General features: G+C 45.7%; 3 protein-coding genes across 5 annotated transcripts; 2 read left to right on the top strand and 1 right to left on the bottom strand.

The window, feature by feature from the left end:
* Nucleotides 1-9,719: 9,719 nt before the first annotated feature.
* gpr137c (G protein-coupled receptor 137c) lies at nt 9,720-57,993 on the bottom strand. Of its 3 annotated transcripts, none has more exons than XM_038778848.1 (7): nt 57,506-57,993; nt 31,153-31,202; nt 30,523-30,751; nt 29,756-29,911; nt 29,061-29,186; nt 25,424-25,548; nt 9,720-13,794 (listed from the first exon to the last, which is right to left on the bottom strand). In XM_038778848.1, the coding sequence occupies exons 1-7, from the start codon at nt 57,845-57,847 to the stop codon at nt 13,614-13,616; spliced, it is 1,209 nt and encodes a 402-aa protein (XP_038634776.1). In that variant the 5' UTR covers nt 57,848-57,993; the 3' UTR covers nt 9,720-13,613. The 3 variants fall into 3 exon arrangements, with proteins under 3 accessions (XP_038634776.1, XP_038634798.1, XP_038634787.1); XM_038778870.1 differs by having other exon boundaries at nt 9,720-10,369; nt 57,506-57,992; XM_038778859.1 differs by having other exon boundaries at nt 29,762-29,911; nt 57,506-57,992.
* Nucleotides 20,364-20,597, top strand: LOC119954066 (cytochrome b-c1 complex subunit 6, mitochondrial-like). Its single transcript, XM_038778885.1, has one exon. The coding sequence runs from the start codon at nt 20,364-20,366 to the stop codon at nt 20,595-20,597; it is 234 nt and encodes a 77-aa protein (XP_038634813.1).
* Nucleotides 57,994-58,253: 260 nt separating the features above from the next.
* On the top strand, nt 58,254-241,436 carry txndc16 (thioredoxin domain containing 16). The gene is made up of 20 exons (XM_038778837.1): nt 58,254-58,319; nt 61,123-61,368; nt 64,282-64,364; nt 65,150-65,223; nt 81,568-81,642; nt 93,697-93,818; nt 96,624-96,714; nt 100,225-100,381; nt 107,910-108,076; nt 108,639-108,699; nt 120,945-121,074; nt 128,428-128,574; nt 144,610-144,669; nt 166,194-166,362; nt 179,342-179,478; nt 181,095-181,179; nt 206,471-206,609; nt 215,318-215,481; nt 224,480-224,670; nt 240,789-241,436. Exons 2-20 carry the CDS (start codon nt 61,212-61,214, stop codon nt 241,046-241,048), a joined length of 2,469 nt encoding a protein of 822 aa, XP_038634765.1. The 5' UTR covers nt 58,254-58,319; nt 61,123-61,211; the 3' UTR covers nt 241,049-241,436.
* The last annotated feature ends 2,949 nt before the right edge of the window (nt 241,437-244,385 follow it).

The raw sequence follows: 244,385 nt of genomic DNA, 5'->3' as shown, positions 1-244,385 counted from the left end.
ATCTGAACACATAGCTTCAACTAGTGACAGGGAATCAGATATTCCTTCAAGCATAAATGACTTGGTTTCTGAAGCACATCCTGTAAATGAACCTACGCAAGAAAATGAAAGATCAATTACTGGAATCTTCCAATATCCATCACGAGCAAAGCTAAAACAGTTTTTTGCTGAACATCCACTTCAGCCACTTGATGATCTGCCATTTGATGCTCGTTTGTATGAATGGAAAATTATGAATGACTCAGTCCCAAGAAAATGGCTAACATATAACAAAGAAAATAAATGCTTATATTGTTCATACTGCTTAGCCTTTGAGTTTCCCAACACTTGTAATCCATCACCCTTTGTACGTGGCTTTAGTGACTACAGACGTGTTAGCCAGAGCTTGACTTTACATGAATCGACAACAACACATGTCAGAAATGCTCAGCAATATATCAGTGTGGTTAATGATGGCACCTTAGATAGATTTTTTGCAGCATCACTAATTAAAAGGAAAGAAGTATTGAAGCAGAGAAGTATTGTCATGAGGATTATAGACATCATAAAGATGTTAGGCAAGCATGCACTTCCTTTTTGAGGTCACAGAAATGAATCGGACTACACTCTAGATAATGAGGTTCTGAATCATGGCAATTTTTTAGCTACAGTGCAGTTGATGGCAAAATATGACCCCATTATGGCAGCTCACGTTTCTGCAGTGCAAAACAAGTCTAAACAAAGAATCAAACGATTAGAGCAACAAGGAAAGGCTCAAAGTAAAGGCCGTGGTGGACTTGTTACATACCTGAGTAAAACAACTATAAACATGTTAATCAGAATTATGAAGAATATGATACAAGAAAGAATTAGTCATGAAGTTTCTCAAGCAAAATATTATTCTATTCAGGTTGATTCAACACAAGATAATTCATCCATCGATCAGTTTAGCATTATTATTCGGTATGTGCTTAAAGGTATTATCTGTGAGCGACTACTTTCAGTTGTGCCAAGTAATGATGGTACAGGACAGGGACTTTTTGATCTATTGATTGAAACATTACAGCATCTTAAAATTGACCCCCAAAAATGTTTATCTGATAGCACAGATGACGCTGCAAGCTACCATGGCCAGTATAATGGTTTACAAAGTAAAATTGCTGATGTGGCTGATCAACATGTTCATATATGGTGCTATGCCCATGTCTTAAATTTGGTGATAACTGAAACAACAAAATGTTGTGCGCCTGCAGTTTCTTTTTTCAATTGGCTCCAGAATATAGCAACTTTTGTGAAAGCATCATACAAGAGAATGGCTGTATGGATAGAAGTTGTTGGACATCTTCTAGGACAAGAAAAAATGAAACAATTAAAGCTAATTGGTGAGACCAGATGGTCAGAAAATCCAATGCAGCAACAACTATATTTGGACGTTTGGATGATGCCGCTGCCAGTACTTTCGTAAATCTACTGACATGCTTATCAATGATACAAGATTCAGAAAAGTTTGATGCAAAAACAAAACATGAAGCAAATGTTTTACTTCAAAGTCTTCTAAAGTTTGAAACCATTTTGACAGCATTTACTTACTTGTATATATTTGAAACTACAACCCCGTTATCAAGTTATCTACAGACAAGTGGTTTAGATATGTTTACTGCATGGAGTTTGGTAGATTCAGCTACAACAAAGTTGAAGGAACAGACAAGAACATTTGATAACTTTCACAGCAAGGCTTTGGAATTTGTAAATAAATGTAATGACAGGATTTCACAGATGAATATGGATGAAAATCAAACATTGGAAATTGATGCGTTGGAAACAGCATTGCCTGTTAAGAGGCAGAGGAAGAAGAAAAGAATGGCAGATGAGCTTATTGATGATGAAAGAAATTCCTCAGATTCTCTAGCTGATTTTCGAGTAAATGTGTTTAACCTAATAATGGATCGCATTGTCCAGTCACTAGAATCATGCTTTGTACAACACAAACAGTTGTATTTGTCCTGCTTGGACCCAGCAAAGTTTAAAACTATTGCAGAGAAGGGCCTTGAAGATGAAGCATTGGAAGGTATTATTAAGCTGTTTCCACAAATCAGCAAAGATCAAGTAATATTGGAATTGTTTTCTTTTGCTTCAAACTTTGATGTATTAAAGCTATTGCTTAATGATGGTGAGAATATGGATTCCAGTTGCAACAATTATAAAATTTGCAGCACTTGCCCATCGTGTGTACTCAAAATTCTGGCATCCAACAGACTTCATGACAAGGCATATGATAACCTCTTATGAACTTTATAAAGTCATCTGCACACTTTCAGTTACTCAAGTCCAATGTGAGAGGACATTTTCAAAGCTAAAGATCATAAAGACAAGGTTAAGAAATTCGCTGTCTGAGGAGAATTTGGAATCATACATGTTGCTATCCATTGAAAAGGAATTGTTAGATGAATTGGATGCAGAAGCAATTATTGGCAGATTCGCACAATCATCTAGCGAACACAAACGATTGCTCTTAATATAGTGGACTGCATGCGATGCTCTATTGTGCTTTTGAACTATCTGTTAATGTGTAAATTGTGCAGTAAACTATTTAAAAATAGCAACCAATTACTTAAAATTAAAAAAAAAAAAAAATTCAATTATAACATTCTGTATTTACATTTGGTATCTACTGCCAGTAATATGTACAGTACATGTACACTGTAATTACTAAGAAATACACATTTTATCCACAAAAATTTTAATTGTACCCTTTTTTCCATATGTATTTTTTGAAAATTTTATTTATTCGTTATGAAAATTAAATGATAGCATTGTAGTTGTGGGTGGGCCCCCTTTGTCTCCTGGCAACCAATATTTTTAGACCCAGCCCGCCACTGATTGACGGCATCATAATCAATGGCACCTTGCAATTGACATACCGCCGGTATTTTCACAGCTCCCATTCCAGTCTTTGGAAGGCCCTGAAAATTTAGGTCCGTGCACCTAACATATTCTCTGTTTTATGGCAGATTAGCAGATTTCTAGATATTGCTCATGGTGCGCAAAAACCTTTTAAACCGGAGGCATATTAGGTTAATAAATTTGCTGTGACTGAATCTTTCTTTCGTGGATTTCCATTTTATAATTCAGTATAAAACTGGCTTTTACGCAACGTATTCCTTAATCTCATTAATGTATCTAATGCCAATTACTTAACTGTTTTCAAGTTGAGAACATATACAAAGGTGTACAAGTTTGTGATAAACAAATGGTATTCAGCAATCGGAGGGGGTAGGGTAAATAGCTGCATTGGTGATGGCTCTAATCTTTGGCAGTAGTTCTGAGGTTTGGCAACTGAAGACAATATTTTTCTGGCATCCCTGGCGAGTAGGGTTGGCAACCCAGGCTGGAAATATTCCGGGAGGGTTGGTCATGGGACATCTCTAAATGTTACATCAATTTTACAACAGTTAGGTTCTTTGTAATTCGGTATCTTTCCTCATGTTTTTTGAGCCAGTAGCTGTTGCGCAAGAAATTAAGAACCACCGAGAGAGCCAAGGAGGAAACACCTGTCACCATTCCCTCCAGGAAAGGGATCTGGGGAAACTATAGATGGATGTGGGAAATCAGAGGTGTGAGGAACTTTGATTCCTTTAATTACTAATAGTAACAAACTGAAATGGCACCAATAGTGATATTGGTGTCAACATTCCTGAGCCACCAGCAATGCTAATATAAGACTAAATTATTCTGAGCACAATACCCTGATATCCTACCCATAGTAATTCTATGGGTGTGTGGTGAATGTAACTTAGCAATTCACACTGTATTTATCAATACCATTGTAAGCGCAGTAGCGTTATCCGACCACTAGGGAGAGTAGCTCTGGGAATGCTCAGGAGTTTGTACAGGGCTCCACCCGTGGCTCCGCCCATGACTCCTCCCCCTAGACTGCTGTATAAATAACCGTGTCCAGAGCCAGCCTGCAGTTCATCGAGAGTTCAACGGGTAACAGGCTGGCTCTGTAGTAAGTAGATTAAAACCACTGTTCATATCTAAAAGCAGGTGTCTGGTGAATTGATGGTTCCATCAGGGTGTTCATCCAATAACCACAGCCAGAATTCCCTTGCATTGCACATAATTGTCAATCAGATTCCCAACTCAGTACCACTTTCAACAGCCTCGTTTCCTCATCTCAGAATTTGCTTTCGACTCGAGCTGTAATGTGTGGAGTGTCACAGGAATCATAGAAACGTAGAATATCGGAGCAGGAGGAGGCCATTCAACCCTTTTCTGCCATTCATTATGATCAGGGCAGATGAGTCGGGGTCGTGTAAGGAGTCAGGGTTAAAGGCGTTAGTGACGGCCTTGCTGCTATTTTCCCTGGGGAAGTATTTGGCGAACCTGGTGGTGGTCTCCACATTGAAGATATGGAGAATTTCGCCAACACTGGAGGCCGTTTCAAAGTTCCGTGCAAACCATTTGTTTGAGCTGGCGATGCTAGGTTTAGGGGGTGGGAGGAGAAGGGTGGAAGGGATGAGGGACTTGTTTTTAGAGGGCCAGGATGAAGAGGTTGTCGAAGAAGTATGGGCTTTTGCAGGTGGATGATTTTAGGTACTTACAGGTTTGCAATTTTGCAAAAAAGGTCTTCCCGACATTCCATTTGGTGCTTCCATCCTCGTTGTCGCTAGCAGGGATGGAGGAAGGGAGCGCATCGGGAATCAATGGCAGGATTATGGGAGAAGAGGCAATGTCTGTGGAGAGGGTGAGGACTAAGTGGGAGGAGGAGTTGGGGTTAGAGATGGGGTGGTACGAGGCTCTGCGTAGTGTGAATACAACATCGTCATGTGCAAGGTTAGGGTCGATGCAGGTGAAGGTAGTGCATTTGATCAAATCCAGGGTGAGCAGGTTATTTGCGGGTGTGGAAGATGAGTGTGAGTGGGGTGGGAGGAGCCTGGCTAATCATGTACGCATATCCTGGTCGTGTCCTAAGCTCGTGGGGTTCTGGATCTCCATCTTCCTCACCATGCCGGCGATTCTACAAATTGAACTAAAGCCCTGTCCCTTAGGGGCCATATTTAGGGTGTTGGACCTGCCGGAGCTGCAGACTATGGTAGGGGCCTCGAAGGCAGGTGCTGCTGGGGTGGAGGTCAGCTTCTCCATCCAGTGACTCAGTATGGCTGGGGGGGGGGGGGGGTTCTTATGGAATGTTTGAGAAACTTAAATACACCGTGAGGAGCACAATTGAGGGGTTCTACTGGAGATGGCAACATTTCTTCTGTACTTTAAAGAGCTGGCCACTGCTAGTTGTTGGAGCAGAACTAGGGTCTTTCTGCTGGATGTTGTTCCACACCTGGGGTGGGGGGCGTGGGGAGGGGGAAGGTTCGGGGCGTGGGGAGGGGTTTGTTTATTGTTTTACTGTGTTCCTGTTTATATATAAAATTGGAAAAATGAGTAAATGTGTTTTTAAAAAATTATCATGGCAGATCATCCAACTCAATAGGGTAATCCCATATCCTTGATCCCCTTAAAATGCAGAATAAACAAACCCCATCCCTTGTGGAACTCCTCATTCGTCACTCTCTAAATGCAAGAGCTCCATTAGATCCCCAGCCACACCGAGGCACAGGGTGGAGAAGCTGACCTCCACCCCAACAAAACCCATCTGCGAGCGATTATTCTCTATCCCCTCAAACAGTTGGTTGGGTTATGGGGGGGGGGGGGGGGGGGGGGTTGTTGGGTTACGGGTATAGGGTGGATACGTGGGTTTGAGTAGGGTGATCATTGCTCGGCACAACATTGAGGGCCGAAGGGCCTGTTCTGTTCTATGTTCTAAAACAGAGTGGCTGCTGATAGGCGGTTTCTCCTTGTGGGAGAGAACCAGGTCTCTGGAACTCTGTTCCCCAGAGCACAGTGGAGGCAGGGTCATTGAATATTTTTCAGGCAGTGTTAGGTTTTTGATTGATGAAGGAGCCAATCTAAGGGTATAGTGAGGAGACAGGATTTAAACTAGTTCAGCAGGGGATTGGGAACCTGAATTGTAGCTCCAGTATACAGGAGGTTGAGAGTAGTGAGGTAATGAGTAAGGTTTCAAAGTTGCAGGAGTGTACCGACAGGAAGGAAGGTGGTTTAAAGTGCGTCTACTTCAATGCCAGGAGCATCCGGAATAAGGTGGTTGAACTCGCGGCATGGGTTGGTACCTGGGACTTCGATGTTGTGGCCATTTCAGAGACATGGATAGAGCAGGGCGAGGAATGGTTGTTGCAGGTGCCAGGGTTTAGACATTTCAGTAAGCTCAGGGAAGATAGTAAGAGAGGAGGAGGGGTGGCATTGTTAATCAAGGACAGTATTACAGTGGCAGAAAGGACGTTTGATGAGGACTCGTCTACTGAGGTAGTATAGGCTGAGGTTAGAAACAGGAAAGGAGAGGTCACCCTGTTAGGGGTTTTCTATAGGCCTCCGAAAAGTTCCAGAGATGTAGGGGAAAGGATTGCAAAGATGATTCTGGATAGGAGCGAAAATAACAGGGTAGTTGTTATGGGGGACTTTTAACTTTCCAAATAGTGACTGGAAACACTATAGTTAGAGTACTTTAGATGGGTCCGTTTTTGTCCAATGTGTGCAGGAGGATTTCCTGACAGTATATAGATAGGCCAACGAGAGGCGAGGCCGTATTGGATTTGGTACTGGGTAACGAACCAGGACAGGTGCTAGATTTGGAGGTAGGTGAGCACTTTGGTGATAGTGACCACAATTCGATTACGTTTACTTTAGCGATGGAAAGGGATAGGTATATACTGCATGGCAAGAGTTATAGCTGGGGCAAAGGCAATTATGATGCGATGAGGGAAGACTTAGGATGCATCGGATGGAGAGGAAAACTGCAGGGGATGGGCACAATGGAAATGTGGAGCATGTTCAAGGAACAGCTACTGCGTGTCCTTGATAAGTATGTACCTGTCAGGCAGGGAATAGTGGTCGAGCGAGGGAACCGTGGTTTACTAAAGCAGTTGAAACACTTGTCAAGAGGAAGAAGGAGGCTTATGTAAAGATGAGACGTGAAGGTTCGCTCGAGAGTTACAAGTTAGCTAGGAAGGATCTAAAGAGAGAGCTAAGAAGAGCCAGGAGGGGACATGAGAAGTCTTTGGCAGGTAGGATCAAGGATAACCTTAAAGCTTTCTATAGATATGTCAGGAATAAAAGAATGACTAGGATAAGAGTAGGGCCAGTCAAGGACAGTAGTGGGAAGTTGTGCATGGAGTCCGAGGAGATAGGAGAGGTGCTAAATGAATATTTTTTGTCAGTATTCACACAGGAAAAAGACAATGTTGTCGAGGAGAATACTGAGATACAGAATACTAGACTAGAAGGGCTTGAGGTTCATAAGGAGGAGGTGTTAGCAATTCTGGAAAGTGTTAAAATAGACAAGTCCCCTGGGCCGGATGGGATTTATCCTAGGATTCTCTGGGAAGCTAGGGAGAATATTGCTGAGCCTTTGGCTTTGATCTTTAAGTCATCTTTGTCTACAGGAATAGTGCCAGAAGACTGGAGGAGAGAAAATGTTGTCCCCTTGTTCAAGAAGGGGAGTAGAGACAACCCTAGTAACTATAGACCAGTGAGCCTTACTTCTGTTGTGGGCAAAGTATTGGAAAGGTTTATAAGAGATAGGATGTATAATCATATAGGAAAGGAATAATTTGATTAGAGATAGTCAACATGGTTTTGTGAAGGTAGGCCATGCCTCACAAACCTTATTGAGTTCTTTGAGAAGGGGACTAAACAGGTGGATGAGGGTAAAGCAGTTGATGTGGTGTATATGGATTTCAGTAAAGCTTTTGAGAAGGTTCCCCACGGTAGGCTATTGCAGAAAATACAGAGGCATGGGATTCAGGGTGATTTAGCAGTTTGGATCAGAAATTGGCTAGCTGGAAGAAGACAAAGGGTGGTGGTTGATGGGAAATGTTCAGACTGGAGTCCAGTTACTAGTGGTGTACCACAAGGATCTGTTTTGGGGCCACTGCTGTTTGTCATTTTTATAAATGACCTGGAGGAGGGCGTAGAAGGATGGGTGAGTAAATTTGCAGATGACACCAAAGTCGGTGGAGTTGTGGACAGTGCGGAAGGATGTTACAAGTTAGAGGGACATAGATAAGCTGCAGAGCTGGGCTGACAGGTGGCAAATGGAGATTAATGTAGAAAAGTGTGAGGTGATTCATTTTGGAAGGAATAACAGGAAGACAGAGCACTGGGCTAATGGTAAGATTCTTGGTAGTGTGGATGAGCAGGGAGATCTCGGTGTCCATGTACATAGATCCCTGAAAGTTGCCACCCAGGTTGAGAGGGTTGTTAAGAAGGCGTACGGTGTGTTAGCTTTTATTGGCAGAGGGATTGAGTTTCGGAGCCATGAGGTCATGTTGCAGTTGTACAAAACTCTGGTGTGGCCGCATTTGGAGTATTGCGTGCAGTTCTGGTCGCCGCATTATAGGAAGGACGTGGAAGCATTGGAAAGGGTGCAGAGGAGATTTACCAGGATGCTGCCTGGTATGGAGGGAAGATCTTATGAGGAAAGGCTGAGGGACTTGAGGCTATTTTCATTAGAGAGAAGAAGGTTAAGAGGTGACTTAATGTAGGCATACAAGATGATCAGAGGATTAGATAGGGTGGACAGTGAGAGCCTTTTTCCTCAGATGGTGATGTCTAGCACGAGGGGACATAGCTTTAAATTGAGGGGAGATAGATATAGGACAGATGTCAGAGGTAGGTTCTTTACTCAGAGAGTAGTAAGGGCGTGGAATGCCCTGCCTGCAACAGTAGTGGACTCGCCAACACCAATGGCATTCAAATGGTCATTGGATAGGCATATGGACGATAAGGGAATAGTGTAGATGGGCTTTTGAGTGGTTTCACAGGTCGGCGCAACATCGAGGGCCGAAGGGCCTGGGGTACTGCACTGTAATGTTCTATGAAAGCAGAGTTAAGGCCATCAGATCAGATATGATCATATCAAATGGCAGAGCAGGTTGGAAGGACCAAGCAGCCACACCTACTCCTATTTCTATGACTCCGTTATGTGGGAAAGTAACAACATGTAATTGGGGGTCTCAGTCAGTGATCTGTACTTAATTCCTTACTTCAAAGCTAGCTGGCACCTCAACCATACCCCACAGAGGACGGCAGACTCAGTGTTTGGACACTTTTCCCGGAACGCCTGCATTTTATAATAAATAATAAATTATCTTTATTGGTGTCACAAGTAGGCTTACAGTAAAACTGCAATGAAGTTACTGTGAAAATCCCCTAGTCGCCACACTCCGGCGCCTGTTCAGGTACACAGAGAGAGAATTCAGAATGTCCAATTCACCTAACAAGCACGTCTTTCGGGACTTGCGGGAGGAAACCAGAGCACTTAAGGAAACCCACGCAGACATGGGAAGAACATGCAGACTCCGCACAGTGACCAAACCGGGAATCGAACCTGGGTCCCTGGCACTGAGGCAACAGTGCTAACCACTGTGATACCATGCCGCCCACTAAACTTAGCCCCAATGAAAGAGTTTTGATAGAATGATGGAAATTATGTGCAGAAGGTCAATGGCATTGCAGTCTCCCCAGCCTCTTTCCCCACCCAAATAATTTATCCCAATGGTAGTATAAATGTCATTGAGATGATTACTCAGTCATTTATTTTGCTAACAACTTCAGTTTTGTGACTTGCATCATGCATCTCATTACACAAAACCAAGACAGATTTTCCAATCAACTTTACGAATGCAATAAAATGTTTATTTAAATATGGTAGTGCTTGTTACAACTTATTACATGGTAAATCCATTTACATTCATTGGCCACAATAAAATAAAGCCTTTAGAGCAGCTTTACAGTTAACAGTACAAATGTAGAGGTTAACCTTACAGATAAACAAACCGTATTAACAGTACAGGTACACTTATATACTCCCACGAGAGACAGACTTTTAGGTTTAAAGGTTACAAGTTTTACAAATATTCAGTATTGAAAAGTGACAAATTGAAAAGTTACTGAAAACATTAAAGAAAAATAATTTATAAATACTTTCAAACAATGAAGGGAATAAATGAATCAAATGTTGAAATGTTCATTAATATTTCTGTCCTGCCAACAGTAAGAGACAAAATTAATCAGGTTAAAGTTGGAGTTTTACTTTGCTACAAGGACAGAAACAAATTATACCCTTCAAAACAGAGGCTCGGATCATATGGAAATCAAAACTTCACAGAACTAAGCCGGCCACTTACAATCTCACATCAAGCCAAAGTAGGGGTAACATTGGTTTGCTTGTTCAGATCCAGATCCACAGAAGACTTCAAACAGCAATGTGATAAGCATTTGATCCTCAGACTGATTGCCAGCTAGACAATTCACTCATGGACTGGATGGAAAATACAATTAGAATGAGCTTGATTCATTAAACAAGCCAAGTTTGCTATTGTGAAAAATACAAAAGTCACTATATGAATTAATTCAAAGGGTTGCAGAACTTACAATTGGGGGGGGGGGGAGAAAGAGATGGTTGCACGGTGGTTACATTATTGGACTGTCAGAGGCCCAGGCTAATGCCCGAAGGATACAAGTTCAAATCCCACCATGGAAACTGGTGGACTTTAAATTCAATTAACAAAAATCTGGACTTGAAAGCTAGTCTCTGGTGACAATGAAATCGCTGGTTGTAAAAACCCATCCGCTTCACTAATGGCCTTTGAGGAAATAAATCTACCATCCTACCTGGTCTGGCCTACATGCGACTCCAGATCCACAACAATGTGGTGGATTCTTGTTCTGAAATGGCCTAGCAAGCCACTCAGTTGAAGTGTAAATAGGGATGGACAACAAACACTAGCCTGGCCAGTGGTGCCCATATCCCATGAAAGAAAACAAATATATATATTAGCAAATGGCGGCACAGACATATTTGAAATGATTTGTGAAATAAACACATTCATAACTAGTGGCCCATCTCAACATGAACATGTGAGATCAAGATTTGAAAGATACTGTACTTAGGGGAAAAAAATGATGATGAGACTTGACTTTTCATCCAGTTGGATTAGATTCTACGCAATTTAGAAGTACAGATGCATTGCCTGAACATTATTAAGTCTGCCAAGATACATATCTTACTGCAGATATAAATAATCGCTGGTCATCAGCAATCGCATGCATTAAAAATGAAATCAAGAGCATGATTAATGATTCCAGACAGGCACATTTAACATTTTTAAAGTAGTCCCTGCATGGCCAATTCTGCTATTTTATTTCCATAAGGATGTTTATGGACCAGAAAGTCCAATGTTAGCCTGAGACAGAACCAATCCACATTTAATTGCCTGTAATCTTGAACTACAGTTCTCTGCCCTCCCTTTCCTTTTTCTGTAATACCACTATCCCTCCCCCCCCCCCCAAACAATATTTTTTGGCCACAGCTGCTCTTGGAGGACCTGAATAAACCGAGCATCGCCAATGAAGACTAGATATAGTTTTTAATCATAAGAACATCCCAATTTAAGTAAGGATGTTTTCAGGTGGTTTATGTTATAATGAGGGAAACAGTTTTAAAATTTGTATTTCTTTTTACTTCAGAAATAAGCGATTTTCAGCAGCAAATACTTTTTCAAGAGATCTGTTGTTACTACACATTCAAATTATGTAAGCAACTAATTCGTACACATCCTCCAAAAAAAAAGCACAGATTTAAAGAGTTATAAACACACAATACTGCAGAGCACAAATTTTAAAAGATGAACATTTTCCATATTAAACAAAAAGTTGAGGCTGGATGTGCGATTTGAACAAGGTTATCAGCAACACATGTAGAAAGACAATTTTATAGATTATACAGCATACTGAAGATTTAGTTCCCTCAGTGTCTCTCCCCCACCTTCCAAATAAGAAAAAAACCTAGGTCCCAATCTTTCTACGGAGACGTCGGAGCTTCAGATGACAGCCGTAAGTATTATTGGTAATTACATAGAAGTTATCTAGAAAAAGCTGCACTTCTGCATCGGTGCAATCCCGAACTCCTAGGTTCATTCTTAATGTACCAAATATATAAAAGGTGACTTTTTTTTTGGCCAATTGGTGATTTTAGCCTACTATTAAAGCTGGGCAGCCAAATTCTAACAAAACTTATCCAATGCTACAGATATCAACTTTGAAGCAAAATTAATTTGCTTACATTGGAAATCATTTAATCTCATTAATTTGTACCACTTTAAAAGTTGAAAAGTGGTATGCAAAACCTCTACCAATGTCAGAAATACTATTTTTTGCAGCGAGTGTTGAAACTAAACACACCTCAGTCCAGATTTAAAGACATTTAGTAGAGACTTAATGCAATACTGCAGTAAAAATAAGACTTGAGGTCCTGAGTCATACATACAATATTGTGCAGCTTCCATCTCAATAATTCGATATGAAAATACAGCACATTCAAACAATTTAATAGGTAATAATTCACATTCATCTGCTGGAACCAAGAGCTGTACTGCCTTCATGAACACAAGAGCAAAGAAAACGTGCAAAGATGTTTAGTGTTGTACCATATGTTTAATGTGCCCTACAATTGTTGTGTAGTGTACTTAAATATCCAGCTGTTTCATGGAATGTTCAAGTGTGTACAAAAAGAACATGCTGGTGTACACATTGTTTCGATTGCATTACAGACAATGAAACCCAATAAACATTTCAACCACGTTTGAAGAAACCAGCCCTCAAGAACTCAAAGCCCAGATAACCAAAATATCACGTGGGTAATGAGATTTTTCTTCACGAAATTAAACATGCAACTCTACTATAGCAAAATAGGTTAAGATAATGCCATCAGATTTAGGCTATAGTAGTATTGGCAATATTAATACATGTACAGATCTTCAGCTCTGTTAAACAGAACTTTAACTTTAGCCCATATAAGGTTTCAAATGGCAAATAGTAAAACATTGCACTATACATTACATTCAGATGCTTTGTTGATCACTTAACAGATTTCCAAGTTAGGCCTTAAATCTAGTAGTTTAAGAGTTTTGGAAACACCATATTTCAGGAAACTTGCCAAGATTGTATTCTCATGACCAAAAAAGGTACAAGACCATGTGCGGATGTCTATAAGAATATCTGAAATTCATGCGTCACAGCATTAATGTATTTAAAACAGCCATTCTAATTTTCAGCTAGCTTAAAAGGGGCAGATTTGGCTATTAGCTCTGCCTTCCATAAACCTATCTCACATTAAAACAGGCTTTAGAATGATTAAGTCATGAAGAAAATATAGTTCCTTCTGCTCGGCCCAGATTAATTCTAAAAACCCAGCAAAGACTTGGAATATTGATTATAAAAATCAAGATTCATTCTGGAATTCTGTTCCGATTGCAAGTGCAGGTAAAAGTGCAATATGCAGTCTCACTTACTACAGATCAAAACAAGCTGCAATGCTGCAGGATGTCTCCATCCTTCTTTTATAGTCATTGATGCAGTTCTGAAGATTACGTCATTGATACCTTTTTTCTTTCACTATGCCACGAATGAAATTCTTTCAATCATACTTTCATAGCGAGCCAAGCAGTCTGCCCATTAAAATTGTCATGTAAACATTTCCACAGAACTGAAACTGTAGATTCCCATCAGTTTTGGGGTGTTGAATAATAGTTGTGATGGTGGTTGTTTTGAATGTTACCGTAAGCGAAGAGAAGTGGTGCTGTAGCTGTTGGAGGTCCATTCAGCAAATGAGACACTACATTGTAATTGCTATTCCTATGGATAGCTCCATACCAACCAGTGCCTTGTGGTGTTGTGGACAGGATGCTTTAAAAACAGTAGGGGGGGGTGGGAAAAAGCAAAAGGGATTTTAAATTTAATTAAAACGAAAACTTAATTTTAGCAGCTAACATTTTTATCTCTAGCATCAGTCCTTCCCCAAATTAGTTTGACAAGTAGACAGTTGACTTGTTCCAAGGCATCGACCTGTTCCCAGGCATCTACCAGTGCTTTTGCAACATAAATTACTCATTTTCCTTTGGGCTCTGCAAGGGGAATCGGAATCAACTTTGAGCGTGACTAAGGTCAATGGCAGGGAACCTCCAAGGCAAAAACACACATCCCTGCTTTCTCAGGTCTTCTGGCTCAAGAGGTGGTGGAGGACAATTGATGAGGCAACAGAATGTTAGGTCCTCATGCAGTATGACTCGAGAGCTCTTACACACAGTGTGAGAGCATTTCTGCTGGGTAAAATTACGGATCCGTAGCTGTCATAACCAGATGGGATACAGATACAATGTGAATACATTTAGGACAAGAACAAGGGAGTAACCTTTCTGGGGTTCATGGCCCAGTTGAAACAAAGGCAGTAATATGCCTCTAAAAATTCATAGAGAGGAGGTTTTGAACCTCACGTTTACATATATACAGTCTCTGACCATTTCTTTCCTCCCCCTTCCCCCACCTTGCTTAAAAACTGTTACACCTCTAAAAACTCCCAGTTCTGGCAAAGGGTCACCAAACCCAAAAAGCTAGGGCTGTAATTTCCGTGGTCTGGCAATCACAGTTGAATTACCACTCCTTTCCCATTCTTTTTTAAAAAAATGCATTTTATTACAAACAGTGACATATACAACCGTCCACAGTTTGTATAATTTTTCACAGCTATTTCTCCCCCCCACCTCCCCATCTCCCACGAGTTCCTCAAACATGGTCATGAACAACCCCCACAGTGTCTCGAAACCCTCCTGCCAAGGCCTCAACTCAAATGTGATCTCTTCCAACTGAAGGAGGTCATACAGGTCACCCAGCCAGGACGCCACCCCCAGCAGCATATCCAACCTCTGATTCAGCAAGATCCTGGTCAATTCGAGGTGAAGGCCATGACATCCCCGTCCCCACCGACGCCCCCCCCCCCCCCCCCCCCCCCCCCCCCAGTTACTGTGTTACAGGGATAGTGTGGAGGCGTGGGCTTAAGTAGGGTGCTCTTTTCAAGGGCCGGTGCAGACTTGATAGGCCTATTGGCCTCCTTCTGCACTATAAATTCTATGATAACATGTACGCACGATTCATTCACCAGCCCTCGCCCACACCTCTCACTCATTGGCCATACCTCGAAAGAACCCACTCACCTCGCCCGGGTCATATGCACCACCTTGAACTGAAATCAAACTCTTCCTCGCACAGGAGGAGGTTGAATTCACCCTACGCATCACCTCGCACAGTCCCCAGCCTATGTACCCCCCTAACTCCTCCCCCCATTTGCTCTTGATCCTCACCACCTGCACTTCTCCACCCTCTCCCCCCACCGCCCGTACACGTCCCCAATCCTATTGCCACTCCAGTCTTAGTTACTCACCCTAAAATGCAGGCACATTTTTCTCACCTGACCTTCTGATCAGGCATATGAGAACGTGGATTCTCAAAGCCTTTGGTCCAGGCCAACTGAATAAGGAAGATACGCTTTTTAAACAAAAAAAAAGATGACCCAGCTGCCATAGAGCAGGGAGGTTTAAGAGGCCCAATCACTTCGAGAAGCCATGGCGATGTGTTAACGGCAAGTAGGGATAGGGGGTGGGATGCGTTGGTACTATGTTTACCCAAAAAGTCAGAAGTGGTTTTAATTCCAACTGTTGCTGTAAGGCAGTTGGAAAGCGTGATAGATTTAAATTGGACGTCTGGATCACTCCCATTGTAGGGCAATTGCCCAATGGAATTTGGTGGGCGGGCAGGGGTGGGAAAGAGAGAATGTCCTGGAGCTCAGAAGGTACGGCCGCACTAAATCGGTAATAAAAGCAGAGAAAAAGCAGAGGGTTGTGGAGGGAAAAAACAGAATTAATGTTTCAGGTTAATGACCTTTCATTGGGACTACTAAATATTCTTCTCTCTCCGCAGATACCCATATCTGCCGAGTACTTTGAGCACTTGCAGTTTTTATTTTGGATTTCCTGCATCCATGGTATTTTGCTCTTGTATTGAATAATAATAACATCCAAAGATGATATTATGATATGCGCCGCATTGGGTGGGATGTGGTTCTGAAGAAGGGTGTGGCCCAGAGGCCAGGGTGGAGATTGGATGTGAGGGGTTCTTAGGGGACCGGAGGTTTTGCAATAAGATGGGAAGGTGATCGAGGAATATGTGGGGTTTAATAGCACGGGGAGGTTCCGCGGTTGGTGGCTTGGGAGGCTCTGAAGACAGTAGTAACATAGAACATGGAACAGCACAGCACAGAACAGGCCCTTCAGCCCTCAATGTTGTGCCGAGCATTGTCCGAAACCAAGATCAAGCTATCCCACTCCCCGTCATTCTGGTGTGCTCCATGTGCCTACCCAATAATCATCATGAGGGAGATGATCTCATTTAAGGCTAAAGGTGCCAAGGAAGGGAGGGAGGAGTGCCAAAAATTGATCGAGGAGATGCTGGAGGTGGACAGGAGGTACGCTGTTTTCGAATGTGAGAAGGTTGCTAAATGTGATCATGCCGCCGGCAGAGGGAAAAGAGACGGAGGTGGTGGTGGCACTGGATGCAGCAAAGACATTTGATCGGGTAGAGTGGGGCTATTTGGTGGCAGTCTTGAAAAGATTTGGGATCAGGCAGAGGTTCGCGACATGGGTAAGGCTGCTGTTTGGGAGCCGATGGCGAGCATTCGCACTAATAATATCAATCTGGGGTACTTTGCTCTGCATCGGGGCAATAGACAGGGGTATCCTATCTTCAAGGAGGTAGACAAATTGGTCCACGTTAATTTGGGGGGTGGGGAGGGGGGGGGGGAAAGAGAGAAAAGAATCCCGATGGTTTAAGATGGATGGTGTAGGGGGTCAGGGATGAGGGTGCTGACAACGGTGCTGCTCCCGATGACACCGGGTAAGTATTCGGGAGTCCGGTGGTGGGGGCCACTTTGCAGATCTGGAGGCAGTTTCGACAGCACTTTAAGCTGGAGGGGGGGGTCAGAGGGGATACCAATTAGGGGGAAATCATGGATTCAAGCCAGGAGGATGGAGAGAGGTTTTGGAGATGGAAGGAGGGGGGGGATAAAGGAAATGAAGGATGTGTTTCTTGGGGAGCTTGGAGAGAAGTACGGGTTGGTGCAGGGGAAGGTTTAGGTACCTGCAGGTTCGAGATTTTGCAAGAAAGGTTCCCCCCCCCCCCCCGAGCTTCCCAAAAATTTCAGCCGGGGGGGGGGGGGGGGGGGGGGTTTGGAGATGGGGGTGGTATCGGCAATTTCTGGGAGGTTTCTGGAGGAGGATAGGGTGTCCACGGAGCAGATTAAGGTGAAATGAGAGGAAGAGCTGGGGGGAGGGGGGTGCCATGAAAGAGGTACTGTGGTGTGAGGTGCTGCGAAGGGTGAATGCCTTAACCTCACGTGTGAGGTTGGGCTATACAACTGAAGGTCCTGTATAGGGCGCACCTCACAAAACCAAGGATGAGCCTGCTGTTTGAGAAGGTAGAGGATGTTGGAGTGCTGTGGGAGGGTCCCTGCAAGCCATGTTCATATGTTTTGTTCCTGCCTGAAGCTAGGAAGGTATTGGCGGGAGGTGTTTAACACCATCTTGATGGTGTGTATGGATGTGGAGCCGGTCCCCTAGAGGCCATTTTCAGGTTGCCGGACCAGCCAGAGTCACAGGCGGGGGCAGATGTTTTGGACTTCACCTCGCTGATTGCTTGTAGGCGGGTCCTGTTGGGGATTGTTTATCATGCACTTTGGGAGTTGGTTGCCGCTGAATGCTGGGGAGGGGGGCTTATTTGCATCCTGTTTTTTGTTTATGAGTCGATGTTTTAGGTTTTACAATGTTGGGGTTTTTTGCTTTCTTTAGTATTTTTAATGGTGAAAATGATTCTAAAATATTTTTAAAAAAAGATTATATTAAATAAATAAATTAGAAGTGTCAAAAAGCTATGAAGAAAAAGAGTGAAGGACAGGAAGAATAGAATTGGATAAGTTAGCACTGGTACAGACACAATGGCTTGCCTCTGTGCTGCATTATGGCTCTGGTATGCAAATAGGGTATTGGGAGGAAAAAAAGAGAAAGTAAACACCTGTGATATTTAGCTTCCGGTCCCTTGGATGGGGAGCAGCAAAAAAAAAAGGAGGAAACAGGGTGGCATGGTAGCACAATGGTTAGCACTGTCGCTTCACAGCTCAAGGGTCCCAGGTTTGATTCCCGGCTTGGGTCACTGCCTGGGCGGAATCTGCACGTTCTCCCAGTGTCTGAGTGGGTTTCCTCCGGGTGCTCCGGTTTCCTCCCACAGTCCAAAGATGTGCAGGTTAGGTGGATTGGCCACGTTAAGTTGCTCTTAGTATCCAAAGGGGTTGGGTGGGGTTGCTGGGTTGCGGGTATGCGGCGGAGGTGTGTGCTTAATTGGGTGCTCTTTACCAAGGGCCGGTGCAGACTCGATGGACAGAATGGCCTCCTTCTGACCTGTAAATTCTATGTCTATGTCTAAACAGGCAAGGACCCTGCCCTGGTTTGCTGTCCAGTAAGACATGAGGGAAATGGGAAAACACTAAAACAAAACACGGTTTAGTTTTGTCCAGCAACACATTGCTGTGGTTTACAGATGATCAACAGTCATTTAGTCAAGGTTTCAGAGACCCACCAGCTGTGGGAATAGTATCCAAATACTAGTTATTATCATTTGAAGAAATTGGAGAGGAAAGCAGGAAAAAATAAGCATAGTGAACGAACATCCAAACGGCTCACAAACCTCCAAACTGTACAGTATTCAGGAATGGAAACAATGTAAATTCCTGAACTTTATACAGAAGATGTGAAATAATTTGATTCATCAACTGTTCTAATGAAGTCTTATGGGTATGGAATATTAGTTAATATTTTTACTTCCTAGAATTTTCTCCATCAAGGATTGTTCTCCTTAATAATAGAGCACATTAACAGAAGTTTTAATAGAAATGTTCAGAATCGGGGCAGTACGGTGGCATAGTGGTTAACTTTGCTGCCTCACGGCACCCGAGGTCCCAGGTTCGATCCCGGCTCTGAGTCACTGTCCGTGTGCAGTTTGCACATTCTCCCAGTGTTTGCGTGGGTTTCACCCTCACAACCCAAAGATGCCCAGGGTAGGTGCATTGGCCACGCTAAATGACCCCTTCATTGGAAAAAATGAATTGGGCACTCTAAATTTATTTTAAAACAAAACAAATATTCAGAATCGTGAGGGGTTATGATCGATCAAACAAGGAGAAACTGTTTCCAGTGGCAGAAGGGTCAACGGGTCCTTCTGTGAGGCCACACATTTAAAGGCGACTGGCAAAAACATCAGGGTGAGAGACAGAGAATTGAATTTAATACAGGAGTGTTCTGATGGTTTGGAATGCACTCTCCAACAGAGTGGCAGAAAATAAAATTTTCAAAAGAGAACTGGATTAATAACTTGGGGGCTGTGGGGATAGGGCAGAGAAATTGATCTAATTAAATATGGAACACAGCAGGAGAGAATTCAGCCTATGCCAAGTGACAGAAAAGGTGAAATGTTTATTTTCTTTGGACTAGAGGAAGGGATAAGGGATAGAGCGAGTTTCCATTGCTTCCCTGGATCAATATTAATGATCCAGACTTGTTTACAGGGCACAATTCAAAATTGGCAGGATACAAAACTTGGGAGTATTGGTGAATTGCGAGGAAAATAGGGATGAGCTTCAAGAAACAAAGACATGATGGTGGAATCGGTAAGATAAAAAAATAAGGTAAATAACCCTTATTGTCGCAAGTAAGCTTACATTAACACTGCAATGAAGTTACTGTGAAAAGCCCCTAGTCGCCATATTCCGGCGCCTGTTCCGGTACACAGAGGGAGAATTCAGAATTCTCAGCTGGTACGGGAATTGAACCCGCGCTGCTGGCCTTGTTCTGCATCACAAACCAGTTGTCTAGCCCACTGAGCTAAACCAAATGACGGATTAAATTTAATTAATTCAGAGTAGCGCGAGATGGCGCACTTTGGTAGGTAGAAAGGAGAGGCAATATAAAATAATGGGTACAATTTAATTTTAATCTTTATTAGTGTCACAAGTAGGCTTTTATGAACACTGCAATGAAATTACTGTGAAAATCCTGATCTCACTATGGAACCTGTACAGGTACACTGAGGGAGAATTCAGAATGCCCAATTCACTTAATAAGCACGTCTCGGGACTTGTGGGAGGAAACCAGAGCACCCCGAGGAAGCCCACGCAGACATGGGGAGAACGCGCAGGCTCCGCACAGACAGTGACCCAAGCTGGGAATTAAACCTTGGTCCCTGGCGCTGTGAAGCAACAGTGCTAACCCGTGCTACCGTTCCACCTCCAAGAAGATGCAAGACCTGGGTGCGGCAGTGATCGGGTATACATGCACAAATCATTGAAGGTGGCAAGGCGGTTCGCAAGGGTCAGCACTATGGGGATAGAGGATGAGCTGATGTTGACCGGAGGACCTGGGGAGGGTGAAGAGGAGGAAGAAGAAGCGGTGAATCCTCTAACAAACATCAGGGAGCAATGCGAGCAGATTGAAACTTGTGTGAAACTGCGAGAAATACTGGACACCTGTACAGAGCGAGTGAGTTCTCAATCACAAACCAAAGAAACCTGTACTGAGGAGCTGTTTGACTTTTTGCATGCCCTGTGTGGCTGAAAAAATCTTCAATAAGTTAAAGTGAAGTCCAGTACGCGAGGAACTCGACTGTATCCAAATTCATAACAGTTGTGGGGAACCCAACTATTCACTGATTTCGAACTGTGAGAAATGAATCTTTGTGTACGATGGTTCAGGCATTGCCTTTGTCAAAGGTTTAATAGGTTTGTGATTGGTGCCAGAAATTGTTTATTTTACTTGCTGTTATAAGGAAATTTATTGAACTCCAAAAAAAAGGTGGCAAGGTTAAGAATGTGGTTAATAAAGCATATGGGATCTGGGGCCTAATAATTAGGGATATAGTGTTCAAAGGTCGTGATGAACCTGTGTAAATCCCTGGTTTGACCTTGACCATAGTATTGTAGTCAATTCTGGACATGAGTGCCAAAAAGATTTACAAGGATAGTTTCAAGGAAGCGAACTGTATAGATTAGAGAAAAGGTGACGACCATAAGAGGAAATTTGCTAGAGGTGTTCAAATTAATGAGAGGCTTGGACAGAGTAGATGAAGAGAAATAACTTCCACTAGCAGAAGGGTTGAGAACCATCGGGACTGGCAAAGGTAGCAGTTATATATTTAAAAAATGCAGCATTGGGTTAGAATGTGGAATACCTGTGAGTGTGGTGGAGGCAGATTCAATAGAGGTCTTCAATTAAGAAGAATTAGATCATTCTTCAAAGCAAAAATGTCTAGAAAGCTATTAAGGTTAGCGAGGTGTGTGTGTGTGTTGGGGGGGGGGGGGGGGGGGGGGGGGGGGGGGGGGTCCAGGAGAGTTGCTCTTGCAGACAGACAGCATGGACAAGACTGGCTGAATGGCCACCTCCTGTGCTGTAACCATTCTGCGACTTTGCCTTCATTTTCCAGCCTCTCTTATACAGCTGGGTATCATGACTAATTCCACTGCAAGTGGCTGCTATTTGCGTCTTATTGCAGTTTATTTTCCGTTCGCATCAGAGCACCGGCAACATCAATTCCAAAGATAGCCATTAGCTTGGTGCACACATCATAACCCATGCAAACCAGTGATGGGATGAAACCAAATGGTGACGCAAGGCGGTGGTCCAGATGCAATTCTCTGGTTCTCGCGAGGGTTTGCTAGATCACGCTCCATCCTAATTTCGGTCAATACCATAGGCGCCAAAACTGAACAGAATATTATTCTTCAGGCCAAGCATAATAATAAAATAAAAAAATATCTCTCTTTAATTCTCCCAAGTAATGTGACACGAATATTATTTGTTAATTTCTTGTGGCTCGAAGAACTGAAATGCAATGGCGCATGGAGAACGAGTCCAAATTGCAATGAGATCACCGAGGTCTCAACCTTGTCCCCATTTCAGCTCAACATACTTACCTTCTCAATGTGCAATTTGAGCAAGGACAAGGACCAGTTTCTTCTTTATATCAATTGTTAATATAGCTCAGATAGAATCTAAATCGCTCATCAGGAAAGACCCATTTGCTGAACACCTGTTCTCTTTTTAAACTACTGCAGGTGTTAGGGAATACAGATAGTCTTATGAGGTTTTAGGAGTCTTGAAGGGAAGCTAAAACAAACACAAAATGATAGAGCAAAAAAAAACTGTGCTGAGCCTAGCAACAGGAGTCCAGAGAGAGAGGGGAAAAAAAAGTAGTTTCAGTTCAGTTTGGAAGGGGATGCCAGAACATTAAAAGGGGCAAAGAACAAGTCCCAAACTAAGGAAGAAGCCCATAAAAACCAGGGAGTGGGGACAATAAATGTCCTAAGACAATAGCTAAGTCAAAGAACAAGAACAGGTATTGAAAATCGGTCCTGTTCAGTGAAGTTAAAAGTAAGAAGCATAGGAGAAGACTCCAAATTAAAGAGAAAGCTGCAGGAAACAAACTTAAGCAAAATAGGATTGCTAGAAGGCAGGGGACCCGGGGAGACAGCCAAAGGTTGGTGACTCGATGGACATGAGGCATTTGCGTTCTGTTGGCCAGGCTTAGTGTCAGACAGGGGGGCATGAAAGGTGAAGCTTGAAGGCATGTAGAGATCTAAGAAAAAGGAACATCAGGAGGAGCAGTTGAAACCCTGAAGGTGAATCACTGTTGAAGATGTCAAAGTGAAAGCATTGTTTGGGAGAAAACTCCATGGTGAGTCCGTCGAGAGTGAGATTGGGAACCCTCGCATCTAAGATGCAGTTCAGGTGAGACCTAGTGGCTTACTCATCCAGCCTCCACCATACTCTCAGGCAGTGCATTCCAGATCAAACCACTTTGCTGTGCCTGGGAAAAAAGAACAAAGTTTTTCTTCACGTTGCCACTGCTTCTCTTAAATCTGTGTCATCGTGATCTCAATCCTTCCACCAATGGAAGAAAATCTACTCTGCCCAGACCCTTCAGGATTTTGAATACCCCTACCAAATCTCCTCCCAACCTTTTTATTCGCCAAGACAAACAGTACCAACTCCAATCTATCCATGCAACTGGAGTGTGACAAGTATCTGGGGGAGCTGGAGATCCATAGCATGTTTGGTGTGACATGTCATTTGATTTCAGAGTGTAATGCATTTGACCACAGGTCCCCTATTTTGTTACATGGACTATGTATCATAGATTTTGTAACGTGCGTCGCCTTACAAGTCTGCATATATCTGTAAAGGTATAGATGCAGGAGAATGAGAATTGTAATGTGGTTCATAATTTCTTGTTTGCCAAGTGTTTTTTTCTTTTGTTAATGGTTAGCAGCTGACACTCATAACCGTTCAGTATCCACTCTTGGGTTTCTAAACAAAAAATAAAAGTTAGGATCTATCAAGTCGGGGTCCATCCCGGAATCTGACTTGTCCAGTAGCATCAGCTGGGATCATCTTTTTTGTTGCAACTGGATTTGGTGCGAATGCCAATAGTCTGTTAGTTAGAAGATTTCTCAAGTAGAGTTACAACACTAAATTATGGGACAAAGGCCGAAATGGATTGCGTTTACAGTGAGTCCCCATTTTAAGCTCATTTTAGGAAGGATGTGAAAGCATTAGAGAGGGTGCAGAAAAGATTCACAAGAATGAGTCCAAGGATGAGGAACTTCAAATCCATGGATAGAATGGAGTTGGCACTGTTCCCCTTGGAGAAGAAAAAGGAGGACACATGATTAAAATCATCAAGGGTCTGGACAAAGTAGAACAAGGCGGCCCAGATTTAAGATAATTGGCAAGCGAAGCAGTGGCGACGGGAAGAAAAATGCATTTTGTTTTAAACGCAGCAAGTGTTTAGAATCTGGAATGCACTGCTCTAGTGTGGTGGAGATTGGATCAATTGAGGCTTGATCAACATTGAATTGGATCATCATCTGAAAAAGGAAAACATTGAGAGGGGAAGGGGGAAAAAGGCACACAAATTGCATTAAGTGAATTTCTCCTTTGGAGGACCAGCACAGACACGATGGGCCAAATGGCCTCTTTCTGTGCTATAACCATTCTGTCACAAGTCATATCATTCTATGAGGTCTCACTTTAGTGCCGTGGATATAACCAGGCTGGCATAGTGCCAGGACTTTTGTTTTAGTGTTGTTTCGTGCTAGGGCAGATGTAGTGTGAACGATCTGATTTGGAGAGGTCTTTGCCACTTACCAAGACACTCCTCCCACTCACTATTTTCCTTCCTGACCCTTTCACCTGCAGCTACCCCCTGCTCACTCTCTCCACACCTCTCCGAGCCTGTGCTCACAGTGGGGATTTGGGATCCGAAGCAGCGAGTGGGAGGGAAGTAGAAAAAGTTTATATTTTAAAAGTTATTTCATTTACGAATATAGGAATGTACAGTATTTCAACTGATGGAAAAGGCCCTACAGAATTATATTAGCTGTAATGGGAAAATCATATTTGCTTAACTGTTATTTAAAGTTTCACTTTTCAGGAATAAATCTATAAGCTTTAAGCAAGGGGCTTCCCTCCTACATGTCAAAACTCCACCATCAGTGGCCTTTTTTGTAGTTTATTTTTATGGAATTTTATTGAAGATTGATCATCACACCTCATCATGTGATCAACTTGGTTATAACCGACAGAGGCCCTTAGTTACATCATCACAGAGCTCCTGAAGCCACGTCACTGTAGACTGGCTGGGAAAATAGATTACTTTCAGCTTTTACTTTACATTTAACTTTGTGGATCGAAATAGGTTTGTTAATATTAGACTTCTGTTTATTTTTATTCTGACCAAGAAGTTTAAAATTTGAAGTACTGTGTCCAGCCAAGTTGTTGCTGTAAAGAGAGAGTGTCAACTCAATACAATAGATAGTCCAGGAAAGTTCAGGAATTGTCTTTGAAGTTCAGAGCAGAGATCTATTTAGGTTCATTGTGATTGGAGTCACTTTGCCAAGTGATACATGGAGAAAGCATCCCTATACTGCCCCAAAACTGTAATTTTGGAATGATCAAGGCAATAATATATCCTAATGTTTAAAAAAAAGCATCAATTCCTCAAGCAAGTGTACTATTTGAAATGAAAAATGAAAATCACTTGTCACGCGTAGGCTTCAATGAAGTTACTGTAAAAGCCCCTAGTCGCCACATTCCGGCGCCTGTCCGGGGAGGCTGGTACGGGAATCGAACCATGCTGCTGGCCTGCTTTAAAAGCCAGCGATTTAGCCCGGTGAGCTAAACCAGCCCCTTATTTCCTTATTTACTTTCTTCTCCCGCAAGAAAATATTTGGAAGAAGAAGTTGTTAGCTATAAAATACTTTGCCAACGTTCATAATTGTCAAAACCTCATCAAGAATGCTCCTTTAAAAAGGCTACTATCTTCAATCAGTGTCAAATGGTTAAGAGTGTGGAGATCTCAATCTCCAGAAAGCAATTACACCCACCTTCCTCTCTCTCCTCTGGAGCCACTGCTTCTACTTAAATCATCATCACTATCATACCGTCGTGGATTATCAAAAAAGTATGCTCGGGAACTGAAACTGTGACTGTTGATCATTCCACCCGATCCCTGTAAAAGATTGACATGCAAAGTTACAACAGGATTAATTGTATTCGAGTCAATTACATTTGAAAAGGACTGAACAGCCAGAACAAAAGCAATACTGACAAAGAACACACAAGTCTCATGTCACCTTTTGCAGTTAGTATCAACTGAAAAATACTCATAAAACCATATTGCGAGCAGTTAAAAAGTATTGCTTCATGTTGTACACGAGTCATTAGGGTTCACAAAAGTCAACTTTAATAGCATGCTACTCTAATTGCAGTGAAAGTCTTATTTACTTTTTAAGCTCTAATATCACTGCAAATGCTGAACTGCTAAAATGCATTTCAGCAATAAAGGCTCTGAAATTAACGTAACTTAAGTTGAATATTACCAAGGAAGGATGATTAACGAAGTTGGCCACCAGACTGATTTTTGTTTACAAATTGTATTAACTCACAATGGCCATATTTTAGGGTACACAGTCGGTTTTAAAAATCTTGTACATTGATACTTACTGAGATGCTTTTCCCCGCATCCCCCCCATTGATCGTTATCTTATGAATGTAATATAGCACGACAAAGCAAGTGAACAACCATGTTGGCTTGGTCTCCGATCACCAAACAAGGGAGATTACTGGTCGGATTTACAAGTGACTTGTCCAAAGTGCTCTTAAATGGTTCCAAAAGTAGCACTGGGGTCTTCAGAGGCAAAACTGCGGTTGTATTTGCAATTAGCACAAGGCAATGAATTTAACTAACTCTTAAAAATAATCCAGGTATACAAAACTTTTTTTTTTGCCAAGAGTACCCATTGGATGGTCACAAAAGTTAGAGGTTTCCAAATTTGCTCCACAAGAAATATTCATCAGATTCCTTAATGCCAGGATCAGTTTCAGAGTTTAAAAAATGGTTGTTGTCTAAACCCAAGAGATACACATGGCCCCGTGAAACGAGAAAAAGTAGGAACAGTTTTAAACTAGTTAGAGTCTGGAGAAAATCACACCAAGTAGGGACCATTATACAATTGATAATAATAATCATCTGAAAGTCACAAGTTGGCTTACATTAACATTGCAAAAAAGTTACCTTAGTGAAAAGCCCCTAGTTGCCACATTCCAGCACCTGTTTGGGTACACGAAGGGAGAATTTGAATCTCCAAATTACCTAACAGCACGTCTTTTGGGAGGAAACCGGAGGACCCAAAGGAAATCCATGCAGACACAGGGAGAAGGTGCAGAATCCATACAGACAGTGACCCGAGCCGGGAATCGAACCTGTGACCCTGTCGCTGTGAGCAACAGTGCTAACTACTGTGCTACCGCAAACTGAACTAAATTTGAGGTGAAGAGTCTTCGAGGTCTCCTGCACAGAAAAGGCCCTACGCCCATCGAGTCTGCGCAGGCCAAAAACAACCCAAGTATTATAATCCCATTTTCCAGCACCTGGCCCATAGCCTTGTATGCCTTGGCATCGCAAGTGCACATGGGCGGCATGGTAGCACAGTGGTTAGCATGGTTATTTCACAGCGCCAGGGACCCGGGTTAGTTTCCTGGCTTGGTCACTGTCAATGCGGAGTCTGCATGTTCTCCCCGTGACTGCGTGGGTTTCCTCTGGGTGCTCCGGTTTTGCCCCAGCGACAGTGAAGGAACAGCGATATATTTCCAAGGCAGGGTGTTGGGCGACTTGGAGGGGAACATCCAGGTGGTGGGGTTCCCAGGTACCTGCTGCTCTTGTCCTTCTAGACGGTAGTGGTCATGGGTTTGGAAGGTGCTGTCTAAGGAAAATTGTGTGTTAGGTAAATTGGACATAGAATTCTCTCTCAGGTTACCCAAATAGGTGCCAAAATGTGGCGACTAGGGGATTTTTACAGTAACTTCACTGCAGTATTAATGTAAGTCTACTTGTGACATTGGTAAAGATTATTATCCAAATACTCTTAAAACGAGGGTGTCTGCATCCACCACCCTTTCAGCCAGTGAGTTTCAGACTTCCACCATCCTCTGGATAAAGAAATGTCACAAAATATTTTAAAATTAAGTAAACTTCAAATCGACCACAATTGTACTGACTGGATTAAACTCAGCAATGGGTAAATCTACAAACAGTAGAAAATATTCAAAGTAATTTGAAACAAAATACAAAATGAATACAAGCCCCTAAAAGGCACTTATATTTTTAGAATCATGAGTTAGATGCATCAAACTAAAAACAAAAAACTTACAAAAATGCAAAGAATGGAAATCCAGCAGACTGAACAAGCAAAAAAAAGATATAAAGAAAGTAGACGTAAAAAGAGTACAGCATTAATAGAAAGAATATCAAAACTCAAAGCAAAAGTACACAGATGTAAAGGAGAACACGGGAAAATTGAAGATATGTAAACAAGGCTATCATGGATAATAAGAAAATAGCAAATTGTTAAATTAATACTTTGCATCTGCGAAATTTGGAAGAGGACAAAATATCCACAGTATAAGGAAAGCGGATTCAAAAGGTGAAAAAAAATTGTAATAGCAAAAATAATTGGACCCAAGTACTAGAGACTTGTTAACTTAATGGCTTCCCATCCAGGATATGAAAATAAACAGGTTAGGGTACTAAAAGTCCTCGAATAACAATTTTACAAAACTATTATTTGGGAATTGTGCCTTTGGATTGGGAAAATTCAAAAAGCCACATCATTATTTTAGGAATAGGGGAAACCCGCATTCACGCACCCGTCAGTTTACCAAGGAAATTTACTTGAATCGATTGCTAAAGGAAACGTAACAGAGCAGTTAGACAAGTATCAGGTGATCAAAAAGAAATCAGCATGGATTATGAAGGGATTAGTAAATACTGGGTCAATTGGAGCTTTCTAAATGCAGGTCAATATATTCCTGGTGGGGAGGGGCACCAAAGAATACAGAACCACGGTGTTTAAATGGTGTTGAGACACAAAAAGAGCTACAATCCATGAATGGCAGAACAGCTTGAGGCACTAAAAGCAGAGTTTTGCTTCTATGCTCCTATTCCTAATACATCCTTCCTTCAGTAGAACAGAGGAACATATTAAATATTTTTGGTATTAGATACGAAGCACTTAAAAAAACAAAACATTTGTGGCAAAGGAGTAGATACAGTAGAGGTCCATGCCTCAGCCAGAAGCTATGGGTTCAAGTCCCACCCCAGGACTTAATGGCCAGGAAGATGCATTCATAACATGGACAAACAGGTCGAATGTCAAATTGTAAATCCTTCCAACAGGCTGCAAGAGTGAGAAATATTCCTGCTCAACCAGGTGATGGAAAGAAATTGGAGCCTCTACCATCATGATCCACAGCTCCAGGTTACAACACAAGTGTTTGGAGTGCAGCAGATTGGTGCCAACAGCACAGGATTTCATCCCCGTTCTGGTTGGAGAGGACTCAGGACCTGCTGTTTACCCCTCCATGGCAGAGGTCATGATGATGTGGGTGGGACCAGTCAGTAGATGGAGGAGGAGGAGGAGGATCGATGAGAAAATTCTGATGGAATATAAAACAATTTCTTACCAGATTTTGATTTGGTCTCTGCACCCTGAAAAAAAATACCACCAAACTTGTAGGCAATAGTTCCCAAAGGAAAAGAATTATTCCAAAAGCCACATAAGCTTGGTCACTGACTTTTTCAACGTCTGCCTGGAAAGCAAGCATTAATGCAGCTTAGTACAATTATAAACCAACTAAATTGGAACATAAGAGAAAGATGACTAGAAAAGACTGATTAAAAATATTAACTGACATTAGAATAGGACAAGCAAGACTGACGATTACAGTAAGTAGCATAATCCAGAAGGATTAACTAAAAAGAACTGTACATATTATTTGAATCTGAAATTTGACCACATGCAATAAATAGGCTTTGACATAGCCTGTACTGCGTACTACAATGTTGAATCCACTGCTCGGTTTAGAATTATTTAATCTAATTCAGAAAATCTTGCATTGTAACTCCAGTTTACATATGCACCAAATGGTACATTAGCGGTTACTGATACTAATGGTTTGAACTGAATATTAAATGGTTGATAAGTGTGTAGATACAGCATATTTCTAATGAACTCTTAAAATCTTAAATTTCAGTTATTCATTGCTGAAAATCCAAAATATATTAAGTGATGTCATTGCTTACACACAATGTGCCACAAAAAGATTGTACAGCTGTGTCTCTTGTCAAATTAAAGTTAAAAAAACCTTCTTATACATACAGCTACCTGATCAGACACATTGTACCAGCCATAGTTGAATGAACTGGGCCTATCTTCCGGAGCCATGAAGACCACCACCAGGTTATAGGAAGCCCTTGATATATAAAGCAGGATCACTGCAGCACCCACAAGAGTGGCCTGACAAACAGAAGTCCCCTGAAAAAAAAAGGCTGTCTGAATGGATTGAAATAAAGTTGAACCACAACAGCTTTCAGGTAACCAGAGTAATAAACAAGTGCTTTAGCCACAATATGATTTCTGTTGAGATAAACAATACTGGTACTTGAACATTGGTGCAATTAATACCCTGGTTATTGCAATAGTTTTACTTGTGATCTGGAGCCATGCCTACCTTTTTGACTCGGGGGATAGTAGTACCATCTGTTCATTTTATGGGTTCAATAACAAAGGACTTGGGAATTGTTTGCCCCACAGTCAGGCTTTAAAGCCTTAGCTTGAAATATACAGCGGGAATAATTGCAAACTGGATTCAATGTTTCTGCTGCTTTATTGATCCCGAGAGCGTGAGTGTATGAGAGTCACTAAAACAGCAAACTGCAAATCAAAGCTTTCGGCACTTTCATAATCCTAATTTTTAAATTAAAATCTTTTATTCTTCTTTTAAAAATGGCTCACTTTAAGGCAGATCAACAATGGTAGATCCCAGTAAGGAATAATTTAAGTCAAAAATAAATCCAGATTATTTGTTTACATTGTGCAAATTTAGGTTTAAAAAAAAAGTCAAGGAAAGCAATCTGACTTTTTACCTTTGACTCAAGGTATACATTCGCAGATGACATTTTTGCTATTTTGAAGATGCATACTGCCAATGAAATGGCACAAAGCACAAAGAGGCTGTCATTGATGAGTACGCGAACAAACACAGTCCATTTCAACTGGTTTTCTGGCACATTTCCCTGGACAAGCACGGCACACGTGAAGTTCACCACCAGGAACAGAATGCTAGCAAATAAGAATGCTAGCCGCAATGGAATCCTGAAAACATCAAGGAAAAGTAGTTAGAGGATGCTGATTGTATTTCTATCTGGAGTTTGAGCGATCTCCAAGAGATTGTGTGTTAGTTACACGTTGCTTCATGCAGATTCTATTTCAGAAACTTGATTCAGTACACACCCTTGTGACCTTGTTTAATGGATAAAGTATTTTTTGTTCGTTACTACCCACTTGTAAATCATCATTGGAAATACAAGGGCATATTGCTTTGATATGTGGCCAAAAAACCCAGCAAAAATTCTACTTAGCGTTTATTCACCTACAGTTGCAACTAAATTAAGTAATTAAGCTTTTCCCAAAGTGTGACAAAAAGCTCTTTAAATATGTGCTTGCTTTTTTTTGCTGGAATTAGCTAAAACAAAGATTGTGTGCATTGTACTCACTTGTATTTGTTAAGTTCTGGAGAATATTTAGCTTTGGCCTTAAAAATAACCTGCAAAGACATACATTATTATGTTGAAAGAAGCAAAGCATCAAACACATCAAATAGTTAGGAATACATAAATAAATGCATCACAAAAAAAATCCAATGATGCACTAGTTAACACCCTTGACACCTTGCTCTAAGCATTTAAATTCTTCAATATAGCAAAGATGTGAGATGTGAAGCAGAGTCAAACAAGATGTGGGGCCTGTTTAGGAAGGTGTTTAGGAGAGGGAAAGCATTAACAATGTCAGCTATGCATGGGGGTGAGGTGGAGCAGAAGAGGTGAAAAGTCATGAAGTGAGTCACTGATGAGATGAGCTTGGATAGGACAGGGAAAAATGGGGATTCAGGGCTAGTGTGTGGGGAATTGGGGTCTGGGAAGGGAAGGGCCAGAACTTGCTGACAAATTGGGGTCTGGGAAGGGAAGGCCAGAACTTGCTGACAAATTCCATTCTTGGATGATGCGAGGACACTTGCTCACCATGTTTTTTTACACCTACTCTCCAGATAATTCTGGAATTGTGAAGGCATTCAGATGGAGACTGCAATGTACGCTCTAACATCAGGGACATGGGTTATAGCAAATAATGGAACTGAAATAGGTCAGGCATTGCTCAGTAGGTAGCTCTCTCACGAAGTCCCACTCCAGAGATTTCAGAACAAAAACCATAACTGACCAAGGGAGTGTTGGAAGTGCCATCATTCAGGCAAGACATCAAACAAACAGAGGCCCTGTCAGCCCTCTCCAAGTGGTTGCAAAGATCCCATGGCACTATTTCAGTAGAGAGCAGGGGAATTGTCCTTCGTGTCCTGCCAAATATATCCCTCAAATCAACCATTAAAAAAAAAAAATCACCTGGTCACTATTACACTGCTGTCATTCAGAATTTGACATCTGCAAATCGGTCCCCATACTTCCTACATTTCACAAGTATTTCATTGGCTGCGAGGATCTTGCTTCAATGGAAGGATGCGAGGCCCCCAAGCGTGGAGGCCTGGATCAATGATATGGCGGGGTTCATCAAATTCGAGAAGGTGAAATTTGCCCTGAGGGGATCAGTACAGGGGGTTTTTAGGTGGTGGCAGCCTTTCCTGAACTTCCTGGCAGAACGGTAGGGAAATAGGCTGGCAGCAGCAGCAACCCGGGCCGGGGGGTGGGGAGCTCATTTCGGGGGAAGGGAGAAATGTGTATATATGTGTTTATTGAATATGCCGGGTGTTTATCAACTTCTTTTTGTAGTTACGGGGGGGGGAGGGGGTGGTTTGTTTTGGGGGTTAGTGTGTTTTTCTTTTTGTTGTTGTTAATATTGTTTTCTTGTTGTTATTTTCTGTTTTTGATATGTTTTTTGAAAATCTCAATAAAAATTATTTAAAAAAAAAGTCTTTCATTGGCTGCAAGGTGATTTGAGACATCTGATGGTGTTGAAACACGGGCTCATTTTCCAGTCCCGTCCGCTGCAGGAATTGTCACAGGCGGGATGGAAATTTGATGGACCCATTTAAAGGTCTGTTGACCTCAGGCAGGAATTTTCAATCATGGGGCAGGCCTGACCAGAAAATCCTGCCCAGGTTATAAACAAGTATTTTTTTTTCTAAATGAGAAAAGACATCGATTTCTTCATAGTATTAAGTGTTAGTGCGATTTTCAGGTTCAAATTACATGATCTGGAAACTGCACATCAGCAGCTTCTATTTTTTATTTTAAATCATACTGTTACTGATATCAACAATAGGAATTAGAAATAAGATAGCAAAACTAGAATCTTTGGCAGCGGTGGGATGGTGCGGTTATAGCAGAAACGTGGCAAAATCCAGAGGTTGAAAACAATTCAAAAAGGGACAGCTTTCAGGAATAACAGAATGGACATCAAAGACCGTTCAATGAAACAGATTCCATGGTGGAGCACAAGCAATAAAATAAACCACCCTGTTTAGTCAGCATCAAGTTTGATCACAGACGTGCTGTAGATCATGGGTTTACTCTCCAAAGAGAAATGGGAGAGGAGAACAGGGAAGTTATTATAATGAAAGACTTCAATAAACCTAATATGAACTGAGAAAACCCAAGTGGTTTAGAGTCAGAGTTAGTGAACGTTTTGCACAACTGCTTCATGAACCAAAGCAACAAGGAAGCTCATCTTTACCTTGTATTATTAAACAAGACAGGATACAGGAAATGGAAGTCCTCTGGGTACGGTATTGAGAGAAATGATCAAATTACATACGATATGGGATTCAGATATATGCCAATACCAGAAGTCAAATATATAACTGAAATATATATGGGGTGGTGGCGGGGGGTTGGCTGCAGGTTGATTGCAAAGTCCAATGGAACAATATTGAATTTGCAGGGTAAATGCCAAAAATAAAAGTTATCCTATTTAGATTAATAATTTAAACGTGAAGTGCAAAGGGAAAAACAACCTCTCCAAATGCTTTGGGGAGAAGCAGGAAAATTGCAGAAACATGCTTAAAAAAGAAAAATCAAGGTTTCAAAGTGATTGAGATAAAGAGGCAGAAGCACAACATTTACTTAACTTAGTTTTTAAACTCAGTACTGTCACAGTTGGAAGGCAGCCAGTGAAAAGTTTAAAAAATATATCTTTTTATTGGCGTTTTCAAAATTATATACATTGCCGTTCATTTTCATTTATTGTACACCAGTCACCAAGATTCCTTCGTGGGTTTCTCTATCTACAGTCTGTCACCGTCTGGCTCAGCATACAATTCTCCCCTTCACCCCCCCCCCCCCCCCCCCCCCCACCAGCTCCTCTCGCCTTGACCCTCTCCCTCCCTTTCTCCCCCCCCCCCCCGCCTTTTTCACTGCTGCTTTCCATTTTTTCCACTGGGTTTTGCTACCTCATATTGTCTCCACCCCCCCTCCTCCAACACGCCCCCCTACAACTACTCTCCAGTCCTCCCTCGCTTTTCTTTTTCTATCTTGTCATGGCTATTTCCCCCTGGCTACTTATTTATGGGTTGGCCACAAACAAGTCTCGGAACAGTCAGGTGAATGGCTCCCATCTTTTGTGGAAGCCCTCTTCTGACCCACGGATGGTGAATTTGATTTTCTCCATTTGGAGAAATTCTGATAGGTCGGACTGTCAGTCTGCAACTTTAGGTGGTGCTGATCACCAACTGAGCAGGATTCTGCAGCGGACGATCAGGGAGGCAAAGGCACGTGCTCTGGCCCTCCTCCCCATGAAGAGATCTGGCTGGTCTGATACCCCGAAGACCGCCACTTTCGGACATGGCTCCACCCGCATCCCCACCACTTTGGACATTGCCTCGAAGGCGGCTGTCCAGTAGCCAGCTAGTCTGGGGCAAGACCAGCACATGTGGTTGGTCAGGCTTCCTTGGCACCGTTCACATCTATCCTCCACCTCTGGGAAGAACCCGCTCATTTGGGTTGTGGTCAAGTGGGCTCTATGTACCACTTTTAGCTGCGTTAGGTTGACCCTGTGCAGTGCTTCGCTCCAGAATCCCCACGCCTTCCTCCCATTTCCTCCTTGTCATGTCCAGTTCGGTGTAGGCCCTCTCTAGCAGTCGTTTGTACATGTCATTACAGTTCCCTCTGCCTCAGATGTCTGTGTCCAGCAGCTCTTCTAATAACGTCCGTCATGGTGGTTGCGGGTATGTCCTTGTCTCCTTCCATAGGAAGTTTTTAAGCTGCAGGTATCCAGGTTTGTTACCTTTAGCTAGTTGGAATCTCTGCGTCAGTTCTTCCAGTGTTGTGACCCTACCGTCGGTGTATAGGTCCCTGATTGTCAATGCGCCCCCCGGTCCTGTCTCCACCTTTTGAAGGTGGCGCGGTGAGTGCTGGTGTGAATCTGTGGTTATTGCAGATGGGGACTTGTTGGACTTTTCAGTCTGTCCGAATTGCTGCCGTAGTTGGTTCCACATCTGGAAGGTGGCTATCACCACTGGGCTGCTGGAGTGTTTTTTGGGTGGGGATGGGAGGGCCGTCGTGGCGAGGGCCCGGAGAGAGGTCCCTTGCAGGAGGCCTCCTCCACATGCACCCATTCGGCCTCTGGCTCCTTTATCCATCCCATCACTCTTTCTGCTGTCACTGCCCAGTAGTAGAATTGTAGGTTTGGGAGGGCTAGCCCTCCCCTGGATTTTGTTTTCTGTAGGACCTGCTTTGTGATCCTAGCATTCTTCCCCCCCTATACAAACGCCATGATTAATTTGTTCAGTGCATTGAAAAAGGCCTTGGGGATATAGAGGGGATGGATCTTAGTAGGAAGAGGTATCTGGGCAGTATGTTCATTTTGATCATCTGTACTCTCCCTGCCAGGGAGAGCAGGAGTGTGTCCCACCTCTGCAGGTCCTTTTTGACTTCCTCTGTCAGACTGGTCAGGTTCCATTTTTGGATCCCTGTCCAGTCATGAGCGATTTGGTTCCCCAGGTAGCGGAATTTGCGTTGGGCTTGTTTGAACGGCAGTCCCACCAGTGCCGTCGCCCCCCCCCTTGCGAGTCCACCGGGAAAATCTCACTTTTGCTCATGTTGAGTTTGTAACCCGAGAAGGCACCAAACTCTTTCAGGAGCGTGATGATTCCTTCCACGCTGCTTTGTGGGTATGAGATATAGAGGAGCAGGTCATCCGCAAAGAGTGAGATGCTATGCTCTCTGCCTCCTCTTTGGAGCCCCCCTCCAGTTCTTTGCTGTTCTGAGAGCGATCGCTAATGGCTCGATTGCTAGAGCAAACAGCAGCGGCAGCAACGGGCATCCCTGCCTGGTTCCCCTGTGCAGCTGGAAGTACTGGGAGCTGGTGTTGTTTGTCCGTATGCTTGCCATGGGAGCGTTGTACAGGAGTTTCACCCATGAGGTGAATCCTTTTTCGAGCCCGAACCACTCTAGCACCTCTATAAAGGTACTTCCACTCGACTCTGTCGAAGGCCTTTTCTGCGTCTAGGGAGACAATCACCTCAGGTACTCTGTCCCCGGGTGGAGACATGATCGCATTCAGCAAATGCCTGTAGTTCGATGTCAGCTGTCTACCTTTGACAAAGCCTGTTTGATCCTCTGCGACCACCTCGTGTCCTCCAGCCTTTTGGCTAGGATAGCCAGTGAAAAGTTAAACACCATCAAGAAAAGGCATGAAATGGAGGGATTGTAAACACTTTCATTAAAACAATTCACAAGGGAAGAAAAAAGTGTGCCTTCCCCAAAACCAATTAATTTGATATGAAGAGTCCTGGAAAAGCTGAAAAGGCATCATGCAAATTAATCTTCAGGAACAGACAATATTTGCACTGCTCGTCCACAACTATTTGCATTTACATAGTGCCTTTACTGCAGAAACACAATCCAGAGGTCGTCACAAAAAGTGAAATCACACAAAAATCGATGATAAGCCAAAGGAATAGATACAAGGAGAACTCAAAGTTCAGTCGAAGGAAATGGAGAAGCTGAAGGGATTAGGGAGGTATTTCTTACTATAGGCCTAGGCAGCTGGGATAGCATATCAATGGTCAGGTGAAGGAGAGGGAGAAAATACGAGTTGGGAGGAAGAGAGTTTTGGTGTGGATTGGCGGAGACTCGACCTCGGGAATTATAGAGCTGGAAGAGGCTACAGAGATAAGGAGAGCAAGGCCATGGAGGGACTTAACAAAGGATGAATATGTTAAAAAAATGAATGTTAAGGTACAACAAGGAGTGCTTAATGCTCAAGACTTGGGATGGTATAGGATACATGGAGCAGTGTTTAGAATGAGAGATTGGTCAGGAGGATACTGCCAGAGTCGATTGAGGGTAACAAAGCCATAGATGACAGCTGCAGAAGCTGATGGACTGAAACAGATGAAGTAACATTTGTGATGCAAGATATAGGATTAGAAGGTTAGCTCAGGGCCGGCTGGGATGCAGAGGTATCAAAGACAGGTGCAGTCAGAGATGATGGCTCGGGAAAGGGATGGAATTAATAGAAAGAGCACAGAGTTTAAGATTGGGAGTAGAAGGCAAGGCAGTGGTCTTCCCAATATTTAATTTGGGGAAATAGGTTTTTAAATGTGGGGGGGGAGGGGTGTAATTTGACAAGGCAGAGACAATTAAAGGTGGAGACAAAAAGAGAGTTTGTTTAGCATACATATGAAAGTTGCTTCCATGTTTGTGGGTGACGTTGCCAAGAGGCAGCATGTTAGATGAGGAAGGGGAGATGGCCAGGGTTTGCTTGTTGAGGCATTCGCTTCAAATATAAACTAAGCAGATGTAACAGAACCCACCGCTTGAGATTACCTGGCTACCATTTCACAGCTCAGTGTGGATGGAGCTAAAAGTTCAGTCCCACTGAGCAGGACAAGGAAGAGGAAAGGCACTGAAGAAGGATATTGTGGTCAACTGAATGAAAAGGTTTCAGATTTGGAAGAGAAATAACCATGACCATAATCATCAACAGTGCCATTTATGACTGATTAGAGTAATTTCAACACTGTAAGGATAAGAAATTGGATGGGAGCGATTCAAAGGAAATTGTGGGAATTTCCTTTCAGAACACTGGTTGAAGATGACATAGCAAGGGCAGAAGGATTTGAAGGTGACCTCTTTTGAGAAGGGGTGGTGAAAGCTGTATTGAAAGGAATGGGGTATTGTGCCACAGTAGAGGGAACTATTTACAGTGTCCATTATATAAAGCCAAGGAAGGAGGTTGGGTGGTCAACAGTGTGGAGGTCAAAGGAGCAAAAGGCGATTTCCATGGGGAAATGAGAGATCATCCACTTTGATCTGAGGAAGATGAATTGGAATTTTTTTCTTCTAGGTGAGACACAAGGAGCTGTGGAGAACCAAAAAGGATTTTCGATGTTCATCTATACTGAAGGTGTGTGACAGTTACAAAAAGTAATTAAGAGCATGTGGCAATGTTGATTCTCTCTCACGCAAAGGGATTGGAATTCAAAGGAAGTGCATAGCTGCAGAGCAATGACCAGGCTCCATTTGACAGTGCCTCATTCAGTTTTGGGCAACGAACCAAGGAAGATATAAATTGGCTTTCAAAGGCAGAATGATGGTATTGTGAATCCTCAAGATTAAACTTTTGAGAACAGCTTGCAAAAACCTGGTTCATACTCCCTTGAATTTAGAATATTTATGGGCTGATCTAATGGAGGTATTTCAAATGATAAAGAGATTCAATAGGGTGGATAAAAGGCGGCACGGTAGCACAGTGGGTAGCACTGTTGCTTCATAGCTCCAGGATCCCAGGTTTGATTCCCGGCTTGGGTCGCTGCCTGTGCGGAAACTGCAGGTTCTCCCTGACTGCGTGGGTTTCCTCGGGGTGCTCCGGTTTCCTCCCACAAGTCCAGAAAGACGTGTTGTTAGGTGAATTGGATATCCTGAAGTCTCCCTCCAGGTGCCGGAATGTGGCGACTAGGGGCTTTTCACAGTAACTTCATTGCAGTCTTAGCGTAAGCCTACTTGTGACAATAATGATTATTTATATAGAAATTCCTTCCACATTCTCCCCCATAACCCAAAGGAGTGCAGAGTTATGGTGGAATGGCCACACTAAATTGCCCCTTAATTGGGAAAAGAATTGGGTGCTTTAAATTTAAAAAAAAAAATTATTTCCTCTGGCAGAGGATTTTGGACAAGAGTCTCCAAAATGTGAAGGGAGTGAACCCGAGGGATGGGTCCAGCTCAGTCCCACAGAAGACTCTTGATAGTCGAGTTTCAGCATACAGAGTAGCTTAGACAGATCTGGTGATGATCGAATAGGAGGTAATTTGGCCCATTACATCCATGCCAGATTTTGTAAGAATCAACAAATTGTGTTCCCCTGCCCTCTCCCATAGCCCTACAAATATTTTTCCCTTTAAATTAGGGCAGCATAGTGGTTAGCACAATTGCTTCACAGCTCCAGGGTCCCAGGTTCGATGCCCAGCTTGGGTCACTGTCTGTGCGGAGTCTGCACGTTCTCCCTGTGTGTGTGGGGGTTTCCTCCGGGTGCTCCGGTTTCCTCCCACAGTCCAAAGATGTGCAGGTTAGGTGGATTGGCCATGCTAAATTGCCCTTAGCGTTGGGTGGGGTTACTGGGTTATGGGGATAGGGTGGAGGTGTGGGCTTGGTTAAGGTGCTCTTTCCAAGAGCCGGCGCAGACTCGATGGGCCTGTGCTTGGCTATATTAGGGGTATCGCGGTACCTAGTTGGGATGTACCTTATACTGTAGTACGAGTGGTAGAACCTGCCTGCTGGTTCCGCCCAGCAGGCAGAGCATAAGAGTCTGTGTTTCACCCACAGCAGTCATTCTGTACCGGAGCTGCTGGGGTAACTACTCGTTCATTAAAGCCTTCAATTGGACTACAATCTCGCTTCAGTAGTGATTGATCGTGCATCAATTTAATGAACAAAATTGAAGAATGGCTGCTCTCCGCATCAAGCCAGAGTGTCTACAAATTAACCCCCACGCGGCAAATGCAGCAGCAACTTTTAAACATTGGCTGGCATGTTTCAACGGGTACATCAGAACAGCCCCGACTACCCCCACGGAGGAACAGAAAATGCAAGTCCTCCACTCTAGGGTGAGCCCAGAAATCTACACGCTTATCGAAGACGCGGATGGTTTCGAGGACGCAAAGACTTTGTTAAAAGAGCACTACGTCCGCACTGTGAATCAGGTATACGCTCGGCATCTTTTAGCTACCAGACGGCAGATCCCAGGGGAAATCACTGGACAATTTTTACCGTGCATTGTTAGTGTTCGGTAGAAACTGTAACTGTCCACAAGTCTCAGCCAATGACCACACCGAACTCTTAATACGGGGTGCTTTTGTTGCGGGCATGCTGTCCTCTAAAATCCGCCAGCGACTGCTGGAAAATGACACGCTAGGACTTAAAGAGGCACGGAAACTTGCGCACTCGCTAGACGTAGCCTCCCGCAACACCCAGGCCTATGTTCCCGACCGCGCAGTACCCGCATGGACAGGGTGGACCCCACGTGTGGCCGCGATTCCAAAGCAACCCTAAATTCCCCACAAGCTTGTGCAGTGCGGCAGCCAGGAAACCCCGGGGGGGGGGGGCGCAATGCCATTTTTGCAGGCAAAACAAACACCCCCGGCAATGCTGCCCGGCCCATTCCGCAATCTGCAAGGGCTGTGGGAAGAAGGGGCACTTCGTGGCAGAATGCCAGGCCCGGTCGGCTGCCGCTGTCTCCGCAGGCGAACTGGGCCCGCTGCCCGTCCTCTCCTCACAGGCCATGTGCAATTCATGGGGGCAGCCATCTTGGATGAAGTCTCAGGACCCCGACTCGGGTGGCCGTGTATCGCCCGAAGAGATCGCTCAGCTTCTGCCACAACTTGCCTCAGTAACACTGGACCAGTCTCAGCCCTGAACACTTTCAACCGCTGCGACATCGGTACTCATCAACGGGCACAAGACATCCTGCTTGATCGACTCTGGGAGCATGGAGAGCTTCATACATCCCAATACAGTAAGACACTGCTCCCTCGCTGTTCACCAAATTAAAGAAAGGTCTCGCTGGCCTCTGGGTCCCACTCTGTGGAGATCCAGGGGTACTGCATAGCCAACCTCACGGTCCAGGGCGTGGAGTTCAATAACTTCCGACTCTACGTCCTCCCCCATCTCTGTGCTGCCACATTCCTGGGACTGGACTTCCAGTGTAACCCGCAAAGTTTAATGTTCAAATTCGGCGGCCCCATACCCTCCCCCTCACTGTGTGCGGCCTCACGACCCTCAAGGTCGACCCGCCTACTCTGTTTGCAAACCTTACCCCCGATTGCAAACCAGTCACCACCAGGAGCAGACGGTACAGTGCCCAGGACCGGACCTTCATTAGGTCGGAAGTCCAACGGTCACTAAAGGAAGGTATTATCGAGGCCAGCAACAGCCCCTGGAGAGCTCAAGTGATGGTTGTAAAGACCGGAGAGAAACATAGGATGGTCATAGACTACAGTCAGACCATCAACAAGTATACGCAGCTTGACGCGTACCCTCTCCCCCGCATATCTGAAATAGTCAACCAGATAGCGCAATACAAGGTTTTCTCCACATAGAACAGTACAGCACAGAACAGGCCCTTCGGCCCTCGATGTTGTGCCGAGCAATGATCACCCTACTCAAACCCACGTATCCACCCTATACCCGTAACCCAACAACCCCCCCCTTAACCTTACTTTTTTTTTTTTTAAGGACACTACGGGCAATTTAGCATGGCCAATCCACCTAACCCGCACACCTTTGGACTGTGGGAGGAAACCGGAGCACCCGGAGGAAACCCACGCACACACGGGGAGGACGTGCAGACTCCGCACAGACAGTGACCCAGCCGGGAACCGAACCTGGGACCCTGGAGCTGTGAAGCATTTATGCTAACCACCATGCTACCGTGCTGTCCGCAGTAGACCTTGAATCAGCCTACCACCAGCTCCCCATTCGCCCGGACGACCGCAAGTACACTGCATTCGAAGCAGATGGGCGGCTCTACCACTTTCTAAGGGTTCCCATTGGTGTCACAAATGGGGTCTCGGTCTTCCAACAGGAGATGGACCGAATGGTTGACCGTTTGACCGTGTTTAGCACCGATTGCCTAGCCATCCTCGGCTACATAGTGCATGATGGAGCCATAGGCCCAGATCCCGAACACATGCGCCCCTTCATGGAGATTTCCCTCCTCCACTGCCCCATGCCCTGAAAAATTGCCTGGGCTTCTTTTCTTATTACGCCCAGTGGGTCCCCAATTATGCGGACAAGGCCCGTCCACTAATCCAATCCACAGTTTTCCCCCTGTCGGCAGAGGCCCACCAGGCCTTCAGTCGCATCAAAGAAGACATTGCCAGGGCGACGATACACGCAATCGATGAGTCCCTCCCCTTCCAGGTTGTGAGCGACGCATCAGACGTAGCTCTGGCTGCCACCCTCAATCAGGCGGGCAGACCCGTGGCCTTCTTTTCACGCACCCTCCATGTCTCAGAAATCCGCCATTCCTCTTTCGAGAAGGAGGACCAAGCCATCGTCGAAGCTATGTGGCATTGGGGGCATTACCTGGCTGGCAGGAGATTCACTCTCCTCACTGACCAACGGTCAGTAGCCTTCATGTTTGACAATGCAAAACGGGGCAAAATTAAGAATAATAAGATCTTACAGTGGAGGATCGAGCTCTCCATCTATAATTACGAGATCTTGTATCGTCCTGGGAAGCTCAATGAGCCTCCTGATGCACTGCCCCGCGGCACTTGTGCCAGTATATAAGTAGACCGACTCTGGACCCTCCACGATGACCTCTGCCACTCGGGGGTCACACGGTTCTTCCACTTTGTTAAAACCCGCAATCTACCCTACTGCATCGAGGAGGTCAGGGCCAGAAACTGCCAAATCTGCGTGGAGTGCAAGCAGCACTTCTACCGGCCAGCGAAAGCGCAGCTGGTGATGGCTTCCCGCCCCTTTGAACGGCTCAGCATGGATTTCAAAGGGCCCCTTCCCTCCACCGACTGCAACACGCATTTCTTAAATGTGATGGATGAGTACTCCCGGTTCCCTTTCGCCATCCCCTGTCCCGACATGACGGCTGCCACCGTCATTAAATCCCTCCACAGCATCTTTACCCTGTTCGGTTTCCCCGCCTACACCCATAGCGATAGGGGGTCCTCCTTCGTGAGTGACGAACTGTGTCAGTTCCTGCTCAGCAAGGGCATCGCCTGCAGCAGGACGACCAGTTACAACCCCCGGGGAAATGGGCAGGTAGAGAGGGAGAACGGGACGGTCTGGAAGGCCGTTCTACTGGTCAGTAGGTCCAAGAATCTCCCAGTGTCCCGATGGCAGGAGGTCCTCCCCGATGCACTTCACGCCATCCGATCACTACTGTACACTACTACCAACGAAACACCTCATGAACGTCTCCTTACCTTCCCTCGGAAGTCCTCCTCGGGGTCTTCGCTCCCAACATGGCTGGCAGCCCCCGTACCTGTCCTACTCCGCAAACACGTACGGGCCCACAAGTCGGACCCACTGGTCGAGAGGGTACATCTCCTCCATGCTAACCCCGAGTACGCCTATGTGGCGCACCCCGACAGCCGACAAGACACGGTCTCTCTCCGGGATCTGGCCCCCGCTGGATCCCCACCCCCACCTACCAACCTCAACCATTCTTTCACCGGCGCACACCACCGCAGCCCCATTTCCAGGAGGATCCGTCCTCCCACTGGCCCCATCCGGATGTGATGAAGCTGAAGACATGCTACGCTCCCAGAGCCATGGATGCCCGAGCTGACGCCAGCATCACCGCCAGGACTGCGACGATTGCAGAGGACGACCACGGCCCCCGTACCAGCTGATAGTCTCATTGTGAAATGAACTTGTAAATAATTGTTTGTAAATATGTGTATTGCATCTAAAGGCATTGAAGGATACCGCTATAACCTCTACCACTGTAAAAGCAAGGCCACCAGCCCCGCCGGACTCTTTTTTAAACAGGGGGTGAATGTGGTAGGCTATATTAGGGGTATTGCGGTACCTAGGTGGGGTGTACCTTATACTGTAGTATGAGTGGTAGAACCTGCCTGCTGGTTCCGCCCAGCAGGTGGAGCATAAGAGCCTGTGTTTCACCCACAGCAGTCATTCTGTACCGGAGCTGCTGGGGTAACTACTTGTTCATTAAAGCCTTCAATTGGACTACAATCTCGCTTCAGTAGTGATTGATCGTGCATCAAGGCCAAATGGCCTCCTTCTGTACTGTAAATTCTACGATTCTATGAAATATTTATCCAATATTCCCTTTTGAAAGGGATTGAATCAGCTTCCATGCCATGTGTGGGATAATAAATAACTTTTCTTTTCAAATGCACAAAAAAGTTTGCTGCTGGAATTTTAATTGGGACAGCCACTCAGAGGATGAGAAACATACACACTTGCGTCAAACACATTGATCAAGGGCAGTAAGAAATCACAAATTCTGACTTAATAAAAATGATCACCAATTCGGCAAATTATTCCAAGAATCCAAATGTTCTTTGGTTAAGGACTGACCTATGTGACACCTAGACCCACACCGACATGGTTGGCTATTAATTGTCCTCTGAAGTGACTAGAAAACCATTCAGTTGTATTAAATTTGTACCAGTGTTTCAAGGAGACTGTCGACTGCCAATTCTCAGTAACTAGGGAAACACAATAAAAAGGTGTCGGCAACACACACATTGAGAGAATGGGGAAAAATAAATCAGCACGAAGACTCATTAGTGCAGAAGCTGAGGAACGAAACAAATGACATGGTAAAGAAATTTAAAGGAGCAGATCAAAGGGAAGTAGAATACGGTACAAGAGAAGTAAAGGGAATAGGTTAATGCATGATTTGGCAATATAGAGCCTTATTTCCAATAGTTACGCTTTTGTGTTAACATTTTCCATTATAAATTCCCAAGACACAATGCATAATGGAACTGGCTCATCACATTGTAATTGTACCATCATGCCTGCGGTAGTGTTGTAATGCATTACATAGCATCGGCTAAAGAGCTGAGAAACAAAGATGTTTCTGTGCTCGGACTGAATCCATTCTGCTTTTCAAGTCATAGTATGCTTTGTGATTTAACTATAAACACCAAGTATTAAAGGAAAATAGGTTAAAAAATGACAGTGAGGATTGAATTGTGCCTGTGCTTGGAGATGGTTAGGTTAACAATTTATAAATAGAAGCCAATCCACTGAAATGACCTTCAATTAGTCTCAAGTTGATTCCAGAAGATTTGTTCGAAGATTTTACAGCTCCTGTCACCATAGGAAGTAGCTGAAGAGTGGCCAAAAGGAGGCCAGTCAAACTGCTTCACCTTCGCAACCATGAAAATCAAAACCAGGCCTCAGACTCCAATGGCGCAGATCAACTAATACATTGAATATATTTGGTTCACAGAAATTGTAAAAATACTGAAACAATCCTACGTCTGGATCTTTTCAGTGGCTATTGATCTCTATCTTAGCTAGAGGGGTAAACATAACAAAAGCTCACTAGAGCTCCTGATTCACACTTTGTGAGCCTTGATTAAACTTTAAACATATCTGGCGAGGGCAACACCAGGTTCAATTGTGTTACCTCCACAGATGAATAGCTTGTCAACACATATCATTTAGCTAACATATAAAGATCAGTCATTGGGTAGGAGGCAGGCTACAGACACGAATGGAACAGTATTTCACTACCTTGAGGAGAATGTTGAAGAGAGAGGACCTACTACAGTTTGTCTCCATCTTTATGATGGGCACAAATTGGATACCCTGGCTAATTCAAAAGGGAGTGAAAAATTCATGTGAACCTCAATTCCATCACTCACAGACAATTCACAGATATCGCAAATAAAAAGGTTATAAAACCTTATTTGCAATTTGGTCATTAAGTTAGTCACCTCAAGTGCACATGGGTTTATGATAGTGTTTTAAAAAAACACTCCATTGAATGGCACTATGAATATTTCAGTAAATTAAGGAACAACATCTGAACAACACCAGAACTTGAATGAGATTCTAAATGATCACACTGTCAACTGAAGAAATACAGAAGGCCTGCAACCCCTTCAAGTCAAAACTGATAGAACTCTGAGAAGAATTAATTACTCAGGTATCAGACAGAAAGACAAACATAGTGAGGAACAGACTACCAGACATTTCCTCTGCTTACTCAGAATAAAAAAGGGCCTCTGATATTAGTTTATGCCAGCAGTGTTGTAAACATTACAGCTCCAAATCACCCATTTGTTCTCACCACAGATTTTGTAGCGCTCCCAAAGGCAGTACTGAAAGTAAGAGTGGTCTCATAGGATTAAAGCTGGAGGCGTGGTTCATCACATGAAAACCATCAACTTGCAATAAACCATCTCAATGGCATGGCTATGGCATGAAACTGTTGCTTTAACAATCACCTCATCTATAAATGTGACTGTGACCACAGATGAGACGTTCTTTAAACTGAAAGTACAAAAAACATTTTGAATGGCCATTCATTTCACTTCAATTTGTGGCATTGGAGGAGCATAAATGTGTTATACCCGTCATTGCATTCCAAAAAAATTGAATGCGAGATTTTGTTATGAATGTTGTGAAAAAAGTACCATGCAATACACAAATACAAAATTTCCCTCATCCTCAATATACCCTTTTTCATGCTTTTTCTGAGAAAAGACGTGAAAAAAACGCAATTGTGGTTCATTAATAAAATGCTGATAAAGTTCATTGTTGACCAGAACAGCAACAAAGTATGTCTTTTAAAAAATTTAATTTAGAGTACCCAATTCATTTTTTCCAATTAAGGGGCAATTTAGCCTGGCCACTCTACCTACTCTGCACATCTTTGGGTTGTGGGGCGAAACCCACGCAAACACTGGGAGAATGTGCAAACTCCGCACAGACAGTGACCCAGAGCTGGGATCGAACCTGGGACCTCAGCGCCGTGAGGCTGCAGGGCTAACCCACTGTGCCACTGTGCTGCCCCGCAACAAAGTATGTATGCAACATTCACCTGCCAAATCGAGAATTTGTTTTAACACTTAAATTAGCCAATGACAGAAATACACATTGGGAGGGGACGACGACCAGCTCAGAAAATGCATCAACTTAAGTCCGTCTATTGCTGCTCGAGCGGCAGTTTGATTACAGTGGAGGCGGGACAGAAAATGGATTTAACTTCCATTGGAAAAGTATAACGACAAACACCTAATTTTGCAAGCCACACTTGGCAAGAAGTAGCAACCATCTCAGTCTGTAGCCTGTTGTTTATTTCTAATAGTTATCCTCGCCTTAATTATTCTCAAGTAATTATCCTAGTGCTTAATTACACACTGTTTTGCATTATAGACTAATTCCCCAATGAAATTAGACTCATCTTATGCAGCTGGCTAGAATAAACAATGTATATTCTGAACCCATGTAATTTCTGAAGATCAAGAACCTGTGGTACTTCAATTTCAACTGCTTACAACACTTGGTTATTAGGCACCTTTTAAAATTGAAATTTAAATTTGCCTATCCGTGCGTTACATTTACAGTATTGCACATTAGATCACAATAGCTATTAGGGGATAGAGTATGCTGTATGCTGATGACATTTTACTTTACATGACTGACCCACTCACCACTATGGGTGATGTAATGGAACTACAGAGGTGCTTTGGCTACTTTTCCGGATTAAATTAAATCTGGAAAAGGAGTAGCGTTTTCCAGTGAACCCCTCGGGGAGGGGAACCAACCTGGGGGTGCTTCCACTTCGCTTGACCTGATCCAGTTTTAGGCATCTGGGGGTTCAAGTGGCTCGGGATTGGGTCTGACATCATAAATTGAATTATACTGGCCTGGTAGGTAGAGTCAACACTGACCTGCAAAGGTTTTTAAAAAAATAAATTTGGAGTACCCAATTCATTTTTTTCAATTAAGGGGCAATTTAACGTTGCCAATCCACCTAGCTTGCACATCTTTGGGTTGTGGGGCGAAACCCACGCAAACACGGGGAGAATGTGCAAACTCCACACAGACAGTGACCCAGAGCTGGGATCGAACCTGGGACCTTGGTGTCGTGAGACAGCAGTGCTATCCACTGTGCCAACGTGCTGCCCCTTGACCTGCAAAGGTGAGATAACCTTCCTCTGTCCTGGCGGGCAGGACAAATCAATCAAGATGAACATTCTGACATGATTTGGGGCCCTACATGGCTAGAGATCGAAGGGAGGTGATGTAGGGGGTCTGGTCTGGGGGCATTAGTGACTGCCTAGCCTAGCTCCACTTCTTGCCGAAAAGTATTTGTCAAATCCAGTGGTTATTTCCACTTTGAAGATATGGAGACAATTTCAACAACATTTTAAGCTGGGATCAATGTTGAAGCTGGCTCTCATTTGTGCTAATCGTCTGTTCGAGCCAGAGAAATGAGATGCCACGTTTTTTGGGGGGGGGGGGGGGGCAGAGTTGGGGGTCCATATTGGATGAGGTATGGAGTGAGGCCCTTCACAGGGTGAACTACACGTTCTGGTGTTCAAGGCTTGGTTTGATTCAACTCAAGATCGTTTTTAGGACACACCTGAGCAGGTCCAAAATGAGTTGCCTCTTTTCATGAGTGGAGGAGAGGTGCGTGCGCTGTTCAGGAGGTCTGGCTACCTACGCACACATGTTCTGGTCGTGTCCCAAGCTCGTTGGGTTTATAGTCTCGTTCTTTAGCACCCTATTGATGATTCTGAAGATTGAGCTGGATGATGGGTACCATCATAAACACAGGTATTGGGAGGAAGAACGATGTCAAAACTAGATAAGGAGCTTGATAGAAATACTAAATCCTGTCCTTCAGTGGTCATATTTGGCGTGTGAGGCTTGCCGGAGCTGTAGACGGCTGCGGAGGCCTTTACCTTGCTGATTGCCCCGAGTTGAATACTGCTGGGGTAGAGGTCTCCATCCCAAATGTGTCTCAATGTCACTGTGGGATCTGACGGAGTTCTTATTTCTCGACAAAGTTAAGTACAATGAGGGGAGCAATCAAGGGGTTTTATCAGAGATGGCAGCCGTTATAGTGTTTATTTCAAAGAAATGGTCACCGTTAGTCGTAAAGGAGGAGATTCAGGTTTTGTGAGGGGTTGATGTAAATTTTAAAACATTGAAAATGTTAATAAAATAAAATATTTTAAAAACGATTTCAATAGCACAGTGGTTAATTACCGAATGAAGAATCCAGAGATCTAATTCCACCAGTGTCTTGCAAATTTATATTCAATTAATTAAATGAATCATGAATTAATAAGCACCCTCTCCCCATCCCAAAGTGACCAGGGGGGGGGGGGGGGGGGGGGGAAAGAGAGAGAGAGAGAGAGAGAGAGAGAGAGAGAGAGAGAGAGAGAGAGAGAGAGAGAGAGAGAGAGGGGGGGGGGGGGGGGGGGGGGATGTGGGTGGTGGGCGAGAAAAGGTGCGAGCAATGCTTTGGACCATGGAGACGATTCCCAACCTGTACTGAATTTAAACTGGGGCGCGGGAAATTGCTGGTTATGGAAGTGGGGGATGAGTGTTCAGATGAATAAAAGATGGAATAGAAGCCACTAGGCTAATCAGGGATGATGGGTACCATCATAAACACAGGTTTTGGGAAGAAGAAAGATGTCATAACTAGATAAGGAGCTTGATAGAAATACTATATCCTGTCAGCTTTAACAGATTCACCTGAGGAAGGAGCAGGGCTCTGAAAACTAGTGTTTGAAACAAACATGTTGGACTTTAACCTGGTGTTGTAAGACTTCTTACTGAGCTTTAACAGAGTCATCCAGACTCAAAATGTTTGCTTTGTTCTCTCTCCACAGATGCTGTCAAACCTGCTGAGATTGTCCAGCATTTTCTGCTTTTGTTGCGTATAGAGTTTCTATCACATGGGTCTGGAGGAGATACTTACTCTGAACTGTAGATGGAAAAAGTGACTGGTCAAGTGACTTTTTGAAGTGATTGACTGCTGAAAATGTCAACTTTATTTTTAATCTTTTATGTTTATTAAAAAAAAATTATATTCAGGGTCCTGACCAAATTGAACCAAACAATTTCAAGTTTTTTCAGGGATTCAAGTCCTGGCCTTCATTCAACGCCTATCCAATAACCTTCAGCAATGTACCACAGGCAAGGTTGAGAGACAGCATTTGAAAGTGTGCGCATTGCATTGTTTTGGATTGGATTGGATTTGTTTATTGTCACGTGTACCGAGGTACAGTGAAAAGTATTTTTCTGCAAGCAGCTCAACAGATCATTCAGTACATGGAAGTGTGTACAGGGAGTACAGGGAATTAAACAAAATTCAAGAAAATACATGAGAATACATAATAGGGCAACACAAGGCATCGGATGAAGCATACAGGGTGTAGTGTTAATGAGGTCAGTCAATAAGAGGGTCATTTAGGAGTCTGGTGACAGTAGGGAAGAAGCTGTTTTTGAGTCTGTTCGTGCGTGTTCTCAGACTTCTGAATCTCCTGCCCGATGGAAGAAATTGGAAAAGTGAGTAAGCCGGGTGGGAGGGATCCTTGATTATGCTGCCTGCTTTCCCCCGGCAGCGGGAGGTGTAGATGGAATCAATGGATGGGAGGCAGGTTTGTGTGATGGACTAGGCGGTATTCACGACTCTCTGAAGTTCCTTGCGGTCCTGTGCTGAGCAGTTGCCATACCAGGCTGTGATGCAGCCCGATAGGATGCTTTCTATAGTGCATCTGTAAAAGTTGGTAAGGGTTAATGTGGACATGCCGAATTTCCTTAGTTTCCTGAGGAAGCATAGGCGCTGTTGTGCTTTCTTGGTGATAGCGTCGACGTGAGTGGACCAGGATAGATTTTTGGTGAGGTGCACCCCATGGAATTTGAAACTGCTAACCATCTCCACCTCGGCTCCGTTGATGCTGACAGGGGTGTGTACAGTACTTTGCTTCCTGAAGTCGATGACCAGCTCTTTAGTTTTGCTGGCATTGAGGGAGAGATTGTTGTCATTACACCACTCCACTAGGTTCTCTATCTCCCTCCTGTATTCGGACTCGTCGTTATTCGAGATCCGGCCCACTATGGTCGTATCGTCAGCAAACTTGTAGATGGAGTTGGAACCAAGTTTTGCCATGCAGTCGTGTGTGTACAGGGAGTAGAGTAGGGGGCTAAGTACGCAGCCTTGCGGGGCACCGATATTGAGGACTATTGTGGAGGAGGTGTTGGTGTTCATTCTTACTGACTGTGGTCTGTTGGTCAGAAAGTCAAGGATCCAGTTGCAGAGTGGAGAGCCATGTCCTAGGTTTTGGAGCTTTGATATGAGCTTGGCTGGGATTATGGTGTTGAAGGCGGAGCTGTAGTCAATAAATAGGAGTCTGATGTAGGAGTTCTTGTTTTTGAGATGCTCTAGGGATGAGTGTAGGGCCAGGGAAATGGCGTTGGATGTGGACCGGTTGCAACGGTATGTGAATTGAAGTGGGTCAAGGCGTTCCGGGAGTATGGAGGTGATGCGCTTCATGATCAGCCTCTCGAAGCACTTCATTACAACTGACGTCAGGGCCACCGGGCGGTAGTCATTGAGGCATGTTGCCTGGTTCTTCTTTGGTACCGGTATGATGGTGGTCTTCTTGAAGCAGGTGGGGACCTCGGAGTGGAGTAGGATAGGTTAAAGATGTCTGTGAATACCTCTGCCACCTGGTATGCGCAGGCTCTGAGTGCACGACCAGGGATCCCGTCCGGGCCCATCGCCTTCCGTGGGTTCACTTTCAGGAAGGCCGATCTGACTTCGGAAATTGTGATGGTGGGTATGGATGAATTATGGGCTGCTGGGGCACTCGACAGCGGATAGTTGGTTACCTGTTCAAACCGAGCATAGAATGCATTAAGTTCATCGGGGAGGGGTGTGCTGCTGCCAGAGATACTGCTCGGCTTCGCTTTGTAGTCCGTTATGTTGTTTAGTCCTTGCCACAACCGCCGAGAGTCTGTCTGTGACTCTAGCTTAGTTTGATATTCTCTCTTGGCATCTCGAATGGCTTTGCGGAGGTCGTACCTGGATTTCTTGTACAGGACAGGGTCGTCTGCCTTGAACGCCTCAGATCTGTCCTAATTCAGTGGTTCTCAAACAATTGCTTGCCTCCACAGATCATCCAGGGCAACACACCCTGTGGACTATCTACCGGTCTTACCCAACCCACTTCTGTTTGCCACTGCAACATACTCAGAATAAATGGGAACTTAAGCAAATATCAAACTGCTTTTGCTACAAAGTGTAACATCTTTGTGCATTAATTAAAAAAAAATTAAATATCACAAATTATCAATTTGTACAAGAGCATAGACATTTACATATTATAGACATTATGAAACATTCTAATAATATGTGCTATAAAATCACAATCTAAGAAACTAATACCTACGTTCCATCTATATTAATCCAACAAAAACAATAATAAAAGCAAATTATGGCACATGTTGGAATCTGAAACAAAGTTTGACAGTCATCCAGAGTCGAACCGTTAGCTCCCTTCTCTTTCTCCACAGATGCTGTCAGACCTGCTGAGATTGTCCAGTTATTTCTGGTTTTGTTTCAACAGTAATAAATCTTGCTTACAAAGCGACAATGCTGATGGCAACCTATGCCACACACCTGGGAGCCGGTATAGTTATGAACACATGATCAAGAGTAGGTGTAGGTCATTTCGCCCCTCGAGCCTGCTCCCCATTTAACAAGATCATGGTTTATTCGATAGCAAACTCAAATATACACTCTGGTTACTCTCAATAACCTATCCCTTGCTTATCAAGAATCTATCCACCTCTGCCTTTTCTCGGTTCAAAAACCTCTATTTCCTTCCTATTCATGTATCCATCTAAATGCCCCTTAAATGTTTCTAACGTGCCTGCTCCCACCACATCCTCCAGCAGCATGTTCCAGGCACCCACCACGCCGAGAAAAAAAAAAACTTTCCCCCCCCTCACCTTGAACCTGTGCCCCCTTGTAATTGACACCCACCCTTGGAAAAAGCCTCTGACTATCCACCCTGTCTATGCCTCTCAATTTTGTAGACCTCTATCAGGTCTCCTCCCAGCCTCCGTCTGTCCAGTGAAGAGTTGTGAAACGTCATGCAAGGGATGTAGAGGAGAGTTCTGGCCTGTTCTCTGAAATGGCCTCAGCATGTCAGCACCTTGCATTTTGCACCAGTGCACAGATAAAAACACTTGGGAATCATTGCCCAAACTGGGAATAATCCCATAATTAGCAAGACAGGTGTAAACAGCCTATTCCATTAAAATTTTCTTCGCGAAGAAAATGCCCCTGCTCTTATTCCTCTTCATGGTACTAGATAATGTACTGCCGCGATAAACAATGAATTCCCAATAAAGGAATAGGACTCGACCATTCAGCCCCTCATTCCTATTTAATTATGCCATTTGATTATAGCTGATACCTGTTATGACACCCTAGGCCAGAGTGCAGTCAATTCCAACCCCACTTCATCTGGAGTTGCAGTGTCTAAAGTAAGGGTACGATCCAAAGGTCACGCTGTGCCCGAAAAGCAGCTCACCGCGGCGCAGTGTGGCAATTAAAAGCCACGAGACCTTGTGATGCAAGGTGGGATTGTAGGCGGGATCACATTTTGGCAAATCTGCATATTAAAGTAAGACAGCTAGTCTTCCTTTAATGTGCAGATTCCCAATGTGCAGATTCCCAAAGTACCTGAGGCTTTGAGGCTCATCCCCTTTACCTCGGAGACCTCAGGTGAGTGCCGTTTGTACTGGTTGCCACAAACAGAGACCAGGCGGTATGGTACTGGTCGGGGTCACTTAGGGGATCAGAGGCCCCAAGCTGCATGCCGTTTGGGCAGGGAAGTGCCCTGGCACTGCTAGTGCTACCTGGATACCCTAGCATTGCCACCCGAGTTCAGCTTTTGTGCATGTGATTTGGCCAGGGTGCCCTGCGTGGGGGAGCATTGATAGTGCATTCAGGCTGGGTCGCTTTGGGGGCCTTTGAGATCAGGATATCGTTTAAAAATGTCATCCCGCTATCTCGCTACACTGGAAAGTTATGGCAAGTGAAGCTCCTCAGTGTGCAAAACGGGGCTGTGTGCAGCGTTGGCTGCACCTTTCCGACTGAGGCCCTTAATACAATCCGACAGCCATGTGTTTCTTGGCTCTCTATGGGACGTTACTCCCAATTGGTATATGCACATGTGCACACAATTTATCACTGTAATTGAACTGAAGTCAAAGCAAGAGTGCCCTGGGCTTCTGTAGAAGGCATCAAGCCTACTTTATTTATACTCGATGCATTTTATCTGTTATTTCCCTTAAGCCACACAATAACTGGGACAATACAATTCAAAACTCCAAAATATTAAAAACCTGAATTTGTGATCTTGCAAATTTAGTATTACAAAAAACAAAGAAAATTACAGCACAGGAACAGGCCCTTCGGCCCTCCCAGCCTGCGCCGATCCAGATCCTTTATCTAAACCGGTCTCCTATTTTCCAAGGTCTACTTCCCTCTGTTCCCGCCCATTCATATACCTGTCTAGATGCTTCTTAAATGATGCTATCGTGCCCGCCTCTACCACCTCCATTTACCATTAAGCAGAGATCACAGAATTTTCACTGGAAAGACCACGAGCTAGACATGCAAGAGCCCCATTCATCTTGAAGACTGCTTCAGTCACTTTGCCCTGCAGAGCAAATACTGCAATCTAATATAAACAGGCTGCTTATGGATCTAACGGTTGCAGTCATTGTTTTCTTTTGGTTGAATTCACAGAATTCTATGTCAATATTATGTCAATACATGGAAGATCAGGTCCCTAATAAGTAAATACTGCAATCTAATATAAATAGGCTACTTATAGGTCTAATGGTTACTCTTGTTGTTTTCCTTTAGTTGAATTCACAGAATTCTATGTCAATACTAGGAAGATCAAGTCCCCAATAAGAGGCAACAGTTGCAAGGCTAGGAATCTAGTATGCTGTAATTTCTAATTTGTTGCAAATTGAAGGAGTCACTATTCTTTACACAAGTTGCATTTGGTGTTAAAAAGGCCCAAGGTACCTAAAGTACAAGAGAGACCGGACATGCTACGGGGGAAGCAAATATATTGGTGATTAAAAGCTTGAGAAAGGAATGGAGTGCTAAGGCCTAGGGAGGAAGCTTCAGAGAGCTAGCTGGCCACCACGCATTAAATTAATAATTCAGAAACTAGATTTGATTAACTGGACAACATGAATAGCAATAGAGTTTGATCTTGGTTCTTGAAGGCAGTTCACCCAATTACAATGGTAACAATTAAGGTACATCAGATTATTGACAGACTAGCTTAAAAATGAGGGTAAATGAATGGGTCATGTGACTTGTTCTGATGTAAGGCTGACAGTATACCTGGGTGGTTTAATTGTTCAAGGTCAAAGTAAGGCTCAAGTTGTTTTGCTGTGAGCAGAAGATGCAAAGTATTTGTGCTTGGACACAACAAACTCATACGTTTAGCCTGTGTTGACCCCAAGTTTTCCAAAGTCCCAGAAAGGTGCTGCAGGTATTGGGTTTGTAAATTGTTCTGCTGCGAATTATCTATTTACTTCCAAGGTGAAAGGCAGTTGAGGTCAAGGATGGTTAATTAACTTTGTATCTAGGTAGAATAGCTATGTGTTGCCACTGCCATGGGAAAGGCAGAGGAAGCCATTTTGAGATCAGGTTACAGGCTTCCATACAAATTAAAGAATATCAGAGACAGCAGGAGTGAAGCATGATCAGCAGAAAGAAAAAGCTCCTTGATTTTGCCAGTTGCCACAGTTGAATGCAAGAGGGAGACAGTCCCCAATCAAAGAAGTCTTGCAGCCTTCAATGGATTCTGGGTGATTTGTTTTGGCACAGCTAAGGAGGAGAAGAAGAATCATTGGAAGTAACTTTACTACTGGTGCTGGATTTAAGAAACTCTCCAAAAACTCCTGGTGATGGTCAGAGTTGCTAGCTGCTTAAGCACGAATTTGGGAACCCATAGGAAGCTGGAAGTAACGGAGGACTATAATTCTGGGGCGAGTGAGGCAGCTGATAGATACGTATACAGGGAATATCACTTTCTGTGAAGTACAGTTGCCTACAAAAAGTGTTTTGTCAACAGTGTGTTTTAGTCATTTGTTACACTAAAAAATGTTTAAATGTGAAATCTTGCTCTGTAATTCTTTCAGCTATTAAACAAGTTTCAATCCTTTTAGGTGAATTGTACATTCCGAATTCTCCCTATGCACCCGAACAGGTGTCGTAGTGTGGCGACGAGGGGATTTTCATAGTAACTTCATGTAAGCCTACTTGTGAAAAAGATGAAATTAAAAAAAAATGATTGATCTCCATAGCAGTTTGCTTAGGTAGTCACCGAGTACTGGTCTTCATAAATTATATGGAATACTTCTAATTTGCATAGGACAACTTACTTTTGTAATTCTAGATAATCATATAATTTACAGTGCGGAAGGAGGCCATTCAGCCCATCGGATCTGCCCAGCTCTTGGAAAGAGAACCCTACTCCAGCCCACACCTTCAACCTATCCCCATAACCCCACCTAACCTTTTTTTTGGACACCAAGGGAAATTTTTCATGGCCAATCCACCTAACCTGCACATCTTTGGACTGTGGGAGGAAACAGGAGGTAACGCACCCACACATGGGGAGAACGTGCAGACTCCACACAGACAGTGACCCAAGCCGGGAATCGAACCTGGGACCCTGGAGCCGTGAAGCAACTGTGCTAACCACTGTGCTACCATGCTGCCCCATAATGCAGAAGACATTTACAATGAATAATTAACATTGTGTGCAGTTACTTGTGGAAACAGTAGAATTCCCACAACTGGCGAGAGGGGAAGTTTGAAGTTCGAACCGGGATCAATAAGAGGCAGTGACCTGGTGAGAATATCCGAGCCCCGAGGTGGATCACCTCGCTAAATCAATAAACAAAAAAGATTTCCAGTGTCCAACTGTTTACTGATTCTGTACGGTAAAGAATCCCGAACAAGCTTCAAATTAATCAAAATAAAATGCAACCATCGCCATAACCTCGACACAAACATTGCAATTTAGGAGTGAAGCATTAAAATGCGAGTTTTAAAATATGCCCATCTTTGCAAAACTACTCAGCAAATAGATCTAACCGCAGAAAGACTGGCTCAGACGTGACATCTCTGTCGAATACGAATTGCTTCACCAAATCAGAAAAACAAAGTTGTAACAAATGGAAATCGCAATCGTTTTAGTCCCTCGAAATTTATTTATCGAGTACCTGCATCAAGCAAGGGCAGAACAAAAAAATATTCCCCTGAACTGGATGAAATCGTCAGGAAATCTCCAGCAACTATTGCAACGGAAGAAAATCTGCTGTAACCAAGATTTCAGAATAAAGGATACTTAAAAAAAAATGTCATCTCCAAGCGCAGTTCAGAGAGGCAGTGAGTGGGCCGTCAAACCAGTTAATGTCATAATTGGTGATTACCCCAAAGCGGAATAACAGTTTCCCCATTTTACTCGTTGCTGTCAATACAACGGTTCACATTTAGCAGATTTACCCGGACAAGGTACTCTTTCAAAAGTATATCACCAACCCACCTCTCTCAGATCTAAGGTACTCACTTTTAGTGGTAAATCACATCAATCTGGGGGAATGGATACAGTAGGAGAAACGTTACCGGCGCCTCGCATCTCAGAATGAGACAGGCTGTAATTTGGATACACACAAAAAAAAGGACAAAAACAGTTTCGTACATAGGAGCACTTTGCCTGGTGTTTCTGCGGTTTCTTGCAAACCTATTGCCCGTTCCATTACACATTAAATACAAAGCAAAATCATGAATTTATTCTTGTTTTGACCCCCTCATACATACCTGTGCAAAATAAAGGTTTAGTAGACACAGCGTGAAGAACTGCAAGCACACAGGGAAACAATACAACAGCCAGTAAGGGAAAGGCTCCAGCCGATTAGCCTGGACACAATTTTTAAAGTAAAAAGAAAAGAGCGTAGTCCTCAGGCCTGCCCAGAACAGACAGAGAAACAAAAACACCGTTTGGTAGCTGAAGCGCTTGTGCTTATAGTGCAAGACCAGCCAGAGCTGCAGGTAAACGAAGAGGAAGAGCAGGGAGTACAGAGCGGTGTAAACCACAGTCAAGCCCAGCTCCACTGAGGGAGGCACTGCAGCCTGGATCGGCTTGTCCGGAGCCGCCGTCATTGCTGCCGGGCTCACGTTTTGTTATGTTGTCCTCCTCGCAACTGGTCTTGAGCCCGAGCTGTGTGCAGGTTACTGCAGCCGCTTGCTCAGCTCCTCCAGCAGCAGCAACAACAAACACCCTCCCCCCACCTACCTCCAGGAAAAAAAAACAATCAGCAGCTTGTCCCGCCCCCTACCCGGCCGCTCATTGGCGGAGCTCCGTCAGCCTTCCCCCGTGTCAATCATTGGGACGGCAGACGGGGATTGGTCAGAGGGGGAGAGGCCTGGGAGGGGCGCTTGCGCGGTCCGAGAACACCACGTCCCCCGAAGGGAGCGTCGCTGCGATTGGATTGACATCCCGATTAGCCAATGGACGGAAGGCGTTGCACTCGACGGCCATGAACGTACCAGTCAGCGGAAGGCCCGGGGGCGGGGATGCAACTAGCCCAAGGTAGTGAGCAACGCAGTCGGATTTAGAGCTGCGACGGGAAGGGTGAGTGTGACTTGTGTAGAGTACTCCTGCAATCTATCGAAGACTCCCCCTTCATGAAGTGGTTAGCGCTGCTGCTACACGCCGACAGCCCGGGTTCGATTCCGGTCTTGGGTGAAGTTTGCACATATTCCCGGTGTCTGTGTGGGCTTTCTCCCACAGTCTAAAATTATGCAGTTGTGGATTGGCTATGCTAACATTGCCACTTAGTGTCCAAAGATGTGCAGGTTAGATGGTTTGGCCATGTTAACATTGCACCTTAGTGTCCAAAGATGTGCAGGTTAGGTGGATTGGCCATGTTAACATTGCACCTTAGCGTCCAAAGATGTGCAGGTTAGGTGGATTGGCCATGTTAACATTGCTACTTAGTGTCCAAAGATGTGCAGGTTAGATGGATTGGCCATGTTAACATTGCACCTTAGTGTCCAAAGATGTGCAGGTTATGTTGCAGGGGAGGGGTTTGTAGACCTAAGTAGGGTGCTCTTTTGGAGATAAAGCAAATTACTGCAAATGCTGGAATCTGAAACAGAAACTGCTGGACAATCTTAGCAGGTCTACCAGCATCTGTGATGAGAGAGGGAGCTTTGAGTTTTGAGTCTGGATGCCTCTTTGTCAAAGCTCTTTTGGATGGTCGGTGCAGAGTCGATGGGCTAACTGGTCTCCTGCAGTCTTGGGTTTAATGAATTGATCATATTTTGCATGGTGTTGTACAGTAAATGGAATGTGTTGAAATTTAAATGAATATTTCTTTCCCCATAACTCTTACACAAAGCCCAGGCTGCCTTTATTCCTGCAGCAAATTGATTAATCTCTATTATTTACAGGAAAGACAAACCACTAAACCACCTTGGAACATGTTTATTTATACTTCCAAATATATGCTGATAGAACATAGAACAGTACAGCACAGAACAGGCCCTTCGGCCCTCGATGTTGTGCCGAGCAATGATCACCCTACTCAAACCCACGTATCCACCCTATACCCGTAACCCAACAACCCCCCACCCCCCCCCCCCCCACCTTACTTTTTAGGACACTATGGGCAATTTAGCATGGCCAATCCACCTAACCCGCACATCTTTGGACTGTGGGAGGAAACCGGAGCACCCGGAGGAAACCCACGCACATACGGGGAGGGCGTGCAGACTCCACACAGACAGTGACCCAGCCGGTAATCGAACCTGGGACCCTGGAGCTGTGAAGCATTTATGCTAACCACCATGCTACTGTGCTGCCCCCCAAATCTTGCAGCTTCTGTTAGAATCTGTCTAAGCAGACTTTTTCTATTCATGCCACCTCATCAAAATGGCTTAATCAAAGTCACAACAGATGTCCTCTGATTATGACTGGTTTATTATACGATCTCACTTCAACATTTGTTGTTCAGCTGTGGAACAGCCTTCACATGGTTTTTATTCTTAGCATCTGTATGCCTGAGCCATTAACTCAGGAGTTGCCCAAGACTATGTTGCTTCATGCCAATAGGATTTTCAGAGGTGGGATCAGTTTCAAAATGTATGTGCATGACATCCAGGTCTGCCACACCACCAACTGCCCAGACCCTTCCCTTTAGGGAGTTGACCCTTGATGTTCTATTGTTAACAATAGTTTTCCTTGTAAATTATGCGCTCCTGATGCATTAATGCTATATATTTTTTGACAAGCAATTTTAATGAGGTATTTTTGGCATAACAAACAACCACAGTACAAAAACAATAGGGTACAAAGAACAGTAGTAAAAAAGCAACCGCCGACCTCTGTCCTTCCAAGGCCTGCCTATTTAACCCCCTACTCTATACTCCCCCCCCCCCCCCCCCTCCCCCAATGAATGGTTGCCACCCCCGGGTGAACCCTGACACTGACCCTCTCAAGGCGAACTTCATCTTTTCCAGGCCGAGAAAGCTCACCATATTGGTTAACCAGGCCTCTGACTTCGGAGGCCTAGACTCCTTCCAAGCTAGTAATATCCGTCGCCGGGCTACCAGGGAGGAAAAGGCCAGAACATCTGCCTCTCCCTCCTCCTGAACACCCAACACCCCAAAGATTGCTACCCCTGGACTCATTTCCACTCTTGTCTTTAATACCCTGGACATGACATCCGCGAACCCCTGCCAATATCACCTAAGTTTTGGGCATGCCCAGAACATGTGGACATGGTTCGCTGGTCCACCCGCACACCTGACACACTTGCTTTCCACCCCAAAGAATCTACTCATCCAGGCCACTATCATGTGCACCATCTTAAATTGGATCAAGCTGAGCTTTGCGCATGTAGCGGTCGCGTTGACCCTGCTCAGCGCCTCCGCTCATAGGCCGTCTTCCATCTCACCCCCCAGTTCCTCCTCCCACTTACACTTCAGCTCTTCTATACGCGTCTCCTCTGCCCCCATTAATTCCTTGTAGATGTCCGAGACGCTCCCCTCTCCCACCCGTCCCCTAGACACTACCCTATCTTGAATCCCTCTTAGTGGCAGGAGTGGGAAGGATGATACCTGCCTGCGCAGAAAGTCCCGCACCTGTAGATATCTGAAATAATTCCTTGCTGCCAGCCTGAACTTCTCCTCCAGCGCCCTTAAGCTAGGGAAGCTCCCTTCCAGAAACAGGTCCCCCATCTTCTCAATTCCTGCCCTTTGCCATACCCAAAATCCCCCATCTAAGCTCCCCGGACATTAATGCTATTTTAACATGTAATGGGTTCTGTTAGACTTGTATATATGGGACTGTCAACATCATGATGGGTTATGGGGAATTGAATATGATTTGTGGAATATGTCTTGCTTATTACTGCAAATCTTTCTTTTTCCAGATTTAAATAAATAACAGTACTGTTGAAGAATTCATTCAAAGTATTTGAGCAATTTTTGGGATCAGAACTGCCTTTATTCATTTGCTAAAATGAGCCATTGGCATTTCTGCCTTTGCTTAATTTTATTATATGCTGGTTATTTTAATGCCGTTGGTGGGATGAAGACATTACGCACCTTAAATCAGCAACATTTTATCAATATTCTACAGTCAGGAAAAGCTTCTCTAATATACTTCAAAAGAACAAGTAAGTATTCACAATCTTGGGAAATATTTGAAACAGAATACTGGATTAAAAAGTAAAACTTTGCACATTTTATATTCATCCAATAAATACAATATAAGGCGGCATGTGGCGCAGTGGATAACACTGGGACTGCGACGCTGAGGACCCGGGTTCGAATCCCGGCCCTGGGTCACTGTCCTTGTGGAGTTTGCACATTCTCCCCATGTCTGCGTGAGTTTCACCCCCACAACCCAAAGATGTGCAGGTTAGGTGGATTGGCCACACTAAATTGCCCCTTATTGGAAAAAATATATAATTGGGCACGTTAAATTTATTTAAAAAAAATACAATATACTTAGAAATTCATTTTGCTTGTTTTGGGCATACTGGTTAACACTGTTCATCTTGGTTTGATCCAAGTTAGATCTTTGCTGATTGTCACTGAGATTGTATAGTATCTTACTGCTCATGAATCTGAACTACTTGCTACTAAATTAATAGTTTCATGCAGAGGCCAGTGTGCCATTTCATAGTGTAGGAATAAGAAATGGCACAGTGTCACTGGTACAGTATGGGTACTTTTCCAAGAATGGATTTAAAGATCATTGTTGAGATCATGTATTGGGAGGTTTGCTCTGCATCTTAATTGCATTGCACCTGATTTGTGATGTTTGTTTCTGAAACATAAAAAGAATAAGTCGAAAAATGCACTGAAGCCGAACCTTAGAGAGCATGAATCAAATTCAGCTTTGCAAAAATAACTTCATCGATCTTACTTATTTTTATCTTTAAATTCAACTTTGAGACCCAGAAAAATGTGCAAACTTTGTTTTGCCCCTTGACTTGATAGTAATGACCACTTGAAAAGAATCGATGTAGATTCTAATTTGAGTTTTCCTTTAGAATTATCCAGCCTAATTTTAATGTTCATTTCAGTTTTATTTCAACAATTATTCAACACTGAAATAATCTGATAATTATATATGTTGTTGTGATAAACATCATTCAGTTATCTAACACATGTAGACGATAATTTTAAAAAATTTCCTTTTCCTGTGCCTACTTTGTTTTAGCTCAATTGTTGCACTTTTACCTCTGAGTCAGAAGACTGTTTGATCACGTACATAATTTGGGCTAATATTTCAATATAGGACTGAGGGGATGCTGCATTGTCAAAGATACTACCTTTTGAATGAGACATTAAACTGAGGTCCTGTGTACCCATTTAAGCAACATGTAAGAGCCCCTGTCACTATTTGAACATAAGAACATAAGAGCTAGGGGCAGGAGTAGGCCACCTGGCCCCTCGAGCCTGCTCTGCCATTCAACAAGATCATAGCTGATATTTATGTGGACTCAGCTCCACTTACCCACCCGCTCACCATAACCCTTAATTCCTTTACTGTTCAAAAATCTATCTTTGCAATAAAAACATAAACGAGGTAGCATCAACTGCTTCACTCGGCAGGGAATTCCACAGATTCATGACCCTTTGGGTGAAGAAGTTCCCACTCAATTCTTTCCAAAATCTGCTCCCCTTATTTTTAGGCGATGCCCCCTACTTCTATTTTCACCCCCCCCCCCCCCCCCCAGTGGAAACAATTTCCCTGCTTCTATCTTATTTATTCCCTTCATTTTATATGTTTCCATAAGATCCCCACGCTCATTCTTCTAAATTCCAAACATAGTCAATTTTAAAATTCTCATCCTGTGTTCAAATCCATCCCTGTGGCTATGTCCCTCCCTATCTCTGTAACCTTTCAGCCTTACACCCTCCAAAGTACTTTTGCTCCTTCAACTCTGGGCATTGTTGCATCAATGGTGGTCATGCTTTCGGCTGCCGAGGCGCATATCTCCGGAATTCTTTCCCTGAATATCTTCACGCTTTACTTCACTTTCCTCCTTCAAAGCATCCCTTAAAGCCTACCATTTTGATAAAGTTTTTGGTAATTTAACCTAAAATTTCCTTATGTGGCTCAGTGTCAGACTTTGTTTTATAATGTCTCTGTGAAGCACATTGGGATTGTTAACTATTTTAGGGGTGCTATATTGTTACCTTGGCGAATAATTGTCCAGCATTCAGCACCAGTGAAAGAGATTATTTGGTCATTCATCTCATTGCAGTTGTGTGGCTTTTCATACATATTAGTTGTTAATGATTATTATTATATTACTAAAAGTACTTTTTTGTGGGATATTCTGAGAACATGAAAGGCTCCAAATGAATGCGAGCTTATTTGTTTCTTCATTCCCTTTTTCACTTATTAAAAGCAGTAACAATATCAGCAAAATTGAAATTATGTAAGGACAAGTAAGGCTAATTTAAGAACAAGGCAGAATGTTAGTCTTTGTTTATCTTTGGTCTACCAAATGCTTTAGAGCAGTGATGCGCAACTTATGCTGGTGAGTAGGCCGCATGAGTGACCCTCCCTTCATCTCAGTGGGTCACAAGGTTAAAATCAGGCTTGTTCACTAACCATGACTTTATTAATAAATGTAAATACATTAACACACGCTAAATATTTAATTTTGATTTGCAGACAATGCTTAATCATTTATATATTAATAGAACTATCTAGTTCAAATGGTTCAAAACAAAATAAATATTTACACTTTGGATGCAGAGGGAGTGCATGGCTCTCACAGTCAATGATGTGTGCAATCAGCATGAACCTTGCCTCACTTACCCTTTCTTTACGTGTGTGTCACTTCAGTCTTACCAGTCGGGAAAAAACTGCATGGAAGGCAATCAGCGGAATGTGGCAACCCTGCACGCGGGCAACAGTCAACAAAATGTCTCACGGATCGCACTCAGAACCAGATAGGTCGCATGTGGGCCCCGATCTGCAAGTTACGCACCACTGCTCCAGAAGAATTACAAAAATAAACATTTAGTTCAAAACGCTAACAGTATTGTTTGTTTCTATGTTTCAGCCAACCCGCCAATTAGACTTTTCCTTCAACAACTAGAAAAATCTTCAGAGCCGCTCGAAGAGTATGGCATCACAGTGGCTCAGGTGAATTAAAATTCCTTCTCTGGCACATCTTTTAATTTTAAACCGTGATCTGCCATTGAGAGCCGCCTTGGACTGCTTGCATCGTAATTTGAGATGCTACAAATGCAAGAATGAGGGCGATGGGGAGAAAAACTCTTTATCTTCTCAATTTTTCAGGAAAATCTAGCTAAGTATTAATGAAAATAATAATATAAAACAATGCAAGTTGAAAAACTATCTGGTTATTACATTGCAACCCTAATGGCTGTTCTGCATGGTTGTAGGATACTGATTCATTCATCCCATGTTGTATACCCTCATGTTTTAAAACTCAAGCATCTTGACCTATGGAGCCACTGATTAGAGGATGCTTCAAAAATAATGGAAATGCTGGCCGAGTTGCTTTTACGCTGATCATATGGTGCTATTGCTGGGGTTTAGGATCAGCTCCCTCTAATAATAAGCAAAAGCTTAGAAGGTGCAAAAAAAATTTAAAGAAGGCTTCAGGAAAACAACTTTTCTTATGAAGATTTACGACATGGACTGCAGCGGTTCAAGAAGAACGCTCTCTACCCCCTTAAGCACAGCCAGGGTTGAGCACTAAATGCTAATGTTGTCAGGGATGTCAACATCCTGAAGGATTGTACAAAAAAAAAAGCATCTGTGTGATCTTGCTCCACAGAGGAGAGAGGAGAAAATTGGCAGAACAATTTTTGTTGAGAAAACAGTGTTGAAAGGAAGGCAGGATTTGTAACCATTTTCTGTGTTACATTATCCCATTTAAAATGCTGTGTCCCTTTTTGTAGGTTAACTGTGCCACAGAAAAAGTACCAAAATATTGTGAAAATGAAGATGTCTTGAAGAAAGCATATCTTTTCCGGTAAATTCACATATACTTATAATTATTTTCTACATAAACTACCAGAAAGTTTTTATCATGAGTATTTGCTTTGATTCCAACTTAATTTTTTGTTTTCTTGGTAGTTGATAATGATAAATATGTTGAGAATATGTTTGCTCCATACAAACAACAAGGAGGATGCTACCTGAGAAACATTGCTGATATCTGTTCTCCTTAAGGTGTAACAGAACAATGAGTGATCTTTAAGGAAGAGATGTTCAAGCACAGGCTTGGTACATTTCAACACTAGGAAGAAAGGGAACCAAAACCAAGCCTCCCTTCATGATAAAAGGATAAATGGTGCATGTCAGGTGAATTATTCAAATGAGATCCAAGCCAAATGCAGTAAATCGAGAGGGGAAGTAATGAGGAAAATAAGATTGGCAATGAGAAAGTATGAGAATAGAAAGGCAGTTAACATAAAAGGGAACATGAAAATCTTCTACTGGTGTGCAGTTCATAAGCGAGAGGCAAGTGAAGTCTATTACAGGAATAATGATAGACGCTTAGCACACAGGACAAGGCTAGAATACTTAGTAAGTACTTCATAAGGAGGAGGGTGCTGACAAAGTGTCAGTAGTAGCTGAGATGGTAGAGGTAAAAATTGAGTGGCAGGATTTACTGGATAAGCTGGCAATACTTAGAGTGGATAAGTTGCCGGGTTCAGATGGCTTGCGTCTCAGCTTGCTAAAGGAAGTGCGAGTGCAGATGACAGAAAGGTCTGTCATAATCGTCTAATAATAATAAATAAAATATTTATTAGTGTCACAAGTAGGCTTACATTAACACTACAATTAAGTTACTGTGAACATCCCCGAGTCACCATACTCCGACATCTGATCGGGTACACTGAGGGAGAATTCAGGATTTTTTTTTTAATAAACAATTTTATTGAGGTATTTTTGGCATATAAAACAATGACATTGTATAGTACTGTACAGAAGGAAAAGCAAATAACACATAGTGCAAACCACGACTCCATTCTAAGAATTCAGGATGTTGAAATCATCTAACAGGACGACTTTCAGGACTTGTGAGAGGAAACCGGAGACCCGGAGGAAATCCACGCAGACATGGGGAGAACGTGCAGACTCTGCACAGACAGTGCCCCAAGCCACTAAGCCAAAATCGAGCCCAGGTCCCTGGCACTGTGAAGCAACAGTGCCGCCCTAACCTACCCTAGTGATGGGGAGCTGGCAAAGGATTGGAGAATGACAAATGAGACACTTGTTCAAGAAAGGATGTAAGGACGTTCCTAATAACTATAGGCTGGTCAGTTTAATAGCAGTGGTGGGTAAAGTTTTAGAAACAATAATCCAGTGAAAAAATTAACATGAACTTTTGAAGTTTGAATTAATAAAGGAGAGTCAGCAAGGATTTTTTAAAGGCAGACAATACTTGACTAATTTAATTGAATTTTTTGATGAAATAACAGAAAAGATTCTTGAAGGGAATGCAATGGATGTTGTCTCTGGATTTTAGGGAGCCCTTTGGCAAATTGCCATATAAAAGGTTGGTTAACAAAACAGGCTTATGGAATAGGAGGGTCAGTGTCAGCTTGGACAAAGTATTTGGTTAGGGAAGGGAAGACTTCTGATAGACTCCCTACAATTCCGAAAAAGGCCATTACGCCCATCAGGTCTGCCTTGACCATTTGAAAGACCACCTTACACGGACCTAATCTTCACCCTATCTCTGTAACCCCACCTAACGTTAGGACACTTAGGGGCAACTTAGCATGGCCAATCCACCTAACCTGCGCATCTTTGGATTGTGGGAAGAAACGGTTAATTTGGATCACAAAATTGTTGCCATATGATTTTTGCTGCCTACACATAATTTCTAATGTGATTCATGTAAAATCTTGGGTTATTTTGACTTCTATATGGAGCAATTTTGAATTCGGTGTATATTTTTTCTATAATTTAAAGATCCATGGTGGGACTGTTATAAAGCAGTGAGATGCCAAATAACTGGCTGAGTACACTGTGGCAACTTTGCGGGGCAGAAGATGTTGTTGCCACCATACAAGGCCCAAAGTGTTGTGCAATTAATTCTCAACACAACTCAAACACATTCCAATTGATGATGCATGCAAGACTAACACATTAAGTAGAGCTCTGTCCAGTCTTAGCTGCAGCATTAGGCTACAGCTTTTGATAGCTTGGCCATGATGTCTTCACATTACTAGTTGAAGGATAGAAAACAGCGAGTTGTGTACTTGATTATTTTTCAGCCTGGAGATTGATAGACAGTGGTGTTCCCCGAGGATCATTGTCTTTTTGATATAGTTAAACGATTTGTATATTGAAATACCGAGTATTATTTCAAAATTTGTCAATGATACCAAACTTGGAGGTGTGGCAAACAGTGAGGATGATACTAATCAACTACAACAAGACATAGACAAGACATCATAGCAGAACGGGCAAACAGTGCCTGATGGAATTTAATGCCGATAAGTGTGAGGTGATCCATTTGGAGAGGGAACAGGGAGGGTTTTTATAAACTTAATGGCATAGTTCTAAACAATGTGCAGAGTCAGAAGAATCTGAAAGTTCATGTGCATAGTGGTGATATGCATCACTGTAAATGCACAAGGGGTTAATGTAAATAAACGTAGATTAGATAGACACTAGAGGGAGCACCAGAAACACCATGACACATAGACAGTCAACCAATAGGTCAGTAAGATAGGACACGACCAATGGGCATTCACGATGCACACAGAGGTGACACTACCACAGGGGGACATTACACCAACCCATATATAAGGACACAGCACACATGATCTTTCGCTTTCCAGTGGAGACACTCAATGAGTACACAGGGTTGATTTGGAACACATCGCACCCACCACGTGGATTGTAGCAGACTGGTTCGTCAGTCTGAGTAGCTATAGCAGGACTAACAGGAGAGTCGAATCCAAGTAGGAGAATTGTTAACAGTTTAATATATGTGTTAAAGCTATCTCCATGTCTGAACCTTCCTTTGTCAGAGTGCACATCAAGGAAGCAGCTTATGGTACGTCAAGATCATAACAAAACATGGTACCAAGGAGTGAACTGTTTAAATTCATATAGTTACAACTCAGCAAACAGTGACAACCAGCAACGGCATCCAGGCAAGATGATGTTCGACATTCCGTTTCCACAGCAGCTCAGGTACCAAGGCAATCTCAGTGAAAACTGGCGTGCGTTCAGGCAGAGATTTGAGATCTACCTGGTAGCGTCCGACCTAGATGGTGTGGCGGATGCAGAGAAAATAAAGCTTCTATTTACAATCACGGGTCCAAGAGCAGCTGAAATCTTCCAGACCTTCAAATACTCATAGGGGCAAAACAAGAGCAACTCCCAGGCAGTCCTGGACAAATTCCAAGAATTCTGCGAGGAACATACAAGAAGAAAAGGTAAAAGAGGTGTCAAAACTAACCACGAGGCGAAGGTAGGCTTTCCATTGAAGAAATCTGCAGTTTTGATTGGTGGCCATCTTGGAAAAGAAGCCGCACATGCGCAATTGCGAGAAAGGCCCTAAGTAAAGGAACAGAGATATGCGCAATTGCGAGAAAGGCCCTAAGTAAAGGAACAGAGATATGCGCAATCGCTTCCTGTGCTCTATGTCACACGCTTTGTGACATCAGAGGCCCCGCACCACGCCCACTTAAAGGGGAAATGTCCCAAAACACGAAAAAGGTTTTAAAGCCGTAAAACCCGATTCTTTCACCTGGAATGACAGCACAATGCCTGAAATTCAACCAGTGCTGAAAGTAACCAGATGAAGATTTCACCTTGGGAGGTGGCTACCCCAGTACCAAATCCGAACCGCAACTAGAGGTGTTGTACATTGAAGACCCCGACGACGAGTTCTTCGGATTGGCGAATCCTCAGCCCAGCATATATGACATCCCGACTCGTGAGTGCAGGATTATGCTGCGGCCTGACGTCAAGTGACAGAGAGCAGTACAAGCCCACAGAGAGCGGCCTGCTGCCACACAGAGAGTGGGCCACGCACCACGAAGGGTCCCCGACTCCACACACAAAGCGATGAAAGTCTCCACAGCGAGACCAATGCACAATTCCACACCGGGAACGCTGCAAGACTGCACAGAGGGAGTGACACAAGCCTCCACAGCGAGCTCGTGGACAGACTCCACGATGGAAGGAATGCAAGACTCCAGAGCCCAGTCCTTGCATGAACAAGACCATGCAGGGGCTGTTTAGCACCGGGCTAAATCGCTGGCTTTGAAAGCAGACCAAGGCAGGCCAGCAGCACGGTTCGATTCTCTTATCGCCTCCCCGAACAGGCGCTGGAATGTGGCGACTAGGGGCTTTTCACAGTAACTTCATTTGAAGCCTTGTGACAATAAGCAATTTTCATTTTTCATTTTCATGAGAGTCTAGCAACCTCCTCTGAGCAACCAGCAGCAGACGATGCACGTCTGCCACGCTCAAGTGTACAGCAAACAGACTATGACAGTCTACCACGCTCCAGTGAACAGCAAAAAGACTATGACAGTCCACCCAGATTATTTGAGCCACCAGAAGAAGACTCTGATAGTCTACCCAGCTCAAGTGAACGACAAGAAGATACTGAGGCTCTACCCACTGTATGTGAGACAAGTGACGATGGCATCCCACTTCCCATACAAGACGTGCAACGTGACAGACCTCAGCTAGAATGTACAGAGGCACTCGACAATCACAGTGAGACGACTGGTGACTCCGGTGACACCAGGTTACTTCAAACCTCATTCGCTTGAGCCTCTCAACAAGAAAATGCATTCCTGAACGATTTGACTCCGGACGTGGAGCATCGAGAAACCTCAGAAGATGCAACTAAACCTGAAATGACTCCAGACGGGGAGCATCGACAAGCCAAAACTGACTCGGGTGAAACAGACCAGACTCTAGACGGGGAGCATCGACAAGTCAAAGCTGATTCCAGTAAGCCGGACATGATTCCAGATGGGGAGCGCCGCGAACTCAGTGACGGCACGCTCAAGGAAACAGCAGATGCCACAAAGGACGCTGACTCGAGTAACTGTGTGAAGGACTTGTATTATCCACAGAGTGTGGCCCTTGAGCGCAGCAAACATGACAACAAAACCAACCAACACAACATCAACATCACAGACAATAACAAGAAGCGTACCAAAGGCAACAACATCAACAACAAGCGCGACAACAACATCAACAATGGAACAACGACTGGTACGACATGGTACAACTCTGCCTATAAGGGACACTGTTACTGCTCAGCTCAGTACAGTGACATACCATGGCAGGACGATGCATCTTACCAATTCACGTTTGCTACACTACCAACAGGCAACCCAGCTTTCAGGACAGATGCCATCAAGAATTGCTACCATAAGCATAAAAAAAAGGAACAGACTCCAAATCAGCCAATGAAATGATTTGAACACTTGAACACCTCCTGATGACCAAACACCAGGACACTGATGGCATTCACAGTGGAATGATAACGTCACCATTGATACTTCCATACCAGACCATATAAATTCATGAATTATTGGACTCATAATTTTATTTTGTATTGTCTTGTCCTCAAAGTCATTGCAACTATTATTTGGTCTTGTATACTATTGTATAGTCATCACAGTCATCATAACTTGTACATAGCATCACTTATCTATCTGTTTTTGTTCAATTTCCTTTCACACTATACAGAAAATATGTAACACAAAAAAAAGGGGGATGTGGTGATATGCATCACTGTAAATACACAAGTGGTTAATGTAAATACACACAGACTAGTTAGAAACTAGAGGGAGCAGTAGAAACATCATGACACATAGACAGTCAACCAATAGGACAGTAAGATAGGACACAACCAATGGGCATTCACGATACACACAGAGGTGACACTACCACAGGGGGGCATTATACCAACCCATATATAAGGAAACAGCACACATGATCTTTCTCTTTCTAGTGGAGACACTCAGTGAGTACACAGGGTTGATTTGGAACACATTGCACCCACCACGTGGATTGTAGCAGACTGGTTCGTCAGTTTGATTAGCTACAGCAGGATTAACAGGAGAGTCGAATCCAAGTAGGAGAATTGTTAACAGTTTAATAAATGTGTTAAAGCTATCTCCAAGTCTGAATCTTCCTTTGTTAGAGTGCACGTCAAGGAAGCAGCTTGTGCTACGTCAAGAGCATAACAAAACACATAGATCCTTGGAAGTGTTGGGACAAATGGAGAGAGTTGTTGTGAAACATGTGACATCTTGGGTTGCATAAATAAAGTTATTAAGTGTAAAAGAGGGAAGTTCATCTGAACCTCTGCACATCTCCGGTTAGGCCACAGCTAGAATATTGTATCCAGTTCTGGTGACTGCAATTTAGAAAGGATGTGAGGCTGCTCGAGAGGGCGCAGAGGAGATTTTCCAGAATTGTTGCAAGGAGACCGATTTTAACCACGGGGTTAGGTCAGAGAAGCTTGATGCAAAGGAGATGGAGGGAAATTTGGTGGAGGTTTAGATAAATTGCCCCTTAGTGTCCAAAAGGTTAGTTCGGGTTACAGGGATGGGGTGGAGTTGTGTGCTTAAGTAGGGTGCTCTTTCCAAGCGCTGGTACAGACTTGATGGGCCGAATGGCCTCTTGCACTGTAAGTTCTATGGTTCTATAAGGTAGACATTGAAAAGCTGTTCCCATTCGCTGATGGTACAAGGACTGGGGCTGACAAATTGAAAGGTTAGGCCAGAGATACAGGAGGGATGTGAAGAAGAACCTTTTTTCATAGACTGGCATTGTCTTAGCCAAAACTATCACAATTCAAAAAGAGGTTGGATGGCCACTTGAGGGGAATAAACCTCCAGGGCTAGGGGGATAGAATGGGCGAAAGGGACTGACTATTATAAAAACAGAGAATGTTGGAAATACTCAGCAGCATCTGTGAAGAAAAAAAAATAACGTCAACGTTTCAGGTCTGTGACCTTGCATCGGAATCCGGGACCAGAATCAAGGACTGACTGGATTGCTCCAAAGAGAACTGGCGTTTGCATTAAAGGTAAAAGGATAACTAGGGAAAGAGTAGGGCCCATTAAGGACCACAGTGGCAATTTGTGTGTGGAGCCGGCAAAGGTACGTAGAATTCTAAATTAATACTTTGTGTTGGTGTCCACTAAATTAATACTTTGTGTCAGAAGGATATGTTACCACTGGAAAGGCTCTATCTATAATTCCTGCTGCCTCAGAAAGGCAGCCAGCATAATTAAGGACCCCACGCACCTCGGACATACTCTCTTCCACCTCCTTCCGTCAGGAAAAAGATACCAAAGTTTGAGGTCAAGCACCAACCGACTCAAGAACAGCTTCTTCCCTACTGCGATCAGACTTTTGAATGGATCTTTTGAATGGACGTATTAAGTTGATCTTTTCTCTACACCTTGCTATAACTGTAACATTGACCATTAAACAATAAGTCCAAATCATATGCATGAGTCCAAAATTCATCAATTATTATGGTCGAGTGTCTTTCTTGTTTGGTTGGTGAGGTAGTGATGTTGATGGTGGCATTGCTTTGCAAACGCCGTCAGTGTCCCTGTGCGTAAGGAACCAAGAAGTGGTCACATCACTTAGTTGTCTGATTTGGAGTCTTTTTTTCCGATGCTTGTGGTAGCGATGTATGCAATCTGTCCTGAAAGCCATGTTGCCTGTTGGTAGTGCAGCAAACGTGAAATGGTAAGATGCACCGTCATGCCATGGTATGTCAGTGTATGGTATGCATTGTTTGTACAGCTTGCAAGAAACAATACTTTTCACTGTATACTAATACACGTGACAATAATAAATCAAATCAAATCAAAATCAAAGAGGATATTTACCAGGATCTTGTCTGGGCTGGAAAGTTTTAGTTCTGAAGAGAGGTGTTCACTGGCGATGGGAATGAAGTGGGTATAGAACTCTGAGAAGGACTGGGATCAAATTAAAATTAACATAGACAGAGTGGAGATTGTGAGTGGTCTGACAGGCTTAAAAGTAGATAAATCTCCAGGGCTGGATGAAATGTATCCCAGGCTGTTGAGTGAGGCAAGGGAAGAAATAGCAGGGGTGGTGGCAATAATTTTTGGCCACAGGAGAGGTGCCGGAGGACTGAAGGATAGCCAATGCGGTACCATTATTCAAAAAGGGAGGAAGGGATAAACCAGGAAACTACAGGCCAGTCAGTCTAACCTCAGTGGTGGGGAAACGATTGAAAGAAATTCTGAGACACAATGAATCTGCATTTGAAGAGCTACGGATTCATCAAAAATAGTCAGCATGGTTTTGTTAAGCGGAGGGAATGTTTGACGGGTGTGTAGATGAGGGCAATGCATTTGACAAGGTCTACTTGGATTCAGCAAGGCTTTTAATAAGGTCTCACATGGGAGACTAATAGTGAAGGTAAGAGCCCATGGGAACCATAGAAATTTGGCAAACTGGATCCAAAATTGGCTGAGTGGCAGGAAGCAGAGGGTGACTACTATACTCCCTATACAAGCATGACTGCGTGGCAAAATTTGGCTCCAGCTCCATCTACAAGTTTGCTGACGACATGACCATAGTGGGTCAGATCTCGAACAACGATGAGTCAGAATACAGGGGGGAGATAGAGAACCTAGTGGAGTGGTGTAATGCAACGATCCCTCCCTCAATGCCAGCAAAACTAAAGAGCTGGTCATTGACTTCAGGAAGCAAAGTGTGCACATCGCTAAAAATCTGTCCTGGTCCACCCGCGTCAACGCCATGACCAAGAAAGCACAGCAGCGCCTATACTTCCTCAAGAAACTAAGGGAATTTGGCATGTCCACATAGACTCTTACCAAACTTTTACAGGTGCACCATAGAAAGTATGCTATCTAGCTGCATCACAGCCGAGTATGGCAACTGCTCGGCCCAAGACCGCAAGAAACGTCAGAGAGTCATGAACACCGCCTAGTCCATCACACAAACCCGCCTCCCATCCACTGTCTACACCTCCTGCTGACTTGGGAAAGTGGGCAGCATTATCCAAGACCCCTCCCACCCAGCTTACTCACTCTTCCAACTTCTTCCATCGGGCAGGAGATACAAAAGTTTACCGTGCTCCTGTATGTTTCACCCAATGCCAGTGTCTTTAACATTGTGTACCTTGTGTTGCCGTTACGTATTTTCTTTTCATGTACTAAATGATCTGTTTGAGCTGCACGCAGAAAAATACTTTTCACTGTACCGCAGTACACCTGACAATAAACAAATCCAATCCAATAGTTCAGGGGTCTTTTTTTGACTGGAAGTCTGTGTCCAGTGGGATGGGATCCCACAGTGTTGGGACCTTAGCTGTTTGTGGCTTATATGAATCAATTAAACTTTAGACTTGAATGAAGGAGGGTTGATCAGTAAGTTCACGGATCATATGAAAATTGGTGGGGTGGTAAATGGTGAGGATGATAGCCTTAGATTACAGGAGGATGTAAATAGGCTGGTCAGATGGGCTGATCGGTGGCAAATGAATTCAGTTCAGATAGGTGTGAGGTGATGCACTTGTGCAGGACAAACAAGGTAAGGGAATACATGATGAATGGCAGAAGGCAGGACCCTTGCAAGCACTTAGAATCAGAGAGAACTTGGTGTGTATGTACACTGGGGTAGCACGGCAGGTGGATACAGAGGTTAAGAAGTCATATGGTATACTTGCCTTTATGAGCCGAGGCATAGAGTTTAAGAGCCGAGAGCTTATGCTGGAACTGTATTAAAAAGTTGATTAGGCCACAGCTTGAGTATTGTGTGCATTTCTGGATCTAATCGTACAGGAGGGATGTGTTACCACTGGAAAGGTGCAGAGGATATTTACCAGGATCTTGTCTGGTCTGGAGAGTTTTAGTTCTGAAGAGAGATTGGATAGACTGGAGTTGTTTTCCTTGGAGCAGAAGAGACTGAGGAGGACACACGATTGAGATGTGTAAACTAGAGGGGCATAGTAGAGTAGATAGGAAGACAGTTTTCACCTTAGTGAAGAGATCAATGACTGGGGGGCATTGATTTTGAGGTGACTGGTGTGAGGAAATGCTTTCTCATCCAGAGGGTTGAGAGAGTCTGAAACTCGCTGCCTGAAAGCAAGGTGGAGGAAAAGACCTCAGAACATTTAAGAAGTAATGAGATGTGCAGTTGTGATGCCAAGATATACAAGGCTACGGGGTAGGTGCTGGAAAATGGGATTAGAATAGTTAGCTGATTGGTTTTGACTTGTGCAGACATAAAAAGGTTCAAACGGCCTTTTGTGTGCTGTAGACCTCTATGAGTCTATGAACTTGACAGGCCAAATGGCCTCCATCGGCCTCTTAATGACTCAATGACTAATGATTATCTAACTCTGGGATGTAGTTCCATGGGCACTAGCCACCGACTAGAACTTTCTCCATGTTGGCTTCCTTGATATGTGAGCCTAACGAATGGCAGCAGATTGTTTGAGCTTGATTCCATACTCCTAAAATGTGCAAACAAGCTTGCTTTCCAGCAGGTACCTCAATATAATGACTCAGACTATAAACCTTTACCAAATAGAACAAAGAACAAAGAAAAGTAAAGTACAGGAACAGGCTCTTCGTCCCTCCAAGCCCGTGCTGACCATGCTGCCTGACTAAACTACAATCTTCTACACTTCCTGGGACCGTATCCCTCTATTCCCACCCTATTCATGTATTTGTCAAGATGCCCCTTAAATGTCACCATCGTCCCTGCTTCCACCACCTCCTCCAGCAGCGAGTTTCAGGCACCCACTACCCTCTGTATAAAAAAAAACTTGCCTCATACATCTACTCTATACCTTGCCCCTCGCACCTTAAACCTATGCCCCCTAGTAATTGACCCCTCTACCCTTGGAAAAATATATTATTTTCTTTAGATCAAGGATGCGGAGGCCAAGTTTGGCCTCCTTATTGCTATCTTTTTTTGTTCTTTTTTTAAAAAATAAATTTAGATTACCCAATTATTTTTTTCCAATTAAGGGGCAATTTAGCGTGGCCAATCCACCTAGTCTGCACATTTTTGGGTTGTGGGGGCGAAACCCCTTATTGCCATCTTAATTATGGAAATTAGGGAGCATGGTGGCACAGTGGTTAGCATTGCTACCTCATGGCACCACGGTCCCAGTTTGGTCCCGGCTCTGGGTCACTGTCCGTTTGGAGTTTGCACATTCTCCCCGTGTTTGCGTGTGTTTTGTCCCCACTACCCAAAGATGTGCAGGCTAGGTGGATTGGCCACGCTAAATTGTCCCTTAATTGGAAAAAAATGAATTGGGTACGCTACATTTATATTAAAAAAAAATAATTGGGGTAATTGCCATAATCTGGCCTTTAAATTTAGTTTTGAGAGTGGCTAGCTAGTGCTGTTGATTGTCACTGCTGGCAAGTTAATTTCAGTCATGTTTTTGAGCTGATGGTATACACGTTTTTGCAGTTTTGTGGCAGTGCTGAGTTATTTATTTGAGAATCACAAGTATATTTGACATATATCAGGGGCTGGATTCTCTGGTTTCCCAGCCGTGTGTACCATTCGCTGGCTGCAGGATTCTCTACTCCCGCAGCTTGTCAATAGGATTTCCCATTGAAGCCAGCCCACGCTGCTGGAAAACACGTAGGCGGGGATGTGCTGCCCGTGGGAACAGAAAATCCCAACAGCAGAAGAATTCCAGCCCAGATGTCAAAAGGATTTGAATGTGAAAAATGTGAATTACAGTCTATCTGAAAGGTAAAATTGAATAAGATGTTTAAATGTCTAGTATGGAGAGATTGTTACGACAGTGTGGTGAATTGATGCTTGAAGTAGTGTAAATTTAGCTGGATCTCCCAATTCTGGAATGTCTCTGCCTCATTATGATACTTTAGTGAATAAAGAATGTGCCCAGGTTACACTTGTCAAAGTTAAGATTCTGAAATACAAGATTTCATATGCATGATTATTTTTGAGACAGTTTCAGGTATAATGTAAATTCAGCATTTTGAATTTGGACATTAATTTTATCCTGAATTATATAAACTCATAGCTTTGTGTCTTCCATTTTGTCAGGTGCGCAGTAGTGTATGATGGACAGTTCCCGCAACCTCCAGCATAAAAGGGTAATTGATTACCTGTTGTAGACTGCAAGGCATAATTTGGAGATCATGACACTTGCTGGGAGAGTTGGGATTAGGCTCAAACTGTTATTCTTAATTCACCAACCTGAACAGGTTAATGGGTGAGGTCAGCTGTCACATCCCCAGTGCCATGATTAAAGAGGGATGTCAAAGATGTTGATTTGAAAGTGGAAAAGTCATTGGTCTCAAATCAGGTTCTGGTTGATGAATATAGTTCAGGATCAGGATCCCATTGAGAACTGGTCGTTTTCATCTTTCTTCTGTCACTGCAAAGGCCTGATGCAGGTTAAATATGAGTTGGTTAAGAGACAGTAAAAATAGTTTAATTCATAACCCTTAAGTTCATGTGCAAGACCATTGATGATCGTGAAGTGCATTTGTGAAAACAAGTGAAAAGGAAAGCCCTTACCTAATAGTCACTCAGCACCCTCAAGGGAGAGTTAATCTTACAACAGCACATCTTTTTCAAGACAGCTCGCATGAGAACATGGATTAAGCAGTTGATAATGGGAAGGGGTGCTCAATTTAGATACATAAGACATCAAAGTGACATGCATGATGAAGATGATCCACGTGTTTTTCTGAGCTTTGAAGATGGATGCACCTTATAGTTCTGTAAACAGAGGCATGAGAAAACATCAGCTTGGTGGTGGGGGAGGGGGGCTTAGAAACAAAATGGTGATTTTCCATGGTTCATTGTTTACCACAATGGGTTGCAGAGAGATTGTGACCGCGATTTACTAGCCTCGCACACCCGACTTGGTGATGCAACGGAGCTGTTGACTCTCGTAAAATGTCTCTCGAGAGATTCGCAATGCTGAAAACGTCTCACAAGATCCAATGGGATCTCATGAGACGCACGGTCTGGATCTCACCCTCGCTAGGCAAAATCCAGATTAGCATATTTAAGTGAGCCATTAGGCTCATTTAAATATATCTGTGCTGTATTCTCTCGACGCCCGGGACCAAACTGCCACGCCTGGGAAACCTTGCCAGGATGCCATTCAGCACTGGTTCACACAAACATGGACCAGGCGTAATGGTAGCTGGGTGGGGCCCCCTGGCAATTAGAGACTCCCGGATGGTCGGGCACTGGGCAGGGTGGAACCCTAGAACTTCCAGATTGGCAGAGGCACTGCCAGTGCGCCATGCTGGCGGTGCCTGGGTGCCCGGTTCCCATGCCAGGTGTTGGGACCAGGGTTGTTTGCACCTCGGAGGTGGGGTGAGGGGGGGCTTGAGGACCCCGTAAGAGGTACGTTGGGTGCAGTGGGGGGAGGAGACACCCAGAGGCCGCGGTGGAGATGCTGAGGGGGTGTCGAAAATCGGGGCGATCTTTCACAGTGGCATCCCGATCTGCGCGAGTCCTGTTCCTACACTGGCGAACTGAGCTTGTTAGTGCAGGAAATTATGTAAGAACCTCCTTAATGGGGCATTTCCCACCGAGGGCAAAAATACCCAATAAAGTCTTGCGGTGCCAAGAACCACCCCGCTCAACGTGCCGGACATGGGACTCTGATTTCGTCCCATTGAATTGTGCTTTATATGTTGTACCACAGCATCAGTTTTATTGGATATATGTCTATGCTGTAATCAGGAAGTTGGTGACAACGTAGCCATTTCATAGTAGTGATTGTGTGCGCAATAAACTGTTTACGAAGATTGCTGAAAACAGAGACTGGGGGCAATTTTTAGCTCGAGTCAGCTAGAACGGCGACGTGGGCTATATCCCACCAGAATTGGCAAACGGGATTCTTGTCGGCGGAATTGCATTTTCCGGTTTTTCCATATCCATCGCCAGTGACGTAATCAGCTTGACGCCAGAAGGGGTGGGAACGTCATTTAATTACATAATACATTTTAATACACTTACCAAACTCTCCCACCACATGATTTCCCCCTTCATTGAATATTCATACCTTGCTGACATGATGTCACGTTGGTGAGGTTAACAACAGGTTTTCAAAAACGTGAATCCGTCGAGGGATTGTCCCTGGGGACGCAAAGGAAAGTATAGCCCCTGGGGGAGATAGGCCTGTCCGGGCAGCGCCCCCTGGCACAGGTTGGCACTGTTAGATTGGATCTGGCAGTGCTAACCTGTGCTGGGATAGTGCCAAACAGGCCCCCCGGGAAGCTCCTTTTGGTGGATGGAGGGGGTTTGCGTTATGTTTGGTGGGTGGCGAGCTCCAGATGCTTGGGGGGGGGGGGGGGGGCAGGGGTGAGAGCCCTCATGCTGATGTTTTTGGTGGGTGGGTGAGAGCCCAATGCTTTTTTTTTAAAAGGATACTTTATTTCAAACACGTTTAACAAAATAACTCCAGCTTAATATCCAATCAGCATATATAGTTTATACATTTTTTCCCTTTTAATCCCACCATGACAAACAGCTCCTCAAATATAGCCATGAACATCCTCCACCGTACCTCAAAGCCTTCTTTCTCACCCCCTTAAGGCAAATTTGATTTATGACACCCCAAAGATCACCACCACAGGGTCCAGCTTCATCTTAACCCCTACAATCATCGATAGGGACTCGAACACCGCCTCTCAAATTCACAGAACATATGAACGTGATTAGCCACCCCCTCCCATAGTTCTCAAACCAGTCTGCTACCCCCGGAAAAAAACCCAGTCGTCCAAGCCCAAGTCATATGGGCCCTGTGCCCACCTTAAAATGTATCAAACTCATTCTCGTGCAGGAGGAGGTTGAGTTCACTCGCCATATTTCCTCACACCACAAGACCCCATCATATCTCTGTCCCCAGTTCCTCCTCCTACTTCCGCTTGATCCTGTTCACGAATGCCTTACTGAGAGCCCCATCGCTGATGGTGAGGGGTTTATTTTCTGTGCTGATTGGGGTGCTGTTTTTAAAGGGCACCCAGATCTCTTTGCAGCCGGTCTTGCTGGCTCTATCAGGCCCCTGCCCCACCGCAGTGAATGTGTAAACCATGCCCCTGAATTCATTTCAGAGAGTCTCAAAATCTGGACTAAACACTCGGCTGCGCAGCTGGAGAACTACGTGCCGGGTTTCAGTCAGAGCCTGACACTGGACAAGATATGGGAAAATTCCACCAATGTTGTCGAAGCTTTCGTCATGCACCCATCTGGTTAGCTCACAAGAAATGACCGAACTATAACAGAAGAACAACAATTTATCCTGTGTGAGAAGAGAGTAACGATTGATTGGCAAGTGGATGCTGATTGGTGGAGGCATTGCCTTGGAGAATTTAGTATGGAATAGTTAACTACCCAGCTTTGTTCAAAGTCAAAGAAAGTCGTCTCTGATTGGTTAAGGCATTGCCCTGGGGAGCCCAACTGATCGTCTCAAATTGGTTTTCGGTGTAATTCTTCGCACAATATGTGGTTAGGTGTTACTCAGCAATTGGACAACACCTCATTGTGCTAAGAATTGCACTCAAAGCCAATTTAAGATCGTCAGATTCAACTAAACAAAAGCTTAGGGAACATTCATTGGAATGTCCTGTGATGATTGTATAGGTGGCCCTGGCTCATTGATGAGATTCATAGGGTTAGATCTGACACTGGTTGCTGGTATTCATCCCACTATCCTCAGATAATTAAAAGTTGTGTAGTCTTAGGAGATAAATGATTTCCAGTGCTCTCAAACTGTAGTTTTAACTGGTTAAGTACCAGCAGTACCCTTACACAAACACACAAAAATCCCTAAACCTTGACTTTTGTGCAAGTTCTACAGCATTTAATACAAGGGGTTGTGTGGTCTTCCAAGAGTATGCACCCCATGTTGGGTAAATGGGGCCTCTACTCTTGTGTACTTCTCAGTATCGTGGTTTAGAGACTCTGAATTGTAGTGGTGAGTTTTCACGCATGTCAAACATCCAGCAGACCCAAAAGAAACCTATTTTTCCCAAAATTGCTTGCCCACATTTCTGCATACACTTCACATTTTCTCTTTGTTCCTTATTATGCATAATAACCAATAATGGAAACAAACCTAACTGTGACTGTGGAAAAATATGCAGCAACAGTTAACAAGACCTAAGGTTGAATGTGGCTCCATTTGCTAAAATGGCCGACTTGTAGTTGTTCTGTTCTCTGTCACAATTAACTCTGACGTTTCATGTAGTGCCAAATATAAAAACTGTGAAATATGTAACTTATCATGTGTAATGAAAATTGCTAACTAAAACTTAATCATGTTTGTTTCTTTTCTCTTTAATAGGGGTAATATGATGCTTCGGAGTTTTGCAATTGATACATTATTTGATGTGGATGCAATTGTATCAAATGTATTATTGTAAGTATCTTATTGTTGCGTTATAAACTCAGTTAATGCAATAAAAGTGAAATTGACAGGAGCAAATAGCCACATAAATGTAAATAAGGTTCCTAACTTTCAGTCGAAGTTGGTGCAATAAGTTGTGTGCTCTGAAAGTTTAAGACTCCTCAGATGTCAACATGCAAGGCTACTTTTGTTTATTAATTTGGAAATATAAAAACTTAATCGAAGTGAGCTGCCATTGATTGCTGTGAGTCAGGGAATTGGATTCACTGTCTTGTATTGAATCATGGTATTTCATGTTTCCTTTTGGTACTTTTCGTATAGCTGCTGTATATCAAATGAAAGGTCAGAATCTAGACTTGCATATTGTTATTGTTTTAGCACACTGGGCTAAATCGCTGGCTTTGAAAGCAGACCAAGGAAAGCCAGCAGCATGGTTAGATTCCCATAACAGCCTCCTCGGACAGGCGCCGGAATGTGGCAACTAGGGGCTTTTCACAGTAACTTCATTGAAGCCTACTCGTGACAATAAGCAATTTTTATTTCATTTTCATTTTTCATTTTATTGAGGCATTTATAATTTTAACATTTAACATATTAACATTCTAAATAACCGAACTGTCCAACACATGCAAAGACTCCACAGTAACATGCCCAACTTCCCCGCCCTAACTCCTAACTACCCATATTAGATTCCCTGCCCTTATTCTCCACTTTCATGCCTCCCTATTCACCCCCTGCACTTCTGCTGACGGTCAGTTTTCCTCAAAGAAGTCGATGAACGGCTGCCACCTCCGAGTGAACCTCTGTATTGAGCCCCTTAAGGCGAACTTAATCTTCTCTAGCCTGAGAATATCTGCCATGTCACTGACCCACACCCCCGACTTTGGAGGCTCTGAGTCCCTCCATCCCAGCAATATCTGTTTCCGGGCCACCAGGGAGGCGAAGGCCAAGACATCAGCCTTTTCCCCCCCTGGGCTCCCGGATCTTCCTACACTCTAAATATTGGCCCCTGTGGACTCGGAGTCACCCTCCCTTCCAGGACCTCTGACATGACAGCTGCGAATCCCTGCCAAAATCCCCTTAGCTTCGGACACGCCCAAAACATATGTACATGATTCGCTAGTCTTCCCCTGCACCTCCTGCAGCTCCTCAAAAAAACGTGTTCATCCGGGCCACAGTCATATGAGTCATGTGGGCCACTTTGAACTGGATCAGGCTAAGCCTTGCACCCAACGAGGATGCATTGACTCTCCTCAGGGCCTTCTCCCATAGCCTGACTTCCAACTTCCCTCCCAACTCTTCCTCCCACTTCTTGCAGGGGCTGGTTACACAGGGTTAAAGAGTTGGCTTTGAAAGCAGACCAAGGCAGGCCAGCAGCGTGGGTTCAATTCCTGTACCAGCCTCCCCGAACAGGCGCCGGAATGTGGCGACTAGGGGCTTGTCACAGTAACTTCATTTGAAGCCTATTTGTGACAATAAGCAATTTTCATTTCATTTCTTCACCTCCCCGATTGGGACCCCTACCCACTCCATCAGTTCCTTATATATTTCCGAGATCCTCCCCTCCCCAACCCTTGTTTTTGACATCACCTTATCCTGTAGTCCCCTTGGAGGCGAGGGAAGCTTGGAACTTGCCTCCGGCCAAAATCCCGTACCTGCAGGTACCGAAACCGTTCTCACCCGGTAACTCAATCACCTCCTCTAGCTCGTCCAGGCTCGGAAAACTCTCCTCAATGAAGAGAACCCCAAATCTCTCAATCCCTGCCCGCTTCCACCTCCTAAAGCCCCAGTCCAGTCCCCCGGAGCAAACGTGTGATTATCACAGATCGGTGACCATACCGACGCACCCTCCAGTCTCTGTTGCTCCATTGCCCCCACACTCTCAGGGCTGCCACCACCACTGGACATGTGGAGTAACGAGCTGGCAAGAACAGCTCAAGAAGGACCTCCTTTACCCTCTGGGCTTTGCCGGCCCATATAGCACCTGAGATCCCCGCATTCATCTTCCTTGGGGATGAAGATTGGGAGACACTGAAACACAAACAGCAATCTCGGGAGGACTGTCATCTTCACAGTCTGTACCCTCCCCGCCAATGTCAGTGGGAGTACGTCCCACCTACCGAAGTCCCCTTTCTGCTCAATCACCCTGCCCAAATTTAGTTTATGAAGCTGACCCCAGCCCCTTGCCACCTGAATCTCCAGGCACCTAAAACTCCTTCTCACCACTTTGAATGGCATCTCCCTCAGTCTCCTCTCCTGCCCCCTTGCCTGGATCGCAAATCCCCACTCTTGCCCATATTCAGTTTGTAACCTGAGAACTGGCCAAATTCCTCCAGTATTCCCATAATTCCAGTGATTCCCCCCCCCCCCAAATGGGTCTGTTATATAAAGGAGTGAATCATCCACGTAGAGTGAGACCCTATGTTCCACCCCCTCCTAACCAAATGTTTGATGCCCTCAGCGCCATTGCCAAAGGCTCTATGGCCAGGGCAAACAGTAGTGGGGAGAGTGGACACCCCTGCCTTGTCTGTCTGCGCAGACTAAAATACTCTGATCGAACCCGGTTGGTCCTTACATTCACCACCGGTGCCTGCTGTAGGCCATTCGGAGATATATAAAGAACAATGTCACAGGTGAGGTTTCGGCTGAGGTGGTGTGGGAGGCACTGAAGGCGGTTATTGGGGGGAACTCATCTCAATTCAGGCCCATAAGAAGAAGGTTAAGTGAGTGGAGTTAGACAGGCCGGTAGGCAAAATTTTACAGATGGATAGGAGGTATGCGGAGTCCCCGGATGATGGACTCCTCTCCCCTCATGCGCTCCATAAACCCTCCACAAATCCTGGCCCGAACCCAAACCTCCTCAAGACATCTCACAGGTACTTCCACTCCACCCGATCAAAGGCCTTTTCTGCATCCATGGCCACCACCACCTTAACATCGGCCCCTCCGCAGGCATCATTATTATATTTAGGAGCTGCCTAATGTTGGACGTCAGGTGTCGTCCCTTCTGATCCTCTGATTCTCCCCTATAACCCCCGGAACACATGCACATGGTCAAGATCTTTGCCAGCAATTTCGCATCCACATTCAACAGAGACATTGGCCTATACGACCCACAACTCTCCGGATCCTTATCCCGCTTCAAAATAAGGGAAATTGATCCTGCGATGACGTTGGGGGGAGCACTCCCAGCTCCTTGGACTCATTAAAAGCCTTTATCAGGAGCGGCCCCAATAGCCCGTAATTTTTTAAATAAAACTCAACCGGGCCTTACCCGATTGCATTGCCCCCCCCCCCCCCCCCCCCGGAATTGCCTTATACACTCCTCCAAACACCACGCCACCCCCCCCCCCCCCCCCCCCCCCCCCCCGTATCTCTTACTTTTCCAATCTCTCTCGGCGCCTCCTGTTTCCTCAGCTAATGCGTCAGCATCCTGCTGGCTTTTTCCCCATATTCATAGACCGCCCCTTTACCCTCCTCAGCTGTCCTTGCATATGGACAGGAGCCCAAATTCCAGCTGCAGTCTCTGACGCTCCTTCAGAAGCCTGTCATCCGGGGACTCCGCATATCTCCTGTCCATCTGTAAAATTTTGCCTACCAGCCTGTCTAACTCCACTCGCTCAGCCTTCTTATTATGGGCCTGAATTGAGATGAGTTCCCTCCCAATAACCGCCTTTGGTGCCTCCCACCCCACCCCACCCGAAACCTCACCTGTGTCATTGATCTTTATATATCCCCGAATGGCCTTCCTCGTCCGCTCGCACACATTCTCCTCCATTCACGGCCCCACATCTAACCTCCACTGTGAGCCCTGGGCCTTTCCTTTTTTGACTTGCAGGTCTACCCAGTGTGGGGCGTGGTCTGACACCACAATTGCTGAATATTCAACATCTACCACCTCAGCCAGCAGCGTTTTGTTTAACACAAAGAAGTCTATCTGGGAAGACACCTTGTGCACGTGGGAATAGAATGAAAACTCCTTAGCCTCCCAAAACCCCCCCCCCCCCCCATGCGCTCCACAAACCCTCACAGCTCCTTTGCCATAGCTGATACCTTCCCAAACCTGGCACTCGAACGATCCAGCCTGGGATCCAGGACTATGTTGAAATCTCCCCAATCAATCGATCCGAGTCCAGGTCCAGGATCTTCCCCAGCACCTGTCCAACAAACTCAACGTCATCCCAGTTTGGGGCATATGTATTTACCAATACCACTGCCATTCCCTCCAATTACCCACTAACCATAATATATCTACTCTCCGGGTCCGCCTCAATATTCGCCACCTCGAATGCCACCCGCCTATTGACCAGGATTGCCACTCCCCTCGTTTTAAAGTCAAATCCGAATGGAACACCTGCCCAACCCATCCGTTCCTTAACCTAACCTGGTCCCCCACCTTCAGATGTGTGTCCTGTAACATAGCCATGTCCGCCTTCAGCTGCCTCAAGTGCGTGAACACACGGGCCCTTTTGACTGGCCCATTCAGTCCCCAAATGTTTCACATAACCAGCCTGGTTGGGGGCAACCCCCCCGCTGATCAACCATAACCTCTGCAGGCCAGTCTTCGGCCTATGTCCCGCACCTCCCCATCATCAATCCTCCTCCTCCTCCACCTTGAAAGTCCCCTGCCCGTCAGCAGTGTACTCGCGCCCCCCCCCCCACCCCCCCAGCTAGCCTGGCAGTCCCCGCCCATGGCGCCTCGCATATTCTCTTCCCCCCCCCCCCCCCCCCCCCCCCAAACTGGTTCCCCTCCACCCCGCTCTTAGTGCAAATATTGAAACAATTAAAACAAAGGCAAGAAGTAAAAACAAAAAAACCATCACTCCCAAGGTCCGAACCCAAAGACCGACCCCTTCCTCCCTTAACAAACAACTATATATCAGCCTAACCCCAAACAGGACCGAAAAAATATAAAGAAACAAGTAAATCCGAACAACGCAAACCCAAAGTATTTACGGAACATAGTTCAGAACTCCTCCTCCTTCTCCTGCCAGTCTATTCTCTTTCATAAAGTCCGCTGCTTCCTCCGTCGAGCGAAAGTGCAACTCCCAGGCCCCCATAGGTCACACATAGGTGAGCCGGGTACAGTAGACCAAACTTTATGCCCTTCTTGTACAGGGCTGACTTGACCTTATTAACGCTCGCCCTCCTCTTTGCAAGCTCTGCCTCAAGGCCCCGATACACCCGGATCTCGACATCTTTCCAAGTTCCTTGCCTCGTCTGCCTGGCCCACCTCATAATACGTTCCTTGTCCAGGAACTGATGTAATCGTACCACCATCGCCCTCGATGGCTCACCCACCTGAGGCTTGAGCATCAGTGCCCTGTGGCCCAATCCAACTCCAACGGCCGATCAAATGCACCTTCTCCAAGCAGCTTTTCCAACATCTTCCCCACATAGGCACCAGCATCCGATCCTTCGATTCCCTCCGGCAGACCCACGATCCAAATGTTCTACCTCCGAGAACGATTTTCCAGGTCCTCCACTTTCTCCAGCAGTCTCTTCTGCAGGTCAAGCAGCATCCCAATCTCTGCTGCCATCGAGGTGGACTGTTCCGCCTGCTCCTCCAACTTCTGGATCACCTGTCCCTGGGCTGCCAGTCTCGTCTCCACGTGGTCAACCACTGCCTTGATCGAGTCTACCACCCGGGCTCACCAACTGGTCCATCGACCACTGAACTGACGGGGTCCGACCCTGTTCGTCCGCCATTTCCACACGTGTTGTCCGCTCCTCACTCAACACCAGCAGCTGGTTTGTTCTTTTCTGATTACTTCTGGACTGCAGTTCCATAAACTAGGGGTCAATTTCTTCTGTTCTTCTGCACCTTTCCTCTATACAATTCCTGCAACAAACCGATGTAAAGGCCACAAAAAAAGCACCATGAGCGGGAGCTGCCAAATGTGCGACCACTCGCTCCATGAAGTCCTCCTCATGGCAAGCAATCCTGGAAGTCCTCCTCATGGCAAGTAATCGACGCACAAGAGGAAGTTAGACAATCAGGATGTTGAAAAGCTGAACTATTCCATTAAATCGCAGTAAGCAGTGGAAGCAATTTTTTTCCCTTGTGCTTGGTTCTAACACTCATAATTTGCTGAAAACGATAAAGTTTAAAGGTTACTTAGATGAGCAAGCCAAATCCTCCCAACCTTTTTTTAATTTTAAATTTAAGAGTACCCAGTTAATATTTTTCCAATTAAGGGGGAATTTAGTGTGGCCAGTCCACCTAAGCTGCACATCTTTGTGGTGTGGGGGTGAGATCCACGCAGACACGGGGGAGAATGTGCAAACTCCACACAGACAGTGACCCGGGGACGGAATCGAACCTGGATCCTCAGTGGCGCCAGCAGCAGTGCGAACCACTGCGCCACCGTACCGCCATAAATCCTTCCAACCGTAAATGCTTTTGATGATCCTTTTTCACAACTGGTCACCATTGAATAGGTCTTGCACCCACTGTCAAACATTTTCTTTTTTCTTTTAAGGTTTTGTCCTCTGATGCTTTCCTCCCCCCATTATTTGACCGTATACATTTTATACATATTTATTCAGCATTTGACTCCCGATATATAGTATGTGTAAAAGTTGGTCAAAAGCATTTTTACTTGCACTGAACACACGAGCGATTGAATTCTCTATTTAAGAAAGTTGTGATGAGACTGGGAATATTGATTTAAAAGACTTTACTGTAAGATGCAGATCTTAATAGAAAATATAAGATGATTCCTCACAACTAGAATTACTCATCTCTCCTATATGTAGGCCTTTTCTGGATTGTAAATCTGTGGGGAACAATGACTCCTGGCAGCATGCCGTTTGGAGCATTCTTTAAGTATGACTGTTGTAAGAGTCCTTCCTGTTTATTCCCTTATTTCCATTTATTTTGCCATTATTATTGTTTTTGATCCATGGACATGTATCTTAAAGTCAAGCAGCAGAATTCAGGAGTTACAGGAGAGAACACGTGGCTAGACCCTACTGGTTTATGTCGTGTTAAGTACACTGAGATAACACAAGCTGCAACTGGATGCAGCTTTAACTGGAAGATACTCAGACCTTGAAGTTAGTTCAATCTGATTTATTGAACAGTTAGCTCAGTTCTCTGTGAGTTCGGCTCTCTGCTAACCTAAGTGTGATTACTCTGTCTGACTGAACCAGACTAGCTCTTAACCTCGTGCTGGAGGTGTCATGTGATGTATAACACCCTGACTCACTCTATAGATGCCCCCAGCGAAGTGTGAGTGCCTCGTGCCTTTTATAGTGGGAAACCGCCCCTAAGTGTTCTGCCTGCTGATTGGTTATGTCCTGTTCTCTGTGTTCATTAGCTGCCTGTCTGTATCTCATTATGCACATGTCTGCATATCATGACAGTTTGAACAGGAATGGCAGACTTGTCGGCACCAGAGAAAGAGATGGGTGGGACTTGGTTTGATTGACTGGCTGGTGGCCAATGAATGGCCCACAAATCTGTTCTCTGTCCAGTAACAAGGTGGTGATTGGATCCTATCCCAGTGGAATGATTTTCAGAGTCCCAAGGAGTTTCAGTTTGACTCCCTGCGGCACAGGAACAAGGCCCGACTCTATCTCATAGATCTCACAGTGCAGAAGGAGGCCATTCAGCCCATCGAGTCTGCATGGCCGTTGGAAAGAGCACCCTACCCAAGACACACCTCTAGTCCCGATTCAGTTTGGCCCATTGTAGAATCTGCTCCTCCTGGAAGCTGTGGAATTCAATAATCACCTCTTGCGGCAACTCATTTGCCCATGGCTTCCGCCGGAGTATTCGGTGAGCCTGATCCAACTCTGGAGGGAGCAGTTGCCCCCCCCCTCCCCCTGCTTGACCAATATCTGAGAAAAGTATTCAGTTGACTTCGGGCCCTCCACCCCTTCCGGTAACCCATGATTCTGAGGTTCTGTCTCCTCGACCTGTTCTCCAAGTCATCCACCTTTGCCCGCATTGTCTTTTTTCAAAAACTTTTTTTATTCAAGGTTTTGACATTTTAACATTTTAAACACGCAGCATAGCAAAGAAAATCCAACACAGACCCCCACCCCTTCCCCTCCAGCAACCTCAATCAAACACCGCACTTTGCCATCCCCTTCCCCCTTAACAGCTGACGGTAACCAGCTCCTTGAAATGTAGGACAAATAAACCCCATCTGTTGTGGAACGCCTCATTGCCACCCCCTCCCTCAATGCAAATTTCATCTATTCCAGATACAAAAACTCCTCCTCCAGCCACATGGAGGCACATGATGGAGAACTGCCCTCCATCCCAATAGGACTCGCTTGCGAGCGATCAGCGAGGTGAAGGCTAAAATATCTGCCCTTGCTCCGGCAAGTCCAGCACCCCCAAATATGGTCCCTAACGGACTGGGCTCCAAATCCACATGCAAGACCGCCAACGTGATGCTGAAGAATGAGCTCCAAAATTTCTCCAACATAGGGCATGACTAGAACATATGCGCGTGATTGGTCAGGCCCCTCCCACAATCCCACACAAGTATCCTCCATGCCTTCAAACAACCGGCTCATCCTCGACTTCATCAGGTACGCCCCGACCCCTTACAAAAGCCTGCCTCCATCCTCCCCCACAAAGCTTCTGGCTCCCTGCTCCAGCTCCGCACCTATTCCACATTCGATGCCCAATAATAATACATCAGGTTTCGAAGGGCCAGGTCCCCTGACTGTCGCCCTCTCTGAAGCACTGTCCTCGTGATCTTTGCCAACTTACCTGTCCACACAAACAATGAAATCAACCGTTCCACCTCCATAAAAGCGTTTTCGGCAAAAAGACCGGTAGACACTGAAACAAAAATAAAAACTGTGGCAAAATATTCATCTTAACCGCCTGCACCCGGCTTGCCAACGACAGTGGAAGGCTGTCCCATCTCAATAAATCCGCCTTGACCCTGCCCACCAGGTTCGTAAAATTCAACTTAAGGAGCTGGGTCCAATCCTGAGCCACCTGCACTCCCAAGCACCTAAAATAGGTCGTCGCCATCCGAAATTGCAACCCCCCAAACCTGCACCCACCCCTGGAGAAGACACCACAAAACACTTTTTTCCAATTTTAACTTGTAGTTTGAAAAAGCCCCAAATCTCCTAAGCAGTGCCATTATATCTTCCACGGAAGATCCCGGATTGAAGATATACAACGATCATCGGGCAGAGAATTCTGGGCGCGATTCTCCGCTCTCGCGCGGCATCTGGAAGGCCGTCGTGAACTCGGCCAAGTTTCACAAAGGCGTTGGAGGCCGCTCCTCCCGCCCCCCCCCCCCCCCCAAAGGGGGCTAGGAGCGGCGTGCCGTAAATCTCCTGCCGGGAAGCCTATCCGTCAGCCACCTACCCCTCTCGCCCCCATGTCTTTCCAGAAGCCCCCCAGCCACTTCCTCTCAAAATCATTTCTTCCAGTATCGTCCCCATTCCCCCCCCACCATTCACACCTCCCAGGTCCATCGAAACCTGTCCACAAAGGCTCCCAATGATTTCGCCCTCTCCCTACACCCCGCTCCTATTCACCAGCCAACTTGCGTTTGTTAACGAGGTGGCCCCTGTCAGAACCCCCACCCAATATCAAAAAGAAAACCAACCACACACAGGCCACCTAAACCCCTCACACAATAATCCCTTAAACTAAAAAGGAATAAATCTTAACAAATTACCCTGAAGTTCCCAAAACTATCCCCTCCCAAACACAACCTGGAAGAAGGAAAAAAGACAAAACCAAACAAAGTCCAATCTCAATTCTGTCCCTGTCCTTCAGCCTTCATGAACACCTCCACTTCCTCCAAGGTAGTAGTCCTGGAGCTGTATGGGACCCTCAGCTTTACTGTGTAGTTCACCCCAAATCTCATGTTGCTTTTATACAACCTGACAAAAGGCTGCCCGATTTCTTGCCAACTCTGCCATGAGATCCTGTTATATACAAATACCACCACCTTCCCATCTCGCCTCTCAATTCAACTTCACCCACGGCCGGATCGAGTGGTGAGCCCTGTCGAGCTCTTGAAGGGAGTGGTCCTTCTCCTCTGCCAACAACTTGGTGAATATCTCTGCAAAGTAGTCCGTCGGCGTCCGGCCCTCCAGCACCTCAGCCAGCCCCACAATCCTCAGATTCTGCTTTCGACACCTTTTCTCCAGGTCTTCCACTTTGGCTCTCAGCCCTTTGTTACTCTGCACCACCCTCCGCAGCCCTTCACCCACCGAGGTGAGCTGATTGCCATGCTGTGACAATGCCTCCTCCATCCCCTTCAGCACCTCTCCTTGCACCTGCACCTCTGGTGATGTCTTTTCCAAAGCCTCCTTTACCGGGGCACGGGTCTCATCCACCCATTCCTTGAGCGAGGCCATCATCTCTTTTCGATGCTTGTCTAAGTGCTTGGAAGACAATTGCTCAAACTGCCCCACCATCGCTTCGGCCAGCTTATCCACTGTTATGGGTTCCGCCCCAGCGAGCTGGCTCCCGCCATCTTTCCTCTCTCTGCCATCCCCACCAAGCTCGCTGACAAACAATCGCTCGCACCCTTTCTTCCTGGATTCTTTTTCTGGGATTTTGGAATCCTTTGGTTGCCGCAATTTTTCAAAAAAATCACTCATATAGGATTATCCACAAAATCTGGGCGAAAAGGACCAAAAAAGCAAAAGCTCTTGCAGGAGCCGTCCAACGTGCGGCCTCCACCTACTTGTCTTGTTCCCCTCCTCCACCAGCAGCAACTCTGCTTCCAACGAGGTGATTCGATCACTATGCTGCGACAAGGCCGCCTGCACACCCTTCAGCACCTCTCCACATTCCTTCGCCGTCCCAAAGTGTTTTCAATCTTCTCCCGAATTGGGCCAAGTGCCTCCTTCATTGGCCACTTAAGGGTTTCCATCATCACCCTGCCCTGCTGCTCAATATGCTTCGCAAACTGTTTTTCAACTCCTGTGCCATCGCCTCAGTCAACGTTTCCATTGCAATATGGGTGGCCACACCCAAGGTCGGGTCCACATCCTTCCCTCCTGCTGAGCTTTGAGGGCTTTCTGGCTTCGTCGAAGGATTACCCCCTGTAATCTTCTTACCACCAACCTTCTTCATAGATTTCAACATATTTTCACTGACAAATTCCTTATCCCAAACGGTGGGCCGGTTTTGATGACCAAAATTGCCGGGAACCAGGTTTAAAAAGTCCAAAAAAAGAAGACTATGGCGGGAGCCACCTTATGTGCGACCTTCTCTTACCTGTCACCACTGGAAGTCTATGTGGGAATATTGTAGTTGAACTTATTGCTCTGAAGCATGCAATCAAGATTTCTAGTCGGAATGCTGTGTAGTAATCAAGACTACACATACTCTTGCTATGTTTCCCTTTTTTTGATTTCTGTGTGCTGAGAACAATTATAATATCCGTGGTACCACCTGAGGTGAGATATTTCAGCAAAGTCATGACGTTGAACCAGGGGCTTTTTATTTTTTAAAAGTAATAATTTCGAGTCCCCACCTACCTTGCACATCTTTTTGGGTTGTGGGGGTGAGACCCGCGCATAACACGGAGAGAATCTGCAAACTCTACACAGACAATGGGTCGGGATCGAATCCAGGTCCTCGGCGCTGTGAGGTAGCAGTGCTAATCACTGCTCCACCATGCTGCTACCGAACCAGGTGCTTTATAAACTGTTATTTTCACCAAATATACTAATAGACTGTTTTATTTGAAAACAGTCTGTTTGTATTCCACATTTCTGAATTGCCCAAAACAGTTTGTGTGTCAGAAACCATGCAGAGTATGGAAGCAGCTTGAAATCAGCGTGAATGTTGCTTTTAAAAGAAAAAGCATCATCTTGTTGCAAAGTAACACTGCAGTTACTTTCTGTACAGCTCACAGTAGATAAATCCCAGAGGTTTTTCAGTAATTTTCCAGGTTTTGTGTTTTTCAATTGCCTTCATCCAGGCTGAATTCTGCAATATTATTTGCCATTAAGTTTATAATCAAATGGTAAAGAATCTAAATTATTTCCTTGAATGAGTTAAAGCTCTTTATTTTTATTGTGAACTATTCAAATGACTGAATATATATTGCTCTGTTATAGTATCTTGCTGTTCAACGAGATAAAATACGTGTCCTCATTAGCGGATCTTCATGACATTGAAAATGATATGAAAGGACGAGGTGATGTCATCTTTACATTTGTACGAGCCGTAGGAGTGCCAGGTATTGTTGAAACAAGATAACTTGAAGCTTAGTGTTCTTGAACTGCCTTATGAGTACTCTGACACAAAACACACAAATCCTGGTAGCTATGATTCATTCCGAGCAAGACCTAATCATTTTAGTGTCTTTTTTCATAATATTATTCCGCACAAAATCCAATTTCAGCCAGTGCTTGTAAAATTGTCTGATATCACTTCTCGTTGCTTGCTTTCCATTCTGTCCCAGGACAGAGATTACCGTAGGCAGAATCATTAGTGACATCATTCATGACTGTGACCTTCTTGTCGTTGAATTCTCTATGAGATTCAGTGTGCTCAATCACCCTGTACAGTCAATCTTCTGTGGTCAAATACTTTGGGAAGCTCATCTCAATGAAGCCAGAATAAGGCTAGCAATGGGTTCTTTCTCTATCCACCTGCCACCTCTGGAGTACTTTAAGATTCCATCCTTGACTACTTTCCCCCCTTTGTTTGCATTCTGTGCCTTGTATATATTCTCTGTAGATACTTGATAGTTTCCAGTGTACCATGATGATATTCAGCTTACTTTTCCATCACCTGAATTGAAAGTGGGGCTGAGCTGTGCGGTCTGATTTTCTTGTCCCATTCTGATGACATTGATGATATAAATCACCAGGTCCAGATCAAAGGTTACCCTCTGTATTCCGAAAGTACACATTTGGTGTAATTTTAAGATTCCTGTTTCCTGTTACTGATTAATTTGTTTCAATCAACAACCAATGATTCTAATGTTTATTTATTCCCCTGTCACATTATCCCAGAAGCCTCAAAATTCATGTAACCTGGGTGATGTGGTTGAAGTTTGAAGATTGTGTCCCCTCCTTGTTATCAACCTTTTGTGTCTGAGATACTGACAGTAGGAGAGGGGATACCAATAATGAAATGAGCTTACCAGCGAAGCATTCCTAGCCGTTTCCCTGTATTGTCGCTCCTTAATTTATTTTGCACCTTTTCTTCCCACAGCCCCAATGATAGTCTGCAGTTATATGTTCCACTGAATTTCTAATGTACGAAGTTAACATCAAATCTCCCAAGAAAATTGCAGTTGCTATGTTGTTGAGTTGCATGAAAACATATTTTCAAATTTAAATTATGTGGTCCCAATATTTGTGGGCAGGTATGTTAGCAACGGCAAAACCCAGATTTGCCAGAAAGGCAAAGGTCCGAACAAATTTAATTGTAGGACCTCATTAGCATATTTTTACTCCGTTCCCCACCGAGAAGTCAGCCGGATTGAGAGGCTGGCTGATTGCTTGACAAGAAAGTCAGCAGTAGAAGGCAGCAGTTGTGAACAGCTGAGAATAGTCCAAAGCTGGTGGGAATGTGGAATTGAAGCCTCCGATCAGTCATGATCGTATTGAAATGCAGAGCAATCTTGACAGACGATGTAGTCTACACTTATTTTAAGATGCTGCATAGTGGGGTGCTTGGAGCGTGGCATCGAGGAGAGACACAAAAGGATGGAGTGAAAGGCTGAAGCATTGTGAGGATGGTTGGCCAATTGCAGTGAGGGGGGGGGGGGGCAAACGATTGTGGAGCATTGAACTGAAGAGGTCACAAGATCATGGAGGAGACAGGATTTGAAGATCATGGAGAAGAATTTCTTGACCCACCAATAGTGACCTATCATAGCACTTGTGTGAAGGATCGGGCAGCACCAGGCTCCCTTTAACTGCTGAATTTTCCAAGCATTGGAAAATATGGCTGCCAGTGTTAAATTTAAATCATTTCCAAAATCTGAGCGAGGGAGTTTATTTAAATATTTATAATCACAAACCCACCTCACTAAAGTGGACTAATTAGAAGCTCTGTATCTATCACGGTTAAACTGGAAGTAGATGCTGGATTGGGATCAGGTTTTCCAAATTAACACTCGATTTTTTTTCTGTTATTTTCTGATTTCCATTGAGGAGGAATTTACGAATAAAATCTGAACCTGTTTAATGCATCTCTTGAGTGAGAACCATCACATTACAATTAAAAGGCATGTTTGAGGATTGGAGAACTGGACAGCACCAGAATAAATTGTGAAAAAGAGAGAATTCCTGACTTGAAAGATGATGCAGCACTTAAACATCAACAGTAAAAAATTATATGTATGCTCCAGCTACCCATCTTCCATCTCTATTTATCTAGTCGTCCATCCTCTGTCTTTCTCTCTCTCTCTCTCTCCCTCTCATCATCAAAAACTCATTAAGATCCATATGCAATCATTTCCTATGACAATTCTGATATGAACATTGCCATATCTGCCTGTAATGGTCGCCTATCATGTCACCTGATGTGCTAATGGAATGAGTGTACTGACCCGTAACCATTACCAGTCAAGCTGCTAACTGGGTGCGGTTTTATTTCCTTTTCCACACACAATGTTTTTGAAAGAACAAACCACTTCTGTCTTTTTTTAAATTAGTAACTGAAATTTTATGAGCCAATAAGGTTTTTAAGAAGATTTTAAAAAGTAGACATTTTGCAATAACCTTAATTATTTTTTGAATTCTGTTTTTGTGTCTTAATGCATCCCTTAAAGATTCTACTTGATTATTTCCAAAAGCCTGGCCTCAGAATTGATACTTTTACTCAAGCAGCAAGCCTATTAGTTGAAGACAGATTCTGCACAAGTGCCATGCACACTTTGCCAAAATGTATCAGTAGCATTTAGCAGCCATATAATGGAACACTTCTTAGCATCTAAAAATTTGTTTGGTTGTTTCTTTTTAGAATTATCATTGTTCTGTGCATATGCATGCTTCAATTGTAATGTATTATTTATGATTTGTCTTAGAACATCGAGCCATTATGGAAACTGCCTTTGTTTATGGTGCCAAGTATCAGTTTGTATTGACCACAGAACAAAGTGTTTTGGAAGGCATGAAGTAAGTATGACCCTAATTGAAAAAGCAATGATAATAAACTTAGAGTTTCAAATTACATTGACCCCAGATTTTACAGCCGATGGCAAGCGAACAGGACCGTTCATTACTCTTACACTTTCTGCATACTTTCTATAGGCTTGCAGTGATTAGAATTGCATTTCAATCCGGCACCTTCTGCAAGCCATTTGCGATCTGTGTGAACCAAGCAAGCAATTAAGCAATCAGATAAGGGTCTGGATTCTTTGCCCCGCCGCGCCACATTTCTGTCTCACCCCGCCGGCGGAATGCTCCGTCATGCTGGCTGGCCAATGGGGTTTCCCATTGTGGGGCAGCCCCATGCCGTCAGGAAACTCCCGGGCTGCCGGCAAAATGGAGCGTCCCGCCCGCGGACAATCCAGCCCAAGGTCTGCAGAGTAGGAGGTATCAGTCAGAATCTTTAATTCAAGACTGTGTCAGGGAGCAAAATAGAGAGGGAGAGAAAGATGGGGATAAAGAAAACGTTTGTATTTTTGAACAAACCTTGGGACCTACAAAATAATTAAAATCTAAAAGAGAGTTGATCCACACTTGTAAATTTGGGTCCCAGAGAGTAAATAAGACGTATTGCCCCATTAAAAGGTTACTTAGAATGGCATGGATAAGCCCTAACTTTTTCTGGCAAGTTTGGTGGGTAACTTGTGTAAGTACAGCAAATTCATGCCATCCTGTGTATTTGAGATACTGATACTTGGGGAGCAGGGCAATTTGGACTGAAACATCGTGATTTCCACACTTAACAGAGGCAGAGTAATTGTCAGAAGTTGTTGTTTAATTTACATTTTTATAATGGTGAGTGCCAACAAGCCCACTGATATTTTTGCTGCAAAATCAGATGAATGTGGAATTAATGAGCATAAAAATAGTATATAGCATATTATTTTACTTCAGGTGAAATCGGAAAGCCCAACTGGTGTTAAGTAAATATTTAACGGGTTCATAAGAATCACAAATCTAGTGTTGCCAGTAAAGGGAAGAAAAAATCTTTATGGTTATGTAAATAACTGAGGAATAAAATGGAAAGATTTGGGGGAGGCAGCTGAGAAGGACAAGAGTTGCAATAGCATGAGAATGCTATTGCTTCTGTGTTCCTCTCCAAATCACCATGATTCTGAATTGGACATAGTGTTCCTTCATTGTTGTTTGGTCAATAGTCTGGGATTTCTTATTTGACACCACTGCAGGAGTGCCATCACTTCAAGAGCTGCAGTGGCTCAAGGAGAAGGTCAATCACCATCTCGTTGGGCCTACTGGGGAATGGACAGCAAATACACCTTTGCAAGCCTTGTCCTTAATCCCAAGAATAATTATGCCAAAAAGAAACTCACAAGTAAATAAACTATTTGCATCTAAAGCACATACTGCAAATTCATGCAAGGTAGAGCCGATAATAAATGATATTGAGCCCATCACATTTTTGTCAAAAGGGAGAAAGAAAGCTTTATATTCTGATCCTGGCGACTCTGTTGGCCTTAAATTGTAAATTCTTGCATGTGATGTGGGTATCACTGGTTAGGGCAGCATTTGTTGCCCACCTCTAATTGCCCTTGCACAGAGTGCTTGCTAGGCTATTTCAGAGGGACGTTGAGAGCGAACCACATCGCTGTGGGTCTGGAGTCACCTTTATGAAAATCGCTTATTGTCACAAGTAGGCTTCAAATGAAGTTACTGTGAAAAGCCCCTAGTCACCACATTCCGACGCCTGTTCGGGGAGGCTGATACGAATCCAGACCAGGTAAGGATGGCAGGTTTATTTCCTGAAGGGCATTAGTGAACCAGATTTTTTTTTTTTTACAACAATCAGTGATAGTTTCATTTTTTAAAATAAATTTAGAGCACTCAATTCATTTTTTCCAATTAAGGGGCAATTTAGCGTGGCCAATCCCCCTACCCTGTGCATCTTTGGGTTGTGGGGGTGAAAGCCACGCAAATATGTGGAGAATGTGCAAACTCCACACGGACAGTGACCCAGAGCCTGGATCGAACCTGGGATTCGGCGCCGTGAGGAAGCAATGCTAACCACTGAGCCACCGTGCTTCCCTTCAGTGATAGTTCCATGGTCATCATTACCAAGACTAGCTTTAAATTTCAGATTTATTAAGTTTAAGTTTCAATTTTTGAACCCATGTCCCCAGGGCATTAGCCTGGACCCCTGGATTATCAGTTCAGTTATATTACCACTACTCCACTGTCTCTTTTTGTTTGCAGCATTGAGATATTGTGCTTCAAAGAGTCAAAAATTCATCCTAGCGGAATGATTTTTTTATACTTTACCAGCTCCAGTTTTCGTAAGGCCCTCGAGCTCCAACTTAGTTTGCATAAAGCCGCTAGTGGTCAAATGGAAGAAGGGCTTTGAGAGCGAAGAATGAATTAACTTGTTTACATGTTAGAAGCATTTTGTAAAGAGTCAGTTAGATATTATTATAAATATATCTGAAACCTATAATATTCAGTATCTGTTTTTTTGTTGGCCTTGCGATACATAATTTTTCAGTAAATTTTGCTGCATTACATCAAATGTCCAAATAATTGTTATTTATTTTATTTTATTTTTCAAAATAAATTTAGAGTATCCAATTCATTTTTTCCAATTAAGGGGCAATTTAGTGTGGCCAATTCACCTACCCTGCACATCTTTGGGTTGTGGGGGCGGAACCCACGCTAACACTGGAAGAATGTGCAAACTCCACATGGACAGTGACCCAGAGCCGGGATCGAACCTGGGACCTCGGTGCCGTGAGGCAGCAGGGCTAACCCACTGCGCCACCGTGCTGCCCTATAATTATCCAATTTAGACAGAAACACCATAAGTTGCTTCAGGCCCCAAACTACCCATGAGCAATAATCTAGCATTAATAAAGTAGGACTGCAAAATATTTGGCTGTGGATCTGAACACAAGTGCTTTATCAAACGTGCTAGGATTTGCATACTAGGAAATCTCTAACCTTACCTGAATGAATGGGGACTGAGGGAGGTTATGTATTTTAAATATTCTACCTAAGTCCCCACAGAACAGTGGGCAGGTCAGAGATGTTAGTGCAAATTCTGTAGCATAGCTCTGCCGCACAAATGTCCTGGCATTCCTCGGCCCAGCAGTCCTTTGCTTGGGCTTATTAGTCGCCTCTGGGATCCCAGCCTCTGGGACTTCGGTTATGATAGAATCCAGGCAATACATGGGCGTGGACTCTGGGTGGTCCCTATTTGGAGGCTAGTAGGTATGCCCGTTGGTCTGAACAGGCCCTCTTAGATATTAGAAATGGAAATTGTTACTTTACATATCTGGTTATTGCCCTATTCGCAGGCCAGTTGATGACCTCTATGAAGTGCTTCGGAAGGCCCATTATTTATTTTTAGGTTGTTGTTGGCAGTTAGATGGAAATTTGCAATGTAAGAGGATTTCTGTTCCTGCTAAAATATTCTTATGCTTCATTGGTTACAGTGTTTTGATTTTTTTTTCTCATCTTAATATGCAGCCTGGAAGATCCAGATAGACATTCCGCAAGACTTTGGTTCTGTCATTGCAAGATGGCCACAGATGGGAATCAGCCATGCAAGAGGTCCTATTTAAGACACCCACTAACTACTATGAATATACATTCCTACCTTAAAGTGTTGGAGGCCCCACTAGTGGTGAGCTACATCTTTATTGAATTGGATTCACTGAAATAATTTTGATGCTTTTTAAACTAATATCTATAGCGTTTCTGTTTAATTAATTTTACTAAGGTTGGTTGTCCCAATGGAAAATAATGATGAGTAGGATCTTGTCAAATGTCGCACAGATTCTATCAAAATCTGTAACAGACTTGATAAGGAAATAAAGTGGCCTGGATTCCCCCACTTCCGTTAGCATGGGGCAGGCTTAGAGTGGAAAATATTGCAAGAAGGCCAAAGTTGCGTTTTAAGTCAGCATGAAAGCTTGCTACGATCCTCTCTCTCTCCTCCGCCTCCCCCCATTAGGGAGGGCCATGCGTCAGGAACCTTATTTGAATACATTTGCATCTCATTATCGGGCCCATATGCCGGAATCCTAACCCCCGTTCCGATCACAAAATCCACCCATGGTGGCATGCTGTCAGAATGGTGCGAGTGATGGCCCCTCCAAGGGGAGTTTGAAGCTGAGCGCAGCGCTCGTGGAGTGGCTCGGCATATTCAGATGGGACAGAGACTACCAGGGTTTGACACTGGGGTCACCAGGCTTGACTTGGGGGACGATGTTTGACTAGCGGTGAACAACATTTGATTTGAGGGAGACTGGGGTAACACTAGAAGGATACCGGGGGGGCCTTGTTGAGGGACACGAGGGGACAGACTCCACGGTACCGGGGGCCGTCTCGGGAGATCAGGGTAACACTGGAAGGGCACTATGGGTTGACTCCAGGGTAGCGGGGGGGGGGGGGGGGGGGGGGGGGGGGGCTCGAGATCCATTGTGCGGGGTGGGGGGAACTATCAAGTGTGAAGAGCACTGTCCCTGAAATTGTCTTCCACTGCTGTGCTGTGGGCGTCTTGGATGGGCCTCACAGAGGGATGGGAAACCAGGGGCAGTGCCAGAGGGATGGGAAACCTCGGGCAGTGCCAGAGGTAGCTGAGCAGACGACATGGACTGACTGATCCACACAAATCTGTGGGTGGCGGAAGGGGGGTGCTCAGGAGGCGGATTATTAACAAGGGTAAGGCTAATGGAAAGACATGTCAGTAATCACCATCCCTTGCAGCTGGGATTGTTTAATCTTTTTCCCAAGACCCATTTTTACCAACTGGCTGGCAGTCGCGATCTACGCCGGCCGACCTTCGCGACACACCATTTTCACTTATCTTTTATGCTACGGTTCTCGCTGCATCCGTTGAAAAAAATCAAGAGGCTTGTCTTCGAACTTGCCATGCTTAGTCTTCAAATGCCGTTGATGTTTTGAGGGTTTTAAACTCTCCTTTACCAGTATTTCCCTGCATATAGCACACATCTTTGCATCCTGATTTGCACTGGCACAATTAACAAAGCCATACCTCAAGAAATCACCTTTACGCTGCTTTGATCCCGATTTCCGTTTTTTCTGTTTTAAATGATCCATCCTCAGTTCTTCACAGTCCTGTTGATTTTAGAAAATGGAGGAATCTCTCCTCCGTGAGTTTGAGCCCAAAACATGGACATACAGGGCATGTGACGTCAGTGTTTGTGCCAGATGCGTGACCTGCTCTCTGCCACTGCTTCTGGTCGGAAGACTGCATCGTTGCATTTAAAAGTCGGTCGCGGTTGGCATCTCAATTTAAATGCCGGTTGCAGCCGTTGGGCTCTTCTGCTATTGAGAACGCCGCAAACAATCGCTTCGTGATCCTCCCGGTACGCGCCCACAACCCACCCACGGGTCACGACCTGCAGTTTGAAACACCCTGCCTTAGACAGATGGCATTGGCATACTGCTCGGCTTGAGTGCTCCTAATCCTTGGCTGTGTGCTGAGGTATGTTTTGACAACTGCATTTCATAAACAAAGTTAAGCACAAGGACTCTTGAGTGAAGCTTGGGACAAGGCATGCACTTTGATGCGAGCTCAGGTTGCAGTAGAGTAGCCAAAGCTGTGACCACTCAGTTACATGGTGTGGGGCAAGGGTGATGTGAGGTCTTGACCATTCAGCATACAAATGAAGGACTGGGCATCAATGTCATGGTCAGGACATGAGTCAGTGGTCTATGAGAGTCAGCTCCACACGATGAATGGGCAAGGAGCAGTGGTTAGGAGAGAGTAGCTAATCGTCAAGTCACTTTCTTTGATACTGCAGTGGGGAGAATGTATAAAATATGGACTCTGTTAAACCCGCTGTCATTCTTCCCATCATGTGGAGATGCCGGTGTTGGACTGGGGTGAGCACGGTAAGAAGTCTTACAACACCAGGTTAAAGTCCAACAGGTTTGTTTCAAACACAAGCTTTCGGAGCACTGCTCCTTCCTCAGGTGAATGAAGAGATATGTTCCAGAAACATATATGTAGACAAAGTCAAAGATGCCAGACAATGCTTGGAATGTGAGCATTTGCGGGTAATCAAATCTTTACAGATCCAGAGATAGGGGTAATCCCAGATTAAAGAGGTGTGAATTGTCTCAAGCCAGGACAGTTGGTAGGATTTCACAAGTCCAGGCCAGATGGTGGGGGATGAATGTAATGCCACATGAATCCAAGATCCCGGTTGAGGCCGCACTCATGCGTGCGGAACTTGGCTATAAGTTTCTGCTCGGCAATTCTGCCTTGTTGTGTGTCCTGAAGGCCGCCTTGGTGAACGCTCAGAGGCTGAATGCCCTTGACTGCTGAAGTGTTCTCCGATGGGAAGGGAACATTCCTGCCTGGTGATTGTCGCGTGATGCTCGTTCATTCGTTGTCACAGCGTCTGCATGGTCTCGCCAATGTACCACGCTTCGGGACATCCTTTCCTCCAGCGTATGAGGTAGACAACATTGGCCGAGTCGCACGAGTATGTATCGCGTACCTGGTGGGTGGTGTTCTCACGTGTAATGGTGGTATCCATGTCAATGATCTGGCATGTCTTGCAGAGATTGCCCTGGCAGGATTGTGTGGTGTTGTGGTTGCTGTTCTGAAGGCTGGGTAGTTTGCTGCAAACAATGGTTTGTTTGAGGTTGCGCGGTTGTTTGAAGGCAAGTAGTGGGGGTGTGGGGATGACCGTTGCAAGATGTTCATCTTCATCGATGATGTGTTGAAGGCTGCGAAGAAGATGTCGTAGTTTCTCCGCTCCAGGAAAGTACTGGACGATGAAGAGTACTCTGTCAGTTGTGTCCCATGTTTGTCTTCTGAGGAGGTCGGTGCGGTTTTTTGCTGTGGTGCGTTGGAACTGTCGATCGATGAGTCGAGCGCCTTATCCCGTTCGTACAATGGCATCTTTCAGCATCTGTAGATGTCTGTTACGCTGCTCCTCGTCTGAGCAGATCCTGTGTATACGGAGGGCTTGTCCATAGGGGATGGCTTCTTTAATGTGTTTAGGGTGAAAGCTGGAGAAGTGGAGCATTGTGAGGTTATCTGTGGGCTTGCGGTAAAGTGAAGTGCTGAGGTGACCATCCTTGATGGAGATGAGTGTGTCCAAGAATGCAACTGATTTTGGAGAGTAGTCCATGGTGAGTCTGATGGTGGGATGGAACTTATTGATGTCATTGTGTAGTCGTTTCAGTGATTCTTCGCCGTGGGTCCAAAGGAAAAAAATGTAATCGATGTGAAATGCGACAAAAAATGTCACGCATGCGTGCGGCCTCAACCGGGATCTTGGATTCATGTCGCATTACATTCACCCCCCACCATCTCGCCTGGACAAAATCCTACCAACTGTCCTTGCTTGAGACAATTCACACCTCTTTAACCTGGGATTACCCCTATCTCTGGATCTGTAAAGATTTGATTACCCGCAAATGCTCACATTCCAAGAATTGTCTGGCATCTTTGACTTTGTCTATATATATGTTTCTGGAACATATCTCTTTATTCACCTGAGGAAGGAGCAGTGCTCTGAAAGCTCGTGTTTGAAACAAACCTGTTGGACTTTAACCTGGTGCTGTAAGACTTCTTACTATTCTTCCCATCAATAGGCAGGAGAGAAGAGCAGAACCATGAAGAAGAAGGGGTGGCAGGGCCTGCTCCATACGCAGAGGATGAACCCCAGAGAGCCATCGCTTGGAGCCATCTTGCTAGATCCAGAGTCTACAGATGGCGCATTATGTGCCTGCAGATGTCAGAGGATCAGTGACGCCGAAGACTATGTCCAGGGAACTAGTTGGCTACATCTGCCACCTTCTGTAGGATTTGTCACCACAGGGAGATGGAGGGCATCCACTGCCAATGTTGCTGAAAGGTACTGTGGCCCTCAAACTTTACGCCAGTGGCTCCTTTCAGGGTTCCATAGGTGATCATTGAGGCATCTCAAAGTCTCAGCTCCTGTGCATCCAGAAGGTGATCGATGCAATCTTCATGATGGCACACATCTTTGTATACTTGTATCGGGATCAGGCAAGCTAGGATGCAAGAGTGATGGGCTTTATCCAGATCGCTGGCTTTTCACAAGTGCAGGGTGCCATCGACTGCATTCACGTGGTACTCAGATCTCCGGGGCCTCAAGCTCGGAAACATGTGAACCACAACAGCGTCCGCTCGCCCTATGTTCAGCTGGTCTGCGACCATACCAAATGCATCCTGCAGATGTGTGCTTGCGTCACAGGGAGTGTCCATGACTCCTACATTTAGAGCTGCTCCCAGATCCCTGACATGTTTCAGAGTCCGCAGAGGCTGCAGGATTGGCTCCTCGGGGACAAGGGCTACCTACTGAGGAGGTGGCTGATGATGCTTTTGCAGGGGCCACAGAGTGCAGCTGAGACACAGTGGAATGAGGCTCATGCTGCCACCTGCACTTTGTTTGAACGTACCATATGGGTGCTGAAGATGAGGTCCCGGTACCTGGACCAGTCTGGTGGAGCCCTGCAATACAAGCCACAGATTGTGTCATGCATGATGGTCTCTTGCTGCGCCTTGCACAACCTGATGCTGCAATGGGCAGAGAAACTGCCTGAGGAAATGATGGAGGAATGTTTACTTCTATCAAGATCAAGCAAGCTAGGATACAAGAGTGATGATCTTTGTGGAGGAATCGAAGAAGATGAGGCCGAAGAGTCCATGAGGGAATGGATGTCGGCCATGAGGGAGTTGGTCAGATGAGCTCGGGATGCACCCATTGGTGCGGACTCATGGGGGTGATAACATCCAGAAAGGAAATCCCATTATCTTCACATGCCTTTCTGTGAGTACTGCTCTCCTGATGGCAGCACACACTCTTCATCATAAAGCTCATCTCGAGGAGCGGAAGCAGTTATCCAGGCGGATACTGATGACTCGCAGTGGGAATAGTGCATAGATCTCACAGAGCTTCTGTGAATGTTTGACTCCTGTCTGGCTGATGGCATCTTGCTTGCTCTCAATGACTCCGATCATATCATGGCGAAGCAGCAGAGAAAATCTCACCTCTCCTATTCTAACATCACCCTTCATGAGCTACAACCTTCAAGTTCATTGTCACCAGAGATTGAGGTAAATGGTATTGGGGGTACGCTGTAATGCTCGCCGTCTACATTGTGGGAGACATCTTCATTCCCTACGAGAAAGAGGCATGACGGATGTGTTCAGTCACTGTGAAGGCACCAATGCATTGCCAACTTTGCACATAACACATGGAGGAAACCCTGGACTCAGCACCCTCATCCCCACCAGTTTTAAGATAGGGACTACAGGAACACAGCTCATCAGAAAATGGGCCATTGAAAGGGTGTTACAGTATTAGTGAGTGGTTATTCACAGGGGTGAATGTTATTTACAAATGCTTGACACCCTTGCCCACTATTGCTTCTTAACCTTTCTAACCCTGCTGCTACATCTTTGTGCATCCCCAATATCCACAATGGAGATTGAGGCAGCCTGCTAGCTGCCATTCTCTGTGATCACCTGGGTGGATGTCCTCTGTAGGGTTGAGATCTGGACGGTCCTGGCCTGCTTTTGGGATCCTTGGTTTATGGCATTGCCACCGTCCTTGGCCTTTGGTACTGGAGCTGAAGCGGTCATAGGAAGAGGGGATTCGGATGTGTGGGGACAATCGTGGAGTGACCTGGGTGGTTGGCCCTGGGGTGTGCACCAGTTGCTGCTCCCTATGGGTTCTGGAGGGCCCCTGGCTTCTTCTTTGGGATAGAGGGGTAGCTGGAATGAACTTGAGAAACCTGCTGTTTCTGGTGTCGACATGTGGATCCCAACAAGTGCCTGCACAATGGAGTGCATGCCCTGCAGCTATGCAGAACAAACGTCTTGTACCAAGGTCTCCACGGTGGACAACACTCGAGCTGTATTGACCTTGTTGAGTTGCGTGCATGCACAATTACCTCAGACACGAGCAGAAGAATTCCTCCTTGCAACCTTTCAATCTGAGGAGTGTAGCCGAATCCCTTCCTGACGTTCCAGAGTTTGTCTTTGGAGCTCCAGCAACTGAGGCATGACGGAGTCCTGAGGCTGACCATCTGACTGGGACTCCGCAATCCTCCTGGCCTCCAGCAATGCTCCACGTGTCAACACCCTGCCATGTCCCTGCCTCTGCCTGCTGTGGATTAGGCAGTATGATGTGCTCACCAGATTGTGACTCCGAGGCTGCCCTGAAACTAGGTTCCACCGAGGAGTGTGTCTCTGCGCTGGTGGAGGGTGTGGGTTAGCACTGTGATGGTTCTTCAATCCCTGTGTCTGAGAAACCATGATCAGTGCTGCCACCAGAGTTGGTGTTGAGGAACTGGCTGGTGGACACCCTAGGCTGCTTCCCAAACGTGATTGCAAAAGAAAGGCGAATTTGTTAATGCATGGCAGGTACTGTTAGAAACAGGAGACATGACTGACAGCATGGTTGTCTGATGAATGATGCAGTGTTGGATCCTCACTTGCTTTATCACCACCGACCTCACCATCAACATGGGAACGGTTATTGCCTTCCCCGGTCAGCTGCCAGGCTCCTCTAAGTCGATGAGGAATTTCGGCTAGGGCATCCTGCCGCCCATCTGGGATCTCTTACTCTTATTGTGAGCCAACCGGCCCTGCATAAAAACACAGGGAGGACGTCTGCCAGGGCAGATGATAAGAATGCCTGGCATGTGTGGATGGTGATTGGGAGCAGTAAAGTAATGAGGACACGACCCGTAGGGAAGATGACCTTTATGGTAGACCGAGTGGTGGTGTCCTTTGAGCTGGCAGTGAGTGAGCTCCCTGTGGATGCATCAAGGGTGTGTGTGTGATTGAGAGTGATGGGAAGAGTGACTTATCCTGGCAGAATGGAAGAAAGCATTCATCCCTTTGCAACACTGGATGCCTGTCCTCCCCTGCATGGAGTTGGTACTGACCAGGGCTGCCACCGCCTCCCATGCTGGGTCGGTGTCCTTGCTGGCTGGTTTCCTTCATGCCGAGGCTCCACTGCATAAAAGCCACCATTGCCATTGGCGGGCTAAACGTTATATTTCCCATTGGCCTTTGCCGATTCTGGGGAAATCTCGCCTAGTGTTTAAAGATATTATTTATGAGCAATAGGCATGTCCCAAGTTTATGAGAGTAGTATTGTGTTAACATTCTCATTTTTTCCTAAATCCTTTAGACGGAGGTGACCGTTCCACCAGAAAGAGTCTCTACGGTACATGTACAGTTAAAAATGCCTGTTGTATTCCTTTTTACACAAAGCGAGACATATGAGCATGACCGGTCAACTGCTGAATCTGTGGCCTGGGAGCTACTGGGAAGAGCAGGAGTTGTATTAGTATCAAGGTAACAATATTCAGAATACCTTTTAATTTTAGATGAAAAAAATAATTTGACAAAAGACTGACGATTTTTTTTCAAACATTGAGGTTCTTTATCTGCTGCATATTTTAAAGCTTAAATTAAGGTGGATTTAGCTGTGTCTATCCTCGCTTTTGTTGGCTAGTTTGATGTTTGTTGCATAGTCACGCTTATTCTTCTCTTCAGACAATTCCATCCTTCTTAGTCATGAGGTTGGTCTGCTCCAGAAATGGACATTCCAACATCATTTTGAGGTGCCATTGAACAACTGCAGCATTGCCCTTTCTATTGTATCTGTTCTGCTGGAGAATTGAGAAACTTTTAAAATTTACCCAAGTATTTAACATTACAATTGAAGGCACAACACTTTAAATTTGCAACTAAATCAGTAGAGTGAAGATTATTTTAAATTAGTGTTTGATCAGCCAATTATTCATTATCTAGCCATATGAATTTGGTTTATAGCGTTCATATTAAAATCTTCTTACTGTGTTCTTATTACAATTGTTTTTTAATAAGTGATACTATTTACATTCAACTTCAACAGGACCCAGCTACAGCCTAATGTGCCAGCAGATGTCACTGTAGGCTACAGACCTGCTGGAGGGGTATGATGTTTATTTTGATGACTTGAAACTTAGTTGTCTGCATCCCGTGCTGCACAGAATCCTGCTCATCCACCCTCACCCCCTCTTCCTTGCTGATTGGCAAACTTTATCCACTTGCCCTGCACCCCTCTGGTGTTACCACATCCAACCTTCGCAACCTCACCCTGCCTCTGAGTTTGAACTCTTGCATATTCTGCCCCTCCATGAAAAATCAATCGGTGATCCAGCTTCCAACCAACTCGATCTTAATCTTTGGAACTTGTTCTTTGAAATATTCAGCTTGTTTCTTTGCCTTTAAAAGCCTTCTTTCAGTTGTGCATTTGTTCATATTTTGCTCATGCATTATGACTTAATTTGCACTATCTTATTTGAAGTGTCTTTGGCAGTTTAGCTATGTCAAACTTATTATGGAAATAGAGTTATTATTGATTTTATTTTGCGTGCTTGTACACATTCTATCTGCATCTTTATATGGATTTCCAGAAGGCATTTGCTGCAGTTCTTTATAAGATGCTGTTAACTAAATTTGAAACTCATAAAATTGAAGGCAAACTATTGACCTGATTAGAAAATTGGCTGAATGAAAGGAGAACGAGTGAGTGTAAGACTAATGGACAGATATTCTAATTGGCAGGATATATGTCCCACATGGATGAGATAATTCACCATATTTATTACTGACTTAGATGATGGGATAGAAAGCCACATCTCTAAATTTGCTGATGACACAAAAGATAGAAGTCATTGTAATGCAATCTAGATGGAAACATAGCATTACAAGGAGAAGTTAATTGATTAAGTGAATGGACAAATCTGTGGTAAATGGATTTCTTACATTTGAAGTTCATCCATTTTGGATCTCCAAACAATAAGGCAAAGTACTTTCTAAATGGTGAAGACTTAGGTGCAGCGGAAGTCCAAAGAGGCTTAGGCCAATTTACAAAAATCATTAAAAGAACAGGTGAAAAAAAACAAAAATACTAATAGAATGCTGGTATTTACATCCAGGGACCAGAAGACAAAGAAAGAAAAGTTATGTTCCAAAATCCTAGTTGGCCTGCACCTGGGATAGTGTTCAGTTCTGGGCGCCATACCCAAGGAAAGCTATATTGAAGAAATGAAGCATAGATTTGTCAGAATGACATCTGGAATCTGAGAGTTAAATTACGAGGAGAGAATACACAAATTATGATTTTATTCTCTGGAATTTAGAAGGTCAGAGGGTTGATTTGAATGATGTTTTTAAGATATGAAGGGGAACTGATCGGGTAGATAGTGAGAAACTGTTTCTGCTGGTTGATGAGTCTAGGACTTGAGCTAGACTTTTCAGGATTGAAGTTGGGTAACACGTTTATACCCAAAGAGTGATAAAAGTTTAGAATACTCTTCGGCAAATGGCAATTGGTGCTACATTAATTGTTAATTTTAGTAAATAGATAGCTTTTTGGTCGCCAAAGATATTGAGTAATATATGGTAAAGTATGCAGTTAGGTCCCAAAACTGCCATGATCTCATTGCATGACAAAACAAACTTGGGCATCTACCTGGCTGGCCGCCTCCTGTCCCTAAATGAAGTATTTAATTTTTCTGTTTAGGCTTGTTCTTCTGAATGGGTTGGGCAGCCTGCTTGGAGTGTGTGCTCTTCACTTGGGCTTAAGGAAAGCAATGAGTTGATCCCCTGCCACGTTCACTTTAGCTCAGCCCCCTGCCATCTTTTCTTAGAATAGGCAGACTTCCAGCTCCACTTGTGCTGTTCGTAGAGATGGGAAGATCGGGTGTCCCTGTCTCTGTTTACATGTAGCTTGCACCTCTTAAAAGAGGAGGTGCACCTTTAACTGCAATCAGCTACAATCACAGAAGTCTAAAATGACAGGCCGAGTGAAAGTTGCAAGCCCTCCTCTCCCCACCACTTCCACCCCGGCCCAGTTTCAGGATGTTGCTTTGGGGGTGCTGGAGGAAGAGGTTGGCAGGAGGAGAGATATTCTCTTCCTGACTAGGGAAAGGATGATGTCCAGGTCATCATCTTGGCACTAGTGGTGGGAGATGACAGGGTGGGTCAACATTTAAAAATTTTTTTTAGAGTGCCCAATTCATTTTTTCCAGTTAAGGGGCAATTTAGCGTGGCCAATCCACCTACCCTGCACATCTTTGGGTTGTGGGGGCGAAACTCACACAAACACTCGGAGAATGTGCAAACTCCACACGGACAGTGACCTAGAGCCAGGATCGAACCTGGAACCTCGGCGCCGTGATGCAGCAGTGCTAACCATTGCGCCACCGTGCTGCCCCTCAGGGTGGTAAACATAAGGCGAAATGCAACTGTGACCTGACTGTATTGCAGAAACGAGATTAGTAAACTGATGTCAACTGCTCAGGTAAGACTCCCGACTCATATATCTTTCCCTGCTCAATCTTGTACCACCTATGCCCCATCACTTTCAAACCATACCTTTCCTTCACTCTTCTCCAATCACTGCAACACATTTCACTCCACCTCCTTCTGCTACTGCAACAGCCTGGAGCTTCTGCTCTTCTCACAGCTCCTCAAATTTGTGCCATCGTTCACACATCTCTCACTATTGATTCTCATGTGCACATCCTCCAAACATCTGATTAGACAGACAAAGTCACATTTCATTCTTTCTACTGCTACAAGGCAGTACAAGGATGCAGGCAAAGACAGGGGATGGAGGATGAGCGTCCACCTGTGCACTGTCACCATTGAAAGACCAAGCCTTTGACACCATGGGTGGGGTGCATGCACATTAGGAGCATGATGACTGCTGAGCCTGGAGAACACATCCCAAAAGATTTTTAAGCAAACCACCTTTTGTTTCTCAATTAAATTGCATCTCCCCAATTGAATGACAAAGTGATGCTGCTTTAAGTAGCCAATTATCATTATGCTTTAAGTAGCCTACCATTGCCACCAAATGCTAGCTCTTGCCTCTCTGTTCAGTTTCATGCCCAGAAGCTCAACAGGTCCCTGGGGATAACAGAGGAATAAGAGGTCAGTACAGTTGAAGAAGAATCATAACATTGCTTTACCCTTGCCAGAACAAGTTTAAGCTTTGACTTCCTGCATAATTCAGAGGGTAGACTAAAAGGGGGCTAAATGAGGTGATGTAGCCAGTGTTAGTGCAGAGAGCAGAAATAGGATGGTCCAGAAAATAGCTTGCTCGATGGAGAAATCCTGCTTAGTCTGCTGCACCTAATACGTCGAGGACCCAGCCTACAGAAGACTGAAGGATATATACCCTTCTAACGTGCACTTGGCTACCTGCTAGAGAATTTGTGCACAGCATTAGGATGTGGAGGGTTCCAGCTTTAACTTGTTTGGGATCTTGGTACATGTCATCAAGACTATGCAGTCAACCGTTGAGCAATAGCCAATAGTAGTAAATACATAGGGGAATGAAGGTGTGTCTATGACTAGCATGTGTGGAAATCCAGCAATTCTGATAAACCCCACAGTTCTTTTCTCTTGTTTGGAAACTTCCAATTTGGCGAATTCTTGTTGCTTTGTAAAGAATGCAGCTTTGACTTTTCCAGAGGTACGAGTAGAAAACGAGCATATTTCTATATACCTCTGGGATGTGGACTAACCCAAGGACACAAGTTGTGAGAAACATTGCCCTTAACTATGAAAGTGGTTCTGTGCGCACACTGATGCAGTGCATCAATCATTGGGGGTAGTGGGTGGTTACTTCAGCTGCTGAGCAGGTGGGGGTGGGGAGGGGGTGTTGACTAGCTTAATCTCTTGGGGTGGTGGCGTGTTTAACTCGGGGGAGGAAATTTCAGCGTGTTGGGAATTGTTTAAACTTTGTTTTTACAAAAAGCGAAGCATCTTTCCCCAGCTTTCTTTTTGCAGCAATCATGTCCCAAAGATCTATTGTTAGGCCACATCCTCCAAAGGCACATCACAGCTGTTGCCGCTTAATCCGAGCTCCATGGCAGCCAGTTTGGGAAGCCTTGAACTAATGAAATAGGTCTTCCAAGAGTCTTAATTTCACAAAACGTCTCTGATTTAGGTGTGGGACCCTTATTTCCATATGCTTATTCAGTTAATATTTGATTCAGACAGCTGTAACTGCGCACCAAAATTCCCTCTTGTTTTTATTTTTGTGTGAACCTATTTTTTTTAAGTGTGCAAGCCTTTAAAAATTTTTGTGCAGCATGTGGGGTAAATTAAAGGGGCCAATTTACGTTCAATCTGTGCGGGACCTTTTGGGTTGCCGCTCACCTTATTAGAAACATTGTTGAGCACCCATCCATTGTGGTGAAGTGTTTAAAATGATAAAGGCAATCGATTGACTAGACATAGAGAAACTGTCTCTTCTGGTTGGAAACTCTTAAATAAGGGGGTTCAATTTAAAAATTAAAGCTAGGCCATTGGGAAGTGAAATCAAGAGACAGGTTTACACACAAAAGGTTAGTGGAAAGCTAAAGCTCTCTTCCTCTATGCTTCTGGATACTGTGTCAATTGAAATGCTCAAGAATAAAATTGATGTATTTTTGTTGGAAAAGTGCATCCAGAGATATAAATCAAAGGTGAGAAAATGGAGTTGAGGTACAGAACAGCCTGATTTGAATGAAACATCATTGCTGAGCTATACCTTAACAAGACCAGTGCCTGCCTGTAGCAGCTGTCTCAGCATTTCAATTCCCTCAGAATTACGATGCAATCACACTCTGTTATTGAAGCCTCAAATGTCCTGGATGCTCCAGGGATGGTTCATGAAATTCTACCCATTTCTGGTCGCTGTCAAAGGTCCCTACTCCAGAAATTGCAGCTTGTGGATGTCATGGGAGGACGAGACCAAAGTTGGCTGTTCTCGAGAGCCAAATGGCTTGCCAACATTTATTTTCTTGGCTCACATGAGGTACTCTGAGGTTTTTTTTTCCCACCCAACCCTTGGCGTTCGCTCTCATGAAGATCTGGCACTCAGTTTTTTTTGGCACTTGGTTACAGTGATTGGCAGAGTCAAAATCCTTCAAATGCTGCAAAGTGTGAATTGGCGAGTTGCTCAATACTAGATGAAGATTTGCACAATTCTAAGTGCCTGGGAATGGTATATTGGGAAATGGTTGGCTGGGAGCTTTTCAGTGATCCAGCATGTTTTGACCACAGAGTGGGTTTGTGTGTTAATGTTGTGAGTATGTACAATTAAAGGAATATTTATGATGTTACAATCTCGCAATGTTAAATAAACAAATTAATTCATTGGATATGAGTGTCACTGACAAGGCCACTATTTATTGTTATGACCAAATTAGGAGGGTTAACTGATACTTTTATTTTTCCCACTCTTGAGTTGATTATGCCGGAGTTTGAATGTAAAAGGGAGGTGATATTGGCAATTCAATATATACTTAACTGTATATCGCTCGTTGCATAAGCTAGATTCCTTAAGTTAACAAGTAAAGAATTAGTTTCATTGCCAATACTCACTCAGGTAAAGATACAATTTAAAAAAAAAAAAGGTTTAAAATGTGCAAATATATCTGACTTCCATTTAAGTAAAAGAACTTGCACAAACAATCCCTCCTCCCCAGGCATGCAGAATAAGACATAAAACTTTGGAATGTAAGAGCTTAAAACTGGCCCAGTAAAAATTAAAGACAGAAAGAAAATCTGTTGTCCGAATGATTGTTTACAACTGAACGGTCACTTTCCACAGGAGATGCTGGTACTTGGGTTCTCACTAGAACAACTGGCTTTTCTTTTCTCTTGGAGACAGTGGTGTTGATTTTGAATCCTCCTTTTGCAGCAGTGAGATCTTCTGGTGGGTTTTCAAATTGCAAACAGCTCAGCTTTGATAATTGAAGTTTCAGAGAACGAGAGAGGGAGTTGAGCTGTTGCTCCTCTGACAGACTCTCTATTAATACATAGGAGTCATAGAGTTTTATAACATGGAATGAGGCTCTCTGGTCCATCGCGTCCTCGCCGACCATCAAGCACCAAACTATTCGAATCCCATTTTGTATCATTTGGTCCATAACCTTGTATACAACGGCATTTCAAGTGCTGATCTAAATACTTCTTAAATGTTGTGAGGGTTCCTGCCTCTACCAGCCTTTTAGGCAGTGAGTTCCAGATTCCAATCACCCTATGGGTGAAAATGTTTTTCCTCGTATCTCCTCTAAACCTCCTGGCCATTACGTTAAATCCTCTGGTTATTGACCCCTCCACTGAGGGGAAAATTACCTTCATGTCCCTCAAAGTTTTATACATCTCAATCAGATCCCCCCTCGGACTTCTCTGCTCCAAGGAAAACAACCCCAGCCTATCCAGTCTCTCTCGGTAGCTGAAACCATCCAGCCCAGGCAACATCCTGGTGAATCTCTTCTGCACCTTCTCTAGTGCAATATAGTGTGGTGACCAGAACTGCACACAGTACTCCAGCTGGGGCCTGACCAGCATTTTATGCAGCCCTAGCATAACCTGCTCTTATATTCAATTCCTCTATTCAAATGCAAAATATTTTATATCCAAGAACTGCATCTCATGATCTCTTCCTGGTTTCAATCTGTGCACATTTTAGCTATGTTCTGTGAGAGCCCAATAGGCTAGGTGCCTCCATAAAGCAGCTTGTGTCCTTCGCAAATGAAACATATTAGCAGCTACTGGCCAATGTCCTTTGCTTAGCAAAAGTGTTATTTTCAAAAAGCTTAATTTATACATCCGATAATATTATAAATTAATTTTCTATATAACACATCTTCATAACATTACTGTCCATTCCAAGTTGCCCTTGAGAAGATGGTGGTGAAATGCCTTCAAAAACTGTTGAAGTCTATGCTGTGTAGGTACACCCACAGTGATATAAGGAGGGAGTTCCATAATATTGACCCAGCGATAGTGAAAGAATAGTGATAAATTTCCAAGTCTGGAATGTGTTACTTTCCAAGTCTGGAATGTGTTACTTTCCAAGTCTGGAATGTGTGACTGGGAGGAGAACTTGCAAGTCATGGTGTTCCTGGGTGCCTGCTCCCCTTATTGTTCTAAGTGGTAGAGACCACAGGTTTGGAAGGTGCTGCTGAAGGAGCCTTGATAAGGTACTGCTGTGCATTTTATAGATGGTACATACTTTGATGGTATCAAGCTTCTTGATTATTGGTGCTGCACCAATCCAGGCAAATGGAAAGCATTCCCTAACACTTTTGCTTTGTAGATGGTGGAGAGGGTTTGGGGAGTCAGGAGGTGAGTTACTAGCACAGGGCTAAATAGCTGGATTTTAAAGCAGACCAAGGCAGGCCAGCAGCATGGGTTCAATTCCCGTACCAGCCTCCCCGAACAGGTGCCGGAATGTGGCGACTAGGGGCTTTTCACAGTAACTTCATTTGAAGCCTACTTGTGACAATAAGTGATTTTCATTTTTTTTTCATCACAGATTTTCCAGCCTCTGACTGACTCTTATAGCCACAGTGTTTATATGGCAGGTCCAATTAAGTTTCTGGTCAATAATAACTTGTAGGATGTTGATCGTAGTAGTCTCCGTGATTAATGCATAGAACATAGAACGATACAGCGCAGTACAGGCCCTTCGGCGCACGATGTTGCACTGACATGGGAAGTCAAAAACTAAAGGCCATCTGACCTACACTATGCCATTATCATCCATATGCTTATCCAATAAACTTTTAAATGCCCTCAATGTTGGCGAGTTCACTACTGTTGCAGGTAGGGCATTCCACGGCCTCACCACTCTTTGCGTAAAAAACCTACCTCTGACGTCTGTCCTATATCTATTACCCCTCAATTTAAGGCGATGTCCCCTCGTGCTAGCCACCTCCATCCGCGGGAGAAGGCTCTCACTGTCCACCCTATCTAACCCTCTGATCATTTTGTATGCCTCTATTAAGTCACCTCTTAACCTTCTCTCTAACGAAAACAACCTCAAGTCCATCAGCCTTTACTCATAAGATTTTCATCCATACCAGGCAACATCCTGGTAAATCTCCTCTGCACCCGTTCCAAAGCTTCCACGTCCTTCCTATAATGAGGCGACCAGAACTGTACGCAATACTCCAAATGCGGCCGTACCAGAGTTTTGTACAGCTGCAACATGACCTTATGGCTCCGGAACTCAATCCCTCTACCAATAAAGGCCAACACACCATAGGCCTTCTTCACAACCCTATCAACCTGGGTGGCAACTTTCAGGGATCTATGTACATGGACACCGAGATCCCTCTGCTCATCCACACTACCAAGAATTTTACCTTTAGCCAAATATTCCGCATTCCTGTTATTCTTTCCAAAGTGAATCACCTCACACTTCTCTACATTAAACTCCATTTGCCACCTCTCAGCCCAGCTCTGCAGCTTATCTATGTCCCTCTGTAACCTGCAACATCCTTCCACACTGTCTACAACTCCACCGACTTTAGTGTCGTCTGCAAATTTACTCACCCAACCTTCTGTGCCCTCCTCTAGGTCATTTATAAAAATGACAAACAGCAACGGCCCCAGAACAGATCCTTGTGGTACGCCACTCGTAACTGAACTCCATTCTGAACATTTGCCATCAACCACCACCCTCTGTCTTCTTTCAACTAGCCAATTTCTGATCCACATCTCTAAATCACCCTCAATCCCCAGCCTCCGTATTTTCTGCAATAGCCGACCGTGGGGAACCTTATCAAACGCTTTACTGAAATCCATATACACCACATCAACTGCTCTACCCTCGTCTACCTATTCAGTCACCTTCTCAAAGAACTCGATAAGGTTTGTGAGGCATGACCTACCCTTCACAAAACCATGCTGACTATCCCTAATCATATTATTCCTATCTAGATGATTATAAATCGTATCTCTTATAATCCTCTCCAAGACTTTACCCACAACAGACGTGAGGCTCACTGGCCTATAGTTACCGGGGTTATCTCTACTCCCCTTCTTGAACAAAGGGACCACATTTGCTATCCTCCAGTCCTCTGGCACTATTCCTGTAGCCAATGATGACCTAAAAATCAAAGCCAAAGGCTCAGCAATCTCTTCCCTGACTTCCCAGAGAATCCTAGGATAAATCCCATCAGGCCCCGGGGACTTATCTATTTTCACCTTGTCCAGAATTGCCAACACTTCTTCCCTACGCACCTCAATGCCATCTATTCTAATAGCCTGGGTCTCAGCATTCTCCTCCACAACATTATCTTTTTCCTGAGTGAATACTGACGAAAAGTATTCATTTAGTATCTCGCTTATCTCCTCAGCCTGCAGTTGAATGGCAAGGGGAGAAAGCAATTTTCTGGTTGGAGAAGGTCATTGCCTGGCACTAGTGTAGCATAAATGTTACTTGCCCCTTATTAGCCCAAGAATGATATCCAGCCTTGCTGCATACATGCAGGAACGGCTTCATTATCTGAGGAGTTGCTAATGGAATGCAGTGCAATTGATAATGAACCCCCCAGGTCTGATCTTATGATGGAAAGAAGGTCAATAATTAAGCTGCTGACCATAGTTGGCCAGGACACTGACCAGAGGAAATCCTGAGGCAATGTCCTAGGCCCATTCGTCTTCAGCTGCTTCATCAAGGACGTTCCTTACATCATAAGATCAGAAGTGAGGATGCTCCCTGATGATTGCACAAGGTTCAGTATCATTTGTGACTCCTCCTCAGACACTCAAGCAGTGCATGTCCAAATACAGGAAGACCTGGACAATATCCAGGTCTAGCTAGGAATCTTGCAGTGAGGAACTCGCCTCCTGACTCCCCAAAGACCATTCACCATCTACAAAGCACAAGACAGGAATATGATGCATACTCTCTACTTGCCTGGATGAGTGCAGCTCTAAGAAAACTCAAGAAGCTTGACGCCATCCAGGAAAAAGCAACACGGTTGATTGTCACCCCTTCCACATGCATTGGGGGTGATTCTCCTGCCCTGGTAGCCCCAGGCGCAAATCCCACTGGGCGGGTGAATTTGGTGAGAGGCCAGAGGCAGGATTTGGGTTGAGCATTAACATTTTAGATGTTCCTTGCCCACTTCAGCTGGCGTGATTAGGAGAGAACCTGATCAGGGATCATTTGCATTCATTTTAATCTCATTAGTGAAATTGAAGACAAATGCAGCCAGCCCGCAGTTTGCTCCTGCTCTACCCCAGTGGGAAACCCCAGCGGGAAGTCACCTGGGCGCAAATCACAACTGGTCCTTAAAATTAGGGACCAGGAGCCAGGGACTCCGAGAGGGGGCAAAGAGGTGAGTACCATCTGCAGATTTGCCTCCAGAGTACCCATGGGCAAATTGACCGCTGCCAGGATGTAGAGGGGTTTCCTTCAAGGGAGATGGGGTTTTGGGAGCTTGGGCTGGGCTGGAGGGGTTCAGGTTGGGGGTCGCCCACGGGCTGGGAGCCATGTGGCTAGTCTTCTCTCTGCTGTTTTGAAAAGCTTTGAACTCTCCCAGCATGCCTATTTCAAAGAGCTGCCATGTTGAATTGAAAGTCTTCTCTCCGTTGCCTTGAAAAGTATTGAAGTGATTTATCACACCCCATTTCATGCCCCATAGAATCCCTGCAGTGCAGGAGGACGCCCTTCAGCCCACCTGGTCTTCACCAAACCGCCAAAAGAGCACTCTGCCTAGGCCCACTCCCCTGCCCGAGAAGGAAACCGGAGCACCCAGAGGAAACCCATGCAGTCACGCAGAGAACATGTAAACTCTACACAGCTAGTCACCCAAGGCCAGAATCTAACCCAGACTCCTGATGCAGTAAGGCAACGGTGCTAACCACTGTGCCGCCGTACCGTCCCATTAACATTTTGCTGAGATGCCGTAAAGCTTTGTGCTGCATTGTTTACATTCCATTTCATGGCCCATTAGCTTTTATAAGCCTTGATTGACAGTTTCAAGCTATTTCAAAGGAGGGTTTAGCGTTAATTGTTTTTCTCTCACTTCACGGTCCGTTAACCCTTAACTGCTTCCTTTTTTGAGCTGGTGTTCTTTCTAACTCCATTTTCTTTGTAGCGTGTTATCTTCTACTCTGAAGTGCTCCCCAGAAAGAGCAAGTACTCTGTCTGACCTTATTCTTTTCATCGTGGTTTTTTCTCAGCATCTTGTGTCTGAACAGCATACCTATACTGGAGATTGTTTCTGCCATAGAAACAGCTGACACAACTCAGACATTAAAGTCCAAACATTCCTCAATAAAGACCTTCTCACAGCCACTGTTGAATTCTCTGGGTAGACGGAGAGGGCTTTGGAGCACATGGGTGGCCAGGGATATAGCTGGACCGTGCTCAAACACTGCCCACTAGCAGTGTCATCCCTACAGTGCCAGGTTGGCACTGCCAAGTTGGGACTGTCAGGTTGTCAGGGGGCAGTTCCTAGTTGACACTGCCAAGGGGTGGGGCTTGAAGGGGCGGGGCCATTGGAGACTTCATAGCAAAGTATCGCTCACTTGTGGGGCGAGGGGGTGTGGTCCTATGCCGGTGACTGGGGGGGGATTGATGCCAATGATGGTGGGGGGGGGTCAGGCCCCACTCCTCTCAGTGTCGATGCAAAATATGCATCCTCAAAAAAATTTACAGTAGGTGTGGATTGTGATTGAGATCGCACCAACCCACCTGGCTGGAATCTCACCACGTTTCCTGCAGGAAATGACACTTGATCATTTTTTGGCAGAATTGCACCCATTCACTCACAGTGGCAGCAGTGTGTACCATTCATACAATGCACTGCAGGAATTCACCAAGGCTCCTTAAACAGCACCTTCCAAACCCATGACCGCTAACATCTAGAAGGTCAAGGGCAACAGACACATTGAAACACTACCAGCTTGAAGTTCCCCTCCAAGTCACTCGTCATCTTGACTTTGAAATAAATATATTGCTGTTCCTTAACTGTCATTGGGTCAAAATCCTGAAATTCTGTCCCTAACAGCATTGTGTTCATACCTACACCACAGGGACTGTAGCGGTTGAAGAAGGCAGCACACCACCACCTATTCAAGGACAATTGGAGGGGCAACAAATGCTGGCTGAGCCAGTGAAGCCCACATCCCATAAATTAATTTAAAAAAAAAAAATCACAAAACCAAAATGTGCACAAATGTACATTTTAATCTGGCTCACGAATAGTTAATGTATAGTTTTTATTTTCCTGAATGAATTAAACTGAATGCTTTTCCAAAAAGTCAATTTTAGAAAGTTAATAAGTAGACCTTTTTCTGTGCTCAACGTATTATAATACATCTAACACATTTTTGTTCTGAGTGTTAATTCGCTGTTATGTTTCTTTAGGATTTTTCCATCAACTATTTGGTTTTAAAATCTATTGAAGAAATTGTCGATCTTATCGAAGGCAAAGTGCAAAATGTATCAACTATGGAAAACGATGATGAAGAGGAAAATGAAGATATGGATTACATAGGTATGATGAGGTACAGTTAATTCACAAAGGAGCAAAATCTAATCGCAACTACATACGGAGGGAGTTGACTAAATTATCAAGACATTTCTTCCAATTTTAAAATGTTTTTAAATATACATGCTGTTGATGAGCAGATTTATACAGTGGACTCATTGCATAACTTAATGAAATCAAAAGATGTGGAACATCCATTAACTAGATAAAAGAAAATTACTGCGGATGCTGGAATCTGAAACCAAAGAGAAAATGCTGGAAAATCTCAGCAGGTCTGGCAGCATCTGTAGGGAGAGAAAGAGCTAACGCCCATTAACTATTGTCTTCTGGTTTAATTGCGTTAACTGAAAACTGATGTCTTGGTGACCTTGCTGTATAATAGAAAATTTTACAATATTGTTGTTTGTTCATGCCCACATGGGGGAAATATCAAACTAGGAATAGGGTGTAATTTTGTAAAGGTAAATATAGTTAGATATGATCAAATACCTTGTAAAATATGATGGTTCCTAATTATAGGACCATGGATATACTATGTCACAGAACGCTGTAGGTGAAAGTTGTATAATTTAGATTTCAATGTTAGATAAGTACTTTAAGATTTTACTTCATAAGTTTTAGCAAAGAAAAAGCTCTGCAGAATCTTTCTTTGGAATTTATTAGGTAGAAATGTTGACTTCTACATGTTCCTGTGGAAAGAACAACCTTTTATTTTTCCATCTTTTCTAATGTTTTATGTAGTACCACAGGAGTGAAATTGTGAATTATTCATAACATGGATCAGATTTAAGCTCTGCAGTCCTGCCACATTGAGCCGTGAATGTTGGTAGGTGGTTGAACATCTTCAGTCAATTTAATTCACTCCATGTAAGAGCAAGTAATGGCTAAAGGCATTGGATGCTGCAAGGGATATGGCCACTGACAATATTCTGGCAATAGCACTGAAGACGTGTTCCAGAACTAGCTGTGCCCCTAACCACGTTGTCCCACTATATAACACTGGCATCCACTCAGCAATGTTGAAAATTGCCCAGGTACGTTCTGTACATGAAAAGCGCACAAAATCCAACCCCACCAATTACTGCCCCATCGGTCTACTCTTAATCATCAGTAAAGTGATGGAAAGAGTCATCAACAGTACCATCAAGTTGAACTTGCTTATCAATAATCTACTCACTAACGCTAGTTTGGGTTCCACCAGAGCCTCTCGGCTCCTAATTGTAGGTTTGGTTGAAACAAGGACAAAGAGCTGAACTCCAGCGATGAGGTGGGAGTGGGTGTCCTTGACATCAAGGAAGCATTTGACCAAGTGCGGCATCAAAGAGCCCCAGCACAATTGGAGTCAATGGGAATCGGGGGGGAAACTCTCTGCTGATTGGAGTCCATAACTAACACAAAAGAAGGTGATTCCTGCAGGAATTTCTCAGGATATGTCCTAGGCCCGACCTTCTTTAGCTGCTTCATTTAATGATCTTCCTTTCATCATAAGGTCAGAAGTGGGGATGTTCGCACAATATTTAGCACCATTTATGACTCCTCAGATCTATGTCCAAAAGCAACAAGATCTGGACAATATCCAGTCTTGGGCTGACAAGTGGCAAGTAACATTCATGCCACACAAGAGCCAGGAATGACCATCTCCAAGAAGAGAGGATCTAACCATTGTCCCTTGACTTTCAATGGAATTACCATCGCTGAATGCTCCACAATCAACATCCTGAGGGTTACCATTGATCAGAAACTGAGCTGCGCTAGCCATATTAATACTGTACTACAAGAGAGACCAGGGAGTAGGAATCCTGCAGCGAGTAACTCCCCTTCTGACTCCCCAAAACCTCTCCTTCATCTCCAAGGCACAAGTCAGGAATGTGATGCAGTACTCTCCAATTGCCTTGGAAAAGCGCAGCTCCAACAACACTCAAGCTCAACACCATCCAGGACAAAGCAACCCGATTGATTGGCACCCTATCCAGAAACATTCATTATCTCCATTGCCGACACAGAGTGGCAACCGTGTGTGCCATCTACAACAAAAACAGAAAATGTTGGACAATCGCCGCAGGTCCGACAGCATCTGTGGCGAGAGAAGGGAGCTAACATTTCGAGTCTAGATGACTCTGTCAAAGCCGTCAAATCCCTCTCCCGCCACAGATGCTGTCAGACCTGCGATTGTCCAGTATTTTCTGTTTTCGTTTCAGACCTCGGCATCTGCAGTAACTTGCTTTTATGTACCATCCACAGGATGGGCGGCAACAACTCAACAAAAGTTCCTTTAACAGCAGCTTCCAAACCCACGACCGCTACCATCTGGAGGGCAAGGGCAGCAGACACGTGGGGACACCACCATCTGAAGGTTCGCTTCCATACCACTCGCCACCCTGACTTGGAAATATATCGCCGTCCCTTCACTGGATCAAAGACCTGGACCTCTTTCCCTAACTGTGAGGACTGCAATGGTTCAAGAAGGCAGCTCACCACCACATTCTCGAGGGCAATTAGGAATAGGCAATAACGATGCCCTAGCGATGCCCTCATCGGATGAATTAAAAAAAATATATTTTCATTACTGGGCAACGAATACGTAATGCCACTTGGTTTGAATCTCCAAAACTTCCTGTTGGTTAAATAAATGACCATGGGTGGTTTTAAAATTCCTCTTAATGAAATAGCACATTACGACTGCACAATAATTGCATTATTACATTTTGTAATATTTTCTTGATTCAGAAAGGTAATGCTAGTTGATATATTGTAAGTACACGTCACATCAAAATAGATCCGAATATTTTTTCTTTACAGCAGGGACACGTCAGCAATGCTGGTAAATAGGCTGATATGTATCCATGAGCCAGGACGAAGTACAAATTGAAAATGCTGTGCAAAATCTGCAAGTCAGCCAGGACAATGTCATTATTTTAAAAAGTGGACTGTTTCTTCATAATAGTTATTTCAGTAGGTAAATTAAAATTCTTAGTTACTGAAAGTTAAATTCCAAGTATGATTTTTTGATTAGATATTTTTATATTTGACTGTATTTTGTAAAGGTTGTGAGCAGGAGGTCCAGTGGCGGCCATGGTGTGAGTGGTCGCATATTTGGTGGTTCCCAATCGTGGCGGTTTTATAAGACCTTTTCCCCGCTTAATGGGCGGATGTGAGGAAGCAAAAAGGTGCAGGAGAGTTGGCAGAAGAGATTGACACACTGAGGGCCGTGAGGTCGCAAAAGAGGGAACAGACTGCAAAAGTTTGGGCGGTGCCTGCAACGCACGTGGAGATGGCGGAGGGTCAGGGAGCGGCCCTGCCGGCTCAGTGGTCAACAGAGCAGCTGCTGGGCTTCCTGAACGAGATGTTCAGCCAGCACCGAAGGCCGGGAGCTGTTCTTTTCGACATGGAGGAGGCGATACAATTTATCAGAGACAGTGGACTGGCAGGAGAAGGTGGACTTTGAACTTTGGTGGAGATGCTTTGGCACTGCGTTTAGTTTGTGTTTGGGGCCATTGTTTGGCTTCAGGTTCGTTTTTGTTCTTTGTTGGAGGATGGGGTTGTTGATCTCTTCGATTGGGCTTGGGGAGGGGTTGTGTTTGTTTGTTTGCAGTAGCAGGATGACTGAGCGGGTGGCAGGGGCTATCTGGGGGGTAGGATGCTAGGTGCCATGGGCGGGGGCTGCCAGGCAACCTGGGCGGGCTAGTTCACGGAAGCGCGATGGGGGGTAGGAGAAGTGTTTTTTTAGGGGGACTGGGTGGGGGGCGGGGGGGGGGGGGGGTGTACTGCTGATATGGGAAGAGCTTTTAAAATGTCATGGGAGGAGGATCGATGACGGTGGGCGCCCAATGGCGGGCCTGAGGAGGTGCGGGACGCGGGCTGGAGGCGGGCCCAAGAGGGACTATGGTTGATCGGTGGGGGGTGGGGTTCGCACATTTAAAAAGATTAAAGGCGGATGTGGCCATGCTACAGGAGACTCCCCTGAAGGTGGGGGACCAGACTAGATTGAGGGAGGGATGGGTTGGGCAAGTATTTCATTCGGGATTAAACTCTAAAAAAACAAAGTGGGTGGGAGTCGGTGGAGGGCCTGGGGCCCCAATTGGGCTGGTGGTAGTAGTGGAGGGGCTATAGGATGCAATCGAGTAAGGCCCCGGGTCTGGACGGGTACCCGGTGGAATTCTACAAGAAGTTCTTGGGAGTATTGGGACCGCTGTCGGCAAGAGCTTTCAATGAGGCAAAGGAGCTGGGAGCACTCCCCCTGACGTTGTCGCAAGCGTCGATCTCCCTCATTCTAAAGCAAGATAAAGATCCAGAGCAATGTGGGTCATCTAGACTTATTTTCCTGTTTGATGTAGATGCCAAACTATTGGCGAAGATCTTGGCCTCAAGGATCGAGGACTGTGTGCCAGGGGTAATAGAGGAGGACCAGACAAGGTTCGTGAAGGGAAGGCATCTGGCAGCCAACATCAGGAGTTTAATTAATGTGATCAGGATGCCTCCAGAAGGACGCAAGGTAGAGGTGGTGGTGGCCATGGACGCAGAGAAGGCCTTTGATCGAGTGGAGTGAGAATATCTATGGGAGGTCTTGGGGCGGTTTTGGTTTGGGCAGGGATTTGTAGGCTGGGTCCGGTTGTTATATCAGGCACCGGCGGCGAGTGTACAGATGAACTGGACGAGATCAGATTATTTCGGGTTACACTAGGGGATAAGGCAGAGGTGCTCACTTTTCCCACTGTTGTTTGCCCTGGCGATAGAGCTGTTGGCAATGGCACTGAGAACGTCGAGGGTATGGCAGGGGATAGTACGGGGGGGGGGGGGGGGGGGGGAGGGAGGTGTGTGGAACAGAGGGTCTCGCATTACGCAGATGACTTACTTCTATACATTTCAGATCTGCCAGGGGGGGGGTTGGAGGGATTATGGGAATATTAGAGGAATTTGGTCGGTTTTCGGGGTATAAATTGAATACGGTTAAGAGAGTGAGGTCTTTGTGATTCAGGCGAGGGAGGGGACAGGAGAAGAGATGCCGTTCAAGGTGGGGATGGGAGCTTTCTGTATCTGGGTATCCAGGTGGTGCGGGAGTCGAAGCAGCTGCATAAACGGAATCTGAGTCGGTTGGTAGAACCGATGAGGCGATACTTTTGGAGGTGGGATGCGCTCCCGTTGTCATTGGCGGGGCGGGTTCAGACAATAAAAATGACAGTCCTTACAAGGTTTTTGTTCGTCTTCCAGTGCCTTCCACTTTTTATCCCCAAGTCATTCTTTCAGAAAGTAAATGCAGTGATCTTGGGATTTGTTTGGGCGGGTAAAACCCCGCGGGTGAAGAAGGTGTTGCTGGAGCGGGGGCGGGTGTGGTGCTGGCCTTTCTGAATGTTATAAATTATTTTTAGGCGGCGAATATTGCAGTGGTCAGGTAGTGGGGGAGGGTGTGGTGTGGGAGCAGGTGGAGGCCGCCTCGTGTAAAGACACAGGTTGGGGGCACTGTTAACGGCACCTTTGCCAATCTCACCAGCCAGGTACTCCACAAGCCCAGTAGTAGTGGCAGCCCCGAGGGTGTGGGGACAGTGGAGGCAGCATATGGGGTTGGAGGGGCTGGATGGGGGGTTCCAGAGGTGGCAGCGGGCAGGGATTGAGAGATTTGGAGACCCTTCTATTGATGAGGGCTTCCCGAGCTTAAAGCAGCTGGAGGAGGAGTTTGGGTGGGAGGTGGGAATGAATTCTGGTATCTGCAAGTGAGGGATTTTGTGGTTTCGACCTTCCAGCACCTGGCGCACCAGGGAAACAGGAGTAGGGGAGGGAAAGGTTTCAGTGATCTACAAGGAACTGATGGAGTGGGAGGGAGCCCTGAAGAGAAAGTGGGAAGAGGAGCTGAGGGGGTGGGGTGGGGGGGGGGTGGGGGGGGGGGGGGGGGGGGGGGGGGGGGGTGGGGGGGGAGGTGGGGAGGCGGTGGGGAGTTGGAGGCCGGATTATGGGAGGAGGCCCTGAGAAGAGTTAATGCATCCTCGTCATGTGCCAGGCTCAGCCTGATACAGTTTAAGGTGGTCCACAGGGCAGACATGACTGTGGCCCAGATGAGCAGGTTCTTTGAGGGAGTGGAGGATAGGTGTGAGTGCTGTGCTGGGGGAGGGGGCGGGGGGGGGCGGGGGGGGGGGGGGGGGGGGGTGTTCCTGTGAACCATGTCCATATGTTTTGGCTGAGGGGTTTCTGGCAGGGGTTTGCCGACGTCCTGTGAGAAGTATTAAAGCTGAGGGTGGTGCCGAGTCCAGAGGTGGCGATATTTGGGGTGTCGGAAGACCCGGGAGCCCAGGGGGTGAGAGAGGCCGATGTCCTGGCTTTTGCCTCCCTGGTGGCCCGGAGACGGATCTTACTAGGCTGGAGGGAGTGGGAACCCCCGAAGTCAAGGGTATGGGTTCGTAACATTGCGTGGTTTCTTAGACTCGAGAAAATTAAATTCGCCTTGCGGGGATCACTGCAGGGGTTTGCCCACTCTGCCCACTTCAAATCAGCGTCACCGAGACGCACGGCGTGTGCAGCCATCAGTATCTAGACGGCGCGGGCCACGTGTGGTCTCAGCGGTCGTGAGCCTGGCATGGCGGCTGTGGAGAGAGAGGCCGTGCGGACAGTGTCCAGCACCGCCATACCCCTCCGAGACCTGTGCCGCTGGCCGGGGGGCTTTTACCAGGGCTGGGGAGAGTAGAGGGAGTGGGGGGTGGCTGGGAGGTGGGCTGTAGTGTCGGGGTGGGCAGGTATGCGGTCCTGTGCAATTGGTCTGCGAGTGGGGGGGTGTAAGTGTACGCGCGGAATAGGTCCGCGTGCGGCGCCGATTTTCCCATCGTGAAACGTCGCGGATACTCTGTTGGTGTCAGCACTTAGACGTAGGAATAGAGAATCCAGCCCTGTATCTTTTGCATTTTTAGGTTGGAGTTTGCTGATTAATTGAGTACCTCTGTGATCAATAGCCAAGATACCTCCATATCTGCCTTCTCCTCCTCCCCACTGTGCTATCATATTTCGTGAGATGAGAATCATTTTTTTTCCTGAAAAAGCTAAAGAAAGTAACTCCTGTATCAATTTTTGCATCCATAATAATTTTGCAAAAAGGCCAGCATTCGCTGATGTACCTGTAAATTCAGCATCGAGGAAAAATGGCAGTGGTTGTTGTTCCAGTGCTGCTACCTGTAGAAGCACCCTCTCCAGATGAGAGAACCTCACCTCTGCAGATGATTTGTGATGCCTTGGAAAGCAGAAACAGAACCTCATTTAACATATAGTACAGGAATTTACGGCAGTAATATGCTTTATGTACTTTATGGAATGAACGCATGATTAGGAGAATTGATGATCTCAAGTTAGATCTGAAAATTATTTTTTTCCATACTTCAGGTATTCAAGATGATGAAGTGGCAGAAACTATCTCTAGAGACAGATGGAGGGAGCTCAATTTGGAATTTGTTCAGGCACTAACAGACAGCAGCTTTCCTACGAGTTTAGCAACAATTCCCCACATGGTGGTGCTATTCTACGCTGATTGTAAGTATTGGGACGGTTATAACTTCTAGTTCATGAACAGAATTGCATTGGGCCAAATCTTCCAGTCTCTGGATTGTCGGAGGTTGGTCGTGCGACTGAAGATGTGAATCGGGACCCTATCGGGAAGTCCTGATGCATGGATTTCTTTGGGAATTGCCCAAGTGGTTTCAACTCTCAAAATTATCCTGCTCCCAGAGCCCTACGAGAATGTCTTTGACTCTGGAAATGTTAAGACAGGATAAAAACGAGTGTTTCACCTGGTCCCTACATAATTGACTCCTGACTTATTGACTACCTTCCTGATTACCTCCAGAACCAAACCTACACCTACCCAACTCGTCTAACCCTGATCTGCCTACCATCCCGAACATCCGACTAATCCACCCCTCAATGCAACTCAATGCAACCCCAATCTGACCTGCCAAATATGATAACCTCTGACCCATCAACCAGCTCACCCAAACTGTCCACCTGTCCTCTCCTTCCTCCACCATACCCACCTAACAATTGTATTCACCTAACCTCTGAACTTACTCACTGACCTACCCACCCACTCGCACCTACCCACTCGCTCATCTTGACCACTCGTCCATGCCCCCTCATCCATCCATTCACAGGCAGTCACTTGAGGTCGGAATCAAACCCAGGTCATTGGCGCTGTGAGGCAGAAGTGCTAGCCACTGTGCCGTCACCATGCTGCACTGATAATGATGGATATGTTATAACAGATAATATACTTGGCTAATTTAAGCAGATGAAGCAAATAAATAATGGAAATTTATGCTTTTAAAGTTTCTGGATATTCATTTCTTTAAATATGAATTTAAGAGTGTCCAATTTATTTTTTCCAATTAAAGGGCAATTTAGCGCGGCCAATCCACCTACCTCGCACATCTTTGGGTTGTGGGAGCGAAACCCACGCAAACACGGGGCGAATGTGCAAACTCCACACGGACAGTGACCCGGGGCCGGGGATCGAACCCGGGTCCTTGGCGCTATCCACTGCGCCACCGTGCTGCCCTCCTGGATATTCCTTTATATAGTACCTATTCCCGATTTCTTTTAAGCAAGTTGATTGTTTTTTTTCTAGGTTTGAAGGGCATATCCACAGGCAACTCTTGTTTTGTCAATTTCTAATTTTCTCCCTTCTCTTGAAGTTGGTGACGTGCTGAGATACAGTTCCCCGGGTTGTTGGAAGCCTTCCATTATAATAATAATCTTTATGGTGTCACAAGTAGGCTTACATTAACACCGCAATGAAGTTACTGTGAAAAGCCCCTAGTCGCCACACACCGGTGCCCGTTCGGGTACACAGAGGGCGAATTCAGAATGTCCAATTCACCTAACAAGCATGTCTTTTGGGACTCGTGCGAGGAAACCGGAGCACCCGGCGGAAACCCACGGCGACACAGGGAGAACGTGCAGACTCCGCACAGACAGTGACCCAAGCCGGGAATCGAACCCGGGACCCTGCTGCTGTGAAGCATCAGTGCTAACCACTGTGCTACCATGCGACCCGGAATTACATCTAGCCATTGTTTTTATTTTGTGCGGCTAGATAATGCGTATTGACAGGCTGTTCAATCGTAAAACGTCACAGATTAACCTGATCCTGTCCTTCCTCATGCCCACACATTTCTGTGTTTCGGCAGGAGTATTGGGTATCAATCAGTCGTGTAAAACTTAATTGACATTTCTCCAACCTAATTCCGAGACATTAAAGCCAATTGTAATGTCTCATTACTGTCCTTACTGAGCTAACCCAGACCTGGGACTTCACTGAGTTTTATGGTCCACTATCACTTCAGTTGCTATTTTTGTCCATGGAACCACCGGGGAGTAACCAATGGATGGACTTTGCTGGAGGCTGCCTGGTTAGGTAATTTTATGCCCTGCATCCTTCAGCTCAAATATATTTGCCCTGCAAGATGCTGTAATTGTGAAATTAGACAAGGATATTTTACCAATGGTGATGCGGGATGAAACTAATTCATCAAACTTCAGATCCAATAACATCATTTGTAAATTAGGAATAATGATCATTTTACCAAATAAAAATACATATTTATGGAACATTTACTCTAGTTATGATCAACTAAGTTGAGATGAAACCGTAAGCAGGCTATTTTTGTTGGATAAGTTAACGCCTGTGTGTGCAAATACTATCCGGTGAGACAATAGCCCAGACCTTCTGTTCCCCAGGAGGTACTCCGGAAGATATGTCGAGGGACCTCTCAGAAGTCCCCACAGAAGGACTGCGTCAGAATCTCCTGGGAAGTTTCGACTTCCGATCCACCTATCTTTGGAAACACTGGAACTTAAGATTCACATGCCCGCGAGATTTGTTATTGTGTTTAAATAGAGCTAATATAACCTGTAAATGTAAACAGCATGTGACCTAACCCAGTAGCAGGCCTATTCTGACAGATATGTAAACACTTAACAATTTATGTTAAATGTGCATTCATCAGTTTTAGAACTTTAATTACAGTACTTACTGTATATAGAACTTAATGTGAATGAATTATTTTGTACAAGATTAATTCCTTTTCGAACACCTAATTTTCCATTCCTGGCATTAGCCCTCCACTACCCCGGCCAAATGGTCAGGCTAGACTTTCCACATCAGAAAGTTACTTGATGACAGAGGACATAATAACTGAGCCTGATCCTGACAAAACTCCATGATCACACGTGCATTTTCCAACATTCCAACTATTGAACAGTAATTAAGACTGGGCTATCCTGTATGATTTCTTCCAAACCTCTGATCCAAGAGCATTGTAACTAATTCTAGCATCCTAGTTAACCACTAGCTGAGATCAGCTGATGTGGTTAGTACAGCCCAGGAATTGAGCACGCGATTTTTTTTGTTGTTTGATTTAATTAAGGTGTGACTTTAATTCTCAAGCCACGGGGGAGCCAACTACAATTTTTTTTTTTTTACATTACACAACAGGACAGACTTTCCTCTTTAGGCAGCCAGTGGTGCATAGCAGTGAATCGCTGAAGAAAGAGTATCTCTGATTCTTGTGTCTGGGGTCAGTTGCATGATGCCAATGCCCTCCTGATGCAAACATGCTCCCAGCAGAGCTTTTGCAGCGTGTCCCAAAAGCGGAAAAGGGAGCACATTTAAAGAGCAACAAGTGAGCAGTATCCTGAAGATGGTAGGTGGGGTATAGGAAGAATTTTAACCAGCTTACAAAAACTTGCAATGATGTTTCAGAACACTTTGCAGCTGGGACTTCCAGTGGCGACATGTAGAAGAGCAGTCGCACGCCAGGTGGCTCCCACCAGAAAACTTTGATTTAAGCACCTTTCGCCCGATATTTGGAGGCGGTTTGAGCTGGAGCTTGGTTAGATCAATGGGTTCAGAATCCCATGTCAAAGAGTTGCCCATAATAAATACAAGACTAGGCAGCAGGAAAATAAGGAATTGTGGTCCCACGCTGAGGCTTTGGGAGCTCTGTCTGAAGAAAGTGGTAGCCATGACTGGGAAGGGCACTGTAAGAAATCTTACAATATCAGGTTAAAGTCCAACAGATTTGTTTTGAATCACTAGCTTTCAGAACGCAGCTCCTTCATCAGGTGAGTGACGCTGGCACTCTCTGACACTGGCAGGTAGTGATTCATAAGTCACTGGTAGGCCGCAGGATAAACCACGCTGAATTGAGTATTGTTCTGACACAACGCAGCCTTGGCCTTGTTAAATGCTGCATGCCTCTTGGCCAACTCCACTCCAACATCTTGATTCTCTCAATGTGGACTTCCCATCTTGAGTCTCGATGATCTTTTGCCCATCACAGAACTCTTTCTTTGTCTTGAAAACTGTGAAAGCGCACGATGATCACCCACGGTGGCTCACCAGTACAGGATACTGATACTCAACGAACTGTAGGCCCAATCCAATACGGGGAGGGGGCGCCATTTCCCCCTCCCCCACCACTTTCCAAAACAACTGCGACATTAACTTTGTCGGACTCGGACCCTCCAAGTCCTCCAGCAGCCCAACTACCCTCAAGTTCTGTCTTCTGGAGCAATTTTCCAAATCATCCATCTTGGCCCTTAATGCCTTGTTGTCACGGCCACCTGTGCCACCTCCAGTTCCAGAGAGGTTATCTGGTCACTTTGCCTTGAAAGAGCCACCTGCACCTCTTTTAGCTCCGCGCCCTGCGCCTTTACCACTTCATCCATTCTTGCCAAGGCCGCTTGAGCAGAGGACATAACCCCCTCGATCGCTCTCTCATAGTCCTCGGAGACCTCCCACTATAGTTTCTGAAGTTCCCCCGCTAGGGTGCCTATAAGCATCTATGCTTAGTGGAGTGGTCACCGATGCTGCAGAAGCCTCTGCCGTTTTCTTCGCAGTAAGAAGTCTTACAACAACAGGTTAAAGTCCAACAGGTTTGTTTCGAATCACTAGCTATCGGAGTGCAGCTCCTTCATCAGGTACAGGATTTCCCAGATTTGCAGCAGGCTGACAAGCTGCAGCCGCATATATACACTCCCCACACACGCCATCCCAGCCAGGGGATGGGACAATTGGGCACGGCCGTTTGGACGCAGCCGTTTGGGCGCCATGGGACAATTGGGCGCAGCCAATTTGGCGCGGCCGTTTGGGCGCAGCCGTTTGGGCGCCATGGGACAATTGGGCGCAGCCAATTTGGCGCGGCCGTTTGGGCGCAGACGACAGAAATTCTTTTAGTTTTTGTGGCTAGTAACTTGTTGCAAATTGTTGCAAGTAAATTTAAAAACCTTAAATTAGTTCATTTAGTTTAGTTCATTTGGTGATTATGAGCAAGGCTCCTCAAGTACTCAAATTTTCAAATTTAAGAACACTTTCATGTATTCTTTTATCTTTATTGTAAATTAAAAACCTTAAGTTAGTTCATTTAGTTAAAAACCTTAAATTAGTTCATTTAGTTAAAAACTAAAGTTAAAAAACCTTTAGTTTAGTTCATTTGGTAATTATGAGCAAGGCTCCTCAAGTATTCGATAGCATCCATGTTTTCAAATTTAAGAACAGTTTCATGTATTCTTTTATCTGCATCTCTATACTTTTTTAGTTTTTGTGGCAGTTCATGGCTGGCTAGTAACCTTTCATAATATGCATCTCTACCTTTCTGTACTTTACGCAGGCCATCAATTAGTTTCCATATGGTGGGATGATGCATGCCAAGTTCATATTTCAATCGACGGTGGGCTGCCTCCGCATTATTGTTTGTGCGGTCTTCCCCGTTTAATGTTCTCTGATAAAGGTTCCAAATCTCAGGGCGAAATAAAGGTGTTCGTCTACCATTTCCTCGTCTGTTCAGACGACCAACATATGTATCTTCAAACCAGTTGAGTAAATCTTGAAGTTCTTGCGGCAGTTGGGTCGCTAAAGCATCCAGATATTCATCGATTTTGTTCAAAGGTACAAAGGCAATGGCAATAATCATTTTAGCTTTTAACGCGAAATCTGGATCAGTGTTATACAAACTACGGAACCCCATACTAGCTAGATGTTTTTGCATATTTTGAGCTAAATGAAAAAAACATCCTTTTATTTGAACATCAGGGAATATGTCTTTCATAGCACTGTGCGCAGCTTGTTCATAATCACAGACGATTGAACTGGGTTTCAAGTTGGGTTCGATTTCTTTCAATAATGCGAACATTCTCGCATATGTGGTGCGTTGCTTGTTGGGCAAAAGGGCATAAACCGTAGGAGTAACTCCTCCGTGCTTTTTTACCATAATTACATATATCTGAGAAAAGAGGCTGGGAGTAATACTGAATGTGCCATCTGCAAACCACATATCAGATGTCAATAAGTGCTGTAGCCAGCTCTGTCTTCCGAAAATTAATATCCGGTCGTGACCTGGTCCGCTATCACAAAGTAAAAAAATTTCTTCCACTCCTGGTTGAGGGACATATATCCTGTAGCATTCTGGCACAATCAATTGTTGTAAATCACTTGGATTGGTGGGGGCGTTCAATACATAATTACGCTTTCTGCTTATCATTCTCCTCAAAGCAGATATATTAGGTATGGCTGGTAGACTAGCTTGGGATATGTCTGTCAAACATTCATTAACAACTCCAGTCGGTGCCTCAAGGGTTTCCTGTGCTCTCTTTTTTATTTTAGTTTTCACGATTGCAACCTCTACTTGTGCAGCAGAAGCATCATGCGAATGGCTGTTCAGCTGCCTCACCACGTTTGCAGCTTTAGTATGGAGCCGTGCTTTGCACTGGTTTTTTTTGCTCACAACGCCAAAATTTCACTTCGCTGTCACCTTTGCTTGTTTTGTCAAAGACGTAAAGGAATCCGTTATGAACAAATTTTTCTTTACCACGTTTCGTTGATACTGCCTCAGCCATCATATGGGTATGCGAATTGGTTTAGTTAAAAAATATATAAAAAGATGGTGATAGAACGCACCAGCACCCAACTCAACGCACCCGCACCAGCAGCCAACTCACCTGAGGCTAATTCACAAATAAAGAAATGTGATTTTGGCGCCAAAACGTCCGGCGCCAAAACAGCCGGCGCCAAAACGGCCGCGCCCAAATGGCTGCGCCAAAACGTACCTAACCCTCCCAGCCAACAAGGTGGCAGCAAGGAGAGCGGTCCTGAGATTCATGGATGCCGAGCTCCTGGAAGCCATGGAGAAAATGTGTGACACCCTGTTCCCCGGCCTGGGAAGGAGGCCGCCAGCCGCCGCCATTCACTGTGCCTGGGCATGGATGGCAGAAGCAGTAAGCGCCACGAGTAACACCATCCGGCCTGGGCTGCAGTGCTGTAAACAAACTGCACACCTCGGGTCGGCCAGGGTGAGTAGGCAGCACTGTGCCCCTAGCACCAATCCCTGTACCACATACCGTTACCCCAACCTGGAGAGTGGCTGAACCCCCAACCTGCCCCACATGCTGGCACCCATACCGTCTGCCAAGCCGGGTGCCCTGTCATCTCCCCCCCCCCCCCCCCCCTCCCCACCATACGAGGAGAAGGCCACGTGTAACCGGGGGCGGGAGAAGACTGGAGGGGGACCGCCAGACCTGCGGCCCCTCATTGTGGCGTGGTCAGCGGGCCTGGGGTAAGGGAAGTTGCCGGGGTGGAGATCGGCATGGAGGGGACCCTCCAGCTGTCTCCAACATCCTCCAGAGACACACTCCTCAGTTGGGCACTGTAGTGAAGAGGCTCCTGGGACACCATCTTGTGCGCACCACACAAATGCTCCGGTACATCAGGTGAAGGTAGGAACTGCCGAGGGAGCGGACGGTCTGAGGATGGGCGGACGGTTGGAGGATGGGCCCACCCCAGGGACTAGCTGCCGTGCAGGTGGGTTTCGGGCTTCTGGAACAGTCATTGTGGAGATGGAGTCGCAGAGCCAGGGACTACACGAAGGGTTGTCGGCGAGCAGCCAGCACCTGCAGGTGCAGTTGGAGGAGTCCAACGCGTGCAGGAGCAGGATGTGGTACTGACCATATGTACCACCCAGTCCAGCACCGGATGGGTGGCGTCCGCGGTGGAGACATTGAGGGCGAGTGTTTTGGCCTGGGGCATTCTGTGCTGGTAGTGGCCGAGGCAGAGGACAGGAGCCACCTGGACATTGCGGCGGCTCGCCCAATCACAGCATGCCATGGCTCAGAGTGTCGGCGGCACTGCACAGGCGCAGAGAGAGTGGCCCAGCCCCAGAGGAAGATGGCACAGTCACTGGCTGATGTGGCACAGGCCCAGAAGGTGGTGGCACAGTCAATGGGTGATGTGGCACAGGCCCAGAAGGTGGTGGCACAGTCAATGGGTGATGTGCCACAATCCCAGACGGAGGTGTTTCCCCCCCTGGTCTCTGGCGCATCTGGTGGGCAATGGGCAGAGACCAGTGGCACCATGCCATCTGGGATACCGGGGCAGCAGCCGGGTCCATCCAGGCCTCGTCGCCCCAGAAGACGGCCCCCAATGGGGACCCGGGTCGCAAGGCGGGAATCACAGCAGGCCAGCTCCACTCCTGATGTACTACCTGGGCATCCTTCTAGACATAGCGTTGGGGCCCCTGAGGCCAGAAAGTTAGAGACCATTTAAGTTGACATGGATGCAGGGCACAGTTTATTTAGTGATGGGGCTCGGGCATGACTCGGGTGTTGGTTGTGGAGTTGGGATGTGGTGTCTGTACCCCTGGCCAGTCCCTCCCCCATAGCCTGTGAACCTGAAGGCGATCAGAGTCCCATGCGCGTTGGCCCCGGCCCATGTTGTGCAGCCTCCCATGCCTACCTGGGCCCCATGTCCTGCCCACCCTCCTCTCCCCTGCATCCTCCTCGTCAGATGAGGCCCGCCGTTCATTCACGTCAAACCTTTGTTGCGTGATGTTGTGGAGGACGCAGCAGGCCACCACGATGCAGGCGAACCTCCCAGCGCCATACTGGAGGGCCCCTCCTGTACGGTCAAGGCACCTGAACTGCACCCAGGATGCTGAAGCATCGTTGAATCATGCCTCAATCAGCTACAACCGCAGTGTATAGAATCATAGAATTTACAGAGCAGAAGGAGGCCATTTGGTATATCGAGTCTGCACCGGTCCTTGGAAAGAGCACCCCACCCCGCCTCCACCCTATACCCGTAACCTGCTAACCCCACCCGAAAAATTTTTCATGGCCAATCCACCTAACATACACATCTTTGGACTGTGGGAGGAAACCGGAGCACCCGGAGGAAATCCACGCAGACACGGGGAGAACATGCAGACTCCGCACAGGCAGTGACCCAAACCGGAACCGAACCTGGGACCCTGGAGCTGTGAAACAACTGTGCTAACCACTGTGCAACCTGTCGCCCAGGAGCCAATCCCCCAGCCTGGGGTGTGCTCGAAAAGGCCAGCAATCATCGGGTTTGCCAGGATGAAGGCATTGTGTGCACTGCCCGGGTATCGGGGGCCGACGTATACGATGCGCTTCTGATGGTCACATTTCAGCTGCACGTTCATGGAGTGGAATCCCTTTCAGTTTGTGTAACGCGGCCCGTCATCTGCAGGTGCTCATAGGGGGTCATGTATCTCGTCCAATCGCCCCCTGGACCCGGAGCATCCTGTCTGTGGCGGCGATCCCTGCTGCCTGGGCATCCTGGTGCACCGGACCACATTGAAATGGAAGTACTATGCTGACTGGGCATATAGGGCCTCTGTTACGATGCTGATGCATCTGTGCAACGAGCTCTGAGGTCCCGGACAGGCCCCACTCAGCGCCTGGAAGAACCCCAAGGCATGGAAGTTCAGGGCGACCGTCACCTTGACGGCCACCGGGAGTGGGTGTCCTCACCCATACTCCTGAGGTGCCATGTGTGCCATGATCTAGCAGATTTGTCGCACTGTCCCTCTCCTCAGCCGGGGTCTTCCACGGCATACCCGGTCCTCGAATGACAGGCGCTGCTGGTACACATGAGGCCTCATGCGGCGTGTCCTTTGCACCTCCTCCTAGGCCTGGTGGGAGGCCTGCTCTCCATCCTCAGCAGCTGCTGTTGTTCCGCTGCTGCAGCTTCCTTCCCAAGCAACTCCAGCTCGAACAGCCACAGAACACCTCCCAGAGCTACGGCGACGAGGAGGAAGGCCACTATTGCTGGTTGAATTTCAATATCCATTGTCTGCATTGGATGCAAGGCAGATGTGTTAGCATGGTGCATACCCCCATGCCCAACCAGGTCCAACGGACTACACAATGGCCATGATTGGCACTGCAGACCATGCCCTCAGCACCCTGGGCCCCGTTGGTGGCCTTAACCGAGGGGGCCTCGGGCCCTGGCGCCTGTCCCTGCTGCCAAGGACACCACTGGCTGGCACTGCCCCTGCCAGTGGCATGATCTGCAGCCCCTGCCTGCCACCCCTTTATGGGTTACTGGGGGCTTTACCATGGGTGGGCCACATGATGCTCCGCTGGCTGGTGGCGGCTGGATGGGGTGTGGGAGGGAGTGGTGTGGTTTGGGGGGAGGGGATCCGGTGGGGGGGAGGGGGGATCACTCGTATATGGCCAGTGCCCCTCTGCAAAATCAGGGGTCAAGGTGGGTGGTCAGTGGGATGTGCAGCAAGATGGCTGCCTTGCAGGCCATGGCATAGACGGTCCGTGCCTGGCCAGCACCTCCGGCCTCGCGCCCGTTCCCGTCACACCGCGGTCCCACGAACCCTCCGGCCCTGGCAGGGCCCCTCCCCCCACCCAGCCCAGTCAGTGTCAGGACCGGCAGCCCACAGTCGATCCTCTCTCTGTGCCCTACCTCCTCTCTCTCCCTCATGAGCCACATATCCACTTTCACGATTTTTAAAAGCACAAGTGAACCTCCCCATCGGAAATTTGGTCCATTGGAGGCTGAGAATCGTGGAGGCCCCGGAGAATACCACGTCAGGCCCGCTAATGACATGCCAACGGTGTTTACTGTAGGTGTGTTCTGGAATGCGTTGCCGCAGCTGTCGATGTGACAGAGAATTTGGTGTGAAACGGGCGCCCACCAAGATTTCGGCGTTTGAACCGATTCTCCGCCCAATCGAGTTTCCCGATCCCGGCGTCGGCCGACGGAGAATCCTGCCGTATTACTTCGAGACTCCCGCGGAGACTGAGGTGTTTGTGCAGAAACATGGACTGGGATCGAGATAATTGTGAATTGTATTGGTTGGGAGATGTCAGTCTGGGGTGGGAGTGTGATTTTATCAGATTTGGTGGGGTGTTTATTGAGCGGTTTGGAACTTTGTACTTGAATGTTTGTGGGTTTTGTGGGATGGGTGTTGTTGTTTGTGCTATTTCCTTTTTTCCTGGAACGATTAAAGTTGGATCTGGGCGGGGGTGCTGGTTGGCGTTATGGTTTTTTGTTGTTATGTTTAGTACTCTGTGTGAAGCCCATCTTCCGAGGTAAATAGTTAACGAGAGCAGCGGGATGGGAGTATCTGTAACCTCATACTTTGGGGGAGATCTTTAGCATGAATTCAGGAGTTTTGTTTTTGTTTTGGTTGGGATTTGGCAGGGGAAGGGTGGGAATCTTTGCCTTGTTGTTTGCTGGGCTGTTTGGGTGTGGTATTGATGGTGGTGCGGGGGTGGGTGGTTGGGAACAGGGTTAGTTTTCTGAAGGTGGCTGTAAACCTTCCTTTCTTCTGGTATGGTGGGGGATTTAGTAGCCATCTTGGGTGGGCCTGTTGTGAGCTGTCTTTGAGTAGTTACTGGACTGTCCCGCAGGTGGGAATGGCTGACTCTGGGTTGGAGGGTGGGGACGGGGTTGGATGGCTCCCTATTCGGCTGGTCACTTGGAATGTGAAGGGGTTGAACGGCCCGGTAAAAAGATCCAGGGTGCTTGCGCACCTTGAGTTTGTGAAGGCTGATGTGGTGCAGGAGGCTCATTTGAGGATTGAAGATCAGGCAAGGTTATGGAAGAGCTGGGTGGGGCAAGTATTGCATTCAGAATTTGACAGTCGGGTTCGGGGGGGGGGGGGGGGGGGGGCTGCAATTTTGATTAATAAGAAAATATCTTTTTTTAGCGGCTAAGGTTCTGATAGATCCAATTGGTAGGTATGTCATGGTCAGTCAGGTGTTAGTGGGTATCCCGTGATTTAAGTCAATGTTTATTCACCAAACTGGGATGATACAGCTTTTATCAACAAGTTTCTGGCTTCTATTCAAGATCTGGACTCACACCAGCTAATCCTGTTAGGGGACCTAAATTGTAGTGGACCTTTGGCTGAATAGATCGAGGGCTAAGTCCTTGAACCCTTCAGGGGTGGCAAAGGCACTTTTGGTCTTTCTGGAGCAGATGGGGGGAGCAGACCCGTGGAGAGTTTTACATGCAAATAAAAAGGATTTTTCTTTTTCCCTCCAGTACATCGCGTCAACTTTCGGATCGATTTCTTTAGACATAGACATAGACATAGAACAGTACAGCACAGAACAGGCCCTTCGGCCCTCAATGTTGTGCCGAGCCATGATCGCCCTACTCAAACCCACGTATCCACCCTATACCCGTAACCCAACAATCCCCCCCCTTAACCTTACTTTTATTAGGACACTACGGGCAATTTAGCATGGCCAATCCGCTGAAGGCGGACACTCTTGCCTTTGCCTCTCTAATAACACGAAGGTGAATTCTGTTTGGGTGGAAGATTGCGGTCCCGCCCAGTGCTTCATCGTGTTCAAGCGACCTTATGGAGATTTTGTATCAGAAAAGGTCAAGTATATTGTAAGGGATTCGGCAGAAGAGTTCTACTCTAGATGGCGGACTTTCCTTATTTCACGGAGCTGGTCACCGCCAGATATTAGCAGGGGAGGGTCTGGGGTCTGGAATCGTTAAAAACATACTTTATTGAGACATTTATATTATAAATTTTAACAGAATAAGCAACCACACACCAAACAAACAACAAACCCCACCAACATGGCTTACATAAACAACTCCCCAACCCCAATTCCACACCAACCTACCCCCACCGTACCTAACTCCCCATGCCTCCGCTTTTTAACCCCCCACCCCACCCTCCCACTGCTGATAGCTTAATTTTAGCTTAATTTTCCCCAAAGAAGTCGATAGACGGCGGCCACCTCCGGGCAAACCCGAGCATCGATCGTCTCAAGGCAAACTTGAGAAAGTTTCAAGGCTGAGAAACCCAGGCATGTCACTAACCCACACCCCCGACTTCGGGAGTTCCGGGTCACTCTATGCTAACAAGATCCGTCTCCAGGCCACCAGGGAGGCAAAGGCCAGGACATCGGCCTCTCTCACCCCCTGGGCTCCCGGATCTTCCGACCCACCAGGACCTCTGGACTTGGAACTGCCCTTACCTTCAGTATCTCCGACATGACTTCGGCAAACCCTTGCCAGAAACCCCTCCGTCTCGGAACATATGGTGCCCAAAACATATGGACATGGTTCGCAGGACCCCCCGCACAACACCCACACCTATCTTCCACCTCCTCAAAGAACCTGCTCATCTGGGCCACAGTCATGTCCGCCCTGTGGACCACCTAAAACTGTATCAGGCTGAGCCTGGCGCACGACGAGGATGCATTAACTCTCCTCAGGGCCTCCTCCCATAATCCAGCCTCCAACTCCCCAATCAAAATTTGGAGTTCAATTGGCTGGAGTCAGCTTTAACCTTCTGAATCTGAGTCTAGAGTGCTAGGACTGAACCAACACTCATGAGGAAATGAAAATTGGGCTATCACGTATGGGCCAGACTAAGGATACCAAAATTCTTGCCCGAAAATATATTAATGAATCAAGTGGCCTTTTATAACAATCTAATAGTTTCATAGTCACCATTACTTAGGCTAGTCTTTAATCCCAGATTTATTAATTAAAAAATATTCAATTCCACCAGCTACCATGGTTGAACTTGACCCCATCAGTTTTAGTCAATTGGATTTCCCATTGAACCCCTCCCACGTCACCAGGAAACCTGTGGCAGAAGTGCTCCGTCGGCATGAAAAGCCAGGTTATACCAGGCTTCCAAGATGCAGACCTTTCTGCGCACAATTTAAACATTTTTTAGCCTTGATTTAAACATTAAAAGGCAGGATTCTTCTCGGCCTTGTATCTAAATGTTTACATTTCTATTTCTTGAGAGAATTCTCTGTAATTATTTAACCAAGCTTGTGCAAATGTCCCCTGGCAGATGCTTAGATTGCAGTTAGGCAGAACTCATGTAATATATACAAGGTTTTGCTTCGTTGGGATCTGAGTAGCTACAGTGTAATCATACTTCAGACATAAGGAAAAAACAAAAGAAATGATAAATAATGCGATTTAACAAACCACGTTGAGGCCAAAAATGTCAACCAGCCGTTATTATACTATTCATTGGCTTGTTTTTAAATAAATGTATGTATTGTAGCCGAAACCACACACCCATATAGGATTGCAAAGTTACCAATCTGTTTTTTGTGCACGTGCAGATTATGAGGTGGATTCTCCACTGGCAGCGGAATTCCTGATGCAGTGGAGAATTGTTACGATCTACGGCGAGCTGCGGCAGCGAGCTACATGCCTCGTGCTTGCAGGAGGATGCACATGTGCCATTTTAAATCATTTGCACCGATTAACGGGTTGGGCACCCGATTCTCCACACCCTGGTGATGCTCCAGTCCTCTTGACTGGGATTCAAGCTGGCGTGGATTGGTGCAAGTATTTATCGGCGTTGCCCGAATGCGCTGGATCTATGTAACGTAGGTGCTCACAAAGACCATCAGAAGGCTCCCCCATAATGCAAATCCTGCCCAGTTTACCCCCCCCCCCCAATATATCAGAGCCCCTTTGCATATATCAAGAGATCCCCTCTATCTACCCGTGCCTGGAAGCTGAAGAGCAGTTCAGGTGAAATGTCACTGCTATTTCACTCACCTGTCCCTTACACCTGCTGCCTCAGACAGAAGGGCAGAAAGCAGCAGCTGTAACTTCATAGAAAGCCAAAACCCATCACAAGGCTTTAAACCCTCTCAGGCCCTTTGATCTGTGATACTTTGTTTTATTTTCAACTGTTAGTAGGCTGTAATTGACAGGGTAATTGACAGGCAGGTGTCTGGATTGTTTTAGGGGCAGCACGGTAGCACAGTGGTTAGCACTGATGCTTATCAGCGCCAGGGACCCAGGTTCGATTCGCGGCTTGGGTCACTGTCTGTGTGGAGTCTGCACATTCTCCCCGTGTCTGCATGGGTTTCCTCCAGGTGCCCCGGTTTCCTCCCACAAACCCCGAATGACGTGCTTGTTGGGTGAATTGGAATTCTGAATTCTCCCTCAGTGCACCCGAACAGGCCCGTAGTTTGGCGACCAGAAGATTTTCACAGTAACTTCATTGCAGTGTTAATGTAAGCCTACTTGTGACACTACTAGAAATTATTATTATTTTCACAATGTTTTGAAACATCAAGGAGAATGATGTTTTCACTCCTCTTTTTCTAAGCAGTTAGCACTTAACTGCTTTTGCTTTGGTAACAATATAAATTTTTGAGGGTTTTTAAGAATGGTTTCACGGTGGTTATCAACAGACTGCAAGATTACTAGTTGCAGGTACACTATCTGGGTGTTACACGCATAGTTACACGTGTTACTGCAAGTTACATATTGACCGTCAATTATCTCACTGTTGGTTATATGAAGAATATGTGTCATCAGTAATACCAGTTAATGGTCCGTTTCAATGAGTGACTGTTAGTATATGGTGGAATCCTATTTTTCTTTGATTTTTCCTGCCTTGTGCCCTCTGCTTCCCTTCCTTTCTTTGGCTGTCGTGGATGGCATCCTGGTTCTCAAAGCATCTTGCACAATAGCTGCTGCCACAAAACCACAGGAGCAAAGATCGTAAATCACGCGATCATACCAGAGTTTGCATTCCTACCCATAACAAGTCATATACTTACCCTACTTTCCATATGTCTTGAGTCAATATTGCATACATTAGTAAAGCATGCAATGTTATTACTAAATCTTTTGTATCTATCAATAAGTTGGGAGCAAAAGCTTACTGGTATTCTGGAAATCAGCTTTCCGACCAGCTTAATAGAGCTTACTTGCTGAATGCAGATGACTCCATCATTTGTGGACAAGGCATTGGAATTTAGTTTGTATCAACTTTTATTAGCATAAAATAAACTTCAGATGATTGATTGTTTCTCCAAGATTAAACACACATAGTGAGGATTTAGAGAACCCAAATACTGCATAGCACTAGTCTAAAAATAGTTGAACTGTTTGTCCTAACTTATTAAACTTGAATGCATGAAATTCTGAATTTAAGAACCCATCTCAAACTAAGAACTAAATGTCATGTTTTATCACAAAATTAAAGCTGCTTGTGACGATTGTATCATAGGAGCCGTGGGTATCTCAAGCAGCACACTCGGTTAATACCACATAAGATAGTTTGATGGAAAAGGTTACTAAAAGAATATGGGCAGGATTTATTTTATATGATAGACAGGCAATGCCTACTCCTAAACATTTGTATTAAAACCCAGGTACCTAGAGCAACACTGGGATGAACCTCCAATCTAATGTACAGAACTTTTGCAGTGTTAATATTTATTTTGTTAATATTGTAGGGGATGCTGTGTCCATGACATTTTTGCGGTCGTACGTGGAAGTATCGCACAGCGTTGCAGGTAATGGACTATGATTCATTTTATTCCACGTTATTTGTTTCGAGTAGGCTGGCTGTTGTGAATATCTTGTGCGGAATTTTACACAGTTCGATTTTTTACACTGGTGCTAATTTTCAAAATAACACTATTAATAATAATGATAATCGCTTATTGTCATAAGTAGGCTTCAATGAAGTTACTGTGAAAAGCCCCTAGTCGCCACATTCCGGCGCCTGTTCATGGAGGCTGGTATGGGAATTGAACCCGCGGTGCTGGTCTTGTTCTGCATTTCAAGCCAGCTGTCTTCGCTCACTGTTTGAGAAGATACAAGGGGAGTTTGCTCACTGTACATAATTCTTCGTAGTGACCTCAAATGCAGACTTGTAGCAGCAGCCATAATATAAACATCAGCTTGATTAGCCAAATGTTGAAAATGCAATGCTAGTACCTGATTATAAGGGTGCTTAATTTACAGAGGATAGATGAGCTAAGTAAGGTTAACTGGGAAGGTTTGAGAGGCTATTTTGGTGAGTATCAGGTGAGGATTGTTGATCTACTGATGGAAAACTTAACAATTTTATAACCATTCTTATACAGAAATAAAGATGTGTATGCCCCTCAGATTAAAAGAAAAGGCATGTGCTAGAATAAAGCAAAGAAATGGTAAACTTCATGTCCAAATCGAAATTAAACTAAAGAGTAGGACAGAGTAAAAGTTCACAAGAGAATAGGTTCGGTTCCCGACTGGGTCACAGTCTGTGCGGAGTCTGCACGTCCTCCCCATGTGTGCGTGGGTTTCCTCCGGGTGCTCCGGTTTCCTCCCACAGTCCAAAGATGTGCGGGTTAGGTGGATGGGCCATGCTAAATTGGGCGGGGGGTTGTTGGGTTACGAGTATAGGGTATATACGTGGTTTTGAGTAGGGTGATCATTGCTCGGCACAACATCAAGGGCTGAAGGGCCTGTTCGGTGCTGTACTGTTCTATAATAGAAATAGCTATCAAAAGCAGTTGTGGACAGGAAAATCTTCAGTCATGATAGACTGGATTTTGCAGTTGGCACTAAAGCAATAATGCTTGCCACTAACCGTGAGGAAAGCAGCTCACAAGATCCAGCAATCTCTGTGATGTGGTTTCCCACTTTCTTCGTTTGACCTTGGTGTCAAATCGTGGGGATCTCTTGACACAAGCAGCTTTGATATTCGTAAGCAAGATTCAGGCTGATGTATTCATACACAGCAAATCAGGAAGTTAAAAGCACTTCACACCCTTTACTTTTCATTAAAATGTCCAGATTGTGAAATAAATTATTCTGATTAAAGATAAACTGTTAAAAATATTAAGTTTGAAAGTGGCACGTGGCATAATGGCACTAAGGACCCAGGTTCAAATCCTGGCTCTGGGTCACTGTCCGTGTGGAGTTTGCACATTCTCCCCGTGTCTGCATGGGTTTCACCCTCACATCCCAAAGATGTGCAGGTTAGGTGGATTGGCCACGCTAAATTGCCCCTTAATTGAAAAAGAAAATTGGGTACATTCTAAATTTAAAAAAAAAAAAATATTCAGTTTTTTAAAAATGTATAAAATTAGCTTTTCCAGGTCACTAAGTGTGTTTAACGGTAAAAATGAAGTTAGTATGCCATTCAAAGCCCATTATACATCAACAAGGTGTAACTGTTTTGAGGATTTTTACAGCGAGACAAACTGGATAGTAGTGGAAACTCTCATCCATTCATACATTTCTCATTGATTACAGTGGGGTGCTTAAACAGTGTACTGCCTGAAGAAGTATAGAATCACTGACAGCAACTTATGGATTTCCACAATATTCTGTCCATCTGCAGACTCCAGAAGTTGCTGTCAATTTCAGTGGAGCAATGGCAGCGAACGTTAGTGGTTTTACCACTATTGCAAAATCTGGGCAAGATGGCAGATGGAGTACAACATAGGGATGTGTGATGTTATTCACTTTGGTCGTAAGAATAGAAAGCAGAATTTTTTTTTCATAAGGTGTGGGATGTAAGTGTTGACATTCAAAGAGACTTGGGTTTGCTCGTACAGGGAATGTAGAAAGTTAGAATGCAGGCGCAGCAAGCAATTAGAAGGCAAATTGTATTTTGGCTTTTATTGGAATAGGATTGGAGTAAGAGAATAAAGAAGTCTTGCTACTGTTGGACTTCCGGTGGCGACCATGTGTGAGTGGTTGCACATTTGATGGCTCCCGCTCGTGGTGGAATTTGCGGACTTTTACCCCGGCTAATTGGTGGATTTTTTGATTTAAAAAGGTGCAGCATGGGTGGTAGGAGAGAACGTCCCACTGGTGGATGGATTCGTGGACCAGAAGTGGCCAAAAGAGAAGGGAACAGTTGGTGATAGCTGGAGGGGTACCTGTGACACATGAGAAGATGGTGGAGGTTAGGGATCGGCTCTAACCTCGCAGTGGTTGACAGAGCAGCTGGTGGGCTTTCTTAACGAGAAGTTCATCCAGCAGAGGAAGAAGAATTTCGAGGGCCTGGCTAGGGTGGTGGACCGATGGAGACGAGGCTGGAGGTCCAGGACCAGGTGATCCAGAAGGTGGAGGAGACAATGGAGGAGCAAGAGGTTTAGCTTGCCTCAATGGCAGTGGAGATGGTGAGCAACAGAGGTGGCTGCAGGAGAAAGTGGAGGACCTGGAGAATCGGTCTCGCAGACAAAATCTGAGTTTGGTGGGACTCCCAGAGGGCAGCGGGGGAACAGTCGCTGGCGTGTATGTTGCTCGAAAGTTCAAGAAGCAGCTGGGAGAGGGTGCATTTGTTCGACCCTTGGAAGTGGACCGGGCGCACAGGGAACTGATGATGATGCCGGAGGGGAACGAGCCGCCGAGGGCCATGGTGGTGCCCCTGCACCAGTTCTTGGACAAGGAACGGATCCTGAGGTGGACCAGGCAGATGAGGTGCTGTACCTTGCAGGGTAATGAGCAGCGGGTATACCAGGACCTGGGTGCGGAGTTGGCTAAGAGGAGAGCGAGCTTCAACAAAGTGAAGGCGGCCCTCTTTAAGAAGGGTGAAGTTTGACATATTGCACCCGGCGCGCCTGTGGGCGACTTAGAAGGGTCGGGAGCTGTACTTCGGGATGCCTGAGATGGATTTTGTCCGAGACAATGAACTGGGGGGGGGGGGGGGTGCTTCCAGCGATAAATGTTGGTTTGGGTGGGGGGGAAGGGGGGGGGGGAGGAAAGAAGGGGTGTGCCAGCAATGAATATCAGAGAGGGGGTGAGAGGAGTGGAGAGAGAGCCCCCGAGACCTCGGTGATGTGTGGTGAGGACCATTCAGCTACAGCGCTTGTTGGGACACCTCTTAATGATGGCACTCCAATCTGTTTGGAGCGGCTCCCAGCTCTGAGGCCCCCCTGAGTGACGGCGTAAATCAGGCCCACTCAGTTTTCTTTTTGGCAAAGAGACTTACGGTTCCGTGAGAAAACTGGTCTGTAGAACTGGAGAGTTCCAAGACAGTTTTCTGTGTGAGTCTGGCATTTTGCCAAATTTTGGTATGGTTCCGTCCACAATTACTCGGAAAGGGTCAGAGAAAATAAAGGAAATTAAAGTACTTCTAACTTCAGTGTAACTATTTTAAAGATCGAGACCCGTCCGGGAACCGGACCGCCCCGTGACCTGACCCCCATGACCTACACCCCTGCAAAGTCCCCATATTGTATTTAAAAACTAATTTATGCCTCAAAAGAAGAAAAGTACCTTTCATTCCAGACTCTCTCTCACATTTGCAGCAAGTATTTTTATTCCTAAATGTATCTATCTGCTGCATCTTGCTCATCAACTACAGTCAGAAAATTCAAAAACCAATGAAATGGAAGTCCTGTTAACATGCTACTTGAACATTACCTTTCCACCTAATAATCCATGTTTCAGCGGTTCAGACCTTGACTAATATAGTGAAGGAATCTGTAAGACTAGAAATGTATAATACTGCATTCTCCAAATCTTGCAACTTTTAGATTTATTTTGATGAAGGAGATCATTTGTCTGCAGTCCACTGATTAATGAAGTTGCAGCCATGCCAAGTGACACACTAAAGTAATTAATTGCTCACAGGAATGCCAAGTCAGGGACTGGTGGGTGGAAATCAGAATTTGATTTGCTCTCTGGACTCCGGAGACTCTCCTGGTAGGAACCTAATGATTACGCCTTCGTTGTTATTTTCACCACATTTTCAATTACTGTTACAAGCAAATGTGTGTCAGAATATCTCTGTGAGGGCTGAATTAATGGGTGCGATCCTCTGGCCTCGTTATGCCTTTGCTCAAGCGAAACGAGGCTAGTGAATTGTGGGAGAGGCCAAAAACGAGAACAGCACCAGGCGCCAAACAGTTTGGGATGCAACTGGCCTGCTCCTGTAGGCGAAATCGGGATCACGCCGTAGTGTGGCGAGATACCAATTATCACCACTTAAGCCATATTGGGATTCCCAGGTTAAAATATTTAATTCAATGTAAAATAATGTGCAGAAAGTGAAATAAAGGGAGTGAAACAAATCTGAGCTTAAGAGGCAGAGATAAAGAAAGAAGAATTAGGGCAGCACGGTGGCGCAGTGGGTTAGCCCTGCAGCCTCACGGCGCCGAGGTCCCAGGTTCGATCCCGGCTCTGGGTCACTGTCCGTGTGGAGTTTGCACATTCTCCCCGTGTTTGCGTGGGTTTCACCCCCACAACCCAAAGATGTGCAGGGTAGGTGGATTGGCCACGCTAAATTGCCCCTTAATTGGAAAAAATGAATTGGATACTCTAAATTTATATAAAAAAAAAGAAAGAATTAAAAAAAAAAAATTTGCAGCATTAAAAAACCCAATTTAAAAGCTGACTGCTTCGCGACCCTCCCGGCACCCACCTGTGAGTCAACCATAAGTCACGACCTTGAGTTTGAAACCTGCCATACCGGTGTCACCCTGCTACCGCCCGCCACAAATACACACCCGGCATCCACACTAGCATCGCTCTTCTTTTCCCACTCCTCTTTCTCTACAATCCTTCCTCCTCCTTGCCCCTCCCTCCACCTTCTATTGCCTCTCGCTTCCCTACTTTCATCTTGATGAGACCATCAATTCACGCGACACGTGGTTAGAAGTGAACAGTGGTTTTAATCGTCTTACAACGGAGCCTGCCTGTGACAAGATGAACTCCAGATGAACTGGCAGGCAGGCTCTCAGCATCAACCTTTATACTTCTGGTTAAGGGGAGGAGCCACAGGTGGAGCCATGGGCAGAGCCAAGGGTGGAGCCCAGTACAAGCTCCTCATCTCCCCTATGGGTAGAGCCGCGCAACTACACGTGATCCAATACAATATACAGGCTCAACACATGTTGTACAATACAGTGTGGATTATTAGTATTTATAATTCACCGCCTGTAAAAAAAATCAAGTCCGGCTGGGGTGATGGCTTACAGATTGAGTCTGTCCGTTGTGATCGGCGGAGCACCAGGGTTGCAGCCCCTTCTGGTGGCTGGATGATCGCGGTCGGTTGAGGTACGATGGCGGACTCCGGGGGTGATTCTGTCCGAGCTTCATACCCGTCTGGTTCTACTGGGGAGTGGGGGCGCTGGAAGCTTGCGGGCGCGCGGAACATGTGTAGCGAACTGGTAGGTGTGGCACGGCGAGTTGGGTGGGATGTAGTGTGAGGGGTACCTCGGCGGTGGTAGTGGTGGGATTAGATCCTGCTGGCGTTAGGTCCCGGAGGGATACGGTGTCCTGACGGCCATCAGGGCCGTATTGAAGGCGTATTGGGGTTCGAGTGTAGTAGAAGCACTTTTTCTACGAGTGGGTCAGTTTTGTGTGCCCTGACGTGCTTCCGGAGGAGTACTGGGCCCGGTGTCTTCAATCATGCCGGGAGCGAAGCCCCAGTGGTAGTGCCCCTGGAAAAAATAAAGAGCCGCTCGTGAGGGGTCTGGTTGGTGGCGGTACATAAGAGGGATCTAATAGCGTGGAGCGCGTCAGGGAGGACTTCCTGCCAATGGGAGATCGGGAGAATCCTGGACTGGATGGTCTTCCAGACCGTCGCATTCTCCCTCTCCACCTGCCTGTTCCCCCTGGGGTTATAGCTGGTAGTCCTGCTCGAGGCGATGCCCTTGTCGGGCAGGTACTGACGCAGCTCGTCGCTCATAAAGGACGAACCCCGATCGCTGTGTACATAGCTGGGGAAACCAAACAGGGTGAAGATACTATGCAGGGCCCTAATGACTGTGTGGGAGGTCATATCGGGGCACAGGATAGCAAAAGGGAATCGGGAGAACTCGTCGATGACATTCAGGAAGTACACATTCCGGTTAGTCGAGGGGAGTGGCCCTTTGAAATCGATAGCGAGGCGTTCAAAGGGCCTAGAAGCCTTGACCAGGTGGGCCCTGTCTGGTCTGTAGAAGTGCGGTTTGCACTCCGCGCAGATCGGGCAATCCCTGGTGACGGCTTTTACCTCCTCGGTGGAGAAAGGCAGATTTCGGGCTTTAATGTAGTGGGCGAGCCGGGTGACCCCCGGGTGGCAGAGGCCATTGTGGATGGCTTTTAAGCGGTCGCTCTGCGTGCTGGCGCACGTGCCGCAGGACAGGGCATCTGGGGGCTCGTTGAGTTTCCCCGGTCGATACATAATATCCTATTTGTAGGTGGAGAGCTCGATCCTCCACCTCAGAATTTTATTATTTTTGATTTTGCCCCTTTGCGAATTGTCAAACATGAAGGCAACCGATCTTTGGTCGGTGATGAGGGTGAACCTCCTACCTGCGAGGTAGTGCCTCCAGTGACGTATAGCCTCCACAATGGCTTGTGCTTCTTTTTCGACCGAGGAGTGTTGAAGTTCTGAAGCGGAGAGTGTTCGGGGAGAAAAATGCGACTGGTCTCCCTGCCTGATTTAATGTGGCTGCAAGAGCTACCTCTGAGGCATCGCTCTCAACCTGAAAGGGGACGGATTCATCCACCGCCCGCATGGCCACCTTGGCGATGTCCTCCTTGATGCAGTTGAAGGCCTGGCGAGCCTCAGCTGACAGGGGAAAAAGTGTGGCCTTAAATAGTGGGCGGGCTTTGTCCGCATATTGAGGGTCTCACTGGGCATAGCATGAGGGCCCTGGGACAATGAGGGAGAGGGAGTTCTAAGTGGGGGCGCATACGGTCAGGGTTGGGGCCCAGGACTCCGTTTTCCATGACATAGCCGAGGATGGCTAGTCTGGTCGTGCGGAAAACGCATTTCTCCATGTTGTAAGTGAGGTTGAGTTTCTGGGCCGTCTGGAGAAATCGATGGAGGTTGGCATCGTGGTCCTGCTGGTCATAGCCGCAGATGGTGACATTATCCAAGTACAGAAACGTGGCCCGCAGCCCGTACTGGTCCACCATTCGGTCCATTGCTCGTTGGAACACCGAGACCCCGTTCGTGACGCCAAAGGGAACCCGGAGGAAATGGAAGAGGCGGCCATCGGCTTCGAACGCCGTGTAGTGGCGGTCCTCTGGGCGGATTGGGAGCTGGTGGTATGCAGACTTTAGATCCACCATGGAGAAAATACGATACTGGGCGATCTGATTCACCATGTCTGCAATCCTGGGGAGGGGGTACGCATTGAGGAGCGTAAACCGATTAATGGTCTGACTATAGTCCACGACCATGCGGAATTTTCCCCCGGTCTTGACGACCACCACCTGAGCTCTCCAGGGGCTGTTACTGGCCTCTATGATCCCCTCACGTAGGAGCCTCCGGACCTCGGTTCTGATAAACACCCTGTCCTGCAGGCTGTACCGCCTGCTGCGACTGGCCACGGGTTTGCAGTCCGGAGTGAGATTGGCAAAGAGTGGAGGGGGGGGAGATTCGCAGCGTGGCTAGGCTGCAGATGGTGAGTGGGGGTAGGGGTCTGCCGAAGCTGAGGGTGAGACTTTTGAAGTTACACTGGAAGTCGAGTCCCAGTAAGAGTGGGGCGCAGAGTTCGGGCAGGACGTATAGTTGAAAGTTAGAGTAACTAGCGCCTTGGATCGTTAGGGTCGCGACAGTGCGCCCTTGGATGTAAACAGAGTAGGAGCCCGAAGCGAGGGAGATATTTGCCGTGCAGGAAAAACAGGGAGCGAACAGCGTCTTAACAGATCTGGGTGTACAAAGCTCTCGGTGCTCCCGGAGTCGAAGAGGCACGGTGTACTGTACCCGTTGACTTGAACGGTCGTCATTGAGTTGCGGAGGTGTTTTGGACGCGACTGGTCCAACTTGACTGCACTGAGTTGCGGGTAGTCGGCGGCTCGGTCCGCTGTGTTGGGGTGGCCCCGTGGTGAATGCCCGCTGAGGTCGCAGTCTTCGATCAGATTTTCTGAATTTGGAGAGGATGGAGCCCAAGATGGCCACCCCTGTGGATCGCACGTGGCGGGCGGCGAGGAAGATGGTGTCCAAGATGGCGGCCCCCATGAGTCACACGTGGTCGGCCGCGTGGTGGGGGCCCGCCAAGATGGCATCCCCCATGGGTCGCACGTGGTGGGTGGGGGCGGAGTCGAGGTATAGGCCGCAGCGTTACGGGGCCTGCGGGCCTGCGAATTCAGAGAACGAGTCCTTTGAGCCGCGGGAGGGTTAGAGGTTTTCTTCGCCAGACACACACTGGCGTAGTGTCCTTTGCGACCGCACCTGCTGCAGGCCGCGTTGCGGGCCGGGCAGTGCTGTCGCGGGTGCTGGGACTGGCCACAAAAATGGCAGCATAGTGGCTGGGTGGCCGCGCGGTGCAGGCCTGGGGCAGTCGCTGGTCGGGGGCCCATGACGGGGTCGCGGAGTCCGCAGGGAACGAGGTGAGGATGCGAAACGCGACCTCCATAGTGGTAGCGAGTTCAACAGTGTCTTCTAAATTTTGGGCCCCCTTCTCAAGCAGTCGCTGGCGCACGTAATTGGATCTGAGGCCTGCAACAAAGACATCGCGGACAGCAAGTTCTCTATGTTCAGCAGCATTTACAGCCTGGTAATTACAGTCCCGGGATAAGGCTTTTAAGTCTCTTAGAAATTCTTCTAGCGATTTTGTGGGGCGCTGGCGACGTGTAGTAAAAACGTGGCGCGCGTAGACCTCATTGACGGGCCTCACGTACATTCTGTCGAGTAGGGCCAGGGCCTCTGTATATGAGCCGGTACAATTTAACTGAGTAGATATATGATGGCTCACCCTTGCGTGCAGTAGGCTGAGTTTCTGCTCCTCCGTCGTTTCTGTGGTGCTTGCTTCAGCCAGGTAGGCCTTAAAACATCGGAGCCAGTGTGAAAAGATTTCTTTCACCTCTGCATCCTGTGGGTCGAGTTCCAGTCGATCAGGTTTGAGGGCTGATTCCATAGTCGTTCCTTACTGTTTCTTAAGACGATTAAATTGATGAGACCATCAATTCACGTGACGCGTGGTTAGAAGTGAACAGTGGTTTTAATCGTCTTACAACAGAGCCTGCCTGTGACGAGATGAACTCCAGATGAACTGGCAGGCAGGCTCTCAGCATCAACCTTTATACTTCTGGTTAAGGGGAGGAGCCACAGGTGGAGCCAAGGGTGGAGCCCAGTACAAGCTCCTCATCTCCCCCTATGGGTAGAGCCACGCAACTACACGTGATCCAATATAATATACAAGCTCAACACATGTTGTACAACACAGTGTGGATTATTAGTATTTATAATTCGCCACACACCTAAAACTCCCCTCTTGACCCACTCCCTGCAAGTCATAAATCCCAGCCAGCAAACATGTCCACAAAGGAGCAATTAAGGCCACTTCCTCTTTTCCCACTGGGATACAACTGTGACCAGAACTTTCCCTCCTGCTCCTTCCCTGCCCCTCCCACCCCTTGATCTCACTGCAATTTTATTCCCCACCACTACTTTCCACTCTGATCCTCTTCCCTACCTCTTCTCTGCTCCACTCATTCTCTATTCCTGCATCTCCATCTCTTTCTCTCCATTCTTTGCTCCTGTCCCCCCACCCTTTAACCTCAAAATGAATTCCACTCTCCCGCATCTCCCATTTTCTCCCTCCTGTGATCCTGACTGCCTCTTCAGCTGGATGTAATAAATCCTACAGTACTATTTAACAAAGTGCAAAGTACTTCCAATGTTTTGAGCAACATTCCTATGCCAAACAACGCCCCAAAAACAGATTAATAGTCATGCTTGCTGTTTGTTGGACTTGGTAGCATGCCAATTACTGCCACAGGGTCTCCATGTGTGATTTCTCCAATCTCTGACAATTTGGAAACTGGAAGATTTGACCCCTAAATTTGTCAATTTGAGTAATTTGGCAATTAATTATTCAACTGCTGTAATATCTCAGAGTGCTGAGAATACAAAAGGGAGGAAGTTGTGTTAACCTTGCACAGAACTTTGGTCAGAGTCCAGTTAGAATAATGTATCTCAGGAAAGAGATATTGGTCTTGGAAGGGTGCAGCACAATTCAAAATGATACCAGAGCTAAAAGGGTTAGATTATGTGAGGACAGGTTGCATAATCTCAGTTTATATTCCCTTAAATATAGAAGATTAAGGGGCAATCTGATTTCGAGTTAATGTTGTATATAATATTGCAATTTAATCAAGGAGTTAATCTGGTAGATAGAAACCATTTCCTTTGGTGATGAAATCGAGAATGACGGGGCATAAATTTAGCACTTAAAATTAGCTAGGTCATTCAGGAGTAATAGCACAAAGCATTATTCACACAGAGAATTATGGAAAGTTGGAACTGTTGTCGCAAACAACTGTTGACACCAGATCAGTATCAAATGTCAAAGCTGTGATTGATAGATATTCAAGCTTACGGAATCAAGGTGGGAGGTGTAATCAACATACAGATCAACCTTCATCTAATTCAGGGGTTTTCGAAGTCAGGGTCGTCACCCGCGAGTGGGTCGGGGGCAGATGTCGGGAGGGTGGTGGAACGATCTGCTTTTAAGTTGAGAATGCTGGCCGTGACCAAACTTGAAATGCAAATGATAGTGTTCCCACCGTGCGCAGCAGCAGAGAGCGTGTCGTGTGCCTTGGGCGCAAAATCACAGAGCAGTATTGCTTCCATTTTCCAGCTGCTGGCAAGCAAGGCAAGCGAACTGTGTGAAGAACTGAAGATGAATGGTTTTCTTAAAAGTAAGAGATGGCCAGAGACTCAAATAGGCAGTGTACCTATTGGATAGGATCTCACAACAGAATCTGCTCGATAGAGCTGCTAAAGAGAGTCCAGGGCCCGACCAGGGCTCTGCATACTGCTCCAGGACCTCTGGTTAACAACCTACAAAGAAGAAACTTAACTCGATAATAAAGCAGTATAAAAGATGATTTCTTGACGTATGGTTTTGTCTTTCATGAGGAACTACCTACGCAAGGTTGGATTTTTCATTTTCATAAAGATGAAGACGGCACAAAGGAACTGGCTGAAGTTTGCACCAGAAACGGGACCTACCCTCTCCTCCTTCCGACCTGATTCAAGTGAGATCCTGAGGAACAGGCTCCCCTTTCGCATTTAAGATAAGCAAATGTGCTGTTTGTTGCAAAGGTTGGCGGGTGTGGGTAATAGGGGGTCCCGGGGAAAAAAATTGGCAACACACTGATCTAATAGAGTGAATCCTGAACAAATGTCAGATTGAGAACAAAATCCAGTATAGCAATCAAATAACTCAGCAAGTTAACGCATGTTCTGGATTTACTTTGCAATTTATCTGTTTCTCCTGATTCACTCTTTGCCAATAGCAGAAATAGATAATTGTTTTGCAAATAGAGGAATTATGCCGTTGACATGTTTACACCTGTCCTGATTAATTTTCCTGAATAAGCAATAACTTTTTTCATGTGTCTGTAAGTAGATACTAATTACTTTTCTGTTAGCCTGAAAGTGCTGACTCTTCTTAAAATATCTTTGTTCCCACAGTGTATTTCAAGATATGGTAAAACTTGCTGACACTTGGCAAAAACAATTGGAACCACAGTAGTCATTTTGTGCTTATCCCAAAAATCTTTGTAATGGAAAATGTTTAGAGTCATAAAGTTTGCCAGCACAGAAAGAGGCCTGCCCTTTGGCCCATTGTGTCTGAGCTAGCCATCAAGCACGTAACTATTCTAAACCCATTTTCCAGCACTTGGTCCATAACCTTGTATGCTATGTTACAAGTGCTCGTCAAAATGCTTCTCATATCTCAATCACCCTTTCAGGCTATGAGTCCCAGATTCCCACCACCCTCTGGGTGAAAATGTTTTTTCTCAAATCCCCTCTAAATATCCTGGGCGGAATTCTCCGACCCCCCCGCAGGGTCGGGGAATCGCCCGGGGCCTTCATAAATCCCACCCCCGCCGTGACCGGAATTCTCCGCCACCCGGGAATCGGCGGGGGCAGGAATCGCGCCTCGCCGGTTGGCAACCCCCCCGCGGCGATTCTCCGACCCGCGATGGACCGAAGTCCTGCTGCTGCCAGGCCTCTCCAGCCGATGTGGTTTAAACCACCTCTGTGCCGGCGGGAGCAGGCGGCACGAGCGGGCCCCGGGGCCCGGGGGGGGGCGGGGCGATCAGACCCCGGGGGGTGCCCCCACGGTGGCCTAGCCCGCGATCGGGGCCCACCGATCGGCGGGGGGGCCTGTGCCGTGGGGGCACTCTTTTTCTTCCGCCGCCGCCACAGCCTCCACCATGGCGGAGGCAGAAGAGACCCCCTCCACCGTGCATGCGCCGGTGGTGATGTCAACGGCTGCTGACGCTCCGCCGCATGCGTGGACTCACGCCGACCGGCGAAGGCCTTTCGGCCAGCCCCGACGCCGGCCGGCATGGAGCCACTCCGGCGAGGGCCTAGCCCCTAAAGGTGCGGAGAATTCCGCACCTTTGGGGAGGCCCGACGCCGGAGTGGTTGGCGCCATTCCGCCCCACCGGGACCCCCTGCCCCGCCGGGTAGGGGAGAATACCACCCCCTGCCCCTTAACTTAAATCTATGCCTCCTGGTTGCTTATTGGTCTTCATTTCAATTTCGGAGCTCTTTAAATTTTTTTTCTTGCTTGGCCAGGAGTTGGGGGGGCCTTGCATAAACTTAATCTCACGAGGTTGGTGGAGCAAATGGAGGAGGAGTTTAAGAGGTGGGATATGTTGCCGCTGTCTCTGGCGGGTAGGGTACAGTCAGTCAAAATGACGGTGCTCCCGAGGTTTCTGTTCCTGTTCCAGTGCCTCCCCAACCTCATCCTGAAGGCCGTTTTCAGGCGGGTTAATAAGAGCATTACGGGGTTTGTGTGGGCACACGGGACCCCGAGGGTGAGAAGGGTGTTCTTGGAGCGGGGCAGGGATAGGGGGGGCTGGCGCTGCCTAACCTCTGTGGGTGCTACTGGGCTGCCAATGCAGCGGTGGTGCGTAAATGGGTGATGGAGGGGGAGGGGGCAGCATGGAAGAGAATGGAGATGACGTCCTGTATGGGCACGAGCCTAGAGGTGCTGGTAACGGCGCCGCTGCCGCTCCCTCCAATGAGGTATAACACGAGCCCGGTGGTGGCGGCTACCCTCAAAATTTGGGTGCAATGGAGACGGCACAGGGGGGAGGTGGGGGCCTCGATGGGGACCCCGATACGGGGCAACCACCGGTTTGGCCCAGGGAGAATTGATGGCGGGTTCCTGAGTTGGCACAGGGCAGGTATCAGGAGGTTGAGGGACCTGTTTGTAGACGGGAAGTTTGAGAGCCTGGGTGCGCTGGAAGGGAAGTTCGGGCTCCCCCCGGGGAGCGCTTTCAGGTACATGCAGGTAAGGGCATTTGTCAGGCGGCAGGTGGCGGCGTTTTCTCTGCTGCCGCCGCGTGGGATCCAGGACAGGGTGCTCTCGGGGGTGTGGGTTGGTGAGGGGAGGATCTCGGCAGCATACCAGGTGATGCAGGAGATGGAGGAGGCCTCGGTCGAGGAGCTGAAGGGTAAATGGGAGGAGGAGCTGGGTGAGGAGATAGAGGAGGGGACGTGGGCGGACGCCCTGGGGAGTGTGAACTCCTTCTTGTGCGAGGCTTGGCCTCATACAGTTTAAGGTGCTGCACAGGGCTCACATGATGGGGCAAGGATGAGTCTGTTCTTCGGGAGTGAGGACAGGTGTATCAGGTGCTCAGGGAGCCCAGCAAATCATGCCCATATGTTCTGGGCATGCCCAGCACTGGGGGAATTTTGGAAGGACGCAGCGAGGACGGTGTTGAGGGTGGTAGGATCCAGGGTCAATCCGGGCTGGGAGCTCGCAATTTTTGGGGTTGCGGAGGAGCCGGGAGTGCAGGAGGCGAAAGAGGCCGGCATTCTGGCCTTTGCGTCCCTAGTAGCCCGGCAGAGGATTCTTCTTCAGTGGAAGGATGCGAGGCCCCCAAGCGTGGAGGCCTGGGTCAACGATATGGCAGGGTTTCTTAAACTAGAGAAGGTGAAATTTGCCCTAAGGGGATCAGTGTAGGGGTTTTTCAGGAGATGGCAGCCACTTCTGGATTTCCTGGCAGAACGATAGGAAAAGGCCAGTAGCAGCAGCAGCCCGGGAGGGGGGGAGGGGGAGGGGGGAAGGGGAGAGGGGGGGGGGGAGAGAGAGAGAGAGGGGGGGGAGAGAGAGAGAGAGGGGGGGGGAGAGAGAGAGAGGGGGGGGAGAGAGAGAGAGGGGGGAGAGAGAGAGAGGGGGGGGAGAGGAGAGAGGGGGGAGGAGAGAGAGAGGGGGGGGGAGAGAGAGAGAGGGGGGGGAGAGAGAGAGGGGGGGGGAGAGAGAGAGAGGGGGGGAGAGAGAGAGGGGGAGAGAGGAGAGAGAGAGGGGGGAGAGAGAGAGAGGGGGGAGAGAGAGAGGGGGGAGAGAGAGAGAGGGGGGAGAGAGAGAGAGGGGGGGAGAGAGAGAGGGGGGAGAGAGAGAGAGGGGGGGAGAGAGAGAGAGGGGGGAGAGAGAGAGAGAGGGGGGGAGAGAGAGAGAGGGGGGAGAGAGAGAGAGGGGGGAGAGAGAGAGAGGGGGGAGAGAGAGAGAGGGGGGGGAGAGAGAGAGAGGGGGAGAGAGAGAGGGGGGGGAGAGAGAGAGGGGGGGGAGAGAGAGAAGGGGGGAGGGGGGGGGGGAGGGGGGAAGGGAGGGAGGGGGGAGGGGGGGAAGGGGTGGGGGGGAAGGGGAGGGGGAAGGGGTGGTGGGGGGGAGGGGGTGGTGGGGGAGAGGGGGAAGGGGTGGTGGGGGAAGGGGGAGGGGGAAGGGGTGGGGGGGAGGGGGAAGGGGTGGGGGGTAAGGGGTGGGGGGGAGAGGGGGGGGTTGTTTTGGACCGGAGCGATGGGCATAGTTGCTCTATGCTAATAGCGGGCGTTGATTTATTTATTTCTCTACGTATACACGGGGGGGGGGGGGGGGGGGGGGCTGTTTGTTGAAGGGGCGGGCGTGTGTTTTGTGCGAATGGCGGGTGTTAATTTACCTCTTCCTTTGTGTATGCGCGGGGGGGGGGGTACTGTTTTTTCTTTTTTCTGTTCTTTGTAAAACAAATTACTTTTTGTTATTTTATGAAAATTTTGAATAAAAATTATTTAATAACAAATAAAATAAAAATGTTCTTGCTGTCTTAAGTCACTGTTCTTTGGGAAGGTGTTTTTGGGATGAGTCACTCAGAATGTAGCTAAGATCAGCATTTTTGCATGTATGTTTCTGGTAAATTTGCTGTTAAGTGTTAGTAGGATGGAGGAAATTGTTTTGTTTGGTTTTTGTCCCAGAATTGATTCTTTGTTGCTGCTTGACGTAATTTGATGGAATTTCCTGGTAATTTGGCCAGTAGTAGCGCAGAAATTTGTATCAATCTTCACAGATGTGATTGCTGAAATTCCCCGAGAACCACCTTCGTGAGAGCTAGAAGATAAAGCAAGTGAAAAATCAACGCAAGCAGTTAGGGCACGGGTGGGCAAACTTTTCCGTGCAAGGGCCACATTCAGAAATTCACAATTTTAAAGGGCCGCATAGTATATTAAGTAAAATAATTAATATTTAAAATAGCCAAAATAAAAGGTTTTTAAAGAAAAAAAAAGCAATAAATTTTTATTAATTAATATTTTAAAGTAGAAACTTCACATGAAACACATGTTGTGCCGAGCAATGATCACCCTACTCAAGTCAACTTATCCAACAACAATTAAAAAAAAAAAATTTTTTTTTTTTAATGACTTGATCTTGGTGGGCCGCATAAAGACGCGGGCCGTAGTTTGCCCACCCCTGAGTTAGGGCCTAAGGAAAACGTAATCCTTTTCCTTCTTCAAATAGATTCTTTCATTGCATTAAAATTAAAGTTTAAACCCATCATTTATGCAGTTGAGGCAATTAATCTTCAGTAAATTTAGATTCTAGAAGTTTTTCAACTTGTAAAGCAAACCATTCTGCTGCCATTAAGGTGCAACCAAGGATACGGAAAGTGCCTTTCAGGTCTCGGGAAGCGTGTGGTGCGAATGCCAACATGAAGGAAAAACCTACTTGACCTCATTTTCACCACTCACTTTCCTGGATGCATTTGCACAGTCCATACAAAGACCAAACCCATCATCATGCTGAGGACACCCTTTTACGTATTATGTGGCACTGCCACTGTGCTAAATAAGGTATATTCAGAACAGCTCTCGCATCAGAAAACTGCATCCATGAGGCGCTGCGGGGTATCAGTAGCAGCCGAATTGTATACCACCACCGTATATAAGCTCATGGCTGCCATATCCCTTACAATTCGAATAATACCAAGCCAGGAGACCAACCCTGGTTTAATGGGCTGTAAATGAACATCTGAGGAGTAGCTAAATAGGCATATCTAAACATGAAGTTATCCTTGTGGAAACTACAATGCAGGACCATATGCATGCTAAAGAATGGCATCACTTTTTATAGGTAAGAGTTAAGCATCACACAACCAATGGGTCAGATCGAAGCACCTCGGTCTTCTGACACCCAGTCATGAATGGTACTAGGCAATTAAAAAGCAAATAGGAGCAGGCTCCATGAATATCCCTATTCTCAATGTTGAGCAGCCCAATACCCATGTGTAAAAGAAGAGTTGAATTGTTTGCAGCCATCTTTAGCCAGAGGTGCTGAGTGGAAGATCCAACTTGCCCCCCCTGTTGAGGCCCCCCACATTCACAGAATTCAGTTATCAGACAATTTGATTGACTCCATGTGACATAAAGAATGGCTTAGCGCAGTGTTTTTCAAACTTTTTTTCCTGGGACCCGCTTTTGTCAAATGGCCGAACTTTGGGACCCACGCCTGCTCACTTACCATTAATGTGACAGAGAAGCCTTTTTAAAATAAATTTAGAAAACACGGATGTGACAAGTAAGCCTGCTTGGTCCTCACGATCTCGCTCCAATCAGGCTTCATGCTCTTCCAGGGTCCCTACGCATACGGGCCACGACTGAGTGGACGACAAGGCCGAAGACCCTGATGCGCATTTGCGAATGTCGGCCAACCGCACTGCCCATGCGCGATGGCGCACAGAATGCGCTGACGTCAGCGTCATGATGTGTCCAAATTGTGGCTCCGCCCATTTAAAGCAGCAATGTCCAGCCAAAGGAAGGCAATGCCTACAGTGTGGAAAGCCTGGGCATTACGCGGCCTTATGCAGGTCCGATCCACCGAGCAACAGTCAGCGATCCCAGCTGCAGCGTAGACGTGTCAGCTGCGTACAACAAGACATGCAGGATTCGGATCCCAACAGCCCAACGGACCCCGATGCTGACTGCCTCGAGTCTCCATACCGGGTGGGCATAATCACCACATGCGAGCTGGCCTCCACCGTGCCTGCAAACAATCTTTACTGTGGATCCTGCTGACGTAGGTGTGCTGTCGTCACGGTTAACCAGTCTCGCATCCGATTTAAATTGGACACTGATGCATCTGCAAACCTTGTATCACAGTCGGACCTCGACAGCATCCGAGACCAACCTAGCATTCTTTTACCAGCCTGCCAGCTCCTTGACTACAATGGCAATGCCATAGCTGCCAGTGAATCGTGTCAATGAGGTGTATCTCACAAGGCAATCAAAGCGACGTTACGATCCGAGATTGTCCGGCCTTACAAGGCATCCCTGCTCGGTGCTCGCGTATGCAAACTCCTAAACCTGGTCCAGCGCGTCCATGCCATGTCCTCGACACTGGCGACTGCCTCGCCCAATGTAAATCTCCAGGCTGAGATAGACGACATTCTCATGCAATACCACAACATGCACTTGCCGCACCAGGGTCTACAGGATAAGGTAGTGTGGAGAAAGGAGTAGGAGAGGGGAAGGTTTCAGTAATCTACCTGGTGAGACCACATTTGGAGTATTGTGTGCAGTTCTGGTCACCTCACTATAGGAAGTATGTGGAAGCATTGGAAAGGGTGCAAAGGAGATTTACCAGGATGCTGCCTGGTTTGCAGGATAGGTCTTATGAGGAAAGGTTGAGGGAGCTAGGGCTTTTCTCTTTGGAACGGAGGAGGATGAGAGGCGACTTAATAGAGGTTTATAAGATGATGAGGGGGATAGATAGAGTGGACTTTCAGAGACTATTTCCTCGGGTGGATGTAGCTGTTCTAAGGGGGTATAACTATATACCCCCTTGGGGATTCCCGGATCATGGAATCAGCCGTCGAGTCATAATTACATGACTGCGTTAGGATGCGGAGATGGGTCAAGAAGGACTGAAAAGGTTCATCCTTATGTGGGAGATATAGGAGGGATATCCGAGGTAGGTTCTTTACTCAGAGTGGTTAGGGTGTGGCATGGACTGCCTGCTGTGATAGTGGAGTCGGACAATTTAGTAAATTTCAAGCGGTTATTGGATAGGCACATGGAGCACACCAGAATGACAGGGAATGGGATAGCTTGATCTTGGTTTCGGACAATGCTCGGCATAACATCGAGGGCCGAAGGGCCTGTTCTGTGCTGCACTGTTCTATGTTATATGTTCTATGTTTGATGGAATGGGCACGCTCCCATATCGTCACAAGATATTGCTCAAACCGAATGCCATCCCAGTCATCCATGCACCACGCCGGGTGCCGGCTCCTCTCAAGGATCATCTGAAAACGCAGCTGTCTTGTTATGCTCTTGACGTAGCATAAGCTGCTTCCTTGATGTTCACTCTGACAAAGGAAGGTTCAGACGTGGAGATAACTTCAACACGTTTATTAAACTATTTACAATTCTCCTACTCTGATTCGCCTCTACTGTTAATCCTTCTATAACTACTCAGACTGCCGAACTAGTCTGCTACAATCCACGTGGTGGATGTGATGTTCAATCAACCCTGTGTCTGTACTCACTGAGTGTCTCCACTGAAAAGAGGAAGATCATGTGTGCTGTGTCCTTTATATATGGGTTGGTGTAATGCCATCCTGTGGTAGTGTCACCTTTGTGTGTATCGTGAATGCCCATTGGTCGTGTCCTATCTTACTGACCTATTGGTTGAGTGTCTGTGTGTCATGTCTCTGGTGCTCCCTCTAGTGTCTAGCTAGTATACGTGTACTTAGATTAACCCCTTGTGTATCTACAGTGATGCATATCACCACATCCCCCCTTTTTTCATGTTACATTTTTTCTGTAGTGTTAAAGAAAATTGAACAAAAAACAGGTAGATAAGCGGTGCTCTGTACAAGTTATGATAACAGTGATCATTAAACAATCAGTCCAACTCATATGTACGAGTCCAAAACCCATCAATTATCATGATCAAATGTCTTTCTTGTTGGGTTGGTGAGTTGGTGATTTTGATGGTGACATGTCCTTGTGAACGCCATCAGTGTCCCTGTGCATAAGGAACCAAGAAGTGATCAAATCACTTTATTGTCTGATTTGGAGCCTTTTTTTCTTCCGATGCTTGTAATAGCGATGTTGGATGGCATCTGTCCTGAAAGCCAGGTTGCCTGTTGGTGGTGCAGCACACGCGAATTGGGAAGATGCATCGTCCTGCCATGGCATGTCATTGTACTGAGCTGAGCAGTAACAGTGTCCCTCATGGGCAGAGTTGTACCATGTCGTACAAGTCGTAGTTCCATTGGTGTAATCTTTGTCGTGCTTGCTGTCGACGATGTTGCCTTTGGTACGCATCGTGTCGTTGTCTTTGGTATGGTTTTCATGGTTGTGATGTTGTGTTGGATGGTTCTGTTGTTGTGTTCGCTGTGCTCAAAGACCACACTCTGTGGATAATACGAGTCCTTCACACAGTTACTCGTGTCAGCGTGCTTTGTGGCATCGTCTGTCTCCTTGAGCGTGCCGTCACTGAGTTTGCGGCGCTCCCCGTCTGGAGTCATGTCTGGCTTACTTGAATCAGCTGTGGCTTGTGGTTGCTCCCCATTTGGAGTCTAGTCTGTTTCACCTGAGGGAGTGTTGGTTTGCCGATGCTCCCCGTCTGGAGTCTGGTCTGTGTCACCTGAGTCAGTTTTGGCTTGTCGATGCTCCCCGTCTGGAGTCTGGTCTGTTTCAACTGAGTCAGTTTTGGTTTGTCGATGCTCCCCGTCTGGAGTCATTGCAGGTTCACTGGAGTCAGCTAAGATATCTTGACGCTCCCCGTCCGGAGCCATTTCAGGTTCACTTGAGTCAGTTGAGGTTTCTTGATGCTCCACGTCAGGAGTCAAAAGTGGAGAGACTCGAGCGAATGAGGTTTGAAGTAACGTGCTGGCACCACCCGCTTCTGCTTTGCCCAGCACAGGACTTTCTCCTTCACACTGTACCCACGAAAACACACAGTTATTACTCTTGGCGGCTCACTCACCTTTGGTATAGGCCTCCACGACCGATGAGGCCGATCCAGTTCATATCGGGAGGGATCATCCCCCTCCCCCAACAGCTTCGTGGCAAAATACACAGACCGTGGGCTGGATTCTCTGATCTTGAGGCTAAATGTTGACGCAGTCGTATACGCCAGATCGTTTTACGACGGCGTCAACAGGCCCCTAGGGGCAGCAATCCTGCGTCTCATTGGGCCAGCACGGCACTGGAGTGACTCACGCAGCTCCAGCTGCCGATACCGGCGCCTCGGGTCTGCGCAATCGCGTCACGACTGGCACGAATTCCCGCATGCGCGCTATGACCAGAATAAACTCGCACATGAGTGCTAGCTGTCTTCTCCGCCTCGGCCCCGATGCAACATGGAGGAGAGCTACAGGGCCTGGCACGGAGGAACATAGGCCCCCACCAGGAGAAGCCGGCCTGCCGATCGGTAGGCTCCGATCGCGGGTCAGGCCACGGTGCCATAATTCAAAATGGTAGTCATGGTCATCTCTATATTTTTGGAAATGTTTACTACAATATGGTTTAGCTCAGTGGGCTACACAGCTGGCTTGTAATGCAGAACAATGCCAGCAACGCATGTTCAATTCCCGTACTGGCCTCCCCGAACAGGCACCAGAATGTGGCGACTAGTGACTTTTCACAGTAACTTCATTGAAGCCTACTTGTGACAATAAGCGATTATTATTTATTATTATTATTATTATCATTATTCAATGCTGCTGAGTTCCTAACCTATATTTGCTTCCAGAGCAGAAACTTTGGAGTCTAGATGTGCATTTATGTTGGGATATCCTTTTAAATACTGTCACTGAAATTCATTATTTTAAATTGAATGCAATAAAATGCTTCTAATTTTCTCCACAGATATGAAGGACCTTGCACTGACTCGGGTTAACTGTGGAGACTGGCCAGATGTTTGCGCGAAAGAAAATGCTACACATTATCCTGCTGTGAAGATTTATATTCAAGGCGAGAATCCTATACTCTATTCTGGGATGCTTGGAACACAAAGTCTATTGAAGTTCATTATGCTGTGAGTAAATTATACAAGGCTTCTCATTGTCATACTGTCTTTTACGTTCTCTTCTGGTTGGTGGGTGACTCTAAGAAGGCAGGATTCATTGTCCTCGTGTTACTAAAAGACACAAGTCTGAAAATTATCCGAATTTTAAATTCATTATTCAATTTGTCATGATCTGATTTGTACCTTCAAACTCTGGTTTGCTAGTCCAACACCGTGATCACGAGGCCACTTGCACTAAAATACTTATACAGTGGCAAAGAACTAACACTTTGTTGATTTTGATTTGATTTATTATGTTCTTCACATCCTATCCTTTGTATTCTGAGTTTAAACAAGGTTGTCATGGAGGCAAAGCTAACAGGTAAGTGAACTACATGGTATTCTTATCCTTGCTTATTGGGTGTACTGCTACGATCTGTTTCGGGACCGTTGAGAAATCCGAAGACCTCATTTTTGCCCAATAAAACTATGTCACAAGATTTCAGTTTCTTTTAAACAAAACACAAAATTTATTGTAAATAGAACAAATAAAATAAAGCAAGAATGACTAAGTTAACGCAATACCCTCTAACTACAAATGGTATGCACTTGGGTTTATTTCTTTCTTATTTTAATTATTTTAAATTTAATTCTTTTGAATTTCCTTCAAACATTTCAGTAGAAACCATCTATATATGTGCCACGGTCCTCTGGAGAATGCTGGTCAGCTCCAGCTATTCTGTGAGGTAAAGCTTGCAATTACTACCTCTTGACTGTGGATCCCTCAGTCCTTTGTTCCTTACATTAGAGGCCGAGAGAGGGAATAATTGAGCCTGTGGAGTCTTAGTCCAGCAGATAATGAATTGTAGCCAGAGGTTTTTTTTGAAATGTCTTTATTTTGTTTTGTCTGCGTTTTTGCAATCCTGCAAGGATTAGAAGGCAATAACTTTCATGGTGCAAATCAGTTTTAAAGCTCGATTTATTTCTAAAATTAATTTTGGGGTACTGTGCATCAGAATGCTTGTACATTTCATATGACTGCCCCATTTTCACTCACAAATAGAATAATTCCCATACACACTTGGATTCGAATGCCCTCTTCTACTGCTTGTTCTTTTTAATCTATTTCTTACTTTTTCTTTCAGTCTTTTTTCCCTTTCATTCTTAATCCAGTCTCTTTCTCTCCACTCTTTATCTTTCTTTCTGGATTTAATTTGACTCTAATTCACCATATTTAATTTTTCATCACTCACTCTGATTCTTTCGCTATCCTTTTTGTTTATTGGATGAGGGGTCGGACAATTAGGCATAGCATTCATGAGGTCCCAGGGGCAACGTTGATATTTATGCACCATTATCAATGAACAGCTCCGGCTGCAATCTGGTGCTGTTGTTACCCCACTGCTGCTCTGCTCCCACCGTTGTGGGATCTTCCTTATCTGAATGGCAAGTATGTTTGCTGTGCAAGCACTTGTGCTTCTTCCCGTGACCCGAAGCATCAAAACATAGAATGCAGCCAACAACCACAATTCAGGAGACTGGCTGTGGGCTTTACGGCAAAACAAAAACCCACAGACCTCCCCAGGCAACAAACATTATTCTTAATTGGAACAATGGCATGTGTACAATGGCTCTTGTATTCCCATTGCTCTTGTTATATTTTCACAGAATCCCCACAGGGCAGAAAGGAGGTCATTCAGCCCATCAAATCTGCACCAATCCTGGGAAAGAGCACCCTACCTAGGGACCCCCCCACCACCACCCTCCCCCCACCACCACCACCACCCACAGTAACCCCAATTTTGGGGCAATTTAATATGCCAAATTAAAATTAAAATCAGTGCTATCAAACTCACTCAAGTTACACTGACTTGAATTTGTTTTGTTTATTTTACTGTGGCTACTTTGTGCTGCTTTGCTGGTACATCTTTGGTCTGTGGGAGGAAACCGGAGCACCCGGAGGAAACCTACACAGACACTGGGCGAAAGCGCAAACCCGAAGCTGGAATTGAACCCGGCTCCCTGGCGCTGTGAGGCAACAGTGCTAACCGCTGTGCCGCCCAGATATCCCTATTTAGTGGGTGATAAAATATGAACCAAAGGTATCATAGGCTGAAGAGGTATCTTGTAAAGGTAAAGGGTAACAAGGATGACTCTTGCCCCCGAGTAGCTAGCCTTTAATTTCCTGGGCTGGGTCAAAAAATGAGAGGATGGTGGATTGGCCGAGTGCATGGGTGGATGACAGCTTTTAGCAAATTGGCATAGACCTGCCTGATTCACTTGCAGTGCTAACAACCCAAACCTGAAGGAATTATGTTCTTGCTGAATGTTAGATAACAGAGAGATAAGCTTGAAATTGTTGTCTCTGTGCCACAAATGAGAGATCCAAGTATTTTGCGTACAGATTTATTTGAGCAAATAATACTCTCTATTCAACACACACAGTCATGCCTTGGAATTCTTGAACTTTTAAAAGGAAAAGGAAACTATGAATACCAGAATTATAATTTAATTAAATAGGTAATATTACACCCTGAAGATCTATTTAACTGTTTAGGCAATGCCTAGTGGAAGATAAACATCTCCAAAGTATTTGCGTTTTTCTTACCAAGGCAAGCAAAGCAGCACAAAGTAACCGCAGTTAAATAAACAACAGAAATTCAAGTCAGTATAACTTGAGTGAGTTTGATAGCACTGATTTTAATTTTAACTTTACTTGCTTTAGATCTTAAAATAGGATCTTAAAATAAAGGAAGTTACACTGTTTTGGAACTCCTTGGTTTGCGCATGTCAGGTTTGGACTAAATTACTCAAAGTATCTTGAGTCTGACTTCTCTAAAACTAGGTCATATATTTTATTGTGTGTGCTTTTTGATCTGGAAATGTGTTTTTGATCTAAGTTTTGTTGGAGAGAATTTCCCATTAGCATCTGTTTGTAAAGTTAATCATTTCCAATCAGTTTACCCACAAGCATTTGGAGAAGAAATGTGCGTGGGCGTGCAAAGCTGAAATTGGAGAATGTTCAAATAGCGATGCAAATCAAATGAGCAAAAAGTGGTAACCAAATGCTAGAATAGGCTCCAATCATGACGGGCAAGATTTAACAACCAGATGGTGTCCGGCGTGGATCTGGGCGCGCTAGCTAAATAATGAGAAAGGCCAACATTGAGATTTGCGCTGGGCGTGAATCAGTTTGCTATCGAACCAGCCCACCCACTATGGGGAGTTCCAGATCATGCTCAGATATGTCGAGAATGTCATTGACCCCAATTTGCATCAATTTCCATCTCGATGGTAAGATTGAAGTCGAATGTAACGGCAACCCTGGAATTAACCAGCTCCCCAGCGAGAAATGACGTGGGTGTCATTTGGTACTCCTTTTTTAAAAAGGGAAGCTGGCTCAGTGGCTGCTGTGGGTAACTGGGGAGGTGAGTAGCCATTTCCACCTTCAGGCATGCAGCTCAAGGGTACTGGATCTGCTGCTTCAGTGCTCGGCATGGTGGGGTTGAGGGTTGGTTGGGGGGGGGGGGGGGTGTGTGTGCGGGCTGCGTTGAAGGGTATTTAGTCTGTGAGGCCTTCAAGTCATTTTAAAATATTGTGCATACCCATAACAGGGGCAACTAAGCTGCTGCCCGTCAGTCCTCCCAGACACTTCCATGACAGAGTTCTTGGTTCTGTGTTGAAGGTCACTTTAACTCCCCTTGACTGTGAGCAGCCTCTAGCTTCACAGCTGAATGTTAATGGTATTAGTTGAGGGCACGTCACAGCTCTTAAGTGGCTTCTCATGGGTGGATGTGCCATGTCTCAGACGATGAGTATTGCAACTCATTTCAATCAAACTTTGAAGTCTGAGCAGTTTGCCTGACCTCTATAATAATGATCTAATAATAATCTTTATTTTTGTCACAAGTAGGCTTACAATAACACTGCAATGAAGTTATTATGAAAATCCTCCAGTCGCCACATAACGGCACCTGTTCGGGTACACTGAGGGAGAATTCAGAATGTTCAATTCGTCTAAGTACATCAAGTGGGAGAAAACCGGCGCATTGGAGGAAACCCACGCAGACACTGGGAAAAGTGCAGACTCTGCACAGACAGTGACCCAAGCTGGGAATCAGACCCATGGCCCTGGCGTTGTGAAGCAACAGTGCTAACCACTGTGCTACCGTGCCGCTCTAGAAGAGTCAGCACCAAAGAGGCAGCAACCAACCATCAAACACTCAAGAACTGGGCTTCAGCACTGGCGATATCCTTGCGACTGAAGGATGAGTGTGTGGAGCACCTGAGCATGGTCTGCGTAATGTTCCCGGCAGGGGTCTGGGGTCTAAGGGCTCCTACTGTGGCCAGGGTTGAATGTGTAGAGTAAGGTTTTCCAGCACAACTGGTTTGCTGGATGGAACTTTGAGAGAAGGCGGGACACGTAAGGGTGGGGGAGGCTTGGGGGCTTTGAGGGTCTCCGGGTGGAAGCCCTAACTCATCGTTGGTTAGTTCTCTTCTCCAATTCCTTACAGATACCAAGTATTTGCCAGTGTGGTCCTGACGTGGTGGGCATCACAGTGGGCCTAGGGGGTAAGTATTTAAGGTAGGTGCCCCCAAAGTCCAACGGAGGGGCCCTCACCCTACAATGCAAATCCTGCCCCCAGAGATGCCACTGCCACACCGGAGACCCAGCCCACCGGAGACCCCCCACCTGTGCCTGGAAGCTGAAGAGCATTCCAGTCAGAAACGGTGAAAAAGCAATGCTCACCTGTGCCTGCCTTCCATCTGCCTCAGACAGATGTATAAAAAGCAGCAGCTGTAACTTAATAGAAAGCCTAAACCACATTGCAAGGCTTTAACCCCCCTCAGTTCCTTTGATCTGCAAGGCTTCTATTCACTTCAAAGAGAAATGGCCTATAACTGACGGCTTTCAAACAGACAGATGTCAGGATTGCTTATTTTCATCTCCCTTCATGCTTGAATGCATCTTAAGTAGCGTGCTTTGAACCGAATTGCAAAGTTTATAAATATCTAGGAGTTAATTGCTTTCACCTCCTTTTTTTTCTCAGCAAAAAAGACATCAAAAGAGTTGTGAGACCTGACAATCATAGCTAGATATTTATAAACATTGCTACTGGGGAGTTCCCTGCTCTGGGCATTTCTCGGCACTGGGATGTTCTCTGTTATGGAGGGGTTCTCTGTTTATGTGGAAGAAGGGGGAGTGCTCCCTGATGTAAGGGGTTTCTTTTTATGAGGGTGTTCTCAGTTATTGGGGTGGGGGAGGGAGTTCTCTGCTATGGGAGTTCCCTGTTATGGAGTGGGGATTCATGTTATAGGGGTGTTTCCTGCTATGGGGGTGTTCTGATTGGGGGGGGGGTCTTTGATATGGGGGTCAGTGGGGGAGGTTCAGGTCACCCTTGTGCATGCATTCTGTGGTGGTGGGTGGGAGGCTGACCCAGCAGTTCCTGTGGTGGGAAGGATGCCCCTACTTGTTAGCGGTGAGGGCATGGCAGGATTTGCATTGCAAGGGGGAGGGTGTCCGGCCACCAAACCTTGCTATCGGGTTGCCTGCTCAAAATGGCGGCGCGATAGCATGATTCATGATGAAATCCCTTACGATCCCTGCCATGCATGGGTTTGCATGGCTGGGGAGTGTCAATAGCTTTTGGGCGCCGCTCCCAGCGAACCAGAAGTGATTCAGTTGCGGCTGGAAAACAGTCTCCTGAATGGAGAATCCAGCCCAATATTTCAAGCAAACACCCTTTCATCAGAACTGAGAACTCTGATGAAAGGTCAATGACGGGAAACATGAACCCTGTTTATCTTTGCACAGGTGAGGTAATTTGAGCTGCTGATGTATTTCCAGTATTTTCTGCTTTTGTTTAATTTTCATAGCCACCAATTTAAGGTGACTAAATAAATATGCAATTTTATTATGTTATTCTGAGATTTTTTACTCAGAAACTAGGAGCAGGATGAGGCCATTCAGCCCTTGGAGTCTGCTCTGCCATTCAACACTATAATGGCTGATCCTCTATCTCAATACCATATTCCCACTTTCTCCCCACACCTCTTGATGCCATTAAAATCCCAAAATATATATATATATTTCTTGAATACATTCAGTGACTTGGCCTCTGCAGCCTTCTGTGGTAGAGAGTTCCACAGGTTCACTACCCTTTGAGTGAAGAAATCTTTCCTCTTCTCAGTCCTAAATGGTCTACGCCGTATCCTGAGACGGTGTACCCTGGTTCTAGATTCCCCAACCAGGGAAAACATCCTGCCTGCATCTAGTCTCTCCAGTCTTTTTAGAATTTCAGACATTTCAATCACATCGCCTCTCACCTGTCTAAACTGTAGTGAAAACAGGCCCACTCAAACCAATATTTTCTCATAGGGCAGTCCTGCCAACCCCGGTATCAGCCTAGTGAACCTCCACTGCACTCCCTCTATATTAAGTATACCCTTTCTTAGGTAGGGAGACCAAAACTGCACACAATGCACCAGGTGGAGCCTCATCAAGGCCCCGTATAACTGCAGTAAGACATCCCAACTTCTGAACTCAAATCCTCTTGCAATGAAGCCCATGTGGATTTGGAGCCCAGTCTCCTGGGGATAAATTAGTTAAACATGACCTGCCTTTCATGAACCCATGCTACGTCTGCCCAATGGGACAATTTCTATCCAGATGTCTCGCTATTTCTTCCTTGGTGATAGATTCAAGTATTTTCCCCACTACAGAAGTTAAGCTAACCGGCCTATAGTTACTCGCCTTTTGTCTACATCCTTTTTTAAATAGTGGCGTCATATTTACTGTTTTTCAATTTTCCGGAACCGCCTCGGAGTCCAGCGAATTTTGGGAAATTACCACAAATGTTATTTCCCCACAATCACCTTTCATACCCTGGGATGCATTCCATCAGGGCCAGGAGACTTATCTACCTTTAGCCCTATTAGCTTGCCCAACACCACCTCCTTAGTGATAATGATCGTTTCTAGGTTCTCACCTGCCTAGCCTCCTTGCCATCAATTGTTGGTATGATATTTGGGTCTTCCACTGTAAAGACTGACACAAAATGCCTGTTCAGTGCCTCGTCCATTTCCTTATTTCCCATTATTAAATCCCCCTTCTCATCCTCTTAGGACCAACGTTTACCTTGGCCATTCTTTTTCATTTTATATATTTGTAGAAATGTTTGCTATCTGTTTTTATATTCAGAGCTAATTTACTCTCATAATCTAGCTTACTTTTCTTTACAGCTTGTTTTAGTGGCTTTCTATTGACCTTTGAAGATTTCCCAATCCTTTAGTTTCCACTCATCTTTGCCACTTTGTATGCATTTTCTTTTAATTTGATATCCTCCTTCAGATCCTCAGATATCCATGGCTGATTATCTCTTTTCCTACAGTCCTTCCTTTTCACCGGTATATACTTTTGCTGAGCACTATGAAAAATCAAAGTCCTCCACTGTTCCTCAATTGCCCCACTATAAAGTCTTTGCTCCAGTCTACCTTAGCAAAATCCTCCCTTATCCCATTATAGTCTCCTTTGTTTAAACACAGAACACTGGTATTGGATTTTACCTTCTCGCCCTCCATCTGAATTTTAAATTCAACCATACTGTGATCGCTCCTTCTGCGAGGATCCCTAACTATGAGATCATTAATTATTGCTGTCTCATTACAATCTTTTTCTCCATAGAACCTACATCATCTCTCGCTCTGCCCTAATGTCAACCTTAAATATTAGAGCTACACCATCTCCCTTACCTTCCTGTCTGTCCTTTCGTATGCTCTATTACCCCTGGATATTTAACTTCCAGTCATGAACACCCTGCAACAGGAAAAGAAAATTAAATAAAAAGAAAATGCATAATAGGGCAACAAAAGGTAGACAATGTAAATGCATAGACAACGGCATCGGGTGAAGCATACAGGAGTGTAGTATTAACTAGATCAGTCCATAAGAGGGTTGTTTAGAAGTCTGATAACAGCGGGGAAGACAATGTTTTTGAATCTGTTCTTAGGCTTTTGTATCTCCTGCCAGATGGAAGATGTTGTAACAGTGAGTAAGCCAGGTGGGAGGGGTCTTTGATTATGCTGCCCGCTTTGCCCAGGCAGCGGGAGGTGTAGATAGTCAATGAATGGGAGGCAGGTTCGTGTGATGGACTGGGCTGTGTTCACAACTCTCTGAAGTTTGTTGCGGCCTTGGGCTGAGCAGTTACCACACCAGGCTGTGATACGTCCAGATAGGATGCTTTCTATGGTACATCTTTAAAAGTTGGTAAGAGTCAGTGTGGACATGCCGAATTTCCTTAGTTTCGCTGTTGTGCTTTCTTGGTGGTAGCATCAATGTGGGTGGACCAGGATCCATTTTTGGTGATGTGCACCCCTAGGAATTTCAAGCTTTCAACCATCTCCACCTCAGCCCCGTTGACGCAGACAGGAGTGTGTACAGTATCTTGCTACCTGAAGTCAATGTTGTTTCGAAGGCTACGAGCATTCAAGTAAAGTACCCTTATTCTAATTTTTTTAACCTTTTTGAATCTGAACATCTCCATTAAAAACATCTCCTGAGTTCATCTTCCCTTTAACTTTTTTCATAATTTTCCCTGTGGTTAAACCCTCCTCTCCACATGCTAACCTGCTGCTTTGACTGGATTAGGAAGGGAAGAGTCAGAGATGGACAAAAGTGAGGATAAGAGAAGGGTGGAAATTGGAAACAAAGTCAATAAAATTTTAGTCATTAGTGCACTGGGAAAAGAGATGAACGGGGTTGGCCTGAGTAGGACTGGAATAATTTAAATTACACCAATCTCAGATGCGATCAGTTGATCAAAGTTTAAAGATGGGTTCTGCGATGTTACGGTTGAGAGTCTGCCTAAAATGAGAAAAACAAACTGAGAAGATGATGACTGAACGTGAAATATCATTAACTGATGGATGTATTATAATAATGTCATGACAATGTATTGAGGCAATAATCTGGAATCACCTTTTGAAATAATGGCCTGGCTTTTCATTGATTTGGGATGACACAGAGCCCTTTAAAAAGGGCAGCCAAGACTCATTTCCGAGATTCCAGTACCCATTCCCTGTGCTTCCGATTTTTGGAGTGACTTTTAAGGGTGCAGGCTGATTTAGATCAAAACTACTACTCTGTATCCCAGACCCTCTGGCTGCCTCCATTACGACAATAGACAATAATAATAATCGCTTATTGTCACAAGTAGGCTTCAATGAAGTTACTGTGAAAAGCCCCTAGTCGCCGCATTCCGGTGCCTGTTCGGGGAGGCTGGTACGGGAATTGAACCCGTGCTGCTGGCATTGTTCTGCAATACAAGCCAGCTGTTCAGCCCACTGTGCTAAACCAGCCCCTAGACCTAGACCTAGACCTGTCCTAGACCTTTACAATTTTGATAAATTGGGTCAGGTTTTCAATGAGATGTGATTCACACTACTTCAGATGTGTTATGAACAGTAGTCTGCATGAGGTAACCTTTTAATAGGTGATTTTAAAAAGCCCTCCTCATGACCCCTGTACCAATATTTGACCTCCAAACAACCTGAAGGTGCCTCATGCCCCCTATGCCAAGGAATGCCCCTCCACCCACATCCCCCCATGGAATGTATAATGAGCCTTAGTTGATAGGCCAGAAATCCAGTAATCTGTTAAAATTCCTGAGCTGCAGAGAAAAAATTGTTTGAATGACAATACAGCTCTCTGATTTCTCCTGCCAATTGCACTAAGTTTATTTATACAAGGTTGAGTTTTCAGCTACTTGCAGTTTCAGCTATTGAAATTTAAAGGGCCTGGATGATCGATGCTTATATTGTCCAGTGGAAAAATATATTTTCTAATATGGTGAATTACTTTTTTAAAGCTTATTTTACACACCCTATTCTCACTGTGTGGTTCATGAGAACATAAGAACTAGGAGCAGGAGTAGGCCATCTGGCCCCTCGTTCCTGCTCCGCCATTCAATGAGATCATGGCTGATCTTTTGTGGACTCAGCTCCACTTTCCGGCCCGAACACCATAACCCTTAATCCCTTTATTCTTCAAAAAACTATCTATCTTTACCTTAAAAACATGTAATGAAGGAGCCTCAACTGCTTCACTGGGCAAGGAATTCCATAGATTCACAACCCTTTGGGTGAAGAAGTTCCTCCTAAACTCAGTCCTAAATCTACTTCCCCTTATTTTGAGGCTATGTCCCCTAGTTCTGCTTTCACCCGCCAGTGGAAACAACCTGCCCGCATCTATCCTATCTATTCCCTTCATAATTTTAAATGTTTCTATAAGATCCCTCCTCATCCTGCTAAATTCCAATGAGTACAGTCCCAGTCTACTCAACCTCTCCTCATAATCCAACCCCTTCAGCTCTGGGATTAACCTAGTGAATCTCCTCTGCACACCCTCCAGTGCCAGTACGTCCTTTCTCAAGTAAGGAGACCAAAACTGAACACAATACTCCAGGTGTGGCCTCACTAACACCTTATACAATTGCAACATAACCTCCCTAGTCTTAAACTCCATCCCTCTAGCAATGAAGGACAAAATTACATTTGCCGCCTTAATCACCTGTTGCACCTGTAAACCAACCTTCTGCGACTCATGCACTAGCACACCCAAGTCTCTCTGCACAGCGGCATGCTTTAATATTTTATCGTTTAAATAATAATCCCGTTTGCTGTTATTCCTACCAAAATGGATAACCTCACATTTGTCAACATTGTATTCCATCTGCCAGACCCTAGCCCATTCACTTAACCTATCCAAATCCCTCTGCAGACTTCCAGTATCCTCTGCACTTTTCGCTTTACCACTCATCTTAGTGTCATCTGCAAACTTGGACACATTACCCTTGGTCCCCAACTCCAAATCATCTATGTAAATTGTGAACAATTGTGGGCCCAACACGGATCCCTGAGGGACACCACTAGCTACTGATTGCCTACCAGAGAAACACCCATTAATCCCCACTCTTTGCTTTCTATTAATTAACCAATCCTCTATCCATGCTACTACTTTACCCTTAATGCCATGCATCTTTATCTTATGCAGCAACCTTTTGTGTGGCACCTTGTCAAAGGCTTTCTGGAAATCCAGATATACCACATCCATCGGCTCCCCATTAACTACTGCACTGGTAATGTCCTCAAAAAATTCCACTAAATTAGTTAGGCATGACCTGCCCTTTATGAACCCATGCTGCGTCTGCCCAATGGGACAATTTCTATCCAGATGCCTCGCTATTTCTTCCTTGATGATAGATTCCAGCATCTTCCCTACTACCGAAGTTAAGCTCACTGGCCTATAATTTCCTGCTTTCTGCCTACCTCCTTTTTAAACAGTGGTGTCACGTTTGCTAATTTCCAATCCACCGGGACCACCCCAGAGTTCTATTGGTTCTATATAGGATACAGCAGGTCAGTGGGCATGGAAGTACCACAGATTTGCAAACAAGGAGCCATGAGAATGGGTGGAGGGACATGGCTTGGCATAGAGGACATGAGGTATCATGAGGGACATGTCTTGGCATTGGAGACAAGAGGGGGCATAGAGCTGGCTGGGGGTGTGAGGTGACATGGATGGGGTATAGTGAGTGTGAGGGCTGGAGGACCTTACCTTTTTTATTTTAACAAGGGCAGAGTCCACAGCATCAAAGTGCACCTTTAAACAAGCCGGCTTGGCACCTGGCATCCCCTGTGGCTGCCTCCGACCTTTATCCAGAGTCAGCTGGCCCGACTCCAGTCCACACCCACTGGCCCACAATGAAAATTCTCCCTTGCAAGCGTTTTCTCCAAAGGCAGGCAGGCCAAGCTGGGAATTTTCCCAACACCTTTTGTACCAGCCTCCCCGAACAGGCGCCGGAATGAAGCGACTAACGGCTTTTCACAGTAACTTAATTGAAGCCTATTTGTGACAATAAGAAATTATTATTACTATTATCTCAACGGTGAAAATGTTACTGAGTCAAACTCCTTTAATGATATTGTACAATTGCTTGATTTGCTGTGAATTGTAACTACCGCTCCAATTTTTCAAGGGAGAAATTTGGTGCTTGAACTATGACATTAATGGAATTAAAAATGTAAATTGTTTCACTGGCACAGTCTACATTCTGCTGGTACGTTATCTAACTGCATCTGGAAGTTACATTCTTCAGTTGATGGGGCGCGGTAGTAGTTCAGATTCTTCAAGCCCTCTATGTTCTAAAGTCTCACGTATGGTTAACTTCAGCCTATCCTGGGAAGAGCAGAGGTATATGTTTGTAATTCTTATTCTGTCAACAAAGCTGTATGCTAAATACCTGAATTAATATCAAATATGGGGATTCATTTAATGAGGCTCTCATTCATGCATCTCTTAGCACTGAACTTGACTATTTCAATGAACGTCTAACCAGCCTCCCGTTTTGTATCCTCAGTAAACGTGAGATCATCAAAAATGTTGCTGTGTGTGTCCTAACTTGGACCATGAGTGGGATTTTCCAGTCCTCCCACAACCTGTCCCTAACTTGGACGATGAGTGAGATTCTCTGAGCCTCCCTACGGCATGTTTTCCGGTGGTGAATCACCATTTTCCGCCAGCGGGATCTTCTGGTCCCAACAATGTCCCTGCCGTCTGCCCGAACTGCTGCTGGGAGGGGGGAGACAACCGCAAGATCCTGCAGATGATGTTTTGAGCAATTTTAAATTTAATTGCTCCACCTTTGACAGCAAAGGTTTCAGCTGTCAAGATATTTCCTTATGTAACTCGATGTTAGTATTGCTCTAATGACGCTCCCATGAAGCGCCATGTATTAAACACCGTATATAAGTATTAGTTGGTGTTGCTGTTAAATAAATGCTGCAAATCTGCATTCTGGTGAATGTTTGACGCTGGCACCCATTACATCCACTAGAGGATGTCTGTGCGCTACATGCTTAGACAGGGACTTCCAAGTGTTTTGTTCTTGGTAATTTGTAACCGTTTTTCCTGCTCTGGGAGTTGTTCATTTTCATTTGTTCTTTATTTTAGGAGCAGAGTGCCAAATCCTGTCCTGTTAACATCAACAGAAGATGTTGAAGCCTATCTAAAAGGAGAGTTACATAGTGATCAAAAACAACAACGGGACATTTCTCTTGTAGGATTATTCAGCCCAGAAATGAAAAAAGGTACAATAAGAACCCCAAACTTAGTCCTGGTTTGTTATCACCATCAGATCGCTCTTTCTGCATGGTTTCAATCGCTATATTAATGGATATTACATTTGAAGCACAGAATGTGTTGTAAGACACGAGTACTGAATCCGGTTCGATATGTCTCAATCACACCAACATTACTTCTCACTAATCTCTTCAACTATTCAACTGCCATTGGTTTGTCAACTAACCAGCTATTTAGTATTGACTGGAAATCCTGTGTTGCAATCACTAATCCAAAACAGAATATTTCTCACGGTTGAGGGGTACAGAATGAGGGAACATAACCCGAAGTGTAAATGGGAGAGATTTAGGGTGGATTGGCAAAGCTGATATCCTACATAACCCCTGCCAGATGTTCATTTTTAAAAAAATATTCCACATTGGCTTCATCGTAATTCCATTCTCCTCGCTGAATACAACAATGCGGAACTTTTGTGTCCTGCTTGAGGCTGAACTTTGAACCTCATATTCTATCCATCACCTGATTTTACTATTTTGATCACTGCTTTGTGTGCGTCTCGCTCCACTATTGCGAAAACACTCGGTGACACCCTCATGATCTCCATCTTCAACTTCTCCAATGTTGTGCTTGCCCCAACCTCTACCCTACGTATATATATTTCAACTTGTCCGAAACTCTGCTGGCAGTTTCTTCTCCCACAGTGAGTCTCACTGTCATTTTCAAGCACCCTTCTTGCCAGCCTCTAAGCTCTGGACCAGAGAAAAGGGCTGGGGTTAGATCGGAGGCGGGAGGGGGGTGGGATTGGCTCGGAGCAGAGTGGGGGGAGCAATTGTGCCAGACCGAGCCGGGGGGGGGGGGGGGGGGGGGGGGGGGGGGGGGGGCTCGCACTTGGAAGAGGGGGACGGGTTGGCCTGATTTCATGGGGGCGGGAGGGGAGAGGAGTTGGGTCGGGGTGGCGCGGGGTAAATGTGATGGGCCTTCTGGAGGGTCTTGTTTGTGGGGGTGCACTGTGCAAGGCTGGGTATGAGTTTTGTGAATAGTACTCTGGTGCTGGAAGTGATTTTTTTTCCTCCTCTAACTGTTAGAGTAACTATCAGGATAAAGCTGGCAGAACCATCCAGATGGTTCCCAGCCCAATGCAATTGTCCAGAGGAAGTTAACACTTCTGGACAATTGCTGGGTAAACCCTTAGGTGGGAACTTCCTGGAGGGATTCCCCAGTGCATCATTGGGGTACCCCCTAATAGCGAAGCTGGGGCACAGGAAGTTATGGGCCGACAGGCAGGCATTTCACATGGACCTGATCAGGATGTGATGGTAAATTTTCTTCACTTGACTGATTTGAGAGTGGGTGAAGTGCCACATTTATTGAACCCCTACACCACCATATTTGCAAATAGGGAATCTGGGACTTATGCCTGTACGTTAGAATCCTTTTATTTCCATTCTTACATTTTCAGTGAAAGAAGTAAACATTCACACCTAAATTCCAAGTAGTCTTTTAATTGTTACCAAAATTATTTTTAGTGAACTTTTCACCTTTTATGGCCTCAATTTTAAACTCCGATTTTTGCATATATTTAATTGAAGCGATCCAGTGCTATAAATCCTGTCTTTTGTTTCAGAGAATGATGCTTTTATTGAAGCTGCCCATTCCCTGAAGGGCACAGTGGCTTTGGGACTGTGTACTCACAAAGATGCAATCTATCTGTAAGTTCTCGTATTTCCCTTTTCCTGTGCTTAGTGTGGTTACATTGAAAATATATTTCTCAGGAACAGGAATTTTCAGCCACATGTAACATCAGAATATAGTTTTGTATATTCAACTTTTGTCATCATATGTTGTCTCGAAAGTGGTCACAACCCATTAAGATTGATGTACCCCATTTTATTTGCCATTTTTTTGTGCTGGTGCAAAGCATTGTCTGCTTTGCGTTATTGTGCAAAATTATTATTTTGTGTGACAGTAGCTTGCTTTACGATAACACCTTATTGCAAAAATGTCTCAGAGGAAATTGATTACTTTAGTTATTAGTGCAGAGCAGTCTATCCAGCTGTGCAAGTTGAATACTGAAGTGCTGTGTTCAGACTCCAGAACTACCAATTAGAGAGCAGAGCAACATCTGAGAAGCAAGGCTACATGCCTTCAAAATTTGTACTGCTAGTTTGTTAATGCCAATTTCAGGTCGCTGCTCCATCTACTCAGCTCTTTTCACAGCTTGGCATAGATCAGGATTTGTCATGAAACTGACTTGGCATACTCTGAAATTAATAGACTAATAAAAAACCCATGACTAACCAACTGGCCACTGATTAAATTTAGATTAAATTGGGAAAGAGACAGCGATATTATGGACATGGACTTGAGCCTTGTTTACCTTTTTTGAGCATGCTACATGGACTGCCCTTTTCAATCGTATTTTCTCAAGTACTATCCTAATTTCTTACAAACACCTGGGCGGCACAGTGGTTAGCACTGCTGCCTCACAGCGCCAGTGACCCAGGTTCAATTCCGGATTTGACTCTGTGCGGAGCTTGCACAGTCTCATGCCTGTATGGTTTTCCTCCAGGTGCTCTGGTTTCATCCCATGGGCCAAAGCTGTGGACGTTAGGTGGATTGGCCATGCTAAATTGTGCCAAAGGTGGGATTACTGAGTTCTGGAAATAGGGTGGGGGCGTGTGCCTAGGTAGTGTCTGGGTGGATTGGTCATGCTAATTTACCCCTTTGTTTTCAGAGATGTACAGGTTAGGTTATGGGGGAGTGGAGCCTTGGAAGGGTGCTCTTTCAGAGAGTTGGTGCAGAACTGATGAGTGGAATGGCCGCCTTCTGCCCTGTAAGAATTCTATGATAATTTTTAAAATTGTTCTGCCCTTCAATCCTCCTTTAGTGAAGGTTTTGACACCTTGGGGAAACTCAACAGGTAGGCCAGCAGCTGTAGAGAGAGAAACAGGTTGGGCGAATGGGCAAACCAATGGCAGATGCAGTATAATTTGGATAAGTGTGAGGTTATTCATTTTGGAAGCAAAAACTGGAAGGCAGATTACTACCTGAATGGTTGTAAATTGGGAGAGGGAAGTGTGCAGCGGGACCTGGGTGTCCTTGTGCACCATTCGCTGAAGATAAATATGCAGATACAGCAGGCGATAAAGAAGGCTAATGGTATGTTGGCCTTCATTGCAAGAGATTTCGAGTATAGAAGCAGGGATGTGTTGCTGCAATTGTACAGTACCTTGGTGAGGCCACACTTGGAGTATTGTGTGCAGTTTTGGTCTCCTTCTCTGAGGAAGGATGTTCTTGCTCTCGAGGGAGTGCAGTGATGGTTTATCAGACTGATTCCAGGGATGGCGGAACTGTCATATGAGGAGAGATTGACTAGGTTGGGATTGTTCTCGCTGGAGCTCAGAAGAATGAGGGGGGATCGCCTAGAGACTTATAAAATTCTAACAGGACTAGACAGGGTAGATGCAGGGAAGATGTTACCAATGATAGGTGTGTCCAGAACCAGGGGTCACAGCCTGAGGATTCAGGATAAACCATTTCGGACGGAGATGAGGAGACACTTTTTCACACAAAGAGTGGTGAGCCTGTGGAATTCATTAGCACAGGAATAAGTTGATGCTAAACCATTGAATATATTCAAGAGCCGGCTGGATATAGCACTTGGGGAGAATGGGATCAAAGGCTATGGGGAGAAAGCAGGTTTAGGCTATTGAGTTGGATGGTCAGCCATGATGGTGATGAATGGCGGAGCAGGCTGGAAGGGCCAAAAGCTGCTCCTATCTTCTATGTATCTAAATAGAGTTAACCTCTCGAGATGCTGCTAGATATGCTGAGCTTTTCTTGCATTTTCTATTTTTATTTCAGAGAATATTAGGTCAGGTGATGAAAAACTTGGTTAAAGAGATAGATTTGGAAGCAGTGCCTTAAAGGAGAAAAGTGAAAAAAATTACATATTCCTCAAAACCGTTGGTTTATAAAAATGTATTAATCTCAGATTTATAGTTAAGAATTGATCCAGCACCTACCACCATTTGTGGAAGAGAATCCTGAATTTCTGCCACTTATTGTGTGTACAGGCTTCCCTAGTTTTACTCCTAAAGGTCAGGCTCCAGCTTTTAGCTACGTTCCCCAGTCTTAAACTCACCAGCCAGTCAAAATAGTTATTGTCTATCTACCTTATCGATTTCCTTTAATGTCCAGAAAACACAGGTCAAATCACCCCTGAATCTTCTAAATTCCACAGAATGCTACACATAATCTCTCCTTGTATTTTAACCCGTGGAGTCCAGGTATTATTCCAGTGAATCTACACCGTGCTCCCACCAAGGCCAATATATCTCCTCTGAAGCATAGCACCCAGAACTGCTCCTCCAGGTGTGGTCTACCAAGGGTTTTGCACGACGTCTACCCTCTTGCATTCTACCCCTCCAGCTATAAAGGCCAATATTCCATTCTCTTTGGACCTCCACTGTTTCTACCGTTCTAACATTTAGAAACCACTATGATCTCACAGTTTATGTCAAAAGTTGCAGATCTAACATTTACCAAAATTTTGCACATTAATTTCAGCTGTTAACATCTCTTTGTAATTGTATGCTTTCATCTACAATATCTTTGTATCATTAACAAACTTAGTTATGCAGCTCTCTATCCCATTATTTAAGTTGTTCATAGGTGTGTTGGATAGTTGACACCCAACAACGATCACATGGTACTACTAGTCACAGCCTACTAATTAGAATAACTGTCCAATATTCCTACTCTGTTTTTTGTTGCTCAACTAACTTCATAACAAGGCCAATATTAATCTTTCATTTCCATGTGGTTCACCTTTAGCTAACTATCTATTCTGAATTACTTCATCAATGCCTTCTGGAAGTCCAAATAAATAACATCGATAGGCATCCCCCTGTCCACTACTTCAGTCACCTCTTCCCAAAAAATTCAATAATTTAGTCAGACAAGACTTGTCCTTGACAAACCTATCTAGGCTTTCTCCGCAGAATAAATCCCCAAGTTATTTAAATAATAATCAGAAGGATCGCCGCATTTGAAGATGTTTTGAGAACGATCAGTCAAACCAATATAATCATGAGTTTGAGGACTGTGATTCAGAGATGTTTTCAAGCAGTACATTATGAGAATGACTTGAATGATTTGGGGGTACACTGTACTGGGAGTAATTTGCTTTTATCCTGTATTGGGCTTTCCTCATTGTGTTCCGTCATTTCCATATGGATAAAGAAGCTATAATTGAGATAAATTTGCTGCAATATTACAATGAATGCAAGTATAAACTAATATTCTAGATGATAACAACAACAGTCCTCTAACTGGGAGTTGTACATCAACTTGGTTTATTATTGCTTTGTTGTCATTCTTCATAAACATTCTGTTTCTTTGACCAACCGATAAATGCTCTCCAAAAACAATTCACCGTGAAATGTGAAACAAACACATGGGGTTGAAATTCTATAGAGATCCTTTCACTTATGACGTGGAATCCCCCAAAAATGGCATAAATACTATTTGCGCCATATTTCAGGATTATAAAGCTTCTTCCACTGCAGGTGGGATAGAGAAGTGGGAGGACCCCTACTGAAAATGTCCCCCATAAAGTATTGTTCCCCATAACAGGGTAACATTATTGTTACCCTGTTAGTACAAACATCCCTGTTGGTTGATTGCATTCCAATGATTGGCAAAAGAAAGTTTTGTCAGAACATACACCCAGGTCTGAATTTTCGTGCAGATAGGTTCAAATCCAGAATTTCCATCTCTAGGGGTGTGTTCTAAATTGCACATTAGTGGTTCATGGCTCCCATATAAATCAGGATCTACCTCAGTCAGTGTCTGAAACTGGAAGCGTGAAATTTAGACCTGTTAGAAGAATGTCTAAACCTTGTGGATTTCTTTGGCTAGCTAGGGTATCATTTTGGAAATGATATCATCCTGGGATACCTTTGGGAAAGGGAAACAGCCATTTGGAACAGGTCAGGTGTCCTTAGGAGTGGTAAAAGTAAACATTGTGCATAAAAAAGTGCATAAATTCATTGGAACTATCAAACTGTCAAATAACTATCTAGCTGTCAAAGAACTGTCTAGCTGTCAAATAATTGTCCAGCTGTCAAAGAATTGTCCAGCTGTCAAAGAATTGTCCAGCTGTCAAAGAATTGTCCAGCTGTCAAAGGATTGTCCAGCTGTCAAAGAATTGTCCAGCTGTCAAAGAATTGTCCAGCTGTCAAAGAATTGTCCAGCTGTCAAAGGACTGCCACAGCACTATTAAAGTTCGTCAGAAAATGTGCGGAGTTTAAAACAAAATCAGTACCTGCTATTTCAGGGCATAATTCTCCATTTGTGAGTTCCTGCTAGAACTGAATTCCTAGGGCAGCACGGTGGCATAGTGGTTAGCATTGTTGCTTCATGGCGCTGAGGTCCCAGGTTCGATCCCGGCTCTGGGTCACTGTTCGTGTGGAGTTTGCACATTCTCCCCGTGTTTGCGTGGGTTTCGCCCCCACAACCCAAAAATGTGCAGCGTAGGTGGATTGGCCATGCTAAATTGCCTCTTAATTGCAAAAAATGAATTGGGTACTCGAAATTTATTTTTAAAAAGAATTGAATTCTTGCTGGGAGCTGCACCTTGAAACATTTCACTGTCCCATGTCATGCAAATTTGTGCATGGCAGGATCTCGAGGGATTCCAAGCACGGTATTTGAGAGCCACTCAAGCGTGAAGGGATGTTAAATTGAACAATTCAGATATCTGGAAGCTGTCAATTACAGCCGAGTAAAAGCGTTTTCTCTTTGAAGTGCATAGCAGCCTTGCAAATCAAAGGAACTGAGGTGATATGGATTTTGCTTTCTATGAAGTTACAGATGCTGCTTTTTCTGCCTGAGGCAGCAGCTGTCGGGGACATGTGAGTTTTAACGGCATGATTATTTTCACTGTTTCTGTCTGGACTGCTCTTTAGCTTCCAGGCAGGGGTGACTGATGGGGTGGGGGTGGTTGTTGTTGTTCTGGGGGGTTGCTGGTGGGGGTATCTGTGGGAGGGGGTTTATGGTGGGGGCATCTGGGGTGGGGGGGGCAGCATTCACATTATGGGAGGTATCTACCTTAAATGCTCCCCCGCATGTCCCAATGTGAGGACCATGCTGGGAAATGCTTGCACCGATCCACGCCTGAGTAAAGCCCTGCCCAGAGGCTGCAGAATCACAGAGGCATGCATAATGCAGTGCCCAACCTGTTAATAGGATGCAAATGGGTCAATTTGACCTACTTGCATCATCCTGCTCACATCGGGTGTGACCCTCGATGCCTCCGCCAGCGACGGCCTGGATCATTGAAAACCTGCCAATCCCATTTTTCCCCCGATGTTGGATTCTCTGCTGCATCGGGAACTCCGCTCTGGGTGATGGAGAAAACAGCCCTGACTCTACCTATTGGCATGAGCCTGAGGGTTATCATTTCAGACTTGTGCTATTTTGCAACCTAACATTATCACAGCGGGATGCCTGTTAAGTGAGCAGTTTAATTGATAGCTCCAAGTGGTTATCGAATAGAAATGTTAGTTTTCATAAGAGATTAGGTGAAGGAATTTCAATGTACTGATGTTTTAAATATAAAGCCATCAATTGTTACACAACTGTATTTTATGCCAGCGTGGCTCCTGTGCTTTGCTCATGGGAAACATTAGGTGAGTTGGTATGGCGATGCTTAGGACAAAGAATGGTGAGTGGGGGGTGTCATAATATACACTCATGTATATCATGAGATGCAGACAGGCAATGATTGACACACAGGCTAACCAATGAACACACATGACACAGAACAGAACAGACAGGTCACTGTCTGTGCGGAGTCTGCACATCCTCCCCGTGTGTGCGTGGGTTTCCTCCGGGTGCTCCGGTTTCCTCCCACAGTCCAAAGATGTGCGTGTTAGGTGGATTGGCCAGGCTAAATTGCCCTCAGTGTCCTAAAAAATAAGGTTAATGGGGGTTGTTGGGTTACTGGTATAGGTATACGTGGGCTTGAGTAGGGTGATCATTGCTCGGCACAACATCGAGGGCCAAAGGGCCTGTTCTGTGCTGTACTATTCTAAAAAACAAACAAGACAGGACACTGCCACTATGAAGCCCACAGGGCATTAAGCTCTCTCTCTCTTACAGGAGATGGCTAGGGAGATAATCGCACTGCACAGGCCAATGAACATCATCACCATGTGGCAGTGAGCTAGTTTGGTTAAGCCAGTGGGAGGTTATCAGTTAGGTTAATAGAGTGTCAACCAACAGAAGATTATGTACAGCAATCAACAGGTTCAATAAAACAGTGTTGGACCATCTCCTGTGTCGGAAGCCTGTTTCACGTTTTACTGCATCCAGTTGCAGTCGATATTAGACCAGCACAGATAACACATCATGGTACCAGAGAGCTATTTACTCTAACAAACCTACCTCGAGTGAATCTGCAACGACCAGCACGCAGCCATCTAGCAGCATGGAAAGATCCAACTTCCTCCGCAACTCAATCTCTGAGAGATTCAACTGGTTCGGACAGGTACAGGTCTCTAGTTAAACTAGCATCATTTAAACCCACAGTTCTTGTATGCCTATTATTTTATAAGTAGTTAATAAAATAGAGTTGAATCTTCTTCAGTGTTGGTGGCATATGTTAGCTTCACAAGTCTACACTGCCCAACACTTCATGGTACCAGTAGTTGAGGGATGTTAGTACTTCTGAGACCTACCTATCTGTGATCAGCCTTCCACCAGTCCTCAGCCATCCTGCAGTATGGACAGCGTTCGCCTGCCGCCGCCCCTCCGCATTACCGGGAACCTGGGTTCCAATTGGAAGATTTTTAAACAGCACTTCCAGCTGTACCTCGAGGCCATGGACCTGGAAGCTGCCTCGGACGCACGGAAGATTGCTCTCTTCTTCTCCACAGCCGGGGACCATGCCCTCCACATCTTTAACTCGCTCACCTTCGCTGATGGGGAGGATAAATCAAAGTTCAAGACGGTCCTCTTAAAGTTCAACAGCCACTGCGAGGTGGAGGTAAACGAGAGCTTCGAGCGACATGTATTTCAGCAGCGCCCACAGGGTAAGGACGAACCTTTCCAGTCCTTTATCACCCACCTCCGTGTCCTTGCACAGTCCTGCAACTACGGGTCCACCTCTGACTCCATGATCCGTGGCCAGATAGTTTTTGGTGTGCAGTCGGAGCCCCTTCGCCAGCAGCTACTTAAAGTAAAACAGCTCACCCTGTCCACTGCCATAGAGACCTGCGTGTTCCATGAACACGCCTCCACGCGATATTCCCGCACCCAGGCCGGTAAAACGGCGCGGCAAGCTCCCCACGAGGCAGAACGGGTCCAAATTATAAAGTCTCTCCAGGGCCTAGTCTGGACGATGGCCGCCATTTTGCATGCTTTTCGCGGGCTCTCGCGCTGGCACGCAATGAATGTGGTGACGTCGAGGACCATTCTGCGCAGGCGCACACCTCGCTGGATCATCCCGTGCATGCGCAGTGGCGCAATGAACGTGCCGATGCAACGGCATGCGGCAACTGTGGCTCCGCCCACTTAAAGCGGCAATGTCCCACGAAGACCCGACGCTGTCTGCAGTGTGGCAAACTTGGCCACTATGCTGCTTTATGCAGGTCCACCCAGCCTGCTACTTTCAGGAGATCCAGCCAGCCCAGCAGGGATGTTTGGGTCATTCAGCCTACAATCAACGAACCTGTCCCAGACCTGTCCTCCAACTTTGACAGCGATGACCTGCAAGCCCCCTTCCAAGATGGCATAATAACCAAGCACAGGATGTCTCCTAAGCGCAGCACTGAACCCATTCCCATACACATCGATCTGGATGATGAGTGGTGTGCCACCCTTACGGTCAACCGGTCCCCTGTGAGGTTCCGCCTGGACACTGGAGCCTCCGCCAATCTCATTGTGTCGTCTGACCTTCGCAACCTCTGTGTCCAGCCTGCCATCCTGCCATCTGCATGCCACCTGCTTGACTACAACGGGAATGCCATCGCTGCCAGTGGATCCTGCCAACTCGAGGTGACACACCGTGCTCGCACAGCTGACCTATCTTTTGAGATCGTTGCCGCCTCGAAAGCCTCCTTCCTTGGTACGCAGGCATGTAAGCTGCTCAACTTAGTGCAGAGGGTGCAGTCTCTCTCTCTCTCTCCCAGCGACGTGTCTGCCTCTCCTGACACCGACCTCAGGGCGCAACTCGACTCCATCACCCAGCGCGACCACGGCATTTTCGAGGGCATGGGCACGCTCCCGTATACCTACAAGATTCTACTTGAGCCCAACGCCATGCCTGTGGTACACGGACCTCGCAGAGTCCCAGCACCCCTTAAGGACCGCCTCAAGCAACAGCTCCAGGACCAAGAGGTCATTTTCAGAGTCATGGAACCGACCGACTGGGTGAGGTCAGCAAGCAGATTTTCTTATCTTCTTGGGCCCCCTCAACAGCCATGGCACCCCGGGCTCTGCTTGTAATTACTTGCACCAATTCACGCCCGCTTGATTCCTGCCTGAGAGGGGTGGAGCATTGCGGAGAGGTGGTGCATCCGGTGTATAGCCTGTTAACCGTAGTCAGATGGATGCAAATCACGGATTTACAAGGAGCTGTCGGCACAGGGCGCAAAGCTCAATGCCGCCAGAGCAATGCAACATTCGCTGGCCAATTGCAATTCTCGCTGCCAACGTTGTGCAGTGGAGGACCCACCCCATGATCTTATGGGTGGGATACTCTGGCTACCCAGCTGTGTTTTTCCCGGTGACGGGAGGCAGAGTGCCATTTGCTGGTGGAGGGATTCTCTGCTCCCTCCGTTGTCAATGGAATTCCCATTGATGCCACCCCATGCGGCCGGGAAACCTGTGGGCAGGGGGGCACTGCCGGCGGGCCCAGTAAAAATCTCACCGCCAGCAAATGGCCTGAAATTTCTGGCCAAAAGTTTAAGTCAATCTTTCAGCCACACTTCTTGCCTGTCATGGCTCAGGTCTTGCACCATCTGCGGTTAGATTTATATCGACAATATGTACTATTAAAAGATCTCTTGCATTTCCTGTTGAACCTCCCGTTACCATGATTTTTGATGAAACTATTATCAGTTTTACACACTGAACTAGCAGCATTTCTAATCTCAATATATACATTTGTAGACAGTGGTTCCAAGTAACAACGCTTTTATAGACTTTGTTTATGCTTTGGATTGAATTCCTCAAATCTGTCCCCCTGGAAGACTTTTCCATCTTTCATACGAAAGTAATTTTTTCAATGCTTGCTGGCGAATGAAGAGAGATTTTCAGTGAAGTGTTTTGTATCGATAATTTTCAACGAGGTGATGGAATTCACATCTTTCAGCTTGTCTTTTTAGTTCGAGAGAATAGCCTGGCTGGGAGGGTCTTTGATTATGCTGCCCGTTTTCCCCAGGTAGCGGGAGGTGTAGTGTTGCTCCTTTTCGAGTATCGCCAATACTGCTGCTAATATTAATGATGTTATTGGTGAACCACAAGCCTTCCCTCATATTGATCAAATGACCACACAACCAGTTAGTTAGTTCAAAAGATGGTTTATTTACATACACAAGAGTTACCTCGACATGCAAACACAATATCTACTACGAGTTAAACTACACCTATCACCTACAACAACCTATACTTAACCTCAAGGCGACCGGCACTGTGCAAATGGATAAGGTCTTTATCTTGATTTCACGTGGCTGGTTTGAAGAAAGTGGCTCTGTCCCTGCTGGGCTCTTCCGTCAGGTAGCGATCGTTGAACTTGAACTTGGCTGGCTGTTCCTGCTACATTTGGCTGGCACGGGCCGGATTCAAAGGAGGCCAGCACAGGCCGGAACCAAAAGAGGCAGAACACACGGTTGTGTCCCCTTTTATCCCTCTGGGATTTCGCGCTCTTTAGGGCGGTCCTTGATTTTGGACCCAATAGTTCGACAGGGCTCTGATTTCGATTTCGGCCAATAAAGGGGTGGGTGCCTTGGTAGTTGGGCGGGTCCTTAGCGGTCATTGACCTTGGCAATTGGGCTCTCTGAGTAAAGGGCGTGGCGTCGACCAGTCTGTGACTGTACCGGTTGCTTGATTGGAGTCCTATTGTTCTGGGGAACAGGCCATTAAAATGCAAATGAGCGGGGCTTTCGATCAGGTCTTGCTACCTGCGTTTCAAATACACAGAAGCTCTGTATCTGTCTGAGTCCTGGGTTGGCCATAATTCCCATGGACCTTTGCAGGTGGCCATCTGAGATGGCTACAGTAGACAGAGTCAATGAATGGGAGGTAGGTTTGAGTGATGGACTGGGCTGTGTGTGTTCACGGCTCTCTGTAATTTCTTACTGTCTTGGGCCAAGCAGTTGCCATACCAGGCTGTGATGCAGCCATTTAGGACGCTTTCTATGGTGCATCAGTAAAAATTGGTAAGAGTCAATGTGGACGTGGACTTCTGGTGACGGCAGGCGGGAGGCAGCCGCACACTGGAGGGCTCCTGCTCGGGAATAGAAATTTTGGAGTTTTAACACCCGGTCCCAGGGGCAATGGAGGCTGAGAAGGCACATGGAGGGAAAATGTCCAAGTTTGGGAGAAAAACGGCCGTGAAAACGGGGGTTAACGAAGGTCTGCCGGTGAGTGGAAAAGTCAGTGCAGGAACTGTATGGAAATCAGAGGCTGGAGCACCAGGGGAGGCCGCATCGCTCACAGCAGAAGAAATGACCAAGGTGATGGCTGTGGAGCTTGAAAAACAGTTCACGAAGCACATGGAAGCGATGAAGAAGGAGATGAGGACGGTATTGAAAGTGATGGTGGGGAGGCGATTGCCCCGGTGAGGGCAGCGGTATCAAGCTCAGCGGTGGAGATGCGGGAGCAAGGTGACACTGAAGGAAGTGGAAGAGGTATTATCGCAGCACAGTGATCAACTCACCTCGATGGGGAAGGAGTTGCAGAAGGTGACCGAGACCAACAAGGGTCTGTGAGCCAAAATGGAAGACCTGGAAAATAGATCCAGGCGACAGAACCTGAGGATTATGGGTCTTCCCGAAGGAGTGGAAGGCCCGAGGCCGATGGAGTATTTTGCCATGATGTTGGCGAAGCTATTGGGGGAGGGGCACGATCCCTCCCCGTATGAACTTAATCGGGCTCATCGCTCGTGGAGGCCGATACAAAAGGCGAGTGAGCCGCCAAGAGTAGTAACTGTGTGTTTCTGTAGGTATAGCGTGAAGGAGAAAGTCCTGTGCTGGGCAAAGCAGAGCAGCTGGTGCAATGAGCTGGAGCTGGTACACTTGTATACCAGGACTTTACGGTGGAGCTGGCGAGGAGGCGGGCTGCCTTCAGCTGGGTGAAGGAGGCACTGTACATCAGCAAGGTGCAGTGCGGCATAGTATATCCAGCTAAGCTGAGGGTGACCTACAAATCCAAGGACTTTTATTTTGGGACGGCGGAAGCAGCGGAGGAGTTTGCGAAGGCAGAAGGACTGTGGCAGAATTGAGAAATGGTTGTGTACCGATGTAGCCTCATGTAACTTTATTTTTTTACTGCGTGTTGGTGTATGTACTAAATGAGTTGTCGCTGTATACATTTGGACAAGGGAAGAGATGGGACTTTCATTTGCAGTGATGGTTCTTTGGGGCTTGGGTGTGTATGCGGGGGTTGTGTGCTAAAGGGGATTTCTTGGTTTCCCTGGGTCTGGACAAGGGGGAAGGAGACCCGGGCGGGGGCATCCACGCTGGCCAGTTCAAGCCGGCCATTGAACGGGGGGGGGGAGGGGCTGCGGCCATCGGAGCCTGGTAGAACAGGTTTTGGTGAGTCTAGCCGGGGTGAAAAGTTGGGGGAAGGAACAGGGGTTGGGGGGAAGAGTTTTTTTTTATAAATTTAGATTACCCAATTATTTTTTCCAATTAAGGGGCAATTTAGCGTGGCCAATCCACCTACTCTGCACATTTTTGGGTTGTGGGGGCAAAACCCACGCAGACACGGGGAGAATGTACAAACTCCACACAGACAGTGACCCAGAGCCAGGATCGAACCTGGGACCTCAGCGCCGTGGGGCGGTTGTGCTAACCACTAGGCCACCGTGCTGCCCTCTGGGGGGAAGAGTTTACCAGAGGAAGTGGAGGGGAGGAGTCTGGGGGGGGGGGGGGGGGATGTCTACAATTCATGGGTGTCATTCACGGTACTCTTTCGGGGATTGGGTGACGTTGAATATTAGGGGGGGTTGCGGGGTGGACTATATATGTCAATGGTGACCATAGGCGATTCCTGATTCCTTTTTCTTTTTTCCTTTTTTTTCCACCTTGGTAGGGTTTGTTTTATTTGATGCTTATATTGTCATGCAGGCCGTTGTTTGGGGGGTGGTGGGAGGGTGGGATCATTGTTGTTGGTAAGGGGATTGACATTGCATTTGTTACCGTTTGTTTGTTTGTGGGGTGTAAATTCTGAAGAAAATGTGAAAATGGAGAATAAAAATATTTAAAAAAACAAAAATAAAAAGAGTCAATGTGGACATGCCAAATTTCCTTAGTTTCACGAGAAAGTACAGGCGCTGTTGTATTTTCTTGGTTCACATTGGGAGGCCAGGACAGATTGTTGATGGTGTATGCACCGAGGAATTCACACCGAGGAGTATAGTGGGGAGCTAAGTACACAGCCTTGGTCCCCGGTATTGAGGACTATCATGGAGGAGGTGTTGTTGTTTATTCTTACTGATTGTGGTCTAATAGTCGTGAAGTCGAGGATCCAGTTGCAGAGGGGGGAGCCAAGTCCTCGGTTTTGGAGTTTTGATATGAGCTTGACTAGGATTATGGTGTTGAAGGCAGAGCTGCAGTCAATATGAGTGTGACGTAGGAGTCTTTGTTGTTGAGGGATGAGTGTAGGCCAGGGATATGGTGCACGCTGTGGACCGGTTGCGACAGTATGCAAATTGCAGTGGATCAAGACATTCTGGGAGTATGGAGTTGATGTGCCTCATGACCAACTTATTGAAGCTCGTCATAATGATCAATGTCAAGGCCACCGGATGGTAGTTGTTGAGGCATGTTGCCTGTTTTTTCTTTGCAACCGGTATGATGATGGTATTGAGGCATGTGGTAGAGATTTAAGATGTCCGCGAACACACCCACCAGTTGGTCCCTGCAGGATCTGAGTGCACGACCAGCGACTCCATCAGGACCCGTTGCTTTCCGAGGGCTCACTTTCAAGAAGGCCAATCTGACTTCGGAGGCTGTGACGTTAGGTATGGGTATGTCCGAGGTCGTTGGGGCAGTTGACAATGGTTTGATGGCTTCCTTCTCAAAATTAGCATAAAATGCATTGAGTTCATCGGGGAGGGGTGCTCTGTTGGCAGTTATTCTACTCAGAATTGCTTTGTAGCTTGTTATATTGTTTAAGCCTTGCCACAACTGACGAGATTCCGTGTTGTCTGTGACTCTAACTAGCCTGTTATTGTCTCTTGCCATACATGGTGGTTTTGCGGAGGCTGTACCTCGATTTCCTGTATAGGTCAGGGCCGTCTGTCTTGAACATCTCAGACCTGGCCTTCAGTAGGGAACGAATCTCCCGGTTAAACCATGGTTTCCGGTTGGTGACACACGTACGACCTTCTTTGGAACGCAACCTTCTACACACTTACTGATGAAGTCTATGTGGTGGGGGCACACTCGTTTAGGTAGGCCGCTGAGTTCTTGAATATGGACCACTCCACTGACTTCCAAGTAGTCACATAGGAGCTCTTCTGTTGCCTCGAACCAGCATTCCATGACCGTCTTCATCGGATTCTTCCGCTTCTGTTTCTGCCGGGATAAGGAGCACTGCTTTGTGGTCTGATTTTCTGAAGTGCGGTTGGGGATGGATCGGTAAGCACCCTTGATGTTTGTGTAGCAGTGGTCAAGGATGTTGGGGCCCTTGGTGGGACAGATGTGTGGGTGGAATTTTGGCAGTATACTTTTGAGGGTGGCCTGGTTGAAGTCCCCAGCGTAGTGAACGAGGCCTCCGGGTATTCTGTTTCACTGTTATTTATAGCGGTGTAGCACCTACTTCACTTCCGCCTGGTGTGGGATGTAGACCACCATGGTGATGGCAGAAGTGAACTCCAGTGGAAGGTAATATGGTGGCACTTCACACTCGGGTATTCCAGGTCCGAGGAGCAGTAGTTTATCAAGGTTGCAACGTCCGTGCACCAGGGAGAGTAGTTGAGGAGGGAAATCTTTTGCTTTGCCTGATGAAGCCATGCGGTCCACCCGGTGTATTACAAAGCCAGAAGGTAATCTACCTTTCTAACCTGTCATACTATACCGTTCCTTCTAGGTGTTTCCCCAGACAGAACATCAGAAGTGGAGTCGGCTTGCTGCTTGTCCCGCCCTCTGCCTTGTGATGCCCTTTCCAGACGTCTCTCTAGGGTCTGGGCCTGGAAGGGACCAGACGATGTTCGGGTATCAGAGATGACGACATGTCAGGCTGTTCTGCCCGCTGTCCAGCAGATGAGTCAGTGTAAGGTGGGAGGGATTCGGAAGCGCTGAGGTGTTCTAGCATCTACCCTGCGGGAGGCGCCAGGATGGGCTGCATCACGTCCTCCTCCCTCGGGTAGCTCGCGTTACTCCATGGGATGCCGGGAAGGGTGTGGAGACCTCCGGATGTGCCACAGTCACCTTGTGCTTCCCCCTGGAGGCCTACTCTCGTCTTCGCCGTGGTCTCGACTAGGTCATGTCTCTATTTCTCGGACAGTTCACTCTTGGGTGTGTGTCATGCCCCTCAGGGTCATGGCCATGTCCCTCTGTGTCCAGTCATGGTTCAACAGCGTCTGGATAATGCCCTCAATGCCCTCACACGTGACCCTTTGTGACTGGGCCAAACTCTGGAGTACCACAACTAAGTCCATCCATGCCCGGGACATGTCAGCCTGTGACTCGACCATCCTGTCCTGCACCTCATCAGCACAGTGTGCCCAAGCTTTGGATGTCCTGACACATGGCTCTGATGTCTTGCCCCAGGCCTTCTGTTGTTGCTGTCTCTCTTTCAGTGTTGACCTAGGTGCCACGCATTGTGCCTGAAGGTGAGTGGACTCCTCCAGCTGACCTTGCAGGCACTGGAATGTCGCTGGCACCCGCTTCTTGTAGATTCTGGTTCTGAGTCTAAATCTGCACGGGTGCTGGGGTCACCTTTTCCAGAATCCAAACACTTCTCTGGGCAACAATTGTTCCCTGGGCTCAACCTGCCCATCGACCGTCTGCTCCCTCTGGAGTCTCTGCCTCCACCTGAGGTGCGGTGCTCACTAAAGGTAACCCAGGAGCTTGATCACTAACATTACCCACCAAGGTGACGGGCTCTGTGATGGTGAATGATGCAGCTGACAGCAGGGCCAAGATGTCAGTGTCTTCTCCGGAGTCGTGCCCCGGGATGTCCTGAGGGTCTCGGTGGGGGGGGGGGGGGGGCAGCAGAAACCCTGACTGCCCGGCCTCATCTGATGTTGATCCTGCAAGACAAAAGACAAGGGTTGAGATCTTGGAAAGGACAGGTCTATGGGAGATGATAGACTCACTTGCTCCAGAGACACCTGCATTGCATTGGCCTCTAATTTGTTTACCTCGTGCCAAACTCGATTCCAGACTCTGCTCTCTCCTCTACCTCCCTGTCGATTTAGAGTGCCCTTTCTTCAAACGGGTTGTGGACCCATAGGCCCAGGATGCCCTTTCTAGTCTTCTCCTGCTCCCGGCCGTTATGGACCATTTTATCCTTGGGACACAGAAAGGACATGTTGAAACGGTGGGATGTGCGTTTGATTGGAGGTTTATAGCTGTTGGCATGTTTACTCAAGGCTCCTAGCCAAGGAGCACAATACATGTGGTGGGGGTTCGTTGATGGTGGGCTATATGGGAAATGCAGGCAAGTGGGGTGTTCTTGGCCTCTATGGAATTGGGGGCAGGTGTGAGGGACGAGTGATGCCAGGGGCACAGAGTTGGTCACGCACCCAAGCTGCTCAAAGGAGGTTGTTCACCTTTTTACCGGATTGAATGCCGGTCCTCTTAGCCACATTGGCAGCATTGATGGCCTCTGCCACCTCATCCCAGGCTTGATTGAGAAGGGAAGACTTGGATCTTCGCCCACGCTGAGGAAGAGGGTGGCCCTTCTCTCCTCGACGTCGTCCAGCAGTCTTTCTATTTCGGCATCCAGAAAGCGAGGTGCAGCACTTCTCGTCTCCATCTTCTTGCTGGAATGAAAGTGGTGTGAGTGGAGCAATTACAAGCTGCTCCACCTTGCCAGGCTCTAGGGGTTAATCCCGACCCTGGTGAATCAGACACCGGCGGTGCTGGGAAGCACACGCACTGCACTCTACCTGCGTGCTGGCCCATTTGTATTTCCTGATTTGCTCGGCATCGGTGCTCTCAGGACAGTGCACGTTTGGATCCTCCACCAGCATGAGAACTTTGTCTCCCAAACGGAGAATCATGCCCTGGTTCTTCAGGCTTCTTTAAGGTTAAGTATGGAAATTTGTTGATGGTTCCAAATGATATGGCACGATTTCTATACATGGACAATGCATATTCGTACATAAAATTTGGCATGTAATGGATGGGCATCAACCAGCAATCAATGAAAAGGGAAAAACATGGAATGTGATTGATGGATTAAACATCCAGCCAATGTGCATCTGCTTATGAACGAGGTTGAACATGCCTGCAGTGTATCTGATGAATGATAAACAATTTGAACCAAGTATCTGTTGTTGATAGGGTCCCATGTGAAGTTTGGGCACCCTGTCTTCAACTCATTTCAAAGATACAAGACAGTTACGTTCCCGCGATTGAGTGTGTAGCGTTTTCACTGGGTCGTACTAATATTTCCAAAGCAATTCATCCAAAACAATACAAACCATTGCAGAAGGTAAAGTGAAAATCAAACTCCTGCAATTTTTGACATTGATTCACAATCATTGCCCTGGTGCCTGGTCTCACCCTGAAAACTCGCCACACTACAATCAAATGAATCTCTGTGGCTAGTTTCTGCTAACTTTGTGGAAGCTCTAAAAATTCAGTTTTCTTTTAGGTGGAAGGTACCGTTTAAAAATGTTTAAAAGCAGGATATAATTTATTGGAAATCACCGATGAAACTTGTAACAGATTCTTTATAATTTTTAAAGCTCCTTTTAGTTGTTTAAAATCAGGCTACTGACAGATGCTGAACTGGACACTCATTGAAACTCCTTATTTTTTGTGATAAACTCATTTTCTGCTGTCTTAGTAAAACTGCACCACGTTACCGCTCTTAAATAGAGCAAGGATGTTCTTAAGCCAAAGAAAGAAAAAAAATACTGTTCCGTTCTGTAGCAGGTGTGATGTTGTGTAAATGAGCTGGAACAGAAACTTTGGAAAACTTCTGCAATTTTGAGTACAATTTGCACTACTGATTGCACCCAAAGCGAAACTGTTTACAACGTGGAACAAAATTTGTAGAACTGCCCTTGTTTTTGTAGGAGAAAATAAAGTTGAAGAGCGCCCTAATCCAAATATTTAAAATTATGAAATGCATGGTTAAATGTACGTGCAAGTCAGTTTCTACAAACTTGAGCTATGATTGCATAACTAGACAAAATGATTGTAAGATTAATTTGTTTCAAGAAATATGTTTTCCCCAAAAATTAGTTGATCTGTGGCTTCAGCAAAAGCGGTTAGCCCTGTGTGAATTAAAAAAGCACTGGATAAATAACTGTCCAAGGATAATATAGATGTTAAAAGGATAAGGATAAAGATAGGTTATTACATTCTCTATGGAACACATTGGTCTATGCACTGACCAGTAGGAATGCTCATGTTTTGATGATTAGTTTTGAGTGGGCCATGGATAAATTCCACTGAGTTTACCTTATTGGGTCTTGTTTTATTGGTCAATTATCTTTTTCAGCAGATTGAGGAAGTTAGATAGAGCTAATTTGTGTTTCATGGAGGTGCCAGGATTCAGGGGCTGCATTTTCTCTTTCTATCTTGCTTCCTTTTGATTGATTGCTTAGGAATAAGATTGCATAAGAGGCGTTGGAACAGATTATTACAGTCCATCTGTCTGTCTTAAAATTTAGACAAACCTGGCATTGAAAAAGAATGTTACAGGAAGTGTGTTGTATGCAAAACCTTTAACAATACTAATAGATCGAGGCACCACAGTGGCGCAGTGGTTAACACTGCTGCCTCATGGCGCCGAGTTCCCAGGTTCGATCCCGGCTCTGGGTCGTTGTCCGTGTGGAGTTTGCACATTATCCCCGTGTTCGCTTGGGTTTCGACCCCACCACCCAAAGATGTGCAGGGTAGGTGGATTGGCCGTGCTAAATTGCCCCTTAATTGGAAAACATTAATTGGGTATTCTAAATTTATTTTAAAAAACAATACTAATAGATCTTTTGGTATTAATAATGGTCAAAGCCATTGGGCTAGATTCTCTGTCACGGGATGCCTGGAATGCAGTTTCCAATAGGACACAGAATCGGGCATGGGGCAAAATCAGAGTTGGCACCCAATGGGATGCTCCAATTTGCCTGTTGCTTTGTAAACATTGACCGCATCCCTGTGGGTGATCCCCATATTACAGGGATCCCCCTATTCCAGGGGTCCCTGTGAGGGATCTTCCCATTACAGTGTACCATTGACATTGAAGACAGAAAAATTAATACGATGTTCCTCATCTTTTTTGAAGAAGAAAAATCAGGAGTAATAAAACCTATTTGAAACTCATCACATCTCCCTAACATCCTCGACTTAGTTTTGACCTATATTTTGATGATTCATAAAGTTTTAGTCCATACCAAGGCGGGCCATGTAGCACAGTTGCTTCACAGCTCCAGGGTCCCAGGTTCGAGTCCCGGCTTGGGTCACTGTCTGTGCGGAGTCTGCACGTTCTCCTCGTGTCTGTGTGGGTTTCCTCCGGGTGCTCTGGTTTCCTCACACAGTCCATTGGTATGCAGGTTAGGTGGATTGGCCAAGATAAATTTCCCCTTGGTGCCCAAAACGTTTGGGTGTGGTTACTGGTTATGGGGATGGGGTGAAAATGTGGGCTTAGGTAGGTTGCTCTTTCCAAGGGCCGATGCAGACTCGATGGGCCAAATGGCCTCCTTCTGCACTGTAAATTCTATGATTGTACTACTCAACCTGAAAAATTATTCCACTTATTATTCTTTGAGAATATACGTTTTCATGATATTTGCTTTAAATAATTTAAATTTATGGGCAATAAATTTATCGGCGCCAACGGAGAATCTGCAGGTGGACCACGACTGGAAAATCATCGCGAACCCCTCACCGTTTCTGGCACCGGTGAGGGGCTAGCACCGGCGCCACATTAACCACCCATGGATTGCGCAGCAAACGGCCAGAGCATCACCGGGTCTGGGCCCGCTCTGACCCCACAGCCCACTCCTTGTCCACCCTCTACTACTCTCCCCAGCCTAGCTGAAGCCCCCACCCGGCCAGCAGCAACGATCCCGGATGAGTGTGACGCTGCTGGACACTGTCCGCAACCGGCATAGCGGGTTCCCGACCGCTGGTACCACACATGGCCCATGCCATCGGGAACTCCGCCCATCAGGGATGGAACATCGCGGGTAGGCCAGCTGAAGACTTACCAACGGCCTTGCGAATGCGCGCAGTCCGATGACGCCAATTCGGAGGGGCCGGAGCATCGTGAACAGGCACCAAACGCCGCCTGCCCAGGATCCGGTGCCAGAAGCCATTCTCCGCCCGATCGCCGAACCCGATTTTGGCATCAGGCTATGGAGAATCCCGCCCATGGTCTCTGATCTAGCTAAATAGTGCTGTGAAGTAGTGCTATTCCAGTTCATCATTTTAACTACTTTTATTTGTCTCTCCGATGCTTCCTATCCACTGAGCTTATTATCACCTTTTATTCGTCGGTCCTGGGAGCAGTCTGAGCTGTTTATTGTTTTGTTTAGTGAATGCCAAGCAATAACCTCTTCATTTGTTGAGTTTAAGATGGTCAGCCTGCCACTTTGTCTGAGGGGAACTCCTAGTTAATCATAGGTATAGAGGTTTACTGCACAAAAAATGCCCTTTGGCCCATCGCATCTGCTCCAATCAAAAAGAACCTAACTGTTCTAACCCCATTTTCCAGCACTTAGCCCATAGCCTTGTATGTCTTGGCATCACAAGTGCACATCTAGATACTTCTTAAATATTATGAGGGTCTCTGCCTCCACCACCCTTTCAGGCAGTCAGTTCCACACGCCAACCACCCTCTGGATGAAAATGTTTTTCCTCAGATCCCTTCTAAACCTCCTGTCCCTCGCATCAAATTTATGCCTCCTGGTCACCAAGAGGAAAGTTTCTTCCATAGATTTACTACACCTATGTCCCTTACAATTTTATACATAGAATCATAGAATTCCTACAGTGCAGAAGTGGGCTATTTGGCCCATCGAGTCTGCACCAGCCCTTCGAAAGAACACTCTACTCATGTCCACTCACCTGCCCACCCCGCTCTAACCCCGTGACCCCCTAATCAAACCTGCACATGCTTGGACACTAAGGGACAATTTATCATGGCCAATCCACCAAACACATACATCTTTGGACTGTGGGAGGAAACCAGAGCACCCAGAAGCCCACACAGACACTGGAAGAATGTACAAATTCCACACAGACAGTGACCCAAGGCCGGAATTGAACCCGGGTCCCTGGCACTGTACAGCAGCAGTGCTAACTACTGTGCTATCTCAATCATGTCCCCCCTCAGTCAACTCTGATCCAAGAAAAACAACCCCAATCTATCCAATCTCTCTTCATTGCTAAAAGTCTCCAGCCCAGGCAACGGCATCCTGGTAAATCTCCTCTGCACCTTTTCCTGTGCTGTCACATCCCTCATATAGTGTAGGTTCCAGAATTGCATATAATCTTCCAGCTATGGCCTAACCAATGTTTTATACAGCATAACCTCCCTGCTCTTAAACTCTGTGCTTCGGCTAATAAAGGCAAGTATACCGTATGCCTTCTTAACCACTGTATCCACCTGCTCGGCTGCCTTAAGGGACCAATGTACATGCACACCAAGGTCCCTCAGATCCTTGGTGCTTCCCAGGGTTCTCCCATTTCTCATGTATTCCTTTGCCTTGTTTTGCCAAAGTGTGTCACCTCACACTTTTATCCAGATTATATGTTTGCCACTGATCAGCCCATCTATATCCTCTTTTAATCTAAGGCTAACCTCCTCACTATTTATCACCCCACCAATTTTTGCATAATCTGCGAATTTACTGATCAACCCTCCTACATTCATTCCTAACACATTTATATAAAACTGCAAACAGCATGGGCCCCAAAACTGATGCCTGCGGGACCCCACTGGACACAGATTTCCAGTCAGAAAAACACCCTTTCTGACTATTGCCTTCTGCTTCCTGCCACTCCCCCAATTCTGGATCCACTTTGCCAGATTTCCTTGGATCCTGAAGGGAACCAGCTATTTCTGATAGGTAAAAGGGTCATTGATTTAGCCATTTTAATGTAAATACTAAAGCCCAGTTTGAAATCCATTTTAAAATGGATTTCATCATAAGACTTCAAGCATAACTTTAGATTACAAAAACACGCAGCTTGCACTAACAAAAGCACAGATTTTGAAACATCTACAGGCTAGCTGGAAGCAACTGCACCATTTTTACTGAAAGGTTAAATTGACATTATAAACTATTCATTGTTCTAAAGAACAGAATTGCAGAAGTTATTCAACTATACCACAATCTGGTCAAGGTCAAAATAAGCACCATGCCAACATGATTCCACCATTGTTCAGAATATAGATAATATAGCAGTCAGCAGAAAAACCAGTAGAAACCAGAATTGATTAAAAGTATATATCACGGGCGGAATGCTCCGCAAGGCCCGACGCCGGCGTGAAACCCGGAGAGGTTCACAAGGGCGTCGGAGGCCGCTCCTGGCCCCCTATCCCCCCCCCCCCCCCCCCCCCCCCCCGGGCGGGCTAGGAGGGCTGTGTCGTAAATCTCAGCCGCCGGGCCTTGTCGCTGGCGTTAAGGCCCGGCGTGCCGAGAATGACACGGCCGGCGCACCTAATAACGGCAGCCGCGCATGCGCGGTTGCCGTCTTCCCCTCCGCTGCCCTGCAAGACGTGGTGGCTTGATGTTGCGGGGCGGAGGAGGGGAAAGAGTGCGTCCCTTTGAGACGCCGGCCCGACGATCGGTGGGCACCGATCGCGGGCCAGTCCCCTCCCGAGCATGGTCGTGGTGCTCACTCCCCTCTCCGCCCCCCACAAGCCACAAACCAGGTATTGGCGCCATGTTCACGCCGGCAGCGACCAGGTGTGGTTGCGGCCGGCATGAACCGGTCAGGAACGGCAGGCCGCTTGGCCCATCCAGGTCGGAGAATCACAGCGGCCCGCGATTCTCCGAGCGGCGTGTCCCAAAACGCGACACGCCATTTTGGGTGGGGTGGGAGAATCGCGGGGGGTGCCAGAGCGGCCCTCCCGCGATTCTCCCACCCGACGTGGGAGCGGAGAATCGCGCCCCACATTCCAACACACAACAAGCATCTAGAAAGCAACATATCTACAGCAATGTTGCATATTGATGATTGACAACTGACCATCCAACCAAATGCGTTTGAGACTCATCCAAGCCAATCAGCACATTACAGGGGTAGGGACAGATGGAGTCAGACTGATAACATTCACCTTAAACATAGAGGTCCGGGCAGCCATTTTCCATCCAGGATCACTCTATACCTTTTGCCTAACTATTCGCTATCCTTATTTCTTAAAGTCTGCGCAAGCTGTTTTTGCTTTGAGCAAGAAACCATTACTGTATTTTGAAAGTTGCTAAGTCGATTATATTTCTTAAAGTCTTCTGCTGGCAAGGGCTTTATTGAGAACATTTGATTTATAATCACAAGAAGATCTCAAACTCTCAATTATAATCAATAGACACAATAAAAGATTTCATTTCGCATCCGAGACGTGTAGCGTAAATTTCTACTGAGTTCAAAGTGTATACGAGACTACACTTAAATCGCATGGTATTTCAACAGATCCCATGGGCTCTTACCTTTGCTATTAGTTTCCCATGTGGGATCTTATCAAAAGCCTTGCTGAAGTCCAAATAGACTTTTCACATGCATTGCCCTCATTTACACACTTCTTTTGAAAAATTCAATCAAGTTGGTCAGACATGACCGCCCCTGAACAAAACCATGCTGATTGTTTTTGATTAATCCCTGCCTCTCCAAATGCAGATTAATTCTGACTCAGAATTGTATCCAATAATTTCCCCACTACTGAGGTTACACTGACTGGCCTGTAGTTTCCTGGTTTATCCCTTCCTCCCTTCTTGAATAATGTCACCACATTGGCTATCCTCCAGTCCTCCAGCACTTCGCCTGTGGCCAGAGCGGAATTGAAAGTTATTACCAGCCCCCCTGCTATTTCTGCCCTTGCCTCACTCAACAGCTTGGGATACATTTCATCTGGCCCTGGATATTTATCCACCTTTAAGCCTGCCAGACCACTCAGAACGTCCCCTCTGTCTGTGTTAATCTCTTTAATTTTATTACAGTCCGTTTCCTTGATTTCTATACCCACACCATCAGTCTTATGAGTGAACACTGACATAAAGTATTCATTTAGAACCCTACCTACGTCCTCCGGCTCCACGCACAAATTACCACAGTGGTCCTTAACGGGCAGTACTCTTTCCCTGGTTATCCTTTTACCCTTAGTGTACTTGTAAAACAATTTAGGATTTTCCTTTATAATTCCTGCCAGCATCCTTTCATGTCCCTTTTCTGCTCTCCTAATTTCTTTTTCAAGTTCCCTTTTGAACATTCTATACACCTCTAGGGCTTTTGCTGTTTTAGCCCTCGATATCTGCCATAAGTCTCCCTTTTTCTCCTTGACCAATGCTGTATATCCCTCTACATCCAGCGTTCATTGGATTTGTTGATCTCCCCCTTTTTCTTGATTGGAACATGCTGACTTTGTACTCTCCCTATTTCATTCTTGAATGCATCCCACTGTTCTGTCACAGATTTACCTAAAAGTCTCGGCTCCCAGTCCACTCTGGCCAAATCATATCTGATCTTATTAAAATAGGCCTTCCCCCAGTTTAGAACTTTGATCTCAGGCCCATCGATGTCCTTTTCCATAACAATCCTGAATCTAACAGTTATGATCACTGCCTGAAAAATGTTCCCCGCTGTTAATTCAACCACTTGCTCAGCTTTTTTACCTAAAATTAAGTCCAGGACCCCCTCCCCCCCCCGTCCTGTACGACCTTCTGCATATTGGCTTAAAAAGTTCTCTTTGATGCATTTTAAGGATTCTGCTCCCTCTAAACCTTTTACACTATGCCTACCCCAGTTAATGTTGAGGAAGTTGAAATCTTCCCACTATCCCTACTCTATTACATTTACATGTGCGTGTCTGTGTGCGTGTGTGCGTCCCTTTACGTTGTTGTTTGGCACAGCATGGCAGTACCACAGAATATTGTGCTATAATCTGCAAATATCTCCTTAAAAATCAAATATGCAAATATCTCCATGAAATGCAAATTCAATGATTTATCCTGTCGCCTGCACTTCTGAAGAAGCAGTATGTTATGTTCAAAATAAAGATGTAATGTTATGTGATTGTTTTGAAACATGGCCAATGATTTACCTATATAGCGTAGCAAGCTCTACAACAATGTTTTTATGGATTCTGTTCAAGCAGTGTCATAAAACATATTTTTGTTCTGTAGCTTACAAGAAAGTGCGCTATAGGATTGTATGATTTCTGCAATACACGAATACATTCTCAAAAAGTGACGTATCACATAAATGTGTAAAATGCAAACTAGAATCTGAATTCTTTCAGAAATATTCTATTTAATTTAATTTTGAAGTTAAAATAGGAGAAGTTATTTTTTTCAATTTGTTACATGTGGTTAACAAGTGGTTCTTTGTTTTAAACCATCATTTCAAATGTTGTATTTTCATGCAGCTCTCAAAAGTTTGGTGTGGCTTTACCTGCTCTGGTATTCGTTAGGAATAAAGAATCACACGTGGAAAATATTCACCTTGATAGTTCGAGCACAGAAGACATCGTATCTGCAGTTAAGAGTGCCATGTTGGAAAAGTTTGTAAGTATTTTGCCAACATTTAAACAGATTAACATCACTTCTGATATTCTCATTGCTAATGCTTTCAATATGTATGCAATATACACTTTTATATTCAAATTGAATTATTAATTCCTGATAATTAACATTTATCATTAAATTGAAGAGCTGTTTTGGTTCAGCTGGTACATTCTTGGTTTCAAGTCAAAAGGTTGTGGAGCAAGGATAAAAATACAATAATTTAATGTCTCAGGATATCTCAAAGGTGCTTTATTATCACTGTGCTATGCAGTCATTGTTATGTAGAGAAGGACAACAAGGCTCCACGAACAGTAAATGGATGCATAAATGTTACAATCTCAGTTGATGCTTTGACTGGACTGGAGGATCCCAGAATAGATCCTTGGCTCAAAATACCATAATTTTAACAAAAACAAAAAATATTAAACATACAAAGTGTGACTATAATACAATCCTAATTCACTCCCACTTATCTTCACAAATGAACACAGATTTCACAGATAACATGGGTTATAAAATATATCTTATGCCATTATGTTCTCAGTAAACACACAGTCCCTGTAACCCAACAGCAAACAGTAGGCAGACAACACCACATTCTGAAACCAAGTGGCAGATGCCACTCAATCGATCTATGGATTCCTCCTCAAATTTCCCCAGATGATTGCCACACAGGTGTTTCCAAATTCCGCTATAAAAAGACAACCTTTAAAATATTCTTTCAACCAAAGCTTTCTATCAACTGTTTATATCAATGCTCCAACTCCAGGTTTTCCAACTATCCTTTCAAACAAGGCTTTCTCTCAGCTGTTCCAATGATTCCTTTAACTTCTGACTTCTTGGAAACTTCCCAATTTTTCTAATTATCTTAACTAGCTGTCCCATAGATATCTGGCACTTGCTTTGTTTCATCGTACTCCATTATATGGCTTTATTTCTTGCAAAGCTGTAAGAGATGTCCCCTGTCTCACTGATAAGCTTCTTCTCCTCTGGCCTCTAGTTATAACTAAACTGAAAAAGTTTATTTTACCTAAAAGTGGCCCCTGGTTGCTAAGCAACAAGTCTTTCTTTCCTCAAGCTCTTGTTTACTTTTCCTGTCGTAAACACTCAGCAGAATAGAAACACGATTCTCCGGAAAGGTTTCTGAGTGTTATAGCAAGCAGGACCTGCCGCGAGCTTCCAGGCGCTTGGCCCAGCGGGGCCGGCAACGCAATTCAACATTAATTGGTCCACTTAACGAGGTCTCAGCAGTTTCAGATTTCCTCACAATGTGACACTTTATAAAATGGCGTTCAATCTCGCTACACTACTCATAAGCATAATCATGTGACATTTGTCCATTGTTTGCAAATGTTATTCAATTGACTTTAGTTAAGTGTCTTAGGATCACCAAGTTCTGAAAATAATTTGGGTGTGAAATTGAGATCAATAGTGAGTGGGCATTCTGCACCTCCAGTTGCTTCTGATGTGATTTGCAGAGTGGCCCATGCTGAGAAGTGTTGCCATGTAGACTTGCTTTTTGTCTGTCAAAAGCCTCTGAACTATGCACTCCCGCTGTCGCTGACAGGGAGGGTACAGACTGTAAAGATGACAATCCTCCCTAGATTCCTGTTCATTTTTCAGTGCCTCCCAAACTTTATCCCACAGTCCTTCAAAAGGGTTAACAAGATGATCATGAGCTTTGTCTGGGCGGGAAAAGCTCCGCTGGTGAATAAGGCGATGCTTGAGAGGAACCGCAGCAAGGGAGGGCTGGCATTGCCGAGTCTGATTAACTATTACTGGGCGGCTAATGTCGCTATGATAAGGAAGTGGATGGTGGGTACGGGGTCTATCTGGGAGCGGGTGGAGGCGGCTTCGTGCAGGGGCTCCAGCTTGGCAGACCAGGTCACGACTCCTCTACCGCTGCCGCCGGCCAGGTACTCCACCAGCCCGGTAATGGTGGCGACCCTGCGGATATGGGGCCAGTGGAGGAGGCATGTAGGGGAGATGGGGGCGTTTGTCTGGGCGCCAATCTGCGATAACCATCGGTTTGCCCCCGGGAGTATGGATGGGGAGTTTCGGGCATGGCGGCGGGCGGGGGTGGGGAGGGTGGGCGATATGTTCCTGGAAGGGAGATTTGCGAGTTTGAGGAGCTTGGAGGAGAAATTTGGTCTGGTAAGGGGAAATTATTTCAGGTACCTACAGTTGCGGGACTTTGTCCGTAGACAGGTCCCATCCTTCCCACGCCTCCCGCCAATGGGAAAGCAAGACAGAATAGTCTCTAGGGGGGAAGGAGGGGAGGGTAGAGTCTCTGATATTTATAAGGTGCTCATGAAGGGGGAAGGGTCCCAGACGGAGAAACTGAAACTCAAATGGGAGGAGGAGCTAGGCGGGGAAATGGAGGACGGGCTGTGAGCAGAAGCCCTGAGTAGGGTGAATTCGACCGCAACATGTGTCAGGCTCGGCCTGATTCAATTTAAGGTTGTTCACCGGGCCCACATGACGGTGGCTCGGATGAGCAAATTCTATGGGGTAGAGGACAAATGCGCTAGGTGCGCAGGAGGACCAGCGAACCACGTACACATGTTTTGGGCATGCCCGATGCTTAGGGGGTACAGGGGGGGATTCGCAGGGGTCATGTCCCGGGTGTTAAAAACAAGGGTGGCGATGGGTCCAGGGGTGGCAATTTTTGGGGTTTCGGAAGACCCGGGAGTCCAGGGTGAGAAAGAGGCCGATGTTTTGGCCTTTGCTTCCCTGATAGCCCTGCAACGAATATTATTGGCATGGAGGGACTCAAAGCCCCCGAAGACTGGGTTGTGGCTTTCCGACATGTCGAGTTTTCTGGGTATGGAAAAAATTAAGTTTGCCTTGAGGGGATCTGTACAGGGGTTCGCCCGAAGGTGGCAACCATTCATTGACTTCTTTGCGGGAGAGTGAGCGTCAGCAGGGGTGGGGGGCGAGGTTAGAGTAGAGTAGAGTAGGAGGGATAAATTGGCGGGTGGTGCCGATGGGAGAGGAGCGGGCTTGTGCAGTATGTTACGATTAAGTATTGAATGTACGTGGATGTTTGCACATTTTTGCCTTTTTTGTTTTCTTTCTGTTGATGTCTAACTGTTTATAATGCCGAAAAACTACCTCAATAAAATTCAGTTAACCTTGTTGGCCGATTTGCTGTCTGATTTGTAAACTTGGACTATACAGGTCCACTCAAAATATTCACTTGTCACTCACTAAATAACTGCTGTGAGAGGGACTCAGATTCAGTACTATTTAAAGGACCAGCCACCCAACTTGTAGGAAAGCAAATTTAGAATAGTGTCTGCTATTGTAAACTATCTGGAACTATTGTGGTCAGCTCGTGGATTTGACACGGAGTCTGGCTGCATCTTTACAGGGAGGGCAGAAGATTTGGTGGCGTGACCAGAAAAACACTGCAGCAGGTATGGGATCTGCAAAACGACAGGTAGATGGAGCAGTGACCGTGGAAAGGGCAGGCTGTGTGTGATGCCCCTTGTCATTTTGGAGCCAGACACTTTTCTCTTGACAGTGACAGGAGTCTGTCCAGCAGGCCAGCCACTGTATCTCGATTGCATCCTCCTTTTTGTCACTCATTGAGGTCCTTCTCTGAGTGCCCTGTAGCAGAACTAATCTGCGATCTCACCTTCCAACGAACTGATACACAAACTACCTTTTCCTTTGGCCTAGCTGCTGTCCACTTGCACCCAGTGATTCACCATGGGCTGATCCCAACTCTACACTAACCTCTAATCGCCAGTATCTGAGCTGGTGGCTGAAAATGTCAGATCACGTGACTGCCTCTTCGCAAGTGCACCTCCTGATTGTGCTGTCACTGGAATGGAGAAGTTCTTCCATGTCTGAAAGCAACAACTCAAAAGGGGAAGATTAGAGTGAGGGGAAGGGGATGGGGTGAAAAGCAAGAGGTCCATGGCCACAACATCAACAGCAGCTTATCATGCAACATAGTTCATCACGCCAGATATCAGGATGAGTGAGCTGTGAGTTCAGACGGGGTATAAGGTAGGATAATACCATTCTCCTCAATGTGTTCAGTAATGTCAGACGTCATTTATTCTGTCACAATCAGCTTGATGTTGTGAAGAACCATCAATCGTGGAGTGGAGATGCAGGCATCTTTGCCCTTCACCAATTCTGTTCCACTCCCTTCTATTGTCGACCACTATGCCCTGTTTTTTTTTTCTGTAAGAGAGAGACAGAGCAGAGGGTGGATTTTGCGCCCCTTGCCGTCGACAGGATGTCAAAGATTGGACACCCCCCCCCCCCCCCCCCATGGCGGGTTCCCCGGTGGCGCGGCTAGTGAGCAACGCAAATGGACATTGATTTTGGCACGACTAGAAGATCCCACTGGAGGGATTGTGAAATCCTGGTCAGAATGTCAACGATTGGGTGTTGCAATGTTTTTGGATGATAATGAATGGGGGTACGTGGATGCAGAGGGAGTTTGATGTGAGGCTGGAACCACGGGGATGTGCCTGAGGGTGAGGTGGAGTAACTGCCTATTATAAGACCATAAGACATAGGAGTGGAAGTAAGACCATTCGGCCCATCGAGTCCACTCCGCCATTCAATCATGGCTGATGGGCATTTCAACTCCACCTACCAGCATTCTCCCCGTAGCCCTTAATTCCTCGCGACATCAAGAATTTATCTATCTTTGCCTTGAAGCCATTTAGCGTCCCGGCCTCCACTGCACTCTGCGGCAATGAATTCCACAGGCCCACCACTCTCTGGCTGAAGAAATGTCTCCGCATTTCTGTTCTGAATTTACCCCCTCTAATTCTAAGGCTGTGCCCACGGGTCCTCGTCTCCTCGCCTAACGGAAACAGTTTCTTTACATCCACCCTTTCTAAGCCATGTATTATCTTGTAAGTTTCTATTAGATCTCCCCTTAACCTTCTAAACTCCAATGAATACAATCCCAGGATCCTCAGCCGTTCATCATATGTTAGACCCGCCATTCCAGGGATCATCCATGTGAATCTCCGCTGGACACGCTCCAGTGCCAGTATGTCCTTCCTGAGATGTGGGGCCCAAAACTGGACACAGTACTCCAAATGGGGCCTAACCAGAGCCTTATAAAGGCTCAGTAGCACATCGCTGCTTTTATATTCCAACCCTCTTGAGATAAATGACAACATTGCATTCGCTTTCTTAATCACAGATTCAACCTGCATGTTACCTTTAGGGAATCCTCGACTAGCACTCCCAGATCCCTTTGTACTTTGGCATTATGAATTTTCTCACCGTTTAGAAAGTAGTCTATGCTTGGATTCTTTTTTCCAAAGTGCAAGACCTCACATTTTCTCACGTTGAATTGCATCAGCCATTTCCTGCACCACTCTCCCAAACTGTCTAGATCCTTCTGCAGCCTCCCCACTTCCTCAGCACTACCTGCCTGACCACCTAACTTCGTATCATCGGCAAACTTCGCTAGAATGCCCCCAGTCCCTTCATCCAGATCATTAATATATATGGTGAACAGCTGCGGCCCCAACACTGAACCCTGTGGGACACCGCTGGTCACCAGCTGCCATTCCGAAAAAGAACCTTTTATCCCAACTCTCTGCCTTCTGTCAGACAGCCAATCCTCAACCCATGCCAGTAGCTCACCTCGAACACCATGGGCCCTCACCTTACTCAGCAGCCTCCTGTGTGGCACCTTATCAAAGGCCTTTTGGAAATCCAGATAGACCACGTCCACTGGGTTTCCCTGGTCTAACCTACTTGTCACCTCCTCAAAGAATTCTTTTTTTTTTTTTTTAAATAATTTTTATTGAATTTTTCAAAATACAAACATTTTAACCCCCCCTACATTTACATTTAAATTATAACAAAACAAAGTCAAACCCCCCTACTTAACAAGAAAAAGAAAAAGAATCCCCCCCCCCCCCTACCCGCGCATCCCCCCCCCCCCCCCCCCCCCGCCGGCGAACCGACAGTCAGACCAACTTATCATTTCTAGCAGCGTCCTCGGGCAGGCCTTGCCCGTGCCACCGCCGCTACCGTACTTCCTTCGTCGTTTTCCCCCCCCCCCCCCCCCCCCCCCCCCCCCCCCCCCCCCCCCCCCCCCCCCTCCCCTCCCGGGTTGCTGCTGTCATGGCCTCAGTTTCTATCTCTGATCCAAGAGGTCTAGGAAGGGTTGCCATCGCCTGGAAAACCCCTGCACCGACCCTCTCAGGGCGAATTTGATCCTTTCCAATTGGATAAAGTTTGCCATGTCGTTTAACCAGGTGTTAACACTCGGAGGCCTTTCGTCCCTCCACTGAATCAGGATCCTCCTCCGAGCCACCAAGGACGCCAAGGCTAATATTCCAGCCTCCCTCGCCTCCTGTACCCCCGGTTCCACCCCAACCCCGAAGATCGCAAGTCCCCATCCTGGCTTGACCCTGGACCCCACCACTCTCGACACCGTCCCTGCCACCCCCTTCCAGAACTCCTCCAGTGCCGGACATGCCCAAAACATATGTGCATGATTCGCAGGGCTTCCCGAACATCTAATACACCTGTCTTCACCCCCGAAAAACCGACTCATCCTTGTCCCCGTCATGTGGGCTCTATGCAGTACCTTAAATTGAATGAGACTTAGTCGCGCACATGACGACGACGAGTTAACCCTCTCCAGGGCGTCTGCCCATGTCCCGTCCTCTATCTGTTCCCCCAGCTCTAACTCCCACTTATCTTTCAGCTCCTCTACTGGTACCTCCTCCACCTCCTGCATAATCTTATAGATGTCCGAGATCTTCCCCTCCCCGACCCAGACCCCTGATAGCACCCTATCACTCACCCCCCTGTCGGGGAGCGCGGGGAACCCCGCTACCTGTCGTCCTCAAAGAATTCTAACAGGTTCGTCAGGCACGACCTCCCCTTACTAAATCCATGTTGACTTGTTCTAATCCGACCCTGCTCTTCCAAGAATTTAGAAATCTCATCCTTAACGATCGATTCTAGAATTTTACCAACAACCGAGGTTAGGCTAATTGGCCTATAATTTTCCATCTTTTGTCTTGATCCTTTCTTGAACAAGGGGGTTACAACAGCGATCTTCCAATCGTCCGGGACTTTCCCTGACTCCAGTGATTTTTGAAAGATCTCAACCAACGCTTCCGCTATTTCTTCAGCCACCTCTCTCAGAACTCTAGGGTGTAGCCCATCGGGGCCAGGAGATTTGTCAATTTTAAGACCTTTTAGCTTTCTTAGCACCATCTCTTTTGTAATGGCAACCATACTCAACTCAGCCCCCTGACCCTCTATAATTTTTGGGATATTACTCATGTCTTCCACTGTGAAGACAGACGCAAAGTACTTATTAAGTTCTCCAGCCATTTCCTCGTCTCCCATCACTAGCCTTCCGGAATCAGTTTGAATTGGCCCAATGTCTACTTTGGCCTGTCGTTTGTTTCTTATGTATTGAAAGAAACTTTTACTATCATTTCTTATATTACTGGCTAGCCTGCCTTCATATTTGATCCTCTCCTTCCTTATTTGTCTCTTTGTTAACCTCTGTTTGTTTTTGTAGCCTTCCCAATCTTCTGATTTCCCAGTGCTTTTGGCCACTTTATAGGATCTCTCTTTTTCTTTGATACATTTCCTGACCTCCTTTGTGTGTGAGTTCTGAGTGTCCGGGCCTGCTGAGGGGTGCGTGATGGGAGTGATGATGTATTAAGCAGTGTAAGGGGTTGGTGATGTAGTGTAGCGGGTAGGGAGTCATGGGAAGATATATTCTCCTAACAGCTATGGTGCCTTGAAGACTAACAGAGTTGTCTGAGCTCTGCTGGTTTCTGCACTTTCCAGAAACATTCCTTCATTGTTGGTGAGGATGGTGGCATCAGGGCTAAAGAAAATAATCTGAAAATTCACACTATCCTGAGGAGAGGCTGAGAGAGTGTGAGAGAGAGGAAAACAGAAACTGCGGGAGGAAGGAATTGAGAGTAAAATACAAATGGAATAAATAGGACATTTATAGGTTGGCAGACTGTAACTAAGAAGGTAATGCAAGGATCAGTTCTTGGGCCTCAGCCATTTACAATGTATATTAATGACTTTGGAGAAGGAAATGGAAGGTTTACTGACAATACAAAGTACCTCTCTGCAGCCTTTGATATGGTTTACCACGCCAATCCTCTTCACTATCCTCCAGCTGTGTGGGCCTGCACTTGCCTGGTGCCATTCTTATCTATTGAATCCATATTGGAATATCACCTACAATCTCTTCTGCTTTCGCGCCATTAGCTCCGGTTTTACTGGGCGGAGCATCTATAGTGAATGCTGCTTCCGGGAGGCAGTTAAAATAACATCAGAGAGCTATGTATATCATGCAGCAGAATGACCCAGGAAAAGTGACAGTAAAGTGGGAAAAGGAAATTAACTCCGCCACCTTTGTTTTAACCCTGTTACTGCTCAATTTCTGCTGAGCAAAGGGAGCTAAAACATATCCCATTGAATGTGTGGTAAATTTACACATTCCATTAGGTTTCATATTTGTACTTTGATGGTGCCATTAAATTTGAAAATGTTGAATGTATTTAATTGCAAATAGAAAACCGATGTGGAAATTAAAAAAATAATAATTTCATGTCGTGGACTACTGTATTGTACTTTGGAATTGTTTTTTGTCTATTCTAAATGTCACAATTTCTTGACAACTGAAGAAACTAAAATGCTCTTTACGACTTTCTGTTTTTGAACATCAGCCTGAAGTCACAGTGGAAAATTTCCCATCTTACTTCCATCCTCTGAAGCCATTACTCATTCTGTTTATTGATAATGATGACACCAAGACCATGAAAGCGAGAGAAGAACTCACAGAATTTACCAAATTAAGCACGCAGAATTATGCCACATGCTGGATTGACCTGTGAGTCACATTTTCTTTAGCAGCAATCTAACAGGATCAGCATGTTCATTGGTGTTGATAAAATGCTAAATTTTTTAACTTTAAAATCCACTAAAAAATTAAGTGAAACAGGAATGGTTTCCCTATTCTGACTGTAAGGGCTGGATCTTCATCTCCCAATGGAGGTATGAATTTGTTTGCGAAATGCTAAAATTTGTTTTTTATTTGTTGGAAAATCAATTTTCCTCTGCCTTCCCAACACTATATCGTTTCCGTGCCGCACAGGTGCCAGGCAATGACCATTTCCTACAAGAGAAGATCTAACCACCGCCCGTTGACATTCAATGGCATTACCATCGCTGAATCCCCCACAATCAACATCCTGGGGGTTACCATTGATTAGAAACTGAACTGAACTCAACAAATTAATACTGTGGCTACCAGGGCAGGTCAAAGGCTAGGAATGCTACGGCAAGTAACTCACCACCTGATCCCCGAAAGCCTGCCCACCATCTACAAGCAGAAGTCAGGTGTATAATGGAATACTCTCCACTTGCCTGGATGAGTGCAGTTCCAACAAAACTCAAGAAGCTTGACACCATGCAGGACAAAGCAGCCCCGCTTTATTGCTCCCCCTTCCACAAACATTCAAATCCTCTACCACCGACGAACAGTGGCAGCCGTGTGTACCATCTACAAGATGCACTGCAGTAACTCACCAAGGTTCCTTAGTCAACACCTTCGAAACCCACGATCACTACCATCTAGGACAAGAGCAGCAGATACCTGGGAGCCCCACAACCTGGCGGTTCCCCTCCAAGGCACTCACCACCCTGACTTGGAAATATATCACCGCTCCTTCACTGTCACTGGGGCAACGTCCTGGAACTCCCTCCCTCATAGCACAGCTCAAGGACGGCAGCGGTTCAAGAAGGCAACTCACCACCACCTTCTGAAGGGCAGCTAGGGATGGGCAGTAAATGCCGGCCTAGCCAGCAACCCCCACATCCCGTAAATGAATTTAAAATATATATTGCGGGTTGGGAAGGCTTTGAGTGACAAGGTCAGGGTTCCCATTGTGAGTACCACAGGAAAGTTATATTTCCTTCCGCACACTATTTTTGTGTGCTGATGCGGGTGCCCTGAAAACTACGATATCCTTGGAGAATTTCTTGACCACGGGGGAAGCCTGCTGAGTAGTCAGCAACATTCTGAAGGTAAATGTAAAATGCTTTCAGACCTTCAAATATTACTAGTAAATGCTGGATTGTAACATAGATGTACCATACCGGCCTCCCCAAACAGACGCTGGAATGTGGAGACGAGGGGCTTTTCACAGTAACTTAATTGAAGCCTACTTGTGACAATAAGTGGTTATTATTATTATTAGATGTGTTTTTAAAGCAGTAATTTGTAATAGGGCTTTGACCTGCCAAGGTATGTTGATCACCATTGTGTAAATGTTAACATGCATTATGGTACTTTTTCTTTGGAGGAAGGTCCATAATACATTCAAAAATGTGCAAAAAATATGTTGGTAAACTCCACGTCATGTTTGGCACTGGGGTTTAAATGTAGAGACAGCCCTGACTGAAAAGTATCTGCAGTGTTTGAAAAGTAAAATAAAACCCAAGCACCTGCTCCTTCCATTGATTGACAGGCAAACTGCTTTGAAATGGAGAAAACACCATCTATTCAGAAACTAATATTTTGACTGTTGTGGTCAATATAAATGCTTGGCTGAGTTCTAAAAGCGAATGGACTGTTGATACAGCTGTTCAAGTGAGTGACTGACACAGTTGTAGGAGGTTGTAACAATGTGCTCTGCCCTTGATGTGGTTTCAAAGACCAATACAGCACAGGAACAGGCCCTTCGGCCCTCCAAGCCTATATCGGTCATGATACCAACCTTTGCCAAAACCCTCAACACTTCCAAGTGCTGTATCCCTCTATACCCATCCTATCCATGTGTTTATCAAGATGCCTTTTGAACGCTGTTAATGGATCTGGTTCCACAAACCTCCCTGGCAACTCACCACCCTCTGCGTAAAAAACCTGCTTCGCACATCTCCTCTAAACTTTGCCCCACGGGCCTTAAACCTATGTCCCCTGATGCCTGCCCATCCACTCTATCCATGCCCCTCATAATCTTGTAGACCTCTGTAGACATCCTTCTAATGAAAACAGTCCGAGTCTATTCAGCCTCTCCAGATAGCTAACGCCCTCCAGACCAGGCAACATCCTGGTAAATCTCCTCTGCACCCTCTCCAAAGCTTCCACATCCTTCTGATAGTGTAGCGACCAGAATTGTGTGCAATATTCCAAGTGCAGCCTTACCAAAGTTCTATACAACTGTAGCATGACTTGCCAGTTTTTATACTCGTGCCCTGTCCAATGAAGACAAAAATTCCATATGCTTTCTTGATTATCTTGTTCATTTGTATTGCCATCTTCAAATATCTGTGGACCTGCACGCCCAGATCTCTCTGACTTTCTATATTCCTAAGAGGTTTGCCATTTACAGTATGTTTCCCCTCTATGTTAGACCTACAAAAATGCATTACCTCATATTTATCCAGATTAAACTCCAATTGCCATTTCTCTGCCCAAGTCTCCAACCTGTCTATGTCCTGCTGTATCTTCTGACAATCCTCAACACTATCTGCCACTCCACCAACCTTGGTGTCAGCCACAAACTTACTAATCAGACAATTTCCTCCAAATCGTTTATGTATAGTACAAACAACAGAGGCCCCAGCACCGATCCCTATGGAACATTCCTAGTCACAACCTTCCATTCAGAAAAACACCCTTCTACTGCTACTGCTACCCTTTGCCTTCTGTGACCAAACTAGTTCTGTGTCCATCTTACCACCTCGCCTCTGATCCCATGTGACTTCATCTTTTGTAGCAGTCTGCCATGAAACACCTTGTCAAAGGCTTTACTGAAGTCCATGTAAACAACATCCACCGCCCTCCCCATATCAATCATCTTTGTCACCTCCTCAAAAAAACTCGATCAAGTTAGTGAGGCACGGCCTCCCCTTCACAAAACCATGCTGTCTATCGCTTATGAGTCCATTTGTTTCCAAATGGGTATAAATCCTGTTCCTGTGAATTCTTTCCAATAATTTACCTTCTACCGAAGTGAGGTTCACCGGCCTATAGTTTCCAGGATTATCCCTGCTACCTTTCTTAAACAGCGATACCATATTTGCTATTCTCCAGTCCTCTGGGATCTCACCTGTAGCTAATGAGGATGCAAAGATGTCAGTCAAGGCCCCAGCAATTTCCTCCCTTGCTTTCCTCAGTATTCTGGGGTAAATCTCATTCGGCGCAAGGGACGTATCTACCTTAATATCTTTTAAAAGACCCAATATCTCATCGTTTTAGATGTTAACATGATCCAGACTGTCCACACACCCTACCCAAGAATCATCTTCCACAAAGTCCCTTTCTTTGGTGAACACTGATGCAAAGTACCCATTTAGTACCTCGCCCATTTCCTCTGGCTCAACATATAGATCCCCCCCCCCCCCCATTGTCGTTGAGTGGTCCAATCCTTTCCCTGGCCACCCTCTTGCTTTTTATACATGAATAAAAAGCTTTGGGATTCATCTTAACCCTACTTGCCAAGGATTTTTCATGACACCTCCTAGCCCTCCTAATTTCCCACTTCAATACCTTCCTACTTTCTTTATACTCCTCAAGGGTTTTGACTGTCGCCACCCTTCTGATCATACAAAAGTCTCCTTTTTCTTTTTGACAAGGTTCACAATATCTCTCCTTATCCAAGGCTCCCTAAACTTCCCATAGTTATCCTTTGTTCTCTCAGGAATGTGACTTTCCTGAATCCTAATCAACTGTCGCTTGAGACTCCCACATGTCCGATGTTGATTTACTATTCAACAGCTGCACCCAATCCAAATTCTTCAATTCTTGTCTAATGCTATCATAATTTGCCTTTCCCCAGTTTAGCACCTCAACGCGAGGGTTACCCTCATCCCTGACCAAACGTACCCTAAAATGTACAGAATTGTGGTCACTACCCCCAAAATGTTCTCCTAGGGGCTTTTTGCAGTAACTTCATTGCAGTCTTGCAGTGTTAATGTAAGCCAACTTGTGACAATAAAGATTATCATTATTATTATTACTGAAACCTCAACCACCTGTCCAGGCTCATTCCCCAATACCAGATTCAGTACTGCCCCTTCCCTAGCTGCATATTGCTGCATGCTATCTACATATTGCATCAAGAAGGCTTTCTGGATCCAGATTACACAAAACCCTGCCCCATCCAAACCCCGAGCACTGAGTGAATCCCAGTCCATATAGGGGAAATTAAAATCCCCTACCACAACAACCCTGTTACTTTTGCACCTATCCAAATTATCTCTACCTATCTGCTCCTCTATCTCTCGTTGGCAGTTGGGGGGCCTGTAATAAACACGCAACATTGTGATTTTCCCCTTCCTATTCGTGAGCTCTACCCAGATTGCCTCATTGTATGAGCCCTCCAAGGTGTCCTCCCACAACATAGCTATAATATTCTTCGTAACCAGTCATGCTACTCCCCCACCCCTTTTACATCCCCCTCTATCTTTCCTGAAGCATCTATATCCTCCAACGTTCAGCTGCCAATCCTGCCCTTCCTTTAACCATGTTTCTGTGATAGCCACAACATCATAATTCCAGAATACAACGCTATTTATTTACACAACCTAATGGCCTCTTAAAGGATTAACATTTTCAATTGAGAAGTTTTTTTTCAGCATTGGGAACTGTGTTTGAATGAGAGTTTTACTGGACTGTCACAGATTTAATTTTTTTCACCTGTATTTAAGAGAATTCCCATTGCTTTGCATGACTCCTGAGGATTGTACATAATGGATACTGCATAAATAGCTATGGATGATACATGGACGTGACGGTAACATGGGAATCTGAAGGGCATGGGGTGACATGGGAAATGTGAGAGAGCTATGGGGTGGCTTGGGGATCTGATGGGCATGGCACAGCATATGGTGAGTGGAGAATGAAGGGGATGAAGAGTGACATTTAGGAGACATTCAAATGATGTTGGGAGCTAGGCCGCTGTCTTTGAGAGGCTGCCTTGTAATCGGCCCACCTCCGCACCAACATTGCTCCCACACTCCATCACGGCTCTCAAACTGCACTGCTGACCCTGGGCAAATTAACAAATGGGTCAGGAGTGCCTTTCAGAAGGCCGAAAATGCCGAGATGAGCTTTTCCTGAGCCCACGTGAAAATCCGAGCCTAGATGTAGAATTTTAGTATCTGCTCTGATTAGTTATGGAAATGTTTTCCTTAATTGACAGGGCACTTTATGCTGTCAATCAGATTAATGTAATCCGGCCTGAAAGACACCGTTTTAATTGATTTATAGAGGTAAAGTACCGCTCTTGCAAAAGTCCAAAAAAACAAACTGAAAGGTGTTTGATGTAATCAAACTACAATTTTAGTTTACAATAATAATCTTGATTAGTGTTACAAGTAGGCTTACAATAGCACTACAATGAAGTTACTGTGAAATTATACTTTACAGACTTTGTGGCCAGTGCAAACAATGTCTGAAGGTACACATTGCCTCTTGCAGCCTTTTCAGAACTTTCCACCTCTGCATTCACCATGCTGCAGTTTGTCCATTGAATGAGTAGCCATCTCACCATTATTTCAGACTTGCAATTACTCTCATGCAAAGAGTTGACATCTCAACCCAAAACAATATTATTCAACTCACTCAATGCTTCCAATGGAGACAATGTAAAACCACTGGTCCTTAAGACATAGGAGCAGAATTAGGCCACTCGGCCCATCGAGTCTGCTCTGCCATTCAATCATGGCTGATATTTTTCTCATCCACATTCTCCTGCCTTCTCCCCATAGCCTGACCCCCTTATTAATCAAGAACCTATCTATCTCTGTTTTAAACATTTGGCATGCACAGCCTCCTGCGGCAAACAGTTCCACAGATTCGCCACCCTCTGGCTGAAGAAAATCCTCCTTATCTCTGTTTAAAAGGAACGTCCCTTTAGTCTGAGATTGTGTCCTCCCCTTCTAGTTTTCCCTACAGGTGGAAACATCCTCTCCACGTCCACTCTATCCAGGCCTCGCAGTATCCTGTAGGTTTCAATAAGGTCCCCCCTCATCTTTCTAAATTCCCGAGTACAGACCCAGAGTCCTCAACCGTTCCTCGTATGACATAGCCTTCTTTCTAGATTTAGATGCGGGGAATTATTATGAGCTGTCCTTGTAACATTTCTTTATTTTTTTAACATTTGGATAGAAAGATCGGTAGCAATTATTGTGAAAAGAGAAGACATTCAAGAGAAAACATTCATGTATTCACGACAGCCTCAATTAGAGAATCCGTGAGTGGAATTGATGAAATCCAAATTGAGTTCTGAGAGTGATTGTTCTGGAAAAATAATGTGATGTGGAAATATACTTTAAAAAACGGTTAATGACTGAACAGAATAAATCAGAATATTTTACTTAATATCATCTCTTCACATCATAGTTCAATCAGGAAAAGCAGCAGAACACCACTTCCTTCAGTCTAAGGATATCCAAGGCAGGCTTTGTTTCCTCTGAATATGATGGCGCCTTCACTGTATCATCTTTAGTTCTGTTTTCTAAGTTGTAGCATGAAACTTCACTGCAATAAACAGGATAATTGTGTTTTGTCATTATTATAAAATATGCCAAACCTGGAACAACTTTCCTGATGCATTTTAAACATTTATGTACTTTTCATATGGTATACGCTTTTGTAAACCACTATAATGGAAATCAGATTATCAGAGAGGAAACCTATTATCAGATGGGTTTTGTTGAAGTAAATTTCAATTGTGCTATTTGATAATTGAACCTGCGTCACTTACAGCAGGAAAGGGGTTATGGTAATTAATTATTACTATAACAAATACGATAATAGTGCTACATTAAATTATATTTTTATTCTCCTTTTTCACATTTTCTCCCAAATTTACACCCACCAACAATAAACAATAAGCAGTAACAAACACAATGTCAATCTCCATATCAACAACAACAATCCCATCCTCCCACCAAACCCCCAAACAAAAGCCCGCATGTTAACATAAACAAATAACAAAAGGGAATCAGGAATCACCCATAGTCTCCATTAGCACATATATTCCCTCCCCCTCCCCCCCTAATGTTCGATGTTATCCAATTCTTGAAAGTGCATAATGAATAACACCCATGAATTATTGAACCCCTCCATCCTTCCCCTCAGTTCGAACTTAACCTACTCAAGGGTCAAGAATTCCAGCAGGTCACCCCTCCACGCCAGGGCACAGGGTGGAGAGGGTGATCAACGAGGCGAAGGCTACAACATCTGCCTCCACACCCGTTTCCAACCCCGGCTGGTCCGACACCCCGAATATGGCCTCCCCGAGGGCCCGGGTCCAGTTTCACGTGCACCACTCTAGAGATTGCCCTAAAAACCTCCTTCTAGTAATATTCCAGCTTTGGACAGGTCCAAAACATATGAACGTGATTCGTGCGCCGCCACCCCCCCCCCCCCCCCCCCCCCCCCCCCCCCACACAACATTCACACACATCTTCTACCCCCTCAAAGGGCTGGTTCATCCTCACCCTTGTGAGGTGTGCTTTATACACCGCCTTCAGCTGTATCAGCCCCAACCTCGCACACCAGAACCCCTCCTCCACACCATCTCCCAACTCTTCCTCCCATTTTGCTTTGGTACCTTCCAGTCGTGCCTTCTCCTCTTCAAAAATACGTAGCACAAATTACCGACACTACCCCCTTTCTCCAGTCCCCCTGTCGTCAGCACCTCCTCCAGCAATGTGGAGGCCGGCTCCACCGGGAAGCTCTGTATCTCCTTCCTGGCAAAATCTCGAACCTGCATGTATCTAAACATTTCCCCGCTCAAGCCCATACTTCGCTCCCTGCTCCTTCAATCCTGCAAACCGATCCCTAAGAAACAAATCTTTTAGCGTCTTAATCCCCTTCTCCTCCCATTTCCAGAAATTTCCGTCCATTTGCCTGGCTCAAATCTGTGGTTAGTGCTACATTAAGTTACAAGTATTTTTACTTCTAGGAGCAGCACGGTGGCACAAAAGTTAGCACTGCTGCCTCACCGTGCCGAGGACCAGGGTTCGATCCCGGCTCCGGGTCACTGTCCGTGTGGAGTTTGCACATTCTCCCCATGTCTGCGTTGGTCTCACCCCCACAATCTAAAAAGATGTGCAGGGTAGGTGAATTGGCCACGCTAAATTGCCCCTTAATTGGAAAAAGAGAATTGGGTACTCTACATTCATTAAGAAAATTGTCGTTACTTCTTAAATGAAGTTGCTACACAGAGCAACTTGTATAAACTGAGCACCATCATTTACCCCAACACGCGCATCTCTATAACAATATTAAGTACTTGCCAGGCCTGACTACTGCCTGTGTAGCCTAATCACATATGTCAAGTATGGTCTGTCCAAGTAACATTTAATATGTAAATGAAAACAAAAATGTTGAGCTGAACATTTTCGACTGACAATCTAAAACTGATATGTTTTCTTGCTTAGACATAAGCTTAGAAATTAACTAAACTTATCCTGGAACCAAAGGATCTAATTTTCTGCAATTTGGCTGATATTCGTTTGTATCACTGCACCATTGAATTGATTGTCATAAGCAATTTTTCCCTTTATTTGGCAGAAGGTTGAGCAGCTAAAATTTTGAAGTAACCTCGGATGAATTTCATTTGTCTACCTGTTATTTGCCTTATCCAGAACCTACTGTACAATAGCTCTCCTTCCAACACATTGACTGTCTGTTCCTGAAGTTTAATTTCAAAAGTCAAGCTACCTGGTAACTGAAAAACAGTGATTTATTTTAAATGGGCAGCACACAACTGTCCATTTTAAAAGTATAACATAAATCCAATTCATTTCTAGTCCTGTGATTCACTTAGTTTATTGATAATATCTTTTTTTCTTGTGCTTAATCCAATAAGGCGAAATACACAGGTCGGAAAAGAGATTCTTCAAGTATATTTGAACTACCTGCCTCAGCTGCCAGCACTCATTTTAGCGCAACTCAGTACTAGTGGGGAGGTGTTTGCATTTCCGGAAGAGCAGCTTATATCAAGAACAAGTGTGCTACATTGGTTAAAGAGGGTACAGACAGGACGGGAGAATCCCAGAAGTAAGTACAAACTAAGTTTCCCAATAGCTAAATGTAAACGGCTGTGTCTGCTGTCTGTCTTTCCAATGTAGGCATGATGGTTCCCAGATGGATGAAAATCCACAGACCTTCCAGTTCATTTCAGCTGTTATTTCTGGTGAGAATGTGTGGAAAGAACCAGATGTGAGACCAGGACTTGAGCAAACAATGTGTTGCGAATATTTGCCAGTTTCTGCGGAGCCCAAAGCCTTGCCATCCTGAAGCAAGGCCACCTGCCTTGGGGGATACATGGCTGCAGGGCAGCTCCCATGTCAGTAGTTCCCTCATTCTCAGCCTGGGAATCCAGTAAAAGTAATTATGCTAAGAAAACGAGTCAGACCTGCCACCCTTGTAAGTCGGGCTGACTTTATGGACCAGGCATGTTTGGTCCTATAAAAGTTTCTAACACTCTTGAATCATCATTCATAATTTGTTTTAATGTAGATGTTGCTACTGCTGTGTTAAATATGCTGAAACTGATTGCAGTTGTTGAAGTAGAAGAAAAGGTGAATTGTTGGAAAATCGGACTGAATGACGTATCAACGAGAATGGCAATTACATTGAAGCCCAGTGATTTCAACTGTATTGTGTTAAAACATTGTGAATTATTATTTAATTTGCCATTTATAGTTTGCTTCCATCATGTGTGAATCCAAAGTTATTAAAGTTAAAATTTGCACAAAGAATTTTCCAAACACCCTGTAGATCCTTCTCCCTCACACACGCATCCTCTCCGTCTCACACGCACCTTCTCCCTCTCACACACGCACCCTCTCCTCTTCCCCCCCCCCCCCCCCCCCCCCTGTTTGTCTGTCTCCTCTCTCTCTCCGGGAGGGAGGCTCCCATGACCAACCCTCGTTTCCACGGACCCCAGTTTGGGAACCCCTTGCACTACCTGATAGAAAGCCAAGATACCTTTGTGATGCTGCATACAGATGCCCGCCATTGATATTTTAATTGGAGAAGCTTTTCAATACCCCATACTCTAGCAGGGTTGAGATTCCTCGTGAGCAAATCCCAGCACTTACACCAGGGTGCAGCCCTGCAGATTATCAGAGCCCAGCTATTTTAATTTAGTTTGAAATCAGGACTTGCTAAAATTGCCTATTATTGTCCATCCCTCGTCGCTTGAGGATGTGGTGAAGGTACCCACACAATGGTGGTTAGTCAGGAATTTCAGGATGTTGACTCTGTGACACTGAATAAATGCCAGTACACATGCAAATCAGGATGGAGAATAACAGGAACATTTTGATTCGACCATCAATTCACTCAAGACACGAGAGGAAGTAAACTGTGGCTTTAATCGACTTACAACTGGGTCTGTCTGCGACCAGAAGAACTGAGGGCAGACTCACAAGACCGCAGCACTTTATACTTCCGGTAGTGGGAGGGACCATGGGCGGAGCCAAGGGTGGAGCCCTGTACAAGCTCCTCATCTCCCCTTGTGGGCAGAGCCGCGCAACGGCTCGCAGGTGGAGCCCACAGGGACACAATGATACATAGTGTGAATTATGCATTATACATTCACCCCCTGTAAAAAATTCAAGTCCGGCGGGGGTGACGGGTCTACAGATTGAGTCGGTCCGGTGGCCGAGTCGTCCACTGGGATCGGCGGAGCACCGGGGTTGCAGCTGCTTCGGATGGCTGTGTGCTGACGGGCGGTGTGGATCTGAGGGTGGACTCCGGGGGTGGTTCGTTCAGAGCTTCATTCCTGACCGGTGCGATGGGCGAAAGGGGGCACAGGAAACCTGTAGGCGTGGGGGCGCAGGGCAACTGTAGGCGTGGGGGCGCAGGGCGTGGGGGGTTGGGTGTGGTGTAGTGTGAGGGGTACCTCGGCGGTGGTCGTGGTGGTGGATCCTGCAGGCGCCAGGTCCCGGAGGGAAACGGTGTCCTGCCGGCCGTCGGGGTGTTCTATAAAGGCGTATTGTGGGTTTGAGTATAGCAGCAGTATCCTCTCTACCAGTGGGTTCGTTTTATGTGTCCGGACGTGCTTCCGGTGGAAAACCAGGCCCCATTGTCCTCAACCAAGATGGAAGCGAGGCCCCCGTGGTAGTGACCCAGGTCTGGATGAACGAAGCTCTCGGTGCTCCCGGAGTTGGAAGAGGCACGGTGTCTTGTATCCGTTGACCTGAACAGACATCATTGAGCTTCTGAGGTGCTTTGGCCGCGACTGGTCCAAAGTGACTGCGTTGAGTTGCGGGTAGTCGGTGGCTTGATCAGCAGTGCTGGAGTGGCCCCGTGATGACTGTCCGCGGAGGCCGTAGTCGTCGACATGAATGTCGGGTGATGGCCAAGATGGTGGCACCCGTTGAACGCACCTGGCGGGCGATGAGGAAGATGGCATCCAAGATGGCTGACCCCGTGGATCGCACGTGGCGGGCGGCGAGGAAGATGGGGCCCAAGATGGCGGCCCCCATGACTCGCATATGGCTGGCCGCGTGTGGGAGTATTGCCAAGATGGCGGCCCCCATGAGTCGCACATGGCGTGCGGAGGCGGAGTTGGCAGACACGCTGCAACATTGCCGTGCAAGTGCTTTTAGGTCATGCAGGTAGTCCTCTAGCGACTCTGCGGGGCGCTGGCGACGGGTAGTGAAAATATGCCGCACGTAAACTTCATTTACAGGCCGCACGTATAGGCGGTCGAGTATAGCGAGAGCTTCGGTGTACGAGTCGGTACTATCGAGTTGAGTAAAAATGCGATGGCTCACCCGTGCATGTAGGAGAGTTTCTGCTCTTCAGTAACGGAGGTAGTCGACGCAGCCAGGTAGGCCTTGAAGCAATGTAGAAAGATTTCCTTCGCTTCTGCGGCCTGCGGGTCAAGTTCTAGTCGATCAGGTTTGAGGGCTGATTCCATGGTGGTTTTTTTAAGTCGATTAATTTGATGCGACCATCAATTCACTCAAGAAACGAGTAGAAGTAAACTGTGGCTTTAATCGACTTACAACTGAGCCTGCCTGGGACCAGAAGAACTGAGGGCAGACTCACAAGACCACAGCACTTTATACTTCTGGGAGTGGGAGGGGCCATGGGTGGAGCCATGGGCGGAGCCAAGGGTGGAGCCCTGTACAAGCTCTTCATCTCCCCCTGTGGGCAGAGCCGCGCAACAGCTCGCAGATGGAGCCCACAGGGGCACAGTGATACACAGTGTGAATTATGCATCATGCATTTACCACATAGTTCTTAGTTGTAGTTGGATACTTTGTTTAATTTTTTTGCCGGACTGTCTGTACAGAATTTTTATTTTGGCCGTATGCTTTGTATTTGCTGTTCATTTTCACACGAGCTGTTGTACAGAGGCATTGTTGTTTCTTCGACTCGCGCTGTGCTGCTGATACTGAATTTCATTTCAAGGCGTTGGTACTTTTGTAACAGTGGCAAGTTCCAATGGTTCAATTCTGATATATTCCTGTCATTGCAACATTAAATCGGAGTAAGATGCTGAAAGCTGAACAAGAGGAGCTTGGAGTTAAGTCACATCCCAAAGTGCTTTGCAAGCATTAAATACAGTTTTCAAGTATTCTTTAAATAGCAAAGCCCTACTGCCAGCCGATGAATAACCAGGCCATCTGTTTATATGCTGTTGGTTGAGCAAGGAATTTTGACCATCGGCCAGGTGAACATCTTGCTCTTTCCCAAATAATGTGATGCGATCTATACTAAAATAGGCTGATGGTAGTGTAATGCCTCAGCTGAGAGTCAGCATCTCTGGTGATGCCATACTCCCTCAGCGCTGCGCTGTAATGTCAGCCCGGATTATGTGCTCAAATCCCGTGGGTCTTGAAGCCACAACCTGTGACTCGGAAGTGAGAGCGCAACTAGCTGAGGCAATCTGCCGAGTTGGCATTAAAAATAAAACATAGCTTTAAAAATGGTTTTGTCCTGACAAAACAGAAGGTAGAACAATTTTGACTCAATACTTCAACTCCACAGTTGGCAGTTTTGCCCCACATTCATGAATTTTATGAATGACATTAGCAGGACATTTGGTTGTTAGGTCCCCGACTAAAATAGCTGGAATTTCACATGGGAACTAAGTCACATCCCTAACAGTGAGTCATGAAGAAACACTCGCGAATAATATATTAGCTCAATGGTTCCCGATGTTTTTTATGTCATGGCACACCTTTATACTGTAAAAGAGTTTGAGGCGGACTTCCTATTTTCTCCTCTCATAAAAGCCTTTTATCTCTCAAACCTCCTAAAAACATGTCTAGCCACCATTTTATACAATTTTCATTAGTTTAAGAAGTTTACAATGCAAGTCTTATCACCATTTATCTTAGCACTCTTCTTGTGTTTTTGCTTTTTATTCAGACGCACGGAATCTTGGTCTTCAACTCCATAGTCGGCATCTCCAATTCCCAAAAAACCTGGGATCTCCTGTGCATGCGTCAGCCAGAAAAGGGCTGCACATGCGCGGTTCGGAATGTTTTATGTTGGTAGTTCGAACTGTGCATGTGCCAGCCGGGAAAGGGCCATGAAATGAAATGAAATGAAAATTGCTTATTGTCACGAGTAGGCTTCAATGAAGTTACTGTGAAAAGCCCCTAGTCGCCACACTCCGGCGCCTGTCTGGGGAGGCTGGTACGGGAATCGAACTGTGCTGCTGGCCTGCTTGGTCTGCTTTAAAAGCCAGCGATTTAGCCGAGTGAGCTAAACCAGCCCCTAATGAGCTAAACCAGCCCATATGCTGAACCAGCAACCATGCATGCACAGTTCGGATTTTGTACATCGGTTCGGCCCATGTGCATGACCAATGTAAAAATCTGAATTGCTCATTCACAGCTGATGCATGTGTGGGAGGCCCACGATTTGGAGATGCCGACCGCGGAGCTTAAAACAAAGATTAGATTTAGTTTATTTACGTTCATGTTTAATCATTTTGAATCTTACGTTGCGACACACTTCACGGCACACTAGTGCAGTATTTTTCAAACTTTTTTCCCAGGACGCACTTTTGCAAACCGACTGACCTTCAGGACCCATGCCAGCCAACCTCTGCAACCCATGCCATGTTCACTTACCTTTAATACAAAGACTTCAACCAGTTCCTTTGTCCTGTCTTCATCTTTGGGAGAAAGGAAAATCCAATTTCAGACATCTAGGTCACTGCGACGGGCAATAGCCAAAAATGCCTGTTTCACTCAGCGCTGGTTACTCCTGGATGATGCTACTCCAGAATGCTGACACCCTCATGGGCTTTGACGTGTTTTAATGTGTTGTCACAGGCAAATTACAGCAGCATAGTCTTTTCATTTGGAGTCAGCTGTAAGTTAGTAACTGACTCTGGGGTCTCAACCTCAAAAGGAATGTTTCATCCACCACTTCTCTTTGAAAATCTGAAATTTCTCCTCTCATTTGCCAGTACTTCTTTGCACATAACGCACATGGGCTTTGCATCCTTACTTGCATTGGCACAATTGATAAAACCATATCTCAAGAAATCATTATACTGCTTTGCTCCCGAATTAAGTTTCTTTGTTGTTGGCTATTAACTAGCGTCCCTGGAGCTCTGTACAGAGGTAACACCAGCACTGCTCTGTCCTGGTCTCTTCTGAGCAGCTCTCTCCAGCAGATTCAGGTGAGAGATTCTGGCCAGTACGAACACTGCCTTTTTGTATCTCTGGCCATCTTTCTCTTGTAAGAAAATGATTCATCTTCACGGTCCTCTTGCCTTGCTTGCCAGCAGCTTAAAAAATGAAAGAAGGTCTCCTCTGTGATTTGGTTCCAAAAGCAAGTACATATGCACTTGACATTAAGTGTGCGTGCAGGGCGTGTTACCTGCTCACTGTTGCCGCTTCTGGCCAGAAAACTGCACTTATCCTCCTTTCCTCCTCATTTAAAAGGTGGCAGCAGCCGCCGTTATCAATAAAAATGCCAGTAGGGTCTGTTGGGCACTGTTTCCGTGATTGGGACCACCGCAGGAAAGCCGCCACCGATTGCTCCAACACCAGCCTGCAACCCACCCGGGGGTCGGTACCCACACTTCGGAAAACCCTGCACTAGTGTGCCACGGCATGCCAGTTTGGAACCACTGGAATAGTTAAACTACATGATTTGTATCGAAGCACGATAGTTTTGACTTGACCTCAATGTAACCCTTTAATGGAATTCACCAACATGCACTCCTAGGACCTGCTGGAAATTTATTGACCTCATTGGTTACTAACATTTGCACATTCCAGTATTTCAACCACAGGTATTTCATTCATAAGTTCAACAGATTGATTCACATACATCTGGTTTCTAAATCTCAAGGCTGATTGGGGACCAAAAAAAAGAGAACTGGGAAAATTTGATGTTGAAGTAACCAACACATGGATGAGGATTTGAACAGCAGATGGAATTGTGATATAGCAGCCATCATGGAGACGTGGTTGGCTGCTCAACATTCTGGGATAGAGAATCTTCAGTCGAGACAGAGGAGGGGTTAAAGAGGAGGTGGCATTGCATTATTAGTTAAGGAATCAGTTACTGCAGTAAAGAGAGATGATATCTTGGAGGGGGCATCAAACGAAGCTTTGTGGGTAGGGCTTAGAAATTAAAAAGGGGGCGGCACCGTGCTGCAGTGGTTAGCACTGCTGCCTCATGGCGCCAAGGACTCGGGTTCGATCCTGGCTCTGGGTTACTGTCCATGTGGAGCTTGCAGATTCTCCCCATGTCTACTTGGGTTTCACCCCCACAACCCAAAGATGTGCAGGGTAGATCCATTAGTCACGCTAAATTGCCCCTTAATTGGAAAGAAAAGAATTGGGCACTTTTAAATTTATTTTGTAAAATTTAAAGGGGCAACCACGTTTCTAGATGTTTATTATAGGCCCCCAGATAGTCAACGGAAAATTGAGGAGCAAATATGTGCACAATTCACGGAGATGTGTAAAAATAATACTAGAATAATTATATTAGATGATTTCAGCTTTCCCAACATTAATTGGGATAGTCATAATGTTAGGGCTTGGAAGGAGTGGAGTTCTTGAAATGTATACAGGAGAACCTTTTAGGCCAATATGTAGAGGGTCCAACAAGGGATGGCGCAGTGCTGGACCTAACTCTGGGGAGTGAAAATGGCAGGTGGTTGAGGTGGTGCTGTGGGATCATGTTAGTAATAGCAACCACAACATGGTTCAATTTAAGCGTGTTATGGACAAAGAAACAAACAAGTTGCAAAAAAAGTTTTGGATGGGGGAGAGGGGATTTTAGTTAATTAAGGCAGAATCTGGCCAAGCTACTTGTGGCGATATCTACAGAAGAGCAGTGGGAGGCGTTCAAAAAGGAAATGGGGAAGGTACAGGCCCAACATGTTCCCTCTAGTGTGATGGGAAAGAGTAACAAGCTCAGAGAACCATGGATGACCAGAGATATCAGGATACGATGAGAAGGAAAAGAGAGACTAAGCAGGTACAAGGGGAGAAATCAGCGGAGTATTGGAGTCCAAAGGTGCAGAGTGGAGCTTAAGAAAACAATTAGGAGAGCAAAGACAGGATATGAGAAAGCTCTGGATGGTAAAAGTAGGGAAATTCCCAAGGGATTAAATATATCAATGGGATTCAGGGGGTGGCAAAGGGCGGGCATCAGCAAATTGAGGGACCTGTTTATTGGCGGGAGGTTTGCGGGCCTGGGGGAACTGGAAGATAAATTTGGCCTTCCCCAGGGGAACATGTTCAAATACCTGCAGGTAAAGGCGTTTGCTAGGCGACAGGTAGAGGGATTCCCTTTGCTGCCCTCGCAGGGGACGATGGACAGAGTGCTTTCGGGGGTGTGGGTAGGAGAGGGGAAGGTGTCTGACATCTATAAGGTAATGCAGGAGGTGGAGGAGTCGTCAGTGGAGGAGCTGAAGGCTAAATGGGAGGAGGAACTCGGGGAGCAGATAGAGGACGGGACTTGGGCGGATGCCTTGGAGAGAGTCAACTCTTCCTCCTCATGTGCGAGGCTTAGTCTCATCCAATTTAAGGTGCTGCACCGGGCCCACATGTCCGGGACTAGGATGAGTAGGTTCTTCGGGGGTGCGGACAGGTGCACCAGATGTTCGGGGAGTCCTGCGAACCACGCCCATATGTTCTGGGCATGCCCAGCACTGGAAGAATTCTGGAAGGGGGTGGCGGGGACGGTGTCGAGGGTGGTTGGATCCAGGGTCAAACCAGGGTGGGGACTCGCGATTTTTGGAGTTGCGGTAGAGCCGGGAGTGCAGGAGGCGAAAGAGGCCGGTTGTCCTGGCCTTTGCGTCCCTAGTAGCCCGTCGAAGGATTCTGTTACAATGGAAGGATGCAAGGCCCCCAAGTGTGGAGACCTGGATCAGTGACATGGCGGGATTTATAAAATTGGAAAAGGTCAAATTTGCCCTGAGAGGATCAATACAAGGGTTCTATAAACGATGGCAGCCTTTTCTGGACTTCCTGGCTCAGAGATAGGTAACTGGGTCAATAGCAGCAGCAACCTGGGGGGGGGGGGGGGGGGGGGGGGTGCATTATTGTAGTGTTTATTCTGTAACTTTATAGTGTGTTAATTTGCGTTGTTGTTAAAATGCTGGGTTGTTCATGGGGATGGGGCGAATGTATATGATTGTTAATATTATTGTTATTTTCGGTATTTTACTAAGGTGCGTCAATGTTGTATAAAATCAAAATTTCTCAATAAAAATTATTTTAAAAAAAAATATATATCAATGGGAAGAGGATACTAGAGAAAGAGTAGGGCCCATTAAGGACAAAGGGGCGATCTGTGGGTGAAGCTAGGAGACATTGGTCGGGTGATGAACAAATACTTCACATCCGTTTCACCCAAGAGAATGGGGATGTAGGTATGGAACTCGGGGCGAGAGACTGTGATGTTCTTGAGCAAATTGACATAGAGCGTGACAAGACTTTGGAGGTATTGGCAAACGTAAAAGTGGACAAATCTCCAGGTTTAGATGAATTGTGTCCCAGGCGGCTGTGGGAGGCGAGGGAGGAGATTGCAGGGGCTCTGGCCCAAATTTTTAATTCCTCTCTGGCCGCAGGGGAGTGCCAGAGGACTGGAGAACAGCTAATGTGGTTCCACTATTTAAGAAGGGTTGTCAGGATAAGCCAGGGAACTACAGACCAGTGAGTCTCACGTCAGTGGTAGGGAAAATACTTGAGAAAATTCTGAAAGTGAGAATCTATCTCCACTTGGAGAGGCAAAGTTTGACCAGGGATCATCAGCATTGCTTTGTGAGAGGGAGATCATGCCTAACAAATTTCATTGAATTTTTTGAGGCGACCAGGTGTGTGGATGAGGGTAGTGCTGTTGATGTAGCTTATATGGATTTCAGCAAAGGCTTTGACAAGGTACCACATGGGAGACTTCTAAAGAAGTCAAATGGACATGGGGTACAGAGTCATTTGATAAGGTGGATTCAAAATCGGCTACGTTGCAGGAGACAGGGTGATAACAGAAGGCTGCTTTAGTAGCTGGAAGCCAGAGTCCAAGGATCTGTGGTTCCCCTATTATTCGTCATTTATATAAATGACATTGATTACTATGTTGGGGATAAGATCAGTAAGTTTGTGGATGACACAAAGATTGGCCGGGTAGTTAACAACGAGGTTGAGTGTCTTGGGTTACAGGAAGATCTAAATGGGATGGTCAAATGGGCAGAAAAGTGGCAGATGGAATTTAACCCCTGAAACGTGTGAGGTGATACACTTTGGAAGGAGTACTTTGACAAGGAAGTATTCAATGAATGGCATGACACTAGGCTGTTCTGAAGAACAAAGGGACCTTGGCGTGTTTGTCCATAGATCTCTGAAGGCAGAAGGGCAGGTTAATAGCGTGGTGAAAAGGGCATATGGGACATACTTGCCTTTATCAATCGAGGCATAAATTACAAAAGTTGGAGTTGTAGGAGTTGTATAGAACTTTGGTGAGGCCACGGCTGGAGTACTGTGCAATAATAATCTTTATTAGGGTCACAAGTAGGCTTGCATTAACACTGGAATGAAGTTACTGTGAACTTCCCCTCGTCGCCACATTCCACCTAGTTGCCACATTATAGGAATGATGTGATTGCACTGGAGGGGCTGCAGATGAGATTCACCAGGATGTGACCTGGGATGGAACATTTTAAGTTATGAATAGAAATTGGATAGGGTTCAGTTGTTTTCACTGGAGCAGTGAAGACTTGAGGGGTGACCTGATCGATGTGTACAGGATTATGTGGGGCACGGACAGGGTGGATAGGGAACAGCTGTTCCCTTCATGAACGACACAGTAGCACAGTGGTTAGCACTGTGGCTTCAGAGTGCCAGGGTCTCGGGTTCGATTCCCGGCTTGGGTCACCGTCTGTGCAGACGTTCTCCCCGTGTCTGCGTGGGTTTCCCTCCGGGTGCTCCGGTTTCCTCCCACAAGTCCCGAAAGACATGCTTGTTAGGTGAATTGGACATTCTGATTGTCCCTCCACGTACCCGAACAGGTGCCGGAGTGTGGCGACTAGGGGCTTTTCACAGTAACTTCATTGCAGTGCTAATGTAAGCCTACTTGTGACACTAATAAAGATTATTATTAAAGGGTTGGGCACAAGGGGGCACAAATTCAAGGTGAGGAGCAGGAGGTTTAGGGGAGATGTGAGGGAAAACCTTTTTACCCAGAGGGTGGTGATGGTCTGGAATGCACTGCCTGGGATGGTTGCAGAGGCGGGTTGCCCCACATCCTTTAAAATGTACCTGGATTAGCACTTGGCACGTTACAACATTCAAGGCTATGGGCCAAGTGCTGATAAATGGGATTAGGTAGATAGGTCAGGTGTTTTAATTACCTATGGGCCAAAGAACCTCTTTTGCACTGTGGGATTCTGTGAGATGGCCTAAAGCATGGATAGAATAGGAACTACTAAGAAAATGGAAATATACAGCCTTGGTGATTAAGAGGCTATTTTATGGGGCAAGATGTCTCTCAACATCATCTTCTTAGATTTGCTAGTAAGTGATAGATGCAGGCCCGAATTTTCACGCAGACAGAAAGCCTCGCTGTCTGCACAAACCTGCTGGTAGAGGCCCAAATCTGGAAATTCCGACCCTGAGCTCGGCCTCTGCCATTTTTGGTGGGGAGTAGGTGGAATAGAGGTGGATTCTAGATAACACCTTTCCTGGTTCACTAAAGCAGTTGCCTCCATTCAAGGTACCTTTTGAAGACATAAGATATCCTTTGGATATGGTTTCAGAATACCTTTGGGAGAGGTAAGGCATAATTTAGAATAGGCCAGATGCCCTTTGGGATTGTTAAAATTAGACATTATTGAGCGGCGACATGGAGTTATAGAATCGTACAGCACAGAAAAGGCCCTTCGGCCCATCATGTCTGTGTTTGTCAAAAATAACCGATCTCATCCCATTTTCCAGCACTTGGCCCATAGCCTTGTATGCCCTGGGATCGCAAGTGCACATATAAATACTTCTTAAATGATATGAGGGTCTCTGCCTCCATCACCTTTTCAGGCACTGAGTTACAAACTGCCACTACCATATGGGTAAAAAGGTTTACTCTCGCATCTCCTCTAAACCTCCTGCTCCTTATCTTAAATCTATACCCCCTGGTCATTGACCCCTCCACTAAGGGGAAAAGTTTCTTCCTGTCTACTCTATCTATGCATCTCATAACTTTATACATCTCAATCATGTTCTCCCTCAGTCACTTCTGCTCTAAGAAAAACAATCCAAATCTACCCAATCTCTCTTCATAACTAAAACGCTCCAGCCTGGGCAACATCCTGGTGAATCTCATTGTATCCTTTCCAGGGCTGTCACATCCCTCCAATAATGGTGGCATAGTGGTTAGCACCGCAACCTCACGGCTTCGAAGACCTGGGTTCAATCCGTTCTTGGATCACAGCCTGTGTGGAGTTTGCACATTCTCCCCGTCTGCATGGGTGCCAGCCTGACAAAACCTAGGGTAGGCTAGGTGGATTGGCCATGCTAAATTGCCCCTTAACATGAATTTGTTTTTAAATTAGACATAATTATGCATAAAAACTGAATAAACTGACCTGTCAAGCTTTGAAAGAAACTTTGAACTGTCAAAGATATCAAGGGATTTAACTCTGTTGGACTTTAATTTTTTTTAAATTGTGTTTTTAAAAATAACATCAGTACTTGATGTGTCTGTTGAGTTATGCCTGAAGGTTATCATTAGAGGATTTGTGACTGATTTTACAACCTCATATATCATAGTGGGTGCCTGTAAAGTGAGCAGTTTAATTGACAGCTCCAAGTGGTATAGAATCAAATATGTTTTCATGAGAGATTAAATTAAAGATTTCCAACGTATTGAATGGGCAGCACGGTAGCATAGTGGTAAGCACAGTTGTTTCACAGCTCCAGGGTCCCAGGCTCGATTCTCGGCTGGATCACTGTCTGTGCGGAGTCTGCACGTTCTCCCTGTGTCTGCATCGGTTTCCTCCGGGTACTCTGGTTTCCTCCCACAGTCCAAAGATGTGTGGTGGATTGGCCATGCTAAATTGCCCTTAGTGTCCAAAAAATGATAAGTGGGGGTTACTGGGTTACGGGGATAGGGTAGATACGTGGGCTTCAGTAGTGTGCTCTTTGTAAGGGCCGTTGCTGACTCGATGGGCTGAATGGCATCCTTCTGCACTGTAAATTCTATGATACTATGTTGTTTTTAATCAATGAGAATGTTTGTTTTTAAATCATGAGGCCATCATTAGGCACATAACTCTATTTTATGTCAGCAAGGCTCCTGAGTTTGGTTTTGGTGGATACCTGGTGAGTTGGAATGGAGATGGTAAAGAGTAGTGAGTGGGGTATGTGGGTTGGCAGGGGTTGGCATAAGGGTTATAAAGGGTCATCAGAATAAGTCGGGCAAAGGTTGGAATTGGGGTTCTGAGCCACCATACAGGGTGAGTAAAGGGGCAACGGGTAGAATAGAGGATCTGAAGGGGCAGGGAGTGGATAGCAGGGCATAGGAAAGCATGGCACAGTGGTATGGGGTGAGGGGGTGGCAGGGTGAAGGCTGGAGGGCTGTTTTTTGTTTCGTTCATTTTAAAAATAAATTGAACAAAGAGCTGGAGCACAGAGACGGGCCTTCTGCCCAGGCTTCCTCTGCACCCTGCAGTCTTCACACTTGTCCCGAGGGCTGCAGGCCCCACTTCCAATGCAGCCGGCCCCTCTTTTCCTCTGTTGGGCTGGTGGAGCCGGGAAATGTTCCATCTGTGCTCCCGATCCAGGAGCGAAAGCTATTCTCAGCAATGGTAACCATGAAATCATTGTCGATTGTCATAAAGACAGATTTGGTTCACTAATGTCGGTTAGGGAAGGGAATCTGCTGTCCTTGCCTGGCTTGGCCTACGTGTGACTTCAGATCCACAGCAATGTAGTTGACTCTTAACTGTCCTCTGAAGAAGCCTAGCAAGAGTCTTGATTCAAAGGCAATTAGGGATGAACAGCAAATGCTGGGCTAGGCAGCGACACGGCATCTCGTAAGAATAAATTAAAAATAAATCCAGGCCACTATCTGCAACCTTGCCAGAGTTTACCAGATCCTGAGAACAAATAAATAAAAGATTTCTTTATTTGATTTAGTATTGTCACATGTATTAGTATACAGTGAAAAGTATTGTTTCTTGCATGCTGTACAAACAATGCATACCATACATAAGGAAGGAAGGAGAGACTGCAGAATATAATGTTACAGTTATAGCAAGGTGTAGAGAAAAGATCAACTTAATACAAGGTAGGCCCATTCAAAAGTCTGATCGCAGTAGGGAAGAAGCTGTTTTTGAGTCGGTTGGTACGTGACCTCAAACTTTGGTATCGTTTTCCTGACGGAAGGAGGTGGAAGAGAGTATGTCCGGGATGCGTAGGGTCCTTAATTATGCTGGCTGCCTTTCTGAGGCAGCGGGAATCATAGATAGAATCAATGGATGGGAGGCTGGTTTGCGTGATGGACTGGGCTACATTCACAACCTTTTGTAGTTTCCTATGGTCTTGGGTAGAGCAGGCTCCATACCAAGCTGTGATACACCAGAAAGAATACTTTCTATGGTGCATCTATGGAAGTTGGTGAGGATCGTAGCTGACATGCCAAATTTCCTCAATCTTCTGAGAAAGTAGTCATTGGTGGGCTTTCTTAACTATAGTGTCGGCATGGGGGGACCAAGACAGGCTGTTGGTGATCTGTACACCTAAAAACTTGAAGCTCTCGGCCCTTTCTACTTCCTTCGCATTGATGTAGACAGGGGCATGTTCTCCACTACGCTTCCTGAAGTCGATGACAATCTCCTTCATTTTGTTGACATTGAGGGAGAGATTATTGTCGTCGCACCAGTTCACAGGATTCTCTATCTCATTCCTATACTCCACTTTAATATAACTCCGCTTTAAGCAACAGGAATTATCTTGTATATATATGCCCAGCTTCATTTTAAATAAACCTTGTGTTTTTGGAATAAACCTAGTTGAATAGTTAGAAAGGTGTTTTTGTTACTTTTAAGGGTTTTCATTACAATCTGTGATTCCATCCTGGAGCTTGTTCTGTGACATATTTTTCATTGGAATTCCCAACTGCTGAAGCATAGTGTGAAATTAGATGAAGGATATGAGTTCATTACCTGAAACAAAGTGGAAAAATCCATAGTGTAATGTTCTTGTCAGGTGGCCTGATTTATATTACAAGAACATTTGTAGCTAAAGCTATAAATGGTGTATTAACATTAACTGTGGGTCAACTATATACAAAACAACAGATAAATAACAGTATGATCATGCACAAGCAACCTCTCTCTTCCAGCTCCCTAGTCAGTCTGAGGTCACCTGACTCCAACATTCACTTATATGCTAATGAGACTGCTAGTGGTCTGTCGATTAATTACAATGCAACCATGATGTCACTACACTTTGCAGTGTCAATGGACAAAATCAGGAATGATAAGATAATTAATCAACATTTGGAATTTTGATAAACGTGTATGCTGATTCAAAATCGGAATTGGAAATGATGCATGTTTGGTCAAGTAGGGATGAGCAGCTTTGAAACACTCCTTAACTTACTGCGAACCATGGCAGGGAAGGGAGGAAGCAGCATGGTCGCACCTCTTGCAACTGATGGAATTGTTGATCAAATAAATAAACCAGTCCTGTGGAGAAAGCAAATGGCCGACTCTTATGGCTTTGGCATTTGGGTTTGGATATGGAACTGGCTGTATTTCATCAACAAAGTAGCTATTACTTTTTTCTTATTTGAAAAAAATTTAGAGTACCCAATTTCTTTTCCAATTATGGGGCAATTTAGCGTGGCCAATCCACCTAACCTGCATATCTTTGGGTTGTGGGGGTGAAACCCACTCAGACAAGGGGAGGACAGAGCACCTATTAATGGTACAGATTCTGCCTGGGGTATGGTCACAATTAGAGTCCTGCAAGGATCAATGTTAGGCCTGTTGCTCTTCATATTTAACAGTAACCTGGATTAAATCATTAGGCACGTGAGATGCAGGTTTGTGGAAAACAAAGATATGTGCAGGAGAAGTGATTTTTATACAAACAATAAATGTGAAGTGGCTCCCGATGCAGTGCAGGAGTGGGCCCATATCCATGAGCTGTCTTAATATTAGTAAATATGTTCTACATTTAGGTTGGAGTAGGTTGAAGCGTGTAGATTTGTGTTCAAGAATGTTGAATGGGGTTCTTAATGTAAGCACTTCAGTAAGTTACTTAACTTTTTACTTTACTTGTGAAAGTGAAGAGATGTATGTTTTTTGAAACACGAAATACAATTAGTTCTTTGTATGCTACTTTGGTCAGACTGTCTGCAGAATATTGTGTCCTGTTTTGGTCTTTTTGCATGATGGGGTAATATAGGTCTTGAAAGATGGGTGTCAGACATTGAGTCATCGCCCTATTTTATCATCGTTATTATCATAGAAAGTCCTGAACTGCACACAGCAAATCTTTTTGTGTGTGGCGTTTCTTTATTTTGTTAGAGATCACATTCCAGGGTTAGAAGAAAAGAAGGTGTGTTACACATGGAAGACTCCAGCTTCATGTATATGATTATTGACAGCATACAGCTTGTCTTTGCATGTTTCAAATGTCAAATGCTGACAGGTTTTTATGCACCTGCTTTTGCAGATCTTCTGCAACGTAGAGAGTGGACACCCCCACAAGCAACGTACGACTTTCTGGCAATCATGGATATTATGCGTCCTGGGTTTGCAAAGCAAAGGGCACCCAATTCTGCCAACCAGGAAAATCTCTATGAGGAGGGGGAAAATGAGACTGAACATTTGAATGAGAGTAACGAGGAAGAGGATCAGAGTGAACTAACTGCAGAGTCTGAGAGGGTGCAAGCGAGTCCTGCACCCCCAAATGAGCTTCATAATGAGTTATGATCGGAAACCAGAGTTCAGTAAGCAAATAAGTCAGAGACTGTTGTCCAGCTATACTGACTTTAGCAGCTGAGATATGCAACTGAACTTGTACTGGATGTTATATGGCCTTTATCAGCAGGAGCTGATTGCACAACAGAAACTGAGCACTTAACGAGTTAAACCAGTGAAGTAGCTTAGCATTTTCTGCATGAATCAGGCAAAAACAAAACAACCAGCCCATTCCCATTCCATTGCCAAATACATTTCTGGATATCAAAGGATTTTGGTACTTTGTTTGAAATTAGAAATGAATGAGAATTCACTGTAACTAAAGACAGACTTGGCTGAATTTTGTCTTAGAACATAGAACGATATAGCGCAGTACAGGCCCTTCGGCCCTCGATGTTGCACCGACATGGAAAAAAAACTAAAGGCCATCTAACCTACACTATGCCCTTATCATCCATATGTTTATCCAATAAATTTTTAAATGCCCTCAATGTTGGCGAGTTCACTACTGTTGCAGGTAGGGCATTCCACGGCCTCACCACTCTTTGCGTAAAAAACCCACCTCTGACCTCTGTCCTATATCTATTACCCCTCAATTTAAGGCTATGTCCCCTCGTGCTAGCCACCTCCATCCGCGGGAGAAGGCTCTCGCTGTCCACCCTATCTAACCCTCTGATCATTTTGTATGCCTCTATTAAGTCACCTCTTAACCTTCTTCTCTCTAACGAAAACAACCTCAAGTCCATCAGCCTTTCCTCGTAAGATTTTCCCTCCATACCAGGCAACATCCTGGTAAATCTCCTCTGCACCCGTTCCAAAGCTTCCACGTCCTTCCTATAATGAGGCGACCAGAACTGTACGCAATACTCCAAATGCGGCCGTACTAGAGTTTTGTACAACTGCAACATGACCTCATGGCTCCGGAACTCAATCCCTCTACCAATAAAGGCCAACACACCATAGGCCTTCTTCACAACCCTATCAACCTGGGTGGCAACTTTCAGGGATCTATATACATGGACACCGAGATCCCTCTGCTCATCCACACTACCAAGAATTTTACCATTAGCCAAATATTCCGCATTCCTGTTATTCTTTCCAAAGTGAATCACCTCACACTTCTCCACATTAAACTCCATTTGCCACCTCTTAGCCCAGGTCTGCAGCTTATCTATGTCCCTCTGTAACCTGCAACATCCTTCCGCACTGTCTACAACTCCACCGACTTTAGTGTCGTCTGCAAATTTACTCACCCATCCTTCTGCGCCCTCCTCTAGGTCATTTATAAAAATGACAAACAGCAACGGCCCCAGAACATATCCTTGTGGTATGCCACTCATAACTGAACTCCATTCTGAACATTTCCCATCAACTACCACTCTCTGTCTTCTTTCAACTAGCCAATTTCTGATCCACATCTCTAAATCACCCTCAATCCCCAGCCTCCGTATTTTCTGCAATAGCCGACCGTGGGGAACCTTATCAAACGCTTTACCGAAATCCATATACACCACATCAACTGCTCTACCCTCGTCTACCTGTTCAGTCACCTTCTCAAAGAACTCGATAAGGTTTGTGAGGCATGACCTACCCTTCACAAAACCATGCTGACTATCCCTAATCATATTATTCTTATCTAGATGATTATAAATCGTATCTTTTATAATCCTCTCCAAGACCTTACTCACCACAGACGTTAGGCTCACCGGCCTATAGTTACCGGGGTTATCTCTACTCCCCTTCTTGAACAAAGGGACCACATTTGCTATCCTCCAGTCCTCTGGCACTATTCCTGTAGCCAATGATGACCTAAAAATCAAAGCCAAAGGCTCAGCAATCTCTTCCCTGGCTTCCCAGAGAATCCTAGGATAAATCCCATCCGGCCCCGGGGACTTATCTATTTTCACCTTGTCCAGAATTGCCAACACTTCTTCCCTACGCACCTCAATGCCATCTATTCTAATAGCCTGGGTCTCAGCATTCTCCTCCACAATATTATCTTTTTCTTGAGTGAATACTGACGAAAAGTATTCATTTAGTATCTCGCTTATCTCCTCAGCCTCCACACACAACTTCCCACCACTGTCCTTGACTGGCCCTACTCTTACCCTAGTCATTCTTTTATTCCTGACATACCTATAGAAAGCTTTTGGGTTTTCCTTGATCCTACCTGCCAAAGACTTCTCATGTCCCCTCCTTGCTCGTCTCAGCTCTCTCTTTAGATCCTTCCTCGCTTCCTTGTAACTATCAAGCGCCCCAACTGAAACTTCATGCCTCATCTTCACATAGGCCTCCTTCTTCCTCTTAACAAGAGATTCCACTTCTTTGGTAAACCACGGTTCCCTCGCTCGACCCCTTCCTCCCTGCCTGACTGGTACGTACTTATCAAGAACATGCAATAGCTGTTCCTTGAACAAGCTCCACATATCCAGTGTGCCCAACCCTTGCAGCCTACTTCTCCAACCAACACATCCTAAGTCATGTCTAATGGCATCATAATTGCCCTTCCCCCAGCTATAACTCTTGCCCTGCGGGGTATACTTATCCCTTTCCATCACTAACGTAAAAGGTCACCGAACTGTGGTCACTGTTTTCAAAGTGCTCACCTACCTCCAGATCTAACACCTGGCCTGGTTCATTACCCAAAACCAAATCCAATGTGGCCTCGACTCTTGTTGGCCTGTCAACATATTGTGTCAGGAAACCCTCCTGCACACATTGTACAAAGAACGACCCATCTAATGTACTCGAACTATATCTTTTCCAGTCAATATTTGGAAAGTTAAAGTCTCCCATAACAACTACCCTGTTACTTTCGCTCTTTTCCAGAATCATCTTCGCCATCCTTTCCTCTACATCCCTAGAACTATTAGGTGGCCTATAGAAAACTCCCAACAGGGTGACCTCTCCTTTCCTGTTTCTAACCTCAGCCCATACTACCTCAGAAGAAGAGTCCCCATCTAGCATCCTTTCCGCCACCGTAATACTGTCCTTGACTAGCAGCGCCACACCTCCCCCTCTTTTGCCCCCTTCTCTGAGCTTACTAAAACACCTAAACCCCGGAACCTGCAACAACCATTCCTGTCCCTGCTCTATCCATGTCTCTGAAATGGCCACAACGTCGAAGTCCCAGGTACCAACCCATGCTGCCAGTTCCCCTACCTTATTTTGTATACTCCTGGCATTGAAGTAGACACACTTCAAACCACCTACCTGAACACTGGCACCCTCCTGCGAAGTCAAATCTGTGCTCCTGACCTCTATACTCTCAATCTCCCGTACCCCAAAACTACAATCCAGGTTCCCATGCCCCTGCTGAATTAGTTTAAACCCCCCCAAAGAGCACTAA

Source organism: Scyliorhinus canicula, chromosome 2 (assembly GCF_902713615.1).
Source record: "Scyliorhinus canicula chromosome 2, sScyCan1.1, whole genome shotgun sequence".
Taxonomy (NCBI): domain Eukaryota; kingdom Metazoa; phylum Chordata; class Chondrichthyes; order Carcharhiniformes; family Scyliorhinidae; genus Scyliorhinus; species Scyliorhinus canicula.
Note: the sequence above shows the minus strand (reverse complement) of the source record. Positions and strands in the feature narration are given on the sequence as shown.

Coding starts and splice junctions, on each gene's coding strand:
- gpr137c (XM_038778848.1), bottom strand. CDS start 57,847: ATGACGGCGGCTCCGGACAAGCCGATCCAGGCTGCAGTGCCTCCCTCA. Junction 31,203..57,505: donor TAAACCTTTATTTTGCACAG/GTATGTATGAGG, acceptor ATGTCTTTGCAG/GTTATTTTTAAGGCCAAAGC. Junction 29,912..30,522: donor ATGTATACCTTGAGTCAAAG/GTAAAAAGTCAG, acceptor TTTTTTTTTCAG/GGGACTTCTGTTTGTCAGGC.
- txndc16 (XM_038778837.1), top strand. CDS start 61,212: ATGAGCCATTGGCATTTCTGCCTTTGCTTAATTTTATTATATGCTGGT. Junction 61,369..64,281: donor AATATACTTCAAAAGAACAA/GTAAGTATTCAC, acceptor TCTATGTTTCAG/CCAACCCGCCAATTAGACTT. Junction 100,382..107,909: donor TGTTGGAGGCCCCACTAGTG/GTGAGCTACATC, acceptor TAAATCCTTTAG/ACGGAGGTGACCGTTCCACC.
- LOC119954066 (XM_038778885.1), top strand. CDS start 20,364: ATGGGGATAGAGGATGAGCTGATGTTGACCGGAGGACCTGGGGAGGGT.